The sequence below is a fragment of the Mirounga angustirostris genome, unplaced genomic scaffold, assembly GCF_029215605.1.
Source record: "Mirounga angustirostris isolate CCGP_5_RB_7025 unplaced genomic scaffold, mMirAng1.0.hap1 SCAF_1, whole genome shotgun sequence".
NCBI lineage: Eukaryota > Metazoa > Chordata > Mammalia > Carnivora > Phocidae > Mirounga > Mirounga angustirostris.
This window is the reverse complement of record NW_026991709.1, coordinates 63,487,312-63,736,937: the sequence shown is the minus strand read 5'-3', so window position 1 is coordinate 63,736,937 and position 249,626 is coordinate 63,487,312. Positions and strand designations below refer to the sequence as shown.

Below are 249,626 nucleotides of genomic sequence, written 5' to 3'. Positions count from 1 at the left end.
AGGGGAACCATTAAGAAATATATATATTTTAAAGATTTGTTTACTTATTTGAGAGAGAGACAGAGACAGAGAGAGCCGGGGGGAGGGGCAGAGGGAGAGAGAGTGTCAAGCAGACTCTGTGCTGAGTGTGGAGCCCCACCCAAGGCTCAATCTTGGGCAATCCTGAGGTCATGACCTGAGCTAAAACCAAGAGTCAGATGCTTGACCGACTGTGCCACCAGGCACCCCTATTAAAAAATATTAAAAGTAATTATTAGAGCAGTGACTCTATTCTGTGTGATACTGTAATTACAGATACATATCATATACATTTGCCAAAACCTATAGAATTCACAACACAGACAGAATCCTAACATAAACCATGGACTTCAGTTAATAATAATATATCAATATTGGCTTATCACTGTAAGAAATGTGCCACACCAATTCAAGGTGTCAATAACAGGGGAAACTAAGGGTAGAAAATGGGGAAAGGAGAAGGGAGTACATGAGAACTCACTGTACTTTCTGCTTAGTTCTTCTGTAAACCTAAAGACTACTCTAAAAATATAAAGCCTGTCAATTTTTTGAAATTACCCTAATGGGAAACCAACAAAAAAAATTCAGAGTGTATAACTTCTAAACTAATAGAAAAATGGAGTGATAAAAGGAGGCAAAAAGTAGAAAAAGAAACAGAACAGGTAGAAAAAATAGCATATAGTTGGACTTTAGATGTAAACCCAAATAATCTTTAATAACATCAAATATAAATGGGTTAAAATTAAAAACTTGTCAGATTTGAATAAGGATAAAAATTATATGCTATTTATAAGAAAGGCATCTAAAACTTAAAAGTAATAAGGATATTTTATCATTTAAACATTGACTACAATAAATCCGATGTAGCTATAACAATACTGAATAGAGTCGTTAGGATTCATGATATACCTCTAAATGATAAAAAAGTTCAACTCACCAGAAAAAGATAAGAATTCTAATTCATACGTGCCTAATAACATAATCTTAACTACATACACACAGCATAAATTAACAGAACTAAAGGAGACAGGCAAATTCACAATCATATTGGAAGACTTGAACAATATATTTTGCAAACTTGATCTAATGGATATATTTAGAACACTTGATCTAATGGATATATTGTAATAATTGCAGTTACACTTTTTCAACCCCAATTAGTTCATTCACAGTTAACCATATGTTGCATCATAAAGCAAGTCAACACATTTCAAATATTTGAAATCTTGTTTTATAAATAAAGTACAATTGACTTAAAAATCATTAACCAAAGGGCAATTATAAAATCCAGTATTTGGTAATTTATATAAATAATGTCCCTAAACCCCATGAGTTGTAAAAGAAACATAATGAAAATTAGAAACGATTTTGAACCACATAGTTAGACTTATGTGATAAAACCTTAAATGCATATGTTTTATACAAAAAAGTAAGAGCTGCTTCCTATATGCAAGAATAAGCACTTACAAAATGAAGCCTGCAAATAATACCTGTATACTATGAACAAAAATCATTTGATGTGATACACCACATTCGTAAAATGAAGAATAAAAATCACATGATTGTCTTAATAGATCCAAAAAAAATTGACAAAATTTAGCACCCTCTCATGATAAGATCTCTCAAAAAAGAAGGAAAAGAAGGAAGTTACCTCAACATACTAAAGGCCATCTATGAAAAGCCTACAGCTGTCATACGCAGTGGTGAAAACCTGAGAGCTCTTTCTCTAAGTTCAGGAACAAGACAAAAATACCCACTCTTGCCACTTGAACATAGTACTAGAAGTTCTAGCCAGAGCAATTAGGCAAGGAAAAGAGATAAAAGGCATCCAAACCAAAAAGGAAGATGTAAAATCATCTTTTCCACTTAAAATGGATTGCATCTCCTAGGTTTTTTTGTAAGTAGCATAATTTTAGATCATAGTATGCATATTGTGAGTAGTATGTTACATAGACTGAGTTCTGTCATATTCCTCCAGTGAATGTTGAAATAGAAAAAAAAATTCTAAAATTCTTATAGAACCACAAAAGACCTTGAATGGCCAAATTAAGCTGGAGAAAGAAGAACAAAGATGGAGGCATCACACTTCTTTATTCTAAAGTATATTACAAGGCTACAGTAATAAAAACAATATGGTACCAGTATAATGACAGATATACAGACCAATAGAACAGAATAGAGAGCCCAGAAATAAATCCATACATACACAGTCAACAGATCTTCAACAGGGTGCCAAAGATACACAGAGGGAAGGAAACTCTTTTCAACAAATGGTGCTGTTCACGCACAAAAGAATGAAATTGGACCCTTAATAAAAATAATCAAAATGGATTAAATACTTAAACATAAGGCCTGAAACGGTAGAATTCCTAGAAAATAATGTAGAGGGAAAGCTTCACGGCACTGTCTTGGCAATTATTTCACGGATATGACACCCAAAGCACATGCAACAAAAATAAATAAGTGGGACTACACCAAACTAAAAATCTTCCACATAGCAACAGAAACAATCAACAGAGTGAACAGGCCACCCACAGAATGGGAGAAAATATTTGCAGGCCATATATTTGATAAAGCGTTAATCTCCAAAATATATATTGTAATACCTACAACTCAATAGTAAAAAAACCTAATAATTTAAAAATAGGCTAGGGATTCAAATAGACATTTCTTCAAAGAAGACATACAAATAACTAACAGGTATATGAAAAAATGTTTAGTGTCACTAATCATGATGGAAATGCAATCAAAACCCACCACCAGACATTATCTCATACCAGTTGGGATAACTATTATAAAACAACAAAGACAATACATATAGGCGAGGATGTGGGGAAATTGGAACCTTTGCCCACTATTGGTGGGAATGCAAAAATAGTGTAGCCACTATGGAAAACAGTATGGAGAATCCTCAAAAAATTAAAAATAGAACTACATATGATCCAACAATTCCACTTCTGGGATTGCTGTATTTATCCAAAATAATTGAAATCAGGATCTTGAAGAGATATGTTCATTGCAGCACAATTCGGAGTAGCCAAGATGTGGAAACAATCTAAATGTCAGTCAACAGATAAATGGAAAAAGACAATGTGTTATACACACATAATAAAATACTATTCAGTCTCAAAAAAGAACAAAGGTCCGCAATATGTGACAATATGGATGAATGAGGACATTATGCTAAGTAAAATAGCCCAGTCACAGAAAGACAAATACTGCATCCCACTTACATGGGGTATCTAAAGTGCAAATTCACAGAATCAAAGAATGGAAGGATGGTTGCCAATGGTTAGGGAGAGGGGGAAATGGAGAGTTACTAATTAATGGGCAGAAAGTCTTAGGTAAGCAAGATGAATAAGCTCTAGAGATCTACTATATGACATTGTACCCATAGTCAATAATAATGTAAGATACACTTAATAATTTGTTAAGAGGGTAGATCTCATGTAAAATGTTCTTACCATAATAAAATTTTAAAAATAAATGGAAAAGACAATCAACAGAAGCCAACTCCAAGATGATCCAATGTTGAGATTATCAGATAAGCATTTTAAAGCAGTTATTGTACCTATGCTCAATGAAATAAAGGAAAATATACTGGAAATCAAAGAAAATATAAAATATCCCAGAAGATAAATAGAAATAAAGAAAAGGACCAAACAGAAATTTCAGAACTGAAAAAAAAAAAAAATCACTGGATGGGCTTAATAGAGAATATAGATGACAGAAGAAAGAGTCAGTGAGCTTGAAAATAGAGCCAAGGAGTTATTTGACCTGGAGAGCAAGAAAACTTGAAAGAAATGAAGAGAACTTTAGGGCATCTGTGGGATAATACCGAAAGGTCTAATATAAGGTTAATTAGAGTATCAAAAAGAAAAGAGGGAGAGAGAAAGAATGAGGCAGGAAAATATCTGAAGAAACTGGCAGACAACTTCCAAAATTTGGTGAAAGATAAAAATATGTAAGATTTAAGCAGCTCAGCTAACCCCCCAAATCATAAATTCCAATGAACATCATGGTAAAACCTCTGGAAACTAAAGAAAATGAGAAGATTATGAAGGCAGTCAGAGACAAATGGCCCAGTACGTACAGGGGAACAACAATTTGAGGGACTATGGATTTCTCATCCAAAACTATGAAGGCCAGGAACGAGTGAAACCACATTTTTAAGAGCTGGACAAGTCAATTCAGAATTCTCTAGCCAGCAAAAATGTTCTACAAGAAGGAATGTGTCAGAGATTTTCAGGTAAAAGAAAACCAAGAGTCTTCTTTGCCAGCAGTGTTGCAATACAAAAAATGCTGGAGAAAGTTTTTCAGGTGGAAAGGAAATAACTTCAGAGAGAAACATGAAAATTCACTAAGGAAGGAAGAACATTAGAAACAGAAACTATCTGGATAAATGTAAAAGACGACTTTTTTCTTGTAAGTTCCTTAAAATACATATGATTATTTAAAGCCAAAATTATTGTCTTGTGGGGGTTTTCACTTATGTAGAAAGTGATAGATACGACAAGTTTAACATAAAAGAACAGATGGGAGTAAAGGACCCTATATGATTATAGTTTCCTTTACATGTGCAGTGATACAAGTATTAATTTTATACTGTGGAAAGCTAGGAATATATATTGCAATCCCTAGAGCAATCACTAAAAAATAATAAGAGGTACAGCTAAAAGCCAATACACAAATTAAAGTAGAATACTGAAATTATTCAAATAATCCAACAGAAGGCGATAAAAGACGGACAGAAGAATGAAAGAGACAAAAAGAAAAATAATAAAATGAGAGCTCTAAATTCAACCATATTGATAATTAGGTTAAATGTTAATAGTCTAAACCAGGGGTTGGCAAACTTTTTCTGAAAAGAGCTGGATAGTACACATTGTAGGCCTTGCAGGACACAAATTATCTGTTGCTGTTGATGAGGCCTCTTCCCCCTTGCACTTATTTCTCTTCTCCTTCTTCCTTCTCCTCCTCCTCCATCCTCTTCAACCACTTTAAAAGGGTAAATTCTTTCTAACCTTGTGGGCCATTTAAAACCAGGTGGTCCATAGTTTGCCTACCCTGTCCTAAACGGTTCAGTTAAAAAGGAGAGATTATCAGAAAGGATAATAAAGACCCAACTATGTAGTACTTACAAGAGACACAATTTAAATATAAAGCATAGATAGGTTGAAAATAAATGGATGAAAAAAATATACCAAGTAAACTGTAAGATATGAAGCCTGGACTGGCTATATTAATATCAGAGGCAAAGAATATTACCAAGGAGAAAGATGGACATTTCATAATGATAAGAGTCAATTAATCAGAAAGACATAATAATCATAAATGTGCATGTACCTTGCTGTTTTCAGAAAACGTCCTGGTGTTAGTGTAGGGAATGAGAACCCAAGAGGAACTCGGCAGACCCTTGAGTTGAGAAGATGGAGGTGAGATCCTGGGGAAACCAAGGCAGTTATAGTTCACAGGGCAGAGTGCCAGAGATGAGAGAATGGCACAGAAAGCACTCTGGAAAGCTGCAGAAAGTCACCTTCAAATTGTCCTCTGCAAATCCATCAGTGCATGTGTGTGAGAAAACTAGCAGAAGCCATGGAAAATTGATCTATAGGAATAGTACCTATTACCACCAGTCAAACTGGAAAACCTCATGATTCATGGGGCATTGGGTAGAATACTCAATACTCAATTGCCTCAGTATATAGGAATAATTAGCCCTAGATTGAAAACTCTTCTGCTCCTCTAAAAAAAAATCTTAAAAGCAAAATCTCAAAAGACCAAGCTGTTTCCAAGTAAATTAGCTGGGCCCCAAAACAAAGTCTAAGAAGATTTACAAGAATACAAAAAAATCCAGTACCCACCAAGGCAAAATTCATAATATCTTACACCAATCAAAAATTGCCAGGCATATACATACAACTAATACAATGTTATGTGTCAATTATATCTCAATAAAAAAAATTACCAGACATATAAAGAAGCAGGGAAATTAAAACCATTACTATAACTGTATTCTCCATGAGCAAAAAGTAAAGTAGAGATATCTTCACTCTAGAAAAGACACACACTAAACTCCTAGGGATGAAACTACAGAATTATGATGTATGTAGTGAGAAACACACTGGCACTTTATTATTAATGGTACTTTAGACGCTGCAGAAGACAAGATTAGTAAACTTGAAGACATAGTGATAGAAGGTATCCCAAATGACACAGAGAGAGGAAAAAAATTTTAATAAAGAGAATCAAGTGAGCTGTGAGACAACTTCAAGGAGCCCATTATATGTGTAATTGAGTTCTTAGAGGAGGAGCCTGGGACAGAAGAATGTTTGAAGAAATAGTGGCTGATTCCTTTCCAAATATGATGAAAACCATGAGCCTACAGTTCCTAGAAGTTCAAAGTACCATGGCACAAGAAACGTGAAGAAAACTAGAACAATGCCACTTTAAGTGAGAGTATAAACTGATCAAGTACTTTGGAAAACTTTTGGGCAGCCATCTTTTAAAGCTGAACTTATGTCAATACCCTGTGACTTAGCAATTCCGTTTCTAGGTCTGAACCCAACAGAAATGCACATACACATGCACCAAGAGGTAAGTACACAAATGTTCACTGCAGCATTATTCAGAACAACCAAAAGTCTAACTCAGAATAGAGAATACAGAAATGAAAAGGAATGAATATGCACAAGATGAATGAATCTCATAAACATACTGTTGGTCAAGAGTAGTCAGCCCCCAAATAGTACATAATATTTGAGATTTCATTTATATGAAAATCTAAAAAAGCCAAACTAAACTAGAAGTCAGAATAGTGGTTATTTTGTGGAAGAGAAAGGGTAGTGATTGGAAATAGGCACCATGTGGGATTTGAGGAGCTGGTAGCATTCTGTCTCTTGACTTGGTGGGTGGTTTCATGGGTCTATTAAATTAGTGATAATTAGTCAAATTGTACAGTCTTGATCTGTATAATTTCCTGTATGTATGCTTGAAAAGTTTTAGAAATGAAAATAGACATATTTTACTACATCACCAGAATAAGGGAGAAAAATCATGCAATCATCTCAAAAGCTATAGAAAAATAGTTTGATAAAGTTAATGATTCATGATGAAGAACTCTCAGAAAACAGACTAGACAAGAACTTCCTTAATATGATTACTAGTATCTATAGAACAGCGCAAACATCATACGTAACGGTTAAATAGGGAAAACTTTTTTTTTTAAAGATCAAGAGCAAGCAAAGTGAACCACTGTAGCTACTTCTATTCAATACTAATTCGACTGGAGATCCCTAACCAGTGTACGGTATCAGTCAGTGTCCCAACAGAAAATAGACGGCACTTTCAAAGTAGAAGAATTCAAGGGAGGTTCATTCAGAAAGGGTTCATTTAAAAGAATTAGGCAGGGGCGCCTGGGTGGCTCAGTCGTTAAGCGTCTGCCTTAGGCTCAGGTCATGATCCCAGGGTCCTGGGATTGAGCCCCGCATTGGGCTCCCTGCTCAGCCAGGAGCCTGCTTCTCCCTCTCCCACTCCCCCTGCTTGTGTTCCCTCTCTCACGGTCTCTCTGTCAAATAAATAAAGAAAGAAAGAATCTTAAAAAAAAAAATAAAAGAATTAGGCATAAGGGAGTCACAGAAGATAACACAATAATCCAAAGCTAGTAAAAGGGAGCTAACCCCTTAACCTTGAAGGTCAAGAGGAGGGGACATTACTGGAATTCAGAAGTAAAGAATCATGTAAAAAGATGTCTTGAGAGGAGCAGGGACCTCCAGACAACTCAAGACAGATCATAAGGAAAAAGACCAGGGAAATAAACCTGATCTCACTCTCTTTCCTCCTAATCTTCCTCCAGGGTTTTCCATTGGCTTAACCCAACCAGAAGTCAGAAGGTAGGAGAGCCTGTTGATCTAGTCCATATGGATTAGCTACTTTGTAGGGTAGAAAAGAGCAAAAGGTGGATCTGAAGAGGCAAAGAGAAGATACATAATAAATGGAATAAGACAAGTGGAAAAAAAAGATAAGGATTAGAAAGATCAAATAAAACTGTCACTATTTGCAAATGATATGATTGTATATGTAGAAATACCCACAGTATCTACATATACATGTTTAGAATTAATGAGTTGAATTTAGTAAGGTTGCTAGATATAAGATCAACAAAAAACTTAGCTGTATTTCTATATGCCAGCAAATAGAAACCGAAATTTTTAAAAGTTTCTATTTACAAAAGCATCAAAATTATAAAATACCTATGAATAAATCTATCAAAAATATGTAAAATCTTCATGCAAATAATAACTGTACTGAGAGAAATTAAAGACCTAAATAAATGCAGAGGATAAAGGATTGGAAATACTCATTGTTTCAAGCCACCCTTCTTCCCAAATTGATCTACAGATTCAGTGCAATCCTAATAAAAATCCCACCAGGGTGTGCTTCTGATTGTGTGTGTATGTGACTTGACAAGTAACTCCAAATATTGATATGGGAATGCACAGGCCTAAGAATAAGCAAGATATTTTTAAAGAAAAGTAAGATGTGAGGACTTGCTCTGATTGATATTAAGACTTATTTTAAGGCCTACTAATTAAGACAGTCTTATATGGAGCAATGTACCATCAAAATCAAATAAAAAGCAGTATGGGAGATACGGTCTTTTTAATAAAAGGTGCTTGGTCAGTTGGATGTCTGATTAGGAAAAAAAAATGAAACTTGATCCCACCTCACACCCGTACACAAAATCAATTCCGAAGTGACTGGATATCAATGTGAAAGGCAAAATAAACTAAATTTAACTCCCCCCACCAAAAAAAAAAAAAAAAATCCACAAACTTCTATGAGATAATGTAAGGGGCTATGTCAGGAGTTTGAACTAAGGAGACTTCTAAAAGAGGACACCAGAAGTACTAATCATAAATTTAAAAGGTTGTTAAATGTGACTGTATCAAAATTAAGAATTTCTGTTCATCAAAAGATACCTTTAAGAGATAAAAAGGGAAGGCAGAGAGCAGGAGAAGAAACCTGCAAGAAACGCAACAAAGGGCTCATCACCTTCTAGAATACATACAAAATTGTGACAAATGAGTAAGAAAAAGACAAGCAATACAATAGAAAAAGAAGTACTTCCAAATGGCCAATAAACAAAAGGTATGCAGCTGCCTTAGTCATCAGGAAAAAGCAGATGGACGCTGCAGAGATTACTATTCACCCATCAATATGTGGCTAATGCTAAAAAGACATTAGCATTCAACAGTTTATAAGTGCTCGCTTCATGATAACCCACGGAGTTGGATGTGTTTTGTTTTGGGTGCGTGTACGTGTGCTGTATTTTACAATAAACAGAATTAAAAGCTGTTCTCTTTCTCCTATTCCATACCTGGCACAGCATAAAACTGAGGGGGTCCTCTGGTTTTTCATAGACTAAGTTTTCAGTGATCTGCTGAGAGAGAGCATGAGGCATCGCGTTATGGTTCTGAGCTAAAGTTATGTGGTCAGGTTCTAGCTAAAGCCATGTTTTGCACTAACCTAGCACCATAGTCTTTTAAAGAAATTTATGTATCTCTACAAAGTGACAAATTACTTTCTGACTACTGATAAAATTAGGCAAATTAAGGTAAAATTTAGAGGAATAAAAATTTAGTAATAAATAGCAATGGATATTTTTCTAGCTTCCAAGATCAAACAGGTAGTGAGAAAGTTTTGGACAAAGCTTTGTTTTGAGAATTGTGATTTTGCTAGACTGAGAAATTAATGAGTTAATCACTTTATCTTTATTCAAAAGAAAAGTCTTTTGAGTAAATTAAAAACATGATGTGTCTTTACATAGAAACTTCCTTGTGAGGCATTTGATTCTAAAAGGTGAAAAAGATGTTTCATGTTTATAATAATAAATGAGAAAGCATACACAAAACTTCAGAAATTCACTTCCATACTTTGTTGTTGTTTAATAACCCAAAACATTATAATAAAGTAAGCAGAATTCTCATTTGCAGGGAATAACAATGGGGCAAGTTTCAGGCGTAAAATATTTAATATCCGTTTAATGCACCCATGCCAATTACATATTTCATATATGTTTCTATTGAACACATATTTGATAACTAATTTTTCTTATAATAACGTTGTATTCTCAAGTATTGTTTTTCCTTGACAGATGAAGAAGATTATTTATAAAATGATTTGATTTCTACTTTCTTCAACAGCTTTCATCCTTCAGTTTAATAATTAGTAGTTCTCTGATTAAAGCCAGAAAACCCAGCCATTAGCACTCTCCCACAAAAGGACATTTTAAGAAAGAAAAGGCATAGAGCAGGGTTAATGGAGTAAAATCACTGTTTTATATGAAGAAACGGAGATTCACTGAAGTTAATTTTCTCCAAATCACAAAGATGAGAAGTGGCAAAGTTAGGTTGGAGCTTCAGGCTAACAGATTGCATAATTTGTGCTCTTGCCTCTATACCCTACTTCTTTAAACTTAAACTTTCCCAGTTTAAATGTTTTTTTTTTCCTCCCAGTTTGCATATTTTCATTTGAGGTGGGCCATTTTTATTTTACACCCTCCTAACTATAACATTACTACATGTACACATTATAATATACATACCTGTGCCTTGCTGGGTAATAATATTAACATAAAAATAACTATGTCAGGCAAACAAAAGCAAAAACAACCCACCAAATAACAAAACATGGTGTAAATGTGATAATCTCTTCTAATTCTCTATTGACCAAGGAAATGTCACACTTTTTAAAAAAAAATATTTTATTTATTTAATTGACAGAAAGATACAGCCAGAGAGGGAACACAAGCAGGGGGAGTGGGAGAGGGAGAAGCAGGTTTCCCGCCGAGCAGGGAGCCCCATGCGGGGCTCCATCCCAGGACCCTGGGATCATGACCTGAGCCGAAGACCCTCAACTGACTGAGCCCCCCAGGTGCCCCCATTCTTTGGTGTTTCTCATTTACTACTTTTGCTTAATACATCTCAGTGCACTTACCGACTTCTCAATGAGATTATATCCTTTTTATACAAAGGCCCATTCTTAAAAGCCAGGTCCAAGTTTGTTTTTTACATTGTAATCACTGTAAAACTCACTCTTAAAGAACAGGGTTGAGAGGTTTACCTGGAATATTTGCAGAATGTGGTGCTTCTCCATGTATCGTAGTGAAACTTGATAAGGATCTTCATATACAATGGGAGGGAACTGCCTCCTGTAAGTTTGATTGTATCCAAAAGATTTCCTTCCTTCTTGGTATTCTGGAATATCATCCTGAAATAGAAATACCCCCCCACCCCAGCAGAGAGTCTTTAATAAATTCAAAAGCTCCAGGAAGTTTTGTTGTTATTGTTGTTATTATCAGTGGAATCTAATGCTGATGGGACCTGAACACCAGGACTTGGAGAAAAGACACATTCTGATGACAAACCTGACTGATCCTCCTGGCAACATAGTGCGCCTCAAGTCCCGGGAGGCACCTTATGCATGTCCAATCTACTTCAAATACTTTTCCCTTCACAGGGATCTCCAACTGACTCCAAATGACTTTCCTCTGGAGGAATCCCAGAGAGGGGAAATGACTTAGTGTCCCAGAGTAAGCAGCAGAACTAGGACTTGAAACCCAGGTCTCCTGAATCCTGGCTCATTGATCTTTCCTGAATGGCCTTCCTATAGCCGAGAGGGCAACAAATCTAGTTCCCACCACCCTTCTCCTGCCTTTTCGGAATCTCCTGCGCTTCCTGAATAAATTGTAACAGGTAGGTTTATTCCTCATCTTTGATTCAACACGTGCCCTCTCCCTGCCCCCATACCGCCACAACAAACCCTTGGTTTGGCCTCCAATCCCCTAGGTGGTTGGTTATCAAATGCCCCTTTAACCTACAGGCTTGGTTTCTATGGCTTCAGTTTTTTCCCGACCGATGATATAGTCCAACTTGGATGAGATACAGGGGAATCTCTGGGAATAGACTTGGTCTTTTGCTTGCAAATTACTGTTGAATCTGGCACCAAATGAGTCAAACACTTGCACGTTGGTCGCACTTTCCGTGTCTGTTTCCCCTGAAACTGGGGAATTGTCCCCGTCGATTTCTCTGGTCTCAAATTCGCAGGGTTCTATTCTGGGCTCAGCCTCTCTGTACCCCTTAATGTCACCAAATTGGGCAAATATTCTGTCGTCGTACTGGCCAGGTGCTCCATAGTCAGCGAGGTGGTCTTTGTAGGAATTCTCTTCAGCCAATAAGTGATCCACCTGGTCACTGTAGTCAGCCTTGTCCACGGGAAGGTGATCAGCACTGCTGTCAGCTTGCTGCTCAGCTCCTTCAGCAGCTTCCTCATCCACTTTTTGCTGAGTCTTTAGAGATGTTATGGGGTCAACTTGGTGACCAGTCTTTTCAGAAGTTCTTCGTTCAACCAGGCCAGACAACCTGCTGTCAATCTGTTCAGAAGTTCTGCGGCCAATCTGTTCAGAGGCTCCTTGTTCGGATGAGACCGACAATCCACCGTCAATCTGTTCAGAAGTTCTTCTGTCCGACTGGCTAGACAATCTACGATTACTCTGCTCATAAGCTCTTGGCTCGGTCTGGTCGGACCTTCTGCGGTCAGTCTGCCCATAATCTCTTCCTTCAACCTGGCTGGACCGTCTGCGTTCAATCTGTTGAGAAGTTCTTTGTTCACGTGGAGGAAACATCTGGCTGTCAGTCTCTTCAGACTGTACATGGCTGGCTTGGCTAGATGTCCTGCTGTCTGTCTGTTCATACATTCTTTGGTCGTCCTGATCAGATGTACTACGCTGAGCAACATTAGCGTGGTCGGAGGCTCTGAGATCAGCCTGATCAGATGTTTGGCGCCCAGTGGGTTCAGATCCTTTGTGGTCAGTCTGTCCGGACATTCTTTGGGCAACCTGCTCAGCCGTTCTGGGATCAGTCTGGTCATCTACCTCTTCTTCATCCTGGTTCTGCCAGTTGCCTTCCTGGCCATCTGTGTGGTTGTCATCCGGGGACTTGGCTGTGCTTTCAGGTGCCAAGGATTCTGCGGGACCCTCTTGGGGAGGCTCTTGCATTTTCCGCCCTGGCGGGGCTAGGCTGCCGGACGCCGTGGGCGGGGCCGGCCTGGTCTCCTAGGTGACCTCCACAGGGCGCGCGACGTTGCCGCCCGCACGCTTTGTTCGGGCCTCAGTGCGCGGGCGCTTGGGGGTGCTCGGGCGCCGCCACCCCTGCCCGGGTCAGGGCTGCCTCGGGCCCGGGCGCCGCCAGGAGTGCCCAATCCGCTGACGCTCGGTGCGGACGCGAGCGCGGGGCGAGCGCCCTTCCCGTGAGAGGAGGTAATGCGCACACGCGGCGGTCACCACCGCCCAGCCACTAGGCTCCGGGCTCTGTGAGCCGGGGCCCCAGAGCTGTACCGCCGCCTTTTCGTGCGGAGGTTCACAGCGGGTGCGTGAACCGGGCTCGCTCGGGTACCGCAGGTCTCTAATCGCCACCGAAGTGTTAGCCGGGGAAGCCGCGGCCGACCACGGGAGGGCAGCACCCCCGCTCGGCGCTCACCGTTGCCATCCAATCAGATCCACGCTTCGTCCCGCCGACTCCTGTCTAACCGCAGTCGTGCCGGCAGTACGGTGTTAGTGCTGGGCACTGTGCTAGTGAATGTGCTAATAACTGCTCGTCTGCTTTAGACTCTAATCGGTATTGTAGCGATGTGGCCAAATCCTCTGTGTGTGTGTGTGTGCTTTTACTTTGCAAAACCCATTTGAAAAATCCTGCCTGTACAAACAGTGCCCGTGCTGTTTTTCAGTGGTACCAGGAAGAGTTTAATCCTCCTAACACTCATTTTAGCAAAATCAGATGGATCCTTCCTCACAATAGAGTGTAGAGCGGAGAGATTTGCTCTCTTCCCCACCCTCACCACCACGCACCCCTGGGCATTCACTGCTGCGGGATCATCCCCTTCTCTGTCTCCAGGGACAGGTGAGCAGCTGTTTTCCTCCCCTTTGGGAAGAGCTGTCTTGGCTGTGAAAGCCCCACGGTGTGTGTGTTTTTTGTTTTGTTTTGTTTATTATTATTATTATTATTTTTTCTGAATGAGACATACATGGAAGTCTAAAGGAAAGAGAGGAGATCCAGTGAGAATGTGTTCTAAAATCACCCCATTTGATGGGATTATAGCAGAAGGGAGGGTTAGGGTTAGGACCCAGGGTTCCAGAAAGAAAGGGAGTAAGAAAGGTGGGGGGAAGATAGGAGAAGGAATATTTAACAAGTGGGGAATTTGCACCTGATGGTGGTGTCCGCTGTGGTCTGGGTTTTGAGACGTGGCCCTCCCCTTTTGAAATAAACTTTAAGAATCCACTTCAGGCCAGCATGCCCCCTACTTTCAGGAGTAGGGCAGTATAGAGGTGATTGATGAGACATTTATTTGTCTGACTCTTCAAAGCCTAAAATCACTGAGGCAAGCCAACCATTGGTAGTATAATATCAGATATGCCTTTAATATGGGTTTAATTGCCCTCAATAATTAGAGATAACATTTAAAATCCAAATGCAGATAGTTGTGATCAAGATATGAGAGGGAGAGTGGATACCCTTGATGCCATACTTAGGCGCAAATAGGAGAATCTAGGTACACTGAAGCAAAATCATTTATGTAATAGTTCCCAGAACGTAGTAAGTGCTCAAGATGTGTTTGCTGAGTATAAATGTATGAAGGATCTGCCTTATTTATTTATTTAAAATGTGTGGAGCAAATAGACTTCGCATTTGTAGTAAAATAGGTGATAGGCTATGGTTTACAATTTCAAAGAGGCATTGGTTTTGTAGACTTGTTTTCCTATTTATAAATTAAACTTAATCACTGTAGAAAAGTAAAGAAAACAAACATAAAGAAAAAAAAATAAAATTCCCCAAACACCCAAAGGAGAACCTTTATTAACATTTTAATGTATATCCTTGTAGAATTTCCCCACTCACGTCTGTACGTCTAATAGCTATAGTTATGTGTATATTTTACAAAATAGAATCAAACTGTGCAATTGTTCTATAAACTGCATTTTCATTTAACACTGTGTTATAAATGTTCTTCCCTTGTCAATAAATGTAATCTAAATTAAAGAACACTGGCTTTTGGAGTCAGACCAGGTTTGTTCTAATTCTGTATCTGTCACTCACTAGATTGTTGAGCTTGGGCAAATCTCATTATTTCTCCGAACCTCAATTTTCTCATTTTCAGATGAAAATGGGAATAGCATAATAGCTCTCAGAGTTCTTGTGACAACCAAATGAGATAATATATGTAATTAGTTCATATGTGCTTCATAAAGAGTAGCTATTTTAAAATTTATATGTAATCTATTATATGAATTTATTTTGTTGCTTTTAACAGTGCTGCATTGACCATCATTGTACAGAAATTTTACAAGCTTGTCATGTTTTTTTCCCTTAAGATGAATTTTTAGTTGTGGAATTGCTTGGCTAAGGAAATGTGCTCATTCTGGTCTTCGGAAAGTACTATATTTTAAAATACCCTTCAGAGAAGTTGCCATTCTATGGCTCCACCAATAATATATGAGAGTGCTATTTCCCTATACCAACACCACTTCTGAATATATTTTTATTTTTGCCTGATAAGTGAAAGATAGTATCTTGTCTTAATTTGTATTCTTTTTATATGTTTAATGGCTATTTATTTTTGTTTTTGGTAAATGTCCTTGCTGTGCCCTTGTCTTTTCCTTATTGATTTTTGAGAGCTTCCTATATATTAAATTTTTTAATTCTTCCTATATAAAAATTGTAATTCTTTGTTATATAATTGCAAAAAAGTTTCCTAGCTTATTTGCCATGTAGAGGTTTTATTTGTTTTATTTTTATGAAGTTAAATTCATTTTTCTCTTTCTAGTTTTTATCTTTGGGTCATGTTTACAAAGACCTTCCCTATCTCTTAAGATTATGTAACTGTTCCCCATCTATATTTTCTTTTAGTACTTTTCAGTATGTGTGTATTTCCTTTTTTCTTACATAGAGTTAAGCGCTCAAAAAAGTGTGAAGCTTGATGAATTTTTAAGTATGTATCCATCCACACATATAGCACCCAGGTCAAGGATAGACTGTTTCCAGTACTCTAGCAGGTTTCCCCCATGTCCCCACCCAGTGAATACCCTTCTTAAAGTTAAGTACTGTTCTGATCTTTGCTTCCATAGCTTAGTTTTTCTGGCTTTTGAACATCAGACAGTATGACTCTTGTTCTGGCCTATGTCTGTGAGACTCAACTATATTCTTACGTGTAGTAGTAAATATTATTTATGATTGCTGAGCCAGTATTCCATTGTATGATTATACCACAAACTATTGATCAATTCTGATGTTGGTTGACATCGGATTGTTTACAGCTTGCAACTAGGAAGAACTTTTTTGTATGTGTCTTTGGTGGACATAAATGCTTATCTCTCTGTCATATACCAGAGTATAGGGTTCCTGGGTCATAGGATAGACTTATTCGGCCAGACAGTTTCCCAAAATGGTAGTACCAGTTTACACTCTCACTAGCAATGCATAAAGGAGTTCAAGTTACTTTGCATGTTTGCCTTTTTCCAGTTAGTTGGTTCTCATTGGAGTTTTCATTTGTATGTCCCTTATGACTAATGATGTTAAGGCCTTTTACAGATCTTTTTTTGGCCATTTGGATATCCTTTTTAAAGAAGTGCCTATTCATATCTTTTGCCCATTTTTATGTTGGATTGTTTGTCTTATTCATATTGATTTGTAGGACTTCTTTATGTAGCATGCTTGTATGTATGTGTTTGTAGGTATGTGTATATTTTTTAAACACTTAAAGCTTTAAGCTTTCTGGATTTTATTTTGGTAGATGGTTTGTGATAGAAATCTAACCTAATTGTATTTGTAAAAGGTTATCTAGATATTCCAGTGCCTTTTTTTTTTTAAATTATTTCTCTATTGATTTAAAATACTAGCTTTTCCATATAACACTCTCTAGTACATACTTGAGTCTATTTCTGGACATTTCACTCCTGTTTTATCAAGAAAAAAATGACTTGTTCTGGTGTTTCTCTAGACTGTTCTTATTGTTGTAGTATACATTACTGTACTATTCATTAATGTACTATACATTAATATCTCATACAGCAAATTCTCTTTCATTTGTTTTCTTTAAAAATAATTTGCGACTTCTTCATATATTTGTTCTTCCAAGTAACTTTGACATAATTTTGTTCAATCCCAACAATGACATCAACAAAAAATGTCAAAAACAGTTGTTGGAACTGTTTAAATTTAAATATTAATTTAAGGAAAAACTTCTAGGCAGAGGATGTGTGTGAGTCTGACTTGCTGATGTTGTTGCATTGATCTCTGTTATGGACTGAACTGTGTTTCTCCAAAACTCGTATGTTGAAGCCCTAACCCCTGCAAAGGCTTCTGGGGATAGGGCCTCTAAAGAGGTAATTAACCTTAAGCCTAGGGGTGGACATAGAGGTGGGGCCCTAATCTAATCTGACTGTTGACCTTACAAGAAGAGGAAAGGACAGAAGAGAGGTGCTCACACAGAGAAAAGGCCATGTGAGGACACAGGTAGAAGACAGCCATCTATAAGCCAGGGAGAAAGGCTTCAGGAGAAATTAAACTTGCTAACACTTTGATCTTGAACTTCTAGCCTGTGAGAAATGAATTTTTCTCACTGTGAGAACTGTGAGAAAATAAATTCTTTTTGTTCTAAATTATCCAGTCTGGGTATTTTCTTATGGAAGTCCTAGGAGACTAATACAGCTCCCATTAAGTTTTTAATTTTTTTTTTTTAACATTTGATGCTTAGTAGCTATTTTAACATTATTGGAGAAGAGAGAGGGATCCAATAATTGAATACATTTTAAATGAATATTGGGGTTTTTTTAGGTGAAATTCACATAGCATAAAATTAATCATTTCAAAGTATACAATTCAGTAGCATCTAGTACATTCACAATGTTGTGCAACTACTTCTGTCAAGATTCAAACATTTCACCACCCCCAAAGAAAACCTCATACCCATTAAGCAGTGGCTCCCCTTTATCCCCTCCCCACAGTCCCTTGAAACCACAAATCTGCTTTCTGTTTTATGGATTTGCCTCCTCCAGATATTTCAAATAAATGGAATCATACATTTATAGTATTTGGTGACTGGATTTTGAATTACTTAGCATATGTTTTTTGAGGTTCATCTATATTATAGCATGTTTTAATAACTCATTCCTTTTTGTGGTTGAATACTATTCCACTGTAACGTATATAACACATGTTCTTTATCCATTCTTCTATTGATAGACATTTGTGTTGTTTTCACCTTTTGGCTATTGTGGATAGTACACTATGAACATTAGTGTGCAGGTATGTGAGTACTCATTTTTAATTCTTTGGGGTATATACGTAGAAATGAATTGCTGAATCATGGCATTTCTGTGTTTAACTTTTAAGGAACTACTAGACTGTTTTCCCCAGTGGCTGCACCATTTTATATTACCATCAGTAATGTAATTCTCCATGTCTTTACCAATACTTGTTATTTTCCATATTTGGATTCTAGCTATCATACTAAATGTGAAGTGGTATCTTTTCATGGTTTTGATTCCTTAATGACTAAGGATGTTGAGCATTTTTTCTTTGCTGAAATGTCTATTCAAGTCCTTTGCCCATTTTTAAATTGAGTCATTTGTCTTTTGGAGATCGTCAGAGTTCTTTATATATTCTGGATGCCAAGCCATTATCAGATATATGATTTGTAAATATATTCTTCCATGCTATATTTACTTTGGTAGTGTCCTTTGAGGCACAAAGTTTTAAATTTTGATGAACTTCTGTTTATCTATTTTTTCGTTTGTTGTTTGTGCTTCTGGTGTCTCATTTAAGAAACCATTATCTAATCCAAGGTTGTGAAGATTTAAACCTTTGTTTCCTTCTGAGAGTTTTATAGCCTTAGCTTTTATATTTATGTGTTTGATATAATTCTTGTATGTAGTATGACGTAGGGGTCCAATTTCAATCTTTTGCATGTGGATATTCAGTTGTCTCCGCACTGAGTATTTTGTTGAAAATACTTTTATTTTTTTTCCTATCCAATTGGCTATTACATTAGTTTGCTACAGCCATGACAAAATACCACAGCTTGGGTGACTTAAAACAACAGAAGTTAATTTTCTTACAGTTCTAGAGGCTAGAAGTCTAAGATCAAGGTTTCATCAGGTTTGGGTTCTTTCTTTTCTGTCTTTCTTTTTTTGTGTGGGGTGGTGCTATTGTAAATGAAATTGTTTTCTTAATTTTGTTTTTTCAGCTGTTCATTGGTAGTATATAGAAACGCAGCTAATTTTTATGTGAGTTGATTTGTTCTTCAACTTTGCTAAACTTGCTTATTTCTAATAGCTTTTTTATTGGGTTTTAAGGGATTTTCTATATACAAGATCATGTTATTTGTGAAAAAGGATAGTTTATTTTTCTTTTCCAATTTGGATGCGTGTTATTTCTTTTTTTGCCTAATTACTCTTACTAGAATTTCCAGGACAATGGTGAATAGAAGTGATGAAAGTGGGCATTCTTGTCTTGTTTCTGATCATAAGGAGAAGGCTCTCACCACTGAATAAGATATGGATTTTTCATCAAAGCCCTTTATCAGATTGAGGAAGTGCCCTCTGTTCCTTGTTTCCTGAGTATATTTTTTAGTCAGGAAAGGGCACTGGAATTTTAAAATTCTCTTTGTATATCAGTTGAGATGATTATGTGTTTTTTTCTCCCTCATTCTGTTTTTTTGAATTATTTATTTATTTAATTTTTATTTAAATTCAATGAACATGTAATGTATTATTCGTTTCAGAGGTAGAGGTCAGTGATTCATCAGTCTTATATTATACCCAGTGCTCATTACATCATGTTCCCTCCTTAATCTCCCTCATTCTATTAATGTGATGTATTACATTGATTCATTTTTGTATGGTGAACCACCTTTACATTCCTGGAATAAATCCTACTTGGTCACAGAATGTGATGTTTTTAGAGTGGCTGTATAGAGGTCATGATCCAGTGACTATCCACTAAGACTCAAGTGTTCATTTCTTCTGCTTCTGGGAGTCTTAGCAACCAGCTGTTCTCAACTGAATTCTTGTCCAAGACTTTGTCTTAGCTGAAGAGATTCTACATACCTAAAGTCATGCCCCCTTCCTAGAGACAGCTCAATTCAATAATTGGTCATACAGAAGCATTAGGGTCTTCCCCCATGCCACAGTATAGAACATCTCTGAAGAACCATCCCAGCTCTAAAGTTAGCTATGAAATCAGCTAAGGTCTTTGTTGAGACTATGTCACTGTTCAGATTCTCCCTCTGCCCAGTTCTGCTTCTACACTTCATAACTGTTGATATTGAGCATGTCCAAATAAACTTTCTGCACATAAAAAAAAAAGAATGTGATGCTTTTAGTATGTTTCTGGATTCAATTAGCTAGTGTTTTGTTGATAATTTTTATATCTATATTCATAAGAGATATTAGTTTGTAGTTTTCTTGTTATTGTCTGGTTTTGGTGTCAGGGTAATGCTGGCTTATAGAATGAGCTAAAAAGTGTTGCCTCCTCTTCTATTTTTTGAAAGATTTTGAGAAGGCTTTCTGTTAATTTTTCTGTAAGTTGTTGGTAGAATTCATCATCATTATTTTTATGGAAGGATGAATCCCTGGAGCTAGCTACTCTGCCACTTTCACTGATATCACTCCCTACCCTTCCGCCTTAATTTTGAAAATGGCAACTTGTCTATTTACATCAGATGTCTAGCTTCTTTTGAAGAACTGGAAAATATGTCAATACTGAGCCCACAGTGCCACATATCAACAGTTGCCTGGTGAGTAGTAGTTGCCCAGTTCAGGCAGGACATACATTCTTCATTTTCCCTGCACTTTCCCTCCTGCTCCTTAATCATTTAAGTCACCTGATTGGTTCCTTCACCCATTTTAATTTTTAGTCTCTTTAGTATTACATAGTGACTGTGAGCCTAGGCCTTGAGCCAGATAGAACTGGATTTGAATGTTGTCCTCACCATTTAAAGGCTGTGTGTTCTTAGAAAGTGACCTGTCCTCTGTGATCTTTAATGTCTTCTTTTTTTTTTTTTAAAGATTTTATTTATATATGTGACAGACACAGCGAGAGAGGGAAAACAAACACGGGGAGTGGCAGAGGGAGAAGCAAGACTTCCCGCTGAGCAGGGAGCCCGATGCGGGGTTCGATCCCAGGACCCTGGGATCATGACCCGAGCCAAAGGCAGACACTCAACGACTGAGCCACCCAGGCGCCCCTAATGTCTTCATTTGTAAAATGAAGAGAAACATAATTACTCAACTGAGTTAATTCAGATAAGTAAATGATATAACATTTATGAAGAATTCAGCCCAGTGCCTAACATTCAGCAAGTAAATATAGTTATCATGAATTTTATTTTATTTTTTTAAAGATTTTATTTATTTGACAGAGAGATACATAGAAAGAGAGGGAACACAAACAGAGGGAGTGGGAGAGAGAGAAGCAGGCTTCCTGATGAGCAGGGAGCCCAATGTGGGGCTCGATCCCAGGACCCTGGGACCATGACCTGAGCCGAAGGCCAGACGCTTAATGACTGAGCCACCCAGACGCCCCAGTTGTCATGAGTTTTAATGTAAATTAATTAAAGTCATTTTTTATGTCCCTTGGTAATGTTTGGAATTTTTTTCTTATATGTTGAGTATATTTGTTTAAAAATGTTATTCTTATGTAATTTATGAATTTTATTGTTGTGAATTGGATATTTTTTCCTAGTATATTTTCTAAATAGATAATGCTAATATGTAGGAAAGATAATCATGTTTCTCTTTCCTCCTGCCATCTTTTTTATTTTCTTATTAGATTAAATAGATTTTCATAGTAGTTTCATTTTTCTTAATAGACATTGTAATGATAATTTTCCTCTATGTTTATAATATTTATTCTCTAATTCTTTTTTTTCCTAATATTGAATAAGACTGCCAAACAATGTTTAATAATTAGGATTATAGATTCATTTTATTCCTGAATATAATGGGAATGCCCCATTAAGTACAATGCTTAATTTTTGTTTCTGATATATGAATAAGAATATATCACAAAATAATTTCTATGATAAGGAAGTTTCTTTCTATTTCCACTTTACAAAAGATTTTAATTGGCTTTTGAATTTTATAAAATAATGTGTAGGATCTATTGAAATAATCATATGATTGTATCCATTAATTTATTCATGTTACATCCATAGATTTTTTTTTTTTAAAGATTTTATTTATTTATTTGACAGAGAGAGAGACAGCGAGAGTAGGAACACAAGCAGGGGGAGTGGGAGAGGGAGAAGCAGGCTTCCCGCTGAGCAGGGAGCCCGATGTGGGGCTCGATCCCAGGACCCTGGGATCATGACCTGAGCCGAAGGCAGACGCTTAACGACTGAGCCACCCAGGCGCCCAACATCCATAGATTTTTAAATGTTAAATCAGTAATCCATTCCTAGAATAGACCTTACTTGGTCATCCTGTATTTGTCTTTTAGTACAATTCTGGGATCAGTTATGCTAATATTTTATTTAGGATGTTTATATTTTAGTAACAAGTGAGATTGGTCTGTTGTTACCTTTTCTTGTTTTTTATTTATCAACTTTTGGTATCAGCACTATGTTAGCTTTATAAGATGATTTTAGAAACCTACTATCTTCTTCTTTGACCTGGGACAGTTTATATATGAACTATCTGTTCTTCCAAATTTGTTAAAACTCACCTATAAAATCACACAATCTGGTTTCTTGGGGTGTGGGGGTTATGGTTGTGTTGTGTTCAGATCTTTTATAGGTTTTCCAATTTATTCTATGGTTATTGGTCTACTTAAATTTTCTCCTACTTGAACAATTTTGGAAAATTCAACTTGACTTAGAAAAATGTTGCATTTCCTTTCAAATTTAAAATTTATTGAGCATAAATATTTTCTTAGAATATTATTTCAATCCCCACATATGTTTATGTTTCCTTTTAAATTTCCAATGTTAAGTCCTCATTCTTTCTTGATTAGATTCAGTTATACTTTCTTCCTAGTATGTTTCTTTTAATGTTTGTTAAACAGCCTTTTTAAAGAAACATCTCTTTTGTTTATCGGGTATATTGTGAGTTGTTTTTGGGTGTTGAGGATATAAAATACTAGACAGTGAGTTTATAGTTTCACGATCCTCTGACCTATTATATCTCTGTATGGACTACCAAGATCAATAAATTTGAAGTGTGTGTCCATGATGTACAAAGGGATTAGTGGGGACCCTCCTGCATCTTTTCTCATTTATATTCTGTAGCCTACTTATTTATTGCTTTGTGAGTAAACCAAAGTGAAAGCAACTTCGACCTGAGTTCAAGGTATCATTTTTGCCTATCCTTAAACCTAGTTAAGAATCTATGGTTTGGACTAGGGAAGATAATTTTTTCTTGTTTTTGCTTTGTTTTATTCCTTTTGGTTGGTGTCTGGGAATTTCTTGTTCTTTAAGCATGAGGCTAAGTGTTTTTAAAGATTTTTTTTTTAAGATTTATTTATTTATTTGAGAGAGAGAGAAAGTGCGGGGGAAAGGGCAGAGGCAGATAGAGCAAAATTTAGGCAGTCTCTGTGCTGAGTACGGAGCCTGACGTGGGGCTTGATCCCACGACCCTGAGATCATCACAACCTGAGCCAAAACCAGGAGTTGGACACTTAGCTGACCGGGACACCAAGGCACCCCAAGGCTAAGTGTTTTAAACATAATTAATTATGTATTTTTAAAAAATAGTTTTATTAACATGTATTTCACATACTATGAGATTAATTCAGTGCATATTAAGTGGTTTTTTTGTATATTCACAGTTTTGCAACCACACCACAATCTAATTTTGGAGTATTTTAACACTCTAAAAAGAAATCCTATACACATTAACAATCATTCCCCATTCCGCCCCACTTCAACCCCAAACCTGGTAATCACCATTCTATTTTTGGTATCTGTGGATTTGCTTATTTGGGACATTTCACAAAGATGGAATAAAAAAAATATAACCTATGTCTTTCACTTAATATAATGTTTGCAAAGTTTACCAACATTGTGGCATGTATCAGTATTTCATTTTCTTTTTAGTGTCAAATGATTTTTATTATTTGGATATACCACATGTTGTTTATCCATTCTTCAGTTGATGGGCATTCACATTGTTTCTACTTTTTGGCTATTATGAATAATGCAGCTATGAACATTCATGTACAGGTTTTTATGTGTACGTATATTTTAATTTCTATTTGCTATATACCTGGTGTGGAATTACTGGGTCATATGATAACTCTGTGTAATCTTTTGAGGACCACCAAAACTCTTTTCCAAAATTGCTGCACAATTTTACGTTCCCACCAGCAGTATATGAGTTTTCCAATTCCTCCACATCCTCATCAACACTTATTATTATGTATTTATTATTTCAGCCTTATTAGTGGGTATGAAGTGGTATATCTTTGTGGATTTCACTTTCATTGCCCTGATTGGCTACTGATGTTGAACAACTTTTTGTGTTTATTGGTCATTTGTGTATTTGCTTTGGAGAAATGTCTCTTCAGAGTCTTTGCCCATTTTAAACTGGGTTGCTTATCTATTACTGAGTTGTAAGAATTCTTTATATATTCTAGATATAAATTCCACATGGAATATATGATTTACAAATATATTCTCCCATGCTGTGTGTTGTCTTTTTACTTCCCTGATGGTATCCTTTGACATACAGAAGTATTAAATTTTAATGATCTTCCGTGGCCTGTGCTTTTGTTGTCTTGTTTAAAAAAACATTGTCTAATCCTAGATCTCAAAGATTTAGATCTATTGATGAAAACCAGTCAATGCCATCTTCTTAGTGAAGAGAGTCAATGTATCTGGTTTCTTAATCTGCAAAGAGCTGGGAATTTCTTGTTCTTTAAGCATGAGGCTAAGTGTTTTAACTCCTTACTGATTACGGCAGAGAAGCCATAATTTACTAAGAAAGATTGGTTGAGTGTGCTACTATTCTGATAACTTGTTGAAACTGATGCAGATGACTTACTACAAGGAGTAAAACAGGAGAGAAGCAAGGTCAGAGCTCCTGCATGGTGCTCCCATCCCATTAGGTGATCTCATGTAAATCTAAACTGGGTTAGCTTCAGATAAACCTTTTTTTTTTTTAATGTTTGTGTGTGACTAAGTAGTCTAATGAAATGGTTCCCACCCTAATATTTCGTACTCAAATCATGTATCCAAAGATGTCTTATTAAAAGCGATTATTTTTTAATTTTAAAATATGGGGTTTGTTTATTATCATGTTATCAAAACATAGAATCTTTTCTTCTTCTTTTCCTCCCCTCTCTCAGATAAGAAGAGGAGATGTCTCTGGTGGGACTTTTGCCCTGGTGGGACTACTTTTCTAATAGTGGTGAGTTACTTAATACTAAATTTTAAAACTATTCATAGTTATTATCTCTGATGACCTAGCTGAAAGAAGGGCTTTTTATGATACTGACCTCTTCTTATACTCTCCCATTTCTCGATCCTGGGAAAAAATATTTTTTAAATTTCAATAATATATATTTTTTGAGCACTTGCTATGTGTCAGGCAAGGGGGATACAAAAGGAAACAAGACAGATAGTTTTTAACCTGAAGAATCTCATATTCTAGAAAGGATTTCTGATAAGAAAAGAAGCAACTATAATACAATGTGTTAAGAGCCATGACAGGAGAAGTACAAATAGGTATTGGTGCATATAAGTGAGACACTTGAATCAAAGTTGAAGGGAGAGGAGCAGTGACATAGAAGTAGTGTAGTGTATAGTCAGTTTGCTATTGTAGGACCTTTGGAGTGCTAGAGTCTAGCTGCAGGTGCAACATCTACTAGTTCTGTCACCTTAGACAAATTTCTTCATCTTTAGTACTTTTAGTTTTCTCATATTTAAAATAGGGACAATAATAGTACTCATCTCATTGGTTTTCAATGAAAATAAATGAGTTAATATCGAGTGCTTAGCATAGTGCCATAGTACACAATAAAAAAGGTAACTCATTATTATGATTCTGAAAGAATTATTATTCTGAAGGGTTATTAAGAGTTAAGAAGTAGGGCGCCTGGGTGGCTCAGTCGTTGAGCATCTGCCTTTGGCTCAGGTGTTGGTCCCAGGGTCCTGGGATTGAGTCCCACATCGGGCTCCCTGCTCGGCAGGAAGCCTGCTTCTCGCTCTCCCACTCCCCCCTGCTTGTGTTCCTGCTCTCGCTATCTCTCTCTCTGTCAAACAAATAAATAAAATCTTTAAAAAAAAAAAAGAGTTAAGAAGTAAATGGTGTGGTCAATGTCAGGAAGATATTTCAGGCAGAGAGAAGAGCATGTTGCATGCCTGGAGGCAGAACAGATCATGGAGAGTTTGAATAACTAAATGAAATTTATTATGCTGTAATACTGAGTAGGAGGGAGCTGGAGAAAAATAAATGAGACAGGAGAGATAGACAGGGGCCAGATCAGAGAGATGTTTGGTCTTTATGCCAAGAGTATGCAGAGTTGAGAGGGGGGCCAAGATAGTGGAGTAAGAGGACCCTAAGCTCACCTCTTCCCACAGATGCAGCTAGATAATACTCACATTAGTGTAAATAACTAGATAATACTAAAATTAGTGTAATTAATGACCCAAAGACTGGCAGAACAAACTCCACAACTAAAGTAGAGAAGACACCACATAGAATAGGGTAGGAAGGGTGGAGAAGTGGCCATCTGCTGCAGGGAGGGAGCCCCGGGCCTAGGAAAAGGTGAGAAACACACATGGGATCCTGCACTGGGAATATGAATCCCCATAGCATTTGGCTTGGAAATTGGAGGGGCTGAATTTCATGACTTCTTACAACCAGTGGTACTTAAATCCTGGAATCTTAAAAATCAGTGGGCTCAGTTCTGGGAGAGCCCTGAGGGTGACAAGAAGTTGAGTCCTCAACCTTAAATAAACAGCACAACAAACAGCTCTTGGAGATATAGTGTAGAAGCAACAGCTTGAAAACACCTGGAGCACATGGGAGGCAGAGTTATTTACCTATCTCAGAGCATGTCCTGGAGGGAATTCTCCAGGAACAAGGGAACTGGCAAGTGCCATATGGGCACCAGTGGGGCACTGACATTCACTACCTAACTTGCTTATACCACCCCCCTCCCCTCAGATGCACCCCTTCTGGTCATGTTTGCCTCAGTCTGGGCACTGCAGGTCTCTTCCCCCAGAAGACCAGTGCAAACCTTGCCAACGCTGTATCTCCTGACACATGCATTTTATGTGGCCTTGGTCCCAGTGGTGGTGGTGGTGGCAGGTCTCATTTTGCAAGCATACCAGAGCTCACCTTGTTAAAACTGTATGTGCCACCCTGGCAAGGGACCAAACACTGTCCATAAGAGGCAAAGAGAACCTCTGCAAATGACTGGACTGAAGGAAAAAGTGGCCAAGAAACAACAGCTGGGCACACACCACACACATAGGAGACACCCCTGAAACATCAGGTTCTGGTGAACAGGGGACACTGCATTGCAGGGCATTACAGGACATCTTCTTCATAAGGCCTTTACTTTCAAGAGCAAGAGACAGAGCTGATACCCCTAAAACAGAGTAACAGACACAGAGAGTTAGACAAAATGAGGAGACAGAAATATGTCCCAAATGGAAGAAAGGACAAAACCACAGCAAGAGACCTAAGTGAAATGGTTGTAAGTAAGAAGTCTGATAGAGAATGTAAAGTAATGATCATAAAGATACTCACTGGATTTGAGAGAAAAATGGAGAACCTCAGTGAGACCCTTAACAAAGACATATAAAACATAAAAAAGAACCAATCAGAGATGAAGAACACAATAAATGAAATTTAAAATACACTAGATCCATAAATAGCAGGCTAGAGGAAGCTGAAGAATGACTTAGAAACTTGGAGGACAGAATAATGGAAATAATCAAGCTGAGCAGGTTAGAGAAAAAATTATGCAAAATGAGAATACAGTTAGGGAACTCAGTGACTCCATCAAACGTAATAGCATTTGCATTATAGGGATCCCAGGAGGAGAGAGAGGAAAGGTGGCAGAAAATTTATTTGAAGAAATAATAGTTGAAAACTTTTTAATCTGGGGAGGGAAACAGATATCCAAATATAAGAGGCCTCCAACAAAATCAAGCCAAAGAGGTCCATACCAAGACACATAGTAATTAAAATGGCAAAAAGTGGTGATAAAGAGAGAACTTTAAAAGGAGCAAGAGAAAAGAAGACAATTACATACAAGGGAAACCCCGTAAGGCTGTCAGCAGATTTCTTAGCAGAAATTTTACAAGTTAGAAGGGAGTGGAATGATATATTCAAAGTGCTGAAAGGAAAAGGTCTGCAGCCAAGAATACTCTATCCAGCAAGGCTATCATTCAGAATAAAAGGAGAGATCATTTCCTAGGCAAGCAAAAGCTAAAGGAGTTCATGACTACTAAACCAACCCTACAAGAAATGTTAAAGAGGACTCTTTGAGTGCAAAGGAAAGGCCTTAAATAAGAATAAGAAGTAGGATGCACAAAAGCAGTAAAAATAAGTGTATCTGTAAAAATCAAATGACTCACAAAATCAAAAGATGTAAAGTATGATACTGTATACCAAAAACATAAAGGGATGAAGAGTAAAGAACGTGCTCCAACTTAAGTGACCATCAAGTTAATATAGACTGCTATATGCAGAAGATGTCACATACAAACCTAATGGTAACCGCAAATCAAAAACCAGTAATAGATATGCAAAAAATAAAGAGAAAGGAATCCAAGTATATCACTAAAGAAAGCTAGCAAACCATGAGAGAAGAGAGCAAGAGAAGAAACAATCAAAGAAGAACTATTTGAGAGAGAGAGAGAATGGGGGGAGAGGCAGAGGGAAAGAATGTCAAGCAGACTCCCTGCTGAGCAGGGAGCCCAATGTGGGGCTCAATCTCATAATCCTTAGATCATGACCTGAGCCGAAACCAAGAGTAGGGCACTCAACTGACTGAGCCACCCAGGTGCCCTGCTTTTCTTTTTCAACATTACTTGGGCTATTCAGAGTCTTTTCTGGTTCCATACAAATTTTAGAATTGTTTGTTCTAGCTCTGTGAAAAATGTTGGTGTTATTTTGATAGGGATTTCATTGAATGTGTAGATTGCTTTGGGGAGTATAGGCATTTTAACAATATTTGCTCTTCCAATCCATGGGCATGGAATGTTTTTCCATTTCTTTGTGTCTTCAATTTCTTTCATAAGTGTTCTACAGTTTTCAGAGTACAGATCTTTTACCTGTTTGGTTTCATTTTTTTCCTGGGTATCTTACGGTTTTTGATGCCATTGTAAATGAGATTGATTCCTTGATTTCTCTTTCTGCTGCTTCATTATTGGTGTATAGAAATGCAACAGATTTCTGTATGTTGATTTTATATCCTGCGATTTTGCTGAATTCCTGTATTAGTTCTAGCAATTTTTTGGTGGAGTCTTTTGGGTTTTCTACATAGAGTATCATGTTATCTGTGAAGAGTGAAAGTTTGATTTCTTCCTTGCCAATTTGGATGCCTTTTATTTCTTTTTATTTGATTGCTGAGGCTAGGACTTCCAGTACTATGTTGAACAACAGTTTTACTAAACATTTAAAGAAAAGTTAATACTCATTCTTCTCAAACTTTTCCAAAAAATAGAAGAGGAAAGAAAACTTCTAAATTCATTCTATGAGGCCAGCATTACACTGATACCCAACCAGATAAAGATACCACAAAAAAAAAAAAAAAGAGAGAGAGAGAGAGAGAGAACCAATATCTCTGATGAACATGGATACAAAAAACCTCAACAAAATATTGGCAAACAGGGGTGCCTGGGTGGCTCAGTCAGGTAAGTGTCTGATTCTTGATTTTGGCTCAGGTCATGATCTCAGGGTTCTGAGGTTGAGGGCCACATCATGTTCCACGCTGGACGTGGAGCTTGCTTAAGATTCTCTCTCTCCCTCTCCCTCTGCCTCCACCCCCCTCCCTCTCTAAAATACATATGCACTGGCAAACAGAATCCAACAATACATTAAAAAAATCGTTCACCATGATCAAGTGGGATTTATTCCTGGGATCCAAGGGTAGTTCAGTATTCACAAATCAATCAACATGATACATCATGTTGATGTATATATAAGAGAAAGGATAGAAACCATATAGTCGTTTCGATAGATGCAGAAAAAGCATTTGACAACGTACAACATTCATTCATGATAAAAACCCTCAACAAAGTAGGCTTAGAGGGAACATACCTCAATATAATAAAGACCATATATGAAAAACCCACAGCTAACATCATACTCAATGGGTAAACACTGAGAGCTTCTCCTTTAAGGTCAGGAACAATATAAGGATGTCCACTACCACCACTTTTATCTAACATAGTACTGGAAGTCCCAGCTACAGTAGTCAGACAACAAAAAGAAATAATAGGCATCCAAATTGGCAAGGAAGAAGTCAAAACTCACTATTTGCAGATGACATGATACTATATACAGAAAACTCTAAAGACTCCACCAAATAACTACTAGATCTGATACATGAATTCAGTAAAGTCACAGGATACAAAATCAATGTACAGAAATCCATTGCATTTCTATACACTAATAATGAAGCAGAAGAAAGAGAAATTAAGAAAACAATCCCATTTACAATTGCACCAAAAATAAAATCCCTAGGAATATACTTAATGAAAGAGGTGAAAGACCTGTACTCTGAAAACTATAAAACATTGATGAAAGAAATTAAAGAAGACACAAAGAAATGGAAAGACATTCTATGCTCATGGATTGGAAGAACAAATATTGTTGAAATGTCTATACTACCCAAAATAACTTACATACTTAATGCCATCCTATCAAAATATGAAGAGCATTTTTCACAGAACTAGAATAAACAATCCCTGAATAGCAAAAGCAACCTTGAAAAAGAAAAGCAAAACTGGAGGTATTACAATTCCAGATTTCAAGTTATATTACAGAGCTATAGTAATCAAAACAGTATGGTACTGACACAAAAATAGACACATAGATCAATGGAACAGAATTGAAAGCCCAGAAATAAACCCACAATTATATGACCAATCTTTAATAAAGGAGGCAAGAATATGCAATGGGAAAAAGTCTTTTCAACAAATTGTGTTGGGAAAACTGGACAGCTACATGCAAAAGAATGAAACTAGACAACTTCCTTACACCAAACACAAAAATAAACTCAAAGTGGATTAAGGAAGTAAATGTGAGACATGAAACCATAAAAAGCCTAGAAGAGAAGACAGGCAGTAATTTCTCTGACATTGGCCATAGCAACATCTTTCTAGGTATGTTGCTGAGGCAAGGGAAACAAAAGCAAAAATAAACTACTAGGACTTCATCAAGATAAAAAGCTTCTGCACAACGGGGAACAACCAACAAAACTAAAAGACTAGCAATGGAATGGGAGAAGATAGTTGTAAACGACATATCCGATTAATGTATCCAAAATATATAAAGAATTTATACAACTCAACACCAAAAACCCCACAATTAATCCAATTTAAATTGGGCAGAAGACATGAATAGACATTTCTCCAAAGAAGACATATGGATGGCCAACAGATGCATGAGAAAATGCTCAACATCACTAATCATCAGGGACATGCAAATTAAGGCCACAATGAAATATCACCTCACACCTGTCAGAATGGCTAAAATGAACAACATTTTCCCCACTGGCAAGCATGTGGGGAAAAAGGAACCCTCATGTGCTGCTGGTGGGAATGCAAACTGGTGCAGCCACTGTGGAAAACAGTATGGAGATTTCTCAAAAAATTAAAAATAGAACTACCCTATGATCCAGGAATCACACTACTAGGTATTTACCCAAAGAATATGAAAACACTGATTTGAAAAGATCTGTGCACCCTTATGTTTATTGCAGCAATATTTACAACAGCTAAATTATGGAAGGAGCCCATGTCCATCGACAGATGAATGGATAAAGAAGATGTTGTATATACATACAATGGAATATTATTCAGCCATCAAAAAGAATGAAATCTTGCCATTTGTGGCAACATGGATGGATCTAGAGAGTATAATGCTAAGCAAAATAAGGCAGTCAGGGAAAGACAAATACCATATGATTTCACTCATATGTGGAATTTAAGAAACAAAGGGGAAAAAACAAAGGGGAAAAGAGAGACAAACCAAAAAACAAAGAGATAGTGGAGGGGAGGTGGAAGGGGCGAAATGTATGAAACAGGTGAAGGGGATTAAGAGTACATTCATCTTGATGAGCATGGAGTAATATATAGAACAGTTGAATCACTATATTGTACACCTGAAACTAATATAACACTGTAAGCTAACTACACTGAAATTTAAATGATAAAAGAGTATGCAGAGTCATGAAAGGGTTTCTTGCAAGGTACTGACATCATATTTGCATTTTAGATCATTTTTGTTGTAAAGAAAAATAGACTGACCAGAGGTGGGGAGACTAATAAAACGCTATTATAGAGACTGCATTTATAAAATGGCCAAGGAAAGATGGCATTACACTCTTCTCTCAAAAATCAATGCAAGATAAGAAGAGCAAGAAATAGAATTGCAAATTCAATCTTTGAAAAAAAAAATTAGGTGAGATCTATATCCCTGAACCACAATATATGAGAAAGGATTCCTGAGAGCAGTTATGGTTAAAAGGAGTATGAACAGATAGAGAAAGATATGGCTTGCATCTGTATATTTCAGCCAAAACTGGCAGGGAAAAGTTCTCCAGAGGAGATGCTATACTTTCGGGGGGGGGGCGGAAATCCCCAAACATTTCCTTATTTGGAAAAATGGGAGTGTGCCAGTGGGAGCATCCCTAGATGTAGTTCAGAAAAATGAGAAGCAAGCCAGTAAGAGTGAATGGAGAATCACACTGATAAGCCATATCTGGGTTTTCTATTTTATTTTATAAGTGAGATAGGGTGGAGGAGAGGGATTTTATTGGTAAGAGAGATTTTATTGGTAAGAGAGATACTGCATTTGGGGGCACCCTAGAGCTACTGATCTTTGTTGACTAAGAAGAACTAAAAGCAAAGAAAATTTACACACATAATCCTGTACTGTAAGGAACATCATTATGAACCAGGAAGAATTTCTGCTAATCTAGAACATGGTCTTGGCTCCTTTCTCTTATAAACCTCTTATCAATAGTGACCACAGGAAGAACTCAACACATTAAAATATGAGCAGTAATTAAAAAAGGAATCAGCATGGGATCTTATAAATATATCCCCCACCCTCCAAAAAAGGAAGATAGAAATAATAAACAGGCAAAATAAGTGGAGAAAGAAAACTCTCATTAGGAAAATGGTCATAATGGATCAGATATAAATTTTGACCAAGCATGTTGTCATGAATTAAAGGATAAAACAAAATAATAGCAAATTTCAATCTTGCATTCTCTCTATAAATTAAAACTCAAAACAGAGAGCTCCAAAGACTCAAGGAAGATATACTGAGACCACAGAAGGGATTGAGTAATGAACTCAGGGAAGACATAAAGTATTATAGAAATGAAAGTCTCATTGAAACTAGCCCAAAGGAGACTAGACATAACTGAAAACACTTTGGAGACAAGGAGGATAGGTAGAATTAAGAAAAGCAAGAAAAATGGAACAATCCATAAAAAAAGTAAAAGAATTGGGAACAGAAATAATTGATGTAGATCACTACATCAAAAACTAATGATGTATTGTATGGTGACTGACATAACATAATAACATTAAATTAAATATAAAAAATAATTGATAGGAAAGGTAAGGAAGATCCAACATACATCAGAGGGTACAGATTAAATGGAACAGATCAATTTTTAAATGTATAATTTAAGAATTTTTCCCTAGAAACAAAGCCTTGGATCTATTTATGGAAAAGGCATACTTCATCCCAGGAAAACATTTTTATTTCCATGTATGAAATCTGATCTTTTTGCCTCATTGCACAGGAGTATTAATCTTTAAGGACCATTTATATCTTTAAAAAGTATGATATCAGTGCTGACTGTTCTGTGTCAAGTTTTCCTGGGATGAAGTATGCCTCAGACTTCTGCACAGCAACAATCAATACTAGAGAACAGTGGAACGATGCCTAAAATTCCTCAAGAAAAGAAAATGTGGATTCAAGGAATATATTCACTGTGAAATCATCATTCTCGTTATAAAGACAACAGATATCATTGAACAAGAAAAACTCCAGAGAAGGTAATTTCCATGAATATCTATAGTATATGGATTTCTTCAAGATACTTTTTTTTTTTTTAAGATTTTATTTATTTATTTGAGAGAGAGAAAGGACATGAGCAAGGGAGAGGGGCAGCGGGAGGGGGGAAGCAGACTCAAGGGGGCTCCATCCCAGGACCCTGAGATCATAACCTGAGCTGAAGGCAGACGCTTAACCAACTGAGCCACCCAGTTGCCCCGGATATTTCATCAAGATTCTAACAGGAAAGCTTGAACAACTTGGATGAGTGGAGAAACTGACAGAAGGAGTGGAGTGGGGTGCCAGTATGATTAAATGTAGAATCAAAATGGAAATGAAAGTGGGGTTTATGGTTAGAATGGAATCTATTTTATAAACTTGGACAGGTGGAAATGATAGAATAAATAAAAGATGAGAAATGGAATGTACCATAAGCACCTTTTTTATTTGGAAGCCAGAAGTTACTTAAAGCTGATAAGTGAAGTAATAGAAGTATAAATATATTTAAAACTTTAAAGATAAATACTAAAAGAAATCTTATAATCCATGAAAATTAGGTGTTGGAGTGAGGAGAGAAGTGGAAGGGAAATAGAAATAAAGTAATGTAAACACTGAATCATTTAATCCATAGAAATAGAGGATTAAACATTATAAACTTATAGTAAGCCCACAGGTATAATTGCAACTGTGAGAAAGTGAGTGAAAATATATTCATTGCAACATTGTTTGTGTAAGCAAAAGGTTGGGAGTAACATATATATAGTATATCAATAATATATATTGGAATATATAACATATGGTATATCCATACATTGCAGCTGTTATAAAGAATGAGCTCTCTATATATTCATATGGGATCATCTCCCAAATGTATTATGTAGTGGCAAAACAAGGTACTGAATGAATAGAATGGGGAAGGAAAACCAATATATATGTGCTGCTTGTATATGTTTAAAATGTATCTTGGAGGACACACAAAACTTTGGTTAGCTTGGTTTCCTTTTGTTAAGGGAACTGTGTCACTGAGGGTCAAGGGTGAAAGGAAAATGTTTATAGTATACCTCATGGTAATTTTAAGATTTTGTATCATGTATTTTTTTGTACCACACATTTTGTACCATTACTTTTACAAAGTAACATTTTTTTTATTTTTTATTTTTTTTAATTTATTTTTTTTTAAAGATTTTATTTATTTATTTGACAGAGAGAGAGATAGCGAGAGCAGGAACACAAGCAGGGGGAGTGGGAGAGCGAGAAGCAGGCTTCCTGCTGAGCAGGGAGCCCGATGTGGGACTCGATCCCAGGACCCTGGATCATGACCTGAGCCGAAGGCAGACACTTAACGACTGAGCCACCCAGGCACCCAAGTAACATTTTTTTTTAAAAGAGGTTATTTAAGTTATTTGTGTAAGAGAGGATGGTGACCTGAGTTAGAGAAATGACGGTGGGGATGGAGAGAAGCAGATGGATTGGAAGTATTACCAGTTGGAATGATGGGTAGTGAGGAGAAGGAATCAAAGCTAACATGTAAGTTTCTTCTGGCTTGGGGCACTGGGTGGGTGGTTGTACCATTCCACCAGGTGGGACACTCAGGCTTCAGCCCTTCTCTTCCTCTGTAGAATTCTGTTATCTCATGCCTTTCCACCTTTCCATGACATGTTTTCACCTCTTTGTGGACAGTTTCCCTGTCTTTTATAAGCTCAGGATTATCTGGAATATCACATGCATACTAGACGTCAACTCAAATCATATTCTCGATTACCTAATTAAGGTAATTAGGACTAAAGAATCATAAAATTTAAATCTTAAAATGGACCTTAGAAATGCATCATGGGGGCACCTGGGTGGCTCAGTTGGTTAAGCGACTGCCTTTGGCTCAGGTCATGATCCTGGAGTCCCTGGATCGAGTCCCGCATCGGGCTCCCTGCTCGGCAGGGAGTCTGCTTCTCCCTCTGACCCTCCCCTCTCTCATTCTCTCTCTCTCAAATAAATAAATAAAATCTTAAAAAAAAAAAAAGAAATGCATCATGGTTTCATCATTTTATTTTACCAATGAAAACCCCAATGGCAAGAGGCATTACGTGATTTAGATTCTTGTTAAAAATTTAAATAAGTTGGATTATGAACTCACATATTTTTGATCTCCCTTTTCTTCCCTTATTTAAAGGATAATATAACACACCTAAGTGGTGGATACTAGAACACCGTTGTCTTTTAACCACATGTGGCAAGTAGAAAAGAATGAGAATGTCAAATTGTCTCCTCTGTGATCTCTGTTTCATTGGCTTCAACATCTCTTTAGCTGCCTAGACTCGAGGTAAAGATTTTTTTATCCTCTTTTATTTAATTATACTCTCCTATCCCATACCCTGCATCAATCCACTGTTGAATGACTTGTTTTTCTTCTGAAACACATTGGTGTTTTTCTTCTATTGCCGTTATTACAGCTGGCATTCAGATTCTCTTGCCTGGACCCTATAGCAGTGGCCTTCAAACTGATCTTGACTTTAGCATTTCTCTGTTTCTTTTTTTTTTTTTTTTAAAGATTTTATTTATTTATTTGAGACAGAGAGAATGAGAGACAGAGAGCATGAGAGGGAGGAGGGTCAGAGGGAGAAGCAGACTCCCTGCCGAGCAGGGAGCCCGACGCGGGACTCGATCCAGGGACTCCAGGATCATGACCTGAGCCGAAGGCAGTCGCTTAACCAACTGAGCCACCCAGGCGCCCTCTTTTTTTTTTTTAATTTTATTTTATTATGTTATGTTAGTCACCATACATTACATCATTAGTTTTTGATGTAGTGATCCATGATTCATTGTTTGTGCATAACACCCAGTGCTCCATGCAGTACGTGCCCTCCTTAATACCCATCACCAGGCTAACCCATCCCCCCACCCCCTCCCCTCTAGAACCCTCAGTTTGTTTCTCAGAGTCCATAGCATTTCTCTGTTTCAATTTATCTTCCAAATTACAGCCAATGTTACTTTGTACAAATGTGGATCTTACTGTGACCTCTCACAAAATTTTCAATAACTGTTCAAAGCAGGTAAATCGAAGTCCAGATTTCCTGGGTGGCATTCAAGGCCTCCATGATTTGTAACTAGCCTTTGTTTCTGATTTTATTTCTGAATATACTTGCCACTGTTGCCGTACCTGACTAGTCATCTTTCCCAAAATTCAATCTGTACTTTTTCACTCGGAAGTAACTTTTCCTTTGTTTATTTTTATTGAAGATTTATCCATCTTCAAGAGGCTGTTCATTTACCATCTGGCTTTCTAGAGCAAATCTTCCCTTTACCCCCATGTCTTTGAGTTTGGGCCATCAATAGAATAGTGTTCTGACAGTGGTTTGCTTTCTTTTTTAGTTAGTGGTGTTTGTGTCCATGTACTTTCTCTTTACATAGAGAGATTGTGTCTTTTTCATTTTGGTATATTCCACCAACTTTCTCTTTCCCAACTTTTGCACATTTTATAGGCTCAGAGATGATGCCCCAGGTGAATCAGAAATTTGTGCAGAACTTTAGTGGTCTGAAAGTGGCTTGAAAACAGGTTAGAAACCAGAGGGATTAACCACAAATATTTAAGTAATAGCACAACAGAAGTACCCTGGAGACTTGCTGTACTTCTAAACGGCATTCTCCACTTGTGACCTTTTCTTAGTTGCAATTTTCCCATGTCTATTTATTTTGCTATTTATTACAATTGGTGCAGATTTTTAAAAGTGAAACATTGTATTTGATATGACTGATTTCCCAAAGAGACTAGATGATGAATGCAAACAAATTTGTCACCTAGAATATTAATGCAAATTTTGGAACAGTTTTTGAAAATGTATAAAAGTATTTGAAAGAAATACATGAGTAGAAAAGTTATTTTTAAACAAGTCGCTTAGCTAAGGACCTTTATGTGCACCATATGATTTCTTCCACGAGAGGGCAGCAATGACTCAGGATTGCATTAGGCGATAGTAAAAATTTGGAATTATCCCTGGAATACAGTCTCCAATGCAAAATTGGACAAAATGCATTTGTCACTAGAAATTAAGCCCTAGTATTAGCCATTAGGTTTAACAAAGCAAATTGTTACGTAGCAGAACAATTCTCTTACCTTAGTTTTCAACTTTTCTCGTTTTATTTGTTCATGCAGCAAATGTGATTTAAGCTCTATTCTGTGCTAGGCCCTGTGCTTTTCCTGGGAATACAAATCTGAATAAGACATAGTCCTTGCTGCAGAGAACCCTATTTTATTTTAAAAATTTTTTGTGTATTCCTCTGCTAAATAAAATAGGGGATCCAGATATGTATAACACATAATAATAAATAGCATGCATCAAATGTATACAACGCACTAGGCACTGTTCTAAGTTGCTTTACTTCTTTCATCTCACTACTCAAAAAAACCTCTAAGAAGTAGGAACCAGTATTGTTGTTTTCTAGGTGGGAAATGGAGGCACAAGAGGTTAAGTATCTTGCCAAGCATCATACAACATTTAAGTGGTGGGGCCAGCATTTGAACTGAGGCAGTCTTAATACAGCACCTACACTCCATCACTATACTACTCCACTGTTTCCCATGTAAGCTCTGTTCTCAAAAAACAGTTACTTGTGGAGAAATGAGACATCCTGGGGAAATAAACAGCATCATGACTTAAGTGCTTCTTCTTGAGGTCTATGACAAAGTGTTAATAAAAGGATTCCTCTTTCTCAACTAGATTCTGACCACGTTAAGGAGTAAACAGAAGACATGGGAGATGGGGCCAAAATATCACCTTTATTACTGATAGAAGCCAAACGGGAACATTTGGTTTGAGATCTGTTAGCCAAATGGGCTTACTAATATTAAACCACAGAATTAGCAGGCTTCCCCACTCACCCCTCCCCACCCTGTGAAGGGAAGCCCAGGCTTAGGGTACACCTCACCCCCAACCCTCCACCCAGCACCTGCCCCCAGCAGGGACACAGTCCATAGAGGAGCAATGAAATGGTTGCTTCCTATAAGCACCTTGCCCCCAAAAGGAAGAAGGGAGGCTCTGAGCCAAACATGACCAGTTTATTCTTCCCAAATTCACCACTCAGATAAATCACCTTATGTCTTCTGAGCAGAGAGAAGCCAGTAATTACAACTAGTGAGTTCCTTCTGGGAAGGAAACATCAGAAGTAATGGAGATTCATACCTCCCTAGTATTTTCTAGCTCTTGCCAGCTATTTACTAGTTTTTTTTGTTTTTGTTTTTTTGTGGTTTTTTTTGGAGGTCATGGCTGTAGACAGAGTAATTATCCCTCAAATATGTCTGCATCCCAATCCCTGGAACCTGTGAATGTCAGGTTACATGTCAAAGGGGAATTAAGGTTGTAAATGGAATTAAGTTTGCAGGTGGAATTAAGTTTGCTAATCAGCTGGCTTTATTTATTTATTTATTTTAAAGATTTTATTTATTTGACAGAGAGACATAGCGAGAGAGGGAACAGAAGCAGAGGGACTGGTAGAAGGAGAAGCAGGCTTCCCACAGAGCAGGGAGCCGGATGCAGGGCTCGATCCCAGGACCCTGGGATCATGACCTGAGCCGAAGGTAGACGCTTAACGACTGAGCCACCCAGGCGCCCCATCTGCTGACTTTAAAATGGGAGATTGTCCTGAATTATCCAGTAGTGTTATGGATGGAATGCTTGTGTCCTTCCAAAATTCACATGTTGAAGCCTTAACCCCTAATGTGATGGTATTTGGGGGTGGAGCCTTTAGGAGGCAATTGGGTTTGGATAAGGCTGTGAGAGCAAGGCCCTAATGATGGGATTAGTGTCCTTATAACAAGAGGGAGAGAAGAAATTTCTCTCTCTCTTTCTCTCTGAGCACACATAGAGGGAAGGCTATGTGAGCACAAAGTGAGAAGACAGCCATCTGCAAGCCAGCAAGAGAGCTCTCAGGGGAACTCAACCATGCTGGCATACTGATCTTGGGCTTCCAGCCTCCAGAACTGTGAGAAAATAAATGTCTGTTGTTTAAGCCACCCAGCCTGTGGTGTCTTGTTATAGTAGCCCGCCCTGACTGAGACAAGTTAGGTACAATGTAATTACCCTTAAAAGTGGAGTAGGGATGTGAAAGAGTCCAGGAGATTGCAGCATGACAAAGACTTGGCTCAAAAAGTATGAGAACGCAGACCTTGTGACAAAATGCTTGTCTAACATATCTGATACTCCTGGTGTAGAAGGCCGTATGGTATGGATTAGGAGTAAGGCTCAGTGGATTAAAGAGAGGAACTCCACGGGGCACCTGGGTGGCTCAGTCGGTTAAGTGTCTGACTCTTGATTTCTGCCCAGGTCATGATCTCAGGGTTGTGAGATGGAGTCCTGTGTCAGGTGTCAGGCTCTGGGCTCAGCAGGGAGTCTGCTTAAGACTCTCTCCTTCTGCCCCTCCCCCCACTTGCATGCTCTCTCTCTCTCTCTCTCTCAAATAAATAAATAAATAAATAAATAAATAAAATCTTAAAAAAAAAAAAAAAGAGGAACTCCATGGCCATGCTCCCTGCTTAAGGCCCCATGAGATAAAATGGGGCTTTCAAGACAGAGAGAAAGTTACAATTTATATAATCCAATCAAGGTCTATGTTCCTCTCTCTGTTTCTTTTCCCTTTTGATATGCCTTGGCATTTAGTAACAGCATGAATGTCCAGTCTTTCCCAGCTGCTGGACATAAAGACACATTTGCACAGTATGCAGTAGATAGTTAAATGCAAAGTAGTGCAACTTTACAACCGGAGGCAAATATAATGATGGCATTAGTAATCTGCAGGAAGACCCAAAGGAACAGGAAGAATCTCATTCAGGGTCAGGGAGTATAGTCTAGTTGTTTTCTTCATTTAAAGAGTCTTTAGGATTTTTGGACTTGATTGTCATCAATAAAGATCGCATTTCCTTTTAAGAAGTTAAAGCCACATATATGTTCCATTTGAGTTACAACTATTTATCCTATATCCACATGTATGCACCAGAGCCTGGGCCATGAGAGTAGGCCAGTTAAGAAAGCCTTGAGAATAAGTGTGCCCACCAATATGTACTTTCCCACCAAGAAAAATACTTGAAAGAAAAGTCACTAACCATGGTAGGTTTTATTCAGTACACCCATTGTTTATTTGGTGAGTCCCTATTAAGTATAAACATGTGCTAGGTAGTTGTCAGAGATAAAAAAAATATATAAACCAAACTGCCCTGTCCTCAAGGAGCTCAAATATGCTTAAAAAGAAAGAAAGGTAGGGCGCCTGGGTGGCTCAGTCGTTAAGCGTCTGCCTTCGGCTCAGGTCATGATCTCAGGGTCCTGGGATTGAGCCCCGCATCGGGCTCCCTGCTCCGTGGGAAGTCTGCTTCTCCCTTTCCCCCCTGCTTGTGTTCCCTCTCTCGCTGTCTCTCTCTCTCTCTCTCTCAAATAAATAAATAAAATCTTAAAAAAAAAGAAAGAAATGTAAATGAATAGTTAAAACACAGTAGGATATAAATGAAAAATAAAGATGTTTAGAAGAGGCAATTTCCATGAGCTCTGAGCATCCTGCATGCTCCTGCTTGCTATGTCAAGAATAAAGGCCCAAGTTTTCTTTACTTGGTTGATTTCTCAGAGTTAGATTTGCAGCAAGCAACCCCAAGGATAAGGTAATGTTTTCTCCAAAGAATAGCTTACTGCTCGCTATAAAAGTGGTGAATCTCCAAGTTAAGTGTTTCTCTCCTGTAATGCAACCCACTGCGTATGTAGACAACTTCCTAGCCCCATCTGTGTCACCCCTGTGAGACTTGGAGGACCCAAAGAACTGGCACAGACAGGAAGTTTTGGCTACTACTTAGCTGTAAGTAAAAACGTCCTTTGTCTCTGATCCAGCAATCTCATGTCTTCTGCCAGCGTCCATGAAGTGTAGGAAGCTAACTTCTTAGCTTGTAAGTAGAGTAAAATCCCAGACCTTTCACAATTTCTGACTGTATTCTGCATTGGGGAATTAAACTGAGACTTGAGGAATGAACATGCATTTTCTAGGCTGACGAGAAGGTCACATACACCATGTCAGATAACACTGAGTCAGGCAAGTTTATCCTGTGAAGGTTTTAGCAATCTTGCTGATTCTGACCTTTATAGATCTACTCGGTTCATGGGTTTAATTCTTGGAAAAAGTGAGCATGTGCATCCTCTTTGCAGTAGATCTTTACTAGTTCATGGTTCTTAGTGTGAAGGAAAGGGTAGCAGCTAAAAGAAAGATTACTTATTCTCAGACCTGAGCATGAACCATGTAATGTGAAGTGTGTGTGCACATGTGTGAGAGAGAGAGATTGATTCAGCTTGTGTCATTTTTAAATAATAATTTTTTGGGGGGGTTTACTTTGATACTTTTCCTTAGCTCATTTTTATATGAAGTGTTGATTTCCTGAACTTTTAGTTAAGGTGGGTTCCAGAAAAGTTTTTTGTGTTTGCTTTTTTTTCTTTAGTTTCACAGATCTCCTTATTTTTATTTTTATTTTTATTTTTTTAAGATTTTATTTATTTATTTGAGAGAGAGAATGAGAGACAGAGAGCATGAGAGGGAAGCGGGTCAGAGGGAGAAGCAGACTCCCCGCTGAGCAGGGAGCCCGATGTGGGACTCGATCTCGGGACTCCAGGATCATGACCTGAGCCGAAGGCAGTCGCCTAACCAACTGAGCCACCCAGGCGCCCTGGATCTCCTTCTTTTTAAAAAATTTTAATCACATATCTTATTTAACCCAATATATCCAAAATATTTTAACTGTGGCATATAATCAATATTTAAAAATTAGCAATGAAATATTTTACTTTTTTTCATACTAAGTCTTTGAAGTCCAGTGTATATTTTATACTTACAGCATATCTCAATGCAGAAGCTAAACTTTTTTAGTTGGCTTTTTTTTAATTGAAGTATAGTTGATATACAATGTTGCATTAGTTTCAGGTGTACAACAGAGTGATTCCTAAGTCTATACATTGTACTATGTTCACCACAAGTGTAGCTACCGTCTGTCACATATAACACCAGTACAATACCAATGACTATATTCCCTATGCTGTACCTTTCATCCCCATGACTTATTCATTCCATAACTGGAAGCCTGTACCTCCCATTCCTTTTCACCCATTTGGCCCCTCCTCTTATTTCCCACCCTTCTGGCAACCATCAGTTTCTTCTCTGTATTTATGGGTCTGTTTCTGCTTTTTGTTTGTTTATTCATTTGTTTTGTTTTTTTAGATTCCAAATATAGGTGACATCATATGGTATTTGTCTTTCTCTGTCTGACTTATTTCAGTTTTTAGCCTAATACCCTCTAGGTCTAACCATGTTGTCACAAATGATAAGATCTCATCCATTTTTATGGCTGAGTAATACTCCACTGTATATATGTATATGTGTGTATATATATATGTATACACACACATATATATTCCATTCATAAACATCTTCTTTATCCATTCATCTATTGATAGACACTTGGGTTGCTTCCATATCTTGGCTGTTGTAAAAAATGCTGCAATAAACATAGGGGTGCGTATATCTTTTCAAATGGTGTTTTCATTTTCTTTGGGTAAATACTCAGTAGTGGAATTCCTGGATCATATTGTATTTCTATTTTTAATTTTTTGAGGAACTTCTATAGTGTTTTCCATAGTGGCTGCACCAATTTATATTCCCATCAACCGTGCACAAGGGCTTGCTTCTCTCCACATCCTTGCCAATGCTTGTTATTTCTTGTGTTTTTGACTCTAGCCATTCTGACAGATGTAAGGTGATATCTCATTTTGGGTTTGATGTGCATATCCCTGATGATGAGTGATGCTGAGCACCTTTTCATGTGTCTGTTGGCCATCTGCATGTCTTCTTTTGAAAAATGTCTATTTAGGTCCTCTGTCCATTTTTTAATTGGATTATTTGCTTTTTTGGTGTGAGTTGTATAAGTTCCTTATATGTTTTAGATATTAACTCCTTATCAAATATAGTATTTGCAGATATCTGCTCTCATTCAGTAGGTTGCCTTTTCTTTTTAAAAGAGAGAGAGAGAGTGTGTGTGTGTATGTGTGTATGTGTGTACATGGGCATGGGTGGATAGGGGAAGGGCAGAGGGAGAGGGAGAGAGAGAATCCCAGGCCTGATCCTGCAACCCTGAGATCACCACCTGAGCCAAAATCAAGGGTGGGCCATTTAACCAACTGAGCCACCCAGGCACCCCTTCCTTTTCATTTTGTTGATAGTTTTCTTCACTGTGCAAAACCTTTTTATTTTGGTATAGTTCCAATAGTTTATTTTTGCTTTTGATTTCCTTGCTTGAGGAGACATGTCTAGAAAAATGTTGGAATGGCTGATTTCAAAGACATACTGTCTATGTTTTCTTCTAGAAGTTTTGTGGTTTCATGTCTCACATTTATGTCCTTAATCCATTTTGAGTTTGTTTTTGTGTATGGTGTAAAAAAGTGGTCCAGTTTCATTATTTTGCATGTAGCTGTCCAGTTTTCCTCTTTATTGAAGAAACGACTTTTCCCCCATTTTATATTCTTGTCCCTTTGTTGTAGATTAACTGACCATATAAATGTTGGTTTATTTCTTGGCTCTCTATTCTGTTCCATTGATCTATGTGTATACTGCTCCTTATTTGATATGGTGTTAAAAATATGGTGGTTGCTTTCTGGAGCTTTCTGTCTTTGTTTACATATACTACTTGGTCTCAATATTCTTGTTCCCTTTTCCCTATTCTGCTCCACTTTGACTCCCAGAACTAAAAAAAAATTAGATATCAATTAAATATTATTTTAGAAAAAAAGTTTTTTTAAGATTTTATTTATTTATTTGACAGAGAGAGACATAGCGAGAGAGGGAACACAAGCAGGGGGAGTGGGAGAGACAGAAGCAGTCTTCCCACTGAGCTGGGACCCCGATGCAGGGCTCGATCCCAGGACCCTGGGATCATGATCCCAGCGGAAGGCAGGCACCCAATGACTGAGTCATCCAGGCACCACCCTTTTAAGGATTTTTTAACTGATTATGTTCCTCTTTGCATTGCCTGCCAGAAAGCTCAGAGCCATATTTATGGCTGACCCATAGTAAATTTGGAGGATATTATGGCATATATTATCTGCCTTAACCTCATACTTCATCTAACTTTTACTTTACCATTATTTCTTACTTATTAATTTTTATATATAACTTATAATATTGTTTATTTTTTTATAAGTAACAAAATTTAATTAAATTGAATAAACAAAATGACTAGCCCTTATAAATAATTACAAGTGGTAGGCATTTTCATAGTTCAATTCAGCTGCTCCAGCGTTGGTGCTAAATATGGGCAGACTGCACGAAGCAGGAAGTTGCTCTGAACTCTAGATGATGATCCCACAACCTATAATGTAGGAGGAAGCAAGAGGTCACGCTTTACAATTTCTTTCGTTGGATCCTCCCAGTCTTAATTTGGACCGTCACCTCAAACTTGAGGACTGTGACCTCAAACTCTCTCCTTTTTCTTCCCTATCTTCCATTTTCAGAGCTTGCCTCAGCAGCACAGACCAAGAGTGTTCTTATAAGGGGAGGCCTCTTTCCCTCAAACATCTTCTCTTGCTGCCTAAAATTCCACCAGACACAGATTTATTTGAACCACCAAGCAAATGCTTATGGAAGGCCTAAGAATTGGATATTTCTACTTCCCTCCACAAGTGGGTATGGATAAGCAACAGCATTAAAAAGCTGAAAGGGACTTTAGAGAGCCCAAAGAACCCTCACTTTGTAAAAGAGGACATTGAAACTCCCGGAGATTAAAGTGCTTTGCCCGAGGGCATACAGTGTATAAATGTTAAAAAACCAGGACCAGACAGGAACTCCTGACTTCCAACCCAGTGTACGATAGAAAATAGATTTTTAGAAGAACTGTATGGCATCGTACAGTTCTTTATATATATTTAGTGTATATTTATTTATATGCTCCGCCAAAGGAGTGTCCCTTTTGAGCTGGCACAGAACTACCCCCCCCCCCCCCCCCCCCCCGCTCTTCGGGATTCAGTGTTCCTCCAAGTATTATTGTCGTGATAATGAGAATAGAAGTTGAGTAGGGTACGAAGAGATAGTCTGGGAAAAAGAATACATGAAAACAAGTGGCAATAAAGAGGAGAGGGGCTGCGGTGGCTCAGTCGGTGAAGCGTCTGCCTTCAGCTCAGGTCGTGATCTCAGGGTCCTGGGATGGAGCCCCCTGTCAGGCTCCCTGCTCAGTGGGGACCCTGCTTCTCCCTCTCCCTGCCACTCTGTCTACTCGTGCTCTTTATCTCTCTCTCTCAAATAAATAAAATCTTTAAAAAAAATAAAGAGGAGAGGGGAGAGAAGCAAAGGAGAAGGTTATGAGGAGAAACAGAAGCAGATGGGAAAGATCGAGGCAAAAATAGAAGAGAAGGAGACAGAAAAGAGAATAGAAATGAGCAAAATATAAACAGCTGAGAAAAAGGGACTGAGGCTGAAAGGTGAGTGAGAAAGATACAGTAAAGAATAAGACATGAGGAGTGCTTGGGTGGCCCCGTCAGTTAAGCCTCCAACACTTGGTTTTGGCACAGGTCGTGATCTTAGGGTTGACAGATGGAGCCCTGAATCCGGCTCAGCACAGAGTCTGAGTGAGATTCTCTCCTCCTCTGCTGCCCCTCCCACTTGTGCGCTCTCTCTCTTAAATAAATAATTCTAAAAAAAATAAATAAATAAGACACGAAAGGGACGAGGAGCACCCCGTGGGCAGTCAGATGCACCATCAAATATTGTAAATAGCAGGTGAAACAACACATTAAGTGATTAACGTTAAAAAAAAATGAGTATTTATTTTACTTTTTAAGTTGTTGAGAGGCAACAATATATTGCCCTAAAATGAAAATTAAATGGAACATCTAAAAAGGCAAAACTAACAAATAAAACAGAAAACTTCCTGGGTAAAATTTTAGTAGGAGGGAATTCATTAATATATGAATAGATTTTTGGTCTGCAGGGAAGTAGTTAAACTGAAAAAAAAAACAACCTGTCACCCTAGGTATGGTGTATCTTCCTTTAAAGATGCAAATTAAGCATGGACTCTCAAATGTTACTTAGGATAGGAAAGTTACAATTAGCTGCTATAATAATATGCTCTTTGGTTCTTCTTTTGTTTCATGGTGGCTTTAATTAAAGGCCCAGTGATGTCAGAAAGTCACATTAATTATTCATCTGCAAACATTTACATAGACTTCCCTGTACCCCTTCAATAAATTATCAACTTCACATCTCCATAATTTAATCAAATGCCTAAAAATACACCATCTCCAGCTTCTGCCCCTCCTCTCTGGGCTTTGTCTCTTCCATGTTATTTGTTACTAGAGAAGACTTCACACTGTTATTAAGGAAGAAGAGAAGAAAAATCTGTCTGCTGTAACTGTGTAGATAGTGTTTCCTTTTTTCCACACTGTCATATTGATTGGTATAAAGCTGTGGTTTGCAAATGTCCATAATGTTTTGGAGCAAGATGAGAGGTACCATAGAATCGTGCTATTATTAAAAGCCAACATGATGTTAGGATAGATATATTAATAGAAGCATAATATTCAAGAATAAAGCAATTTCTCCCAAAATCCTCAGAGTGTGAAGAATCAAAGCTTCAACCACCAAGCATAGAAAAATCATAAAATGGGAAACTTCTAGGGGTTACAGCTGAAAGATAAGAATAAGCATAGTTAGAGAGCCAAATGTAAAATTAGAAGTGCAGTTTAAGAAAAGTTACTTAAGAAGGCAGAGGTGTAATTCGATACATAGTTACTTAGTAGGCTGCAGTTTGGCCTAACTCTTAAGGATACATTGGGAAACAATTAAATCCAAGGATTCAAAGGATGGTGAAGGGAAAAGCATGGATTTTGGAGTCAGCTGAAGCTTAGTTCAAATTTCAACTCTGCCATTTATCAGTGCTCTGATTTTTAGACCCTTTCTGAAGTTTCCAAAATCTTTTCAGATCTTGATAGGTAATGTCTTAGCCCACGGTCATTTGATTACCCAGAGTAGAAACCCATTCGAGCCAGATTAAGCATAGCAGATTTACTACAAGGAAACAAAGGAATCTCATGGAACACACACGCACTAACTATAGTCCAGCCTTACGGAAATTGAAAAGATTTTAGGCAGCTTTTCCTTTTCTCTGAGTGTTTTCCTAGAGTCTCTCATTTATGATTCCTGTGCAAGATTTGTATTTCCTGAAGAAATTAAAGAGGACCTAAATAAATAGATGGACATCCTATTTTTTGCAGATCAAAAAACTTAATATAGTTAAGATGGCAATACTCTCCAAATTGGTCTAGATTCAACACAGTCCCTATCATCATTCCAGCTGAGTGTGGAGGTTTTGTTTGTTTGTTTGTTTGTGTTTTTTGTTTTTTTGGGGTTTTTTTGCAGAAATTGACAAGCTGATCCTAAAATTCATATAGAAATCCCAGAGACACAGGATAGCTAAAGCAATCATGAAAAACAACGTTGGAAAGCTCATACTTCCTGATTTCAAAGTTTACTACAAAGCTACAGAAATCAAGACAGTGTGGTTCTGGCATGAGATCAGACCTATATATTCAATGGAATATAATTGTGAGTCCAGAAATAATCCATAAATCTATGGTCAACTTATCTTTAACAAGGATGCAAGAACATTCAATGTGAAAAAAAATAGTCTTTTCAACAATGGTGCTGGGACAACTGGATATCTGTGTGTAAAAGAATGAAGTTACAGCCTTACCTCAAACTACATACAAAAATTAACTCAAAATCGATGAAAGACATAAACAGAAAAACCAGAACTATAAAACTCTTAGAAAGAAAAATAGGTCTAGAACTTCATGGCTTTGAATTAGGGAATGATTTTGTAAATATGACACCAGAAGCACAGGCAAGAAAAGAAAAAGCAAATAAATTGGACTACATCAACACTAAAAATGTTTGAACATGGAAGGACACTATCAAAAGAGTGAAAAGACAACCCACAGAATGGGAGAAAGTATTTGCAAATAATTTATCTGATAAGGGTCTAATATCCAGAATATATAAAGGATTGCTATAACTCAAGACAGAAAGTCTAAAGAAGTCTCAAATAAAGAACAACCCAATTTAAAAATGGACCAAGGACTAGAATAGACATTTCTCCAAAGAGGATACACACATAGCTAATTACATGAAAAGATGCTCCATATTAATAAGAATCAGGGAAATGAAAGTTAAAACCACAGTGAAATACCACCTCATATATACTAGTATAGCTAGAATCAAAGAGAGGTAGTAAGCGTCGGTTAGTATGTGGAACAACTGAAACCTTCAGACACTGCTAGGGAGAGTGTAAAATGGTGCAGCCACTTTAGAAATAGTCTGGCAGTTCGTCTAAAGGTTCAATATAGAATTACTATGACCCAGCAATTCTACTACCAGCTATATGCAAAAAGAAATGAAAATATATGTTCACACAAACACTTATGTAGAATGTTCATAGCAGCATTATTCATAATAGCCCAAGGTGGAAACAAACCACATGTCCATCAACTGATGAATGGATAAACAAAATATGGTCCCTCCATATAATGGAATACTATCAGCCATAAAAAGAATAAAGTTCTGATACATATTACAACATGGACAAACCTTGAAAAAATTATACTAAGTGAAAGAAAAAAACAGTCACAAAAGATTGTATGATTCTATATATATGAAATGTCCAGAATAGGAAAATATATAGAGAGAGAAAGTAGATTAGTGGTTGCCTAGAGATGGGAAGGGGTTGGGGGCGGGAAATGGGAGTGACTGTTCATGAGTACGGGGTTTCTTTTGGAGGGATGAAAATATTTTAAAATTTATTGTGGTGGTGGTTGTACAACTCTATGACTTTTTAAAAACCATTGAATTGTACACTCTAAATGGGCAAATTGTATGACAGATGAATTATGTCTCAATAAGGCTGTTTTTTTAAAAAAAAGGTTCACATTTTCTGATTTGTGGTGACTCTGGCTTGCTTACTGGGGGAGGGGAGAGGGATTGGATGTAACCCCTAAGTCTCCAAACTGGGCCATAACTTTTCAAAAATGGGGTGTGAGAGGAACTGATGGTTATCTCTAATATAAAAATACTGTATATATACCTCAAAATTGGGAGGATTCAATGAGATAACATATAAAGCACCAAGGAAAGTATCTAACTAGGTTCCTCTTTACCATTTTGTTTTACCTTTTACTTCTTGTCAGATTGAAATGACCATTATTAGATATATCACCCTCTGCAATTCTTGGTGGCATAGTTGCCCAGAGGGGCCAGGGAAGTGGGGTACTTTTTATGGTCTGTTACTGAGGTCTTGGATCCATCCTGGTAAGCCTGTGTTCTGAGCTCTTAAAAATCCTCCAGAACCTTCCGGCTTGGCAAGGTATTAGGGTCATCCTTTCCCACATCTAATGCACCTGGAACAGTGTTCTCTCTCCAGAGGACTCTGAAAGGACATGGTGATGAATTCAAACCCCTGAGTGAATCTCAGTGGTTGTGAGCCCTGCAAGTGTCCCCCAAACCCTGGTGCAGCTGAGGCCTGTACTGTGGATTTTCCTGTGAACCAGAGCAAGTCTCTCCAACCCACCTCAGTTCAAATTCATACCAGAAGGTTTTCTTGGGGGACGCCAAGTTCCTCCCTAAAACAGGGGACTGTCTACAGCTGTCTTTACTCTTTGATGCAAGTAAGTTGAATCTATGGCAAGTGACGTTAGCCTATAGCAACTTGTTTATAAATTCTGTATTCTTAGTTTTGAATTTTTGATAGGGGTGAGCTATTCAGTTTATGTAGTTGAATTTGATACTCTGGATTTCTAATAGAACTTTTTGCTGTGTGAGTGTGATTTTTCAGATAAGGGTTGATCTGCAGCCTCAGTCTTAACAGATTTCTCAGACTGTTGTGTTGACTGTAAATATAAGTCAGTATTCATGTTTCCTTGTATATTTCCTTTGAGAGGGTAGCCATCAGGAGGTAGCAGCTCCCACATGGTCCTCAAAGACTTCTGAGTATAAAATAAGTCTTTCTCAGACGTGGATTGGCTCCCTTGGTGTTAGAGAACAGGACACATGGGCATCAACTGCTTGGACAGGGCCAGAAACAGAAGTATCTCTGAATCCTACGTAATTTCTCAGGATATACAAAGTTGCTTAGTAGCGTGCAGTAGAAAAATATAGGCAGTATTAGTGCTTCTGCGTCTGCTGTATACATGGTTTATTTCTGATAGGCTGCTTTCAGACTGGGTGTTATAAACATTTCAGGTTAAATTAGGCTGTATGGGAGAGTGGAAAGAGCATTGTATCAATTCAAGTCCTCACTATTTCTACAAGTGTGAACTGTGTCCCTTGTATGTGTCGCTTAACCTTTGTACAATGAATGTAATTCTTCTTACTAAGGTGTGGTGAGGAGCAGATTGTGTGTATGAAACCATATAGCACAGTGCCTGGCACAAAGAAGGAAGACTCTCGCTGAATGGTAATTTGAATCTAAATTCACCTGACTGGGGAACTGACTTCTTAAGGCCCAGCTCACATTGTTGCCTCCTCTCTGTAACTTTGCAGACTCTCTCCATGTTCTTGACAACGTAATTGTAATTTGTCCTTTGTGCTTCCTTGGTCTCTTAGGCCTCTGTGGTGACAATGTCCTCATGGTTTAAATGCATTACTAGAAGACTATGAGTACTGGCCATTTGCCTTGTGACTTAGGCCTAACCTCCTTCGTACAGTGCTATGATTTGCAGAGATCAGAAGTTGAACATAGTATTATTTTCTCTCATTTACTTCTCTTCTCAAACCATACCTAGCATCTCATCTCCTACTCCAAGAATTTGACCTTTTGACCTTGTCCTTTTTTTTTTCAGCTGAGAAAATCAACATCAGGTTCCTCCTCAATTTCCTCCTCTGACACCTGCAAATTATACCCTTCTTTCTTATGTTTCTTTTCTTTCTTTCTTTTTTTTTTTTTTAAAGATTTTATTTATTTATTTGAGAGAGAGAGAATAAGAGACAGATAGCAAGAGAGGGAAGAGGGTCAGAGGGAGAAGCAGACCCCCCGCTGAGCAGGGAGCCCGATGTGGGACTCGATCCCGGGACTCTAGGATCATGACCTGAGCCGAAGGCAGTCGCTTAACCAACTGAGCCACCCAGGCGCCCTCTTTCTTTCTTTCTTTTTTTTTTTTTTTTTTTTAAGATTTTACTTATTTATTCAAGAGAGAGAGCACGGGCAGAGGGAGAGGCAGAGAATTTCAAGCAGACCCCGATGCAGGGCTCAATTTCATGCCCGTGAGATCATGACCTGAGCTGAAACCAAGAGTCAGACACCCAACCCACTGAGCCACCCAGACTCCCCAGAAGAGCTTATTTTCTTTACTTTCTCATTTCCTATATACTCCTTAGCCCACTCCAATCTGACTTGTCTCTAATATTGGAATTTCTCAAGTAACTAGGATTCAATGGGATTTTTTTTCTCCTGATATTTCCTAACCCTTTTAAGTTATTTAATCTTTTGACAATTCACTCCTTCAGCTGTGGCTTCTGAGACATTTTTCTGTCCTGGTTTTCTTTCTGCTTATCTGATGATCTTTATATCATACCCGCCTTTAAAGGCTCTTCTTTCTCTCATCTGCTTATTCTTTCATTTATTGATAGATTTCAGTCTACACAGTTTTTTGAGTGCCTACTATGTGCTAGGCTCTGTCCTAGGTACTGGGATAAGTACAATGGAATATAACATTGATAAGGCCTTTGCCTTCCTGGAACTTAATTCTAATTGGGGAAATCTTTGGTAAACCAACAAATAAATAAACAGTTACAAATTATGATTAGTGCTGTAAAGAAATATGGAGTGAATGTTGGGGGACCCACTATAGATATAGTGAGTAGGGAAGGTCTCTTGAAGGAGAAACCAATAATAGTGTGAAGAGCAGAAGAATATTCTAGCAGAAGAAATGCATTTAAATGGCATATAGAGCCATAGGAATGGATGAAATCCACTTAAAGATGGAAAAGAGAATACTTAACATTTAAAGTTGAGCAAAAGAGGAGTCAGCAGAGGAAATAGAGATGACCAAGATGCTAGGAAACACGTGCAATGAGTGAGCTGGAAAGATGTGGTAGGCAGACTAATGGCCCCCAAAACATCTAAGTCCTGATCTTCAGAACCTGTGAATATGTTGGGTCACATGGCAAAAGGGAATTCAGGTTGCCCATGAAATTAAAGTTGCTAATCAGCTGACCTTAAAATCGGAAGATCATCCTGGATTATGTGGGTGGGCCCAGTTTACTCGCAAGAGTCCTTACAAAAGTGGAAGAGGGAAGCAGGAGAGGGATGACAACATGAGAAAGTCTCAACCCACTGTTGGAGATGGAGGATCTAGAGGGCCACAAAGCAAGGAGTGCAGACAGCCTCTAGAAGCTGGAAAAGCCCCCCTGCCTATGCCTGGATTCTAGACCCATTGTGGACTTCTGACCTCTAGAACTGTAGGGTCATAGATTTGTATTGGTTAAGCCACCAAAAGTGTGGTAATTTGGTGCAGCGTCAATAGAAAACTGGGCTGTGACCTCAGCCACAACAGGGTTGTGAGCCAAGCCCTCTCCTCAGCTTCTCATTCTCTATACTTGCTCTGGACGATCTTATTCTCACCGTGACTTCCATCCAAGCATATACTCCTGCCTCCCACTCTGTAGCTGTCACCTCTCTGAACTACAGATTTGTACACAAATCTTTATTTCACCTGGGTATCTCATAGGCACATTAAATAGGTAAAAAGGCAAATTTATTGATCTTTCCCCCAAATCTGAGTTTTTTCTATGCTGCTTATCCCTGTGATTGTTACCAACATTCACTCTGTTGCCAAGTAGATCCTCTATCACTTCTCACAATGAATCATTAATTTCTGTAGAGTCTCTCTGCTGACCCATCCCCGCCTCTCCTTTCTATTGTCACTGCCTTGGTTCAGACCTTGATCAAATCTAGCCTGAATTACTGTGGTACAGACCTGAAATTCCTGCCTTCCTGCCCAATTGCCAATCAATTTTCTATACTGTTGTTGGAGTATTCATTCAAAAACTAACCAAATGTGTTACTCCCTTGCTTAAATTCCTCTGGTAGCTTCTTGCGGTAGTTTTTGACATCTCAACTTGGCTAGGCTGAACAAAAGTCCCCGTAATTTCATTTCTAGTATGTACCTAGTTAGGATGTGAGAGTTGGAGGATGGTAGCAACATACACCTTTTCCAAGTTATTCAAGCAGACACTAATTTAGGTGCTGCAGAGAAAAGATTTGGCAGGTATGATTAAAGTCCTGTAATTAATTGACTTTAAATTAATCGGGGAGATTATGCTGGGTGGGTCTGACTTAATCATTGGAAGGCCTTTAAAAGAGGGTTGGGCCTTCTCTGAGATACCTAACTGTGAATGATGACCTTTACCTTGTGCTCATGGAGCTCCAGCATGCTCATGATCTCCCCTTCCAGTGTGTGGGCCCTGTGGACTTCAGAACTGCTGAGCCAGCCCCCCACTATGCGGCAGGCCAGTTCCATGTAATAAGTTCTTCCATGTCTATGTCTGTATCTGTATCTACATATAGACCTACATCTAGACCTAGATCTGTGTGTGTGTGTATGTGTTCCCTAATGGTTCTCCAGTTGAACGGTGACCAATATAGAAGTTAGTACCTGAAGCTGTGGTTCCAGAGGAACAGAATCTTTTTTTTTTTTTTTTAAGATTTATTTATTTATTTTAGAGAGAGAGAGCTGAGCAGAGGGAGGGGCAGAGGGAGAGACAGAATCTTAAGCAGGCTCCCAGCTGAGAGTGGAGTCCGACACGGGGCTCCATCTCAGGACCCTGAGATCATGACCTGAGCCCACATCAAGAGTAAGACGAACTGGCTCTATTTCCAGGGGCATGAAGTGGCAATAATGTTAAAATCATCATATTTAGATACCCGTAATCAACTACAGAGGGCAAGGCTCTGGGTCACCAAGGATTAGCAACCTCAGTACGTTTTAGTCAAAATAAGGAATTTAATGGGATTGTTTGGTTGTTTTGAACTGCACCAGAAGAAGTAGGGGGCGAAAATGATGAGCTCAGGGCTTCAAATTCCCAGTTCAAGTTACACATAATGACCTGAAAGCTTCTTTAAGTTTCTTGGAAGAAACCCTTGTTTACTTTAGCTGCAAGGCCAAGATTTCCTAAAACCAAACCCAGAGTTTCCTTTTGCAAGTGGCTAAATTATGACACAAATTGAATTTACAACCCTACAGTATCTATTTTGTTAAAAACAGACCTTTACTGGGATGGAAAGGGATCAAGAACCTATGGTAGATTCTAGTGAAGATGAGGAAACTTGGACCCCTAAATTTAAAAGGCTTTTTTTTTTTTTTTGCTAGTAGAAGCACCTTTACACTCCTGCCTGCGAAGGTTAGTGGTATATGTGAGATGGGGCTTGAGCCCAGTAAGTATGAAATAGACCGTGAAGGCACAAGCACATTGCAGGAAGAAGTGGTCCAAATGCCGATGATCTCTTCTGCTTTATTACCTTCTCTTTCCCAGCCTGTTCTTACAGCCTCATTAGGAGTTCTCTATGGCCAGTTGACTGAGCATGAAAAAACTCAACCTTGATTTTACAGATGTTTCTGTGTGATATTCAGGCACCAACCCAAAGTGGACAACTGCCATAGTATATATAGCCCCTCTCTGGGACATCCTGAAAGAAAGTGGTGAAGGGAAATCCTCCAAGTGAGTTAAACTCTGAGCAGTGCACCTGGTTGTTTATTTTGCTTGGAAGGAGATATGGCCAGGGGTGTGACTGCATACTGATTCATGGGCCATGGCCAATGGTTTGGCTGGATGGTCAGGGACTTAGGAGGAACGTGATTAGAAAAGTGGTAACCGGGAAGTTTGGGGAAGAGGGATGAGAATGGGAAAAAGTGTGAAGATGTTTGTGTCCCATGTGAATCCTCACCACAGGGTGATCTCGGCAGAAGAGGATTTTTTTTTTTAAAGATTTATTTATTTATTTGAGAGAGCAAGAATGAGAGAGAGTACATGAGAGGGGGGAGGGTCAGAGGGAGAAGCAGGCTCCTCGCTGAGCAGGGAGCCCGATGCGGGACTCGATCCCGGGACTCCAGGATCATGACCTGAGCCGAAGGCAGTTGCTTAACCAACTGAGCCACCCAGGCACCCACAGAAGAGGATTTTAATAATCAAGTGGATAGAATGACATGTTCTGTGGATACCAGTCAGCCTGTTTCCCCAGCCACTCCTGTCATTACCCAGTGGACTCGTGAACCAGTGGCCATGGTGAAAGGGCTGAGGTTATGCATGGGCTTGGCAAAAGGGAAGAGCACTCATCAAGGCCAGCCTAGCTATAGGCACTGCTCAGTGACCAAATTGCCAGAAGCAGAGACCAACATTGAGCCCCCGTTATGGCATCATTTCCTGGGGTGCTCAGTTGATTCCCTGTTGGCAGGTTGATTACATTGGACAGCTTTCATCATGGAAAATGCATCACTTTGTCCTTACTAAAATATAAACTTATTCTCAATATGGATTTTCCTTCTCTGTACACAAATGCTTCCACCAGAACTACCATACATAGATTTACAGAATGCCTTTTCCACTGTCCTAGTATTCCACATAGCATCACTTCCAACCAAGAAAGTAATTTCATAGCACAGGAAGTGCAGCAATGGACCCATGGCCATGGAATTCCCTGGTTTTTTCATGTTCTCCATCATTCCAAGAAGCAGGCTTAAAATAATAATTGAATGCCTCTCTGAATAACCAGCTATGATGCCAGGTGCATAGAAATACTTTGCAGAACTGAGACAGCATCCTCCAGGATGCAGTATGTATTCTAAATTGAGTGTATAATATTTGAGACTGTTCCTTCCATAGCCAGGATTCATGGATCCAAGAATCAAGATGTGATCATACCACTGCCTCCTCTCAGTATTTCCCCTAGTGACACACAAAAATTTTGCTTCTCGGCCCTGTATCTTTCGGTTCCACTGGCCTAGAAGCCTTCATTCCAAAGAGAGGAATCTTCCACCAAGGGCACACAATTGTTTCATTGACTTGAAGTTGACATGGCCACCTGTCAACTTTGGGCTCCTCCTGCCTCAGAATCAACAGACAAAGAAGGGGGTTACTGTACTGGCTGTGATGGCTTATGTGACCAATCTTACATGTTTTGAGATTTGGGGAGATTAAAGGAGGCATCAGATATAACATTCCTTAGAAATAGAACTCAGGGGGCACCTGGGTGGCTCAGTCGTTAAGCATCTGTCTTCAGCTCGGGTCATGATCCTAGGGTCCTGAGCCCCACATCGGGCTCCCTGCTTGGCGGGAAGCCTACTTCTCCCTCTCCCACTCCCCCTGCTTGTGTTCCTGCTCTCGCTATCTCTCTCTCTGTCAAATAAATAAATTAAAATCTTTAAAAAAATAAAAAAAAGAAGAAATAGAACTTAAATTTCTCAACTTCAACAGTAAATGAAATAAATCAGCATCACGACCTATACATTGATAGTTGTGTCAAATAATTGGGTTTAAATTCCAGGACATACAATATCCCACAGGCAAGATACACAGTGAATATACCGTACTTCCTCAGTCAAATGAATATCCTCACTTATGAGCCCTCATCCTGAGTCTCTTTTTCTTTTAACCATGGCAGGATCACCTTTTGTCAAAAGCAGTGATCACAGATAATGTGAAGATGGCAACTGCTGTGATACATGATGTATCACTATTTCCTTTAAGGACTTTTTTCCTTAGTGTAATTTTTTTTCCAAGATTTTATTTTTGAGCAATCTCTACACCCAGCGTGGGGCTTAAACTCACAACCCCGAGATCGAGATCACATGCTCCACTGATTGAGCCAGCCAGGCACCCCTCCTTAGTGTAAATATTTTCTGTCTGGAAAATATGTAACCCAGGCATCCAAGGCTTGACCCAACTGTGAGTATGACTGTGCCCATGGGACATTTATGCCCAGCCTGTTCCTTAGCTCTCCTTGTTCTTGTGGGACCTCATCTCCCTCTCAGAGATTTCCTCTAGCTGTTTCAAGCAGTTTCCACAATTCTGATGTTTCACATATGCTCATAAATAACTATGTCTGCGCTCTTCCTCTCTTGCATAACCCCGTGACTGCAAACCACCAGAGAGGAAATTTCCCCTGGCAAAGAGTTTTTGTTTGAGGATGCTTCTCTGCTGGGCACTGCTGCCCTCGACCTGCTCTATGCCAAGGCTGTGTTTCCTGGTGGGGTTGGAGGAAAGGGAGAGGAGTCTCTCTGATTCCATATGCATTTGGTCACCTAGACAGAAGGTGGCTCTGTTGTGTTCAGAGCCTCCTGCAGTCTTTCATAAATATACTTCCTTGGCCTTTTGCCCTACTACTGCTCTCAGAGGAGCTTGAACTCATCCATCAGTACAGCCACGTACTGATGAGAAATGAGAAATAAGAAATGAAAAAAAGGGCATAGCATTCCCATCACTGTCCCCAATTTCCTCTGGTCTTTATTCCACAGCTGCATTTCTACCTCTCTTTCTCCTCTCAGCAAAAATTAAAAAAGCAGGACCCCAAACCAAAAAGAAAAAAAGGCAGAAAATAGCCAACCCCTGTACCCCAAAAGGCACATATTCTCTAAAGATAGATACTTAGATGCTACTGATACTTCAGACAATCTGATTCTTAGCTGTCTAGGAAGGTACTGTGGGACAATTAAAAAAATTTTTTTAATTGTTAATTCATGTTAGAATCTGCATAAAATATCATCAGTCAGTTGTTATTTGGGTATGCTTGCTTTACCAGCTCATTACTTTATATTTTTTCCCTTAAGTATTCCAAATATATACTAGTTTTATATCTAGAACAATATTGCAACATATTGTTTCAGGCATGGATATAAATACAGTAATCCTACAGGCTGAATCCCAGGAAAAGAGGTAAACTCCTTCTATTAGAGATCAATTTATTTTTGCTTTCAATTTTCAAAAGAATAAGAAAAATACATTTGAAATTCATGCTTAGGGCCTAGGGTTAAAAGTTAGAGTCTCTGCCTTTTTTGGTCCAGAAGAACTGTGAGAGAGCATCAGCTCCAAAGTCAGAAACACCTGAATTCCAAATTCACTTACTTACATATTCTTGGTCATTATGCTTTATGGACTTCAGTTTACCCCTTTGAAAATTGAAGATACTTCCCAATATTCATGTCTGGGTTAAAGAAGATGATGCAAAGTGCCTCGTACCTAGAGGGTCGACGATTGTTACTTCCTCCTACACAGTGCCTATTCTTCCAGAGTTGTCTCGTACTTCAGTGAATCATTGCTGTATGGAATTTCAGAGCTGGGAAGAAATAGATCTCAATTTTCATTGCCATGACAACAGAATCAGAGCAGTGAAAAATTTCCTCCCCAAACAGGAGCAACTGCTAACAAAGTAGCACCTTTTTAATTGGTGGCAAATATGTGTGTGATTTCTTTCCTTCTCTTGCCCCCTTTGCTTCAACTAGTTTCCCTAATCCTATGTATTTACTCTGAACCAACCAAAAGGAAAAGTTAGTGATTTTCTACTTACCGTGAAAATATTATATCTAGTACTTTTATATCACCTGCCTTCTAACTGCTGCCTGCAGAATATCATGAAAAGTACCTGGGATTTTATTATAATCTAAAATTAGATCGTTTCATAATCAATGTCTGTATTTGTCAGATGTCTTTAAGCTATATTTTTATATTATTCATAAAATCTCAGAGTTACAATGGTCATTTAGACTTTCTTTCACCCTCTAAATAGAATCATATCCAAAAAGAATTTTTCTACTCTTTGTTTTGACATGCCTAAAGTTGACTCAGTTAATTTCCATGGTAATATATTTCACTCCTTCATAGTTTTTGTGGTGTTAATAACCAACCCAACCTACTAAGACTTAAGCCTCTTCTCTCTTTCACCAAAGATATAGAAAATAGCTAATCATTGTTATTAATATATTTTTATTTGCTCTAATTAAGAAAGATCCCAAGTTATGGTCTTTTCTTTATGATAGTTAACTTTTTGTCATGTGAAGTACAAAGCTATTTTATTATTTATTTATTTATTTATTTATTTATTTATTTATTTATTAAAGATTTATTTATTTTTAGAGAGAGAGAGAGCAAGCAGGGACAAAGGGCAGCAGGAGGAGAGAGAGTCTTAAGCAGGCTCCGAGCTCAGTGTGGAGTCCGATGCAGGGTGCAGAGCCCGGGACAGGGGGCTTGATCCCAGGACCCTAAGATCACCACCTGAGCTGAAACCAAAAGTCAGACACTTTAACCAACTGTGCCACCCAGGCGCTCTAGTACAAAGCTATTTTAAAACAACATTCCATTAAACATATTTTTATTATTTTTATTTTTTATTTATTTTTAGAGAGAAAGTGAGAGAGAGAGAGAGCATGAACTGGGGTGGAGGGACAGATGGAGAGAGAGAATCCTAAGCAGGCTCCATTCCCAGCACAGAGCTCGTGGCGGGGGGCTCGATCCCACAGCTCTGAGATCATGACCTGAGCCAAATCAAGAGTCGGTCGCTCAACCTACTGAGCTACCCAGGTGCCCCCAAACATATTTTTAAAAGTTTGTTTTGGAAGCCTGATTCCTTAAAAGCAGTTTGGTAGAGATCTGTAACAAAGGCCAGGCTTCAGAGATCAGTAAAGAAGTTATTGAATGAAAAATGTTTTTTATTGAGTTACAGTTGACATATACTATATTAGTTTCAGGTGTATAACATAGGGACTCAACATTTGTATACATTGCAAAATAATTAGGGCTAGTTATCATCTGTCACCATGTAACGGTAATACAATATTATTTACTATATTCTCCATGCTGTACATTATATTCCCATGACTTATTTATTTTATAACTGGACATTTGTATTTCTTGATCCCTTTCACCCATTTTGTCCCACCTTCCCTAAGTCCTCTGACTTTCTGGCAATCACTAGTCTAGTCTCTATATAAGAGTCTGGGTTTTTTTGTTTATTTGTTTTTGTTTTGCTTGTTTTGTTTTTTTATAAGTGAAATCATACAGTATTTGTCAATCTCTTACTTATTTCACTTAACATGATACCTTAAAGGCCCATCCATGTTGTTACAAATGGTAAGATTTCATTTTTTCTTATGGCTGGGTAGTATTCCATTATATAGGTAAAATATATATTTATATACAAAATAATATCTATAAATATATATTATATGTATATATAAAATAAATATATAGTGTATGTATATAAAATCATATATTATATTACACCCCCCCCCCACATCTTCTTTAGCCATTCATCCATTGATGAGCACATAGCTTGTTTCCATATCTTGGGTATTGTAAATAATGCTGCTATGAAAATATCTGTTCAGGTTAGTGTTTTTGTTTTCTTTGGGTAAATACCCAGTAGTGGAATTCCTGGATCATATGGTAATTCTATTTTTAATTTTTTGAGGAACCTCCATACTCTTTTCCATAGTGGCTATACCAGTTTATGTTCCCACCAACAGTACACAAAGGTTCACTTCTTTCCACATCTTTGCCAACACTTGTTATTTCTTGTCTTTTTGATAATAGCCACTTTGACAGTTATAAGATGATATTTCATTGTGTTTTTTTTTTTTAAAGATTTTATTTATTTATTTGACAGAGAGAGAGAGAGAGACAGCGAGAACAGGAATACAAGCAGGGGGAGTGGGAGAGGGAGAAGCAGGCTTCCCGCTGAGCAGGGAGCCCGATGTGGGACTCGATCCCAGGACCCTGGGATCATGACCTGAGCTGAAGGCAGACGCTTAACGACTGAGCCACCCAGGCGCCCTCATTGTGGTTTTGATTTGTTTTTCCCTGCTGATTAGTGATGTTGAGCATCATTTTATGTGATTGTTGGCCATCTGTATGTCTTCTTTGGAAAAATGTTTATTCAGATCTTCTGCCCATTTTTTAATTGGATTGTTTATTTGTTGTTAATGAGGTGTATGAGTTCTTTATATATTTTGGATATTAATGTCTTAACAGATATATGATTTTTAAATCTCTTCTCCCATTCAGTAGGTTGCCTTTTTGTTTTGTTGGTTTCCTTCACTGTGCAGAAGCTTTTTAGTTTGATATATTTCCATTTGCTTATTTTTACTTTTGTTCCCCTTGCCTTCGGAGTCAGATCCAAAGGAACATTGCTAAGACCAATGTCAAGGAGCTTACTGCTTGTTTTCCTCTAGGAGTTTTATAGTTTCAGGTCTTACATTCAAGGCTTTAATCCATTTTGAGTTAATTTTTTTTAAAGATTTTATTTATTTATTCATGAGAGACAGAGAGAGAGAGAGGCAGAGGGAGAAGCAGGCTCCCAAGGAGCAGGGAGCCCGATGCGGGACTCGATCCCAGGACCCTGGGACCATGACCTGAGCCGAAGGCAGACGCTTAACCATCTGAGCCACCCAGGCGCCCCATTTTGAGTTAATTTTTATATATGGTGGGAGATAGTGGTACAATTTCGTTCTTTTGCATGTAGCTGTCCAGTTTTCCCAGTACCATTTATCAAAGAGACTGTCCTTTCCCCATTGTACATTCTTGCTTCCTTTGTCAAAAATTAATTGACCACATACGGGTTTATTTCTGGGCTCTCTATTCTGTTCCATTTATCTATGTGTCTGTTTTTGTTCCAATACCATACTGTTTTGATTACTATAGCTTTGCAGTACATTTTGAAATTAAGAAGTGATACCTCTGGCTTTGGTCTTTCTCAAGATTGTTTTGGCTATTCAGGATCTTTTGTGGTTTCATATAAATTTTAGAATTATTTGTTCTAGTTCTGTGAAAAATGCCATTGGGATTTTGATGGGGATTTCATTGGATCTTTAGAATGATTTGGGTAATATGGACATTTAAAAAAAAAATTCTTCCAATCCATGAGCATGGAATAGCTTTCCATTTATTTATATTATCTTCAATTTCTTTCATCAATTTCTTATAGTTTCCAGAGAACAGGTCTTTCACCTCCCTGGTTAAATTTGTTTCTAGTATTTTATTCTTTTTGATATAATTGTGAATGAGATTGTTTTTTTCATTTGAAAATTAATTTGAAATTTTCTATTTGAGAAAAGAACTGAATGACAAAGAAACATGTCAGTAAAATTATTTCCGTCTCATTGATAAAGGATTACAGATCCTTTCTCATGTGCAATTATAGAGAGGAATTAGATAAGAAAGAATCTAAAAGTGCTAAGAATGGAACTGTAGTAGAGATTGCTAGCTGCTCACTTAATATCCATTCTCTCATTTTTCTTTAGTAAGGGAAGCCCAGTTTTCTTGGGGGTGATATTGTATTCAAGTTAACAAATATTATTTTTTTCTGCCTTCCTTATAAATAGAAGTGGGCAAGGGATACAGTTCAGTTCAATGATGTACAAATGAAAGTTTGAGGTTGGAAGTTTTGGCAATACTTCTTAAAAGTGAGTGATCCATGTTAGTATGCCTTTGTTGCTCTATGGACTTTTTCCTTTTTTTCCCAATGAAACATGAAATGCATAATGGATGTGGGTCTATTTATCTTGTAGAGGTAAGAGAAAGCCTAGGTACGTCACAGATACCTCAACTCAGACCTCAGTCTTGTAATAGTTTTCCTGATGAGGTCATTGTTGCTTTAGATTGGCTGCTTCTTAGAATTGCCAGAGGATACTTTTTAAAAATTAGGTGTTGGGACTTCTACTAATAGGTATGATGTAGCAGATAGTGGCAGGCCAGTGTTTCTGTTGCAAAAGCCATACAAATTAAAAATATATTTCTAAAAGTATCAGAGAGGGGTGCCTGGGTGGCTCAGTTGGTTGGGCGACTGCCTTCGGCTCAGGTCATGATCCCGGAGTCCCGGGATCGAGTCCCACATCGGGCTCCCTCCTCGGCAGGGAGTCTGCTTCGTCCTTTGACCCTATCCCCTCTCATGTACTCTCTCTCTCTCATTCTCTCTCTCTCTCAAATAAATAAATAAATCTAAAAAAAAAAGTATCAGAGAGCTGTAAAAGCAAGTTTATGATACTAAAATTCCAGAGAGGAAAGAACTGTTTTCAGGTAGGTGGATGAACAACAGCCACTTCTCTTCTAGGAGTCACCTGCCAGCTCTGGGCATGGGCTGCAGATCTATTGCAGCCTAGGTGGAAGACGCTGCTAATAAAAAGAGAAATGTATGAAGTTTTTAGTGGTCATGCAGGGCTGGAGTGAAAAAAGGGAACGTGAAGCACATTAAATGCTTGTCTGGTTTCCCTCACCGGACAGTCGCCAAATTTTGGTTCTGTACAGGTAGCTGAAGAGCTAAGCTGAGAGCTTCTCAAAGGCAGAGTGAAATCCCCTGCAGTCTCATGATACTTAGGAAACAAAGACCTGCCACGGGAGGGACATGCCTCAAATGCACAACTGGTCTCCCCTTCAAGACATTTGCTAGATTTTAAAATGTAGGGGCAGGAGACTGAAAAGCTGGGCTGAGAACTTTGGGAAAGGTAGAGCTGGATCATTCACAGTTTGTTAGAGCTGAAGAGGGAAACTCACCAGGTTCTCAACAAACAGTTCAGGAAAGCCTGAGGAAAAGAGGGGAAGCAGAGGTAGACCAGAGTTTTACTAAAACTGAAACTTAGTCCCAACCCAGTCAGTACTTCATTGGATTGAGGCAATCAGCCCCTCCTCCTATATGCTAGTAAAGGACAAGAAAAACCCTCTTTGGTGAAGGATAACACACAGAGTTTGGTATACCATAAAAAATTACTAGGCATACAATGAGGCAAGACAGATAAGGCCTATAATTAAGAGAAAAAGAAGACAATTGAGTAGGGCCACAGATAGTCTAGATAGTCAAGTTTGCAGACAAGGAATTTATAGTAACTATGATTAATATCTCTGAGAAAATAAAGGAAAACATGGCCAAAGAGATGAAATGATGGAAAATCTCACCAGAAATTTGTAATCTATAAAAAAGTGAATGGACATATACAACTAAAAAATACAATATCTGAAATTAAGAACTCAATAAATAGGTTTTATGAGATTGGACACAGCTGAACACAGAATTAATAAACTGGAAGACAATTAAAGAGAAAATATCCAAGAAAATATCCATAAAGAGACAAAAATGGAAAGAACAGAACAGTGTAACAAATGTGTGTTGTAATCCCACTCTCTGAGAAAAGAAAGTCTTGATTTGTAATAATATAACTTACTGTCATGGTATAAATACTGTCACTGTGGCTGATTTCAAGCAACCAATGATTTAATAGCCACGTCACAGATACCTGAATATTTAACAATTGACTTTGGCAAGCAGGTACAAGCTAGTTGTACTGCACTCTTCATGTGAGTCATACTCAGAATCTCTAAAATATGTTAGAAACCCAGAAAGAGAAAATAGAATGGGGTGGAAGCAACCTTTGAAGAGATTATAGCTGAGAATATCCAAAACTTTAAAAATAAATCAAGCCATGGATTAAAGAACTCAGCCCACTACAAGCATGATAAATACAAAGAATACTACACAAAGAATACTGCACCTTATTGTAATACTGTTGCAATTCAAGGTGTGATGGGCTGGGGGGTGATGCCCAAAGTGACATATCCATGTCATAATCCTTGAAACCTGTGAGTGTTATCTTGTTTGGAAAAAGGGTTTTCCCAGATGTAATTGAATTAGGATTTTGAAATAAGTATATCATCCTGGATTATTTAATCCTGGTGGATCCTAACTATTTTCCTATTATTTTTCCACTATTATAACAGAAAGGTAAATATAAATTTTCTGCATCAGTTATTAACAAGGTAATATTACTATGGGTTTTATAGAAATCACATATACACTGAGATTATTATGAATTTGGAGCCAATAAATTTGGATAAAAGGGATAGATTTTTGAAAAATAACAACCAACCAAAGCTGCCAGAGAATAAATAGTAAACTTGAACAGTATAATATTTATTAAAAAGATTGTCCATGAAGAAACAACTTTACATAATGAAAACCCAGGTTTGATGGACACACAAGTAAATTCTCACAAACATTTGTGGATGAAACAAAAAAAGTCTTTCACAAATTCTTTTTAAAAATAGAGACAGAAGAGGGACGCCTGGGTGGCTCAGTCAGTTAAGTATCTGCCTTCAGCTCAGGTCATAAGTCCCACAAAGGGGGGCTCCTTACTCAGTGGGGAGCCTGCTTCTCCCTCTGCCTGCCACTCCCCCTGCTTGAGCTCTCTCTTTCTCTCCAACAAATAAATAAAGAAAATCTTTAAAAAAAATAGAGGCAGAAGAATACCTTCTTACTTTATATATGGCCAGTATACCCTTGATTCTTAAACTTGACAAGGAAATTACAAGAAAAGAAAATTATTGGTTAATCTTTCTCATGAATGTAGACGAAAAATTCCTAATAAAGCACTTTAAAAAATCCAGTTGTATGTAAAAAGGGTAATACCACATGACCAGTGGGACACAATGGTAGCTTAGTATTCACAACTCAATTAAGGTAACTTATACATTATCAAGAAAAAAAAAAGAGGAAATGTCATGCTCATTGCAACAAATACAGAGAAAGCATTTCAGAAAATTTAAGAGACACTAATGATTTTTAAAAATCTTGGTAAACGTGGAATAAAATGGAATGTTCTCAATTTGATAAATATATTTGTTGAAAAACCTATAGGAGACATCATATTAAAAGATGAAATATTCACAAATCTTCCTCTGTTATTGGTTGTGAGATAAGGAGGTCTACTACCAACACTTCCATTCAACATTTTCTAGAGGTCTTAGGAAGTGCAATAAGATGAGAGAAAGAAATAAGGATTGAAAAGGAAGAAATAAGCTTATTATTTCAGGTGACATGATTGTGTATGTAGACCATTCAAAAGACTCTACAAACTATTAGAATCAATAAGTGATTTTTTTTAAAGATTTTATTTATTTGACAGAGAGACACAGCGAGAGAGGGAACACAAGCAGGGCGAGTGGGAGAGGGAGAAGCAGGCTCCCCGCGGAGCAGGAAGCTGGATGCAGGGCTCAATCCCAGGACTTTGGGATCATGACCTGAGCCGAAGGCAGACGCTTAACCGACTGAGCCAGCCACCCAGGCGCCCCTAGAGTCAATAAGTGAATTTAGTAAGATTGTTGGAAATAAGATGTACAAGAGTTACTTTTTTTCTATATACCAGGAAAAAACAAATAGAAAATGAAATTTGAAATATGATACCATTGACAATAGCATCAAAGGGTTAAAGTCAATTAAATTTAGGGATACATTTAACCAGGAATATAACTAAAAGTGGACAAGTAGCTACTAAATATGATTGTGAGAAATGAAAGAACCCTAACTGCCTTGCTTGATCTGGCATGTTCTTTGATTGGAAGAATTAATATTATAAAGATATTGTTTTTCCCAAATTAACTTGCAGTTTCAACCTAATCTCAATCAAAATCCCAGGAGATTTTATTGTGGAAATTTAGGTGCTGGTTCTAAAATTTACCTGGAAATGCAAAGAAGCAAGAATAGATAAGGCAGTCTTAGGAAAAACAAAACTGAAAAAAAAAAAAAAAGAAAAAAACTGGAGGATTTACACTACCAGATATCATGACTATTATATATCTACAGTAATTAAGGTAGTATAGTATTGGAGCTAGAATAGAGAAATTGTTCGATGAGAACAGAAGAATCGAACCCCACACATATTTAATCGTCTCATTTATGTAAAAAGCTATACTGTAGTTCAGTAAGGAAAGGCTAGCCTTTTCAATAAATGGTGCTGGGTTACCTGGCTATCTCTACCTCCCATTATGTACAAAAATCAAAGCCATATGGAATGCAGATAGAAATGTGAAAGGTAAAACAATAACGTTTTTAGAAGAAAATGTAGAACATCTTTCTGACCTTGTAGTCCTTTGTCAGTGGGCATTTCATTCCAATGTGAGGGCTCACCAGTGTTCTTGGCATCTCAGAGTGCCTCCCTTACCTCACTCAACCAAAAACACGATAATAACTCTAATCTGTCCTTTCTTCACCACCGTCACGGAGTATGTGCTGTTCTGTGTGACCATCTTCTGGCCTCTACCCATCAACACTTTTCCCCAGCCATCCCTCTCCCACCACTCATTTTCTAAATTGCAGTAGTACCTCCTTGAACTGTTGCACCTGTCAGGGAAAATGAGGGCACTTCAATTGGACTTCCTCACCTTCTCTCTCTTTCTCTTCCTTGGCTCTTCTTTGGAGAGCTTTCCTAGTCTTCTTGATAGGGTTGAAACCTCATTTATGTAAACCTGACCTGTCTTCAGGATGACTTAACAATAGAATCCTTTTGTTTGAATCCATCTGACTTGTCTCTTAATACTTAAAAAGGAGGTATTTGAATTAAAAACAAATAAAACTATAAACAGTAATGACGACAACAACAAAAGTAGGTAGAACTTGTCCCTCTCTTGAAGTCTGACAACTAGAAAGTGACCTTACCATGGACTCAAAGAAGTAGCCATCATTCTCAAAGCAAAAGAACGACACTTTCCCTCCCCAGGTGCCTATTCTGTCTTCTGCACAACAAAAGTCATGGCTTTACATAAAAGGGGGAAAGATTGAAGGAAAATATGATTTACAAAGGGAAGTTAAAAATGCATAATTTTAATTGTTTCAAAATATCTCAGTTACACATTCTGTTGCTTGAGTCAGAAATTACCTACTTCTCCATTGCTAGTAAAACTTCCGTCTTTTTAGAGGAAACATTTCTTCAGAGAATTCTTTCCAGATCTCATTAATTATGTTAAATTCTGTTACAGTCCTGCTTTAGCACCTAAACTCTCTCCTTCATACCACTGTCACATTTGTTTGTAGGATCATGTGATACATTTCTGCATTTTCCACTAAACTGGAGGTTTCATAAGAGCAAAGATCTTTTGATTTTTTTTAAAGATTTTATTTGTTTATTTGAGAGAGAGAGAATGAGAGAGAGCACATGAGAGGGGGGAGGGTCAGAGGGAGAAGCAGACTCCCTGCTGAGCAGAGAGCCCAATGCGGGACTCTATCCAGGGACTCCAGGATCATGACCTGAGCCGAAGGCAGTCGCTTAACCAACTGAGCCACCCAGGCGCCCAAAGATCTTTTGATTTTTGCTACCTAATGTATTACCAGAGTCTTGGACAGGGCCTGGGATATGTAAATACTGTAAAACCATATTATAATATGCCTCATAAATCATGAGAATTAACATATAATGGAATTTGCTATTAATTCCTGTCCTATGTTCAGCCCTTTTGCATATTGGAGGTATGGGGACAGGGTGGAGGTTAAAGTGCTCACTTTCTAAGGGAGGATGCAGTGGGGTCAGGTTAGAAGGTTAAATGGCAGGCAGTTATGTCTTAGGAAGCCTAGGGCATGTCCCTGTCTTTTATGGCCAAGTATTCTTACATCAAGGTAATGAAACAAAGGCCATCAGTAGCCAAGCTTTAGTTTGATGTGCCACCAGGTGGCGCGAAACCACAGCTAGGACAGAAATAGATCTGGATCCAGCAATAGGACCTCTGGAATTCCTGAACCGCTAGACAATTTATTAACCCGGTCATTTCATTAACCTCATAACAATGCAAACATGCATTTTATATTATCTAATTGCTTCATTTCCACTTAACACGTCACATGGGGGTTTCTCTGTACTTGTGTAATTGATGAAGGACTGCATGAAACCTATGTACATTCATTAAAGGTAGAAGGACGGGGTAGGGTTGGTTGTGAGGCAAAGGTATTTGTTAAAGCAATAATGCCTTAAAGTCTCTCCTTTCAAAGACCTCTTCAGAGGTCTTTTCAGTTTATTCTGTGGAGTTATCTTGATTCTGAGAATTAAATGAATACAAATATTTGCTTAATGGCTACAAAATAGAATGCAATGAAAAATCTTTGGTGGAATATTAAGTCCATGAAATGGATGTTTTATGCCCATGAGGGTGGACTTTCAAACATAAAACCAATAATAAAATCGGGGCGCCTGGGTGGCTCAGTCGGTTAAGCGTCTGCCTTCAGCTCAGGTCATGATTCCAGGGTCCTGGGATCGAGCCCCGCGTCAGGCTCCCTGCTCAGTGGAGAGTCTGCTTCTCCCTCTCCCTCTGCCTGCCTCTCTGCCTACTTGTGCTCTCTATCTCTGTCAAAAAAAAAAAAAAAATCTTTAAAAAAAAAAACAACAAAAAACCAATAATAAAATCAATAATTTATAAATAATAAAGTCAACAATCTACTAATAATGGTAATAACAACAGCAGCTAACATTACATGCTAGGTTGATTATCTGTCAGAGGTTGTAATGGGCATTTTCACATGTATTACCTTATTGGATTCTTTTTTTTTTTAAGATTTTATTTATTTATTTGACAGAGAGAGACACAGCGAGAGAGGGGAACACAAGCAGGGGGAGTGGGAGAGGGAGCAGCAGGTTTCCCGCTGAGCAGGGAGCCCAAGACGGGGCTCGATCCTAGGACCCTGGGATCATGACCTGAGCCGAAGGCAGATGCTTAACCGACTGAGCCACCCAGGCACCCCTACCTTATTGGATTCTTATAACAATCTGTGAGGTAAGAATTATATTCCTCTTTTTAAAGATTTTATTTATTTATTTATTTGAGAGACAGAGAGAGCACAGGTGTGTGCATGAGCGGGGGAGGGGCAGAGGGACAGGAAGAAGCAACCTCCTCACTGAGCAGGGAGCCCTAAGCAGGGTTTGGGCTCCACCAGGGGCTCAACCTCAGGACCCTGGGATCATGACTTGAGCTGAGGGCAGACGCTTAACTGACTGAGCCACCCAGGTGCCCCTATATTCCATTTTTATAAAGGTTAGAGTTAAGGCCTAGATTGGTTAAGTGACTTTCCAAAGGTTATTTAAAAATATATGTAGCAAAGCTGACATTGAGCAAACCTTTTATCATTTAGAATTTCAAATGCAAAAGCTGTGTTTTGTATTTGCCTTATTTGATTCTAGATTTCAAGAAAGGTACATTACAGAGACCTGCCAAAATCTCTAGGACAAGAAGAAGTGTACTCTTCCATAGTTTTGATATGTAATTTGGAAAGAGCTGGCTATTAAAAAAAACTATAATAGAATCTTAGTAAGAACCATATATACAGGCATATAAAATCTACCTAAGGGTAGGTCTCTTAGTCTAGGTTCCCCTGAAAGTTTATCCTGAGACAAAGGTTTATGTAGAGTTAGTTTAATTAGGAAGTAATTTCAGGGAGCAGGGTTAATTGGTGAAGGAATGAAAAAGGAGAGGGAGGAAAAGCCAGTCAAGGATGTATTCATTTTCTTTTGGTTGCTGTTGATCATGCCAGGGCCTTCTGAGGAGCTTGAGGGACTAAGAACTGCTCCCCTTGGAGAATGCAAGGCAGTAGTCTTATCCATTGGCTTCCATCCCACATGGGTCAAGAGTGGCTCCATAAGTGTTGACATCCCTGTGCTTCTAGGTTACACACATCAGTCCCACCAGATTCCAGCCTGTGTCCAGGCAGCAGTGTCCTGGGTAGGGAGAGCTACTTGGTGTAGGTCACAGGGGAGCAAGTTAGTGTCAGAGTCTATCTGTGAGAGGCTGATCTGAGCCTGAGGCAGAGGCTGGAATAAAAGGTGGGGCTGAGAAGATCTGAAATGCTGCACAAAGAAGGGTCTAGTACTCTTTTTTCAGGAATACATGGTATTAATGTGTGGATTTGGGTAATAATGATTAGATATATATGGATTTTCTAAAATGATACTAAAGCCGTGAACCAACTTATTGGAATTAAGTATATTTTGGACCATCTAATATTTTCTTCATTGTGTCACCATAGAAACACAGCATGGCTCACTGTTTTTAATTTGAGTTCCAATTTTTATGGGTTATTACTGATTTTATTATTAATAGCACATAAAATCCAGGTATTATTTAATCTTTCAAGTGCACTAACTATAAAAGTTAATATTAATTTTTAAGGGGTGGTGGTACCCACTGAATTGTGTATCTTTTAAGGAAGAGTGTCCATTAACAGAGTCAGAAGACAGGCTAAAATCTGAACAAACAATTCCTTAGTACTAAAAAGTAGCAGAAATAGTACCAGTTCCAAACTGCCAGTCAGGTTGCTCATTCAAATAGAGGTATTAGGGTATAGTGGAAAGAATACTGTCCTTACAGTCAGAAAGGTTGGGTTTTACCATTTGGGTTTTACTACTTAAGAACAGTATGTTTTTGACAAAGAAGTTTAAAGTTCCTCTAAATCTTGGTTTTATTCATCTGGAAAAATGAGGGGAAAACTACCTATCTCACAGGGTTGTTGACAGGATTTAAATGAGACTCTTTATGTTAAAGCAGGTAGCAAGGTGCCAGCACATAGCAAGTATGCATAAACACGGACTGAATTTAAATCTGAAACATGCCACACTGGCTCTGATCCACATGCTGATCAGATATGTTACTAGACTGGAGGCCATCTTTTTACAATTTCTGGTTCTTTTCATGGCTTGTTTCTTCATATTTTTGGACTACTAGCTGAGATGTTACCTCTTTAGAAAGATAATCTCTGTTGGCTCTGATCAATTAGGACGTCACCTTTTTTGAAGTAGAACTTCATGAATATCTTCAACCTCCTTCTAGAAAGGCAAGAACCTCAGAACACTTTAACTCTGAAGACAGTGTTCTTGGTGGCAAGCAACAGAAATTGATGGTGGTTAATTAAAGCGGGAAAGGCCCAGGATGTTGGGTAGCTTATAGAAAAGATGGGAAGTCTAAAGGGTTAGAAAACAAGCAGCAACCAAAGGAGGCTAGATCACCAGAATGACCTCATAGGAACAGTCCAGAGACAACCACTACTGACACCAGGTACTGGATACCACACCTAGCATCATAGCCACAACTGCATCTGTTCAGTGGACAGTAGAATTAATTCTTCTGTATCCCTTCCTTATTCTTATCCCTTTCTTATCCCTGAATTTTTGTGACACCTGCTCAAGATTTACAATCCAGAGATGAGCTTCTCTAATTGGCTAAACCTTGTGTTATGTGAGCACACTGTAGCTGCTAGGAGTTCAGGAAGCCTTTTTGGCTTCTGCCGTGGAAGGTAGACTTTGGTTCCCAGTGAGGATAAAACTGGGGAATTCTCAAACACTGAAAGATAGTCTTGATGCTTAGCATTAAAAAAATACTTAGCAATCCTCCCCAGAGTCTACTCCTTCAAATGCCCAACATCTACCAATACTTTTTCCCCTTATATTTATATTTTAAAAATACATAATGTGTATATTTCTCACAACTGTAAAATCACTCAGTTCTACCTTAGGAGACAATCCAAAGTCATTATTATTATTATTATTATTATTTAAAGATTTTATTTAATCTTTTATTTCGAGAGAGAGAGAACATGAATGGGGGGGAGGGGCGGAGGGAGAGGGAAAAGCAGACTCCCCACTGAGCAGGGAACCTGATGTGGGGCTCAATCCCAGGACCCCAGGATCATGACCTGACCTAAGGCAAATGCCCAACCGACTGAGTTACCCAGGTGCCTCCAAATTCTTATTATTATTTATGGTTCCCAGATTTAAGTCCAGTGGTGATATCCATTCTTCTTTTTAGGTTGTTCTTATGTCTTGAGATTCTTCAGTCTGTGGACTGACTATAAAATTACGTGCCACCATCACACCTTAAATAAAACAAGAAGAAAGAAACAGGAAGTTAGTTGAAAGTGTAAATATGTAAAGGACACAGCAAGGAAGGAGATAGAGATAGACGATACAGACATTATTTCTGAAACTAATTATTAGGCCATAGTTATGTCAACTCTGCATCTTTAAGAGGTAACATTCTTTTAGCACATTCTTAGAAAGTACTTGAGTTTCAGTCTAGGCCTTGAGTCCCAAATTTGGGATTTAAGTATCTTATATTCTTTCTTTAAGCAATGTAATACCCCTACAACTATTCGACTACTCCAAGCTTCTTCATACTGCTTTTACTGTTCTCTGAGAGTGGCATCCAGATTTCTCAAAGCTTTGCCTTCAGTGAGCACTTAATGAAATGATCATATAATTTTTTTCTTAATCTTTCAGTGTAGTGAATACATTAATTTTCACATGTTAAACCAATCTTACATCCCAAAATAAATCCAATTGGTGTGATGAATTAATTACCCTTTTTATATATCACTGAATTTGATTTGCTAATATTCATTTACATGATGTAAATCTCTACGTGATGAAAATTGACCTATCTTCCTTTCTCCCATTATCTTTGTCAGTATTTGGTAATCAATATAATGCTAGCACCACAAAATGAATTGAAGAGAATTTCCTTTTTTTCTATATTGTCAAGTAGTTTGCAAAAGATTGGAGTTTTTTGTTTCCTGAACTTTGGTGAAACTTCCTGATGAAATTGGATCTGTAGTTTTATTTGTAGGAAGATTTTAAACTATTGCTTTAATTCCCTTAATTATATGGGACTGTTCGTATTTTCTGTTTATTTTTGAGCAAGTATTGGCAAGTTATATTTCTTTAGGAATTTGTCCCTTTCTTCCAAGCTCTCAAATTGATCAGCATAAAATTGTTCATTATTCTCTTTATCTTTTTAATCTGTATAGCAACTGTAGTGATGTCTCCTTTTTAATTATGACATTCTTTGAGATCTCACTCTCTTTCCCTCTGTCTCTCATTTTAAATTTTAGATAAGATGGTCAGCAAAGTCCTCACTTTAGGTGACATGTGAGAATAGACCCACAGGAAGTGAAAGGAGAACTATGCAAAATCTAGGGAAAGAATAATTTTTTGGTTCCAAGGCAAACATGTTCCTGTTTGTTCAAGGAACATTGAGGAGGTCATTGTAGTGAGAGCTGAGTGAATGAGGGGAAAATAGAAGAAGCAATCAGACAGATAAAGAGGGACTAGATCAAGTTGGGCCTTGTGGTAAGCGGAGTAATGGCCCCCACCCCACAAAGATGCCCACTTCCTAATTCTTAGAACCTGAGAATATGTTCCCTTATTTGGCAAAAGGTTGCCCTTCAACTGACCTGGAGATGACAGGATTATCCTGGATTATCCAGGTGGGCCCACTGTAATCACAAGGATCCTTAAATGTGGAAGAAAAGGCAGGGGAGAGAGTCAGAGAAACAGCAATGTGAGAAGGATGTGGCCTGATGTTGGTGACTTTGAAGATGAAGGAAGGGGACCATAAGCCCAGGAAAGTAGGTGGACTCTAGAAGCTGGGGAGGATAAGGAAAAGGATTCTCCAGAAAGAAACATAGCCCTGCAGCCATCTTAATCTTAGCCCAGTGAGACCCATTTTGGACTTCTGACCTCAGAACTGTAAGATAATAAATTTGTGTTGTTTTATACCACTAGATATGCAGTGATTTGTTATAGCAGCAATAGAAATCTAACACAAGCTCTGTAGTTTATAGTAAAGATATCTACTTTCACTGTGAGTGAGACAGGAAGTCATCGGGCAGAAGAGTGATCTGATCTGATTCAATAGGATCATTCTGGATGCTGTGTTGCAAGTAGACTGTTGAAGAATTCCTTCCTCCTTGTAGCTTTTGGCTTGACTTTCCCCTATTTTATTGAGGTCTCAGCAATTCATTTAAGATTAAAAAAATATAGTTTCACATTTCTTTTGTAAGTCAAGGTCTCCATTCTGTTTTTCTGCCAGAAATAAAAGTTTGAACTGTACTTTAAACTTCCATGGAAAACTTCTATGGAAAACTTGGAACCAACTGAAATAAGTGATTCCAGTACCAAATATATAAAATCAAGTGAGAGGTTCAAAGAGATTAGTTTAGATTACTGGATACTGGTAAAGAGACTTTGAGGAACATTTAAAAATTATTTTCCTTGCATTATAAGAAAGAGAATACAAGAACTGAGGTGACATAAAATGCATTTTATGCTATTTCCCTATTCAAGTCCTAAAAATCATAGTTAATTACTGAATTAATTCAGTAGCATTTTGTCCCAATGGGCCCTGCTCAGAGAGTAACTATGCCTGAAAATAAATGTGTCCATAATAAAAGGATTTCAAGGAAAAGGGCCAACTTTTCCCCAAATGGATGAAGATGTGAAATTTTGCTCAAGCGGTATTCACAGTGGTGATAGGGATTAGGCTATGGTGATGGAGATGGAAATGCTGCTTACCTTTGTGTAAATCCTGTCTAGCACTGCTCTACCAGAGGAATGGGCAGAAACTGACAAAACAAACAGATATCAGAAAGACTACACTGTCAATATATCTAGGTTATAAACTAATCCAACATCGAGAAGGAGGTTTTAAAATATTAAATGGTTTCTTTATATCTTAACATAGAATTAACAGTTATTGGCTTGTTAATTATTCTAACAATTCCATTATTATCTTCTCTACTCCTTTATTGTTATTTATTTATTTATTTATTTGAGAGAGAGAGACCATGCACGAGTGGGGGTTGGTGGTGCTGAGGGAGAGTCTCAAGCACACTCCGAGCTGAACACAGAGCCCTAGGTGGGGCTTGATCTCAGGACCCTGAGTTCATGACCTGAGCTGAAATCAAGAGTCTGATGCTTAACCGGTGAGATGGAGCCATCCTGCCTCCCCTATTGTTATTTTAGAGCCTTAATTATCTCTTCACAATGGGGAAGGGGGAACAATTCCTTTCAAATTTTACTTCTATAAGGACCAAGCTCTACTCTAGGTTATATATGGTCCTAAGCAGCTTGGTTAAAATGAAGATGAAGGAAGGGGGCAGTTACAGAATGAGTTACTGACTCAAACAAGGATCAAAAAGTATTTTCTAATTTTAAAATTCTTATTCATATATGCTTATAAAATATTCCATAGACAAACATCCTCAAAAACTTAAATGCAATTAACTTTTAATTATATACATAAACGGAGAGGGATAGGTGCTATTAATAATTTAAAAGTAGCTAATTAAAAATAATTTATATTTGGCTTTGGAAAGCCTTATAATTCCCTCCGTTTTTCTTTCTTAATTGTTTTTCTCCTAAGCTAATATTAAAATTAATTTTCCATTCTTGAATGCAGAGTAACTGATTGTAGAGAGATGATCCAGCATTTCGATGGATGGAGAATAGAAGCTGGTCTAGGATTACATTTGGATTTGGATAATCCATATTTAGATATTTAGAAATTGACCATATTCTCATGTCATCAATGTTTTCAAGCCAAAATTATTATTATACTATATCAGAGTCTTTTACTCTAGGGTTCCTGGTCCCAGACATTCCCCTCTCCATTTCTTCCTTGGTCACATAGACCAAATATAGCTCCCTTAGAGGTGGGGGTGGCACCGAGATGGCCGAAATTTTATGGGCTACTTATGTGTGGGTAGGGTGGAAGTGGTAGGGGTGGAGTGGAGGGGGGAAAATACTGGGGCGGCAACAGCAGTGTTCCCCAGAGACAGCTTTAAGACACTATGGTTTATATAAATTTCTTCAGGTGTTGGTTTATAAAGAGATAAAAAGAAAAGATTTCATGGTGTGGTAGGAAACAACTATAGGATGAATGTCAGAAGGCCTTGGTTTCAGTTTTGCCTTGGTATTTACAACCCCTTGATCTCTTTGAGACTCAGTGTCTTAATATGTGAAGAGGGGGTAATAATACCTGCCTTACCTACCCCCTGGGATTGCTGTGAAGATCAGAAGAGATAATATATGTGAAAACATTTTGAAGTTTATAAAGTATTATACAAATGTAAGATGTTATCTGTTGCTTTAGAACTTAGAATACTTAAGAGATTTAAAGAAATCTACTGCGGTCATACAGCAGATTAAGATGAAAGTGTTGGTGGAACTCATCATTACTAATAACAAATTTACTCGAAATACATGCCCATGGTGTTATCTCTGTAAATTAAAAAGCACATTTTTTCCTCGTTTCTTGTGAGAGTGTCCTTTTGGAATGCTCTGTGAACGGCACTTAGAGTTTCCAGTACTCCCAATCTGCTTCCTGTGAGTCCACCATCTACCATCTGCCCCCGAGCTTCTGGGCAGCCAGATTCCTGCTTGAAATCAGATCATTCCCACTCTCCCTTCGGAAGCTACATTTCTTTTTCTGTGAAAAGGGCTACTCTTCTTAATAACTCAGCAGCTCCTGTTGGTAGAAGGTAGAAGTACACTATGGTGACACAGAGGCAGGAGAGGGAGCTCACTCTCTCTGATTCATGACCTTGAGTATATATCCCATGTACAACTGTAAGTTTTTTAAAGGGTGGGGGTCATATCTTATACTTAATGTTTAACCTTCAAGTTAACGGTGTCTTACATAAATACTTGAATAGATGTGCTAAGAAATATATCAGGCAACTTGCTTTATCAGGGCTTTTCATCCTAGATTATTAGATTATTTATTTAAAGAATGAATATTCTGTCTCAATATTTAAACCCGGGGTTATAGTGAAGACCTGTTCTGATTAGCACATGCCATTTGACAGCTTCCTTGCTTTTCTCTTTATATTACTCTTAAGCAGGTGCCTGGGTGGCTCAGTTGGTGAAGCGTCTGCCTTTGGCTCAGGTCATGATCCCAGGGTCCTGGGATTGAGCCCTGTATTGGGCTCCCTGTTCAGCAGGGGGTCTGCTTCTCCCTCTGCCCCTCTCCCTGCTTGTGATCTCTCTCTCTCAAATAAATAAATAAAACCTTTAAAAAACCTATTTTATATTACCCATGCCCTATTTGGGACTGGATTTGAATGTGGGAATATGTACAGGACAAAACAAGGAATTGAATTGGATGGAGAAAGAAAATCTAGTCCTTGTTGTGGAATTTAAAAGAATGAGAATGAGCCCAGTGATGAAATCACAGTTGAAATTTTAAATTTCTGTTATTAATGTCAAATAATCTATACTGTCATATTCTTTTTTTACCACTAGAGATCTGGTAAAGGATTCTAACAAATTAGAAGTAGTGGGCAAAGTTGAAGCATCTTCAATTCATAATCAAGCTATATCTTTTTAGGATATTGGTGTTAAAGGTGATTGGCATTTCTTAATATGTTCTCTCTCTCTTTTTTAAGATTTTATTTTATTTATTTGAGAGAGAGAGTGAGAGACAGAGCACAAGAGGGGGTAGGGTCAGAGGGAGAAGCAGACTCCCCGCTGAGTGGGGAGACCCATGCGGGACTCCATCCCCAGACTCTGGGATCATGACCTGAGCCGAAGGCAGTCGCTTAACCAACTGAGCCACCCAGGCACCCCCCCCTCTTTTTTTTTTTACTTAAAATTATAACATCACCAATTTCCAAAAAAAAAAAAAAGATGCATCCATAATTCCACCATCTTGATACTGTTGTTTTTACATTTATCTTCCAATCTTTGTCCAATGTATGGGTGTTTTACATATTTGCCTTTCTCCTGTGCATACTATTTTCATTCTGAATTGCCCTGGGAGTATTATATGTGCCTGATAGGGGCTCAAAATTTCCGGGGGCCCCCAAGAATCCTAATCTACGCTGCTGTAGAAATTGACCAGAATGGTTTGATACTCCTCCGGGGAAAGTATGTTCCCATTGGAGGCTGAAGCAAAAAGTGACTATGGGCTGTTAAGACACCAGAGATCCAATGGAAAAGGAATGAAGATTAGTTTTTATAAGAAGAGAAGAAGGCAGATATTTAAGTAAAATAATTTCAGATGCCAAGAAGGTCTCTCTTTCCACCTAACCAAAACGAACAGGAAACAAAAAATAAAAACCCAAAGTAACAATCACCATAATAAAATCACCCTCTCACTAGTTAACAACTAGTTGAAATTAGTTTAAGAAAGCCATAACAGGGCGCCTGGGTGGCTCAGATGGTTAAATGTCTGCCTTCGGCTCAGGTCATGATCCCAGGATCCGGCTCCCTGCTCAGCGGGGAGCCTGCTTCTCCCTCTGCCTCTCTCTCTCTGTCTCTTATGAATAAATAAATAAAATCTTAAAAAAAAAAAAAAGAAAGCCATAACGTTTAAAGTAGCTAATTTTAAATATTAGAAGTTGAGATAAGCTTTACTAAAAGGGCAAGAAAAGATGGTAGTGTCTTTGATAGAAACGGGGAATAAGGAGCATGGTACAGCCCTTATGCTCTTTTAAGGAAAATAAGGTAGTGGGTGGGTGTTGGGAGAAAAAAAAAAAGCTATGGAATAGAACAAACCTCATCAATTCTTAATTTTGCCAGAATCAGAATTTTGCCAGATTACAGAAGAGAGGAAATGCACAAATAGAAATAATCTGAAAACGGCAACAGAAAAGAATCTTGCTGGGCGAAGGTTGTGGAAAGTCCTTCCTAGAGGACTCTGGGGATCAAGACTGACACCCCTGTCTGCGGAGTGGTTCAGGGCAGGGGTAGGCCTTGACTGCAGGCCAGGAGGGCGTCCTCCGGAGGGTCCCCAGCGGCGCTCACCGCGGCGTGCGGGGCAGGGGGCGGCACCGCGCACAGGTGGCCGGGCAGCGCCAGCTGCGCGCCGCGCTCGCTCCGCGGGTGGGCCGCCAGGCGTCGCGCGGGAGCCGCGGTTGCCGGGGAGACCGAGGAGCAGGGCGAGTGGGCGGCGCGGAGCCGAGGGGAGCCGGGCTGCGGCCGGACTAGCTGGGCGAGAGTTGGGGGGAGTGGCTCCCCCGGCGGCGCGGCGGGCCGTCGGGTCCTGGGGCAGCGCGAGGTGGCCGCGGCGCTGCGGGACGAGGCCGGCGAGCCCGGGACGCGCCTGGTCGCAGCTCAGCGTCGGCGAAGCGGGGCGGCGCGGGAGCTCCACTTGCCTCCGCTGTGCGTCCCACGGTCCCGGCCCCTCCGGGCGGACCCGACTGCCCCAAGAGCGCCGAGAGCCCGGCCCGCGTCTCCGCCGTCGCGACGAGGAGCCGGGCGGGCGGCGGGCGCGCTCCCCGCGGCCCCGGGATGACTTCTCCGGGCTCTCCGTTGGCGCCTCTGCTGCTCCTCTCTCTGCACGGTGAGTAGCCCGAGCCCTCTGCTCCCGGTGGGGCCAGGCTGGACCGGCGGGCCCGGGGAGAGCTGTGTCGGGTCCTGCGAGCCCAACTTTGCCGCGGGCCATATCCGTCGCTGTGGGCCGGGACTCACGCACCCCCCCGCGCCCCCGTCCCGCCCCCCGCGCGGCTCAGGTGTCCCAGATCCGAGAGGTAACTGCACCCGCTGCTCGGCTTCCGCTGATCCCGGACCGGCTTCTGACCCCGCTGTGCTTTTTAAGTAACCGCTCCTTCACTTACTGGGTCCAGGGAGAAACAGTATTTAGAGTCAATTTCCGTTATCCGGTTGCTCCAGGAAAAATAGAGGTGCCTTTAAAATAATCGAGAAAACTTTAAATTGTAGCTTTACCATAACCTTTAACAAGCATAGGCAGGTTTGACTGAATATGTGATCTTTGCTTTAAAAATAACTATACAGTGTGCTACATTATGTTCGAAAACAATATATTTTTTGTACTCTAGCTTCTTCCCCAAAGCATTTAAATTGGCTTACAGAAATACGTAGAGTGTAACAATATTGGAACAAAAAGACTAAACGTGTGTTTAATTTTCTTAATGGTTAAAAAAAAAAACGATTTCATTTTCTACTATTTAATCTTTCTTACATTTTATTTTCTATGAATAGCCATCATATTTAACTCTGATTTTCATCTTATACAGTGCCTTTTTCTTTTGTGAGTGCACTGTCCTTGGAATCAAGTTTTCTGTCCCATTTAATTGATGAGATTTATTCTGAAAATTTTATTTAATGAGCAGGCTCAATGGTTTATGGAATATTATGGTTAACCTTGTTTATTTCTGGAGATATCAGTATGTTTCCCATAGTTTTGTGGCCTTATTTGAACTGATAATGTACCCATGGATCTTGAAGTAACTTCATTTTAGTCGACTTAAATTTTTCAAATTTATTTGGTAGGGGAGAAGGGAATACAAAATTTCATATACTTTTTCCATAAATGCCAGTGAAGGAAATAAATCAAAATTACAGGTAACTTTCTTGGAGTTCAGTAGGTATATTTTTGGTGATGATGTGTAGACAATAATTAAGTGACATGAGTATGTGCTTCCAAATTAATTTTGTCTGGTTACCCGTTTGAAGGGGCCGGCATTTTTCTCTGTCCTACTTCTTTCAAGTGTGAAATAATTAGACTAAATGAGCTTTTTTGTACAATTCCTTGGATATAACTGAAAAATGGTATATTACTATAAGAGCTGCTGAAATTTTGCTAAAAATAATCTGTTCTTAACCTTCATCTATTATAATAAATGCTGCTCTCTTTTTGTTAAATAGCATTTGTGTATAGTTTGTTTTTGAATTATTAGGCAGTACTTTTAAAGAGTTGATGTAATTTGCAGAAGGAGCCTTACAAGGTCACCTGATTTGTTTCCTTTCCTTCAGCAGAACTATTCCTCAGCTATCCTAGGATGTTTTTAAAGACTTCCAAGGACAATTCAGCCTTCATGATAATCTATTCTGTAGAAGTACTTTTCACTCTCAGAAATGAACAGTTATGTTCATGTGTTCAACAAATGTTTACTGAGCCTGCCACTCTGAATTTGGGTGTCTGGTAGGGAGGGATGGTGGGAGGACAAAGATGCACAAGAGATTGCAGCCCTTAAGGAGTCTGGGGTTTTAAAACAGGCTGTAAGCATGTAAAATGGTTAACGACACAAGGAATGTATGATGAGTACCATTTATTAATGGTGATATCAAGGAAGACTTGATAGAAAAGTTTACTTTTGATCTGGACTTTGAGTAGGAATTCAACTGGCTGACATGGGAGTGGTTGGGCCTTCTTTCCTAGTCAAAGGAACAGCCTGGGCAAAGCATAGGAAATGGAAAGTGCAGGGGCATATTCTTGAAAGGCCAAGTGTGTAGCTGCCAGAGCAGGAGATGTGTGCAAAGGAGAAAGGGCTAAAAAGTTAGTAAAAGAATAGTAGAGAGCCTTGAATGCTGAATTTGGGATTTATTCAGGAGGCCATGGGAAGGTCACTGTTATCAGTTTCTTCAAGATGGAGAGGGGGAGGAGGGTGAACAGCTATTGTGTGCCAACTTGTACCTAGCATAACAGTCTCCAGGAGAATACCATGTCCTGACTGCCATTAAGTTCTTCAAGTCAAAGGCAAAGTTGTTTTGAATGAATTAGGGCCCATCCCCAGGACTTTAGAATGCGGGGAAGGGGTGGAAACCTGAACGAAGTGGCTTCATTATGAAGGGGGAAAAGACACGGAATGCTAAGTAGATAACCAGTGTAGCATTGGCTACTATGAAGTCTTGAGGCACGAAAGGTAGAGAGTCTCTTACATTTTTGAAAGAAAATGGATATCAAGAGATTTCTGTTTTTATTTTTGTTTGCGTTTCTGTGGAGTAACTTCAAAGGGAATTTGAACTGAAAAGTTGACTTCTATATAGTCCTACCAATAGGTTAGATACATCTGAAGCATTTTTTGTGCTACTTGTGATTCATTGAAATAGCAGATAACTTTCCAGAATCTGGAAAAATCTGTAAAAAGAAAGAAAAGATCACATAAAAATGAAATGAAAATGAAAAGAATTACGAGCCTAAATGTTAGAACTGAAAAATTTCTTGTGAACTTTGATTTCTTAACTCTAACTTGAATTATGTAACTGCTTTGGCAGGATTCACTTTTTAGTAAAAAACCTGTAGTTTGACTGACCTACATGAAAGGTGACAGCCACTGGATGAAAACTTTAGAGAAATTAAGCATAATACACTGTATTTTCTTTTTTTTTTATTCTTATGTTAATCCCCATACATTACATCATTAGTTTTAGATGTAGTGTTCCATGATTCATTGTTTGTGCATAACACCCAGTGCTCCATGCAGAATGTGCCCTCCTCAATACCCACCACCAGGCTAACCCATCCTCCCACCCCCCTCCCCTCTAGAACCCTCAGTTTGTTTTTCAGAGTTCATCGTCTCTCATGGTTCGTCTACCCCTTCGATTTCCCCCGCTTCATTCTTCCCCTCCTGCTACCTTCTTCTTCTTCTTCTTTTTTTCTTAACATATATAGCATTATTTGTTTCAGAGGTACAGATCTGAGATTCAGCAGTCTTGCACAATTCACAGAGCTTACCAGAGCACATACCCTCCCCAGTGTCTATCACCCAGTTACCCCATCCCTCCCACCCCACCCCCCACTCCAGCAACCCTCAGTTTGTTTCCTGCGATTAAGAATACACTGTATTTTCAATGCGGACTATTGAGGAAGGAATTTAAACATTAAATCACCAAGTGCTTCTAAAATGTTATGCTTAGAACTGTTGTCAGACTCATGGTAATGATGCAATGGGTAAAGATTTTTCCCCCCAGTAACAGTATGTGGCACATTTTCAAATGTGTTTTCACACTTTGATAGTGGAAGCATTTATAATGAAAAGTCTCATTTGGATCTTCATACTTAAACCATGTGATTTAGTGCCAAACAAGGTGATCTGCTGGGACACAGGATTCTTTAGTTGCGCTGAGTTCTACAGAACAAGGGACTGGAGATACTAGCTGGTTTGGGGAAATCATGGCACTCCCACTGAAATTCTCATCTACATTAGTTCATTTAGAATAGGGATTCTGAATTTATGTTATCTACACTAGTGATATTTTAGGCAGTTGGAGGTAGGATTGCTGCATTTCTGGTAGTCCCCTCACTTCAAGTACCCCCCCCTCCTTTGTTTGATAAGGACTGTCTGGCACGCATGTATCTCACCCTTGCATTTTGAGAATGTCCCTTAGACCATCTGGAGGCTCTGATATCCTCCTTCAGTTATAATTGAGAGTAACGGGTTTCGGAGGGGTTGTCAGTTCTTGGGTGGTGGTCAAAACACCATCTGATTTGAGGTGAATTTGGTGTTAAAAGTGGAAAGTTAGTTACTTATTAGTTAAGCTGATTTACCTAAACTGTGGATTTTTTTTTTCTTTCTATTAAAGTTTGGGTAATTGATTCCCTCTGTACCAGGTTTCCTACCACCTGAGAAAGAATAGTTTACATTTTGAGGATTTAAAAAAAAAATGAAGTCAGCCAAAGAAATAAAATCTGTTTCCTAATTTCACAAATGATAGACTCAGCCATTGATCTGGTACCAGTTCATCTTCACCATCGTCAGATACCACAGAGGTGCTGTATGGTGGGACTCTGCCTCACATATGTATTATAGAAAGATCATATTTTAGCAAATATTATTACAATTTTTATGTTTTTAGAAAAGGATTAAAAAATACAAATTTACCAATGTGAGAAAAAGGTCTGCTCAATTAAAAAAAAAAATTCTTAGAGGAAGTCTACTTACTGGTTTCCCTTCATTTAGCATTTGATCTTGAGAGGTAACAAACTGATGGTATTAGATGCACACTTTTATCTTAGAAAAGAGTTGCCAGTAAAGAAGTTGAGACACCAGAAGCACTGAGTTCAGGAAATTCTTGTACTATGTAGAGTTCTTTGGAAGAATCTTCAGAGAATTGGGTTAAAATCAGAAGCTGTGAATGATAGTGGATTGGTTGGAAATTCAATGCTGTTTTTTCATCAAGTTTCACAACTGTGTAATAACACAGTGTGACATTGTAGATGTAACTCAAGTAGAATGGGGCCACTTCTAGGCCAGTTTTGAAAGACTAATTAATCTAATATTTTTAAAAATTGGAAAGAGGTTTAAATTTTTCTGAAGTTTGTTGAAGATCACACCAGTGGAAATTTTTAACAAATGTCCTAGTTTAGAGAGCCCCTTACCCACCTTTGTCTAAAGCCTCTCCCTGTTGACAGTAGTTGCTCATGTGAAAACGTCTTTCCTTTCGCTCCCATATTCTCACTAATGTTGATTCTTTCCTGCCCTCTTTCCTCCTCATCTTCTTCCCTTTTGGAGGATGTTACATTGTTCTATTAGCATCAGGTTCTTTTAAGGTAAATACATCTAGCCATTCATCGCTCGTTCCAATGACTTAGCCCTACCTATTTCGAGGATATATCAACCCTGGAGTCCAGCAGGCCAACCAGGAAGTCACTTTCGAAGCTGGGCATTGTTGAGGATATGTGAGCATGTGGATGTAACTCTATGCTGGTATTTTCCCCTCGTTCCATGAAGTTAGCTTTATGATATAATTCAGTGTGTGTGTATAATATGTATATGTATATATGTATATTTTCTCTAAAAGACAGTACCATACCTGGCACAGAGTAAGTGTTCAGTAGATACTTGAGAATGACTGAGTGGTTACTCATATAATCGGTAATCCTATGTGTCTGCAGTACCCGAAAAGAATCCCCTCCCCCTGCTTTAAGGAAAAAGAATTTTTGCTAAGGATTTTTTAGGGATTTAGTGTGACTGTGTCAGCTTCAGTTTATCTTTAAACCTTAGTGTATATTTTGTGGAACAGAGGTGATAGAAATTTATTTTCATAGACTTTTTAGATTCTATGACTTTGGAAATTAATTTAAAAATATAATACAGATCTTTTGACATTGATTTTTAGCTTATTTTTAATCACAAAACTTTGAAGTTGTCTGTGTTTGAAATATTTTTTCCTAAGGAATTTCTGAAGGTGTTGCTCCATGCAATAAAGAATGACCTTGGACCTTTGGGTGTTCATTTAGAGCCATCAAGTTTCCCATTTCCATGCCTGGTGTTCTTCGTCCTAAGGGCCTGTATGTCAAAACTAGTCTCCCAAGAACGGAGATAATTAAAATAACACCTGTGTAGTCTAAGCTCAGCCTCCCCACCCCCCCACCCTCTGACATTATATATACAAAGTACTGGAAATGCTTTTTTAGAAATAGGAGCATTAGCTAGATGAGCCCCAAGGGGAGGCATCATAGCCTGCTCCCAAGGGAGATTGCCGGTTGTGCTCCCCTCCCACGGCTTCCCCTTTTCCTGCAGGCTACCCATTTCCCCCCCGAGTTTCTTCCAGCTAGGATTCATTCCCTCTGGACAGTCCTCTCAGTCTGCAGTGATGTTTGTATCTCCTGAAATGTCAGAAGTCTTCTACTAATCATAGCTCCATCCTCCACCATGTACTCAAAGATGCCTTAAGTAACATCAGACATCTTTTATAATACTTCATCTTGGTTTCCTTGTACCAGGTCTGTCACTACCTGTTTCACAATTTCTGTCAGCTCCACAGGTCAGGATCATTTGCCAGAAGACAAAATACACGGCAAAAACTGAGGGTGAAGTGTAATAAACATCACTTGTTGCAGAACACATTGCAGTCAGGCTAGCATTTTAGGCTTTCATTGGTTAAGAAAGCTTGTAGTGCATATCACTTATGCATATTGTCTGTGTGTAAATGCAGATTGCCGTAGGGTTGCTGGGGCTGCGGGTGGTGGTGATCACCGGGTGGTCAATCCCAGGACCCTGGGATCATGACCTGAGCCCAAGGCAGACACTTAACGAGTGAGCCACCCAGGCGCCCCAAAGATCCTCAAACTTTTGGCCTTAGGATTATTGGGGCCTTAAAGATTATTGAGGACCATGAAGAGCTTTTGTTTATGTGGATTAAAAATTAAGAGTGTTTAGAAATAATTATTAATCAATTTAAAAACAACAATAAATCCATTGTATATTGACATAAGTAATATATTTTCATGACAAGGAAGAATTTTTGCCCAAACCAAAAAATATTAGCAAGAAGAGTGGCACTGTTCCAGTTTTGGAAATCTCTTTAATGTCTGACTCATTAGATGGCAGCAGGATTCCCCTATCTGCTTCTGCATTCAATTTATTATGATGTGTTGGTTTGGTTAAAATATATGAAGAATATCTGGCCTGACACAATATGTAGTTGGAGGAGGAAGGGGTATTTTGATAGCATTTTCAAATAATTTCAGATATTCTTTGATATTTACCAAAACTCAATAAATAGTAGTTTCTTAAAGATTGATTACCATGAAAAATTAGAAACCATATCAGTAAATATTTCTTGCTCTGTTATTTTAAAATTCATTGGTGTATCTTGCAATTTGAGTGGGTCTTTTATTCCTGCATGATTTTTTTGGTACACTGTGCATTGATAATTTGGAAAATATTGGTTCCTCGATACAGATTTACAAATGTTGGCATACATTAAATTGTAGAATATAAACAAATCACATTTGTTAATATCAGCATTGATCTTATCAAAGGAGCGTTTAAGTCTTGGAAAGCTGTTAAGCTACAATGGCAGATACAGATTTTGTAAAATTTCCCCAAATTTTATCATTGGAAACACATAGCTGTCATTTATTTCCCTTGAAGGGACAGGCTTATTTTGTTCACTTTTGAGAAAATGCCTGCCACATACCTAAGTCTGAATAATTGTGGTCTATGAGTTGTTCTTTCAAGTAAAAATGCTGATTCGCGGGAACAGCAGCTAGTTCATTCAGCTTTGTGCTCCAGGAGTCGCAGCAGCGCTCTTCGGGGACGGCCGTTTTGCCTCGGCCGGCGGCATGAGTGACCTATGGCTCATACTGCCCATTTTGCCACACGGGATATTATAAAAGGTCAAGAGTTAATAAAATTACTGTTAGTGCTTCGTCAAAGGCGTTCGTTAGTGAAACTGGATTTTTCCATTTTCACTGGGAGCCGGGGATGGCGAAGGCCGTGCCCGTGGGGGCGTTCAGCGCCAGGACCTCGACGGTGCCAAGGCGGGCCGCTTCCCCGCCGCTGTCTGCAGCGTCTGCGCGAAGGTCAGCGCAGCAAAAGGCACAGTGTACCGCTATTAAGAAAATGGCTTTGGGGCGCCTGGGTGGCTCAGTCGTTAAGCGTCTGCCTTCGGCTCAGGTCGTGATCCCGGGGTCCTGGGATCGAGCCCCGCATCGGGCTCCCTGCTCGGCGGGAAGCCTGCTCTCCCTCTCCCACTCCCCCTGCTTGTGTTCCCTCTCTCGCTGTGTCTCTCTCTCTCAAATAAAGAAATAAAATCTTTAAAAAAGAAAAAGAAAAAGAAAAAGAAAATGGCTTTTACCTCACCGATTTTCTGGACGGATCCCAAGACCCCTTTGGGTCCATGGACTGTACGAAAACCCTGGTGTTACTATAATGGGATGTTAGTTTCTTTCTTTCTTTTTTCTTGAGAATTGTTTTTGAGACCGATAGCCAATAATTATCGCATACTATGTAGGATGGTATTAAATGAAGTATGCATATATTATTTAAGCACAATAAACTCATTTAAAATTCTTTATTTTTGTCTTTTATATATGTTTTGAATTATAGGAGTCACATATCCTAGGCGTAAAAATTCAAACAATGCAGAAGTGTTCAAGAATTGACTCATACCCTACCTCCACCCACCAAATTCTCTGGTTTTTCTGTGCATTGTTCCAGGCCTTTTTCTAATGACAAACAAAGTCTGCATGTACATGTACTTTTTTTTCTTTAATGAGGCTCTTTATGGATCACATAGAGGACCATTTACATTTTTTGGAGCTTTTGTTTACCCTCTTTATCTAGAATCTGAGTTCAAAATTCAGTTGTTTGTTTGATTGCATTTAGTAGGAAAATAATCATAGCCACTAGGTAGAAAGTGTGTGTGTGTGTATTTTGTATGTGACTAACAACCACCATTTCACCAGATAATTTTTCATGAGTTACTCGTATTGTGTTTCAAGTCAATTTTATTGAAGTATAATTAACTATGGTAAGATGCTCCTATTTTCAGTGTAATATTACGTAGTTTTGATAAATTTATGCACCTGTGTAAGCAGAGTCAAATGTAGAAATTTCTGAAAAGTTCCCTCGTGTGCCTTTGCAGTTAATTCCTCCACTCTTGGGTCTAGTCAAATGTCAGTTTGTTTCCGTAAGTATACATTAATTTTGACTATTTTACCTAAATGAAATCATATTATTTGCGCTTAAAAAGTACAGACTTCAGGTTTTTTATTAAAAAGATCCATGTTCATTTTGAGTTAAACAATACAAAGCAGGAAAAAAGAATATTTCAACATATCATTCGAAACCACATCACCCAGATATGTCCATTTTAACATTTGATGATTATGATTTATTTCTTCATAAATGTAGATAATTCCTATCATTTAGAACTGTTTAGGTGCTTACTTTGTTCTCTGAATTAGTTCATGTTTTCACTCCCTATTTCTATCCACACCGAAGGAGAATTTGTATACGCATGTTATTGAGTCAAAATGTATTTCCTAGAATTTGTTAGAAATTACTCCATATCTTCTGGCATTGACTACTGTTGTGGTGAAGTCTGAGATCAGTCTAGATTTAATTTTTCTCTCTTGAGGGTGATTGATTTTTTGTACCTGGATGTCAGAAGTCTTCCTTTATCTTTATAGTTCAATAGGTTAGTTATAATTTATGGTGGTGTGCTTGTTTTTATCAGTTTTTTTTTCCTGTGAAATATTATATCTTTTCGATCGGCCTACTCACGTCTTCCTGCATTTCAGATCTGTTTTCCTTTCCTGTATTTCTGGATATTTCCATATCTTATATTTGGTATCTTATATTTGGTATATTATATTATCTTATATTTGGTATCTCTTATCTTATATTTGGTATCTCAGACACTATCTGTATATTATTTTTGTCTGTTCTACATAATTTTATTTTTAAAATTTTTAACTCAGCTTGTTTAAACTGAACCCAGTTCACTCATTTTCTCGTATTTTTTTTTAAAAAAACGTCGTATGTATCGTTCTATAACTTATTTGTAAAACATAATAATTTAACATGGGTATTTTTCCATCTGTTACATGGATCTACCTCGTTCTTTTTAATGATCATTTAGTATATCATAGCATGTATATGCCATAGTTTATTTAACTGTTTCTCCAGTGCTTGCTTCGGCAGCACATATATTTAACTATTTCTCCATTGTTGGACATTTATAATGTTTTGGATATTTTTTTTAAGTAGGCACCACGCCCAGTGTGGAGCCCAACTTGGGGCATGAACTCATGATCCTGAGATCAAGACCCGAGCTGAAATCAAGAGTTGGACACTTAGCTGCCCAAGTTACCCAGGCACCCCTATTTCTGATTTTTTGATATTAATGATGATGTAGTGAACATCTTTGTACATATAAATTTAATAAAATGATATATTTCTAAAGGTCTAGCATAAAGTCTGGCATTAAAAAGAAAATGCTTGGTTAGTGGCAGTTACTGTTACAAGGGTTGGTCAGCTCCAACTTGGGTCAGAAGGTAAGAGTTCTGTATAGGGAGTACCAGCGGGAAGTGTGGCCTGGGGTGCATCCTACAATTCTCCAGGCCTGCTTTCATTAAAAAAAATGAAGGAGTTGGATGAGGTAACCTCTTGTTCTTTTCCAGCTCTGTAATCTCATGATTCTTTGACTTGGCATCCAAGTATCAAGACTATTGGCAATAATATAAGTTGGAGAGAATATATGGCTGGTTTTAACATATTTACAAGACTTGCCCTATTTCAGGGCAAGTTACTTGACTTTTTCTCTCCTTTTCCCCATCAATATAATGAGACTTTCTTTAATTCTAGGAATTAAAACCATCCTTGTCTATTGTGGAAAGATTATAAAAAGTGGTTTCAAATATAAAGAATCTTATTTTTAAATTGATTGTTTTCATTATTTACATAATTACTCTCTTAAATTCTTTATATCATAGATCTTGTATGTGTCAGGAGAGGGTCAGTAGTGATAAGCAGACTATAAACATGACAGAAATCTTTTTGTCACAATCACTGTATTCTGGTCCTTTGTCTTGATTTCTATGACTTTTCTCTGCCTTTTTCTTTTCTTTTTTTTTTAAGATTTTATTTACTTATTTGACAGAGAGAGACACAGCGAGAGAGGGAACACAAAGCAAGGGGAGTGGGAGAGGGAGAAGCAGGCTTCCCGCCGAGCAGGGAGCCCAATGCGGGGCTCGATCCCAGGACCCTGGGATCATGACCTGAGCCGAAGGCAGACGCTTAACGACTGAGCCACCCAGGCGCCCCTCTGCCTTTTTCTCATAATGAGTTTTCTTTGTCTAAATTTTATCTGTATGAGGTTACATGACAAATACAGACATTTTCATAGTGCTGTTGTTGATTGAAAGTGGAAAGCTTATGAACTTTTTAAAAAGATTTTCTTTCTTTGTTTCTTTATTTATTTAATGTGCTCCAGCAGGGGGATGGGCAGAAGAAGAGGGAGAGAGAAGGGCTCTTGATCTCATGACCCTGAGATCATGACCTGAGTTGAAACCAAGAGTTGAAAGCTCAACTGACTGAGCCACCCAGGCACCCCAAGCCTGTGAACTTTTTAAAAACAAAAACCAGGGAGTTTTAGTCAGGGAGATAAGGGTACTTAAATGGAAAGCTTTGGGGGGTGTGGTTAGGGCATGCCTGGATTCTGACTCTAGGTTTTATGTCATTAATGGTGTTTCCCAGCTCTTTTCTTTGCATTTTCACGGAAGAGAATGTTTTTATACAAAGCTCGGTTGTCTCCAAAATGGGCAAGAGTTAGTCACATTGGCAGAATTTTCAAAATAATCCAGAGATTCATAAACTCACTGCCTACTATGTTATCTTGGTAAGTATAGTTTGTTTTCAGATCATTAAAATTTTCCAAAATAGTTATAGCAACTTAAACATGATTCGTTTTCATGAATATATTTTCTGAAATTGTGATTTTTAATGCTTCCTAATTTATGATTTCAGTGTCCTCAGAGCAAGGCATGTTTTAGTTGCCCTTTGATCAATCTGTATTTCTGGTTTCCATCTTAACATTTATACTTCTTTGGACAAATTAATTGCTCTCCACCCCACCCCTTCCTCCCTGGTTACTTCCAGTTCAAGGGGTTGAGTTTTCTTTCTCATTAATAAGAACGTGTAAGGTTGTGAGCCATGGAGACCTGGACCAGCACGGTCTCTTAGAGGCTTTAATTCCATAATGTCCTTGATCTGAGGAAGCCGCTCAGTAATCTCTTCACAATTTCTATGACCAAGCCATCTGCCTGCATTAAAATAAATCAAATCTGCTTACTCCTTCAATGTCTAACAAATATTCTGTAAACTGATGATGAAGACCATGAACACAAAAATAATTTGCAGTCTTGGGCACTTCCTCTGAATTCTTAGCTCAGATTCTCTTGACATAGTGGAAGTTGGCATGCCAGCTTTCTCTTTGACTTGAGTAAAGGGTAGTGGAAACTTTTTCCCTACTGAGCGTGGCAGGGGAAGTAATTCAGCTTTTCCATATCTAGCTTAACCTTCACAAAGCCTTTCCTTGCCCTTCTGCTTCATCTATAGCAGCTAATTAGGTAAACACACATATATTATCTAATTTTAATACGGCAGTTTTCACGGATGGTGGAGATATATACATATATTTAGATCTCAGGCAGACTGATTTTGTGTCTGGCACAAGCTTCCGCTCTCGGGCAGACTCTGGAGTCTGTGTGGACTGTGGTGGCATCATGCTGTACAAATGTGTGATCCTGTGGCCTGTTCCTATGCAAAAGAGTTCGTTTTTTCATATCTGAAAATGCCCGAATCTTGAGAATATTTCTTCTCAGTTTTCTTAACTTCACTCTCCTTTCTTCTTTTTTTTCTTTTTAAGATTTTATTTATTTATTTGACAGAGAGAGACACGGCAAGAGAGGGAACACAAGCAGGGGGAGCGGGAGAGGGAGAAGCAGCTTCCCGCGGAGCAGGGAGCTCAATGCGGGGCTCGATCCCAGGACCCTGGGATCATGACCTGAGCCAAAGGCAGACGCTTGACGACTGAGCCACACAGGTGCCCCCTTCACTCTCCTTTCTTTCCTCTCCACCCTCAGTATTTTTTATCCTTGTCATTTTAAGTTTACACTGTTCTAACAGTTTTCGGGCTGATGTTTCCTTTACCTCTCTTTGCTTTGATCCACCCTTTGCTTTCTGCAAGGTTGCTTTTCTGTCAAACACTGCTTTCATTATATTCCTCTCCTCCTCCAACAACCAAAACAACACAAACTCAGAACCCCTTAAAGGATAAATTCCGAAATTTTCCTAACATCATCCGTGCCCTCTGTGGCTTTCTGCTCTTCCCCACCCAGCATGTCTCCAGCGCCCTCTGCCACTCCTGTCCTTCTGCCTCTTCAGCTTTGTTGCTCATATTTCCCATCCTCTGCTGGTGGATCTGAAACACCTCACCTCCTTCTCTTGATGGCCAATCCCTGCCCTTCCAGGCCCAGCTCCTGCCCACTTCCTCTGAGATGGACTGCCTTACATTGTGGCCTCACCCCTGAGGAGGGGGTGATTTCTTCTCACTGTCTCCTAAAGCAGAACAGTCTGCGCCCCTCCTCTGGTCGCACCTCCAGACTGGCCTGCCTCATTCTCTTACGCTTTCTTGCAAGCTCCGAAGGACGAGCGCTTTGTGCCGTGCACATGGCACATGGTGCTTGCTTTGTCGAGGGAATGGATAAATGTGAAATCTCTGCTTTCAGCACCTTTTATCTTGTATTAGGTAATGGACATTCCAGTTCTCTCGTTTCACAGGCAAAGAATTGAAATTCCGTATGTGAAATTGAGATATGCCTGCAAATTTTAAAGTTTTCTGCTAGAGTATAGGCCTTTCTCATTTTCAAAGAACGAAAAAAAAAAGGTTCTTTTAGGTTGTGGAGTGAATTTGCATTTCAAGTGTGCTCCAGTTTTGAAAAGGTTAATAGTTTCTCACCCTTTTCCTTTACGTGAGCTAAGTTTACAGTAGCTTCCCACTATCTTGGAACATGCTCCTGCTGTCTTTGTCTAACTCATACTTTGTTCATCCCACTGAAGAGCGGGGACTTATATTCAGGCAGGTTTTTCTTTGATTATGATGTATTTCAGAGTTGCTGTATTTATTAGAAAGGGCAATAGTGACAGGGACTAAATTTTTTAAAAAGTGTAATATACACACAAAATAGTGTAAAAATCTTGAGAGTACTACTTAATGAATTATTGTGAGTGGACGCACTTGTGTAACCAAAGACAGCATTGCCCACACTCTGTAGACTTCCAGTGCCCCTCTCAATCACCCTAGCATCCCAGGCTCCCCAAAGGTAGCCGGTTTTTGACTTCTAACACTGGAAATTAGTTTGCTTGTTTTTAAAATTTATGTAAGTAGAGTCATCCATATTCATTATGCACTCTTTTGTTTCTGGCTCTTAAAATTCAACATTGTTTATGCAATTTGTGCATATTATATGTAGCCATGGTTTCTTCACCCTCATTGTGGTATAGACCTTCATTGTGTGAATATACCATGATATCAACCTCCCCATCCTACTGCTGATAGACATTTGGGTTTTCTTCAGTTTTGACCTATAATGAATAATGCCGCAGTGAACAGGCTTGGGCATGTGTTGTTTTGATGCAAATCATAGTGCATTTCTGTCAGATATATACCTGAGAAACAAATCGTGGGTACTCAGCTTTAGTAGGTAGTGCCATTTTTTCCAAAGTCGTGTTGATCTTTATGCCTGCTAGCAGCATGTGAAAGTTTTGTTTCCTCAACATCCTTGTGAACGCAAGCTATTGTATCTATTTAACTTGAGCCATTATGATGGATGAATAAGGGTATCTCATTGTGTGTGTGTGTGTTTGTAAGTGTGTTGCTCTTCCCTGATTACTAATGAGGTTGCTCACCATTTCCCCTTTCAGGCCATTTAGGTATCCTCTTAATGTAAATTGTCTGCTCAAGCCTTGCCGGTTTTTTTTCCGTAACAACTTTATTGAGATATTATTCACATGTTGTATAATTTACCCATTTAAAGTGTATAATTAAGTGGTTTTTGGTATATTACATTATTAATTTTACAATTCAGTGGTTTTGGTATAATGTGTCATTAATTTTTTTTAAAAGATTTTTATTTATTTATTGAGAGAGAGAGAGAATGATAGAGAGCATGAGAGGGTGGAGGGTCAGAGGGAGAAGCAGACTCCCTGCTGAGCAGGGAGCCCGTGCAGGACTCGATCCTGGGACTCCCAAGATCATGACCTGAGCCAAAGGCAGTTGCTTAACCAACTGAGCCACCCAGGCACCCTGTGTCATTAATTTTTAAGAATCATGGTAAAACATAGCATAAAATTAACTGTTTTAACCATTTTTAAGTGTACAGATCAGTGGCATGAAACATCACAATGTTGTGCAAATATCATCACTATTTCCACAACTTTTTCATCACTTCAAACAGAAACCCTATAAACACTAAGCAGTAACTCCCCGTTTTCCTCTTTCCCCAGCCGCTGGTAACATCTAGTATATTTATATTTCTATGGATTTTCCTATTCTAGGTACCTCACACAGGTGGAATCGTACAGTATTTGTCCTTTTGTGACTGGCTAATTTTACTTAGCATGTTTTCAAGGATCGTCCATGTGATAGCATGTATCAGAACTTCATAACTTCTTATGGCTGAACAATATTTCATTGTATTATATGTAGTACATTTTGTTTATCCATTTATCTGTTGCTGAACCTTTGGGTTTTTGCAAGTTTTTATTTTATTTTATTTTAAAAGATTTATTTATTTGAGAGAGTGTGAGAGAGGTGGGTGGAGAGGCAGAGGCAGAGAGAGAGAATCTCAGATTCCTTGCCCAGCTCAGAGCCCCACACAAGGCTTGATTCCAGAACCCTGAGATCAAGACCTGAGCTGAAATCAAGAGTCTGATGCTTAACTGACTGAGCCACTGAGGTGTCCCTGCCAGTTTTTAAAATTAGAGAATCTGTGGGGTGCCTGGGTGGCTCAGATGGTTAAGCGTCTGCCTTTGGCTCGGATCATGATCCCAGGGTCCTGGGATCGAGTCCCGCATCAGGCTCCCTGCTCAGCGGGGAGCCTGCTTCTCCCTCTGCCTCTGCCTCTCTCTCTCTCTGTCTCTGGCTCTCATGAATAAATAAATAAAAAAAATTTTAAAAAAAATTAAAGAATCTGTGTGTCTTTTTTTCTCCCTGATTTGTACGGGTTTTAAAATGTTTGTCAGAATACTGGCACTCTTGTTTATATGTGTTGCAAAAATCTTCTTTTACTTTGTGACTTGTCTTTTCACTCTCTTATTTTGGTGTCTTTTAAAGAACAGTTCTTGATTTTAATTAGTGCAGTGTTAACAGTTTTTCCTTTTTGACTAGCACTTTCTGTGTCTTGGCTAAGAATTTGTTGCCTGTTCCAATGTCATAAAGATATTCTCTGTTTTCTTCTAGAAGCTGTGCTATTTACCTTTTATATTTTGAGCTACAGTCCATCCAGAATTGATCTTTTGGGTGTGCGATGAGAGTTGGGAGCTAGGGGCTAAAACTTACTTTTAGTGGTGGTTTACCCATTTATGTTTATGTCCAGTCTTTTTGCTTACATAAGTTCTTTGATATGGTCATATATTTCATCTTATCTTAAGGGTCTAGTATAATACCTTGCACTTGGTAAGTGATCAATAACTGTTTACTAACAATGGTTGAGCCATAAACACTCATTTCCCAAAAGACACAAGGGACCCAACCAGAATGCTGTGAAATCTGACTTTATTTGTAAATAGTATTCATTTCCTCTTCACAGCATTATTTTCTTCTCTCCTTTTGTTTTATTTTGTTTTTGGTCTGTTATCTCCCTCTTCCACCCATGTTGCCTCTGCCCTATTTATCATCATCATTTCCTGCTTCATTAATACCATCTTCCTCATCTGGAGCTGAGGTTACATTCTGAATCTCATCATCTTCACTTTACCATTATATAGTAATTCCCTTTAAAAACAATAATTTTAGTGGTATAATAGCCTTTCCTATTGTTGGGTACCGTGCATCATAACAGCACCGCCTTGCATTTGTTTTCTTCAAGGAATTTGAACTTATGGTCCAAAATTGGTTTCCAGAGAAATTTTATGTAAAATTTAGTGTTGTATGCATTTGGTTTTTTTCTTTTTCCTGGGGGAGAAGATCTCAACTTCTTTAAAGTATATCCTTTCATTTTCCAATAAACTTTGAGAAACCCACTCTTTGTATACCACTGTACTAAGCATTGTGGGTTATGTGGAGTATTTAGTATGGTACCTGGTCTTGAGGAGCTTAGTACACGTGTAACTATGATTGTAAGTTGTAAGCACACTTATAATTTGTGAATCAGAAAAGGAGTAATTGTGGAACACTTGTCAGATCATGTGAGGAAAAGGAAGTTTAGCTATCTAGTAGTTAAAGTGTCAGGTGGAAGAAGATATAGCCAGATAGTTAATGGTCTTGTGCACTGCCTGTCTCATCTTTATCCCAGCCAATGAGGCAGATCATCTTTGTTTCTTCGGTATTAAGCAGTTTTTAAGGAAAAACAAAACAACAACAAAAAAATGAAGGGTCCGTTATGCTCCAGGAATCAGGTAGAAAGATGAAAAAGGGTTGGGTCTAGTCCTCAAGACTCCTGTCGTTAAGTCTAAAAGCCAAACATGACTCAGCTCATTATAATAGAATGTGTTTCATTAGTGATATGAGTGAAGTGTTGGCTCCTGTTTGATTCTCATTCTTGTTTTGGGCAATCCATGCCATTTCCCTGGGTGGTCTGGTTCTTGGGGTCTGCACTTCTGCTGCTGGCCACTCTGAACATGTGTTAGAGCGATGACCCAGAGGCAGTGGCAGAAGCAGGTGGAGTCTGAGGCAGTGCTCCTTGTTCCTTGGGGCCCAACATGAGGGGTGTAAGAGACTAGGGGTGTATGTGGACTCTGCTGAGGGGACCTAGAGCGGTCTGAGGTTGGAAGGAAGAAGTCTATGTGTTGTACACGAATTTCAAAATCAGAGTCAAATGGCCAGGACCATTGGGTAAAGATGGGAACTGGCACATCCTCGCCCCTGTTCCCCATTCAGTACCACTACAACTACCCCCACAGGACCAGTTGTAACTTACCACTCAGGGGGTACTCAGTCAGGATACTCTTTTTTTTTTTTTTTAAAGATTTTATTTATTTGACAGAGAGAGACACGGCGAGAGAGGGAACACAAGCAAGGGGAGTGTGAGAGGGAAGAGCCCCGAGGCGGGGCTCAATCCCAAGACCCTAGGACCATGACCTGAGCCGAAGGCGGACGCTTAATGCCTGAGCCACCTAGGCGCCCCTCAGTCAAGATACTCTTGAGCTGAATCCAGTAAAGACCCAGGCAACTTTGGGTAGATGTGAGGGCCGCCTCTCCTCTTCTCCGCCTTGGGATGGTTTGAGGATTCTCTCCTTCAGGCAGTCAGATACCATCTGGAAGAAAAGTAGGACATGGGGAAAGAAATCTAAAAGACTGAGAATTTATCTGAGCCATCTAAAGGAGACATCTATAAGATTACTTAAAAAGGCTGTTGAGATTATTCCATCAGTCCTAGATGACCAGATCGGACTGAATTTAGTTATGCCCTGACCCCTGCCACCCATCTAGTTTTGGGGTGGGTTGTTGAGGTAGGAAGTAGTAAGAAGAACATATCAGTTTGAAAGAAAATAGACTGTGCTTATGCATATGCTCATTTATCAATGAAGAAATGTAAATTTAGTTATTGCCGTCCTCTTGATGACGTTGGGTTTAGATGCAGAATCTAGGGGCCTCCTTTGGCCAGATGTGCCAATCTTGAGCTCTGTCCTAGTTTTCAACTTAAGCTGATGTACCAACATGGCAGCAAATGTGTAAGCAATTGCTAGAACCATACTACAGAGGTTTATTGAATCTCGATAAATGATCTTTTCTTTTAAGAAAAGCCTCTTTATTTGCTTGATAACTTGGAGTGCTTTTTTTAAATACTTGGATTTTGGCAGGCATTTCGATACTGGGGTGCCCACAGTGAACTGAATGTGGTTAAACAGCTTGGAACACTGGAGTTGAATAGCCTCTGGGCACATGTGCCAAAGGGTGGTAAGCCAAGTCATCCTGTCCCCAGGGCAGCTCTGAGGAGCCTCAGTCTTGCTGCTGCCACCACCTCTGGATTCCTCTGTAAGTCACATGCATTTCTTCTGACTTCAGAGTGTCATCAGTTTCCAGGCTGGCTGTCAAGTCTCCATGAAAATTGTAGAGCCATTATTGGGTACCCACTGCGTGCCATGCATTACCTGGGCATTTTGTGTATATTTATTCATCAATTCCAAGACCAGTCTGTGGGAAAGATGACTATGATCCCTATTTCCAAGTGAGGAAATTGTGCAGTTGTAGAGTATAATGAATTTCAGTACCTGGAGTTAAGTGCCTGGAAGATTAAGACAGTATGTAAGGTACCTAATACTGTGCCAGGCTCAGGCAGTTGGTAAGTGGATTCTGTTTTTTCTTTTAAGCTCTGTTTGACTTTGTGGTGGTTTTGTCTCCATTATAGGGCCTGACTGGAGAAGAACTTGGGGAACATTTATATGATCTGTGAGCAGGGCTTGTAGAGATCTTTGGAACCCTAAGCATGAAAAGATCATGGTGATCCCTCCTGTGAAACTCAGCATGGGACACTAAACTATAAAGAGTAAGCAAGTTCAGCACAGTTGTGTTCTTTCCTTCATGAGGACTACTTTCGTCTTTGTTCTGAAATATCAAGAATCAATCGGCCTTAAAAATGTTTCCCCCTTCTCTCTCTTCCTCCCACCACCCTGTTCCTGTCTTGCTGGTGCCTTAAGTAGTTGCCTCTTTTGGGTAATACAGCACTGGATGTAAGAGTTTAAAGTTTTATTTTTATTTATATCAAATAAGTAGGTACGATAGAAGATTTATAAATTGTCAAATTCAAATGGGAATGATTGAAAAATTATTATGTCAATAAGAAATCATGCTTGAAGTTCTGTTAGTGCTGGTGACAGGAAAGAAGTATAAATCTCTATCCCTGCCTTCACTGAGTTTACAGTTTTTGAGGAGGGAAGAGAAGCAGCATTTTTTGACTGTTTCCTACCTAAAATGCTTCCTAGGGGGGTACCTGGGTGGTGCAGTCAGTTAAGTGTCCAACTCCTGGTTTCGGCTCAGGTTGTGATCTCAGGGTCATGAGATCAAGCCCCATGTTGGGCTTCATGCTTAGCTTGGAGTCTACTTAAGATTCTCTCTCTGCCCCCCCACCCCTGTCTCTCTGAAATAAATAAATAAATCTTTAAAAATGAAATAAAATAAAATGTGTCCTAGGTACTAGTCCTTCAATATACATTATATGATTAATGTTCACCAAACTCTTGCATTGTTTCCATTTCATAAACAAGAAAACTGATGTTCAGAAAGGTTAAATAAAATAACAGCTCATGCCTTTTGGTTTCTCAAATCTACCTTCTTCCTGCTTCAGGAGAAAGGGAACAAGAAAATACTGTTGTTTCAACTTGATATCCCCCTTCCTCCTCTTTTTTTCTGGGCTGGGAAAATAATGCTTTTGCTTCTGGGTGCAGGCTGGATGTTACCTCCCACGTGGTCTCCCCCTGAGTTGGCTTCTTCCTCCCCACATCTCCATAGAACATTGTTCAGACTTTAGCCCATTCCTGTTTACTGTGACCTACACACTCACCTGTTTAATCCCCCTCTTCATTCCTTCTCCTTCACACTGCGCCTGGGACACAGCCAGTGCCCAACCCGTGTTTCATACATAGTCGGTAATGATTGTACAGTTTGGGCTACAAGGGCACCTGGAGTTCAGAGAGACTCTATGGAATATAAATCTCGGCATCTGGATAGGATTTGGACTGGCACAGCGGCGGCCTGGACTGGGGAGGGGGTGGGGAACCGCCGCAGAAGTGGCCACGTGGAAAGGAGCATTCCTAGCTCCTGTTGGGGGGTAATGTGAGTTAAATTTGGATGCCACGTTTATTATTTCAGCTCTTTGAAACTGCCCCTAATGATATCTCTTTTCTTTTGTTTCCTCAAAATTAATTATCTTTTTGTAGCTATGGTAACTCATTTGAAGCTCTATTATGCATGTGATCTGTACACATTGAACTATGTGCTTCAGCGTTCTAAACATTTTCCTGCATAGTCAATAATTCTATATTTGCAGTGTTCTCTTCCTTCTGCTGAAAATTGGCTTTTCCCTTTAGATTTCTGAAGATGATTTTAAAAAGGATTAGGAATGACAGCTTGACTAATAAATTACCATAAATGACCATCATCTTTGTTACTAACATACATGCCATTATTTGCTTGCACTGACGTATTTCTAGGCAGTTTTTACTTTGAGAAGCTTTGAACACGTGACCCATACCACCCTGGTTCCCCCAATTTCTCTGGCCTGAGGGCCCATACACCCTCACTCCTGAGAGTCCCCGCACCTCCGCCTCTCCTTGTGGGACTCCTGCAGCCCCTCGGGACACCCTTTGTGCCTCCCGCCTGGCTCTGGTCCAGGCACTTACACCCCTGTGTTTGTGCCTGCCCTTTTCCTGCTGCTGCCCAGCGGGCCGCGAACCTTCCCGGCCCAGCCTTTCTGCCTGGTCTCAGACCACAGTCTTTTACATCCTTCTCTCTCTCTCTCTCTCTCTCTCTCTCTCTCTCTCGGAGGAGCTCAGCACCTTCACCCCAGCTCACCTAGGTAGACTACATGGTCCCATGCTTTCTTCTCTTCTTTGGTCGGAGTGTTGTTGAACCTTTGACTCTTTTTCTTTGTCTGGAAAGAGAGGCCTGCACACCTCTCCGCGGAGTGGCTGGATCGGACGAAGAAGGGGCCCTGACGCCTGGGGTGTAGTAAAAGTCTGTCTCTTCCTTCCCTTCAGCCCTTGATATGGCCAGACTACCTTTAACAACATTTGCTGTTGTTATTCACGCAGCATTTCTCGAGGGCCTGCTTTGTGGTAGGTGCTGTTCTAGGTACTGGGCATACAGCGGAGGCAAGAACAGCCTAACAACATCAAAGGCGGTACAGGATGACCTGGCAAGTTTCTCTTTTCGGTCCCCACTTCTTCTTAAAATGTTTGTTCGCCTCTAAGATACTGGTAGGCTGAGAATAAAGTAACTGTCAGGGAGAAATTCTGTTAAGAACCTAAGTCTCCTGAAGTCATGCTAAACACGCTTTTTAAAGCTTTTACAGCCTTATGATTTTTGGTGTTTTGTCCAGGTATGCGACAGTTTGCTAACTGCAGTCACAGGGTCATGGTGGTTGCCACTGGTGCTGGGTCTCTGGCTCTGAAACGCTTGCACTTGGTTGGTTGTGTCGGGCCAGGTAGATCTTACATAAGAAATCGGAACCGACTCCCATGACCCGTAGGGTTTTTGGTTCCTGTCGATCCCCTATTGCTTATCCCATAGTACCTCACATGGTGCAGCTATTCAGGAAAGGTTTACGAATACAGGAAATGTTTATTTCTCTAGATGAGCTTCTACACTTCTCTTCTTGGGGCTTTATTAGCAGTTGCACTTAATGTTTATCACCAGTAATGAACATCCTAGATAATGTTTGCTTCTTTTTTTCTTTTAATGTACTTTGTACTTTAGAAATGTGGACTTGTTTGAATTGTGTTTATTTAAAAAATGCTTCTAAGTTGCTTTAGTATATACTAAATATTTATTTAGCTTCCAATATATATGGCTCATATACTTTAAAGGTAAATAAAAAGGCTTATAAATTAATGTTTATTGATTTGCTTCTGGATTTAATGTTGATAATTTCAAACCAGAAGGGGAAAGCTTCTTCTACTTAACAGAGGCTTCTCTTTGAAAATTCATGCAGTTGTTACAAAGTCCTAGAATTAGAGATCTGGAAAGCACCTTCAGTCTCCTGGCTTCTCTTCTTCACTTAACTCTCTCTTCCTTCCCCTCCTGCCTCTATTCTTTCAGGTTATATAATGAGAAGGCCAGAGAGGTAAAGTCATCTTTTCAAAACTACATAACTTTCAAGTGGCAAAGTTTGGACCAGGATCCAGGTTAAAGCTCTTTCTAATAACATAAGGGAAATAATCGAGTCAAGCAGTATTTCAGTTACTTTTTCTGGCTTGTACAAATGAAATTTAACCTTATGAGGATCAAACATGGTCTCTTCCTAGGGTCTTTCTGTCTCTGCCACCCTACCATCCCAACAAAATATTATACAAGGAAATGTGTACATACCATGAGTTTACACAGATGTGTATAAATAGTGGGTATGCTTGTGTAATTGTGGTAGGGTTAAACACAATGGGGGTGTTGTGTATACCAAAAAAAACAAAAAACAAAAAACACAAACCAACCCAACAACAACATATTGGATCCCCTGCCCTGAGCTACTTTTATGCTACTATAATGTCCTCAGATTCCAGACTGGTAAGATGAAACAGAAAAGAAAATACTCAAATTTCATTTCAGAATCTGCAGCAGCTGGAGTGAACGTCAAACAGATGGGCTTTTCCACCCTGATTATCCTAACTTCCTAAATTTAGAAATACATGCTTTAAAAAAATGTAAATTACCCGAGGGGGTGGTGTAGCACATGCCAGGCGGTGCTAACGAGTGCAAATAGATGTCATCTGCTGACTTAGATGAATCTCAGCTCCTGCTTCTGGGTCTCTGCTATTTCATTCCCTTTAGATTTGTTTTATGTCACTGCTTTTAAGCCTCTTTTCACATATGGATTAATATTATTTTAAAATATTGAGATTTATATAATATCTTAAACCAAAAGATTGTTTTATCTGTCTTATTACTCAAAATTCCTTCAAACAGGTGGAAAAAGATAAGAAAGAGATATTAGATGAGAAGTCCCTTGTATATTGCCTTTGTGACTAACTAGCTGTAGAAATTTGGGCAAGACACTTCCTCTACCATAAAGTGGGTGGACTAGACTCAATGGTCTCTAATGTACCTGTTAGTTATAAAGTTATTTGTTTCTATAACTTGTCTAGAATTTATTTTGTACTGTGTTGTGTCCCTAGAATCTAGCACAGTGCCTGGCACATAGTAGAGGTTTAGTAAACATTGACAGAAGAATCAGTACAGTCTTGTATTTTCAATTTACAAAATTCATTAGGCAAATTGTTTAAGAACTAAGTGCTTTATGGCTACCCTGCCCCTAGTAGGCTATACTATTTCTCTCTGGTATCTTATAGTTAAGTTGAAGAGATCAACAATGATCCAAGGACATAAAAAAGCAAAATCCAGATAAGTGAGGAGGTTTGTATATACATATCACCTCTCATTGGAATGTGAGTTGTATGGGGAATCACATTTTATATAAATGAATATGTTGGTAGAACAACCTTTATTCCAAAGTCACAGAAGGGAAAGCAGAAAATGATCTGTAAGTCCATGCCAAAGGAAGTAGAATGATCAACTTTGCAGAAGAAGCGAATCCAGAAGCGTCATCTTTGGGGATGAGTAGGAATTCAGGAAGCAAGGGGGTAATGTGGAAGGGAGACGGTTTGTGAGACCTAGGCTTTGTGGGCAAAAAGAGTAGACAAGCAGAGTTACAGAAACATAAAATAGTCTGGGAGCTACACATAGCTCTGCATGGCTAGAGCTTAGGGTTCAAGGGCAGAAGAGGCTAGAGATGGGGCCACAAGGATAGGTAAGCACCAGAGATCTGGACTTTATCTGGTGAGCAGTGGGAAGCCTTGTAAGGGTTTTACAGGGAAATAACTTGCTCACCTTGGCTCTTTTAAGTAATTTGACTTTAGTAGCAGGAGGAGGGTGGATAGGAAGTGGGCCAGGAGGGAAACAGGCAGATTACTTAAGAGGCTGTTGTGCTATTTCAAGGTCATGTGAAATTCTTCATAAATGTTGATAAATTAAGTTTAAGTCCAAGAAGAGAGACATATTCTCAATGGATCTTTTTTTTTTTTAAGATTTTATTTGAGAGAAAGAGTGAGCGAGCAAGAGAGAGAGAGCGAGCGAGCAAGCAGGGGGAGAGGGAGAAGCAGGCTCCCCGCTGAGCATGGAGCCCGGTGCGGGGCTCGATCCCAGGACCCCGGTATCATGACCTGAGCCGATGGCAGATGCTTAACTGACTGAGCCACCCAGGTGCCCCTCAATGGATCTTTTAAAAGCTTGGCATAATTGCTTTTGCAAAAACCTCTGCCCCAAATGGTAAAGACTTGTAAAGAGGGTATTTTCTTTTCAGAATGGGGCAAAGGTAAAAAGGAAAAAATATTAAATTTGTGGTTGATTCATTAATATATGGATAAATGTGAATTATTAAAAGGTGATTGTATTGAGATTAAAAATCTAGCCATTTGTGTCTGTTTGCTAGTTCTTGTATTGGTGACCACGCCAGACCTTAGAAATCTAGGTAATGTGGTAAAAGAAGAAATTTCAATTTCACTTAAATTGTACTCATCTGAGCTCAGACTAAATCAGGCCACCTTTTGGGGGAAGATATAAATTATGAATACATTGAATAAAGCATGTAAAATCATAGTGTAGCACTTATTTGGGAAATTCATAAAGGTTTGAGAAATGTTAGAATTAATAACTCTAGGAATGGCAGACCTTTGCAGTTCCCCTTTTCTTGAATTTTCCTCGAGAGACTAACTGCTGATAGTTTGCCAGTTTCTCCATATTTCTCAGAGGTCTCCAAGAATCTCTGACAATCTCTTGGCCTCAAGGCTCTTTGCAGAGATTGTAATTAAGTCGTGTCTTACACTTCCTGAATGGATCCTCTCCCACCCTCCTGGAGTTGGGGGCTGCACAACTGCCCCCTCTTGTCTCCTCCTCCCCTAGACTTTCTCCCCAGTAGAAGCACATTTCGCTAAGTTAGCCCTGCTTAAATATAGCTTCCCACTCACTTTCCTCCCCTCCCCCAACACCAGGCAAATTCAAAATTTTCAAAATTTTGTTTTTCAAAATTAATGTTTCATTTATTTAGGGTAGTTTTTGTATGGAAATAAAACATGATTTGTTTTTTTAGCTTGGTTGATGTAATAACAGCTTTCGCTGACACCATGATTTTGTGGAAGGTGGTAAGATGGTGGGGTCGCCTATGATGAATCCACTCATCAGACCACAGAAAAAAGTGCCCTCCAGTGGGCATTGGTAATTTTTTTAAAAAGCCACTTTGATAAGATGCAGTTTAAGTACAAAAATCTGCATCCACTTAAAGTGTATAGTTTGATGACAGTTGTGATATATCCATGAGTCCACCAGGTCAGTCAAGATGCAGAACATTGCCGCTGTTGCCTAAAGATTACCTGTCTCATCTTGCATCCTTCCCTCCCTCTGCCCCCAGGTGCAGGTAACCACTGATCTACTTGCTGCTACTGTGTGTTAGTTTAGCATTTTATAGAACTTTTGTAAATGGAATCCCACAATATGTTCTCTTTTGTGTCTGGTTTCTTTCACTCAGCATAATTGATTTTGAGATTCATCTGTGTTGCTGCATGTATCAGTAGTTTGTTGATTTTTATTGCTGAGTAGAACCCTATTGTATGGATGTGCTATAACTTGTTTCTCCCTTCTTCTATTAAGGAGAATATGAGTTATTTCCCAGTTTGGGGACTACTGTTGTATGAGTCTTTGTGTGAACACATTTGAATTTTTTTGGTGAATAATTATAAGTGGAATGGTTGGTGTTGAATTTTTTAAGAAATTGCCAAACTCTTTTCCAAAGTAGTTGTACCATCTTTTACTCCCATTATCAGTGTGTAAGAGTTTTAGGTGTTTCACATTATTACCAAGACTTGGTATGGTCAAGCTATTTAAATTTGAGTCATTCTAATGGGTGTGTAGTGATGTCTTGTGGTTTTATTTGTAATTCCTTGATGTCTAGTGATGGTGAGCATCTCTTTGTGTGCTTAGTGGTTATTCATGTAATTTAATGAAGGGTTTGCTCAAACTCTATTGCCCATTTACAAAAATGGGTTGTCATCTTATTGAGTTGTAAGACTTATTTTTATTTTCTGGATACCATTACATTATCAGGTATGTATTGGGAATATTTTCTGTCATTTTGTGGGTTGCCTTTTCAATTTATTAATGGTGTCTTTTGAAGAGCCGATGTTTTTATTTTTGAAAAGTCCACTGTAATTTTTTCTTTTATGCTTTGTGCTTTTTGTGTTCTAAGAAAAGCCTATCCAGAAGTTGCAGCGTTTTCTGTTTTCATTTAGAAGACTTATAGTTTTAGCTTTTACATTTAGGTCTGTGATCCATTCTGAATTATTTTTTTATATGTTGTGAGGTAAGAGTAGATGTTCATTTTTTCAAAATGCAAATATCCAGTTGTTTCAATACTTTTTATTTAAAAGATGTTCTTTTCCCCATTGAATTACCTCTTATCTTTATTTCTTCCCTTCTATTTAATTTGTCTTGATTTTTTTCTAGCTTCTTTCAGTAGAAACTTAAGTCACTGATTTTAGACTTTTTCCCCACAACATAAGCATGTACAGCTATACCTTTCCCTGTAAACACTGTTTCTCCTGCACCCTACATATTTTTATATGTTGTCTTTTTAATTTGAATTTAGTTCAAAGTGTTTTCTCATTTCCATTGTGATTTCTTCTTTGATCCAATAGGTTTCTTTCTTTTTTTTAATTAATTAATTTTTTTAACTTTATTTTATTGTTATGTTAGTCACCATATATTACACCATTAGTTTTTGATGTAGTGTTCCATGATTCATTGCTTGTGTATAACACCCAGTGCTCCATTCAGTATGTGCCCTCTTTAATACCCATCACCAGGCTAACTCATCCCTCCACGCCCCTCCCCCCCAGACCCTCAGTTTGTTTTTCAGAGTCCATCATCTCTCATGGTTCATCTCTACCTCCGATTTCCCCCCTTCATTTTTCCCTTCCTACGATCTTCTTTTATTTTTTTTTAACATATAATGTATTATTTGTTTCAAAGTACAGATCTGTGATTCATCAGTCTTACACAATTCACAGCGCTCACCAAAGCACATACCCTCCCCAATATCCATCACGCACCCACCCCATCCCTCCCACCCCCCTCCACTCCAGCAACCCTCAGTTTGTTTCCTGAGATTAAGAGTCTTTATGGTTTGTCTCCCTCTCTGGTTTCATCTTGTTTCATTTTTTCCTCCCTTCCACTATGGTCCTCTGTCTTGTTTCTCAAATTCCTCATATCAGTGAGATCATATGATACTTGTCTTTCTCTGATAGACTTATTTCGCTTACCATAATACCCTCTAGTTCCATCCACGTTGTTGCAAATGGCAAGATTTCATTTTTTGATGGCTGCATAATATTCCATTGTATATATATACTGCATCTTCTTTATCCGTTCATCTGTTGATGGACATCTAGGCTCTTTCCATAGTTTGGCTATTGTGGACATTGCTGCTATAAACATTGGGGTGCACGTACCCCTTCGGATCCCTACATTTGTATCTTTGGGGTAAATACCCTGTAGTGCAATTGCTGGGTTGTAGGGTAGCTCTATTTTCAACTTTTTGAGGAACCTCCATACTGTTTTCCAGAGTGGCTGCACCATCTTACATTCCCACCAACAGTGTAGGAGGGTTCCCCTTTCTCCGCATCCTCGCCAATATCTGTTGTTTCCTGACTTGTTAATTTTAGCCATTCTGACTGGTGTGAGGTGGTATCTCACTGAGGTGATCCAATAGGTTTCTTAAAAGTGTCTTATTTAATTTCCAGTCAGCTGGAAGTTTTCCTAGGTATATTTTTGTTATTGATTTCCAACTTAATTCATTTTTGATCAGAGAACATTGTTGTCATTCTTTGTAAATTGATTGGAACTCATTGACAAACACATGTTCTCTGGGTGAATGTACCATGTGCACTTAAAAATAATGTGTATTCTGCAGGTATTAGAGGTCAAGGTGGTTGATAGTGTTGTTCTGATCCTCTTTATTTCATTATTAATTTTTTGTCCAGTGTTTCTATTAGTTGCTCAGAGTAGGTGTTAAAATCTTGTATGATTGTGGAATTACGTGTTTCTCTTTGGTTCTATCAGTTTTTGGTTCACGCGCTTTGAAGGTCTGTGATTAGGCTCATACCCATTTATGACTATGATGACTTTCTGGTGAATTAACTTCCATCATTATGAATTGTCCCTCTTTATCTTTGGGTGTTGTACTCTTTAAGTCTGTTGATATGATATTAATATAACTCTTTCAGACTTATTATACTTACCATTTGTATGGGCTATCTTTTCCCATTCACTTTTTTTTCAATCTGTGTCTTTATATTTAACACACATAGGTAGCATATAGGTGGGTCTTGATTTTTAATATATTCTGTTAATTATCTATTGACTTGTAAGCTGTTCCTCTTTATATTATTACTATTTTTTGGTGATTGTTCTAGAGATTATAATATGCCTCCTTAATTTGTCCCATGGTATACTTTATATTTGACATTGTACCAATACAAACTGTACAAACATAGAAGTACATTTTATTATAACTTCCACTGTTCTTTATGTGATTATTGTCATATGTCTTACATCTGTATGTATTATAAACCCCAAAGGAAGTTTATGTTTTAAATGGTCATTTATTTTAAATTAAGAGAAAGAGGGCGCCTGGGTGGCTCAGTTGGTTAAGCAACTGCCTTCAGCTCAGGTCATGATCCTGGAGTCCCGGGATCAAGTCCCGCATCAGGCTCCCTGCTCGGCAGGGAGTCTGCTTCCCCCTCTGACCCTCCTTCCTCTCATGCTCTCTGTCTCTCATTCTCTCTGTCTCAAAAAAAAAAATAAATTAAGAGAAAGATATTTTATATTTGCTTAGATAATAACTATGTATGATGCTGTTCATTCATTCCTGAAGATTCATGTTTTCCTCTGGCATTATTACCCTTTAGCCTGAAGAACTTTCTTTAGCAGTTTTTATTGTTCAGGTCTACTCATGACAAATTTCCTTATATTTCTTTATCTGAAAATGTCTTTGTTTCTCTTTCATTCTACAAGGGTATTTTTGCTGAAAGTAGTATTTCTAGGCTGGCAGTTTTTTTCTTTTGTTACTTTAAAGATACTGTTCAACTGGCTTCTGTGGCTTTGGGTAAGGAGTCTGCAGTCATTGGAATCATTCCTCCTGGGTATGTAATGTTTATTTATTTTTTTTTCTGACTGCATTTACGATTTTCTCTAGGTTTAAAAAACATTTTGGCTGTGACATTTCCTAGGTGTAGTTTTCTTTGAAGTTATCCTGTTTGGGTTTCGTTGAGTTTCTTAAATCTGTAAATTTGTGTCATTCACCAGGTTTGGGGGGTTTGTGGTCATTTATCCTTAGTATTTTTCTTTACTCCATTTGTTTTATCTTTCCTTTTTTTGAAATACAACTACTGTATGCTAACACTTTGAAATTGGCACACATATCCCTTAGATTCTATTCATGTGTATTAAATCTATTTCTCTCTTCAGTTTGGATGATTTATATTACTCTAGTCTCAGCTTCATTGATTTTTTTTCTCTTCTTTTTCCCCCTTTTTCTGCTACCTAATGAATTTTTAAATTTCAGATTTTTTTCTAGTACTAATGTTTTTATTTTTTTCTATTTTATTATTATTATTTTTTTTAGAGAGGAAGGGGAAGGGTCAGAGGGAGAGGGAAAGAGAATCTCAGGCAGGCTCCACACCCAGCGTGGAGCCCATCTCTGGGCTGGATCTTACAACCCTCAGCTCATGACCTGAGCTGAAACCAAGAGTCGGACACTAACCGACTGAGGCACCCAGGTGCCCCTGGGTTGTTTTTTTTTTTTTTCCTATTTTTTTAAACTGAGATTTCCTATATTTTCATTCATTACAAGTATATGTTCTTTGTTGGGCATAGTTTCTATAGCTAGTTTAAAATCCTTGTGTGATAATTTCAGGAACTGCTTTATATTGAGGTTAACATCTGTTGATTGTCTTTTCGAACTTTGAGAATGGATCAAATTTTCTTAGCCTTTTTACGTGGATAAATTTTAGATTATATTTCTGGCGTTTGAATGTTATGTGTATAGACTCTGAAGTATGTAAGCAGGCGTCTGACTCAAGGAGCAAACTGTCCCACCTGTGGTGGTAGTGGCTTGGATCTTAGTTCTGGTGGTCTCGGGTCTGCCCTGCACATGTGTGGTTCAGGGGGCAGCCTGAGACTTGTGCAGGACTTATACAAAACTCTGGCTTCTCGGCTTCTCATTTTTGCAGGGATTCTCTGTCACTCCCTGGTAGCTTTTGTTGCTTTGGGCTCTGATTTCTTTTGCCAAAAAGATGTCAAATTTTTCTATTGGAGTTTTAGCTTCACATGCTGTGGCCACAGTGCATAGTGGCTCATATCACAGTTGAGGTTAATTTTGGTCTGCCGCACGAGTAGATGCTTTAAGTGTCTGCCAGAGGCTCGGGCAGAGTTTTTACACAGAATTTGATGTTCACCTCCTCTGTCTCTGTTCCTTCTAGGGTTTTCCCTCATTGTCTGGTGGCTCTGGTTTCCCTGAGGTACTTTCCCAGGTTCTTCTAGTCATGAAGAGTATTTTTTTTTTTTAAGATTTTATTTATTTATTTGACAGAGAGAGAGAGAGTGCAAGAGAACACAAGCAGGGGAAGCAGCAGAGGGGGAGGGAGAAGCAGGTTCCCTGCTGAGCAGGGAGCCTGATGTGGGGCTCAGTCCCAGGACCCTGAGATCATGACCTGAGCCGAAGGCAGATGCTTAACTGACTAAGCCACCCAGGTGCCCCAGTTTTTTGTTCTTTTGTTTGTTTTTTTTGTTTTGTTTTTAAGTAGGCTCCATGCCCACCACACGCCTAGCATGGAGCCTAATGCAGGGCTTGAACTCACGACCCTGATATCAAGCAAGACCTGAACTGAAGTCAAGAGTCGGATGCCTAACTGACTGAGCCACCCAGGTGCCCTGAGGATGGGTTTTTTAAAATAGGAGTTTAGCTGTTTAGCACCACCACCATGACTGTGGCTGTTCTCAGGGAAAAGCTGAGGACTTTCAACTCACCCCATGCTGGTCGCTTCTTCCAAGTTTAGACTTCCCTTCCAAACATGTTGGCTTTTGTTCACTTGCCAGAGCCCTCAGGTAGTTGTTTTTTATATGTTGTCCAGAGTTTTAGTTGTTATTTGTGGGAATTTTAATTCGTTAGAAGCTTATTCTTCCATACTAGACCTCGCAATGATTTTTATCCAAGTATCTTTATCTCAGTAGCCTCTAAGAAGGGAGGTTGGACTGATTGACTTCTTAGTTCACTTTTGATTAGTACAATTCCTTGAGTTTGAAATTATTTTGAAGGTAACCAGATGGGCTGTTTTTGGCTACTATGCTTGAGGATTGAATTAACAGAAGTGCGTTAAGGAGTTTGCTAACCTAGGAATGGCTCCCATCTTTCTTGCCTTCCCTGTTGTATTATCTTCTTTATTCCCTTTAAACAAGGTTGCTGGGGAATCCCAGTTGAATCTCCTTGACCTCATGCCAGAGGAAACCCTCCCAATTCTTGGGTATATTTCGTATACCATGCAGGCATGTCCCGTGGCTCTAAGTCTAGCTGGCTCTGAAATAGGAGTCTGAAGGAAAGGAGAACAAGTGGACGCCACACAGAGCCCTAGAGGGCAGCCTATAGGATGACTGTTCTCTTCATAGCCTCTTCTACTTGCCCTTCATCTCTCATCCCTCCGTCTTATCCTTCCCCTGGTTTGCCCATCACTCTTCTCTCTCCTCATTCTGCTGATTAATTTTATTAAAGTAATATTCAAAATCATGACAAAATAGTGTCTTCATGTTTCCCTACCAGTAACACATTATTTTAATTTTTAAATTGTTTAGTTTGAAATCTAGGTATTGTATATTTCTGGGTGGATGTCTCTTATAGTACCAGCCTTCCTCAGTTTTTGGGGTAACTGAAAATAGTGTGATAAGACAGTAAAAAAAAAAACAGTAGGAAAAAAAAAAGTCTATGAAGCCTCCCAGTTATTTGGAATGGAATACCTGGTGAGGCTAAGAGTATAAGCTAAATAATTTTTTTTTTATCTATTAATTCCCATTGGTTCTTTGTTTAAGGGCCTCGTTTATTATAATTTTTGGGGGTAGTTATATGGATGTTTCAGAGAGTATTATGGAAGAGGGTGTTGGTTGGGGAGAAACCTTGGGTAATAGAATTTCAAATATTTTACTCTAAGATTGTAAGTCGGCCTCTAGAATGTACAGTCTGGGAGACTGAACACAAGTAGATTACAAGTAGATTAAGGAATCTATACTCTTCATGCTCAGCTGGGCATGTTTATTTGTAAAAGAGGCTAAGCCCTAATTCAGTAAAACTTCAGACTTATTTAGGATGACTAAGAATGCACAAAAAGAGGTCTGCAGGGGGAAGAATGTGCACTATTAGCATTTGGGGCTGTCGACAGACCGCTTCTACCTTCTGGAAACTCGTTGCTTCTTATTTCCCTGTTTCTCTTTCTCCTTCTCTGACTGCTTGTTCAGTTTTGAAGCAGAGTCTTTCAGCAACCAGATTGAGATTGTGTACTGCAGGCAAGTTCATGGCAGAGGGAGGAGTAGAGAAAAGGAAGAGGAATTGGCTTTTTCCCCAAAAGATTCCGCAATGGAACTTTATTATTTGGTTTAGATGCTTAGAAATTCATGAAGTGCAAGGCCATATTCTAAAGCTAACTGCAATGGACTTTGGATTATCTGTTGCTGTATTTGTATTGACCTTCATTTCAGATTATAATTATGGTTCTTTCTTTTTCTTTTGTGGAGATACCTAAAATACTCTTGAGGAGGATCCATCTTGCTTTTTTTTTAGTTAGGGCTTTTTGTTTGTTTGTTTTTTACCAAAGAATGTGTATTCTTCTGGATGGAAGGTTGTCAGGGTGTCAGCCCAACTGATTCACTGTATAATGTTGGTCAAATTAATCTTTCATGATTCTCAGCTGCTTACTCATATAATAAGCTAAATGGAGTAGGTAAGCTTGAAGGTCCCTTTCATTTTTGATTCAGTGATTAGGAGGACATTGGGGAACTTTGATAAAGTTATTTTAGTAGAGAGTTTGAAACTGAAGTATACCTTTTCTGAGGGAAGGAGGAGGAGGTAATGGATGTGAATTATGTGTTTGGGCAGCTTGACTAGACAGTGGAGAGAAATAGGAAAATAGAGGATGGAGCAGGATCAAGAGAAATTTTTCACAATAGCACAAGGTCTTTGCTGTTTTGAAGGCACAAAGAAAGGGGCCAAAGAAAAGGGAGCAGTTGACATGTGATGTGGTAGGATGATGGCCCAAACAAGATCTTGCCGGAGGTTGAGAGATGCTCTAAGGCAGGACGGGAGTTACCCTGCCTCCTGCGGTGGGAAAGAAAGGTGAAAGGGTAGGCAAGAAGATGGACACTCTGGTGTGGCACAGTGTCCAGAATTCCTAACATTTCTTTCTTTCTTTCTTTTTAGGATTTATTTATTTATTTATTTTATTCTTATGTTAACCCCCATACATTACATCATTAGTTTTAGATGAAGTGTTCCATGATTCATTGTTTGTGCATAACACCCAGTGCTCCATGCATCTTGTGCCCTCCTCAGTACCCACCACCAGGCTTAAGATTTATTTATTTGACAGAGAGAGAGAGAGAGAGAGAGAGCACGTGCCTGTGTGTGAGCAGGTAGGGGGAGGGGCAGAGGGAGAGAGAGAATCCCAAGCAGACTCCCAGCTGAGCGCAGAGCCCGGCAAGGGGCTTGATCTCACAACCCTGAGATCATGACCTGAGCTGAAATCAAGAGTCGGAAGCTCAACTGACTGAGCCACCCAGGCGCCCCCCTTCCATTTCTTCTAGTAAAGGTGAAAAGTGAGGTGTTTGCCAAAAGTTAGGTTAGGATAGGAGAAGGAGCTCAAGAAAGGTGAACCTTTGGAAGCACTGTCAAAGTCAATTGGGTGTGAACTCAATGGGAGATGAATAACGAGAATACCCTTTTGAAGTCGGATGGTGAATAGAAAAGCCAACCTTCTTTGTTCATTTTGTTTTATATCTTTAGATTTATGATTTCTGTTCTCCAGCAACTCTGGGTGTCAGTTGGTCATCGGTGTACAGTAGACATTTTGCTTTGTTCTCACCTTTTTTTGAACTGAGACCCTATTTCTCAAGAACCTCCTTTTGAATTAAGTGTTAAAAAGCATTTTGTCATTTGGGGTCTGTAAAAGATAATGTGATTAAGACAAAATTGATCTTAAATGGATATTCTATTATTAAGTATTGTGTTATAAATTTTGTATTTAATGTATGATTTAGTGTAGCATTATAAATGAAAAGACATTTTGACTTTTCCATTTAATAAGTGATGTATAGTGTATGAGAAAAAATGAATATTTTCAAAAATTTTGTTCTCAGTCACTTGTTACAGGGATTTGTCAAGAAGCTCATATTTGTACTGCTTTTTCCTTGTAGCTCTGAGAAAATGAAGGAACCCATTGTTGCTGCTATTTCACCCATTTATGGGACATGGAAAGGGTTTGAGATGGAATTAACTCTAAGATTGCTGTGTTCCATGTGATTCAAGAGCACATGTACTGAGCAGTTTTAAGATTAGAGACATAATTGAGATTGTTCTTTTACAAAATGACTTTATGTGATTATATATAAACTAGTTACTGAGTACTACATTTTTGAAAGTATACATTTCTTTTAAAATATTCTTTTACATGGTTTACTTTTAAAAAATATTTATTTTAAACATTTCTTTCTTAGAATAGGTTATATATTCACATGGCTCAAATTTCAAAAAAAAAATTTAAAGAATACTTCTTGAAAAGTTTTTCTTGGCTCAATTCCTCCAATTTGTCTCCTCCACAGGTAACTAATGTTGTTAGTTTTTTTTTTTTTTAAAGTATCATTGAGTTATTTTAAGCATATAAAATCAAATACATTTATAACCCACCACCATTTTCCTACCCAAGCAGTAGCACATTATACTGTATGCTTTCTTATTCTTTTTTTTATGTCTGCGTAACATTTCATCATATTGATGTACCATAACTTGTCCCCCCACTGATGAATACTTAGGTGGTTTCCAATATTTTACTATTTTAAACAATGCTAAAATGAATAACTTTATACATATATTATTTTGCATGTATACCAAGGTTGCTTAATTTAGTTTAAATTAATCACATAAAATAAAGCCCCACTTGTCAAATTTTAAGATGACATGCTTTTTGTATCTAGATTAAAGTGCAGGTTGAAATTTAAGGTTGTGTCAAGGCATCAAAAAATAAATAATAACCTTAGTTTATCACTCAGTGGTTGAAAGTCTAATATTTTGTCCTATTTTTAAAAAAAATTTATTTTGGGGCTTTCTTTCAAAATACAAAAAATTTTCAAACTGCTATTCATAAGTACTTTTCTGGTAAATAACACATTATGGAGGCAATCTTATTCTCTGTAAATGAAAAGCCAGTATTGATATTTTATCTTCCATATTTCTGCTTTTTAGTTTCTATTGGATTTTAAAGTATTGGAGACTTTTTTGGTAAGATGTAAGAAACGTGATCAGATAATGCAATATACAACACTGGTAAAAATCATCGTGAGTTAAAGTTGTAGGATTTAATGTTTGTGTTCTTTATTCACTTATATTTCAATAATTCCTATATTTTCTGTTTTTAACCAATGGTCCTTTCAGATATAAAGTAAATGATATATGACTAAACATGAATGAGTTAAAAATCTTAGGACTATCAAATTCACCAGGCTGTTGACTGTGATCACCTGAATAAGACACCAACCAACTAGGTCCTAACCTGACCAGTCTTACATAACTAACTGTTGTACAAGCTCTCTGGATATGTAGACAGAAGTTCTCAATGTGTTTGTTTTAAAGGTTAAGACATTCGAATGATTATTTTACATATTGACTTAAAAAGTAACAGAGATAGATGCCATCACCATCTTACTGAACTTGAAGTGTTTGTATATAGTAGTTAAGAAATACTGATATTGGGGAAAGTTGAGGAGGAAAAAGGATATTGGAGGTTGTTATCACTGTCTCCCATATCTGCATTTGGAAAAGTAATTGTTACTTATTAGAAACTCTCTGGAAGCTCTTTGCATTTATTTCTCACGTATAGTACTTCATATTAAATACTTTACACAGTACCATGGGAAGCCCACAATAAATGATTATTTAATTCTTGTCTGAAAATCCTTACAGCACCCACATCCTAAGGTAGCTCTCTAGGGTCAGTAGGAGAGAGGAAGGAAGATAACCTCTGTGTCTGTTCCCTAAGCTATAAACGTAGTGGCATCCCCAGACAGAAACTGCCTGGTGTATTTGTCAGAATATATACTTCCGGGGACCACCCCAGATGTAGTGTCTGAGAGTTGGGAGCAATTTATGATGAACTAATAGAGAAGTCATTTGAAAATTGGTGAGGATATCAGGGAACAGAGGGGCAGAGGTATTGTGAAAATAGTTTGAAGGAAGGGGCCACATCATAGGGTTTGCCACCAAATTGCTCCTTGTAAAGATCCCACCACAAATCTAGTGCTAGATCCGTGGTTACTGTTGTCCTTGAAATGCTAACCTAGACCTGACCCAGAACGGCAGAATTTCAGATTAGAGAGACACTTTAATCTTTTCTAAGAAGCTGAGCCTGCTTCAAGCTTTATTAACTTAGTTCATGATTATCTAAAATAGTCTTAGTCCTGTTTACCATAGGTAATTCTGCTTATGTTAGTCTTGAAAGAGTGAAGCCAAATGTTATTTGGGATCCAGGCCCATATTGCCAGTTGCCAGCAGGGTAACTACTTGGATATTCCTTAGACAGCTCAAACCCAATAGGCCTGTACCCATGTCGGGGCAAGATGATGAGTATTATTCTTTTTTTTTTTTTTTAAGATTTTTATTTATTTATTTGACACAGAGAGACACAGTGAGAGAGGGAACAGAAGCAGGGGGAATGGGAGAGGGAGAAGCAGGCTTCCTGTGGAGCAGGGAGCCTGATGCAGGGCTTTATCCCAGGATCCTGGGATCATGACCTGAGCCGAAGGCAGACGCTTAATGACTGAGCCACACAGGCGCCCCAGATGATGAGTATTCTTTCAGTGTACGAGGCACTGAGTATCCCAAGGCATGTTCCCATCTTTAGACTCTAGTGCAGTTGGGACTTATCAAAGGGTTTGACACTTTAAAAAGATCCCTGTGTGTAGAATGAATTGGAGTGAGTCAAGGGCTTGTGGCAGGGAGACTGATGAAGAGGCTGTTGGGAAATCAGGTGCGATGTTGGTGGCGTGAGCTAGAGTAATGGCAGTGGTAATAGGAAGACGTGGTGGCTGGATGGAACACATTTTGGAATTAGAATCAGTGGCACTGGTGATGGACTGATTGTGGGGGCTGGAGGCAGCAGATGTCAAAGGTGAGTCCCAGGCTTCTGGCTCAAGCACCAGCATCAGCCTGGTCCCATATACTGAGATGATGGAAGTTGACACTGGGGGAACAGGTCTAGGGTGGAGGGATGAGAGTTCCATTTGGGGGATTATTAGGCGTGGAATATCTTTAGGAAAGTCAGGTATCCCTTGTATATTTCCTTTTGTCAGTGAAGTCATTTCTCTTCACCCTGACCATCACCTAACATTCTTGTCTCACTCTTTTTTGTTTTGTTTTGTTTTTCCAAATTTCTTCCAGTCCTGTAAGCTGCTTTGTTATTGTGTACACCTTTGCATTGCCATCAGAGTGGTTTGCTTTCCTTCCTCTGTCCCCTTTCCCACACCATTCTCTGCCTATTTACTCAAGCCTCCGAAGCCCTGCTCAGGTGTCATCATTCCTGCGAAAGCTTTGTGCGTCATTTCCAGATGAAATCACTCCCTTCTCTGCTCTATTTCTCTGCTCTGTGCTCATCCCCGTGATTTGCACACACAGCCCTAAACTCGAATCACGTGCATACATATTGGTCTTAGACTTGACAGGGTATGACTCCTTGGGTGCTAGGCCTACTCTTTTATCTTTGTATTCCTTTTTTAAAAAAATATTTATTTGAGAGAGAGTGAGAGAGTGAGCATGAGTGGGGGGGATGGACAGAGGGAGAGAGAGAGAGGCAGACTCCCCGCTGAGCAGGGAGCGCGACGCCACGGGGCTCGATCCCAGGACCCCAACCCCGAGATCATGACCTGAGTCAAAGACAGATGCCCAACTGACTGAGCCACCCAGGTGCCCCTTTTGTTTTTGTATTCTAAACATAATCCTCGGCCTATCGCTGTTCGTTGAAGTAAATGGAGCCAAAGTTGGCAGCAAGTGCTAAGAGGTTTTGGTAATTAATAGAAATTCGAAGTGTTTAAAATGCATATACTGGTGGGTATTGAGGAGGGCACATTCTGCATGGAGCACTGGGTATTATGCACAAACAATGAATCATGGAACACTTCATCTAAAACTAATGATGTAATGTATGGGGATTAACATAAGAATAAAAAAAAAAGAAAACTTAAAATGCATATACTGGGTTCTGTGGTGCCCCCAGAGCCAGTCCAATTCTAGATAGTGCTTAGGTTGTAAACACAGGTTGATGCGAGTATAATTATTCAGATATACTTTGCCCAATTTGATATCAGGTAGTTTGAAGGACAGCTTTTAGGAGTGCATAAAGGTTTGCAGTTTGGCACAGTTAAAAAATACCAGCTTTATTGAGATATAATTTATATACCATAAAATTCACCCATCTAAAGTGTGTAATTTGATGATTTTCAGGATACAGATTTGTGCATCCTTCACTATAATCTAACTTTAGAACATTTTCATCACTCTACAAAGAAAACTTGTATCCATTTGCAGTCACTCTCCACTCTCTCCCACCCCTTCATGGTGCTGGGCAATCTCTAGAGAGTTGCCTGTTCTGGACATCTCTTACCCATGGAATCATGTAACATGTGGTCTTTTGTGCATGGCTTCTTTCACCTAGCGCAATGTTTTTGAAGTTCATTGTTCATCGAAACATGAAGTTTCAGCATGTATCGGTACTTCATTCTTTTTTTATAATTGAATAATATTACATGCATGGATATACAGATTTCTATTTATCCGTTCATCAATTGATGGACATTTCCATGTTTTGGCTATCATGAATACTGCCATGAACATTTTTGTACAAGTTTCTGTGTGGACCTGTTTTCATTTTTCTTGGATATATACCTAAGAGTGGAATTGCTGGATCTTGTAGCCCTCTAACTGCCAAACTATTTTCCAAAGTGGTCATGCCATTTTACATTCTCTCCAGCAGAGAATGAGGGTTTCAGTTTCTCTACATTCTTACCAACACTTGCTGTTGTCTTTTTATTGTAGCCATTTTAGTGGGTTTGAAGTGATACCTCCTTGTGGATTTGCATTTTCCTAATAACTAATAATGCTAAACATCTTTTCATATGGTTATTGGCCATTTGTGTGTTTTCTTTGGAGAAATGTCTTATTCAAACCCTTTGCCCATTTTTAATTGGGTTGTGTTTTTATTATTAAATTTAAAGATCTGTGTCCTTCACAGACATATGATATACAGATATTTTCTCTCATTCTGTTGGTTGCCTTTTCACTTTCTTGATGGTATAGTTTGAAGCATAAAATTTTTAATTTTGACCAAGTTTAATTTATCAGTTTTTTTCTTTTGTTGTTTGTGCTTTTGCTATCATATTTAAGAAACCACTGATTAATGCTGGTGCAATTTTTTAAGCCTGTCTTTTTCCCTTGAATATTTTTCTTCAATCCCAAGGTGGCTGTGAAACCATCATAACTTATTTGGGAAACTTTGGACTCATTATACCCCCAGATCAGACTCACAGTGCCAGATCCATAGGTCAAATAGGCCAAAATTGCATGTGTGCTTGCAAACGGGGGCAAGGATGGTAACTATTTGCCCTGCCAGTCTTGGGAAGATATTTTCTGGAATCTGTTAATCTGGTGAGTAAAGGCTTTTCAAAGGTACAGACAGCCTTTGCACTTTTTTACTTAATGTTCACGGAACACCATTTAAATTAACTATGTCCTGGAATCTTAGACGAGGGTTTAAACTTGCCTGTAATAAGCAGTTTACAAAAGAGGAGTATTTGGGTGAAGCTTACCAGTGGGTTGATAATTGGGAGACCTTTAACATCCAGACTTAGGTTTGCTGTGTGCATTTTTCAAAATGCTAACTGTCATAATCTTTCTTATTTATTTCACATTTGGGAATATAAGTTGTTTGTGATTGTTTTTGGTACATTTCCCTGCTCTTCCTCTTAGTGTCAGTTTAAGGAATTGCTAATTGTCCATTCTTGCTGGAAAGTGCTGATTTCCATTTGAATATCACAGTCTTTCTGCTAAAACTTTCCTATGTTGATTTGAGCAAATACAAGAAGCCTTCTGTTTGTGGACTGAATGTTCAGCCTGCCGTGACGTAGTCACTATTCTCAATGAAGCTTATTCATCACTTTCCATGCTGGTGCATTGTACGGGGCTTGCCGAGGATCCAGGAGACTTTGAAAGGAGAGCTTCTCCTCTGCTTACCTCCATACACTGTTGGTATTAAGCGATTCTGTTCTCTGTCTTTTCCAGACCTTGTGGATAATTAGATCTTTTTGTTTTCTGTTGATTCCCAGTCGTGTCTTGCAGATGGGTAGGCACTGATTGAGAATTTGTTCATTTCTGATAACAAAATGGCAATTAATGCTCTTGGGAGATAGTTTTATGTTCTCTTGCATGTAGACATTTGTCTTATATCCAGTGTCATTTTACAAAGACATGGGCAACATTATGTTTTGTAAAAGAAAATGAAGTGGCAGTTGATGATCTTAGATTAAAAGCTTATTACTCGTTAGGTAAATTAAACTGTTTAATATTTAATCTTGTATACTTGTTGAATAATTAGATTAAATTCACAGGTTAATTGCTGAATTTCACTTGTACAGATACAGCTCTAAAGATGCACAGGGTGTTATTTGTCCCAGTTCATGACCAGAATGAAGTAGAAGTTGTTATAAAACTAAGTCCATTATATCCTTTGGGAAAATCATGTGCCCTGAAACACAGCAGGCACTTATTATGAGAGCTCAGACCACCATACATGGATACTGAGCTGTCCCATGGCCACAGTGAAAGATAAGTGGTATTCCCCATGTGTGTTGGCTGTGGCTCACAGGGATATATATATCCACAATAGAACAATATTTGATTTATTTCTGACTACATCTAACAACAGGCTTACTTTTTTCCCAAATATTCTGTGAAAAATGGTAGATGCTTGCCCTATGTTCTCCACCACTGTTGCTTTCTCTCAAGAGTCACTGAGTTTTAGGGACTCACTAAACTGTGAGAAGAAGCTATTCTAAGGAGAAACTTATCTCTAGATCTCTGTGGAGTTTACAATGGGTTTGGGAGGGCTACACCTTCCCTGAAGATTGGGAGCTCCAGAGGAGCTGGTTTGATTCAACAGTTTTCATCTGAGGGACAGATTTTCCCTAGGGTTATTTCAGAGCATAATTTCTTCTAGCCAAGAAACCCTCCTACCCTGCCCACACACGCATGCACTTACACCGCCTCCCCTTTAGAGATTCCCTGAACCCATAGAACTCTCTGGATTGAAAATGAGTCTTGGTTTGATACTTATTAGAGTAAGTACCTCAGGTCTGCTGTGGTCCAGAACTAACTAGGGGGTTTCAGGAGACCCTAGAGTTGCCCTGGGGCTAGTAGTGAAAGGATTATGCTTATTCCCCTTTTTATCTCTCATGGTGTTTAAAATACTGCTTTATACATAGAATGTGCAAAATAAATGTGTTGTCTGTAACTCTTTTCTTCTTCTTCTCTCTTTGTATGTATAGTGTGTGTGTGTGTGTGTGTGTGTGTGTGTACACATGTTATCAAGGCCCAGTATCATTCTAGAATTTCACATTTTGCCCCAGATACCTTCCCTGTCTCTCAGCAGCACACTCATCATACTTGTATTTACTGAACGTCAACATTTTCCTTCTAGAATTTACCATTTCATCCTCATCTTTCTCCTCTCAGTGACCTGCTCATCATCCTTGTGCTTTCTGATCTCCCCCTTGTATAATCAGACCATCTATGAATTAAGTGAACAACTGTCTAATTGCAGATTCTGATACATATTGGTAAGTAAGGAATATTATACATTCCTGCCTTTGAAACATTTCTCTAAGCCATTCTCTCTTGCCTGTTCCCCTTGACATAATGCAGGTTCTCTTCAATTCCCACTTAGATTATCCCAGTATGTTCATAACTGTTCTCTGCCCTTTCTTCTCTTCTCTCTTCCTTCAAATCTGAGGCCAGAATAACTTGAATTGAAAATATAAACACATCCTTCTCTGGATAATAACAATGTTCAGTGGTTCCCTCTTGTATTTTATGTAAAAAGCCCAAAGCCTAACCTGTAAAGTCATACAAGTCTCTTATAGTCTCTTTGTGGCTTAACTTCCTGCACTTTTACTGTTTATTACTATGCCTCAAACATGCCATCCACTTTTATGACCCCCAGGCTTTTGCAGATGCTCTTCCTTTGTCTGGGGTGCCTTTCACTTCTCACTATCTCTGGTTAACCCCCACTTATCCTTTGCAGTCTAAAGGTTATCTCCTCTCTGGAGCCGCTCTTAAATCTCTTAGGTTATTTCTCTTCATCTTGGTATAGTATGTAGTATTTGTATTACATCACTTTATTGCATTGCTTCTCAAACTATTTGTGGACTGATATTTTGTAAAAAAAAAAAAAAGTAATACAAATAAAGTAATAGAAAAATGAAATGTAAAAAAGACATACAAAACAGAAGCCTCATTTTTAGATTAATAGATTCAACAGACCTAAAATTACTGTTAAATTGCTATAAAATTTCTAAATGTTTACTTTCAATTTCTGAACTTGCTGTCTTCTTGTAGACCAACAACAAACAATTCATGGGTTGGCATTGGTCCATAGGCCACATTTTGAGTAGCATTGCTTTACAACATTTATCAAACAGGTTTACAGTTTTTGATGTATAGTATTTACTTTTCTCACTAGGCAGGGGCTAGGTCTTATTTATCTTAATTATCTTGTGTTTTCCTTTATGTGGCTTCTCATCCTTTGTCTTCTAACCCCCCTAAAACAGGTCTTAAAGTAGTGCATGACACAGAGTTAATTGGTAAATTTTGTTGAATGAATTAATTATAGCATTGATCTCCTTACCTTATAGTCACAACTGGTTTGCATTTCGCAACTTGGATAGAGCTTTATATTAGTTTATGTGGGTATTACTTTGAACTTCATGATGTCACGGAGAAGTTCCGCTGGGGAAGGGGCTTGCACACTCTGAAGTAGATGCAGTTGTGTTGTGATATGCTTAATTTCAGCAGTCTCTAGGAAATCTTGCATGCAAAACATCCCTACAGCTTTAGCACAAGTGATAAAATAGTTCTCTGCAGTAGGGGAGAGTAAACTAGTAACACCGCTGAAGCAACCTTTTAGCAAATAGCTGCTTTGAGGAGAATGTTTACTGCCAGTTACAAATGAAATGCTTTTAACTTTTCTGGTTTTACTGACAGAGCGCATGTCAGCCTTTCTGTCCTCCAGGTCTCCCCTCCTTGAGGAGATCCAGCCCTCATGTCCCTCCCTTCATTCTTATTCACAGTTCATTAGTCAAGTTGTCTTTAGAATTTGCTCTTTTGAAGTTGTATTCATCCAGTTTCAGAAGCCTGGAACCTGCCCCCCTCGCCACCCCCTCCCCACCTCCCCTCAGTTTTCTCCTGTGGTGGAAAGAATTGGAAACCTGAGTTCCAGCCCAGGCTTTGCTACTGAGCACATGACTCTAGACAAGTTACACTCCTTTTATAACTTGGGTCCTCCTTTGAAAATCCAGATTAGATTATTTCTAGGGTTTTTTTTTTTTTTTTTTTTAATTCTTTCCTTTGGTCCTTACGGGGGTCAATGCTTGTTGCTTGCTTTGCTTTTAGTCTTTTAGCTCTGACTGGTGACCTTCATATACTCTCTTATATATATAGTGCCTTCTTATATTGACATTCTCTTTGCTCCCTCCCTCCCCCCTCCCCCCAGGATACTGTAGCCTCCTCCAAGACCTCTTACTCATCTTTGTTTTAGCTGCTCTTGGCCCAGTGTCTCAATTCCTGCCCTATTAATGTTGGGTGACATGTTAAGCTGAACTCTGTCCTTTGTTTTTGCTTCAGAGCTTTGTTTAGCAATCTGCCTACCAGGTGAGAAACATTGCATTGGTTGCATATTTGATACCTAATTAATATATTACAGGACTGTTTGAAGTTGTTAAAGTCATAAAGCCATTAGAGTAATGGGGATCAGTCACATGCATGTGTGATACAGATGAGAGATGTGGTTATTCATTCATTGTTCTCCTCAGGAAGTTCTCATTGATTATTAGCTTGATGAAGGGTCTGACTTGATATTCCTGTGTCTGGGCCTTCTTGGCCTCTGGCAGTGGGGAGAAAGATGTGAATTCTCTGCCCACATTCCGTCTAGCCCAGCAGGGCAGCCTGCCAAGAGTCTCAAGTCACATGCCCAGTGAGTTGCTGTTACATTTTTTCTTGTCTTTTTCAAGGCTCTTGTTGTTGGGATCTCTGCCTGGTGTCCCTGGATTGTAGCTCTTTTATTTCTCCCAGTGGCGAGCTACAAACATTGTTTAGTAGCAGTTGCAATCTTTCCTGGGGCTGCATTACCTCTGCTGAGTAGGCCAAGCATATTTTATGACACCACGCTACCAGGCAGGTCTTGGCAGAAGTGGGGGCATTAGATTTGTTCTAGTCTTTGCTTGGAGCCAGAACTTACACGTTGAGCTCATACTCCTCAGTACCCACAGCCTGCCCCAGAACCCCAACCTAGGGTATGTATGGGTGGGTACAGTGTGAGAGGCATCTCCTCCTTACCCATTTGCTGAAGGAGGGAAATCCTCACCCTCTGGAATGTATATGAAATATGAAATAACCCTCACATTTAGCTTTTCTTGTTAGGCATCCCATTGTGCATTCTGCTGGTGGAGCTGAGCCTTGCGCCTCTGTTAGCAGCTTTCATGTACCAACGTGCAGGCATCATTAGGAAGGTTAGTACTTTTAGTTGTATTTGTAATGGTGGCAGTGGATGAAATCTGAGCCTCTGCACATTTTCCTAGTCCGTGTGTTTGTGAGGTTCACAAGAGTTAGAAGTTTAGTGGATGGATATCTAGTGGAACGAAACTAATTAATGCTTAAGTTTTTGAACCACTGACCTTAACGTTCCTTAACCTGGTGTTCTAAGTAGCAGCCATGGTCTTAGAATGACCCCATTACCCAGAATCACTTACTCTGCTGAGAAATGTGCAAAAAAAGAGAAAACTGTGAGACTGGAGGAGAACTTAGGAAATTTCCTCTTTTTTCACTTTTTGTATTTTTCTTTTCTTTCCATTGACTTCCTCTGTTCTCTCTCTTATGGGAGGAGCACTATTGAGTTGACATCAAACCTGTATTTCAGTATTGAACCCTCTATTTTTGAGCTGTGTCAACTTGGGAGACTTGATTACCCTCTCTTCTCTGTACAAACAGGATACTGCCTCTACTCAGCTTACATGGCAGTTCTAAACATTAAATATCATGTGAAAGTGTATGCCTGGCGTGGTGTACTGCTGACCTGGGGAGGACTTTAGTCAAGTCTCCTTTCCATTCCTGGTAAATTGAGCATACAAAATATTCCTTACTCTAAATCTCTCACTTGCACTATTGGAAACTGGGAGAAAATGTTACAAATAGCATCAAGTAGAAATTGAGTCACCTAATGAAAAAAAATTTAGTTCAGAGACCATTTCTTGTATATTTCTTCTCCACTGTGAATGGAGGTGAATACAACTTCCTTGAGCTACTGGTAGTCTAATGGGCAGCATAGGCACGCAGGCAGGCATTCCGGAGGGTGTGGTAGGTGCCGAGGAGGGACGGCCACTTTGCTGTGCACACACAGGGGGAGGAAGCAAGAGGAGGAGGAGGGTTGGGAGAGAGGGAGGGGAATGGATTTTTGAACTGTGGCTTCTTGAAGAGGGGAAGGACATTCCTGGCAGAGAGGACTGCGTGAAGAAAGGCAAAAACGTTGTCAAGTGGCACAGGGAGTGCAACTGGGTTTTCAGGTTTGCTTAGCTGTAGCAGTTTGCTGGTGGTGGAACGGGCAGCTCATGGGAGGACTTGGCGTCCTGCTGAGAGACTTGGTTTATCCCTTAGTGGAGAGTGAGGTCCATTCATCCCCAGGCTCTAATTTAGGGTGGAACATAAGCACATCTTCATTTTCGAAGTGTCTTCTGGTGGCAGTGCACAGAGTGTATCTGCGGGAGACAAGATGAGTCAGGGGCAGATGTGCTGAGAGGCTGGTGCAGGGGGTTCAGAGGACAGATGATGAAGGCCAGAACAGAAGGAGCAAAAGGCAGAAAGGATAAAGAGGAGGCCACCAACTGAGAGCAACTTAGGAGGTAAAATTCCTTTGTCCTATAGGATGACAAAAATGTCCTGGGTGATCCTCTAGGTTCTTGTCTTGGATGCACTGGAATGGAGAATAAAGGAAGAAGATCTAGTTTTGGGAAAAGATGATAAATCCAGTTTTGGACAAACTGAATTTGTTCTGCTTGAGGAATGTGACCAAGGGGAAGAAAATCAAGCAATTCAATATATGGGTCTAGGGTTTAAAGGAGGTCAGAGCCAGAAATGTAGGTTTTCACATTAATCTTAATTGATAATAGTAATGTAGGAAACAAAAAGTAAAATAGTCCTTTTGTCCTTGCATTGTGACAGAGGGACAGACATTTATAACACAAATGAAGCTGTCATTAAAAATGTCTGGTAGATCTCCCACCCGCCTTCGATTTCAATTCTCTCCTAAATAGAGATAGAATATTGTTATCTCCCTTTTCTCTCTAAATTCCCATAGTGCCTTTTCGTTTGAAATACTGCTTTGAAATTAAGTAAGATTGGACTTTGAAGGGTCTTACATTTTAATGTGATACTTTACATAACTTCAAGCTGCATTTAAATGCAGCTCAGCATATCTTCTGATGCCTCTGGGAGTGCTTCAAAGTAATTTATTATTATTATTAATATTATTGTTGTTGTTATTTTATCATTAGCTCTCAGACAAAAGTTTAGAGAAAATTATTAGAAAAATCTGGGTGTATTCCCTGGGCTATAAGAGGGATAAATGTAAATGTCTCAGCTGCAATGGCTTTTTGTCTTTTCACTTGCTGCTGTCTCTCTCCTGGAGGCTCTGCAGTTTTAGATCAGAATCAACGTGTTTCTGAGTGACAGTATTCAAGTAAAGTTCTTGAAGCTCAGGATTTTTTTAGATAATCTTCCACACCATCACCTTTCCCTGTTACCATTCCCTTATGTTTTCTCAGCAAGGAGGACAGACTTCATCTTATTTCAGAGGCTCTTAGGAACCACATTCTTGGGTAGTCTCATTCTGTTCCTTTGTGGTCTGTACATATTTTACTTAAATATTCTCATGTCAATATTGAGCTTTATGGTAATCTGTCCCTTCCTATCCTCTTCCATTTGGATATACATAAAAAATCAGTGATTCTTTTCTGGCTTCCTTGAAATTATAAGTTTGACTTTTTTTTTTCCACCCCTTCCTCCATCCTTCCCTCCTCCTATCCATTAAGGTAAAAAATATTCTAGGCCTAATCACTATGCCCCCCCAAAATATACCAGTAGATCCCTATATTGCTCTAGCCACATGACCAACCACCCTTTCCATAAATAATTTTTGTACTGGGAAGTTTACTGTCTTGCACTAAAGCTCATTTAATTATCAAAAGGCCTCCCTTATGTAACAGGGTGATATTGTGATACATTAACCAATGTGCTTTCTGTTCCTGGTATTTCCTGTTGCCCTCTGACAGTTATACTTTTTTCTGGTTATCAGGGAGAGGAAAGAGACACCTCAGCGGAATGCAGAGAAGAGGTGAGGGTCTAGTTTTTGAATTTCAGAAATTACAAAGTCTTGATGTGTCTATAAAACTAAGTTTGGAAAAGTTAAGAAAAAAGATTTTGTAGACTATTTGAGGAAGGAGAGTCAGATAGGGAGTTGAGGGAACGTAGGTGTTGGCATTGTGCTTGAAAGAACACTTTAAAAGGGTTTGAAGAGTTCTAGAGGTGAGTGGACTTCTCCCTGAGACATCAGTGCAGAAATGCAAGGATCAGGTTTCTGCCCTACTTTTAAATGGGGGGGGGGGTCACAAACGAAATGAAGTTTAGTCACAGAGAAAAAATAGAACAGAGTTAGGGGTGCCTAGGTGGCTCAGCTGGTTAAGTTTCCGATTCTTGGTTTCAGCTCAGGTCATGATCTCAGGGTCCTGAGATCGAACCTCACATCAGGCACTGCACTCAGCACAGAGTCTGCTTGTCCCTCTGCTCCTACCCCGCTCGTGTGTTCTTTCTCTGTCTCTAAAATAAATAAATAAAATATTTTAAAAAAAGAATGAAATTATATTCCTTGCCCATGTGATTTGTAGAATGAAGTCCTATTCACTGTCTCTGTATTGAATACAGTAGATTGCTTAGGTTTGGAAGCCAGCCTGATGTGGGTTTCAGTCCTGGCTCTGCCTAATATCCTAGCCAGGCTACTTCATCTCTCTGAGTCTGTGTCTCTCATTTGTATAACGGGGATTAATAACACCCACCTGTGGGAGTGCTTCAGTGCCTAGATGGAGATGTATGTAAGGGATCTATTCCAATGCCTGGCTTATCATAAGCACTCAAAAATACTCTCCTTCACTTTATTTTTTCTCTCAGTACTACCTTTTATTTGGTCTTCTCAAGACTTATAGGATATATCTAAATACTTCTTTCATGTGATAGCCCTATAGGTATTTGAAGATCAATATCCTTAACTGTGCCTAGCACTGTGTCTTGCGTATTTGAGAAGCAGTATCTCACAGAGTATTCTGGAGCATGTTGCTGAATCCCAGCTAGGTCACTTACTAGCTTGGGTAGGTTACTTAAGTTATTTGGACCTAGATTTCCTCATTTGGAAAATGGGATAGTCACAACTATCTTCATGGTGGTTGAAGATATTAAAGATGTTAGTATATGTAAAGACTTCCAGGTGCATGGTAGTTCATTAGGTGTGGAGTAAGCACCTCATTGGATGGAGACAGTGCCACTTGTTCACCTAGTACTGTTTTATTTTCCTCTTAGAGCCAGACCAAAGCTGCATTTTCCTGCATTCTTTGCAGTTAGGTTGGGGCCATGCATGTATTCTAACCAGTAGACTTCAGTGAGGGTGACAGGGTGTGGGTTGTGGAGACCCACATGTTGAGATAAGGGAATCACAAGGTGATATGGGACTGGGTCCCTGAGTCACCGTTCGGAAGAGAGCTTTGGGATCCATCGAGGATATTGTGTGAGCACAAAATAGACATTGTATAAAGCTGCTGAGGTTTCAGAGTTGATTTGCTATTGAGGCATAATCTAGTCTGTGTGGATTAGTACATTATGGCTATTATTATTATTGATTAGATGAACACCAAGTGGAAGACACTGTTGAGAGGTCAGTTTTAGTAGAGGCCTCTTTAATGAAGATATTAAGAAGGCGAGAAGAGGGGATTTTATTAAGGAAACAAACAAGGTTAGGATTAATTTTTCTTTTTGAAAGGGGGTTCATGTAAATTCATGTCTAGGTGATACAGTTCTTAACCCTTCTTTTTCTTGCCCCGTATCCTATACAAGAAATTTATTTGTTTTAAACCTTCTTTTATCTTGTTGAACTTCAAGCAGTTGTATATTCTGGAATGGTAATTAATAATTTTATTAGAGACTGAATTACATGGAGGCTGAGGATGAAACATGGGCCATCTGTAAACAGGGTGAAGCGATCCTTGAGGTGAAGCCTGAAGAGTGACAAAGTCTTGCCAGCCGTTGTTCTGGTAGTTTCTCTGCTTCCCGGGCATGCCACACAAAATGGTAAATGGATTTGGTTTTTGGAACAAGTTTTCAAGTATCTTTAAACACCTACCTCAAAAAAATAGTACTTCTCAAAATGTTTCCCGTATCATTTTCCCCTTTTCAGTTATTAATCCTTCTTGTAGTTCTCAGATTGTCATTATGAAGATGGGCAGAGTAATACTAGAATAAAATACAAGAAAAATAGTATTAAGTATAGTCAAGTATTAAGGTGACTGACTTGGAGGTCTAAGCAGAACAACTTCATTTATTAATGGAAATTGATATGTGGAAAAAATATTTGACCCATGGCATTACTGGATCAGTGGTCACATATTACATATGTTCACTTCATGTTACCCTGATGCCTGCTTTTGAGAAGATAACATGCAAACAAATGGTCCCTAAATTTTTTTTAACAACAACAAAAGAGGGCGCCTGGGTGGCTCAGTTGGTTAAGCGACTGCCTTTGGCTCAGGTCATGATCCCGGAGTCCCGGGATCGAGTCCCGCATTGGGCTCCCTGCTCGGCAGGGAGCCTGCTTCTCCCTCTGACCCTCCCCCCTCTCACGTGCTCTCTGTCTCTCTCATTCTCTCTGTCTCAAATAAATAAATAAAATCTTTAAAAAAAAAAACAACAACAACAAAAGATTGTACAGTGCTGCATTGGAGCAGCTGATAAAATTCAGTGACTGTTTTTTTTTCTACAGAGAATAGTATTTTCTGATCCTGACACTGGAGTGTTACATTATGGGGAGAAGAAAGCATAGAGCCTCCTACGGTTTGCGGTTTTTGTATGTCTTCTGGTCCACTGTGGAGTGCCATGGCAGCAGGAACATTCATAAGCACTGATAATCTGGACACAGCTGATCTTAGAACTGGAGTGAGAGGCTTACCACTTTGGGGGGAATGAGGGTGGCCTAGATCCAGTTTTTGGAATATCCTCTATCTTCAGGCGGACAAGAAAAGTTTGACTCTCTCTCTCGTTTCACTGGAGGCCGAACTGTCGTTCTTTGTTCTTGCTCGCAGTGTCTGCCGTGGCACGGGGCCTTTCTTGGAGTCCCCCGGCCATGGCAGCAGTGGTAGATGCTCCTCCCAGAGCCCTGACGTTCAGTGATGATGGTGGTTTCTGGGGTCATGACTCAGGGATTTCCTGTGTACAAGACCCTGATACGACCAATAATAGCATGAGGGGTTTGAAAGGATAGCCCCAAGGTTTGAGCCACTTATTACCATTAGCCAGAAGACAGAAGGTGGGAAAACAAACTTATTTTTAAGGATAAGACATTGACTTTTTGTCGTTAGGCCCAAATCAAAGACACTCCTGCCCCATCTCTATTTGATAGAATGCATCTTTGAGATTATGGAGCAGGTTTGTGGAAGTGTATGATTTATTATATAAACTCTGACAACTTTCTATGAGCACATCTTCTTTTGTTCAGCAGGGGTACAAATTTATCTCTGTTATATATAGTAATAGAAACCAACATGAAATGAACAAATTTTGTTTTTAAGGAAAGATACTAGTGGAGAAAATAGAAAAGTGGGATAACGTTTTTTAAAACATAGATTTGGCTTTATGAACAAAATAATTTTTTTTTAACGGCAAACTTCCTTCAATAAGAGGAGAGAGAGAGGAGCATTTCTTCTCTGTCACATTTAATCTGTAGCCATCTGCTGCTGTATCTCATTATGTTCTTCATGTAATTAGAGCAATTAGGATGAAGCTTGCACTATATATTGGTCTTGGAATGAGGGTTGAGCTATTTGCAGGCTTATTTTGAAAGACTGGAGATTAATGGCCTAATCTTTTAGGTAAACTGATGGAAACTGAAAAGGGTTTAACTAGTAAAAGAATAAGGGCAATTTTTTCTCTTATCTGTAATACTGCCTTATCACCGTGGTAACTAGGTATCTCGACAAATAAATTTTTAATAAGATTAACTCAAAAGATGATAGAAAAGAAAAACTATAGAAGAGACGAGATGGGCTGTGTGGTGTGGGGATCGTGGTGAAAAGCTCTGCGATTTTTGACAATGAGCTCAATGGAAGGACGGAGTGGAGAAAAGGAGCAAGGAGAATGAAGAGAGCATTAATCAGAGATGTGCAAAACTCTGTTAGGGAAATCCAGTCACATACGTATGGTTTGAACACTGCTGAAGGGCAAGGGGATTAGGTACCATAAGCACAATGTGCTAAACCATTGTGGGATCCTTTGGATAGGATGCCAGTGCCACTCCACACACCCACCTGGGATTAATGTGCATTCCGCATCCTGGAAGGGGCTTCTTGTAAGGGCTGACCATTCTTCCTTCCTGCTCTGTCTCCTTCTCTGCCTTCTTTGTCTTCATTACAATTGCCAATGCATTAGTAATAATTAGTAATACATTAATAATATTATTAACATATTGCCAGTAACTCAATTATTGCATTTTTCCCCCACTGATCTTTAAGTCATTATTTACTCCATTTCAACCTTCCTTTGGCCACCAAATACATTTTTATGAAGCATCACTTCATCTTTGTCTCTTTTTTACTCACGTGCTTTTAGTAAAGGCTCTGTATTGCCCGAAATGCCAGACTTCTTATCCTGCCATTCAGGGTCCCCCAAAGGGAACCTCACCGACATTATCACCCATAGCTCCTCTGCTTGCACCCTATTCCCGACTAGTCTAGTGTCTTCCCTGAATCAAAGCGTTTCATGTCCCTCTCTTCTGTTACTTCTCTGCATGTGCCATTGCTCTTGTCTGAAAACCCCCTTGTTTCTCTCAGTCCTAAATCCTTTAAGCTCTAACTCAGTCCCTCACTATCCTAATGATTTCCTACCGCTGTTGTCTCTTGCATTTGTATTTACTAGTCCTCACCGTGCTCAGAATGGTTGTTGGTAATGCAGTGGATGCAGAAAAGCTAGTGGTGATTGAACCATAGGTCTGGAGAAGTGGAAGAGATTTTAGAGATCAAGATGACCCATCTTGTTTTGAATTCCAAATAGTTATAGCACTGGGTCTTGGGGAACTCACATAGACAAGTCAGCTTAAAGAAATGAGTTGGGTCTTTATTTCACTTCTTTTTTTAATCTGCGTTCAGAGTCCTGGTATTACTGAATTCTACCCATGCTCGGGCAGTTGACAGAGAAAGCCGTTTTCTCCAGTTTTGAGGGGATTTATCCTGGATGCATTGAATGTGTTTAGCTTCTGGGTCTGTGCCCAGTGCTGTATGCATGGAACAGTTAATTCTAGGGGCTGTCCATGCTCTACTCTATTTAGACTTGGACTCATTTATGTGTGCCAGGCCACTGCTGAGCTTGGCACATGCTGGTGGCCAGGAGAGGCTGGCTTGCCTCTGCACATATGACGAGTGCAGCTCCCGTGGGGTGGGGCATATGCCTGGGTGAGAGATCCTGCATTAGAGAGCGGCAGAGGGAACAAAACACTGGGAATGAGGGACTGAGAGGGAGGGTAAGAGCAGAAAGAAAATGAGGTATTGACAATAGAGGGAATAGGTATGCATGTTCTTGATGGAAACGGCCAGTGAGAGTAGGGTTGTGGTGTCTTTCACAGTGTAATGCATCTTTACCTAGGTCCTAGCATCACCTGGAGGCTGCTGACTTCAATCTTTAATTAATTTATGGCATGACTTATGCCTTATCCCAACTCTGCTTGAAGAAGGTGTTCATTCTTTATTAAAGGTATCCATACTTTAGTTCTCCAGGGGCTACTGAACTCCTTAATTTGCTTTTAGTTTATGACAGTGAGACCCTGGTCTACATAACTGAAATTGTTCCATTTGTCCTTGAATTATAGCCCCCCCCCCAAGCATTCAGCTATAGCTTTTATAGATTCAATAATGGCATCTGCCCAGAATGAGTAGGATATAGCTCTCCAGCCCAACACCCATGCTTTATGTTTCAGGCACATGGATTCTGCTGCTCCAAAATGTCAGGTTTACGCGGTGGTCAGGATTTGCACAGACTATGTGATCTACCCATTCAACAACTATTTATTGAACAGTATCTGATCTAAAAAATGTGAAGTTTCTTGCCTTCATGGAGCCTCCCTTTTAGCAGGGACAGACAGACAGAAGACTTGAGCATCATAAATGCAAGGTGTAGTATGTTAGGAGGTGATAAGTACCCCGGGGAACAGAAAAACCTGAGAACAGTAAAGGAGTGACTTAAAATATGTGAATGGGACTGTAGTTTAATATTTTCCATTTGAATACATATAAGCCTCATATTTAAGCAAATATAATTTGAGGAGATTGTGCCTTTTCATGAGTTTTTTAGATTATAGGACCACGAGGAGTCAGGCATTCAGATTCTTGTTTCTAGATCTTAGAGGAATAATTGGCCATTTAGTCCTGGCCTTTGGGGGCTGAAGCCAAGGATAGGAATAAACTGAAAAATCTCCAGTCTAAACCAAAATTTAGTGAGAAGAAGCTCCAAAGGAGAGAAAACACTGAATTCCCTTTCTGTTTTCACGGACTTGGGATTTTTCTCCTTAAAGATAGAAATGCGTCTTGTTCTAGTATTTGTCTTCAGTGTACAACAATCATAATTTGAGTGTTAGGTGGTTTTGATGAAATATCTTATTGAACAGGTTTAAATGTTGTTCGGGGAACATGTTATTTTAAACATGCCATTCTTCACTTTTTACTTATACACTAAAATCTTCAGTTGCCAGGGACGGCTTAAAAAGGTGGTGAGTGGAGAAAGAGTAGGTTTCCTTCATCCGCTCACTATCCTTTCACATCTTTTCTTTCTTTTTTTTTTTTTAAGATTTTATTTATTTATTTGACAGAGCGAGAGAGCACAAGCAGGGAGAACAGTAGAGGGAGAGGGAGAAGCAGGCTCCCCGCCAAGCAGGGAGCCCGATGTGGGGCTCGATCCCAGGACCCTGAGATCATGACCCGAGCCGAAGGCAGACGCTTAACCATCTGAGCCACCCAGGCGCCCTTCACATCTTTTATTTCACTGTATTCTTCCAGTCACTTCTTTTTAGGATAATCAGTGTTATTGAAATGAGGAAATGCATCTCAGAATTACGATCAAACAACATGGCCCGACATAATTCTGGATTTTTGATGTTCTATTTTTCATGTGCACACATAAACCTAAAATGTTTTCCTTTGGGTATTTATTTCCCGTTACTGAATTTTCACTCCCTGAAGTTTGCAAATCTGACTGACGCCAACCTAATAATTTGTAACGCGAAGATCTCTGTCTGCCCTCTGCTCCTAACGACATAGCTTGCCCTAAGTGCCCATGGTATCCTTCAGTCTTTCCAGTGCTTTCTGCCCTTTAACATGGTGACTGACTCCTACTTACGTTCCTTGCGGTTATCATCTGGGCACAGAGTGAGTTTGTGAGGGGGCGGCAGGTGCATCTGTCGGTTCCAAGGCCCACTGGGCTCGCCTTGGGCTTTGGTCGGCTGTGTAAAGCTGGGCCCGGTGCTCGTTCTCGTCAGCATTATCGCTGCCCATTGTGCTCCGGCGGCCCGAGGGCTGCACCCACACCGCGGCATTATCCTCCGTCTGTAAGTAACCTATGTACCTGTTCTTACAAAAGAAGGGACCATTTAGTAGAGAAGTGTGAATGGAAGGCCGTATTTTAGTGTCTGAAAATTTTAAGTACTTTTTAAAAAAAGATCAGTTGTGCTTTCTCTTTCATAAACTGTTTGAAATCTGATAGTATTTGAAAACCATAGTAGTGAATGTGTTGCCGAGAAACATCTCAGTCCCTGCCATACCAGCTCCTAGAATGTCTTGGGTCCTTTTGGCTAGTATTTTGAATCATCACCTTGAACTAGAAAAACCTATGTGAGTATAATTCAAAACCAAATTTAGAACCTTTCCACTCTAAGCTGGCTTCTGTTTTGATAATGCCATTATTTTTCTAATTTCAAAGGCTGGAAATGCTGGATTGCTTTTATTTTATTTTTTGCTTTTTAAATTTAGTATCCTTTACTTCTGTCAAACATTCCTGACAGTTTATTCTTTCAGTATCTCCAAGCTTACCTATTTTATTCTCTATTCCCAAAGATCCCCTGGTTCAGGTCCTCTTTACCTCCTGCTTAGTTTGATGTGATAATGTGGGAGATATTAACCTCAATATCTCTTCCAGTTTCCTATTATACTCCCTTTGTCTAATTTAGCGGTATGAATTATTTTTTAAGGAAAAGACAAACACATTCTAATCCCATACCATGAAAGAGTCCACAAATTCTTGTGAATTTTAGAAGTCAAGTTCCAGGCAGAAAGGGAATTTGTCTGAAGGATTCCAGGTCATTTCTTCCCATCCTCAGAAGAGTCGGGCTTGGGATGGTGGCACATTAGAGAACAGGAGAGATGGCCATGGGGACTGTCTGCCTGATTGGACCTGAGACAGCTTTGCCGGTTTCTCTTGCAAGGATAACTTAGGGCAGCGAAGGAATGCCTGTGTGCTGGAAGGGCATGAATGTTGCCCAGAGAGAGCCGGACTTGCAAGAGGCTTGTGGAGGAAGAAGCGGATGAGGGAAGGACCTGGGGGGACCTGCTGGTGGAAGAGCTTCAGATGTTTACAGGGATAAACGACCTCCACCCCTCCTGTCCCCACACCCCCCAAATCTAGCATTTTGTAATCCTCTGGAATTTAGACATAACCCTTGAGAAGGAGGAAACCAGAAATTGGTTGAGATTACCTTGAATTGACTGTAATTTAGTTTTTACCATTAGGAGAATGGGAGCCTTAAAATGGAAATTAGGTGCAATTACACAGAACTAAACTACGATTTCTTCGACACCCAGGTTTGTGCTTTGCAGGGGTACCTCTTGCACTGGTTCCTTTCCAGGGCTGCCTCTCTAGTCTTGCTGCTTGGTAGAGGAATCTACCATGCAGTTTGTGGTACACGACCTGGGTATCCAGATTCTTTGTGTCAGGCTCTGCCACATTGTTTTGCATTGGTCTCCAACTGGAACCTCTCACTTAGGAAGGCCACTCTCCTCATCAGCCCATCAGCCTTGTGTCTGTCAGATGACTTCTCAACTTCCCACCCAACCGTTCTCTCTTTGCTTATATTTCTCCTCCTTACTTACATTCAGACGGGGACAGTCCCCCTTCTCTTTTTTTGCTGGTCTAAATCCTGCCCTTTTCCAAGGTTCAGCCCAGATTATGCTACCTTTTAAAAACCTTTATTTTCAGATTCATAATTGTGTTGATTTTTAAAAAAATTACAGTACCACTCAGCACTTAGTTATGTAGAGTTATTTGTTCCTTGATTTTTGTTCCACAGCCATTAGTTTTTGGGTTTTTTTTCATCCAACTAGATGATAAGCTTCTTAGGAATATGGGCCATGGCACCCATATTTTTCTTGCATTCTGTTGAAGGCCAGCACATGGTGGGCATAGGGTAGATAGTGAAAGATTATTCATTAATTAATAGGATAGAAACCATTGTTATTTACATAATGTAGGAGATGAATTTTATCTTTATATGTTTTATTCTTTATGTATTTCTCTCTCTCTTCCACTCTGGTAGTTAAAGAAACAAGCAGTGGGTGGATGTACTGTGCATGTCTCTGAAAAGTAAAACAAAGCTGATTTGCTCTATTTTTGGAAAGCTTGATGGTGCTCCTTTTCCAAGTGTCACTTAAAATGGGTAGCTAAATAAGTACTCTGAGTATTTCTAATGCAGTCGTGTACTTTGGTAAAAAGGCCTTTGGAATATAAGCCTCACAGGTTTAGTATCTTTAGTTAATTCTTGCTCCAAGTTATTGAAGGGATAAAGAAAGCTAATGATCTGTCTTGTTTAATTTTTTTAATTATGAAAAATTATCTGACATTAATTAGAGTCCTTTTTTGACACAACTTCAAAAAATAATTTTGCCACAGATTTTAGTTCTGTGTTTCACTTGTTTGCTTGAAAGAAACTCAGCTGTTTTCCTGCTCTGTTCTGTACTTTCTTTTTTATTTGATATTAGGAGCCTTTTCATAGAAGGTCCTCCTCTGTTAGGTTTTAGAGAGGCTGTATCTTCTTTTCCCATGTTATTTCCCTGGCTGTAATGATCCCCTGGAGGCCCAGGGCTGGCAGAAGACCTGGGGAAGGAAGGAGCTGAAACCTGAGAGGCTTCAGGCACCCAGGGATGCTATCTTGTTCCTCTGTCCTCCCCTCCCCCAACAATGCATCAGTTTTCTCCTGTCCCACTGCAGAACACAGAACCCATTCTGCAGAAGGAGGTCCTATGTCCCTCTTCGGGGATGACCTATAAAACATGTATCCTTTTTCATAGATAAAAATATATAGTGCATCTAATATTTTTATTAGATTTCATTTGATCTGAAATGATCCCTTACAAGTAATTTGAGCTTTGTAATACTCTGCTTATAAGGTAATCTTATCAGAGGTGCTTTTTTTTTTTTATTAAAAAACACACACACTTTCCTACTGGCAATGACCCTGATGATAGTCTGTCACAGTAAGGTTATTAGAGCGTGTGTCCTTATTGTGGGAATAATAAGAAAGAACAGGCATTAACTTTGGGGGGGGAATCTTTTCCTCATTCGGTGTGCTGCTTGCCAATGCATAATAAAAAATAAACAGAAAAGCTTCTACAAAGAAAAAGCAGTACAACTATATTTGCTCACTTGCTTGCTCATTCACTTATTTATTTCACGTGTTGCAGTAAGTGCTGATGAAAAGAAGCGTTTGGTGCTTGAGACAGAATGCCAGGGGCCTTTCTGAGAGGGGTCTTTAAGGCAGTGCTGTCTCTGTTGAGCCCTGGAAAGTAAGGGGGAATTAGAGAGTGAACGAGGTGAGGAGGTTGGATGCTGCTGGGTGCTTTGGAGGCCCTGAGGGCCAGACCCGTGGCACGGCGACTGATGAGAGTGGCAGGAGACAGAGGGAGCTGCCCCGAGAAAGGCTTATATTTAATTTTTAAAAAAATATTTAATTTATTTATTTGACAGAGAGAGACACAGCTAGAGAGGGAACACAAGCGGGGGGAGTGGGAGAGGAGAAGCGGGCTTCCCGCCAGGCAGGGAGCCCAATCCGGGGCTCGATCCCAGGACCCTGGGATCATGACCTGAGCCGAAGGCAGACGCCTAACCGACTGAGCCACCCAGGCACCCCATATTTAATTTTTAAAAGATGATTTTGGGGTTCATGTTTGATGAATAGCTGTGCCAAGTGAAACAGTTTCTTGTACACAATTTGCTAAAGCAGTAGATTCCTGTGCAGTTGTACCTAACTCCTCATAGAGAATGTGAAGCAAGACCACAGGAGAGCTGTAACACAGATCATACTATGATCAGTGGCTTTTAGAAACTTTTTCCTCTTTTACTGCCAAGTAATGAGTGGAATAGCTCGGCATTCACTTGACAAATTTCATACTTATATATAGTTGTCTTTTTGATTTGGCTTCCCATATGTTGAGTAACCTTTAGAACTCGTGTTATCTCCCTAAGAATATAATAGTATGTCTGAGTTAGAGCCCTCCTTCAGTCCTGAGTTAACTTCGGAGTATGTGTCTTTTTTTCTTCTTCGTTTTCCTTTCCCTTCCTCAGCTTCTCTGTGAGGTAGGATTACAGGGAGTGGTGGAAGCAGTTGTCTCTTCCACATGTGGTGCCCTCTTAGCACCTCCTATGCGGGCACAGCCCTGTGCACTCAAGGATGTCCTGGGAAGGCAAGTCAGACAAAGGGACAGGAATACTGAGCTGGCTTGGTTAAGCTGTGGCATGTTCGGTTTATGAAGGGACAAATTGGATAAAAAGGATAAGAAGTGGAATATTATTTTTCAGTTGACTGTCTTAAATTAAAATCTGGTCCTTATTCATGTAATCTGGCTGCTTTTGATTTGGGCAAATGTATAATCTTTGATGTACTGTCTTAATGCTGCCTTTGTACTGACCTGAGTCTGGAAATCCTTATATACATCATGGGAGATACATGATACAGAGGTGAAAGTTGCCTTTTTAATTCTGTTCCCTAGGAAGCACATTGCCAGATGCTTGATAAAGTAAGGGGAAGGAAGGTCAGATGTCTTTTGGTAGATTTACCCAGTCATTTCTGATTTTTAACTTTTTTTATATTTAATTTTTAAATTATAATTTAATTTATTAAATTAATAATATAATATATTTAATTAAAATATATTTTAACTTTATATTTAAAAATATAATTGTGTAGAATATAATTAAGATAAATAATAACTCAATCTAAAGGAGCTGGAGGGAAAGCAGTGTGGGGTCAGGGGCTTTTTAACACCTGTCTCTTCCACAAAGTAGCTTTGTGATTTTGGACTGAATGCTTAGCCTTTCTGAGCTGTTTCCTCACCTGTGCAATGGAGATGGCAATACCTGCTTCATTAAGGTCTTTTGTGAGCATTACAATACATGTGAAAGTGCCCAGCATAAGGGTGCGTGGTCCCTAAGCTTCAAATGAATTTAATTATTGTTCAGCACATAAGTGTGAAAGGTTAAATATGCTGGTGAGCTATCCCTGGCCCCTGCCTTTCAGCACTTTACAGTTCACTAGTTTTGAGACTGACCCTCTTAATAGTTGCTCCATTTGTTGTTGGAAAAATACCAGCAGTGCCATTTCTGCTCTATGCTTTGAATCAGTGGCCAGACCAGTGGTCATTCTTAGGGTCCTGCATCAGACGGTGGACCACGTGACAAGAAGCTCACTGTATTGCCACCCTGCTGGACCACATGTGATCAGGGAGTGCGAGAATCGTCCTGCTTTGACTGCTACCCAGGCTGGTGATGTGGGGGTGAGTCCACCAGAATCAGGGAGGGTGGAAGAGAGCCTGCACGACCACATAGCAGTCACTCAGCATATGGACATTTTTTGGTGAAGACCGTGATGAGCTGTGAACATGGGAGTTGGCGAGGTAAAATATACCAAGAGGGGAGGCTTCTGATACTGCTTTTGTATTACTCATGATGCATTTTGTATAAAAAAGGAGATAGTGTTTTTGTGTGCTGAAATGGGTTCAGGTTATATTTATATCATACTCGTTTCTTTGATTGACTACTACTGCAGTTCTGTCCATAAAATTCTTCTTACTTTTCTATTTTATTCTCCTTTCTGTGACCATTTTCTTCCCCTTAATCTTCCGGTCTGGTCTTTTCTGAATACTGCAAACTTTTCCACACCCAGAACTCGTCCCCTCAGCTGCTGGGCATAAAGTGAGTTGGCCTTTCCTCATCTTTCTTCCATCTCTCTAAGATGACGCTTCTGTTGCTATGCAGTAAACATGTTCCTGGGTGCTTCCTTAATTCTAAACAATATCTACACTTTTTTTTTTTTCAGGAATTTTAGTGGGTATAGGGAAGTATAAAGAAGAAAATAAAAACTATCCACAATGCTTTAGCATCTAGAGGTCCCATCTGTTAAAGTTTTGGCATATCCTTTCTGTCTCTTAAAAAATTATTTAGCAAACATTGGGATTTTCAGTGTAACTCACATAGACTTGCTACATTTAGAAGGTAACACTGACATATTTATGAATGATCCCCAATAATTTGGGACTGTTTTTCCTTAAGAATTACCATCACTTCTGTAGGAAAGTGGATTTGATTGTTTGTTTATTTATTTATTATTTTTTAAGATTTTAAAAATTTAGAGAGAGGGAGAGAGATAAAGAAAAAAAATTCATGCATGGGGGGAGGGGCAGAGGGAGAGCATCTTCAGGCAGACTCCCTGAGTGCAGAGCTCAACTTGTGGTTGATCTCATGACCCATGAGATCATAACCTGAGCTGAAACCAAGAATCCAACACTTAACCGACTGAGCCACCCATGCGCCCATTTTTTTTTTTTTTGTAAAGCTCATATTGTGTAAGATTACTATGAACATTAACCTTGACTCATATTTGAGCCAAAAAAGAGTTGAAGTAGAAATCAGAAGTGATAAGGGCTCTTTTATTTAGTAATTTATGATACATATTAGATGTTCAACAAATAGTTCATTTTCTTTCTCTTTTCTCTTATGTTTCCTTCTTTTTATTTTCTTGTACTCCTTTTCAGCTTATGAATTTAGCTAAGGAATGGAGCCCCGGTAGATCTCTGGGGCGCTGTGTCTCCTTAGAAGATGTACTGAGACATCTAAGTTGGAGGCTCCTGGCCTAGAGATATCTACATTCTTGAAAATTATATACCAAAATGTATTTATATATGGGCCCTTCTGGGAAGAGAATTGGTCCATGAGTTTCATCAGATTTTCTTTCTTTTTTAAAGATTTTATTTATTTATTTGAGAGAGAATGAGAGACAGAGAGCATGAGAGGGAGGAGGGTCAGAGGGAGAAGCAGACTCCCTGCCGAGCAGGGAGCCCGATGAGGGACTCGATTCAGGGACTCCAGGATCATGACCTGAGCCGAAGGCAGTCGCTTAACCAACTGAGCCACCCAGGCGCCCGAGTTTCATCAGATTTTCAAATGATTCTGTTGCCAGAAAAAAGATTCAAGATTTGAATCTAAGATCTGTTGTGGCTTAGTCTTTAAACTATCGTCAACTCTGGACAAGGCGCATAACCTCTCTGGAAAGAAGAGGGGTTACTTGGGCACAGTGTACATGGGAATTGTAAAAAAAGAAGTAAGTTTATGACAAATTGAGGTTATTGGCCAGAAAAATGTCAAGGGAGGTTTACTACCCATCTGAACCATATAAACTATTGTTACTGTATTCTGCGGCTAGCTGTAAGCTGTGGGATTTGGGTAACAAATAGATACAGACTAAATAGTGTGATAGAGTTGGGTAGACCGTAAGGAAACATTCTTTATGAAGAATTTCAAACACAAGAATGAGTTTGTGTAATCTCTTCTATAAGCCCTCATAAAGTGGATTAAATTTTTATTTGTGTGAGATGGTTTAAAAGTGATCTTGTTTGCAGTTAAAATAGGTTGGATTACCTATGAAAGAGCCCGTAGGCTCAGAAGCTAAAAAAAAAACAAAACAAAAAACCCTAATAGCTAGTAAAAAGCATAAAATGTCTTTCCCGCTTTGCATTTGCACCTCCTCCCCTTGCCCTGCTTTTCTTCCTGCAAGTAATTTGTGTATTTGCTGTAATGTGTCTATGTACCTTAAGCTAGTGTTTTCAAAGCTTCTTTCCAGCCTGTGACATACTGGTGGGACACCTTCTACCCTGACCCCCTTCCTTTCCTCCTTAGTTCTGTCCATTCTTCAGCCTTCTGACTTGCACTCATTCTCCGTGTGTGTGTTAACTGTTTATGGAATGCTGTGGTTAATACACAATCATAGAACACATCTAAATTTTTAACTTCTCTTCACGTTCTTGCTGTTTTACTTAAAAATCCTCAGAGCAAACATGCTAACCCAGAATGCAATGATACCCCAGGACCATCTTTTCCAAGGTAATCAAATGTTTAGAATGCTACAGATGACTCAAGAGGAAGTAACTGGAAGAACTCAAGTGAAATGAGCAGATCCTTTAGACTCTGTGTGGGGGCTGGGGAGGTGTTGGAGTGATTTTAGAAAACAGTATATGGAAGGCTGAACTACATGGCTTCTCAAGCATCTTTCTGGCTCCAATATTCTGAGACCTAAAAAGTGCTGCCCTAGTCAGAGAGCACTGAAAACAAAAGGTTTCTGTGCATAACGGCGCTCAGCATGCTCCTGACCCGGGAAGCTTGGCAGAAGGCCCATCATAAGACTGTCATCAGTCAATTCAAGTCAATATCAATTAGGGAATATTAATTAAAATTGTAGCCTCCCTAAGGGAAAAAACATTGATTCCCTGCCTCTCTTTATGATAAAAATGTTGACTCTTTATTTCTATATGTAGATGAACAGAAATACAGCGTCCCCCCTGCCCCAACCAAATGAAAGATGGTAACACGGAATATCTTTCGAAGGTATCTAATAATAGTAATGTAAAGCTTTTAGGTTTCATGACCATTTTAGCACCTCAGTGCCACCAAACAGAACTTTTTCTTTTTCGTTCTCATTTTACATAGTTTCCCTGCCCCCAATCCCCATCTCTAGGGGTGTCCTAGCTACGTACAGACATAGTCCTTCTACACGGCCAGAGCACTTCCTCCATGGAGTGATCATTGTCAGAATGATGGGACCACATAATCACAATGGATTCGTGTAAATGAAAAGCAAAAATATTATTTCTGCCCTGAGTACAGTTCTGGTTTTTGTATGTTTATCAAGTAATGTCTGACTTCTGGGTGGATTTTAACAGTCCTTGCTTTAGCATCCTGTTTTCAGAGAGAGAGAAACTATTGAACTACAGAATGGCAGAGGTAGACTGAGCCATGAAGAGCATATAGACCAGGGGTCCTCAAATTTAAGCATGCATAAGGATTATCTGGAGAGCTCATTAAAGACATGTCTTGTTTTTGCTTCCTGAGATTCTGATTTGAATGTCTGAAATAGGGTCGTTGAATCAGGAATTTTAAACAAGTGCCTCAAATAATCCTGATGTGTGTGGTTCAGGGACCTCCTTATATAGGTCCCCGAAGCCCTGGGAGTCCCACTCTGGCTCACCTAAGTTTGGGAATGTGGCGTCGTAATTATGCAGATTTAAGTTTCAGCAAAGTGGCCAGATCTACTACCCTTTGGGAACTGCTTTTATAAAGACCACTGAACACCTCCTGGTTGCCAAATGCAGGGTGGTTGCCATTCGGGTTTCATAATAAATTGACTTAAACTTACAAATTGACTTTACAGTTTTTTCTGCCTGTGCTTACTTACTCTTCTCTTGGTACTTGTCATCCTGCTGCACTAATTCATTCTTGCTCTCTTTCCCCAGTGCCCTTTCCTCTGCCTACCCCTAAATGTGGCTGTACTATGAAGTTCTGGCTTTTAATTTTTGTGTTTTACTTGATGAATCTTCTGTTCAGTTTCATGATTTCACTGGCCCACTGTTTGTGACTTCTAGAGCTTGCCTTTTTCCTATATTTCTGGCTATCTACTGGGCATTTTTATCTGCTTGTCCCTCAGCACCTTCAAACTCAGTGTCTAAAATTGAGCCCAAATCATTTTTTCCCCAGACACTTCCTCCACCCGTATTTCCTATTTTATTTTATTTTTCTAAAAAATTTTATTTATTTGAGATAGAGAGCGCGCGAACAAGCACATGAGTAGGGGGAGGGGCAGAGTTGAAATGATTCAGATATCTTTCTTCTTTTACAACCACTATGCTCATCCTGTTTATGGGGGATCTACTCTTCAAACAGGACTGTGTGGTTGGAGACAGAACACCGGAAGCGAGCCCCAGTCCTTTCAAACAAACACAAGTTAGAGGCCAGGCCCTAGATTCCATAAATGTAAATCTCTTGTAATTCATAATTTCTGTGAAATAGCTTCCAGGTAGAATACCATGCTTATTAGAGGTTAAGAAATAAAAAATGTGCTAACTCCAAGTTTACGTGTGTATTACTAAAACTTAATAGTCACTGTTGCACTTGTTTAGAATTTAGACCAACACAGTTTTTTCAGAGAATAATTTATCAGTGACATTGGTTAGAATTGCTGGTTCATGGAGACAAGAAGAAGCCAACTGGATTTTAGTCAGCTTTATTCTTATTTTTAAGTTGATGGTGGAAACAGCACACCCCGTGTTGTCAGATTTGCCCCTATGTCCTTACTACACCACTGGGTCGTGCCATTCACACATTTACCTCAAGCTGGAAGCCTTAGAATCATTTTTAGAATTCCTTTTCTTTTATGTTTTTGGAGTTTATTTTGTTATTTTTTTTTTTTTTCTGTCTTCTTCATGATGTGGTTAATTCATTATTTTGGAGACTTCTCCTTTTTGCTTAAGGGAACATTTTTGGCAAATCTGCCTTTACCACTTTAAATATATAGCTTTTTTTTTTTTGAGATATCATTTATATATAGTAAACTTGACTCTTTTTTTAGTGGACAGTACAGTGAGTTTTGAGGATTGAAAATGGTGTGGGAGTGTGAAAAAGCCTGTGGCCCTACAGAAGCTCAGTATTGGAGCCCAGAGGTCTGTGCATGCAGGGCTTCATGGCCGGAGCCAGCCCTCTGGGACCACAGAGGGGTGCCAGCAAGCAGTCCCTACGAAGCCTAGGACCAGCCACAGCTCAGCAGGAATCAATCCAAGGAAGAGAGCCGCATTGTAGCCGACAAGAGCAGTGATGTCCAGGGGACATTGTCTGGGTCAGAAGGATCTCGTGAGCCCCATCATGTCTTGTTTCCCTTACTCTTCCTGGATGAGGTTGGGAACGGGGTGGCAGAGAGCTCCCAGAGACTTGTCCTAAAGACACTCAGTCTTCCAGGGGGGACCATGTCATAAACCAGCAATTGTGACAGGTCAGATTTTCAATAGGTAAATGTTTAAGCTGAAGCTTTGTTTAAACTAGAAGAGATTGAAATATTGCTGATGGGGCTCCTGAGGGTGATTAAATCAGCTATAGAAATGAAAGAGGCTGCGTTTTCTTTGCCCAACTGAATGTTTCAAAAATAAATTTGTATTATTTACCACAGAAAATAACCCCTGCCAAAAATAGATTTGTAACGTCACCCTGTGACAATAGGGGTAATATGATAAATGCACGGGAAAAAGATCAGAAATAATGTACACCAACAGTCTTCATCTCCAAGTGGTGACTTTACACGTGATTTTTATTTTCTTTTTCTATTTTTATGTTTTTTTCCCCCTAAATTGCCTGAAATAAATTATATGCTTTATAGCTAGGAGAAACAAATGCTATTAAAAATAGAAATTAATCAACCAGAAAAAACTAATAATTTATTAGATGTATAAATATTATGACAAAGCCTTATGATACACATTTTACATGTAAATATTTCATACAATACATTTTTGGAATTTTATATTTTGCTTTTTATCACCTAATATTCTAACAGGATCATTTCCCCTTTCCCCTAAATGTGTTTATTTTTATTTTTATTTTTTTAAAGATTTTATTTATTTATTTGAGAGAGAGAGCACGAGCAGGGGAAGGAGCAGAGGGAGAAACAGACTCCCCACTTAGTGTGGAGCCAGATGTGGGGCTGGATCCCAGGACCCTGAGATCAAGACCTGAGCTGAAATCAAGAGTTGGACGCTTAACCAAGGAGCCACCCAGGCGCCCCCAAATGTGTTTTTAATTTAAAAAAATAGCTGTAAATAGTTTTTTGATGAATAATTTCTCTGTTACTGAATATCTGGGTTATTTTAAAAAATCACCATTTTAAGTAATCCTATAATATATATAATTCTTTGTAAATATTTGCATCTTTTTTCAAAAACATAAATTTATTTTGTTACTTATTATTCTAATTCCTGTTAACAGTTTAAAAGTCTTACTATGAAAAATTGGGTTTTATGTGTGTGTGTGCTTTTTAAAAATATTTATTTATTTTATTTAAATTCAATTAGTCAACATACAGTACATCATTAGTTTCAGATGTAGTGTTCAATAATTTATCAGTTGCATGTTCAGAATGATTTGATAGTTATCTAGCTAAATTCAAGGGACCAGATGAAATGAGGTCCCCTACTCTTCCACCATCTTGCCTCCCTCTGATCAGAAAGCATCTTTCAACTAAATTCTTCTTTGATGAAGATAGAAGCATTTTCAAATGTCACCAGGGAGATGACAGTGCATATTAGACCCTTGCAGGTACCTTGCTTGAATCTACAGTGATGCCCAGAACAAAGGTCAGGTGCTGTGAATTCTGCCAACTGTGCCAAGTAATGGTGACCATGAAGAAGAGGCTTTGATTGTCCCGGTGGAACCATTTGGTGCCCAGCCGCAGAACAGGTGCAGGAAGGCACGTGGTCGGGGAAGAGGCAGAAAGAAAACACAAGAAGGACTCTGCAGGCTGTCTCAGTGCGGTTGGGGTCCTCACGCTCCCCCAGTGCCAGGGCACCCTCGCGGCTCAGCCCTCCCAGTGCGCCGGGAATACCTGTCCTGCACGTTCTCTTCATGGCCCATGGAACGCTCTGGTCTGGTGGGCAACAAGATTTTATTTATTTTAGAGAGAGAGCGTGCACATGAACAGGGAAGGAGCAAAGGGGGAGGGAGAGTGAAAAGGAGAAGAATCTCAAGCAGACTGCCCACTGAGCATGGAGCCTTACCTGGGGCTCCGTCTCACGACCCTGAGATCATGACCTGAGCTGAAACCAAGAGTCTGACACATAACTGACTGAGCCACCCAGGTGCCCTTTTTGTGTGTTTTCAAAACAGGTTTGAAAAATGAAACTTTTTTTCCTTTTAAAACACCTTTTTTGGATATCAAGTTAATGGCTATAAACATCCATAACCAAACTATTTTAAGTTGAAGACAAATAGCATGAGATAATTGTAAAGTAATATTTTCTTAAATTCCCCCAGTGACTTTTCCATTTACTGTAGCTAGTAAGATCATAGACACATTTACTTTAATGACATTAGTGATAAGTGTATTTAACAGTTTACAACAACCCAAGACTTCCTTCATTTTTTTTCAAGTAAGAAACTAGAAAGGTTTTATTTTTTCTTTTAGTTCAAATGTAACATGCACCCAAGATTTCCTTTAGACAAAAAAGATTTTCTTCCATTATTATAACTTTAACAAAAATGGTTTTTAAAATTCACTCACTAAATGCAAACCATGATTGTTTTAGTTGATAGTACATGTTTAAATCAGTCTGAATCCTGATGTCATAATTAAGTGAGAATTTGGCCGTACCTGAAGATTACTGTATTCCTGGTTACAGTGCCATATTCCGTAACTTAAAATTCTGATAACACCCACCTTGAAGAGCCAGAGGAGGAATCCAGCTATGAATCTCATGAGTATCACAAACATCCAACTAAAGAGCGTGGTGATAGGCCAATGAGAATCCAATACCAAGTTGTTGCTTCGTCTTCAAATATTTTCATTCCAATTGCCCTTGCATCCAGGATTTTATCAATACAATTTGTAGCTTCTGTGAGTTCTACAGCATTTCTTGTCCTTCCACTCCCATCTTCAAATGTTGTCTTATTTCCTACTGTCACAGTGCCATTTTTAGTAGAGAATTCAGGGAGACATCTCTGAAGAAATGATTTGCTTGGAAAAATTGCTGTTGGACAATCATCATTCAGTAAAACTTGTGTGAGAGTCTTTGCAGGCTTAACAAAAGTAGACTTGCAGGGCGCCTGGGTGGCTCAGTTGGTTGGGCGACTGCCTTCGGCTCGGGTCATGATCCTGGAGTCCCGGGATCGAGTCCTGCATCGGGCTCCCTGCTCAGCAGGGAGTCTACTTCTCCCTCTGACCCTCCTCCCTCTCATGCTCTCTGTCTCTCATTCTCTCTCTCTCTCTAATAAATAAAATAAAATCTTTAAAAAAAAAAAAAGTAGACTTGCAGAACTGGCTGTGGTATATCCAGTAGTTTTTTATTGTTCTTATGTAGATTGTGTTTCTTTGTATGTTAAAATTTTTTCTGGGCACTTGGAGACACAGATCTGTGTGGTAGGGCACTTTAGTTTTACCACCACAGAGGCACTGGTACAGCTGAGTAAGTTAAAGTAAAACAAAATGGCCTTGTTCTCATTGGGTGAGAACTTGTGGCCGTAAAAGTGGTCCTTGCTGTCTGTAGGATAGGCCACTCTCCTGGGGTCACCATGTACCCAGGCAACAAGTCCTAAAAGACTGTAGCCAGTAATGAACAGTATGAAGATTATGCGGCACAGAACATCTGTACAACTCCTTTTGACAACAGGCCCCTTGAAATTCAGATTTAATGTCTTTGGATCACCATAGGTCTCATCCTCTAAGTGTCTGGTGGTTCTCTGTCACTCATTAAGAGGCTCTTCTCTTCAGAAAAAGGCCTGAATCGCTGCAAAGTTGAGTTTCTTAGAAAGGAGTTTCTGAGTTTAGAGGAAGGTCCTGTCTTCCACATTTTATAGGTAAGAAAATGCGGTTTGTGGAGGTTCAGTAACTTGTACACAGCTTCCAGGACTTGCATGCAGCTCTTCTAACTCAGTAGCAGGCCCTTCCCATGATACTAGCCTGAGTTTGAATCCTGATGTAGCTGGCGCACAGGGCTGCTAGAGCACCTGGCTCTGGGGGTCCCACACAGACCAGGTTCGGCCACTCACCGTGGGCAAAATCTGAAGGCAGAGAAACAAGTGGTGGTGAAGCAAGAAAGGAATTTATTTCAGTGAGGCCAACACCAGGGAGACAGCAGACTAGCATCTCAAAGACTGTCTCCTGTAAACCTTTGCTTCCTTGTTTCCTGGGGATAGATAGATTCCTTGAAATGGTATGACAGGCCAGATAATAGGAACATTTTAAAAGAAGTATTAGCTATCAGACAGTTTTAATTTCAGTGATTCTTTGGGAGCCTTGACAAAGGACTGGGCTACGTTACCTGGATATCACCTTTTCATTCCACACGTTTGTTATTAATAACAACAGCAACAATTAAAACACACACACACACACACACATACAGAGCTGTTTTATCTCCCTATCAAGGCTTTCTCGACCTTACTCTTCTAAAAATTTAGGACACCTATTGTCTGATTGTTCTCTTTGAAGAGACAACTTTCACTATTCATAGGATTTGCGTTCCTGTGAATTGAACAAGGAAAACCATCTAGGAATGGCTGTGCTAGTAAATTATTATTTTTAAGATTTTATTTATTTATTTGACTGAGAGAGCACAAGTAGGCAGAGAAGCAGGCAGAGGGAGAGGGAGAAGCAGACTTCCCGCTGACCAGGGAGCCCAGCGTAGGACTCGATCCCAGGACTCAGGGATCATGACCTGAGCCGAAGGCAGCCACTTAACCAGGTGAGCCACCCAGGCGCCCTCCCTTACTTTTTTTAAAGAAAGGTTTTGTTTATTTATTTGAGAGAGAGAGAGAGAGCACAAGCTGCGGGGCAGAGGGGCAGGCAGAGGGAGAAGCAGACTCCCTGCTGATCAAGGAGCCTGAGCGGGGGCTCCATCCCAGGACTCAGGGATCATGACCTGAGCCGAAGGCAGCCGCTTAACCGGCTGAGCTACCCAGGCGCCCCTGAGCTAGTAACTTCTTTATAGGGTCATGTTATCCCGGAGTGTTACTACTTACCTATTGTTCCATCAGGAGTAATTCTTGACATGTTTCTCAGAGGAATTCATCACTCTTTCCTCTGTCTGGAGTATGATCCTACGTCCTTGCTGTTTGATTGTTCTCCTTCCTATCCAGGTCTCACTCAGGACTCAGACTAGCCACAGTCTTTCCCTTTTGAGTTAAGCCATGTCAGCTTCACCCTTTTCTCACATCCATTAGCATATGTAATCTAAATCAGGGATCTTTTTTAGTGGCTTAGGTCTTCTCTAAGCTGAGACCTGTGGCCTGCAGTTCATGGTAGAGAACATCAAAAGTGGATCCCTGTTTAGAGAATAATCTATACATGTTGGAGGGCTGGGAGTCTATTTGTACTTCATGCTTGATCCAGACAGCACCTCCAGAGTGCATTCTTTAACATCCAGTGAAATCTGGTGTGTTCAACTTTATTTATTGGTAAAACAATTTGTCTCCCCCACACATACTTCGCAGGTGTCTCTGTAGTCCATAGCATCCAGCAGAAGTAAAATTTCTGGGAGCCAAGAGGGCATTAGTTCTTGGAATGTATGAAATGGGATGATGACTTCTGTTAATGCAGTCTCATTTGCTGTTTTTGTGTTCCTCACAACACTTAACTCAATGCTAAGGACAAAATTTGCCCTTAATAAAATATCTCTTCTCTGTTCATCTACATTTCTATTTTATTTTATTATAATAATAATGCCTTTCATGATAATTATGTGTTGAAGAACATCTATTATAAAATATACTTATTAATCCTTCAGGCCACTGGCTGAACTTGTCATTATCTCAGCTTTTTACTCCCTGCAATTAAATCTAGTGTCTTCATTTTTAAATTCATTCCAGTGGCAGAAGCAGTCAAACTACCAAATGTTTATAATTCTTTATGTTACTTTAGTGAATTTGCATGTATCCCTTTGTAATGGTTTTCTTTATCTTGCTGCTTATAACTTCATCCTTGTTTTTTCCCAATGACTAAGGAAAGCTGGAGACAAATGAAATGCATGACTAGAAGATTCCTGGCCACAGTCCTCATATAAGTCATCTCTGAGTACATCGTGATAAAGTAAGAAAAGGGAGAGCTGAAACTACCAAATTTAGTCACAAAACAGGCCGACATTCCGCCTTGAGTCTCCCTCTAAAGCATGAATGGTGGCCACAGTGATGGTAATTTTGACGGTTTCTGGATTCTGGTTCCCTGCCACATTTGTCAGCTTTGATTTATTTCTCTCTCTCCTTTATAAAGGAACAATAGTGGCATTCATTATTGGTAAAGGTTAACTGTGAACTTTAACCCTTCCTTGAGCACGACTTGAAGTTTTTTAAAGGTCTCCTGTGAAATATTATAGAGAACGTTGCGGCAGTGTCTGTGATTCCAAGAGATACAAGAAACAAGGTGATTTGAAGAATAAGCAGTGTTAAGTTTAGGGTTTCCTTTTTCTTCTGAATTTCTCCTTTTGGATTTCAGCACCGCTGAATTTGGAGGAGGGGTGTGCAGCTTGTTAATGTCTTCCTAGTCAAAGTGAAAATATGTAACAGGCTCAGTAGCTCAGAGAGAGTAGGAAAGATAAGAAAATTCAGAGGTTTATGTCCTTTATTGGAGACGAATAAAGGAATGCTGGTTCCTTGACCGCTGCTCACAACGGTAAAAAAACCAGCAGTCTCTTTATTTTAGCCTGTAACCTTTGCTAGTAGCTGGCCGGTGTTTCGAAGTGGAAGTTCATTTCACCCCTTAAAACAAGCGCGAAGTGGAGATTAGTAATTACTTTGAAGAACTTATGTTTGAAATATGTTGCTAGTGAGGTTGGTGATGATTGGAAGAAAAAAAAGCTAGCCTGCACGCAGTGGAGAGCCTGGTGATGAAGCGCAGGCAGGGACTCTGGAACCAGACTTTTTGTATTCAAAATTTGGCTCCAGCATTTATTAGCAGTAAGTTGGTAAATTACTTCATCCCCCTGTGTCTCACTTTTCTTAGTTGTAAGTTAGAGAAAATAGTATGTAATCATAGAACTTATATAAAGATCATAAAGACTGAGCTAATACATGTGAAGAATTTTGAACAAGAAATGTTAGATATAGGGGCCCCTGGGTGGCTCAGCTGGTTAAGCGACTGCCTTCGGCTCAGGTCATGATCCTGGAGTCCCGGGATCAAGTCCTGCATCAAGCTCCCTGCTCAGCGGGGAGTCAGCTTCTCCCTCTGACCCTCCCCCTTCTCATGTGCTCTCTCTCTCTCATTCTCTCTCTCAAATAAATAAAATCTTTAAAAAAAATGTTAGATATAATGGTCAACTGGTGAGTACCTGTCTAAAAGTATTTAATTTACATTAAAAGTAAAAATGCTGTGATCACCAAACCAAACTCATTTGTCAGCCAAGTTTGGTCCATGTATTACCAGTCTGCAGTCCCTGGTGTGAGGAATCCATGCATGGTAAGTAGTTCAGCTCTATTAAAAGACTTAAGAATCTAAAACTGTGCTATCCAGTACGTTGGCCATTAGCCTTATGTGGATATTTAAATTTAAATGAATTAAGATTAAGATTCTGTTCCTTGGTTACACAAACTACAGTTCAGGTGCTTAATAGGCACATGTGGCTGGTGGCTACCGTATCAGATAGTGCAAATATGGAACATTTCCATCATTACAGAAAGCTTCATCAGACAGAGCTGATCTAATGGTTTATACAAATATTCACTCATTGCTATCTACCAACTTATACATACCTTAGTGTGGGATTGGGCGGAGCTGTTTACCTGCTTGACCTACAGCTGTTAATCTACTCTCTAGCAGCAACTTAAGCATTTGTTTTTTAAGTATTTTTTAAAAAGCTCTTTGGTGACTCCAGGCTTCTGGTACTGGGTGAATCTCCAGTTTGAGGAGAAAATTCCATAGGGAATAATAAGGATGGGTTTTTTGCCACCCCTAAACTTTTTTTTTTTTAAAGATTTTATTTATTTATTTGAGAGAGAGAGAATGAGAGACAGAGAGCATGAGAGGGAGGAGGGTCAGAGGGAGAAGCAGACCCCCTGCCGAGCAGGGAGCCCGATGCGGGACTCTATCCAGGGACTCCGGGATCATGACCTGAGCTGAAGGCAGTCGCTTAACCAACTGAGCCACCCAGGCTCCCACCACCCCTAAACTTTAAGGAATATATTAGTGCCTTTCTAGGGATGATGGAGAAAATTGGAGTGTATATGTGTTTGCATGTGTGTATTTTTCACCACTAAAAGAAGTACATCAATGTGAAACTTGAACCTTTATATATTCTTTACTAAGTATATAAAATATATATTGCCTTGGAAATTTTTTAACTGTGTCATAATAATGCTGTATCTCATGGTGGCAGTCAGTATCTGCTATTGCTAGAATAATGCTTTATCATATATAATGGGGAAATAGCACACTTTTGATCTTAGAATGGTGACTTGAAGAATTTTCACTGTTAAAACTTAACTGGAGGAAGTTTGAAATGATGGTGGGGTGATAGAACAGATCAAATCTCTTAGAACGGTTTACGTTAGTGGATGGCATTGTATCTCTTTTGCCGTTCATGCTAAAGCCCATGTGTTTCAACATAAACAGAGAAAGCATAGAGCACAGTGGGAGCATGTGTATGTGCTATGATTTCTTTAGGAAGAGTTGGTGACATCAGATATTATATATGTCATGGGGAATTACCTATTTTCTCTGAACAAATCTGTATTTCCATTCCTGACTCAATAAATATAGGGCTAATTCTTTATATTTTCCCTCTTTCCTAAGCTTTTATGTTGGTAACTGTCTCCTCACCCCCTAACCTAATGTAATTTATTCCAAGCCTTGAGTTTGAGGACTACAGTCAACTTTTAGTGGTAAATTAATTTCAGATTAATTGGCGAAATAAAAAAATGAATGTATTCCTTTCCCCAGAGATGAAGTACACAAAGGCGTGTCACTTGAGATGTGAACAGTTTTCTATACATGTGTTATGCTTCAAAAATTTTATATTAAAATATGAATTTATAGCTAATCTTATTTCTAAGGGTTGGATGTATTTACTTTTGGCACATAGTTTTCTTTGCTAACCCATCAATTTAAAGAAGATGTATTGTTCTTTAGTTTTGTCTCTGATTATAGCAGTAACAACTGTTATAAATTTTATTTGCTTTATTATGTAATATTCTCATATAAGCAGTTAGAGCTATAAATTTCCCTTTAAGTACTAGTTTAGCTGCCTCCCAAATATTTCAAGATTATAGAGAAAAACACCCATGGTACTTTGTGGCAAAGCCAAGGGGTTAATTCAGAGCTGACCCAATTAAGCCATCATTGCCATGGGGGAGGCCCCTAACCCTAATGATACTTATTTGAGGCCCCCTGGAGGAAGAAATTTATAAATATGAGCAGGATAGAGAGGATCTCACTGAAGTATTTGTAGTAACCTCCAAAAAACTCCCAACAGACAAACAAATACTTGGATATATGGAGAGGTAACAAAGTACCGAATCAGAGGTCTACAATTTGACTCAATTGGAAAGTCAGAGTGTCCTAGAAGAATTTATGTAACAAAAAGATAAGAAGGCACTGATTGACTTTTGCACTTCTACATGAGTTCTGATTTTAACATCTGCTGAACTACATCACCGTGGTCTTAGTTAATGCTGGGGCTCAGATTACAGTTATACCTGAGAATCCCAATAAATTTAAACAAGGTAATCCTATACACGGGGGTCCTATTACATTTTAATAAGTTACCCCACACTCAACAGGGAAATTACCAAATATAAAACAGAGAACAAATAGGAATGCCTTATTTTAACCCCATTTAAACTATTATATGCTAAATTTCCTATGTTCATACCATTTATTGCCCCCAAATATCCCACAGTCAGCATGGGTGTTCTGACCCAGTGGGTAATAAATTAACTTAAACTACATCTTTGGCACTCACAATAGGCTTGGAAAAATAGGACTCCCTTGCCCTCCTCCCTACTCCATGACTCAAATAGTTAATACTGCCCAATGTAAATTGAAATAAAGCCTTCAAGAATTAAAACCCATATATAAGACCTTTATAGAGAAGGGGTAATTATTTCTACTCTTTCTGCATTTAACAGCACAATTTGACCTGTTCTTAAACTTGGAAAGAGAGAGTAGTGCCAAGGAGGGGATTACCATAACTTTCATGCAATAATCTTACCCATTAAGGCCCCTTCCCAATATTATTGAAATTACTGACATCATCTAATCAGCAACTGGTAATACTTTACAGTTAGAGATTTCACTAGTATGTTCTGTGAGCCTATTTCAACAGCCTTTCAGCAGCAGTTTGCCTGCATCTTTGAAGGGACACAATAACCCTCTACCCAGCTATCCATGGGGTACCTCAATAGCCCCATTATTGCATCCAGTCTTTCTAGGAAAGATCTTTAATCACATCCAGCTTCTCCAGAAGCACAAGAGTGACATCACACTGGTGACACTCTTCTCCAGGGAGATTCCCGTAAGAGACTCATTCAGGACATACTAATAATATTCACAAAGGACACGAGCCATTGCCCCACACATAGAGCAGGGCCTTGCTACCTTGGTTAAATTACTGAAAATTGTTTGGCAATCTGGGGGCCACTCTATCCCTAGGAATGTCAAGAAACAGCTGTGAAGACCCTTTTAGCAAATGTTAAAATGGGCTCAGTGTCTTTCAGGTCTTATTGGCTTTGAGAGGTAGCATATTTTACATTAATGAATTTTACTTACTCCAGTTTATGCTACAACTTGCAAACCAGCCTCTCTTGAATGGGACTCTATACAACAAAGGCTCTAACATCTGTCCACACTGCAATACAGTAGTCCTTCCACTGGTGTCCCTCTTCTTACTCTAAGACTCTTTTTTTACTACAGAGGCTTAGCCACTTCCTCTCATGTCTCCTGCCATCTCTGGATCACCCATAATGACCACAATTTGTCTGTAGACTTTTGATGTAATCATCTGCCTTCCTGGGCACCACCCTATTTGCCATTAGATACTGAGCTCTCCTGGAAGTAGAGACTCTCATGGACCTGAGGCCGTGATCCTCTACAGTATCTCAGCCTGGAGTGTCTCTCTTCAACACCCCAAAAACTCTTCTCTCCTGAGCTGAATAGAATCGTGCCCTTTGTATGTGCAACCAAGTCTTCTGCCAAAGAGTTAAGAGACCTCCTAACCTCTTTGGTTAGGTTTATTCCTAGGTATCTTAGAGTTTTTGGTGCAGTTTTAAGAGGGATTGATTCCTTGATTTTTCATTCTGCTGCTTTATTATTAGTGTATGGAAATGCAGCAGATTTCTTTTTTTTTGAAGATTGTATTTTTAAAATTAATCTCTACACCCAAGGTGGGGCTCAAACTCACAACCCTGGGGTCAAGAGTCCAGTTTCATTCTTCTGCATGTGGCTGTCCAATTTTCCCAACACCATTTGTTGAAGAGACTGTCTTTTTTCCATTGGACATTCTTTCCTGCTTTGTTGAAGATTAATTGACCATAGGGTTGAGAGTCCGTTTCTGGGCTCTCTTTTCTGTTCCATTGATCTTTGTGTCTGTTTTTGTGCCAGTACCATACTGTCTTGATGATGACAGCTTGGTAATAGAGCTTGAAGTCCAGAATTGTGATGCTGCCAGCTTTGCTTTTCTTTTTCAACATTCCTCTGGCTGTTCGGGGTCTTTTCTGGTTCCATACAAATTTTAGAATTATTTTTTCCATTCTTTGAAAAAAGTTGATGGTATTTTGATAGGGATTGCATTAAATGTGTAGATTGCTCTAGGTAGCATAGACATTTTCACAATATTCTTCCAATCCACGAGCATGGAACGTTTTTCCATTTCTTTGTGTCCTCCTCAATTTCTTTCATGAGTATTCTATAGTTTTCGAGTACAGATTCTTTGCCTCTTTGGTTAGATTTACTCCTAGGTATCTTATGGTTTTGGGTGCAATTGTAAATGGGATTGACTCCTTAATTTCTCTTTCTTCTGTGTTGTTGTTGCTGTATAGAAATGTAACTGATTTCTGTGCATTGATTTTATATGCTGCCACTTTACTGAACTGTTCAAAATCGTTGGGATGCAGCAAAGGCAGTCTTAAGAGGAAAGTATATAGCAATACAAGCCTTTCTCAAGAAACCAGAAAGGTCTCAAATACACAACCTAACTCTACACTTAAAGGAGCTGGAGAAAGAACAGCAAATAAAGCCTAAACCCAGCAGGAGAAGAGAAATAATAAAGATCAGAGCAGAAATCAATGAAATAGAAACCAAAAGAACAGTAGAACAGATCAACGAAACTAGGAGCTGGCTCTTTGAAAGAATTCACAAGATTGATAAACCCCTGGCCAGACTTATCAAAAAGAAAAGAGAAAGGACCCAAATAAATAAAATCATGAGTGAAAGAGGAGAGATCATAACCAACACCAAAGAAATACAAACACTTTTAAGAACATATTATGAGCAACTATATGCCAGTAAATTAGACAATCTGGAAGAAATGGCTGCATTCCTAGAGAAGCATAAACTACCAAAACTGAACCAGGAAGAAATAGAAAACCTGAACAGACCCATAACCAGTAAGGAGATTGAAGCAGTAATCAAAAATCTCCCAACAAACAAGAGCCCAGGGCCAGATGGCTTCCCAGGGGAATTCTACCAAACATTTCAAGAAGAATTAATACCTATTCTTCTAAAACTGTTCCAAAAAATAGAAATGGAAGGAAAACTTGCTAACTCATTTTATGAGGCCAGCATTACCTTGATCCCCAAACCAGATAAAGACCCCATCGAAAAGGGGAATTACAGACCAATATCCCTGATGAACATGGATGCAAAAATTCTCACCAAAATACTAGCCAATAGGACCCAACAGTACATTGAAAGGATTATTCACCATGACCAAGTGGGCTTTAATCCTGGGCTGCAAGTTTGGTTCAACATCCACAAATCAATCAGTGTGATACAATACATCAATAAAAGAAAGAACAAGAACCATGTGATCCTCTCAACAGATGCAGAAAAAGCATTTGACAAAATATAGCATCCTTTCTCAATTAAAACTCTTCATAGTGTAGGGATAGAGGGTACAAACCTCAATATCATAGAAGCCATCTATGAAAAACCTACAGTGAATATCATTCTTAATGGGGAAAAACTAAGACCTTTCCCCCTAAGGTCAGGAACAAGGCAGGGATGTCCACTATCACCACTGCTATTCAACATAGTACTAGAAGTCCTAGCCTCAGCAATCAGACAACAAAAAGAAATCAAAGGCATCCAAATCGGCAAAGAAGAAGTGAAACTCTCACTTTTTGCAGATGATATGATACTTTATGTGGAAAACCCAAAAGACTCCACCCCAAATCTGCTAGAACTCACAGAGGAATTCAGTAAAGTGGCAGGATTTACTTCTAATTCTTAAACAGCTTGTAAATTACTTGTAGGTTTTCTGCAGAACTTATGCTTCATGTTACCAGCTTCGGTTGTATATGCTGTGGTACGTGATTTGGATATTTTATGCTTTACACATTTTTATCTAATTTAAATCACAATATTTCACTAACTTAAAAAATATATTTGTGTTTTTTTATACAGTGGATCAAATTATCACAAATAGGATATCCTGGCAATAATTGTTGCCAAATATCTTTTTTTTTTTTAAAGATTTTATTTATTTATTTGAGAGAGAGAATGAGAGACAGAGAACACGAGAGGGAAGAGGGTCAGACGGAGAAGCAGAACCCCTGCTGAGCAGGGAGCCCGATGCGGGACTCGATCCTGGGACTCCAGGATCATGCCCTGAGCTGAAGGCAGTCGCTTAACCAACCGAGCCACCCAGGTGCCCTGTTGCCAAATATCTTTTAAGTATTTTCCCTATGACAGAGTAAGTTTTGTTTTTTTTTTACATTTTTATTGTTATGTTAATCACCATACGTTACATCATTAGTTTTTGATGTAGTGTTCCATGATTCATTGTTTGTGCATAACACCCAGTGCTCCATGCAGAATGTGCCCTCTTTAATACCCATCATCAGGCTAACCCATTGTCTCACCCCACTCCCCTCTAGAACCCTCAGTTTGTTTTTCAGAGTCCATCGTCTCTCATGGTTCGTCTCCCCCTCCGATTTCCCCCCTTCGTTCTTCCCCTCCTACTATCTTCTTCTTCTTCTTCTTTTTCTTATATTGCATTATTTGTTTCAGAGGTACAGATCTGTGATTCAACAGTCTTGCATAATTCACAGTGCTCATCATAGCACATACCCTCCCCAATGTCTATCACCCAGCCACCCCATCCCTCCCACCCCACCCCCCAATCCAGAAACCGTCAGTTTGTTTCCTGAGATTAAGAATTCCTCATATCAGTGAGGTCATATGATACATGTCCTTCTCTGACTGACTTATTTTGCTCAGCATAACACCCTCCAGTTCCATCCACGTCGTTGCAAATGGCAAGATCTCATTCCTTTTTATGGCTGCATAATATTCCATTGTATATATATACCACATCTTCTTTATCCATTCATCTGCCGATGGACATCTTGGCTCTTTCCACAGTTTGGCTATTGTGGACATTGCTGCTATAAACATCGGGGTGCACGTACCCCTTCGGATCCCTACATTTGTATCTTTGGGGTAAATATCCAGTAGTGCAATTGATGGATAGTATGGTAGCTCTATTTTCAACTTTTTGAGGAACCTCCATACTGTTTTCCAGAGTGGGTGCACCAGCTTGCATTCCCACCAACAGTGTAGGAGGGTTCCCCTTTCTCTGCATCCCTGCCAACATCTGTCGTTTCCTGACTTGTTAATTTTAGCCATTCTGACTGGTGTGAGGTGGTATCTCCAGGAGGTTTTGATTTGGATTTCCCTGATGCCGAGCGATGTTGAGCACTTTTTCATGTGTCTGTGGCCCATTTGGATGTCTTCTTTGGAAAAATGTCTGTTCATGTCTTCTGCCCATTTCTTGATTGGATTCTTTGTTCTTTGGGTGTTGAGTTTGATAAGTTCTTTATAGATTTTGGATACTAGACCTTTATGTGATACATCATTTGCAAATATCTTCTCCCATTCTGTTGGTTGTCTTTTGGTTTTGTTGACTGTTTCTTTTGCTGTGCAGAAGCTTTTTATCTTGATGAAGTCCCAATAGTTCATTTTTGCCCTTGCTTCCCTTGCCTTTCGTGATGTTTCTAGGAAGAAGTTGCTTCGGCTGAGGTCAAAGAGGTTGCTGCCTGTGTTCTCCTTTAGGATTTTGATGGACTCCTGTCTCACATTTAGGTCTTTCAACCATTTGGAGTCTACTTTTGTGTGTGGTGTAAGGAAATGGTCCAGTTTCATTCTTCTGCATGTGGCTGTCCAATTTTCCCAACACCATTTGTTGAAGAGGCTGTCTTTTTCCATTGGACATTCTTTCCTGCTTTGTCAAAGATTAGTTGACCATAGAGTTGAAGGTCCATTTCTGGGCTCTCTATTCTGTTCCATTGATCTGTGTGTCTGTTTTTATGCCAGTACCATACTGTCTTGGTGATGACAAATTGGTAATAGAGCTGGAAGTCCAGAATTGTGATGCTGCCAGCTTTGCTTTTCTTTTTCAACATTCCTCTGGCTATTCGGGGTCTTTTCTGGTTCCATAAAATTTTAGGATTATTTGTTCCATTTCTTTGAAAAAAGTGGATGGTATTTTGATGGGGATTGCATTGAATGTGTAGATTGCTCTAGGTAGCATTGATATCTTCACAATATTTGTTCTTCCAATCCATGAGCGTGGAACATTTTTCCATTTCTTTGTGTCTTCCTCAATTTCTTTCATGAGTATTTTATAGTTTTCTGAGTACAGATCCTTTGCCTCTTTGGTTAGATTTATTCCTAGGTATCTTATGGTTTTGGGTGCAATTGTAAATGGGATCGACTCCTTAATTTCTCTTTCTTCTGTCTTGTTGGTGTATAGGAATGCCACTGATTTCTGTGCATTGATTTTATATCCTGCCACTTTACTGAATTCCTGTATGAGTTCTAGCAGTTTTGGGGTAGAGTCTTTTGGGTTTTCCACCTAAAGTATCATACCATCTGCAAAGAGTGAGAGTTTGACTTCTTCTTTGCCGATTTGGATGCCTTTGATTTCTTTTTGTTGTCTGGTTGCTGTGGCTAGGACTTCTAATACTATGTTGAATAGCAGTGATGATAGTGGACATCCCTGCCGCATTCCTGACCTTAGGGGGAAAGCTCTTAGTTTTTCCCCATTGAGAATGATATTCGCTGTAGGTTTTTCATAGATGGCTTTTATGATATTGAGGTATGTACCCTCGATCCCTATACTCTGAAGAGTTTTGATCAAGAAAGGATGCTGTACTTTGTCAAATGCTTTTTCTGCATCTATTGAGAGGATCATATGATTCTTGTTTTTTCTTTTATTAATGTATTGTATCACGTTGATTGATTTGCGGATGGTGAACCAACCTTGCAGCCCAGGGGAAAATCCCACCTGGTCTTGGTGAATAATCCTTTCAATGTACTGTTGGATCCTATTGGCTAGTATTTTGGTGAGAATTTTTGTATCCATGTTCATCAAGGATATTGGTCTGTAATTCAACTTTTTGATGGGGTCTTTGTCTGGTTTGGGGATCAAGATAATGGTGGCCTCATAAAACGAGTTTGGAAGTTTTCCTTCCATTTCTATTTTTTGGAACAGTTTTAGAAGAATAGGTATTAATTCTTCTTGAAATGTTTGGTAGAATTCCCCTGGGAAGCCATCTGGCCCTGGGCTTTTGTCTGTTGGTAGATTTTTTATTACTGCTTCAATTTCCTTACTGGTTATGGGCCTGTTCAGGTTTTCTATTTCTTCCTGGTTCAGTTTTGGTAGTTGATACATCTCTAGGAATGCATCCATTTCTTCCAGATTATCTAATTTGTTGGCATATAGTTGCTCATAATATGTTCTTATAATTGTTTGTATTTCTTTGGTGTTGGTTGTGATCGCTCCTTTTTCATTCATGATTTTGTTGATTTGGGTCATTTTTCTTTTTGAAAGTCTGGCCAGGGGTTTATCAATCTTGTGAATTCTTTCAAAGAACCAGCTCCTAGTTTCGTTGATCTGTTCTACTGTTCTTTTGGTTTCTATTTCATTGATTTCTGCTCTGATCTTTATTATTTCTCATCTCCTGCTGGGTTTAGGCTTTATTTACTGTTCTTTCTCCAGCTCCTTTAGGTGTAGGGTTAGGTTGTGTACTTGAGACCTTTCTTGTTTCTTGAGAAAGGCTTGTATTGCTATATACTTTCCTCTTAGGACTGCCTTTGCTGCATCCCAAAGATTTTGAACAGTTGTGTTTTCATTTTCATTGGTTTCCATGAATTTTTTTAATTCCTCTTTAATTTCCTGGTTGACCCATTCGTTCTTTAGTAGGATGCTCCTTAGCCTCCATGTATTTGAGTTCTTTCCGACTTTCCTCTTGTGATTGAGTTCTAGTTTCAAAGCATTGTGGTCTGAAAATAGGCAGGGAATGATCCCAATCTTTTGGTACTGGTTGAGACCTGATTTGTGACCTAGGATGTGATCTATTCTGGAGACTGTTCCATGGGCACTAGAGAAGAATGTGTATTCCGTTGCTTTGGGATGGAATGTTCTGAAAATGTCTGTGAAGTCCATTTGGTCCAGTGTGTCATTTAAAGTCTTTATTTCCTTGTTGATCTTTTGCTTAGATGATCTGTCCATTTCAGTGAGGGGGGTGTTAAAGTCCCCCACCATTATTGTACTGTTGTCAGTGTGTTTCTTTGTTTTTGTTACTAATTGGCTTATATAATTGGCTGCTCCCATGTTAGGGCTATAGATATTTACAATTGTTAGATCTTCTTGTTGGGTAGACCCTTTAAGTAGGATATAGTGTCCTTCCTCATCTCTTATTACAGTCTTTGGTTTAAAATCTAATTTGTCTGATATAAGGATTGCCACCCCAGCTTTCTTTTGGTGTCCATTACCATGGTAAATGGTTTTCCACCCCCTCACTTTCAATCTGGGGGTGTCTTTGGGTCTAAAATGAGTCTCTTGCAGACAGCATATTGATGGGTCTTGTTTTTTAATCCAATCTGATAGCCTGTGTCTTTTGATTGGGGCATTTCGCCCATTTACATTCAGGGTAACTATTGAAAGAGAGGAATTTAATGCCATTGTATTGCCTGTAAAGTGACTGTTACTGTATATTGTCTGTGTTCCTTTCTGGTCTATGTTGCTTTTAGGCTCTCTCTTTGCTTAAAGGACCCCTTTCAATATTTCTTGTAGGACTGGTTTCATGTTTGCAAATTCCTTTAGTTTTTGTTTGTCCTGGAAGCTTTTTATCTCTCCTTCTATTTTCAATGACAGCCTAGCTGGATATAGTATTCTTGGCTGCATATTTTTCTCATTTAGTGCTCTGAATATATCCTGCCAGTCCTTTCTGGCCTGCCAGGTCTCTGTGGATAGGTCTGTTGCCAATCTAATGTTTCTACCATTGTAGGTTACAGATCTCTTCTCCCGAGCTGCTTTCAGGATTTTCTCTTTGTCTCTGAGACTGGTAAGTTTTACTATTAGATGTCGGGGTGTTGACCTATTTTTATTGATTTTGAGAGGGGTTCTCTGTGCCTCCTGGATTTTGATGCCTGTTTCCTTCCCCAAATTAGGGAAGTTCTTTGCTATAATTTGCTCCAATATACCTTCTACCCCTCTCTCTCTTTCTTCTTCTGGGATCCCAATTATTCTAATGTTGTTTCGTCTTATGGTATCGCTTATCTCTCGAATTCTGCCCTCGTGATCCAGTATTTGTTTATCTCTCTTTTTCTCAGCTTCTTTATTTTCCATCATTTGGTCTTCTATATCACTGATTCTCTCTTCTGCCTCATTTATCCTAGCAGTTAGTGCCCCCATTTTTGATTGCACCTCATTAATAGCCTTTTTGATTTCGACTTGGGTAGATTTTGGTTCTTTTATTTCTCCAGAAAGGGTTTCTCTAATAACTTCCATGCTTTTTTCAAGCCCAGCTAGTATCTTTAAAATCATGATTCTGAACTCTAGATCTGACATCATACTAATGTCCGTATTGAGTAGGTCCCTGGCAGTCGGTACTACCTCTTGTTCTTTTTGTTGAGGTGATTTTTTCCATCTTGTCATTTTGTCCAGAGGAGAATAGATGAATGAGAGAACAAAATGCTAACAGGGTAACAACGTCCCCAGAAAATATACTCTAAACAAATCAGAAAAGATCTGAAGCTGGGGGAAAAGAAAGGGAAAGAAAGAAAGAAGAAAAAGAAAAAGATAAAAACAAACAAAAACAGAACAAAACAAAAAAAACAGAATATGATCAAATATGATCAGGCTGGTGCTTAGATCAGTGCCACACACTAGATTTTGGGAGTATTTTGGTCTGTTAGAAGTGCCTCCCAAAATTTTAAAGAAAGAAAAACTATATTATATATGTACAAAAATAAGGGTGATATGATGAAGGGATGAAATATGACTGTGAAGATGAAAATTATAAAAAAAATTATAAAAGGAATTGATAAGAAGTTGTTTGAAAAAAGAAAGAAGAGGATTTAAAAAAAAAAGGGAGTGAATATGATCAGGCAGGAGAGTAGAACAAAGCCATACACTAGAGATTTAGGGTATATTTCGATCTTTTAGAAGAAACTATATCTCAAAATTTTAAAGAGAGAACAACATATATGTATATATATGCCAAAAATAAGGGTAACTACTATGAAGGGATAGAATATGACTCTAAAATTGAAAAATAAAAATGTTTTTTAAAAAAGGGATTGATAAGATATTGGTTGAAAAAGCGAAAAAGAAAAATTAAAAAAAAAAAGACAATTAAAAAAATACAATTAACTTTGAAAGACTAAAGAATCATGGTAAAAAAGCCATGGATTCTATGTGCATTATTCCCCTAGCGCTGGAGTTCTGCCGTTCTCATTGATCAGTAAACTTGGTCTTGGCTGGCTGTTCTCACTGATCTTCTGGGGGAGGGGCCCGTTGCCATGGTTCTGAAATGTCCTTGCAGGAGGCGGAATTACCCCGCCCTTGCTGGGTCCGGGCTTGGGTTTGCTCTTGGGAGCTTTTGTTCCCTGCAAGCTTTCGGTACAGCTTTGGAGGATGAGAGTGAAAACAGCGTCCTCCCAATCTCCACCCGGGAGGAGCTGAGAACTTGGGGCCCTGCTCCTCTGTGCACCCCCAGAGAAAAGCAGTCAATCACTCCCGTCTCTCCGGTCTCTGGCCGCACTCCATGCTCACCAGCCTGTGACCCAACGTTTCTATCTCTGGCACCAGACCCCGTGTGGAGTCCAAACCCAGCAGATCCCTGTGGTGCACTCCCACGCCGCTCCTCCTGGGGGAGGAAGGGGAGTCTCCCCAGATCTGCCGCTTGTTGGGTCCCTGCTGGAGGAGCAGTGGCCCGACTGTGCCGCAGATCATGGTTTATGGAACCCCGAGCTGAGAGCCCACGCCTCGGCTCCGTCTCTGCAGTCAGCTTCCCTGCTCAGATACCTGGGAGCTCTACCGCACACAGGCACTCCTGGTCTTTCTGTGACCCCGAGGCTCCTGAGACCACACTGTCCCACGAGGGTTCCACCCCCCTCTTAGCCACTGGAGCGATGTCCCTCAGCACAGCCGACTTCTAAAAGTTCCTGATTTTGTGCTCTGTGGCTCTATCACTTGCCAGAAGCGGCCGACGGAGGCCCCCTCCCCCGCCGTCTATCCTCCCGAATATTGCCTCGGATTCACTTCTCCCCACGTCCTACCTTCCAGAAAGTGGTCGCTTTTCTGTTCAGAGAGTTGTTGCTATTCTTTTCTTCGATCTCCTGTTGAGTTTGTAGGTGTTCAGAATGGCTTGATCCCTATCCAGCTGAATTCCTGAGATCAGACGAAATCCAGGTCTCCTACTCCTCCGCCATCTTGCTCCACCCCCGACAGAGTAAGTTTTTAAAGCTCTTGAATTTAGTTGGAGCTAATGCAGAAACATTAGCACCAATATTTAATTTTCTAATTTAGAGAATATTTATTGAATTTTCATTTGGATTGTGATGTAAAGTATTAGAAGGTAGGGAAACATAAAACATAGATAATTGAAATTACTTAAATCACCAGTTGCAATTTCACTTCTATAATTTCAACCTCTTTTCATCTAAAAAATTTAAAATAACTAAGTTTTCTAGAAATTATTAGGATGAATTGATTTCACAGTTATTTTCTTTTTCTCCATCCTCCACCAATTGTTAAGTGTTTAAATGAGTAGTAGAATGAGTAACAGTGGAAAAGATAAGCAGAGATTTTAGGCTTCCTGTTCATGAGTACTTGAGATTTATTCCTGGGTACTTAGGTTTCTTCCTTTGTACAACAGATCTGATAACAGTGAAAATAACACTCATTTGGGAATTCAGGACTGACAGTGGTGGTTTCAGACCAATGACTTCCCTGTTGTGGGGGAAACTTTTTTAATTTATGAAGTAAAGGGATTGGAGTAGATGATATTTAAGGTCACTTTGTACTCTTTCAACATTCTGAAAAGCTCCAAATAACATAAACCCAAACATTAAAATGATATCTCGGGGTGCCTGGGTGGCTCAACTGATTGAGCCTCTGACTCTTGATTGTGGCTCAGGTTGTGATCTCAGGGTCTTGAGATTGAGCCCTGCCTCAGGCTCTGTGCTCAGCCTGGAGCCTGCTTAAGATTCTCTCTCCCCCCTCTCTCTGCCCGCCCCCTCCCCCTGCTCTCTCTCATGCTCTCTCTTTCTCAAAAAATAAAATAAATTAAAAAATAAAATGATCTCTCATATCTAGGATTTACCTTAAACCTTTATTTTTATAGGAAAATGAAAGAATCCTTAAGCTCTGTTAAGTACTGTTTTCTTTGTGTGTGTGTGTGTGTGGATGGGTGATTAGTTTTATAAGTTTTTCTTCAAAACCTTCACCTCTTTATGGTTATGGGACTATAACCTATTTATTCACCCGGCTATTATGGGAATCTTCAGAGTAGCACATAAAACCATTCAAAATAAATACTTTTAAAGAGATGTTTAATGAAAGCACAATAAGAGAGCAATAGTGGTAAAAGCCATCTGTTCACTGACTTGATTTCTGAACACAGTTTAGGTAACTGATACACTTAGGGATAGAAGACTCACTGTAGGTAGAAATACTGATTGCAGGGTACCCTAAGCCAAATACAACTTGGAAATTAAAGCTAGTAAATAAGGTAAGATTGAATCAATCCTTATAATTTAAATGCTTTTTTTTTTCTTAAAGCTTTAGTTTATAAAATAGAGAAACTTGTTGTAGACCACTATTTTATTTGAAAGCTAACTCACTAAATGTACCACCTGACTACTGGTTTGGATAGAAGGTATCACTTTAGTTTTTGTCAAAACTCATAGATATTTACTGAATGGGGCGTGTGTGTACTCACTTATTTTCAGAACATAACTCCCATCTCAGTTACAGAGCCAGCAGAGATACAGTTTTCTCATTGTACTTGCCATTAGATATTGGTATGTGAGCATCTGGAGAAGGCTATTCCTGCAAACTCCTCATCAAAAATAGGAAATTATTATTTTAAATAGAACAACTAGTGAATTTTAAATTGAGCTGCTTATCTGATTTAATCTCATCTTCAGTCATTTCTGTGTGTTTTACGTGCATATACACATACCTTGAGATGTAGTGTTAGAATGGTCATAAATCCCATAGGAGATTCCTCATAACTGAGGAGTGTATTATTCCATTTGTGGGTAGTTTAAACCTTTGTCTTCAATATCATCTTCCTCTTTATTGATCACTTCTCTAGAAGATGAGGTGGTGGTGCTCACTGGAATCTGGCTTCAAGGGAGAAGGGGAGGTGAGGGAAGCAGATTGTTACTTTGAGGATATTTTTATTAGGAAACTGGAACAAAGAGAACAGACTTGTGATCTCTCACTTCTTCTTCTTTTTGGGGAAAAAAATGAAAACATGAAAAAAATATTCGACCCTTTGAAAATTGTGGATAATGTGGTTATCTTACTGTTCTCATCGTCCTCAGCTCAATGGCTATTTTCTTCATAAAACTTTATTAATGCTGTTCTCTTGTTGATGTCCAGTGTGGACAGCTGATTTTGTCTCCAGTTTCTCAGACTGTACGTGTGTGTGTGTGTGTGTGTTGGATGCATCTGAAGTTGGTAGTTTATTCGTTGGAAGCCATTTCACACTTAGTAATCTGTCTTCATCTGGCTGAGTCTGAAAACTACAGACAACTTTGAAGAGCCATGGAATTGTCTGAAGAGACTGAATCGGAATAGAGATTCTCTCTCTAGTTCACAGGGTGCTGGGAGAGTGGCCTTCCTGGGAGCAGGACATAAGATGGTGTGCACTGTACGGAGAAGAGTAGTCAGAGGCTAGGGCTGCTGAGACGAGAAAAGGAGAGAACTTTAAAAATCATTTGGAAGGAACATATTGATATTGTGTAAGTTGTTATACAATATAACAGTGCTTTACACTTTTCAAAGCTCTTTAACTCAGAAGTTGCTGGAAACACATATTTTATTGTATACAGCTTTTGTTTTCCTTGTGGCTGGAGTGGAGCTGGTCAAGTTTCATTCTGGAACCATCAGTCACACTCTTGCAATAAGCTGCTAAATTTTTGCACAAAAGTGGCAGCTGTGTGGAAAGTTCTGTCTGTCCTTCCTGGTGTCTCCAGTTCACCATCATTTTTCTCTTGTACCAAAGAAAACATCCCTCTACCAGTCTGTCTGGGCTTCTTCCGAACATCAGTTTCATCAGAATTCAACTGAAATACTCTGAACCTGAGACAGCTCTGGAAAGACTAGCAGGCAGATTGGGAGGAGACAGACCCTCTTCCCTTCAGATGACAGAGTCCTAGGGCTCCAGGGGAGAGTTGCCTTCTCCGTTCACCCACTGAGCCCTGTGGCTCAGTTACAGACCACTAGCTAGCCTGGACTCCATATTGGTTTTCCTGAGACCTGAGGAAGACTCATCCATCTGTTGACAGGTCAGGGGTTCCAGAAGTAGCCAAATGTGTTAGAGAAATGCCTCTCAAATTAAAACCAAACCTCACAATCCTGAGATTAAAACCTACCTCATCCTGAGAGAAGAGAAGTAGAAGTGGGTATCCTCTGCATAATATTTATCACCATTGTGTTTAATCGATTAACAGCTCTATTTCCACTAGATTGTTGGTTCCATGAGGGTAGAAAATGTGTCACTTATGTTTGCCACTCTTACCAGTGCCTGGCGTTTGTTTAGCTGCCTGGATTAATGAGTGTAAAATTCAGTAGGCCTGGGCACACGTGAGCCTGTGGACCGAGGCAGAGCATAGAGTGAGAGTCTCAGTGCTTCCCAGCCCCCGCCCCCGCCCCCAGCCATTGCCTCCTCCTTCTGTCCTCCCGCCCATCCTCCCCTGCCCACCACACACACACCAGTGCTCTGGCCTCACTTCCTTTCCCATTCCTGAAAAGAAGTATATTCTTTTTCATTAAGTTATTAACAATATACCTGTCATCAAAATATTTTTTTCCCCATTTCTCTTCCACTTAAACTGTTGTACCCATATTCCTTATTGCCTGTTCTTTCCCTGTATTTTAATAAAGGGAGCTATAAAAATGTATCTTCCTGTGACTTCAAATTACTAGATGTAAATTTACAAACTCAGCCCATAACAACACTTCACCATTTAGTGAGAGAACTGAGGCCACCATAATATGTAATAAATAATTCAGCAGTGAATGTCACAAAGTCCCCCACTGGGGAGGCCTTCTGGCTTCTAGTGAGGGCTTCTGACAGGTGTCTAATACCTTCTGAGGTGGTGTCTAGGTACCCTAGAGGTTAGGAATGGAAACAATGAGATCTGTAATAGTTTCTCTCTCGCAAGAGCAAGTCTTGATGGGGAACACTCATTTATCTAATGTTGTCATTGCCATCTGCACCCTTAAGGGGTGCTTTTCCTTTCTGTAAAGTGGTGCTGTGGGGTGCTGTGCTTTCCTCATGAAAGCATGCTCCCTCATACCTGCCTGGTTGCAGAACCTCTTCATGTGGAAATGTATGTTTTATGCATATTTGTTGATCCTGTAGTTAGACATCAAAGTTAAGCCAAAACGGGAACAGTGACCAAAAACTAGGGTAAGTAGTATCTGAAAAGAGACTGTAGTCCTTTCTTGCTGCTTTTACCTGGTAGAACAGTCCTTGTGGGTGGAATGGCCCCTTCTAGTTTTTCTAGTTTTAAACTTCTCACCAGAAGTATAACATACAATGGGTACAAGGTTGTAATCTTGTAACATTACTGTTGTCATTCTTCTGGACCAAACACTGGGAAATCTGTTAGGCTTCAAAAGGTACATTAAATCTATTGTAAAGTGCTATAATTGTTAACAAATGTTAAGTGTTATAGAAAAATAAGTATACTATGTTTTTTAGTGGGTTAGTCTTCCACAGCAATAAAAGATTTCAGAGAAATATGTGATTTTTTAAAAAAAATTACTGAATTCAGCAGTTTTGCAGGATTTATATATAAGTGAGTATAACATGTATATTTTTTATCTTCCCTTCTGTTTCTTGCCACTGCAATTCCATGGTTGCTATGGAGAAGGTTATGGTAAGGAAAAGCATCAGAAGGTTAAAAGTTCTTCCTACATCTGGGACGGAAGTAACAGTTCCCGCCTCCCCGCCCCGCAACAGCATCTCTTTACGCCCTACCCCCTCATGTGACAGTCTCCATACTGCACTGCCATGCTGAAGGGAGGGCGGCTTGATGCGCTATTTAAAACATTATACAGAGGAGCTGATTCTCCTCTTTTTCACTTTTCAGCTTTATCACTTTATCATTTTAGTATGGGCACAGACTGGAAGGAAAGAATAGACGTACTCAGGTGATCATCAACTCAGAACACTTACAGTTCGTGGGGGTGGGTTTTTCCCTTCTGTTTCGTTTGTGCGTTTAAAATTTGTATTCTTTATATGCTCATAGGAGGGAGGAAAAGCTTAGAGAAAGGACCTGATGTAGTACAGTTGGGATTTGGTTAATCTGCTTAGAAATAACATTAATCGGTGGATCCAATGCTGTCAACAATACAAGGCCTTCTATCCCCATTGTGGTCCCCATTCTTTTCTTGCTTATTCTTCCTGTACTATCTTTTGTTTCATTTAGATTTATCTTTTTATTTCCTACCAGTTACTTGTTTTCTAATGTTTCTTTTATATTTTTCCTTCACATTTCATTCTTGAATTTCACTTTTGCTTTGTCATAGGAAAGTGTTCAGTCTTTTGGCTTTTTCCATGGTGGGGGCGTGGAGGATATAGATATGTACTCACCCACATACCAAAAGAAGTTTTCTCTTAACTTAAACATATGCTGAAGCATAACTCCATAGAGCTCTCAATAACTAAAAAAATCATCTGTAGGTACACATCAAAATAAGTGTATAGCCATAATTTTCTTGAGAAGTTTCCTGCCACTGGGACAATTATAGGAATGTAGGTGAATACATACCAACTGCTTTCTTTCTTCTCTTCTCTGTTTCTTACTTATTTATTACTGTTTTGGGCTATTTTCCTAAATCAGATTTAATTACTCTTCTTTAAAAACTCCCTTTTTGCCAGGCATTGAATGTATACTTCTTCAAAGTGATCTGGGAAGGTAGATGTTTTTATTATTTCTATAAAAATGGAAAAATACAAAGGATCCAAGAGTTTAAGTAGTGTGCCCAAGGTTACACAACTAGTAAGTAGTGGCCTCTGGATTCTAAGTCCTGAGCCCTTTCCATTCTAATTAGGAGGCTGTATGCGGTAGATGTTAGGAAGGCCCTGGGTCAGACTGGACATTGGTTTGAATCTCAGTTATGTAGGAACATTTTTCTTAACACCTCTGGGCCTTGGTGTCCTCACATATACAATATGATTAATAACCATATCACCTTCCAGTAATGTTTGTTACTAAGCTAAAAGAAAGTGCTTAGAAGTGTATTTGGCACATAAATTTTTGATGAATATTATCAAATATGTATTAGACATTTACTGTATTATGGTCATTGTGTGCTGGGACCTGGGCATACTTAGAATCTGGTGAGAAAGACCTATGCCAAGAGGATATAAAGTCTTAATTACCGTTTAAAGGAAGTATACGTACTGTGGGGGCATTTAAAGGAGAAATGTAACCTGTTTTGGATCAGGGACATTTTGAAATCTGAAGGATAGGTAGAAATTAGAAGGGTGTATGTGTGTAACAGGGAGAGAAGTTCAAGCTGGAGAAATGACTATCAATCCAGGAAAGTCCAGTCTACTCTCGGACCTGAGAAAGGTCCCCTGTGGGAGGAAGTACTGTAAGACTGACTAGAGAGACAGGCAGAGGCCCCATTAAGCAGAGCCTGGAAGGTCATGGAAAGTACTCCAGTGCATTGGGTCAGTGTATAATTATGAGGCCCTGTTATCTCTCTGCATTCTCAGGTTAGTAAGAACTTCTAATGGATAGCTAACAAACTCCCTATTTCCACATTTTTAAAAATTGAAGTGTAATTGACATAACATTATATTAGTTTCAGGTGTACAGTGTCATGGTTGGATATTTGTATATTGCAAAATGATCACCACAGTGAGTCCAGTTAGTATCTCTCACCACATAAAGTTGTGATTTTTTTTTCTAGTGATGAGAACTTTCAAAGTTCACTCTCATAGTTTCAAATATGCAGTACAACTATAGTCACCATGCTGTATATTACATCCTCATGACATTCATTTTATAACTGGAAATTTGTACATTTTGTCCCCCTTTCATCCATTTTGCCCATCTACTCCATTCTTGCCCCCACCACCTCAGGTAACCACCAGTCTGTTCTCTATATCCATGAGCTCAGTTTTTTGTTTGTTTGTTTGTTTTTAGATTCCATATATAAATGAGATCATATGGTATTTATCTTTTTCTCTCTGACTTATTTAACTTAGCATGATGCTCTCAGGGTCCATGTATGTTGTCCAGATGGCAAGATTTCATTCTTTCTGGTTCTCTTTCTCTATTTACTTATCTATTTACTTACCTTGGAGAGAGAGAGAGAGCACAAGTTGGGGGGAGGCACAGAGGGAGAGGGAAAGAATCCCAAGCAGACTCCGTGCTCAGCACAGAGCCTGACGTGGGGCTCGATCTCACAACCCCAAGATCATGACCTGAGCCGAAACCAAGAGTTGGATGCTCAATTGACAACCACCCAGGCACCCCAAGATATCATTCTTTTTTATGGCCAAATAATACTCCATTGTGTGTGCGTATTCGCATGCATGTGCGTGCACACACACACACACAAACATACCCCTTTTTAGTTATCCATTCATCCTTTGATGGACATTTGTTTCCATATGTTGCTCTTACAAGTAATACTACTATGAACATGGGAGTGCATGTATCTTTTCAAATTAGTGTTTTCATTTTTTTTTCATAAACACACAGAAGTGAAATTGCTGGGTCATTTCTAATTTTTTGAGGAACCCCCATACTATTTTCCACAGTGCCTGCACCAATTTACATTCCCACCAGCAGTGCACAAGTGTTTCCTTCCCCCCCCGCCCCCAACCCCCAACTTGGCCAACACTTCTTATTTGTCTTTGTGATTGTAGCCATTCTAACAGATGTGAGATGATATCTCCTTGTGGTTTTGATTTGCATTTCCCAGTATCAGTGATGTTGAGCATCTTTTCATGTACCCGTTGGTCTTCTGTATGCCTTCTTTGGAAAAATGTCTATTCAGATCCTCTGCCCATTTTTTAAAAAAATTTTATTCGAGGTGCCTGGGTGGCTCAGTCTGTTAAGCATCTGCCTTCAGCTCAGGTCATGATCCTAGGGTCATTTTGATCAGGCTCCCTGCTCCGTGGGAAGCCTGTTTCTCCGTCTCCCACTCTCCCTGCTTGTGTTCCCCTCTTGCTGTGTCTCTCTCTGTCAAATAAATAAAATCTTAAAAAAATTTTTAAAAAAATTTATTCATTTATTTTAGAGGGAGGGAGGGGCAGAGAGAGAAAGAACACAGGTCAGGGGAAGGGGCAGAGGGAGAGGGAAAGAGAGTCTTGAGCAGACTTTGTGCTGAGTGTGGAGCCCGATTTGGGGCTCCATCCTACAACCCTGAGACCATGACCTGAGCTGAAACCAGGAGTCAGATGCTTAACTGACTGCACGACCCTGGTGCCCCTGCACATTTTATTTATTTATTTATTTATTTATTTATTTATTTATTTATTTATTTATTTATTTATTTATTTATGATTTTATTTATTTATTTGAGAGAGAGAGAATGAGAGAGCACATGAGAGGGGTTAGGGTCAGAGGGAGAAGCAGACTCACAGCTGAGCAGGCAGCCTGATGTGGGGCTCGATCCTGGGACTCCAGGATCATGACCTGAGCCAAAGGCAGTCGCTTAACCAACTGAGCCACCCAGGCGCCCCCACCTGCCCATTTTTAAATTGGATTGTTTGTGTTTTTGCTATTGAGTGGTATGAGTTCATTATGTATTTTGGATGTTAGCCCCTTATCAGATACATGATTTACAAATATTTTCTCCCATTCAGGAGGTTGTTTATTTTCATTTTGTTTTTCCTATTTCCATATTTCACATTTTTTATTTTTCATGTCTGAAGAATGTATACACTGGAGAATGCTTTAAACTAGTTAAAAGTTAAACTAGTAATGACAAATTCACAAGATCAAGAAAATTTTAAAAAATAGTGTTTAGTTTTGGAAGGAGGCAGTGTTATTGGTGAATGAGAATAAAATATTTCAGTAGAGCCATTTTTTAAAAAAGAATTTAATTGGTTTCAGAATATAACATCCTTCCTGATGGTTTCAGATGGCTTTATTTATTCATAAATAACTCTACTTGTTGATTTAGCCTCTTTTATCACGTGAATGCTTCATTAAACAACTGGCGCTTGCTCATTATAGCCTAGTGGAGCTGTGTTCAACCAGGTGGTGAAGTTGAGAGTATATGGTTGTATTTAACAGTAGAGGCCATTTATTTGGCCTTTCACCATCTGAAAGCTCTAGTTAGCATTTCCCAGTATAAATCTTCAGTTTGCTAACCAGACTGATACTGGCCTTCAGCTGTAGTGTCATGATGTCAGAAAGGCCTACCAAAATATAAAGTACTCTGTAATTTCTTTAGAAAACCAAACAAAACTGAAGCCAGGGAAGAAAGGTACATTCTTCCTACCCTAGTCATTGTCCTGGTTAAAAACCTAGATATTCAGAAGTTCTTCAGAAAACTAAACAACAAAGAATTTTGATTTTTCCCCCCCCTGAAAATGGCTAGTCACTGGCAAGTTGAGATTTGGCCAGAGGGTTACCCCTGTAATAAATGGCAATCCTGAAACACTGAAAACATAGCCCACGGAATGTCAGTTTTCTCTCCCCATGCCCTGCCCTGTCTCTGGACAGGGATTTCTGAAATTTGAAAGTGCAGAGATTTTTTTTTAAAGTCCTTCATATAATCCTTAGGGCATTAGACTTATTTTAAAATTATGCTTATCATTCCTAGGACCCACAGAGGTTTATGAGGTTTGTCCATTCATCTACTTTCTTCAGGTCCAGTTGAATACAAATCTGAAGCTCTTCTTACCATTGTGGCAGGAAATTTACTATCAGTTGTTACTGGGACCCCCCCCCCCCACACACAGAGCAAGGTCTCCTAAAGACCCAAAACACGGGGGACCCCTCTGGTCTTCCATGCAGTAGTTACTACATTCCTCTCATTTGAACCACCAGGGTCCTTTGAAGTCTTGCCCTGCAGCCTCTGTGCTCACAGAGCAGAAGGAGCCTCGGAAGGATGGGGCCTGATGTCCAGAGCAGCCATCCTCTTTGAAGCACTGCTCTTTCCCTTGGTCCTCTTCTCCAGGACCTTGGCCAGCTTCCATGCCCTTCCCAGGAGCCCTCTCTCTCCTCTCGCAAGTGTGGAGGGGGGCCCTCCCAGCTCCTCTCCCCCAGCATAGTTTCCTCGCCAAGTGCAGGCTTTCACTAGAGACAGGAAGCCTGTTGTCTTCAGTAGTTTCAGCTTTCCACCTTGCAGAAGTCTGTGAGGGCAGGAACGAGAGCGGGTTTGACCAAGATAGGCTCAGAAGGAGAAGGGGAAAAGAGTGAAAGAAACAGCCTTTAATGTTTTCACTTACTGTTTGTCCTGTTACTGTCCGGCTATCCTATTTTGAATAGTATTTCTATGTTTGGAGAAATTCTTATGTCATGTGTCCACTTCCCACTGTTAGAAGTGTGAACTCAAATTTCCAGCCTCTTTTGTAGCTTAGACTTTGGCTCTCTAGTCAGATGCACAGAGGTGAGACCATGATTTGGAAGAGGACAGTGTGAGAAATGGGCTCTGGACTGAGCCTCACGGATAGCTGCAGAAGGGTATGGCTTTGGAGGGTGATGGTGTTGCAGGGCTGAGTGCCAGATAGAGAGCTGACCTCATTAGTCACTGCAGTAGGGTCCTCGCACTTAGGGTTTGGTGACAGGGACAGCTGCAGCAGTTTTCTCATCAAGCCCATTCTACAGCATAGTTTTGGATATTTTCGTGGAAGTTTATCCTTGAGCTTGTTTCCTTAGCCATTTCAATGATGCTGAGAGCTTCCCAACATCCTTTTTTTTAATTAAAGAAAAGATCAGATTGAGGTACAATTTATATACAATATCTGCCCCCTTTTAGATGTACAGTTTGTTGAGTTTTGACCAATGTTTACAGTCTTCTAATCACCACCACAGTTGTGATGTAGAAGATTTCTGTCACCCCCAAAGACTCCACTCATGCTGCACGCGGTCCTTCTCCCTGCCTGCCCCCCTCTCTGCCTCCGCTTTCCTCCCGCCAACCACGGATGGGTTTGCTGCTGCAGTTTTATCTTTTCTGTAATATAGAATTTTTAAAAAACGGATACCTATCGTCTGTAGTCTTTTGTTTCTGGGTTCTTTCACTTAGCATACTGCCTTTGATATTTATCTGTGTCGCATTTGTCAGTAGTTTGTCCCTTTTTGTTGATGAGTAATTTCCTACAGTTGTTTTATTCATCTGTAAGTTGATGGACATTTGGATTTCCAGTTTTTTGGCTAGTGTGAATAAAGATGCTATGAAAATTTGCATATAGGTGTTTTTGTGGTTTTACATCTCTTGATGAATACCTGGGATTGCAATTGTTGGTTAGTATGGTTAAGTGTTTACTTAACCTAGAAACTGTGAAAATATCCCCAAAGATCTGCATCACTTCGCAGTCCCTCTAGAAAGCTGTAGAAGTTTGAGTTACTCTGCATTCTTGTCCACACTTGGTATTGTCAGTCAGTTTAATTTAACTCATTGAGGTGATATCTCAATGTGGTTTTAATTTCTCTGTTGACTAATGAAGTTGCACATCTTTTCATGTTCTTATTACTCATTTGTATGTTTTCTGTGCTGCCTTTAAAAAATTGGTTTCTTGGGGTGCCTAGGTAGCTCATTCGGTTAAGCATCCCACTCTTGATTCCGGCTCAGGTCATGATCTCAGGTTCATGAGATCGAAACCCATGTCAGGCTCTGTGCTGGGTGTGGAGGCTGCTTGGGGTTCTCTCTCTCCCTCTCCCCACCCCTCACCATTCACAAGCATGCTCCCCTTCTTTCTCTCCCTCTCTCTCTCTCCCCCTCTCAAAAAAAAAATTAGGTTCTTATTGAATTGTAGGAGCTGTTTCTGTATTATAAATACAAGTCCTTGATGTGTGTGTTTGTGTTTTTAAAGTTTATTTATTTATTTGAGAGAGAGTGCACACAGAGGGAGAGGGAGCAGCAGACTCCCCACTGAGCAGGGAGCCTGATGCTGGGCTCCATCTCAGGACCCCGAGATCATGACCTGAGCCAAAGGCAGACGCTTAACTGACTGAGCCACCCAGGTGCCCCCCTGATGTGTTTTGAAATTAATTTCTACCAAAATATGGCTGGTATTTTTATTTTTTTAATAGTATCTTTTGAAAACAAGAAATTATTAATTTTGAATGTCTAATTTATTATTTTTAAAAATAACTGATGCATTTTGTATCCTAAGAAGTATTTTCCTAATTCAGAGTCATAGGGACTTTCTCCTGTGTTTCCTTCTAGAAATTTTATAGTTTTTACTCTTATACTTAACTGTTTGATCCATTTCAGGTTAACTTTTATATAAAGGTATAAGGTAAAGGTAAATTAATATTTTTGTATTTGTAGGTCCAACATTCTATCTCTGTGTTTTGAAAACAGTATCCTTTCCCACTGAACATCTGTGACATCTTTGTTGGAAATAAATTGGCCATATACGTGTAGATCTATTTCTGGACTCTCTAAGTTTGTTCTGTGCCAATATCACACTATCTTGGCTACCTTGCATTATAGTACATTTTAAAATTGGATATGACAAGTCCTCAAACTTTTTTTCCTTTTCATAGTTTTGCTATTTTTAAAAAAGATTTATTTATTTATTGTAGAGAATGAGTGTGGGGTGGGGGCAGAGGGAGAGAATCCTCAAACCTACTCCCCACTGAAGTGTGGGACTCCATCTCATGACCCTGAGATCATGACCTGAGCTAAAATCAAGAGTCAGATGCTTAACCAACTGAGCCACCCAGGTGCCCTTCAAAATTTTGCTGTTTTAACCTTTGCTTTTACACATATATTTTATAAGCATTTTGACTATCTCTACAAAACAGTTCACTGGAATTTTGATTAGAATTGTACTAAATCAGTAGATGACTTTGGGAGACTTGATATCTAACAGTATTTAAGTCTTTTGATTAATGGCTGTGTTTTATCTCTTCATTTATTTAGGTCCTTTAATTTCTCTCAGAAAAGTTTTGTAATTTTCATTATATAGATCTTACAGATATTTCATTAAAGTTATCCTTAAATGTTTTGTCTTTTGATGCTATTATAAGTGGTATTATTTAAAATTTTTAATTTTCAAAATTTCTTTGCTATTGTGTAAAAACATTTTTGTATATTTTTTTGTATATTGACCTTGACTTCTGCAACCTTGCTATTAATTAGAATTTGTTGCTTTCTTGTAGGGTTGTGTTATCTGCAGATAAATACAATTTTACTTTTTTTAATTTCCAATTTATATGCCTTTTCCCCCTTATTCTTGCCTTAGCTGCAATGGCCAAGAATAGACCTGGTGAGAGCAGGCATTCTTACCTTGTTTCTGATCGTAAGAAGAAAGCAACTTTAGCCATTTAGTAAAAGTGTCTTTTTATCATTAATATGATATTAGCTGTTTTTTTGTTTTGTTTTGTGGATGTTTGTTACCAGTTTGTGGAAGTTCCTTCTCTTGTTTGAAGAGAGTTTTTAAAATGAATATTTTATAATGAATACTCATTTTTTAAAAAAACATTTTATTTATTTGAGAGAGAGAGAGAAAGAGAATGTGTGTGCATGGGTGGGGGGAGCAGAGGGAGAGGGAGAAGTAGACTCCCCACTGAGCAGGGAGCTCCGTGTGGGGCAGGATCCCAGGACCCTGGGATCATGACCTAAACCAAAGGCAGATGCTTAACTGACTGAGCCACCCAGGTGCCCCTAGATACTGATTTTTGTCAATTTTTCTGTGCCTATTGAAAAAAATTATATATATAGTTTTCTTTTTTAGTATGTTGATACGTAAGTTATATTGATTTCAAATATTGAGTGAGCCTTGCATTCCTGGGATAAACATTACTTTTGTCATGATTAATTCTTTTTTTTTTTTAAAGATTTTATTTATTTATTTGAGAGAGAGAGTGAGAGAGAGAGAGAGAGCACAAGAGGGGGGAGCGGGAGAGGGAGAAGCAGATTCCCTGCTGAGCAGGTAGTCCGATGCGGGACTCGATCCTGGGACTCCAGGATCATGACCTGAGCCGAAGGCAGTCGCTTAACCAACTGAGCCACCCAGGCGCCCTGTCATGATTAGTTCTTTCTGTATATTGCTGGATTCAATTTGCTAATATTTTAAGGACTTTTATGTCTATGTTTAGAGGGGATGTTAGTCTGTAATTTTCTTTGCATGTATTGTCTTTGTTGGATTTTGGTATTGGGGTAATGTTAGCTAGCCTCATAAATTGAGGGTTTTTTTATCTGGAAGAATTTATATATAGAATTGGCATTATTTTTTCATTAAATGTTTGGCAGAGTTCACTGATGAAGCTATTTGGGCCTGGTGTTATCTTGGTGGGGGGGATTTTGAACTACAAATGAAATTAATTTTCTTTAATGGTCCAAGGGCTCTTCAGGCCATCTATATCTGTTAGAGTGAGCTTTGGCATTTTGTGCCTTTCAGGGTATTTGCTCATTTCATCTGTGTTACCAAATATGTTAGCATAAAGTTATTTATAATATCCCTTCATTATTCTTTCACTGTCTTTAGTATCTGTAGTTATGTCCCTTCTTTAATATTTGTATCTTCTCTTTTTCATTCTTGAGCAGTTTGGTTAGAGATTTATCAATTTTATTGACCTTCTAAGAGAAGCAGCTTTTGATTTCATTGATTTACTCTATTATTTTCACTGAATTCTATTCTTAATACTTTTTCTTCTTGTGATTTGCTTTTGATTTAATTTGTTCTACTTTCTTTTTTAAAAAGATTTTATTTGTCAGAGAGAGCACACGCGTGAGCATGAGCGGGGGGGGGAGGGGCAGAGGGAGAAGCAGACTCCCCACTGAGCAAGGAGCCTGATGAAGACTTGATCCCAGAAATCTGGGATCATGACCTGATCCAAAGGCAGATGCTTAACCAACTGAACCACCCAGGCATCCCTTGTTCTACTTTCGTAAGGTGTATGTTTGGATTGTTGATTATAAGTCTTCTTTTTATATGAGCATTTAGATGCTACTATTTTTTCTCTAAGTAGTGCTTGTTTCTCATAAATTTTGATATGTTGCATGTTCATTTTCATGTAATTCAAAATATTTTCTGATTTTCCTTGTAATTTCACCTTTGAAGTGAGGTATTTAGAAGTGGATTTTCATGAATATTTGGTGATTTTCTAGGTTTGTTTCTATCATTGAATTTCTAATTTAATTCACATTCTTTGTATGATTTTAATTCTTTTAAATTCATTAAAGTTTATTTTGTAACTCAGAATATGGTCTATCTTGGTGAATGTTGTATGCTAGAAAATAATGTGCATTCCATGAGGTTGAGTAGAGTGTCCTAAAAATCTCAGTTATGTTAAATTATTTATTGGTAGTGTTTAGGTCTTCTGTATTTTACTGATTTTTTTTACTGACTTTTATCTATTCTGTGAATTTGTTCTATGTCATTGTTAATGACAGAAGAGTGTTCCAATCTCCAACTATGATTGGTATTTTTCTAGCTTGGTGCTGTCATAATATCATGTCCCATCATAACATTGCAAAACCTGGTTCTGCTTTTGTGTCTTGCTTCTTTAAACACTTAATTATAATCACATTACTCACTTAGTTTTACAAAAGGGTTTGCAAACACAGATGCCCACAGGAGTCAGGCAGGTATCCTAACTAAGTAAAGTGGGCCATATTGTAGAGTAATAGGGGTTTGGGGATTGTGGGGATTCTGGCAATGTGGAGGAGAGCTCATGCTTTGTCTAACCGGGGCAGCACTAATTATCATGTGAAATGCAGGCCCTTACTAACGTTTACAGTTTTTCAAGGTAAGTGGTAATCTATTAGAGTTTTGTGTTATTTAATTGTAAGTAATTCAAAGTATTGAAAAACTTTGAGTCATATAATATTGGCCAAACAAAATGTGTATGTAAATGATCTGTCGCCTTGCCAGGCTGTGGTCACCCCTGTAAGAGAATTCTTAAATACCTATTCCCTAAGCCATATATGAAATCAGGAGAGGTCAGTAATAATGGGAGACTTGCTGTAGAGGATTCTGATCAAGTTCACCTCAAGTGTTAGGAGCTCTTGTTGAGTATATCACTCACATAATAGATATGGCATGGCATGAAGGGGCCAAGTAGGCAGATGTATATACTTTTTGATTATTTGCAAAGTGACAAAGGGGAGTGATAATGTAGACCATGAGCATTGGTTCAGTACAGGGCTTTGGGCTCCCTCTGTCTCATCTCGGGGTCTGCTCTGAGGAAATAATTTCAATACCTAGGTCTCCTGGCATGCTGTTTGCCCTTGGTATGGTCCCTAAGGAATGTTTGTGGTTGAAAAGGAGAAGTTAATGAGAAGGCACTGTAATAATACCTGAAGGGGAGCCATAAAACCATGAAAATACAAGACTGCAATGCCATGAGTCATAGACTATGTAGGAGTATTCCCTGCTTTAACCAGAAGATAAGGATATATAATTTTTACAGTAGCTTTCCTTTGTATACCAACAATAAAGTATATCATTTGATACGGCATCAAATGAAGTAGAGATTTGGCAGTGATCCTACAAATTGATTAATGTAGATGACCAGTGTATAATAAAGCCATCTACATTGATCAAATTAACCAGATAGTTACTCTTCATTTAGTTTAGTACTGTGTTGATGGCCAAAATATAATTTAATGTCAACTAACACAAACATTATTTTTTAGTTCAGATGGCAGTTTTAAAAAATCATATAATAACAATTATAATAGTAGATTATTTCATCTAATTAGCATTTGCTTACAGTATGAAGGGAAAGTGATTTGTTTTAAAAATCACTGCAATATTAAAGATCTGTGCTATTCCATAGTTTCCTTTAGAAAACGAGGAGTGTAGAATTTTTATTTTTTGAAATTTATTTTAGTCTCCTGGAACTACAGAACTGAATTTGCATGGGTTAAATGAATTTTATATTACATTTTTTTTATATGTAAGAAACAGCACTTACGAAATCACAGGGGAATCATATAAGCCAATTAGCATTTTGTGACTGCTGATATTAATATTTTGGGTGACAGGGCAACATAGTCCTCCCAAAATACCATCACATCCTTTTGATCCTTTGCTGACTGTATTCTCAAAGGGAAGTAGCCTGGCAGTTGGGCTGATCCTGAAACATGAGTACATGCTCCATAGACATCAGTATTTTGAAATCACAGTTGGATTGCTTGTGCCAGTCCTCCTCCTGAACTTCAGGTGTTCTGGCTCTGATGGATTTGCTAGGGATGTTTCATGTTCCCTGAGTCTGCAGGTCACTGTAAAATGTCCTTTGTTCTCTTGGCTATAGTGTAGTGTGGATGATCCCTCTTAGGATTTTTGAGGATTCTGTGCTGCCAGTTTCTTTTCCTCTAATGGGTAATTCTTGGTCTGAGAAAAGTGTGAATTTCTTTTGGCTTTAAATCTTGGGAAACAGGGGCCTAAAGAAAGAGTATAGACAACTGTTATTTATGATTTCGGCTCCTCAGAGGAAACAGGGCCATGTGCTTTATGTCTTTCTTATTTAATTGCTTAGCGTCATTCAGAATTCATGAGTTGACTTAATTTTTCTTGGGTGAGAGTACTAAGAAAAGATGTAAGCCTGAAAAATGTTGCCAAACGAGCTCTTAAATTACGCATTTCTCATGTAAATATTGCAAATTGTAAGGTATTTTAAATGAATTTTTAATCTAATATTTAGCATTAAAGTTTAAATTCCTGCCTAGAATTTCAAACATGGAAATATATATACTCTAAAAGGAAATGGGGTTTTTAGTTGTTTCTTTAATAAGATAGAAAAAATTGATCATTTAAAATGTGAAAAATACCCATTTCTCTCCTTCTTACTCTTTCTAAGAAATTTTCAATTGTACTCAGTTTAGTCAGTATGTTAAATAGGAATTCTGAGACACAATCCCAAAGCAGCTTTGTCTTCCAGATTTCTTTAAATTTATTCAAGATCCAGTTCTCCTTTTCCTACGTGAAAACTTAAGCAGGTTACACAACTTTTCTGTTCACTCTGAGTTTAGAAATAAAGCAAAACCAGAAAAATCTCAATTAATAGACGGAAATATATGTGTAGTTTCCAGAATGCCAGTGATCCACCCTCTAGGAATTCAGAGGTCTACCCGCAGCTTCCTTCTAGTGAGGTCTCATCAGCCAGCCCTCATAGGACAGAATCAAAGGTGGCCCTGCACCAGCTCTTCTTGTTTTCACATCTGATCCATTGGGAACTCTCAGATGTTCTTGGCCCTGACATATTCCAGGAATATAGGCCTTGTTGTTGGGTGGGAAAGAGCTGGGACTTGTAGCTCACCAAGCTCTAACAAGGAAGCCTCCTCAAAGTCTCTCTGCAGATGTTCACTCCTGACCTCTTTATTCACGGTGTAGTTCTGAAAGTTAGATAGCCGGTTTTCAACCCTTTTCTTTACATGAGTCCTTTAGGCTAGTGTATTGTACAACTTGCTTTGGTATCTGATATCCTAATAGATGATGATGTAGGGTCTTGGATGACCTTCTTTTAAAATTCTGTTCCATAGAGAATTCTGGTAGCTAAAGAACGTAACAGCCTTTTTATGTTAGATGTTTCTATCTAAAAGAGACTGAGAGTAGAAGAGATGTATTTATAAGTAAATTGAGCTTCTATTGCTCAGTATCAGTTTTATTGGTAAGGAAGTAACCCTTCACTCTAATCGTAATAGAAGTGATAACATTGTCATTTATTTTCTGAGATATGATCTGTGGAAGAGTTTGACATAGTACAATACATACTGTATTGGAAGTCAGAAGACACAGGTTCTAACCTGAAGACCTTTGGCAAGACTAGACAGATACTGTATGTAGTCTTTTATGTGGAAACTGAAGGAATTGAATTCGATCAATTCAGTAAGATGTATTTATTGCGTTCTTTATTAAGTTCTTAAAATAATGGAGTTCTCGGAGGAAGCAAGATGGTAGAGGGAGGAGTAGGAGACCCTGTTTCAACTGGTCCCCTGAATTTAGCTGGATATCTATCAAATCATTTTGAACTCAACCCACGACATCAGCCTGAGATGTAAGAATATATATTTGGATCTCTACAAGCAAAAAAGCGACTGCTTTTTGCAAGGTAAGATGTGCGGAGTCATGAATCTGTGGGGAGATACTGGAAGATAAACAGAAGGGGGAGGGAGCCTCCATAAGCTGGCTCCTGGAAAGTGATATAACACCAGAGCGCGAAATTGGAACTCTTAGAAATCTGCTCTAGTGAGAGACAGCGCTCTCTGAAAGGGGCTCTGGAAATGAAAAGGCAGAATTCTAGGTAGGGTATTGTGGACTTGGGATATGAGAAACCACAGAGCAAAAAGGGGTTCCTGAACTGGTAGAGTGCTTGAGTTGTGGAGCCAGGAAGCAGGTTATGGTCAGTGAGCCCAGGAAGGGACTCTGAGCTCCAATAACCATAAACGCAATTGCCCTTCTCTTGAGCAGCCTGAAAAAATCTGGAACTTGTGCCTGTGACCGGGAAAACCTCGCCAGAGCTTCTGGTAGCGGCCAGAATGGACTTTAGAGCAGCACCCAGGCATGATCCAGGAGCTTCGGGGATGCGCGTAAGCCGGCGGCTGCTTGCGGTTTTAGAATCTCTAAGGGTGGTGGCACTCCGGGACCCCTGGGATGATCTCTGAGAGAGCTGCTGTGGGCACGCACTGTGGGAGACTGCGGTTTTCGGCGGTGCATACAGAAGTGGAGACTGTTTGTCCTGGAGGGTTTATTGAAGAGGCCAGACTGCGAATTTTCTGCTCTGGGCCAGAGGTTTGGCTGCAGCCATTTTTGGTCTGATCCTCTGAAGAGGCGTGGAAAGCCCCCAGGGAACAAAAGCCACATAGAGGACCCGTTTCCACAGAGCCCATCCCCCTGCCGGGGGGCGGGGCAGCTCCGCACCGGCAGGGTTACCTGAGAAACGGCACGGCAGGCCCCTCCCCCAGAAGACAGGCTGGAAGAATGGGTGGACGACAATCCTATGGATCCCATAAGCCTGTAAAATCCCAATGCCAGGGGAAAATTGTATATTGAGCTCCAGGTGTGGCCTCACGACTTGTTTATTTTTCCCAGATAAAAATTCTCCTTTTTTTCTTTTTCTTATACTTTTTCTGTTTTTTTTTTTCCTTTTTACCTTCTCATTTCAACTAGATGTTTATTATATCAACTTATATCTCATAGTCGCTTTTTAACTTTTATTTTTTTCACACATATATTTTTTATAGATATAGGCTTTATTTTAGTCCTTTTTTCACTCTATTCAATTTTACCTTTATATAAATACATGTTTTACTTTCCTTGTAATTTTGGGATGTAGTGTCTTCTAACACACAGACCAAAATACACCCAGGAACAACTGAAACACCCTGCTTTGTCCACATTGAGAGAGATTACAGCACCCTTGTCCCTCCCCCACCTTAAAAAAATTTTTTTTTAATTTTTAAATTTTATTCTTGTGTTTCATTTTGGCTTTGTTTGGTGGTGGTGGCTTCTGACCACTCCAGATTTTGCTAGGGTGCATCTTGCTTGGGTGTTGGTTGATATTTTGGACTCTGCTCATTCACTCAACCATCCCTTGACAGAATGACTAGGAGGAGGAACTCTCAACAAAGAAAAGAAACAGAGAAAATGTCCTCTGCCACAGAACTGGACATATGGACATGAGAAGATGGCAGAGATAGAATTCAGGATAGCAATCATAAAGCTAGGCTTGAAAAAAAGCATTTAGTGACAATATAGCATCTCTAAGAGCAGAAATGAGATCTAATCAAGCCACACTAAAAAATGCTATGAATGAGATGCAGTCTAAACTGAATGTGTGACCACCAAACCAGCCCTGCAAGAAATATTAAGGGGGATTTAGTAAGTGAAGAGAGGCCCCAAAAATCACATAGACCAGAAAGAAACAGAAAATCTATAGAAACAGGGGCTTTACAGGCAATACAGTGCTACTAAATTCATATCTTTCAGTAGTTACCCTGAATGTAAATGGGCTGAATGCTCCCATGAAAGGACACAGGGTTTCAGATTGGATAAAAAAGCAGGACCCTCCATATGCTGTCTAGAAGATTAATTTTGAACCTAAAGACACCTCCAGATTGAAAATGAGGGGATGGAGAACCATTTACCATGCTAATGGACCTCAAAAGAAAGCTGGGGTAGCAATCCTCATGTCAGACAAATTAGATTTTAAACCAAAGACTGTAGTAAGAGATGTAGAGGGACACTATATCATACTTAAAGGGTCTGTCTAACAAGAAGATCTAACAATTGTAAATATCTATGCCCCCAACATGGGAGCAGCCAATTATATAAACCAATTAATAACAAAAATAAAGAAATATATCAATAATAATACATTAATAGTAGGAGACCTCAACACTCCACTCACAGCAATGAACAGATCATCTAAGGAGAAGATCAACGAAGAAACAAGAGCTCTGAAGCACACATTGGACCAGATGGAATTCGTAGATATATACAGAACATTCCACCCTAAACAAAAAAATACTCATTCTTCTTGAGTACACATGGACCGTTCTCTAGAATAGACCACATACTGGGTCACAAATCAGGTCTCAACTGATACCAAAAGATTGAGATTATTCCCTGCATATTTTCAGAACACAATGCTTTGAAACTGGAACTCAACCACAAGAAGAAATTTGGAAGGAACTCAAACACTTGGAAGTTAAAGAGCATCCTGCTAAGGAGTGATTGGGTCAATGAGGAAATTAAAGAAGAACTTAAACAATTCATTGAAACTAATGAGAATGAAAATACATTGGTCCAAAACCTAAGGGATACTGCAAAGGCGGTCCTAAGAGGGAAAAACAGTCATTCAAGCCTTTCTCAAAAACTTAGAAAAATCACAAATGTACAAGCTAACCTTACACCTAAAGGCCCTGGAGAAAGAACAGCAAATAAAGCCTAACCCAAGTAGGAGAAGAGAAATAATAAAGTTTAGAGCAGAAATCAATGAAATAAAAACCAGAAAAACAGAACAGATCAACGAAACTAGAAGCTGGTTCTTTGAAAGAATTAAGATCAATAAACCTCTCGCCAGACTTATCCAAAAGAAAAGGGAAAGGACCCAAATCAATAAAATCATAAATGAAAGGGGAGAGCTTACGACTAACACCAAGGAAATAGAAACAATTATTAAAAATTATTACTAGCAACTGTATGCCAACACATTAAGCAACTTGGAAGAAATGGACACATTCTTGGCAACTTGTAAACTACCAAGACTGAAATAGGAAGAAATAGACAACCTGAACAGACCAATAACCAGTAAGGAAATTGAAGCAGTAATCAAAAACCTCCCAAAAAACAAGAGTCCAGGGCCAGATGGCTTTCCAGGGGAATTCTATCAAACATTTAAAGAAGAAATAATACCTATTCTACTGAAGCTGTTTCAAAAAATAGAAATGGAAGGAAAACTTCCAAACTCGTTCTGTGAGACTAGCATTACCTTGATGCCAAAACCAGACAAAGACCCCATCAAAAAGGAGAATTACAGACCAATATCCCTGATGAACATGGATGCCAAAATACTCAACAAGATCTTAGCCAATAGGATCCAACAGTACATTAAAAGGATTATTCACCATAACCAGGTGGGATTTATTCCTGGGATGCAAGGGTGGTTCAATATTCGGAAATCAATCAACGTGATAGAGCACATTAATAAAAGAAAAGACAAGAACCATATGATCCTCTTAATTGATGCAGAAAAAGCATTTGACAAAATACAGCATCCTTTCCTGATTAAAATTCTTCAAAGTATAGGGATAGAGGGAACATACCTCAATATCATAAAAGCCATCTGTGAAAAACCTACAGCAAATATCATTCTCAATGGGGAAAAACTGAGAGCTTTTCCCTTAAGGTCAGGAACACGTCAGGGATGCCCACTCTCACCATTATTGTTCAACATAGTACTAGAAGTCCTAGCCTCAGCAATCATACTATAAAAAGAAATAAAAGCCATTCAGATTGGCAAAGAAGAAGTCAAACTCTCTCTCTTCACAGATGACATGATACTTTATGTGGAAAAACCAAAAGACTCTGCCCCCAAATTACTAGAACTCATACAGCAATTCAGCAATGTGGCAGGACACAAAATCAATGCACAGAAATCAGTTGCATTTCTATACATTAAAAATGTAACTGAAGAAATAGAAATTAAGGAATCAAGTCCATTTACAATAGTACCAAAAACCATAAGATACCTTGGAATAAACCTAACTAAAGAGGTAAAGGATCTATACTCTAGAAACTACAGAACACTTGTGAAAAAAATTGAGGAAGACACAAAAAGATGGAAAAACATTCCATGCTCATGGATTGGAAGAATAAACATTGTGAAAATGTCTATGCTGCACAGAGCAATCTACACTCTCAGTGAAATTCTTATCAAAATACCATCGACATTTTTCACAGAGCTGGAACAAACAATCCTAAAATTTGTATGGAACCAGAAAAGAACCTGAATCACCAGGGGAATGTTGAAAAAGAAAACCAAAGCTGGGGGCATCACAATGCCTGACTTCAAGCTAGATTACAAAGCTGTGATCATCAAAACAGCATGGTATTGGCACAAAAACAGACACATAGATCAATGGAACAGAGTAGAGACTCCAGAAATGGACCCTCAACTGTATGGTCAACTGATTTTTGACAAAGCAGGAAAGAATATCCAATGGAAAAAAGACCGTCTCCTCAATAAAAGAGAAGGGAAAATTGGACAGCCACATGCAGAAGAATGAAACTGGACTATTCTCTTACACTATACACAAAGATAAACTCAAAATGTGTAAAAGACCTCAATGTGAAGCAGGAATCCATCAAAAGCCTAGAGGAGATCATAGGCAGTAACCTCTTTGACCTCAGCCACAGCAAATTCTTTCAAGACACGTCTCTAAAGGCAAGGTTAACAATAGCAAAAATGAACTTTTGGGAATTTGTCAAGATAAAAAGCTTTTGTACAGCAAAGGAAACAGTCAACAAAACAAAGAGGCAACCCACAGAATGGGAGAAGATATTTGCAAATGACATTACAGATAAAGGGCTGGTATTCAAGATCTATAAAGGACTTATCACACTCAACACCCAAAAAACAAATAATCCAGTCAAGAAATGGGCAGAAGACATGAACAGACATTTCTCCAAAGAAGACATACAAATGGCCAACAGACACATGAAAAAATGTTCAACATCACTAGCCATCAGGGAAATACAAATCAAAACCACAATGAGTTAGCACCTTACACCAGTTAGAATGACAAAAATTAACCAGGCAGGAAACAACAAATGTTGGTGAGGATGTGGAGAAAGGGGAACCCTCTTACACTGTTGGTGGGAATGTAAGCTGGTACAGCTACTCTGGAAAACAGTATGGAGGTTCCTCAAGATGTTAAAAATAGAGCTACCCTACAACCCAGCAATTGCACTACTAGGTATTTACCCCAAAGATACAGATGTAATGAAAAGAAGGGGCACATGCACCCCAATGTTCATAGCAGCAATGTCCACAACAGCCAAACTGTGGAAGGAGCCGAGAAGTCCTTCAACAGATGAATGGATAAAGATATGGTTCATATATACAATGGAATATTACCCAGCCATCAGAAAGGATGAATACCATTTGCATGGACATAGATGGAACTAGAGGGGATTATTGTAAGTGAAATAAGTCAAGCAGAGAAAGACAATTATCATCTGCTTTCACTCATATGTGGGACATAAGGAATAGTATGGAGGACAACAGGGAAGGTAGGGAAAACTGAATGGGAAGAAATCAGAGAGGGAGACAAACCATGAGAGACTCTGGATTCCAGGAAACAAACTGAGAGTTACAGAAGGGTGGGGTGGGGGGATGGAGTAACCGGGTGATATAGGTACTAAGGAGGGCACATGTGGTGATGAGCACTGGGTGTTACATGCAACTAATGATTCATTGAACACTACATCTGAAACTAATGATGTTCTGTATGTTGGCTAACAACATAATTATAAAAAAAAAATAAAGGGGTTCTCAATGTATTTACAGTATACTGGTGAAGATATGTTAAATAATGAAATGAAATGAAGATGAAAACTAAGGAAAGTGTGATTATAAGTTTGGATAGTGCTCAGATGGAAGGAACATTGCCTTATGAGACCCTGACCTAGGCTGAGGGGTCAGGAAAGGCTCTTTTGTGAAAAGTAACACTTGAGCTGTTTGGAAGGATGAGTAGGAGGTTACTAAGGAAAGGAATTGGGGTGTGGATGAAATGAGTGTGTGCACGTATGTGCGTACTCATATGTGTATAAAGAGTGCTGACTGTGGGGCTAGGTGTATGGGCAGCATTGCATGTAGCGTGTGCTGGTAGCAGTACTTGCAGTGCTGGTTGTCATCAGCTGTTGGCATCTGATACTGCCCTTGTCATATCCTCTTGCTGATGTGATGGAACAGTTAGCCCTACGGTACAGATGAAGCCCCTGCATCAGAGATGAAGGGATGTACTTGGGGCCGCACAGCTAAGCCGATGAAAGTGCCAGATTTCAAACTAGATCTCTCCCCCTCGTCTCGAATATTTCTTCTATAGCCAACTCAGTACTTGAGATTTCAGAGTTCATCTTCTGTGAAACGTGAAGGAGATGAAGTCAAACTTTGATAGCTTCTTCCACCCCAGGGCCTGCTCTCCGCTGCCAGACCATCTCCCTCTCCCTCAGCTCCCACCTGGCCTAGGAGTTTACTCTTCCTTTACTTATTCCTGTTGCATTTTGGTAGTTTTCCCATCAACATCTTTCTTTTTTGTTCTCAGTTTACATTGGCCATTTTTTTTTTTTTAAGTTTGTATGAAAGGTTGCGTGAGTTCAGCTTGAAATAAGTGAATTGGGGGTGGAGGGCACACAGTATCCTCCCTGGTTTAAAGGGAACATATTCCCTTCACTTCTTGGAGATTATTTGGAGAAGGTTGCCAGTTTGGCTTCTACACTTATTCTTAAAACCATTTCCAGTGGCATTTGTTATAATCATTGTAACAGACTCACTCCCCTAACCCTCTTCTACCCTTTAAGATCGCTTATTCCCGGGTTCATTGCCTGTTCCATGATAAACCTCCCCTGTCTGCCTCTTAATACTTGAGGTTCTTTCAGTTTTCCTTTTTGAAACTTAGAGACTTTCCCTAATATTATTTTCCCTAGAGACTTTTCCTGATGTTATCAACTGCTTTGTATCCTATCACAGATGGCATATTTTATGAAACATTTTATCCTGAGAAATCACCAGACTATATGTGAAGAACATGAGGTTCTATAGAAGGAAGGTGTTATGTAGATTTATTTCTTTAAACTAATTGTAATCATATTGGTATGCTATTGTGTTACTTTTTTTGGAGAATTAAGATAATATCACTTCAAAGTAAAACAGTTTGAGATACCGCCATGGGCATAATGTATTTTTCATGATTAGAATAGCTTCTCTGTTGGATCTCCCTGGCCTATTTTAATCTCCTGTTAGTCCCATACTGTTCTGTAGTCCCAGGGGGACAGGCATTCTTTTTAGAAGAGATAACAGTTGATTTTCACTTCCCGGGATTTGGCTCTGGCAGATAACTATTTTCTTTTTTGAATTTTAACAGTGTTATTGAGGTATAATTTACATTCCACAAAATTCACACATTTAAAATTCAGTTATTTTTTGGAAATTTATAGAGTTGTACAACCATCTAACAATCCAGTTTTGGAAGTTTTCCATTATCCTAGAAAGTTCCATGGAACGTATTTGCAACAATCCCTCGTCCCTCCTCTCCAGCCCCATGCAACCACTGATTTGCTTCTTGTCTTTTTAGATGTGCCTTTTCTGGGCATTTCATGTAAATAGAATCATACAGTATATAGTCTTTCGTGCCTGGCTTCTTACATTTAGCAAAATGGTTTTGAGAAGCTCACCCATGTTGTATCAGTAGCTTGTGGTTTTTTATTTCTGAGTGATGTTTCACTGTATGGGTATACCACATTTTGTTTTTGTCCACTAACCAGTTGATGGATATTTGTATTATTTCTGTGTGGGGGTGTGATATCAGTAATGCTACCATGAACATTCGTGGTCTTTGTGTGATGTATATTTTCACTGTACTTGGGTAGATTCCTAGGGGTGAAATTGCTGGGTTGTTATGTTACATTCTCACCAGTGATGAATGAGGATTCTAGTTTCTCTACATCCTTATAAAAACTTGGTTTTGTCTTGATGACAGCCATTCCAGTGCCGTGTAATGGTATCTTATTGTGGTTTTAATACGCAGTTTCCTAATGAGTAATAATGTTAAGCATCTTTCCATGTGCTTATTACTTTTTCAAAATGTTTATTCCAGTATTTTACCCATTTTGATGTTGGGTTGTCTTTTCATTATTGAGTTGTAATAGTTCTCTATATATTCTATATTTGAGTCCTTTATCAGATGTGTGAATTACAGATACTTTTTCCCAGCCTGTACCTTGGCTTTTTATTTTCTTAATTAAATCTTTTGAAGCACAGAAGTTTTTAAAATTGTAATGAAATCCAACTTTTTATTTGTTTTCTTTTTATGCTTTATGGTCCTGGTGACTTATCTGAGACTTCTTTGACTAAACCAGAGTCACGAAGATTTTCTCCTCTGTTTATTTCTAGAAGTTTTATAGCTTTAGCTCTTATGTTGAGGTCTGTGATGTATTTTTAGTTGATTTTTGTGTATGCTTGAGGTAAGGGTCTGAGTTATTTTGTTGCATATTAGTATTGAATTGTTCCAACACCATTTATTGAAAAGACTATTTTCCCCCATTTAATTGTCTTGTACCTTTGTCGAAAAGCATTTTACTAAAAATATAAGGCTTTGTTTCAGAATTCTTAATCCTGTGCCATTTATCTGGTGGTCTATCTTTATGCTAGTTCCACACTGTCTTGACTATAGCTCTGTAGCAAGTTTTGAAATCAGATAGTGTGAATTCTCCGAATTTGTTCTTATTTTTGAATATTATTTTGGCTATTCTAGTTCTTTGCCTTTTCATGTGTTTTAGAATTAGTAAATAGCTACAAAAAGACTGCTGGGATTTTGATTGGGATTGCTCTGACTTTATAGATCTTTTTTTTTTTAAGATTTTATTTATTTATTTGACAGAGAGAGAGAGACAGTGAGAGAGGGAACACAAGCAGGGGGAGTGGGAGAGGGAGAAGCAGGCTTCCCGCGGAGCTGGGAGCCCGATGCGGGGCTCAATCCCAGGACCCTGGGACCATGACCTGAGCCGAAGGCAGACGCTTAACAACTGAGCCACCCAGGTGCCCCTATAGATCATTTTAGAGAGAATGGAATTTACCAATCCATGAACACTGCAAATCTGTCCATTTTTGGTCTTATTTGGTGCCTTTCATTAGCATTTTATAATTTTTAGTATATAGATCTTACACATATTTTGTTAGATTTATATGTAAACATTTAATTTTAAGTGTGCTATTGTAATGATGCTCTTAAAAAAATCAATTTCTCATCCCTCCTCACCATTGCAATTTTGCTCAAACCCTATCAGTCATCTTCTCCCATGTTGTATTTGAATCTGGCCAAATACCAGCTACTTCCTTTCTTACAAAATAAAGTAAGTAGTTGCTAAAATTTTTCATTTGTGGTTTCTAAGAGATAAAGGGATGAACAATTTTTATTATTTTGAGTCAGTGATTGGTCAATAGTTGTTCAGTAAGACTGTCATGTTAGTCTGCTTACATTCCTAATAATGTAACACACAAACCTTTTCTCAAGAGGTTTGGTCTGTTGGGAAAGGGTGAGCCCATAACCTTTCTTCTCTCCTCTGCAGGTGTCGCAGCTTCCCTGGAAGTCTCCGAGAGCCCTGGGAGTATCCAGGTGGCCCGGGGCCAGACGGCAGTCCTGCCCTGTACCTTCACTACCAGCGCTGCCCTCATTAACCTCAATGTCATTTGGATGGTCATTCCTCTCTCCAATGCTAACCAGCCGGAGCAGGTACTTCTGTTTCTTTCCATGCTACCTCTCAAACATTAATCTTTTCAGAAGAGGTGGGTAGAAAACCATCCTGAGTACTTATTTGATTCTAGAATAAGGTAGCACTTTCAGTGAGCCTGCGCTGTTTTAAATCTTACTCCTGTGTTATTAGTCAACTATCAGAAGAGATTATCCTCTTTTTAAGAGACTTTTTTTTTTTTTAACAGACGTCAAGGGACTCCTTCTGAGAATTTTATGTAGGAACCTGGAATTTTATCAAAAGGCATTGCTGATAGGAAATACCAAGACAGAAAAAGCAAAGTACACTTTGACAGGAAGGGACTAACACTGACACAGGTGGATGAGGGTGTGTTTTAGAGACAGTGATAATGTTAAGGAAGTAAAATTAGATAGTAATACTTGATTTATTTGGCTAATTTCACAAGTGTTTTAAAATAAACACAGCCAGGCATACTAGCCAGCCTCAAAGAGTCTCAGATAAATTAGGGTACATGAAAACAGAAGCTACTACCCAATTACGGGTAAAAGACCCATAATTTGTATTAACCATTGCAGAAAATGATGCTCAGAAAATTAATGAATAGTAATCATGATTATACCTTTATTCCCAAAGATAATTTATTACTGTTATGAAGCTTTACTGCTTCTGTAAGCTTATTACTGCCTAAAAAATCTGATAAGCTAAATTTTCTGATATGAATTCAAATATGTATATTTAATAGGAGCTTTTTTTGTTTCTTCAAACCATGGAATTTATTATAATTAGACTGAGCCTTTGAGATCATTTTATTCAACCTTATCATTTCAGGAGGCAAGGAAAGACTTGACTGTAGTTACTCAAACATTTACAGATAGAGCTGAAATAGAACCAAGTTTTCATTCTCAGCCCACAAGGCTTTTTGTAACACCATCCTGAGTCCTGTCTCATGAATAGTTAACTTTGATAATAGAAATTGACGAAAGAAGAGTCATAGACCTACAACTCTTCTTCCCTTTTATGACATTCATTTATATTCAGGCTATGACTATGATCTATCATTTTGTCACCCTAGTAAGCATGAGAATGGCAGTGCTGATTTTCTAAACTTTGTATTTTGGAATTATTTGAATAAAAATATTTACGGGCTGAGAGTAAGATTGCATTCAAGACATTATCTATATTGTGATGACTGAGACAAGGGAACAGTGTTATTCCAACTTGGGATATGAGAATTTAAAATCCCAGAATATACCTATGCACGGTGCTATAGTAAAAAGCGGGTGACAGCTATAAGATGAGAAATACAATATTCCAATGTTTGGTGCAGTCTACTATCTACCAGTTAGTTATTGTTATGTGCTATGTGTCTAGAAGGGGGTGTAGTGGCTTATTTATTTATTTGCTTTCTTTTTCAGGTCATTCTGTATCAGGGTGGACAGATGTTTGATGGTGCCCCCCGGTTCCATGGTAGGGTAGGATTTACAGGCACCATGCCAGCCACCAATGTCTCTATCTTCATTAATAACACTCAACTATCAGATACAGGCACCTACCAGTGTTTGGTCAATAACCTTCCAGACAGAGGGGGCAGAAACATTGGGGTCACTGGTCTCACAGTTTTAGGTGAGTGACAGGATGTTCCAGGCATCTTGGCTTTGTTTATGATACGACTTTTCTCTTGAGCATATTTATTTCTGCCCATCCTTCTACACACTTGCTCTGATCATGTCCTTTTCTGGTCTCCTCTCCTGTCTGCCCTGTTTGGACTCTGCTTCTCTCTGCTTTTTACACATAATCTTCACATCCGTTTCTCCACTTCTGGTGACTCTCTAAAGCTTCCTAAATGATTTGTTCTGAAAGTGGAGAAAGGGTGTAAAATACTATCACAAGTGGCCTCTCGCTTTTCTCCAGCGTTTATGGGATAGGACTTACCGTTGAGAGCAAGTTAAATCAAGAATCATTTATTCCGAGTATGAAGTAGAAGTTTCAGCACATGTGAGAAGAAAATGATTATTTCATGTCTACGTAACACTGAGTAGGCTCCCCACAGTTCTCGGCTTACACCTAATGTCCTGGTATAATTTCAGTAAGACCTCCTTTTACTCTGAAAAGTCTAAGAATGATAAGTTATTTGATCAATTTGGTCTTAGTACTGAGACCATACAGATTTAGGGTCTTTTTCAAGGTGGCATAGACAATGAACAATAAAGCTAAGATTAAAATGTAGATCTCTTGTCTCTACCAGGTACTTCTCCCATTATACGGTATAGTTAGACTATCTCATACTAAATTAAGTCCATTGCCTCCTAAATGCATACTTGTGGTAGAGAAGGCTGATGCTGTTGATTGTCCTCCAACCTATTCATGTCTCAGAATCTACTCCCTTATTCCTTGGCAAATTTTGCCCTTCCGTTTCCCTCCCATTGGTGAGTTACTTGAGAATATCAGTACTGGGGCTTTTTGCCATTTTCCCTTTTTGGGTGACAATATGCTATAGCCTTGGTGCCTTGTTTTCCTAGTCTTCAAACAAAATAAGAAAACTAAGGACCAGGTTGGGGATTTCTATCCTAGAAATACTGTAATATGGTTAAAATCGTAGAATTTTTAATTATATTATTTTTATGTCATGTATGTTACATTATATTTTATATATTGTATATTTATATTATATAGAATGTTTAATTACACAGAGATTTTTATTAAATATGGAGATTTAAAAATACTTGGGTCCTGAATACAGAGTACTGATGGAATTTCAATGTTTTTCTGACGTTTATACCTCTAAGTTAGGTACTATCTTCCCACAGTACCTAAGTTTATTTTTTCAATTTTTAAAGGAAGAAAAAAAGTGCCTTAATTTATCTAGTTATTACTACCTTCAAAGAATTATTTTGGGTTTCCTTGACAGCATCATGGTGGCAATGATGAAAGCAGTAATTGAGGAGATTGGTTTACCCCATCAGAGCAATTATGATTCTCTGAGATTTTTTACTTTTCCTACCTTACACCCTTTCATCGTTCTCTCTGCCCCCACCCGCTTTCTTTCCTGGTTCCTCTGTCTACTGCACTTACCTGTTATGCATTCATACATTCATTTTTGAAAGGTTGAACACATTTGTTGAAAAGTCATTAGCAAGTACATCATCACTTGGATTTAAACTTTACTTTTTATGTACCCCAGGATGAGACTCCAAGCTGTGGGCTTAGTTTATATTTTTATTTGCTTACATTCTTACTGCAGAGCACCACCTTCTTCCTTTACTGCCCTTTTTGGGTAATTTTTTATTTCGTGTCCTTTGTGTCCTTATCTGCCTTAACATGTCCACTGAGTTACAACCAAGCAGTAGACATACATGAACCTCACTCTAACTTCCCCCACTACAAAGCAGAATAGTATAAATTAGGCCTATCTGTTTTTTGTTTGTAAAGTAACAAAGAACCTTGTTCAGAGAGTAGCTGCCCGGGTCAGTGGTTGCTCTTCCTTGAAATATCTTTTCTAAAAGTGGCTTCTTTCAGGAATTAAAAATATTTTTTTAATTGTGGTAAAATACACACAACATGAAACTTGCCATCTTGGCCAGTTTTTAAGCGTACAGTTCTGTGGTGTTAGGTGCATTCACATTGCTGTGCAGCCATTCTCCAGCACTCTTTTCATCTTGCGAAACTAAAACTTTGTGCTCATTAAACAATGTTTCCTTCTCCTACCAGCCGTGGGTAACCACTTTTTTATTTTCTGTTTCTGTGGATTTGACTACTCTAGGTGCCTCACAGAAGTAGAATAATTCTTTTTTTTACGACCGCCTTATTTCACTTAGCATAATATTCTCAAGGTTCATCCACGCTGTAGTATGTGTCAGAATCCCCTTCCTCTTCAAGGCTGAATAATATTTCATAGTATGTATGTACCACATTTTGTTTATCTGTTCGTCCATCCATGGACACTTGGACTGTTTCCATCCTTTGGCCTCTGTGAATCATGCAGCTGCATAGATGTGTGTGCTCACTAATGTCTCTGAAGGCCATCTGTGGGCATAAAGACCTTAAACATTCTTCTTTAGAGGAAGGAGAGTGAAACCAAGACCATAAGATTCCTTGAAAATAGAATGAAAGGGTGTAGCCCCTTTTACATGTTTGCCCCCTGCGAGCTGAAGTTGGGGGTCCTGCACCTGTGCCCAAGCCCGGTGAATAGTACCTGACAAGCCACGGGCTTCCCTCATGAGGTAGTCTTCTGGTATGTGTCCTACAAACATTGTTCTCTGAGGTTCCAGCGCCCTGAATGTTGATGTTCTCTCCGTCATCAGTCGGCTTATAGTAAATGCATCTTTATTCCTTACTCTTCCTATTATAGTTCCCCCTTCTGCCCCACACTGCCAAATCCAAGGATCCCAGGATATCGGCAGCGATGTCATCCTGCTCTGCAGCTCAGAGGAAGGCATCCCTCGGCCAACTTACCTTTGGGAGAAGTTAGACAATACCCTCAAACTACCTCCAACAGCCACTCAGGGTACGTATGGTGTTGCTTTACCCATTTGATCAGTTACCATGCCAAATTAAAATTCTAAGACTCATGAAGTAATTAAGTTTAATCGATTTTGAAAATAACACACGGTATTTGTAACTGCTGAAAAAGCTAGCTAAATCATTTTGCGTTTTCAACTTTAAAGAGAATAAAACATTTTCTCTCTCATGTGCTGCCTTTATGTATCTCATCCAGTGGTAACTATGTATGGAAATTCCATTCTGTTACATAATGCGAAGATTTAAAATAGCTAAATGGTACCTTCTTTGTATTGTTAACTGTAAGATAATCCTTGAAGTTTATAACTGAGGAGCCACTTTCTTCTTGAGGCACATTTGCCTCTTTTAGTATGAGAAACATCAGCATGATCACGGGGGGCCAGTCATCCTGTTTTCAGCCTCAGGTCTAGTTAGAGGAAGAAGATGGGAAAGAGAACAGGAAAAGACCTCAGATCATGGGAGAACCAGGAGTTGATCACACCAAACAGGTAAAGGAGGAGGAGACATGAGTGTCATCGATGATTTTCTACATGTAAATCCAGTGATTTAAATTGGTTAATAAAGGAAATACTCTAGAAAATTTGAGGAAAACTGATAAGATAGAATGAGGGAAAGTCATAGAATTATATGTAAAACCTTCTATCCCAAGAAAATAAAATTTAGTGGCCTTGAGTGTTGCATCATCACGTGATACAGGTTATGTTTCTGGTAGCATTCTCAGGGCAGGTGTATAAATCTTAAGTTAAAGAGTCGGCAGTTAACGAAGGGGGGTCCCAAACAACCTGAATTATGGCTGATAAGCTTGAATCGTATTGATGGTCGACGGCTGTCATCGAAACGCAAAGTCCTAACTTGTGTGGTAAAGGTAGCATGTGAAAGAACCAGGGCCACCAGTCCTGTAAGAGCCTGTAAATTTTCTGTAAGAATCCCAACAGAAATATTAATGGACCTTTCCATCATTTTTTAATTTACTCAGCCCAAAATTAATTATTTAAAAAAACTTCTCGGTGACAGGGGCATAATAACTTTTGGCTTACTCTGGTAATGATGACTGCAATACCGTTGTTCCCCATGGATTGCTAAATTGCTAAATGTTTCAGCCACACTGTGGGGTAAATAGCTTTTTTTGTGAACTAACTTGTCAATCTCACTATTTACATGTAAGTGGCATGTTTAATCTAGCTCTTGTGTTAAAATCCTGAAAACCATATTTAAATTCCAGATTTTTCCAGTATGTATTTCAGTGACAGTTTACCTCTCTGGGCCTGTGTAGCCTTTTTTTAAAATAAGGGGATTAAATAATCATTTACAAGGTTCTTTGTATCAGCACTAAGATTCTATGATTCATATTAAAAACATTTCTGTGAAATATTGGGCTGAGTTTGGAATTACAAATGAATGCTAAGAGTGGTTGTTTGTATGTAAGTTGAGAAATACACTGTAGAAAGAGCCTATCACATCTCTTTGTCAGTATCAGTCAAGTTTTTTGGTATCTTCTTTGCAACTTAAATATTTTTTAGTACTTTAGGTAGGAAAGTGAACTTGAATGCTAAAGAAGAAAATGTTTGGCTTTTGTAATTCAAACTCTGGATTAGTTATCAGAATTACTTTGAATAACTTCCTTTATCATAATAATGCACATTAAGTGAATCAGATTTTTTATTTAAATTTACCTCTTGGTACTGATATTAATAAAGAGATCTCAAAATAGTATATAATACCAAAATAACGGATTTTAAAAACACTTTACTAATATGGTTGCAGGTGTTTAATATAAACTCAAGATGTATTCTCTGAGAAAAGAATATTTGACATCAGGGAAGGGCACTCTAGAAGTCAAATTAGTGACAGGGGCATAATATTTGGGGATTAGAATTGTCCTTATGTGTAGGGGCTAGCTTGAAGGAGCTCCTTCTGGCCAAATCTGGGACAATTTGAAAATTAAAATAAATATATAATCTATTGAATAAAATGAAAATCCCCGAATCCTTGCTGATATGCATAAATAAATGGGAGAGAAGAAAATGTGTTTTCTTAGAGTTAGAATGACAACTGATGTTTGTAGAAGGAACAGTGGAGATTGAAAATCACCATTGGTGTCAAAATAGTGGGCAAAAGTTTGATGAGGAACTAGATATTTACATAGTTCCAAAGTGTGCCCCTACATATTCCTTATTAATTATAAGATACCTTTATAATGGAGAGACCTGGTTGATACCACTTTAACCGAGTGATCAAAGTGAACATTACCAATACTGTTAGAAACTGATATCCCGTGCCTACTAATATATGTGTGCCTTGAGAAGGACACAGCATCATTTCTGTGGTATTCTGTGTCACAAACACCTAATCTGAATCCAGTCATGAGGAAGCATCAAACGGCGCTGAAGACAAAACTGTTCCAGATTGAAAGAGACTAAGGAGTTAAGAAAATACAGTGCAGAATCCTGGATGAGAATCTGGCCGGGGGAAGAAAGAGCCATAAAGGACGTTACTGGTACAGCTGATGGAATCTGAGTGTACACTGTAGATGGGATAATACTACCGTATCGATGTTAAATTTCTTCACTTTGGAACTTGTACTGCGATTATGTAAGGAATGTCTTTGTTCTTAGGAAATATGAAGTGCTGTTTGGGCCGTGCTTCTGAGGTCTGCACAACTGGCCCAGGTTTCACTGAGTGTCTGGGCCTGTGTCTCAGTTCACCAACACCTGCCTCAGTGGCTCGCAACCGGGGCAATTGTATTTGGCAGTATATGGAGACATTTTTGGTTACCACAACTGATACAAGGGGGTGCTACCAGCAGCTAGTGGGTAGGGGCTAGGGATGCCACCACAATAAAGAATTATCTGGCCCATGGGGCACCTGGGTGGCTCAGTCAGTTGAGCATCTAGCTCTTGATTTCAGTTCAGATCACGACCTCACGGGTTGTGAGATTGAGCCCTATTTCTGGCTCCATGCTCAGCGCAGTCTGCTTTCCCTCTCCCTCTGCTCTACCCTCCCCCCCAACTCGTTCTCTTTCCTCAAATAAATAAAATCTGAGAAAAAAAAAAAAGAATTATCTGGCCCAAAATGCCAATGAGTGAATGACATTAATATATTTTCTTTTTTTTTTTTTAAAGATTTTATTTATTTGACAGAGAGAGACACAGCAAGAGAGGGAACACAAGCAGGGGGAGTGGGAAAGGGAGAAGCAGGCTTCCCGCCCAGCAGGGAGCCCGATGCGGGGCTCGATCCCAGGACCCTGGGATCATGACCTGAGCCGAAGGCAGACGCTTAATGACTGAGCCACCCAGGCTCCCCAAGCAGTGATATTTTGAAAGGAATCTTTTTTTTTCTGAGCAGTAGGTCTCAACAGTGGGCTTAAAATACTCAGTAAACCATGTTGTAAACAGATGTGCTATCATCTAGGCTTTGTTGTTCCCTTTATAGAGCACAGGCAGAGTAGATTTAGGATAATTCCTAAGGGCGCTAGGATTTTCAGAATGTGAATGAGCATTGGTTTCAACTTCAAGTCACCAGCTGCATTAGCCCCTAATCAAAGAGTCAGCTTGTCCTTTGAAGCTTTGAAGCCAGGCATTGACTTCTATTTATGAAAGTCCTAACTGGCATCTTCTTCCAGTAGAAGACTGTTTTGACTACATTGAAAATCTGTTGTTTAGTGTGGCCACCGTCATGAATTATCTGAGCTAGATCTTCTGGAATACTTGCTGCAGCTTCTCCATCAGCACCTGCTGCTTCCCTTTACACTTTCATGTTACAGAGACAGCTTCTTTCCTTAAACCTCGTGAACCCACCTCTGCTAACTTCCGACTTTTCTTCTGCAACTTCCTCACCTCTCTCAGCCTTCCTAGAATTGAAGAGAGTTAGAGCCCTGCTCTGGATTAGGCTTTGGCTTAAGGGAATGTTATTGCTGGTTTGATCTTCTATCCAGACCACTAAAACTTTCTCAGTATCAGCAGTAAAGCTGTTTTGCTTTCTTGTCACTCATTTGTTCACTGGAGTAGCACTTATAATTTCCCCCAAGAGTTTTCCCTTTGTATTTACAAACAGCTTGGCTGACTGTTTGGTGCAAGAGGCCTAACTTTTGACCTGTCTCGGCTTTCAACATGCCGTTTTCACTAAGCTTAATCATTTCTAGCTTTTGATTTAAAGTAGAGATGTGTGGCTCTTCCTTTCACTTGAACACTTAGAAGCCATAGTAGGGTTATTAATTAGCCTGTCTCAGGGAAGAAGGAGACCTGGGGTGAGGGAGAGAGATGGGAGAATGGCCAGTCACTGGAGCAGTCAACACACACAAAACCTTTGTCCATTAAGTTTACTGTCTTATATGGGTGCATTTCATGGCACCCCCAAACAATTACAAGAGTAACATCAAAGGTCACCATAACCAATATAATAATAATGAAAAGGTTTGAAATATTGTGAGAATTACCACAGGGTGACACAGAGACACAAAGTGAGCGGATGCTCTTGGAGAATGGTACCAATACACTTGTTCAACCCAAGGTTGCCACAGTCCATCAATTTGTAAAAAATTCAGTTATCTGTGAAGTACAATAAAACAAGGTATGGCTGTGTATATAATGAGAAACTTGTTAATTGTATTATTCAGATATTCTTTATCTTCACCAACATTTTATCTGTTTTAGTTATTATTTTATGAGAGAGATGTGTTTAAAAGTCACACAGTAGGATTGTGGATTTGTCACTTTGTCCTTGCAGTTATTGCCAATTTTTTTTTTACGTACCCTCAGTATTTGTCATTATCTGCTTACAGAGTGTTGTATCGCCCTGATTTTCTATGCTTAATATGCATTTTTGCCTTATTTTAATTGTTATTAAAATTCCTACAGTAGGTTTCTTTGGTTAATCTTTGCTGGTATGTTTCTATTTTATGGTTCATTTACTTTCAGGTTTCCATGTTTTAAGTTTTAGGTGTATTGCTTGTAAGCAGCATGTGTTTGGATTTAATTTGGTTTTCAATCTACAATCTGAGAGCCTCGTTCTTTAATTGATTGGATCCATTTATGTGAATTGTGATAATGGATATAGTTTGATTAATTTCTAATATTTTATGTTTTTTATCTACCAAGCTTTTTCTTTTGCCCTTTCTCCATACTGTCTACTGATTATTTCAGTGTTTTTTTTTTTTTTTTTAATCATGCCTTTTTCCTTCATTGTTCCTAAGGAATCATCCGTTGTCCTCATCCTTTCATACTTTAATACAGTGAAGAGAGGTGATTAACTCTCCTGCTTGCTGCTTGCTTGAGAACTCTGAAGAACTTAGTGTGGAGAACTTAGATGGAGCAGGAGAGTGTCTCAGACATTACTGTAGTCCAACACTGTCAGGTTACCAAGTTTGTCCAGGGTCTACATAGAAAGCACTCCCATTCTTTTGCCACATTTGAAGCCTCAGGAATCTTGATTCTCCTTGAATTGCCACTGCTGATTCCCTTCCCAGTGAGTGTTTCCATAATTCTTTCATGGGGAGTAAAATAGTTCTCACGCACTTCAGCTGCTGAATAAATAGGTACTTATTTCCTCCTTATCAAGATGTTATTCTGACTGAAGGCAAACTTTTCCTCTGTTTTTGCCCTCTGACATAAAGAAGCAGGCCCCGTGCAATGTTCAGTCCTCCCTCTTTAAAAATTAAATGCCAGTAATTGTCACAGCTATATTGGTTTGTTTATACAGTTGTCCATTCTTTGAGTGTATGTGTGCCTGGGTATGCATATGTACACACAGACACAACCCTTATTCTGTGTAACTACTTAAGGGTAGGGTGTTTGGGAAAGTAGAGAAATAGAAACATAAAGTCATATCTTTATTCTAGAGTTCACGGTTTAATGGGGGAGACAGAGATAGACAGATAATTTTAGTACTATTGAATATCAGATGCTATAAAAGTGTTTACTGTTAACTTTTTTCTCCCCCGAAGAGTCTAGGAAGAACTTTATAGGGAAAGAGTTTCCTGAACAGAAATGCATCTTAAAGGATGAGTAGAAGTTTTACCAGGTAAAAGGGGATATTATTAGTAGAGGGAGTCATGCATACAAAATCTTACAAATGTAAAAGTTTGATGCTTTTAAGTGAGAAAAATATATGAAGCTGACATAAAGATTCACGAGGGTTTGGTGAGGGAGGAGGTTGGAGAGTTCAGATCCAGATTGTGAAAGGCATTGTAAAGCATTCAGGGGGGTTGGACGTTGTCTTTCAGACTGTGGGTGTTCCCAGGCATTTATAAAGCAAGAAAAGATATCCAGATCTGCATTTTAGAAACAGCTGCTGCAGTCAGGGTGTGAGATTGATAGCCTGGTCATAGATGTGAGACTTTGATAATAGCTCCTTCATGAAAGGAAGAGGACTGGAACTAAGGCCCTTGTGATGGGGATGGAGAAGGGACGGGGAGATGTGGGGGGTAGGATTCAGGAGAGACTGAAGACAAAAAATCAACAAGACATGGGACTCGGAGAAGAGTCGGAGTTAACTCAGATTTCTGTCTTAGGCCCATTGAATGAATAACAACTGTATTAACTCAGAGAAGGAATACTTAGAGATTTGCTTAAGGAAGGTAGTGAGTGAGTTAGTGGTCCTCTGGGGGCCAAGATAATGATAAAAGGTAACATTTCTTGAGCACTAAGTACTATTCTTTGAGAATTAAAGCTTAACAGTCAACATAGAGATATATTGATTCAAAAGAATCCGCTGATGTCAAACTAAAAGCAAGAACACTCAGAGTCAACATTTCTGGGAACCTGGACAGAAGTGAGTAGGAGAGAAGCAGTCACGATCTGATCTAATCGGTCTTGCTTGTAGCTGTTGCCATGTTGTAAGTGTGTAGTTGTGCCCCAGTCTGTTGCTAATGGTGAGTCAGTCTTGCAAGTAAATACTAATAAGTTTATATACATAGTATATTTTATACACATGCCATGTGAGTGGTATTTGGGAAATAACAAGTTTTAAAAGCAAAAGAAGTCCTTAGCTTGGTAATTTTGATGTGTGATTCTATGTAATGTTAATACTGGGGGTTCCAAATATTATATTACTCACATATTGCCCAGTAATGTTCATCATTGTTTTCCAGTGTTTGAATATTTGCTGTGGACTTTAGTTCTTTGTAAATACTTCAATAGCAGAAATGCAAAGAGAAGAAGTTGGGAATGTTGGTTTGGAAATACACTGACATGAAATCAGAAATGAATTTAAAATCTGAATTGGCAATAGTGGTATCTGTTTCAATGGCGAAGCGAAAGCAGAGCAAACAGACAAAATATTTTCATCATTAAATAAAAAAGAAGAGCTAATAGGAAGCAGCATGTATCCTCATGTGTGCCTCAAAGATACTTTGGATAGTCTCTTAATGGGGACAGATTCTTTCCCTGTCCTTTCTTCATCTACATCTTAATTCAACAAATATCAACACAAAAATGAAATAAAATTTTCTATGTCTGGAATATTTGGCATGAAAAAAGATCAAGATTATTGGATAGTACACTTAATGCTACATAGTGTTTTAAAATTTTCTTTTAGAATGACAGTTTAAATATTAAGTATTTGTGATATCTTTGAAATTTTAAATAGACTTTAATTTGGCATTTATTTTGTGATATTGTTCCCTTTTTTACTATTTTTAAATTATTAAATGTATCAGGTTGAGATCATTTTTACATAGTATTGAAGTATATACTTTTGTACTAATAATTGGTTCAAATAACAATAAATCATGTATTCATTATTATTTTTTTCTTACAGGATATTTCTGGAACTTTTTTTTTTTTAAGATTTTATTTATTTTTTGACAGAGAGACAGCATAGAAGGAACACAAGCAGGGGGAGTGGGAGAGGAAGCAGCAGGCTCCCTTGCTGAGCAGGGAGTCGGATGCGGGGCTCGATCCCTGGACCCTGGGACCATGACCTGAGCCGAAGGCAGACGCTTAACCAACTGAGCCACCCAGGCATCCCACTTCTGGAACTTTTATATAAGAAATGATTGACTGTTTATTATTATGGCCACTCATTACTCCAAAGTACATAAGTCATATAAAAGTATAGAATAATTCATGATTTAGGAATTCCTGTCTCTCAACCTCAGATCCTGAGTATTAATATCTGTTGGGGATTTGGAGACATCCAACATTTTCCCAATTTCTTGACTGATTTTCCATATGATTCAGAAATATATGTAAGTTTCCCAAGTGTCGCCGGCATTCCCATACCGAAGCTTTATCAGGCACCATACTCTGCCTGTTGTGCGTATTACCTCATTTCCCCCTCACAGTGACCCACAATATGGAGGCTAGGTCGGTAGCTCTGCGTCACACGTGAGGAAACCAACTGGTAGGTGGTAGGGCGGATCCCAGCCCAGGCTGTTTGAGCCTAGAACACATGCTCTCCGTCAGCGCACCATCCCCGAGGCAGTCAGAAATATGGTTCTGGCCTAAGGAAAAAGAATGGACGTGGAAATGGACACTTATATTTATTCCACTGTAATTCTGAAGGGCATCCTAGGCCAACTGCATAGTTCTTGTGAACTGACCGTGGGCTGTGATGTCATGTGTGCTTTCCAAACTGTGGTTCCACAGTTTCTATCCTTAAAAGAAAGAAGATTGTAAGAACATTTGTTTTCTAACTTCAGTTCAACAAATTACTTCTGCACCAGAGCAGACGCAGTGAAGTGACAGATTGAGTTGAAGAATTAGTCCTTTTCACTTGAGGAAGAGCCCTGTGCTTGTGGCTGGAAGCAGCCTGGTGCTCGCTCAGGAGGGGCTCCTGTCCGCTCTGCCTTGACTACACAAACAGCCCTGTCCTGCTTCTGGCTGATCCTCTCTTATCAATGTGCCTCCTTCCCTGGTTACATTCTGAGTTAGCTCTAGCATGCTATGTCAGCCTCAGTTAGGAAGAATTTGTTCCATCAATCTGCATGTGCTGTGTTGATAGAGATAAAAGGAAGAACAGTGACTTCACCTTTGAAAAATAACCCTTTAAAAGCAAGAATCTTTAAAGTTTACCTCTTTCTACATGTCAGAATGCTGCTTTGTTCAGCTGTTAAAAGTTTCCCGAATTATCTCTGTGAAAAGGTCAACAACATTACTGGTTTGGTGTGAGCTGATCAAATTCCTAGAATTTCAGGGCTTAGGAAAACAGCACCACAGTGTTTGGAATTGTAGAGCTAGTTGCCCAGAGATTATGGTTTTCTTGCCTGGTTACATCTGGTAATGTATTGAAGATGGAGTTGGGCAGACGGCTTAGTTTAACACTCGCTGCAGTGTAACACTGCATGGTTAGGAAACATCCTGCCGATGCACCCTGTGGAATACTGTGGTTTAAAACGCCTTACTAGAAAACCAAGTGTATGTATGGGGCCTATAAGCTTTGGACACGGAGAGACCTGATTTTATAGATTTCTGTACTGTGTAATCTTGAACAAATTGTGTGGCTTCTCTGAGCTTTTTCATCTTTGAAAAGTAGGGAATATAAAACAGGATTTTTTTTTTTAACTTTTTATTTGAATTCCAGTATAGTTAACATACAGTGTTATATTAGTTTCAGGTGTACAATATAGTGATTCAACAATTCCATTCATCACCTAGGGCTCATCAGGTTAAGTATGCTCTTTAATCCCCTTCACCTATTTCACCCATCCCCCACCCACTTCCCCTCTGGTAACCCTCAGTTTGCTCTCTATATAAAACCTAGGATTTTGACAAGTAGATAATACAGATGTAAAACTCTTACTACAGTACATATGATACACAGTAGACCCTAAAGAGAAGGTAACTCCTGTATTGAGCACCTTCCTGTGTGCCACGTATCTTCTAAGGATGATGATGCAGTGATGAACAATACAAACCCAGCCCTCCCCCCCTTTTTTTAGAGAAAGAGCAGGGGAGAGGCAGAGGGAGAGAGAGAATCTCAAGCAGACTCCCCACTGAGCACAGAGCCCGATGAGGGGCTCAATCCCACCACCCTGAGATCACGACCTGAGCCGAAATCAAGTGTCGAAGGCTCTTGTCTTTAATGAGACAAGTAGGCAAGAAATGACACCAAATGGGGTTAAGTGCCAGCACTAGAGAACACATGGTGCTGAAGGGGGCATTTGATGAAGGCCTGGGAAAGCAAGTCAAAAACACAGGAGGAGAAAACAATTTCCTCCCAGACTGGCCCAACTATTGAGTGAATTCACTGAAAGGCTCTCACACATTGGTAGCCCTCAGAGTTGTTTGTTAAGGAAAAGGAAATAATACACAAGTGCAAAGTAACCACCAAATATATTGACTTGGTGTGTCCAGTACAATTCAAATATCCAAATTCTTCGAGCGTCATGTTCTGAATAAATAAGATACCCATCTAATGTGGATTTGACCCTTTAAATGTTCCCATTAGGGGCACCTGGGTGGCTCAGTTGGTTAAGCCTCTGCCTTCAGCTCAGGTCGTGATCCCGGGGTCCTGGGATTGAGTCCCAAGTCGGGCTCCCTGCTCCGTGGGAAGCCTGCTTCTCCCTCTGCCTCTCTCTCTCTGTCTCTCATGAATAAATAAATAAAATCTTTAAAAAGAGGGGCGCCTGGGTGGCTCAGTCGTTAAGCGTCTGCCTTTGGCTCAGGTCATGATCCAGGGTGCTGGGATAGAGTTCTGCATCGGGCTTCCTGCTCGGCGGGGAGCCTGCTTCTCCCTCTCCTACTACTGCTCCCCCTGCTTGTGCTCTCTCACTTTCTCTGTCAAATAAATAAAATATTAAAAAAATAAATAAAAAGAAAAAAATGTTCCTATTAAGAACCAGAAACAAAAGCAAGAAAACGATGTTCTTGGCTTGTTTATTTAAGTTAATTCCAGAAAGGTGCTCAATACATAATTATTTCTTAAATGACTTAACCAATAAATGCCTTCAGTGCTGTGGTTAGGTCTGCTTTTGCTGACCCATCTTCTCTGCTTCAGCCTTTGCTCTAGATAGAAATGAAGATTGCCAGCAGAAACAAGATAATGTTAGTTTCATGTAAAAATAGCCCTGGGTAGGGGGAGCTCCAGGTGTTGCCCTAGGAGCACATGGACATGGTGCCAGAAACGTGCCATCAGGACGCTTTCCACTTCTAAATTTGCAGCTATTTTGAGTGGTTGAGATGACTGGATGTGTTATGTTCTGCCTGAGGGAGGCAGGGAAGCCTAGAGCTTAGATGTAAGACAGCCCACTGTCTAATTCCCATTTTGTGTGACTAGCTGTGTAACCTTATCAGTCTCCTTACCTGTTCAGTGGGATGAGTAATAATACCTCATAGTGTCGTTGTAAAGATTAAGATAATACTATAAAAGCTTAACCAATGCTTGGCACATAGTAATAGCAACTATTAATCTTAGTTTTTTATTATTACTATAATTTGCATTTTATTTACAAGAAATAAATAATCTATGCTAATGTTGATGAATTAATAAAGTATGAACTACTGAAACATTTCTGAGTAATATCAATGTGGTGGTCTTGAAAATGCACTGCTCATCCCCTCCTGTGGGGAACACAGTTGACAGCCCCAACTGCTTCCTCCAGAATCTACCACTGCTTTGCACCCAGACCAGGTTTCACCAGGGCTGCTCCCAACCAGTGACTGGGCACAGTGAGCCTGTGAATGCAGTCCTATTCCTGCAAGGTGTGGGACTCCTCTAACAGGTGATTTTAGCGCAGGGCCTCCCCCGCAGCCTGATGGAGACTTCCCTAACATGATGCTGCAATCTGAGATGCTCCCTGTCTGGCCCTCCTTCCTTGCATCTCCCCTTCACAGGGTCCAGACCTGCATTGCAGTCAGAGGCTCTCCCACCCTCCCCAGCTTCCTCTCCCATTTCCTGAACTAGAATTTCTTCCACCAAACCTTTGGCTTATCTTGGTGTCTGCTTCATGGAAGATCTGGGCTTATAGTTAAAATCGTTGTTGGAAGTAACAATCGACACCCTTGAGCACAGAGTGGATGTTTTCTCCATCAAGTATAAAGTGAACATGACTGTAATGAGTTTAGCTTCATCTTTAGGTTGTTGCATTTTCTTGGAATTGAAATTTGGTGTTACTGATCGTAGATTCTCTAGGACAGGCCTTAGCCACTGTTACCTCAGGAAGGGCTACCCACAATTAGGACCTCAGACTAATCGTCAGATTAAGTTGTAAGATTGCACTTACTTAGGAAAGTCCTCCATGTCTTCGGGTCTTTCATGCGATGTGATTTTAGTCTTTTCATAAACCAAGAGAATCTCTTCGGCAAAGGCTATGGATGACTCTTCAGTGTTTATCTTTGTAGTTTCCTGCTGATTTCTTTGGTTTTCCAAATTTTTTCCCCCTACCTGCTCACTTGATTATGATTTTTGTGACAGACCAGGTCCAGGGGACAGTCACCATCCGGAACATCAGTGCTCTGTCTTCAGGCCTGTACCAATGCGTGGCTTCGAATGCCATCGGAACCAGCACCTGTCTGTTGGACCTCCAGGTTATTTCACGTAAGTATATAAAATTCTGGAACACTAAGATCTTTGTTAAACCAGGGAATGAAGAGTTTCTCTTAATTGTTTTTAGGTTGTTTGAAGATAAAATAGAAATTCTCTTGGTTTTATTAATTATTGAAATGTTCTATAAATGTATTAGTATACTTTTCAGCCTCAGCAATATGACATCTTTATGGCAGAATGTCTTTCTCCTCAGGGTCGTTAGAATCAAGTCAGCTGCTTGTCTTCAAGTGATTGCATAGTACTATTGACATTATAAAAACTTGTAATGATCTCATGGCCGCGGCAAGACCTTCTTTTATTTTCTCCTTATCCCTTTAGAGCTGCTTAATTGTTAGGTGGCTGGGTCATAAGTAAGCAGTGCAGAAATTTTCTCTTTATTTGAGAATTCTGGGTTATTTGGATTCCACTTAAAAAAGTAGTGACCTGGGTGGGCTGAGGTGAGCATTATCCCACTGATTGCCAGGGTTCCTCTGGGCAGATCAGACAGGTGAGCATCTCTGGCCTGTTCTGCTCTAAGTGTGGCTCTACTGAGTGGTGAGTCCTACACTGTTCGCTCATTCAGCAAGTGTCTGTGAGCCTACTGTGTGTTAGTCCCAGCCACCGAGGATGCGGACACTTAACCCGGGTTTACTTTTATAAGGACGCAACACTTTAGGCAATTCGTGCATTTTAAGACGATTCAGTGGTAAACTTACATTATTTATGAAGTTGCGTGAGTGTATGCTGCTATTTCTCTTTCTCTCGCTCTCTCTCTTTTTTGTTCTTTAAATCTACCTTAAATATATTTTGCAGCCCAGCCCAGGAGCATTGGACTAATAGCTGGAGCCATTGGCACTGGTGCAGTTATTATCATTTTTTGCATTGCACTAATTTTAGGGGCATTCTTTTACTGGAGAAGCAAACATAAAGAGGAAGAAGAAGAAGAAATTCCTAATGAAATAAGGTGTGTGTGTCAGACGATTTGTCCTACATGGCCAGTGTCTGTATTTCTATTAATTTTGGCAGCTAAGGTTTCTTTGCTAATCCAATGGCTGTGATGGCCAAGATAGTTCAAGTGGCCACGTCATATTTTCTCGTATATTATATCGCTTTTCCTCATGATACTGCTCAGCTTTATTTACTGGATCATGAAAGGGGAAGAGGGTCCAATATGTGCCCAACTAGGAGGACACATGTGAAGAATTCCTTCACCTCCCATAGTTCCAAGATGGGTGGGGTTAAGGTGGCTGCCACGGAAGAGAAGTTAGTTTAGGAAATGTGTTTGACATTGGCATTTGTAACAGAAGCTAGAAGGAACACCCCAAGAGCATTCCCGTACCTGTGTGCACAGCTCGGCCAAAGCAGTATGGCTTGCTGTGAGAGACAGTTCAGTCCGAACATCTTCAGAAAACAATGTGAGAATCATCTTTAAAGAAAGTGACTCTTGGCATATTGTGGGGGTAGGGGAGTTCAAGCTCTGTCTCACATGGCACCACATCATATCCTTGTCGAAAACGCTTTAATGACTCCAGTCTACTTAGCATGATCCACACAGCCCTTCAGGATCTGACCTTCCCCTGCTTCCCTGCTCCTCTCTCACTGCTTCCATGGTCACTGGTGTTCCAGTCTGTTCAGTAGCTGCTCATGCCTCAGGGTCTTTGCTCAAGCCTCCACCCTCTTTCAGCACCAAACATCCACCTCTTTGCTAAATTACTTGATCTGATTCAAGACCTTCTCACAGAAGTTGACTCTCGTCCCTGTCCAACCTTTCAGACTTGGAGATGTTCTTGCTTTGATTGGCACTCATGTTTGGCCATAGGCTTCTGGGGTATAGGAGCTGTGTCTTTTTTTTTTTTTTTTTTTTTTTACATGAAACACCTAGTAGAATGCCTGGTACTCAATAAATGTTGAATGAATTAGTTAACATCTTAAGTTAAATTAGTGACTTATCGTAGCCTCTTGTAATTCTTTACACAACAAGCTTAGTGTCTTTCTTCAAGGTCTGTTTTCCTATTTAGAGCAAAAAAAAATATATATATATATGGATAGATAGATACCCATACATATATACATACACACACATATATATTCACACACATTTTTTTTCCAGTTATATTGGAAAGTATAGTCTGAGAGATTTGACATTACTTTTTCTACCCTTGGCTATTGAGAAGCGGAGGGAACGTTTTTCTTGAGCATTGTCTCAAAGGGAATGAGTGTCAGAGCCGAGGCCACCAGGGCTGATGTATTTGCTTTCATGATAGTCTGGTCTGTCCTGAGGGTTTGTATCTCACAGACATACTGGCCTTAGCAGAAGACGAAAGAGTCCTGGGCAGGAGGGTAGGGTGACATTCAAGTAAATTCTGATGACAACTTTATTTTTATTCCTTTTCAGAGAGGATGATCTTCCACCTAAATGTTCTTCTTCTGCCAAAGCATTTCACACCGAGATATCCTCTTCAGAGAACAACACATTGACCTCTTCCAATACCTACAACAGTCGATACTGGAGCAACAATCCAAAAGTTCCCAGGAACACGGAGTCCTTCAACCACTTCAGTGACTTGCGCCAGTCTTTCTCTGTCCACTCAGGCAATGCCAACATCCCATCCATCTATGCTAATGGGACCCACGTGGTCCCAGCTCCGCATAAGACTCTAGTAGTGACAGCCAACAGAGGGTCATCCCCGCAGGTGGTGTCCAGGAGCAATGGCTCAGTCAGCAGGAAGCCTCGGCCTCAGCACACACACTCGTACACTGTCAGCCAAGCAACACTCGAGCGAATTGGTGCTGTCCCTGTCATGGTACCAGCCCAGAGTCGGGCTGGGTCCCTGGTATAGTACCTGGGCGGATAGAGTATTCAGAACAGGGTCAGTGGAGTGCCCCATGCCGGGGGGGGGGGGGGGGGGGGGGGGCGGGAGGGGTTGGTGAGCAAGTGCTGGGAAAGAAACACTTTCCTTATAAGGGTACTAGTAAAAAGCACAAAGGAAAAGGCAATGCTGTTACCTGGCCAGTGAAATTTGTGACATGAACTGGAATTCTTCATCTTGAAGACTCGTTTCCCCACCACAGATGTCCCAGCATTCTGTTCAAAAAACTGGATCTCAAAGATGTGCCAAGCCAAGAAAAAAGATATAAGAGCAGAGTAGCACTTAAAACCCAAACTACAGTCCAGATGGGCTTATTCTTTAATTCATGCCTAACTTAATAATTTTTCGAGAGACTAAAGTGCCAGGTGAAGTTTAAATAATGAAATTATTTAAAAATATAGTTGTCTTTATAAAAAATAATGAGCAACCCTGGGATCATCACGGTTCCCTCTTTTATCTAGAGGGCTTAATGGCATGAATGGTTCATATTGGTCCCAACAGGGCTGGCTCTTGTATCCTAGAATCAAAACTTTTTTACACAAACAAAATTCAGTAAGAAATGGAGGAAAACAAAAGAAACTTCTCTGAGAAGCCCCTTCCTATTTATTTATTTATGTCTTCCTAAACCATGAATTTCATATTTGGAATATTGCTATATTGACAGATTCTTGCCTGTCTGCGTTTTTCTAGGGTCTGTTCTGGGTCCATGACAATTACTGTTCATTATTTCCTGGAAAAATATTTTTTAAAAGAAAACTATTGTTTTTTTTTAAAAAAAAAATACATGAGAGGCATAGGGCTAGGAAAGAAAAGACTATTATTAACAGCACGTTCAGTGATTGTGTTTGTGGGGCCCTGCGGGAGGCCCATCGCGCGAGAGAAGGAGCTGGGTTGAATGGGCCACGTAGGACCAGGAAGGCAGGTGTGAGGGACTGGAGCCTTCCTGGCAGCCTCGGAGCAGGGCTGGCCGGGGCTCCCTGGCTATCACACTAGGTTACCCTTAATGAAGGCAGCACCTGATGCCTTTTGTCCTGAGGGAGATAACTTTCTTCTTGTTTGACAAGTGGAGGTTAGTAGGTTGTTACAGGGAGGGCAGGAGTGGTTCTGTTGTTGTTTCCAAAATAATTCTTTTTGCAAAAGAGATAAGATTAAGACAAAAGGGATGCCTTCAGGTATGCTCCTGGGAGGGTCTGCCCTATGTTTGTCACAGCTCAGGGTTGCAGTTCTGCCCAGATGCATTTTACACCACTGTAAAGAGACTCCTTCTGTGATTAATTACCTGGCTTGGCTGGCCTTGGAGTTTAGCAGATAATTTACAAACTCCCCACTCGTGTCTTGTGCTGTGTGGATCTGGGCATACTTGTATTGGGGACTGTCTCGCCTTAATCACACTTTAAGCAGCACAGAAATGATTTCGTCCCAGAACCGTTCTCTGAATTACTTACAAGGCCGACCTCGTGGTTCGATAAGAGCATCATTTCTTTCCCGGGGTGTCTCTCACTCCCTCTTCACACCATGCCTTCTGCCCTCTTTTCTTGCAAAAATAGTCGTCACAGGGAGCGGCTTCCTGATTCTCAGACCCGTTTTAATAAATGGAAACCAGCAGCTGCTGTGTGCGCTGTTTTCCGGGAAGGCTAAGCTCAGAACCTAACCATTGCAGCCATTTCGATATTGATGAGATGCTGAATTTACGTTAGCGTTACTTATTTTTTCCATGTGATGGTTCTTGACTTTGTAAAAATTTAAATAAATGAATGTCTATACTTTTTATAAAGAAGAGTGAAAATACCATGACAGAAAAGATACTATCAGATGTTGTTTAGAAAGCATTTATCTTGCACTTCTTTATTCTTTCTAATTATCTAAAATTCAATAAAAGTTTATTCATATAAAAACACGTTGTCATTAATTATCATATATTAATGGATTTATGAGTTTATATTTTATGTTCTTTTTAATGTTACAAGAATTTTCCATTCTGTTAAAAAGTATACATAATAATTTTAATGAGCAAATAGTACTCTAGAAATTACTTTACCTTACTCTTCTTGTTAGAAATTTGGGTCCAGTTCTCATGTGTATGACTGAGATGTAATGACCTTTTCATACATGAGCGATTTTCCTCTTTCCTAGTCTGAAGTTCATGAGACCAGGTCCATGACTGCTTTTTTTCACTCTGAATCCCTCACCTAGCACAGTGCCTACTATAGGTATTGAGTAGGTGAATGACTGATGATTTCTAAACTGAAGTTGCCAAGTTCCAGTGCAGAAAGTTATGATCATGATTGCAGCTCTCTTCCTTTAACTTTTTTTTTTTTTTAGAAAGAGCGCACGTGAGTGGGGAGGGGCAGAGGAAGAGGGAGAGAGAGAATCCTGACCCAGGGCTCAGTCCCACAACCCTGAGATCATGACCTGAGCTGAAATCAAGAGTCAGATGCTTAACTGACTGAACCACCCAGGCGCCCTTGTTTTAACTTTTTATTTTGAGATCATTTATATATTTACATCCTATTTTAAGAAATAATAGATACTCCCATATACTCTTCATCTAATTTTTCCATATGGAAATTTTTCCAAACATCTTGCATAAGTGTTACACAGTATCACAAATTGACACGGATACAGTCCATCAACCTTACTCATATTTCAACAGTTGTACATGCACTCATGTATGTGCTGTGCATATATTTAGTTACATGCAATTTGATCACATGTGTAGACTGATGTGACTACCACTATTTCCCACTTCCCCAAGTCCCTAATCTTTAATTTGTTATCCATCTCTATAATTTTGTCCAAGAATGGTATTTAAATGGAGTTAGATAGTATGTAACATTTGAGGATTGGCTTTTTATTGCTCAGAATATCTTTTTTGAGATCCATCCAAGTTGTCGCATGTATCAATAGTTCATTCCTTTTTATTGCTGAGTAGTCGTCCATGGTGCAGATATACCAGTTTGTCTAAGCATTTACCTATTGAAGGCTATGAAAGGTATTTGAGTTGTTTCCATTTTTGGCTATTATAAATAAAAAAGCTTTTTTTGCAGGCTTTTATGTGAACGTTACGTTTTTATTTCTCTGAGATAATGCCTGAGAGTTCATTTGCTCCATCACCATTTGTTGAAAAGGCTATCCTTCCAGTGAATTGTTTTTGCATCTTTGAAAAAATCATTTAGGCGTATTTGTGTGGGTCTCTTTCTGAGTTCCTTAGCTGTTCCACTGATCTTGGTATCGTTCTTCCACCAATACTTCATTTATGGGTGTTGGATTTTGTCAAATGTTTTTCTGCATCAATTGGTACAGTCATACTTTTTGTTTGTTTTGGTTTTTTTTGCTTTAGTCTGTTGATAATGTTGGGTTACACTGACTGATTTTCAAATGCTGAGGCAGTCTTGCATACCTGGAATAAATTGGATTTGGTCATGGTGTATAATTTTTTTAAATGCTGCCGGATTTGATTTGCTAATGTTTTGTTGAGGATTTTTGTGTATAACGGCCTAGGATTCTCTAGTAAAATCATCTGTGGCTAGAGATTTCTTTTTCAGCTTTTAAATTACCGATTCAATTTCTTTAATGGTTATAGGATTATTCAGGTTTTCTATTTCATCTTGATTGAGTTTTAATAGTTTCTGGGTTTGGGGAATCGATCCATCTGTTCTGGCTTGTTAGTATTTTTGGACACAAAGTTGTTTGTATTTTTCCCTTATTATCTTTCTAGTGGAAGCTGGATCTACACTGATATCTCTGTTTCATTCTTGGTGTTGATGATCTGTGTCTTATATTTATCTATCTCGCCTGAACTTTGTCAGTTTTATTGATTTTTTAAAAAAGAAACAGCTATTTGTTTTTCTTGTTTGTTTTTTATTTTTTCCATTTTTCTGTTTTCAGTTTTATTAATTTCATACCTTCAGCTTGCTACGGGTTTATTTTTCTCTCATTTTCTAGTTTTTTGAAGTGGGAGCAATGATTTCAAACTGTTGCTCTTTTTTAATGTAAGGATTTAGGACTGTAACTTCTCCCTCAGGGCCTCTATAGCTGCATCCACATATTTTGACCTATTGCATTTTCATTTTCATTGAATTCTATGTGTTTTTATATTTCCTGTGAGAATTCCTCTATACCCATGGATTATTCAGAAATGTGTTAATTTCTAAGTCATTGGAACTCTTCTGGGTCATTTTTCTGTTAATGTTTTTAGGTTGAAGTTAGAAAAAAATATGTATTATTGAAGTTAGAAAAAATCTGTATTATTTTAATTCTTTTATATTTGTTGAAGTTTGTTTTATGACCTATGACAGTCTCTGTTGGTATATGTTCCATGGGCTCTTAAAAAACAATGTTTATTCTGCTGTTGTTGGGTAGAATGTTCTGTATACAATTAGATGGTGTGTTGGATGATTGTGTTGGTCAGTTGGATGATTGTGTTGGTCAGTTTTGTGTGTGTGTGTGTGTTGGTCAGTTTTATATCCTTACTGATTTTCTATCTAGCAATCAGTTTCTGAAACTAAAGTGTTGAAATCCCCAAGTATAACTATAGATTTGTTGATTTCTTCTTTCAGCTTATCAATTTTTGCTTTATGTATTTTGAGCCTCTCTTTTTGGTGCAAATATATTTAGAATCATCATGCTTTCCTGGTGGATTGATCCTTTTATCATTATGTAATGTCCCTCTTTGTCTCTAGGAATTTTCTTTTCTCTGAAGTCTACTTTATCTGATATTAAATTACCACCCTGCATTTCTAAGTTACTCTTTGCATGGGATATCTTTTTCCATTCTTTACAACAATGTCATCATATTTGAAGTGAGTTTCTTGTCGATGGCTTATTGTTGGATCATATTTTTGTATCCACTCTGCAAACATCTGTCTTTTAATTGGCATATTTAGACCATTTACATTTAAGGCAATTATTATATGTTTAGGGCTAAAATCTATTTTATTTTTTGTTTTCTGTTTTTCCCCCTTTTTAAATGATCTGTTTCTCTTACCTTCTTGTGGGTTACTTGAATAATTTTTAGGGTTCCTTCTTGATTTATTTATAGTGTTTGTGAGTATATCACTTTGTATAGTTTTTTTTTAGTGTTTATCCTAAGTATTACAATAAACATACAGAACATATCACAATCTACTTGTATTAACATTTTACCACTTTAAGTGAAGGGTGAAAACTTACTTCCATATATATCCCTTTTCTTTTACCACTTTTAAATATCTTTTTCTTGATCACAATATGGTGTATAATTTTTTTCAATCATCAAAAAGGATTTATAAAGCTTATGATAAGGAGTTCATTATATGCACCCATATTTCTATTTCTTTGTTTTTTCTTCAATTCTGATGGTGCAGGATTCCTTCTTTGTTTTTTTTTGTTTTTTTTTTTTTTCTGTTTGAAGAACTCCCTTTAGCCAATTTATAAGGGTAGGTCTGCTAGGAGCGAAGTCTGTTAGTTTTCTTTTGTCTGAGAATGTCTTTATTTCCCCTTCATTCCTCACTGGATGTAGTATTCATGGTTGACAGTTCTTTTCTTTTAGCACTTGAAAAATTTGGGAAGTGTTCCACCATTACTTCTTAAAACACTCTTTCAGCTCCCCTCTCCTCATATCTTTCTGGGACTCTGATGATGGATCTTTTGTTATTGTCCTACAGGTTCCAGAGGCTCTCTTCATTTCTTCAGTCTATTTTCTCTGTGTTGTTCAGGGTAAATCCAATTGATCTGTCCTCAAGTTTACTGATTTCTGTCCTCTGTTGTTTCCACTCTGCTTAGTGAGATCAGCAAGATTTTTATTGCAGTTACTGTATTTTTTAGTTTGGCAACTTATATTTGATTCTTCTTAAAACAAAATTTAATCATTAATTACAATTTCACATTAAATTGTATTAAAATACAATTTATATACCATAAAATTCACTCATATGAAGTGTATAATTCAGTAGTTTTCAGTATGTTTATAGAGTTGCACAAACATCACTATAATCTAATTTTAGAACATTTTCATCAGCCTCAAAGAAACCTGTCCCCACTAACAGTCATTCCTTATTCTATACCACCTTCAACTCCAGGCAACCACTAATCTACTTTTTGTCTATAGATTTGTTCACTCTGGACATTTCATGTAAATGGCTTCCTACAATATGGGTGTGTGTGTGTGTGTTTGGCGACTGTCTTATTTTGCATAGCACAATGTTTTCTTAGATTCATCCATGTTGTAGCTGTGCTATTGCTTTATTCCTGTTTCTTCGCTGAGATTTTCTAGTTTTTCAGTTTCAAGAGAATTCATTATTGCTTATTGAAGCGTTTTTATTATTGATTATTTAATCTTGTGAGATAATTTCAACATCCAATTCATTTTAATGCTGATATCTTTTGATGGTCTTTTCTCATTTATGTGATTTTCCTGGTTCTTGGGATGATGAGTGATTTTTAAATTTTTTCCTAGACATTTTGGAATTCTATTATGACACTCTGGAACCTCTTTTTATTTTTTGATTTATTTATTTTTAAAGTTTTTATTTCTTTATTTGACAGAGAGAGACACAGAGAGAGCAGGAACACAAGCAGGGGCAGAGGGAGAGGGAGAAGCAGGCTTCCCACTGAGCAGGGCCTGACATGGGCTCGATCCCAGGACCCCAGGATCATGACCTGAGCCGAAGGCAGAGGCTTAATGACTGAGCCACCCAGGCGCCCCTGGAACCTCTTTTTAATATTCATTTATCTTAGCAGGTATTCCCCTTGTTGAGGTGTAGCACACGAGCCAGATATGTATATATGTTTGCTTTTCTGGTGGACACCACCGATAGCATCTCAGCAAAAGTGAAGTGTTTACACTGTCTCTTTGCAGATGGATGGGGTAGAAGGATAGCTCCCCCTTGGCTCTGCTTACACCTTCCTGGTAAAAGTTGGGCACCAATCTGTACCATGTTCTTTCCCTCAAGTAGAAGGTATAAACCCAGCTCTTGGCTGGGCCTTGCTGTAAAAGGGAAGGGAAGGGAAGAAGAAGAAGGGTGCTGACTCACACCACTTGCTACAGGATGGGAGTAGAAACTCACCTCTGTGCTGCCCAGCTTACCTCCCCACTGGGCTTGCTGAGACCAGGGGAAGGGGGAAATGGAGTGTCAGCTATCCTGCCTCGCACCACTTCTTCCCACCTTGTTGATACTGGCTTGAGTGCAGGCTTAGCTCCCTGCCACTGGGGGAATACCAAGGTCTCTTAGAAATCCATCTTCTTTCCACTATTCACAGTGCTCCTACGCTTGTTGTGTTATGTCCAGGTTTAAAAAAAATAATTGTAAGAGGGAAGACTATCTTATAATGGGGATTATAATGGGGCCACCCCATCTTGGTTGGAACTAGAAATCCTGGAACATTATTTTAAGAAATAATCAGTTGTATCTTACATCTTACAGTACTCTACTATTCTGAGGATTCTCTCTCTCTTTTTTTCTATACCTTCCACCTATCTCTACCCAAATCTTTCTGTACCACAAGTCTAATCCAAATACTCTGTCCTAAATCCTCTTTTTCCATCTAGTGAGAAGTGGCTGCAACTTCCCACAAGTGATAGCATTTACTATATGTAAGGGAATTGTCACAGTTTGTATTACATTCCTGTATTTGTGTACCCGATTGATCTCCCCCACTGGATCGAGTTATTCCGCAATCATTTTTTATCCCGTACTATGTGCTAAACATTGTTCTAGGTTTGGAGATAAAAACAGAAGAAAGCCACAACAGCTATTCTCAAGGAGCTAATACGACAGGAGTACAGACTTGTAAACCAATTACTGCAATTAATATCATAAGTATACAAGTGGATGTTTGTACAAGTTTAGGTGGGACAATGTCTTCTATACCTTAGTTGTGGTCACAACACAGCACATTGCTTCACGCAGAGCAAGTGCTTGAAGGATGTGCTAAATTGATGAAACTGAAAATGGACAATTGGTCTCAATCTCAGGTATTAAAAGTAGCAGTCAGATAGCAGAAAATTCCCAAAGCAATGATGCATCAGAGTTACTCACCCAACGGGCAAATGATTGTACCAATTCCTTGGGATGGGTTCTCTGGAAAAGGTAGAGATAGTGTAACAAATGCAGGGATTTGGAAGAATCCCATGGTAAGTAGCTATGAAGTGTTTTATATAAAAATAGTAATTGCTGTTGTTTTGTGCTTACTACATGGCAGGCACTTTAAACAATGCACTTAGCATTCATTCATTTTACCTTATCACAATCTTGTGTGGAAGATATTACTCATATTTTACAAGTGTAGAAACTGAGGCTAAGAGTAGTTAAGCAATTGGCCAAACTAGTATGTATCAGCCAATTGCTTTTCTCAGTAGGTACTCCTGTCTGAATATCTGAATGTCTGAATCAGAGATCTGGGGTCTTGGTTGTTTTGCTTTCTAACAACCCTCTGGACAAGTCATCTAGCTTGTTTACAGAAAAATGCTGAGAAGATAAATGCAATCTAGAGAAAAGGTGACTTGTAAATTCTGTGTATATGTAGTTATTTATAGCTTCTCCTCACAGGTCCCTTGTGAATAAGGTATTATTTCCCTATTTTAGGTAAAGACAGGGCACAAAATTCTGACTGAATCATAAGACATTAACGTTAGGGACAAAATTATTGGACAAAGCAATACATGTAAGTAATGCAAGCTGTGTATTTAACACTGTGCACTCAGATGATAGCTGATTAATTTTGGCAGGTTGGATAACTACATTAGATAATTTAGCCTAAAATATTTTACTCTGAAGCCACATTTCTGTACCATCCATCAGTTGCTCCCTTCCCCCCAAGTTCATCAGATTTACACCAGTTTTGCATGTGGGGCTTGGACTAAATTATACGACCATGTATATATATGTATATGGATGAGCAGCAATTGTCCATTATATTGGACAAGTCACAAAATTCTCAAAGGCTCAAATGCATCTACAAAATGGAGATAATGGTAGCTATCTTTGAGGACTAAATGAACTGAGGTGCATAGAGTGAGTAACACAGTGTCTGGCCATAGTAAGCACTCAATATTAGCCATTATTAGTAGTTCAGAAACTTAAATTTTTAGTTAACTAAGTCACTTATACCTACTCAGTATTCCAATCCTTCTTGCCAGAGGTACTATTTGAGTGCTGCTCATATCAAATAGCACACTGAGACCCTTTTTGTTTAAGAGAAAGAAAAATACCTTTATAATAATTATAATAATTGTCTGTCTGCCCAAATAGTCCCTTGTTTCCTCTTTCCCACACTTACTCCAAAATAGCATATCTATGTTCTGATTACCATCAATTTAAGTCACTTGAGGAAAATTAAAACATTTACAGAGTACCCACTGTGTGTCAGCATGCCAATCCCTTTGTGTGTATCCCATCAATCCTCACAACACACTTCTAAGTTGGTATTATGCTGATTTTATAGATGAGGAAACTAAGGCTTACATAGGTTCAGTGATCAGCTCAAGGTCCAAGCTGGTAAGTTACAGAGCCGAGAGTATGGCCATAGACTGCTCCTCCATTAAGATGGCTAATAAATATTAAAAGTCTTGGCACTGCCTCCAGTTTGGTATGGCATAGACAGGATTATTAATTCCTTCCAGTCATTCTTTGTCCAAGTTTTTTTTTTTTTTTAATTGATTGGAGAAAATTTCTGTCTCTGACCTTCTAGACAATCAGGATAACTTTCTCCACACAGTCAAGGCGTTTAAGTCTTCCTTTTTTTTTTTTTTTTAAATTTTATTATGTTATGTTAGTCACCATATAATACATCATTGGATTTTGATGTGGTGATCCACGATCCACTGTTTTCGTATAACACCCAGTGCTCCATGCAGTACGTGCCCTCCTTAATACCCATCACAGGGCTAACCCATCCCCCCACCCCCCTCCCCTCTAAAACCCTGTTTGTTTCTCAGAGTCCATAGTCTCTCATGGTTCATCTCTCCCTCCAATTTCCCCTCCCCATTTTTCCCTTCCTTCTCCTAATGTCCTCCATGCTATTCCTTATGTTCTACAAATAAGTGAAACCATAGGATAATTGACTTTCTCTGCTTGACTTATTTCACTTAGCATAATCTCCTCCAGTCCCATCCATGTTGATGTAAAAGTTGGGTATTCGTCCTTTCTGATGGCTGAGTAATATTCCATTGTATATATGGACCACATCTTCTTTATCCATTCATCTGTTGAAGGGCATCTCGGCTCTTTCCACAGTTTGGCTATTGCAGACATTGCTGCTATGAACATTGGGGTGCATATGGCCCTTCTTTTCACTACATCTGTGTCTTTGGGATAAATACCCAGTAAGTCTTCCTTTTTAATCCCTACATGTTAGGGAGTCCTACAGCCTTTTGATTTTTTCTCCTCGGTTTCCTAGGGCCTTAGCAGTTTGCATAAAGTACAGTTCCCTCCCCACCTTTAGCTGGAGGCCATCAGAGAGGAGAGTGAAGTGGAGGAACTTTTCTGAGGCAAGAAGCTCTGAGAGGGATGAGAAGTCCCTGAGGGCATGCAGTGACGGGCAGGATATGCTGCGTCACCCTGGACCCTGGGTGCTGGTCCAGCCCCATCACTCCCTGATGACTTTAGGCAACTCGTTTGGCCTCTCTCAGCCTCATTTTCTTCCCCTTTAAATGAAGATCATAATTCCTACATCATAGCTCTGAGGATTCAGTGAGTGAATATGTGCAAAATGGCATAGTTCTGGATAAATTGTAGCTGCTGTTGTTTGACTTTATAAGCCTCTTATTTAAATTTTATAAAGAGAGACTACAGATAATGGAGAGACTACAGAAGGTCTGAGTCTCCTATACAACCAGCTCATCATCCTCCCTCTTCTTCACTTCCCTTTCCCTAATCATCAAGAAGTGTGTTCACACCTCCAACGTCACAGAGTCACTCCTCTATGATGAGGTGAGAATAAGCTGTGATTTTCTGAGCCGCAGTCCTTACAGTGACATGCGCAGAGTTGAGCAGGTACTCAAATGACCACCAAGAGTTGCCAGGAGGCCTCCGGGCCCAGGACGGCCAGGTCTCTTGAACATTCAAGAGAAGCCAGAAATGCTGATTTGTGTATCTCCTGCATTGCGGATGTTGGCAATGAATTTTTTTTTTAAAACTTGAACCCTGTTCGAGTTAACTGTGCATGTCTGTGGGCCTTAGGTGGCCTGTGGTCTGGTACCTACGGTCTCTGTTCTAGGAGAGACCGATTTCTAGCAGCTCCATGAGTTGATCAGCCTGGGGGCTGTCCTCTGCTGAACAGCATCGGGTGTCCAGAAACGACATACCAGCCACTCTTCTGTGCACTTTAACTCCATTCATTCATTTTAATCCTCACAGCAACTCAGTGAGGCAGGTGCTATTACTATCCTATTTTACGGAGGAGGAAATGAGGCACAAGCAATGAAGTAGCCCAAGGTTACGAAGCAGCAGAGCTGGGACGAGGGTTCAAAATGTAGGCCACCTGGCTCTTCATTGACACACAGTGTTTTCTGATATTTGCGCTTCCACAAGAAGAAGAGAAGGTGCATTACTGATCATTTGTTAAATGAAGAGGAAGATTTGGCAGATTTAGATTAGTCTACCCCTCTCCCCATTTCTCAGAACAATCTGGGCTTAACATTTGGAAAGGAGGGGAGGAGGCTGGTCGGGCATGTGACTTCTTCGGCTAGCTTTTTCTGGAGCAAATGGAGCTGAAAGCCCCCACTGTGTAAACTCCCAGCCTATCCCTGCCCCTGGGCAAGAAGTCCTGAGCAAGTCTTGAGCCTACATTAACTCCAGAAGCCTATAGAGGGAAACTCTGCATTAACAATGCATTGATTTGTGACTGCACTTTTATAAAAAGAACAGCTTTAATAGAGGCTTCTGCAGCCTTTTTTTTTTTTTTAACTGTAGTGTTTTTGGTTACCTGCGAAGCACTGAAGACGAATTAACCTGTAGATGGGTACAAGGGATCATCAGATGTGTTGCTGCTAGCACTTTTTTTTTTTTTCATTGAGTATGAGGGTGAAAAGAATGTTATTTTTTGGGGAGGATTATCAGGAAAGAGAATTTCTTCTCAGTTGTTGAAACACAGCCGAAAGGGGGAAAATCTTTCACCTTGTTCTGACTTTAATTATTCCATATGATGAAAAAATTTCCCCTGCCTTGTCTAAAAAAGAAAGTGAAAACTTGTCATTTTAGTCTTGCACTAGAAAGCATAAATATGTTTAACAGAGGAAAACAGAGCTGGGTAGAAATTTTTGGTCAGACAGGGAGAGGGCTCAGGTCTTAGTCACTCCCATCCGGGAAAAGGAAATGATTTATCCAGAGCCCACCGTGTGCCAGACACAGTCCATACATTATCTTATTTATTCTCACTTCAAATTCATGAGGTAAGTATTATTTTCCCTGATGTGTTGGAAAAGAGCAGTCATTCTTAATTTCTGTCCACCTCCATGTCCCCCTTCTCCGCCCCCAGACGCTAGCGGCGGCTTCTGCTGTGTAGGGGTGGCAAGCTACTGGAAAGTGGGCAAGGAGGAGGAAGGGAAGGTGGAGGGTTTTCCCTGTAATTCTGTTGGCACAGCAAATGTTTTTATTTTACCTGTTTATTGACGAGGGCTGCGGGAGATCATGGGAGAGCTAACCCTCCCAGCACCCCAACCAGCCACACTACCTCCACATGACTACGAGCTGGAGCCCTGACATTTCACTACCCTTTCCCTTCTCCTTCTCAACCACTCTTCCTTCACCCTGTGTTTCCTCCCCTTATTCACTTGGACTATCATGATGGTCTCTTCAGCTGAGTTCCCTGCCTTTGATCTGTCCACTTCCAGTCCAGTCTCCACACTGTTGCTGATGGGAAACCTGATATTACACTTGTGTTTATTGCATGCCTTAAATAGCCCCTCATTGCCTACAGAAAGAGGGGGAGTACAAATTCAGAAATGGTAGATCTCTTTAAGGGCCAAGCAATCAGTATTACTGGGGGTGAGCTGGGCATCTGTAGTTTTTATAGCTGCACGGGCGATGGTAATGTGCATTCTTAACAATCAGTGGCCCAGAGCATCCAGGCTCCTCAGCTCTGCACACCAGGCCCTCCGTGATCCTGCTGTGCTCAGCGCTCCAGACTTAGTTCCCACCCTATCTCTACCTGGCCTCCTGCTCCAGTCATACTAATATGCCTGACCCTCCCCCCCCATTCACTCTGAAGTTTCACCCTTCCCTGTCCCTGTACCCCACTGCTCCATCCTTCTATGGAGCATTCCCTGGAATGCTCTTCTTTTCCTCCTTGACTTCTTGGGGTGAACTCCTCTTAAATCTCAGATCAGGAGTCACCTCCCAGGAGAAATGAGGACACTCTCTTTTGGGCCCCCACTGTACATCTGATGTTCATTTGCAACATCAGTGCATTCATTTGTTTAAATATCTGCCTTCCCATGATAGAGTTGAAGCACTTTGTATTTTGAGTACCGAGTACATAATGATTATGGCCAATAAGTGTTTATTGAGTGAAATGAATATACTTTATAGGTAACCCAAAGTTACACAGGACTCCAGGACTGTCTAAATTCCATGCTCTTCTCTTTTGCCCTCTGTAAGAAACTATGACATAGAAATATTAGGCAGGGGCGCCTGGGTGGCTCAGTCGTTAAGCGTCTGCCTTTGGCTCAGGTCATGATCCCAGGGTCCTGGGATCGAGCCCCGCATCGGGCTCCCTGCTCAGCGGGAAGCCTGCTTCTCCCTCTCCCACTCCCCCTGCTTGTGTTCCTTCTCTCACTGTGTCTCTCTCTATCAAATAAGTAAAATCTTTAAAAAAAAAAAAAAAGAAATATTAGGCAAATTATAAACACACTGAAGTACCCAATCTCTTCACTATGGCCCCAGAGAACCATCTGATTGCATACATACTTAAAAAATCTAAAAATCAGGCTCTTTAGAGAATTGGTATCCTGCTTTTATCACTTAATGTTGTCTTAATATATTCTTACTAGGTGTTATTTTAAGAAATATTTATGTAGCTACATAATATTCTATTACACGATTACCATATTTTTAATCTCGTGTTTTTCAAACTAGCTCATCACCTATTAATATGTAGGTTTAGCAAGTTGCAATCAACACTTTATAATGGATGCACTGTATGTAGTAAGAATATAGTAAGAATATTGTCTCATGAAATTTTTGTTTCACACTGTATATGTATATGTACATGCAAATGTATGGTTGGTGTGTGAATATATATACAATAGTCAAAAACTCCCATTTTAAGCATTCTCCAACAGCGGACATTTAGGTTACTTACATTTTTTACTATTATAAATAATACTGTAGTGGATTTCTCCATGGATAATTTCCTGAGTTTGTTTCCCTAGAAAAGATAGACCTGGCAAATAACTGGGTCAAAGAATATGAATCTTTAGCCTCTTGATATCTTTTGCCAAGTTATTATCTAGAAAGATTATAGCAAGCTACACCAGCAGCAACATATGGTATTCTCAGGTGATGTTTTAGAATGAGGCCCTGAGTAATGAACATTCCCAGCTATTCAATGAGGGAGGAAGGCACATTCCTGGTAGAGAAAACAGAATAATCAAAGGAATTGGAGATAGTAGGAAGGGAAAAATGAAGGGGGGGAAATAGGAGGGGGAGGAGAACCATGAGAGACGATGGACTCTGAGAAACAAACTGAGGGTTCTAGAGGGGAGGGGGGTGGGGGGATGGGTTAGCCTGGTGATGGGTATTAAAGAGGGCACATACTGCATGGAGCACTGGGTGTTATACGCAAACAATAAATCATGGAACACCACATCAAAAACTAATGATGTAATGTATGGTGACTAACATAACATAATAAAATAAAAAAAATAGTAATATGCAAAGAAAAAAGGAATTGGGCTGGGGATGCTGGAAAGCAGGTAGTGTTAGCTACATAGCATGGGTGGTTATTGAAAAAGAGCAAGAATTTAGTCAAATAGCTTGGGGCTAAAGTTCAAGGGTTTTACATGCCTTGCTATGTTTTTGGTCCTTATTCTTTGGGAACTGGAGTACCATGACGTTTGAAAGCAGAAAGTGAAGGGATGAGATGAGACCTATATTCAGAAAGAAGCATACTTTTTTTTTTTAAACCACACTATATCCTTCTCAAAAACTCAGGAAGCCATTTGTGATGGATAAAACTTATAAATCAATACCATCTCTGGGTGGGATCTTTGATCTGGGATACATGATTCTGATTTGGAGAAGGATCATGAACAACTTTATATTTGAGTATGGCATTTATGAGCGCTGGGGACATAACTAGGGCTCAGAGAAAAGGCAGGATTGCCTACTGCTATAAGTCTCAGTTTCTTGTTCGGTAGTTTATCAAATAGACTAAGACATAAAATGGAAGACATTTACCTCCATACACTAAGTGACTGAGGCAAACCTTAAAAAGCTGGATAATGTAACGGTGTAGTGTACACATTTTCACTTGTGTTCCTTCTCCCTTTGCTTTTGCAAGATTTCATTATCATTTTTTTCCAACAAATATTAGGCATTTACTATATGCCAGGGATTCTTCTAGGTGTTCTTGATGCTGCAGTAAATAAAATGAAGTTACTCCCTGAAAGAAATTTACATTCTAGAAATTGTAGCAGAAATAAGTATTAAGAAAGCCATCCCAACAGTACAAATCATAGATATGTGTGGCCCTCCCAACTGACCAGAAAGTTCTATCCTTTATCATTTTAGATTCTAGATAAACTGGAGGTTATGGTTTTATGGCTACTGATATCACTGAAGCTGATTATCCTCTTTCATTCAAAATCTACCTAGGATAATCAAACTCAACACCCAAAGAACAAATAATCCAATCAAGAAATGGGCAGAAGACATGAACAGACATTTTTCCAAAGAAGACATCCAAATGGCCAACAGGCATATGAAAAAGTGCTCAGCATCACTCGGCATCAGGGAAATTCAAATCAAAATCTCAGTGAGATACCACCTCACACCAGTCAGAATGGCTAAAATTAACAAGTCAGGAAACGGCAGATGTTGGCGAGGATGCAGAGAAAGGGGAACCCTCCTACACTGTTGGTGGGAATGCAAGCTGGTGCAGCCACTCTGGAAAACAGTATGGAGGGTCCTCAAAAAGTCGAAAATAGAGCTACTGTACGACCCAGCAATTGCACTACTGGGTATTTACCCCAAAGATACAAATGTAGGGATCCGAAGGGGTATGTGCACCCCAATGTTTATAGCAGCAATGTTCACAATAGCCAAACTATGGAAAGAGCCTAGATGTCCATCAACAGATGAATGGGTAAAGAAGATGTGGTATATATATACAATGGAATATTATGCAGCCATCAAAAAACCCGAAATCTTGCATTTGCAACAATGTGGATGGAACTAGAGGGTATTCTGCTAAGCGAAATAAGTCAATCAGAGAAAGACAAGTATCATATGAACTCACTGATATGAGGAATTCTTAATCTCAGGAAACAAACTGAGGGTTGCTGGAGTAGTGGGGGGTGGGAGGGAAGGGGTGGCTGGGGGATGGACATTGGGGAGGGTAGGTGTTATGGTGAGTGCTGTGAATTGTGTAAGACTGTTGAATCACAGATCTGCACCTCTGAAGCAAATAATATATTATATGTAAAAAAAAAAAAAGAAGATAGTAGGAAGGGAAAAATGAAGGGGGGAAAATCAGAGGGGGAGAAGAACCATGAGAGACTGTGGACTCTGAGAAACAAACTGAGGGTTCTAGAGGGGAGGGGGGTAGGGGGATGGGTTAGCCTGGTGATGGGCATTAAGGAGGGCACATACTGCATGGAGCACTGGGTGTTATATGCAAACAATGAATCATGGAACAATACATCAAAAACTAATGATGTGATGTATGGTGATTAACATAACATAATAAAATAAAATAAAAAAACCTACTGAGATAAGAATATAAAAAAATCTACCTAGGATAGAACATGCATAAGTTATATGTACATGTAAGACTCTGGTTCCTCTTCAACAGTAGTAGCATAGTGTGTTCTGGACTTGGATTCAGGAGACACAGTACTCGGCTGACCAGCTGTGGAACCTTGACCAATTGACTTAGACTCTTCAGCCTAGTTCCACTTTTCTAAAATGAGTACAATAATCTCTGCCCTACTCCATATACAAGATGGTTATACATTTCAATGAGATTACAGATGTGAAAAATATTTTGAAAAGTACAAGGGTTAAAAATAATATAATGTTTTTATTATCTCCCATGTTATTATAAGGGCCTAAAAGGGCTTGTTCAGACCTAAGGACAGCTAAGTTCATCATGACTGTTGATTGTGCAAAAGCAAAAAGGAGGCAGGGAGAGGATGGTGTGCTCTTAGGGATAGCATTGCAGAGAGGATCCCAACTGTGAGTGATAATCGTAAGGACTTGGATATATGAAAACATAACAGAACAAGAACTGGTTTTGAAAAATTGACTTCAAATTCTGCCACTCCCCAGCATTTAGCACATAGCTGTTGTTCTATAGGCACTTCTGATTGATAGTGAAGTGGAGCAGGGTGGGGAGAAATCCTCTGCTAAAAAGTTGTTATATGCCATGTAACATGAGATGGTGCAGTGGTTTTTCTTTTTTTCCTCTTTGTTTTGTATTGTTTTCTCCAGGTGAAAATGTAGGTAGTGTCTTGCATTACGTGATGTGCATTACACCGTTTGTCCTTGATGCTCTCAGATTATCAAGAATTGATTGCTCAGTAGCTCTAGGGTGACGCCTGCTGCAAATTGTAGGAAGTGCATCTCTTAAAAATTCAACATTTGGGTTTCCTCGGGCGTAGAAGGCGTGACGGGCTAGGAAGGACACGATCCCGCAGACCTCCCATGAAAACCAGATTCACTGTGGCACGGAATACCACATTCTTGTTTAACTGATGTCCACGTGGAAATTGCAAGCGAGTTAATAAATATGATTGAGCACCCCCACTGTGCGCTGTGCTGCCACCGTGTGGCGTGACAGGCAACGGGGCGTAGTGGGGGGCCCTAGACTTGCAATCAGGCGACCACAGTTGGTTGAGTTGTGCCCTGCAACCTATCCGCTCTGTAACCTTTCCGTGGGTCATAAAACGTCCTCGCCGAGCAAGTGGTTGTTACGTGGGTTAAACAACAGGTGGCAACGCTTGCAAACTCTAAGAGGTCAGGCTAAACCATTCTCAGGGACCTTACACTCGCCGAGCGTAATACACGCAAGACCTGATAATGACACAAGACCCAGGCACCATATTGGCAGCAGTAAGAACAATCCTAGCGAACGCTTCGTGCTTTCACACGTTGACGCTTCAGCTAAAGCGGGAGGGTATCCCCGGGACCCCTCCTGGCGCGGTCCGGGCTGCGGTCGGCCACAGGGCAGACTCCCGCGAGCGCTGTAGGAGCACGTGACCCAGCGGCTGGTGGGTGGGGGCCGTGAGCCCTGCGCCCGGCGTGGGGCGCCGCGTGCTGTCGTCGCTCTTCTCCTTTGGCGTCGTCGGCGTGGAGCAGCGCCTGGGCCTGGGGCTCCTCCCGCTCCCGCCAGATCTCCAAGTTCCTGTAAGGCACCCGTGCAGCTCCGAGGAGGGCACCCCTTTATCGGGTCACCAGCAGTGAGTGAGTTAAATGCGCGCGCGAGAGTCGTGGGTTCCAGTCTCCCTTGCTTTCCTCTGCTTCGGCGCGGAGTTTCTTCCCCACCTGCCGGCTCTCCCGACCTAGCATTTCAGGCCACCAGCAGATGCAGAGACCGTATCTTCAGCAGTAGTCTTCTTATCAGCAACCCTTTGGGGCTCCAGATTAGAGAACGTTGTCCGATCCTTCAGTTTTCCCCATGCTCACCTTTACTTACCCATTTTCCCCCACAGTCGTGTAGGGTCTAATCCCCATAGTAAAACCCTTTTTCCAGGTCAGTCGGAGTGGTGGTTCTTCCCCGATGCAACCCTCCATCATACGCTCTTAAGACTCTTCTAGGCACTTCTTGTGTATTTACATATCTAATTTGTAGCACAAGCCTGGTGAATAGGTCCTATTCTTTCTGCATTTTGAAGATGAGGAAATTGAGGCATAGAAAGGTTAACTAACTTGCTCAGCATCACAGAGCCACTAAGGCTCAGAGCTGGGATTTGAATCTATTATTCTCCATATCGCACAGCCTCTCCTGATGATTCTCTTAATTGCTGCTGTTGTTGGAGTTCAGTGGTCAGGAGAGAGCCATGAGGACTGAAGTTGCCTCTCAAGGGCAGCGAGACTTGCATGAAAAAGCTGAGCCTGAGAATACTGGTCCCAAGTATCAGAACAAAAAATGTAAGCTCCAGACTCGGGTACCACTCGGCAAGAAAGAAAGGACAGGCAAGCAGTTAAAATTAAATCCAAGGTCCAAGGGCTGAATGGAAGCACAAGGTAGGTTCTCAGAGGAATCCCATACAGGTTAGTATGGGAGGGATCCAGACACAGGCATGGAGAAGCTGGTTAAAGAAACTGCAGATCAGGAGTGGGAATTGAGTGGGAATTTAGCTCCCTGACACAATGATTATGGCATGAGCAGATGAAGAGGAATGGGTAGTCAAATCAGCTTTTAATATCCACCTTCCTAATTCCCCTTGCCTTGCCACTGAGTGCAGGGTCTGGGGCAGTTTAAACCTACAAGTGGATATACATGTTAAATGCATCTATGTGATTTGTGTCACATCCCTTCATTTGGGGACCTATCTTCCTTGATTCTTTGTGGTTCACCCGGCACTCATCAGCCCCCTCATTGTATCCCCAAGTCCAGAACGGAGCATGTCACCAGGCTTGGGCAATCAGAGCTTTGTTTGCTAGAACTGTTGAGGACAGTGTAAGTTGGAGTTGACTCCATTCCCCTGGCCTCAGTGATTGGTTCATGGATGAATAGATGTTATCAGCAGGATTGATCAAAGCTATCAGAATATCTTTTTCTCTGTGACTTTGACCTATAAGTACAATATAAATTGAACTGACTTGTGGGCCATCTTGCCCAGCCAAATGAAGGTATCTCTCTTTTTAGAGAGGATGAGCTCAATATGCAAAGAGAAGCAAAACTGAGAGAGAGGCAAACCACACTATTTGAATTCCTGGATACAGTCAAACAGGAAGGTCTAGCTCTAGCCTTGTGCTGTTGTGCTGTCTAATATAGCCACCCCCTAGCTCGGGTGGCTCTTGTGCAGTCGAAATATGGCTAGTCCAAATTAAAATGTCCTGGAAATGTAAAATACACACTACAGTTTGAAGATTTTATGTGTGTAAAAAAAAAAAAAAAGAAAAATGACTCATTGATAGTTTTAACATTCTGATTACATGTTGAAAATAGAATAATTTTGGATATGTTGAATTAATAAAATATATCATTAAAATTAATTCCACCAGGATCTTTTAACTTTTTAAATGTTTCTACTAATAATTTTTAAATCTATATGTCTCATGTTATATTTCTGTTGGTTGGCACTTCTCTAGACCCTTCAGGTACAGTCTCCAGTAACTTCCCTTTTTAAATGAGTCTAATTTGAATTGAGTTTTTGTCACTTGCAAATGAGAGGACAGGCACATATTAGATCCCAGTTCAGGGGTTGGGAAGACACAGAAGCACCAAACAGAGTGGTACATAAGTCATCAGGATGAAGACCACAAGACATTAAGCTCTCCATGTATGTGGCTTCTGTGACCTCCCAAATCCCATCTTTTTCCTCATTTCCTTTCTGAGCAGTGGGTGCAAATTTACAAGTGTCAGCTAAGTATTTCTTTCTGGCCATTCCCCATCACAAAGTCGACATGTTTGTAACGAAATTGCTGGGTCCTTCTGGTAGCCATATCAATGATTTAAAGTCATCCTTAATCTCACCACCCTCCCCTACCTCTTGATTTTCAACAGAACAGAAGGGCTGGGATGAATTTTTATGGTCCTCTGTTGCATGTAAACTCATTTCATAGATAGGAAAACTGATTAGTCAGGAAACCCGTTGAGTCTTTCTTCATGCTCTTGGCCCATCATGGCTCTTCCCAGATGACACTGCACTCTGGCCCTACCTTTCTCCAGGAGAAAGTCACTGGCCACCTCCTCTGACCTCTGGTATTGTAATTGCTTGCGTTAAATGATCTGCTTGATTGACTGACATTTTGTGGTACCAACAAATGTTGGTTAGTGCACCCAATAAAAAAGAATAGTCAAGAATTAGAGAAGTTATACTGATTTTGTTTCATTTGCTTATTTGTTTTCATTCAAGAAAAGGCATATGGCATTTGACTCATTTACTTAAACTAATACTAGAGAGCACATCTTATTCACGAAGTTAAAAATAATTAAAAAGTGTATTTCAATATTAAAGGTGCAGGAAAGGGAAGGAGCAGAAAAGGGAATGATTAGGAATAAGAGACAATGACAGACCTCAAGAATGAGATAAGGAGAGAATAATAAAAGGATATTTTAAAAATAAAAAGACAAGGAAAGATAGAGTGAGAAACACAGAGAGACATAGGGAAAGAGAACTTTAAATGAGAAAAGTAATCACTATGGAATGAGAGTTCTGCAGAGCCTAATGCTGTCTTCCCAAGAAGGATTCCTAGAAGGTCAAGTCGAGGATGGGGACCCTTTGGGGTAGTGACTACATGGATCTTCTGAGGAGAATAGGGAAGAGGCATGAGGGAACTCTGGACAAGGTTAGGTGGGCAGGGTGATGTGGATGGTTTCAGGCATTCCATAATGCCTCAGACTTAGACTTAAGTAGGGCACTTCTAACTTCCTGTGGAAGGGGGTATGACAAACTGAGGACAGAGAGCCACAAACATAACAGTGTGTTAGAAGCAAGTGACAAGGCAAGTCTATCTTGTTTGGGACTATGTTAATCAGCATGAGCTACTGTATCAAAATACCACAGACTGGGTGTCTGAAACAACAGAAATTTATTTTCTCACAGTTTTGGAGACCAGAAGTCCAAGATCAAAGTGCCAGCATGGTTGGTTTCTGCCAAGACATGGCTGCCTTCTCACTGTCCTCACATGGCGGAGGGAGAGAGTGTTCTGATGTCACTTCCTCCTCTTATAGGGACACCAGTCTTAACAGATTAAGATCCCACTCTTATGACCTCATTTAACTGAAATTAGCTCCCAGAAGCCCTGTTTCAGATACAGTCACATTGGGGGTTAGGACTTCAGCATATAGATTTTGGAGGGACACAGTTCAGTCCATAACAAGGACCAAGTTGGAATGCTCGACATTCATGGTGAGAAAACTCTCTCCCACCTAAGCAGTGTGGTGAAAGGGGAGTGAGGCACCAGGGGATGGAGGGTATTGGCAGTGTGACCGTGGAGGGTGGGGAGAGATGGCCAGGGGGACAAGGCCTGCCTGCATCCGTGCTGAGCGGTTCCTCTTGTCATCTGCCATCTGCCATGTAACAGAGGTAGGAAGAAAAGAACTCCAGCTGTGAGGGGATCAGAGATGAAGTTAGCTCTGTGACCATAAAGGTGAACTGATCGTGACCCACTCAAGAACTCTGTCAGGAAAAGAGAGGAGCTCTGGCAGAACCGGGTTCTAGTGTTTTCACTGGCAGGCGCTTTGCTTCATTTTTTAAATTGCCCACACCTTTCTCAGGCTTGTGACACCTAGGTGACATAAAGATCATGGTGCTGAGGGAGACAGCAGGTGATGTGGACTGGTGGACTTGGGAGGATTGATTGAGGGGCGTGGGAGAGAGAGCGAAAATTCCACACACAGGTGAGCTCCGGATACACTAATAAACCCATGGGTACTTTCTGTAGTGGAAAACCTTTATTATCTGGCCTTCTGGTTTATTACTGTTAAAGACCTTAATGCTCGGTGGTGTGTTCCCAGTCACGTGTGTGGAGGGAAATGTGACTCTTGGTTCCTGCCCCTGAGATGGACAGCTTTGAACCAAGGGCTGGGATCTGGTTTGGGGACCAGCGGTTCCTTTGCATTTGCTCCCCATCCTGGTGGAGCGGGCAGAAAGCCAGCTGGAGTCCTTCTCCCGCTGTGTCCTCATACGCAGATGCACTTCGAGGAGTGTCCTTCCAAGTGCACCCAGCAGCGAGCTTCTCCTTAAGCCAGGGAGGAATGTAACAGAACAGAATCATAATCAGCGTGTTTACACAACAGTTAGGGTTATTAGAGGAGAAGCAGGAGGTCACTAGGAGCTCCTATGCAGGAGAGCTGGGCCTTTTTACAGTCAGTAAAGGAGAAACAACAAAGGGGCTGAGGACTGATGAAGATCAAATTACCTTGAAGGTCTTGCTTAAGCCATTTAGAAAGCCGGGCACACCTGGGCCAATTTCACAGCGCTCAGTATCTCCAGACCATCCACTGCCTGTCGTGGGCATACATAGCCCCTTTATCGGAGGCAAGGATAGGCAAAGAGGCCGCGGGAAATCCTTGACGCGGGGATAGCACATCCACGGGCACAGCCCCCATGCTGTGCCTGGCACAGTAACTCCTAGTATCCCTCAGGTGCAGACCCAGGAGCTAGAATGCAAGCAGAGCGTGTTTAGCGACCAAAGTAGAACATCTCTCTGTGGGGGCTTTGTGTGCAGGAGACTGAAAGCCAGCCGGCAGAAGAGACCAGAGTTTAGAGATTTGTGGGAGAAACAGTGGAGGAAATCGTTGGTGTCTGGGGTGGGGGGAGGGGGGTGTATGTGTGTTGGAGGAGCTGTCTAGCCTGAGTGGGGGGTGTGACATGGAGAAAATAAATAAGGCCTTTCTGCCTCAATCAGTGAGCTCAGAAAGAAAGCTGCAGCTCCCCTGTCCTGGGTCACCTGGTTCTCCTATTCCCCAAATCCCATGTTTATATTGTTCTTGTTGGGATAGAGTTGGAAGCCCAATACTTCAGACTGAAGGGTGATTGCAAGGTTTATTTTAATTAATTACAGCTGTCGGTGAGGTAGCTGTCCCCGGGTTCAGAGATCCACGGTTGAAATTACCCAGGATTACACTCTACATGCCACAACATGTTAGCTGGGTGGGAGCCAGTGTTGGGTTTCTGAACTGTGGCCGGTGCTTCTGAAGACACGTGGCTTTCTGCGACGCTGCAGGGACGCTGCAGGCCGGGTGGCTCTGCTTTTAGCTCATGACCACAGCGACCTCAGAGATCCAACCGGCCTTTTGTTGCTTTGGTATCATGGAAGCAGTGTGTTCGATACCTGTTCACAAAACGAAACTGTTCCAGAATTTTGCAAAGTTCAAATCCTTTTTTACTTAAAGGCAGGGGTTGGCACACTTTTTCTGTAAAGGACCAGATAGTAAATATTTTAGGCTTTGTTGGCCAATTTTTATTGCAACCACTCAACTCTGCCATTGTAGCATAAAAGCAGCCACAAACAATATGTAAATGAGTGAGCATGGCTATATGCTAATAAAACTCTATTACAAGAACGGGGCTGGCTGTGGGCTGGATTTGGCCCACAGACCATAGTTTGCTGCCCCCTGATATAAAATACCTTTTACAGGGGGCGCCTGGGTGGCTCAGTCGGTTAAGTGTCTGCTTTCAGCTCAGGTCATGATCCCAGGGTCCTGGGATGGAGCCCCGCACCGGGCTCCCTGCTCAGCGGAGAGCCTGCTTCTCCCTCTCCCTCTGTCTGCAGCTCTGCCTACCTGTGCTCTCTCGTTCTCTCTCTCTCTGTCAAATAAATAAATAACCAACACACTTAAAAAAATAGATTTTACAGTCTTCTCCCATCTGAAACTCTTGCCACCACTGGAACAGTCTATATTCCATAGTTATTAAGAGTGATGGGAGGGGCTTAAAAATTCAAGGTGTTTGTTTTGGTGCCTTTCATTGGGATCTTGGCCCTTGATGAGATATGTATCCCTGATCAGTCAGCATTTGAAAACCCTTTTGGGGCATGTGTTTCTGAATAGAGTTCTTTAAAAAAAAAAAAAATTTTTTTTTTTTTGAGTATAGTTGACACACAATGTTACATTAGCTTCTGGTGTACAACATAGTGATTCGACTTCTCTGTATGTTATGCTGTCTGTCACCATGCAATGCTATTAAAGTATCACCGGCTATATTCCCTATCTCATACCTTTCATCCCTGTGACTTATTCAGTCCGTAACTGGAAGCCTATATCTTTCACTCCCCTTCATCCATTTTGCTCATTCCCCCATCCCCTACCCCTTTGTCAATGATCAGTTCTCTGTATCTATGGGTCTGATTCTACTTTTTGTTTGATTGTTCATGAACAGAGTTCTGAGTGTCCTCTCCACTGTCCTGTATCAGTAGACAAGTCAAATACCAAGGTTGTGTCACCACCACGTAGCAAATACGGAGATGATGGAACAATCCAACTCCAACAGTACCCTCATTATAAAAGGAGTCTGTAAAATGTTTCCAGATAGAAACAGAGTTCAGGATATCACTAACTAAAGTTAAAGGTAGGTTAGATAAATGCAAATGTAATTTTACTAGAGGTTGTCATTTTGACTACCTGCTAGCTAAGATGAAGAAAAATGTTTTCCTATAGCCTCACCAAAGGGTACATGGTTAGACTCATGGGTTTTGCTGGCAAATAAGTGAGAAATAGTATATCAATGTTGTTTTAATTTGTGTTTCTCCTATGAGGAGTGAGATAAGCATCTTTTCATATGATTATGAAACGTTTCCTTATCTGTGAATTTAATGATTGGTGGTGGTTTTTATTTATTTATTTTATTTTTTATTTTTTTTAAATTTTTTTTTTAAAGATTTTATTTATTTATTTATTTGAGACAGAGAGAATGAGAGAGAGCACATGAGAAGGGGGAGGGTCAGAGGGAGAAGCAGGCTCCCTGCCGAGCAGGGAGCCCGATGCGGGACTCGATCCAGGGACTCCAGGATCATGACCTGAGCCGAAGGCAGTCGCTTAACCAACTGAGCCACCCAGGCGCCCCATGGTTTTTATTTTTTGGGGTTATTGATCTTCTGTGCTAGTTTTTTCTTTTTTTAAAGAGCCCTTATATACTTATGGAGACTAGACTTTTTTTGATATAAGTTGCATTTTCCCAAGCGTGTTCATTTGTATTTTAGTTTTTCTTATTTTTTAAATGTAAAAGTTTTTTTTTCTTTTTTCTTAATATTCTATGTAGTCAAATAGAGCAGTCTTATCTTTCTTACTTCTGAAACTTAAGTCATGTAGGAAGATTTTCCCTTTTTCTAAGTTAAAAAGAGTATGCCTACTTTTCTTATATGATTTCATTTTTTATGTTTAAATCTCTAATCAATTTGGAAATTATCTTGGTGGGTAGTGTGAGAAGGGTTCAATTTCGTTTTATTTTCCAAAATACAATCTAGTTATCTTAGCGTTATTTATTAAAAAGTCATTTTTTTTCTATGATTTGAGAAACCATTTTTTCATATATCAAATGATCATATACATGGGTGTATTTCTTGACTTTCTATTCTATTTATTCATGTGTTGATATTATACTGTTTTACTTTTAAAGGATTATAAAATGCCTTAATATAGGGTAGCCTCTCCCCCTTTGCTCTTCTTTTATAAGAGTTTTTTTGGTGTTTTTTTCTTGTTTCTTCTTCAAATTGACTTTATAATTAAGATGTCTGCCTCTAGAAAATGGTTCTATTGACATTTTTATTAGGGTTACAATAAGTTTACGAATCAACTCAGAATTAAGATTTTTATGATACTGTGTCTTCTTATTTAAGTATGTGCTGTATCTTTCCTTTTGTTCATATGTACTTTAGTGTCTTTCATGAATGTTTATAATTTTGATCATTTCCCTTCAGCTCAAAGAACTTTCTTAACAAATGTTTGTTGGGCAGGTCCGTTGGTGATGAGCTATTTTAGTTGTTGTTTATCTGAAAATGTCTTTATTTTATCTTAGTGTATGAAGAATACACTATGTATAGAATTCTAGATTGACAATGTTTATTTTTACATTCAGCATTTTAAATATGTCATTTCATTAGCCTCTGGCTTGCATTGTTTCAAAGGAGAAGTCAGCGAAATTCTTAGCATTTTGGGGTCTTTTTTATGGCTGCATTTCTTTTCATCTTCTTTGATTTTTAGAAATTTGAATATGATGAGCTTATGTGTTGTTTTCTTTGGTTTATTTTGATTATGGTGTGTTGAACTTCTCCAATCTGTGGGTTGATGTTTTTCATTAACTTTGGAAAGTTTTCAGCCATTATTTCTTCAGATATTTTTTGTTTGTTTTTACCGCAACCTGTTTCTCCTCTACCCACTAGAAATCCAGTCACATTTTTATTAGACTGTTTGCTATTACCATATAGTCACTGAGATTCTATTCATTTTCTAGCCCTCCCAACAACACTCTCTGTTCTTCAGTTTGGACAGTATTCATTGTCCTGTCTTCATATTCACTGACTTTTTTCTTCATCATCCAGTCTGCTGTTATGTTCATCTAGAGCATTTTTCATTTTAGTTCAGTTATCAGTTTTAAGTTTCGTAATTTCTATTTGGTTCTTTTATATAGGGTCCACTTACTTCATCCATTATATTTATTTTCTTAAATCCTTAAACATATTTTTACTAGCTATTTAAGGTAGTTGTTTGTTAATTGCAACATCTCTGTCATCTCTGGATCTGTTACTTTTGACTTTTTTTTTTGGATTATGGATCACATTTTCTTACTTGTATCTGATAATTTTTGATAGTGTATAAGACATTGAAAATGCTGCATTAAAAACAAAACAAAACAAACAGACAAAAAAACACCTGGCTTTTGTTGTCTTTTTCTTAAGGGTGTTGGGTTTTGTTCTGTCAGGCAATTAATTTAATGGAGGATCAGTTTGATGGTTTTAAGGCATATTTTTAAACTGTGTTAGGATAGATCTATAGTAGTCTTTACTATATAGCTAGTAATAAGGCAACTCATTTTTGGATTTTCTGAGGTCTCAGTTGAATTCTTGAGGTGTGCAGTGAGGTTTCTTCACATTGCCTGGTTGGAACACTCATGTATCTGTGTGCACTTATGACCTCTGCAATTTCCACTCAATGCGTAGGTCTTTTTTTTTAAGATTTATTTATTTGAGAGAGTGCACATGCGTGTGCGCATGCGTGTGCACACGCGGAGGGAGGGGCAGAGGGAGAGGGAGAAAGAGAATCTCAAGCAGACTCTCTCCTGAGCATGGAGCCCAGTGCAGGGCTTGATCTCACAACCCTGAGATCATGACCTGAGCCAAAACCAAGAGTCAATCCCTCAACCAACTGAGCCACCCATGCTCCCCTCAATGCACAGATCTTAACACCAGTAGTGGTTATCTGTTATTCCTCATCTCATTCTGTGCATGTGCAACAGAATCTTTGTTGAAAATGTTAAGATCCCTTTGCAGATTTCTTGCTCTACCTCTGTGTGAAGCTCCTCCTTCTTACTACGAGGCTTCACAAATCCATCCCCTTTGAGGCCCTGTCCAATCTCTGTCTCTGTAGGTAATAAACCCATTATGCTCTGCATGAACTTATCTCCCTGAATTATGGCCCAGAAATTGCTTTCATATAGAAAGCCAGGGAGATCATAGGGTTTATCTCATTACTTCCCTTCTTTTATATACTGCTTATTGTCCAACATCTGAAAACATTTGCTTCATAGATTTGTCCAATTTTACCATTGATTACTGTGAGGATATTAGTTTGGTATGAATTACTGTCATGGTCAGAAGCAAAAGTATATTTGCATGTTTTGTTTTGTATTTCTTGTCCTTGTTACTTGGCATGATGTTCAGGAGGAAATTTTGCAGGTTAAATAAACAACAAACCTATCCTGCTTCCATTATCTTGTAGGATTCTGAAATCTTCATCCATAGAGTTGATTATAAATATGCCCTTATCTCTATGGCAATTCTCTAAATCATTTTAACTACCACATTTTGCCTTTTGAGTTTTGGCAGCTTGTCACTCTGTTGACCCTCAACTCTTGGGGGACTCTGTCCTGGCCTGAGCTCCCTTTGTATATTTAGGTCCTAACCTTAAAGCTCATGCCACAGCAGTGCCCTTGCCTAGTCCTTGTGTTTGGGTATACGGTCAGCTGAGGCAGGATTCAGTCCTTCACAGAATAGGATGAGAGAAATAAGCAGCCCCAGTCTCTAGAGTCACTGTAGAGTACAAAGACTCTCCAGTTCATGTGGGCATGGCCTGAGACTTCAAGCCAGCAGCCCCTGGAGTTGTTGCTCCTGACAGCACACAGTTTGCTGCAAACCTCACAGGGATTAATAGTGACTTTGCCTCTAAAGCTTATACCCTTTGTGGCTATGAGGCTGTCACTTCCCTGGAATTATAGATTCATACAGTGCAGCTGCTTAATTCCCATAGAGAACCAACATGGTTTCTCACTGTCATGCTGAGATGCTCTTCCCAAAGGTTTTTTAGAAAGACAGGATCCCCATTCCCAGCCTTTCCTTCTCCTCTACCAGGCAATATGGTGAAAAAATACAACTATTCTAGCAAAGGTGGGGAGGGATGCTAACTCCTTTTATTGCTTTATTCTGAGCTGAAACTGTGGGCTAATACGACACCCAATCACAATTTTATTTTGTCTTCTTTGACTTACAAAAGGTTTAGCTCTTTCCATTTTATTTATAGAAATCGACATATCAAAGGGGAGAATAAAGGAGATTTTTATATAATATGGCTCTTCGTAAGAATCTGCAGACGTACGTGCTTTCCTCCCTCACTGTAGATATATAGTCTCTGGGAAGGGCACATAGAGACCCGGCCACACCTTTTTAACAAATAGTGATTATGGTCTATTAGTTCTGTTTAGTCCTGTGAGTGGAAAATCCTTCTGTGGTGGTGTCAGAAAATCTAAACCCCTCTTAAGATATTTTCTGGAGATGTCCAGTACCTCATTTAACATAAATGTGTTGTGACTTGATTCAGAGCTTTTTTACAAAAAATTCTTAGGAAATTTGCTTCATTGACTATGGATGTTGCTGTCTTTATTTCTTCTCTTTCAGCATTCTAGGAATTAAGGAGATTTCTTGTCAAAGAATGAGTTAATCAGAAATTTAATTTGGAAACAACACACAATAAATATTAATTTCACATAGAAGCTAAAATATCTTATGTTGCCAGCTGTGATGTTCTGTACCTCATCTTTGTGGGTGAAATCTTGGGGCGTATTTCCTGGGCCTCATTGAGGGGCATCATCCAAGTGCTTGTGGAACCCACTCTTTCCCCCAACTCTACTGCCAAAAGCACATCTTTAGTTGTTGTTTGGACGCCTGGGTAGCACTGAAACCTACTGCATATGTCGCATGGCCTTCTGTAAGGGACTTAAAAGAAAGGAACTGCAGTTCCTTTTCTTTGTGTGACACTGTCTTTGATTCTTCTTGTCTTCCTGGGGCTATTTTCCTCCACTCTCCTACTACAGTGTTTCCTTTACTGGCTGGCGTGCTCCTGCTGGGTTTTAGATGAGAGGCTTTTCCCAGTCAATTATTCAGCCTCGGCCCCTCTCTATGGTGCACTCTTACAGTGCAGCCACATTGCATTATTAAACATTTTCATGATAAACAGTTCAGGGTAGCATTCAAAATTAAAAACATTCATCCTGAGGCAAATAGGAACTCTAGTTTATTGGAGTGTGCTTTAACAATCATCTGATATTTTTCAGAAGTAGGCTATCTAAATTACAATCTGAGTCACTGGGTGGTAGATATCTTTTCAGGGTCCCAAGACCTAGTGACCCTCTCTGAATTTGCCCTTGGTTCTCAGCAATACGGTTTTCTCTGGAGCTGTGAACTTTTCTCACAAGAGCTGATTTTCTATTAGAAAGTTTCTGCCAACTTCTCTTTCTTACCACACCTCTGAGAAAGAGGAGCCAACTTTCTTCCTCTATCATCCATTATTAGTTCTAGGTGAACTACATTGTACTATTGTATTAATTAAGGTATGCAGTTTGAATAATGCATCAAGCTCAACATCATGTTAATGAACAGACCTTTAAAATTCTCACCGTTTCTGGAAGAATTTTCTTTATTAACCCTTGAAACGCTCTCTAGGGTAATCTCAAATTCTTTCGTGTGTGTTTTTTAAGTAAGCAACACTGCATTTAAAGAATGGCTCAAATCTACCTTCAGAGAGGTAGGACTGCAAAAATGGTGGCTGCACTGCTTCCTGTATCCTCCTGGACTTCAGCTCCTATCTCAGTACCTCAGTTTCTGAGGTGCAGAATGAAGATTTATCATGGCATCTGGCATTTAAGGTAATTGTAAAAATACAATGAATTAACAACTATAAAGCACTTGGAATAGTGGTTGAAACATCATTCAGTAAATGTTTTAATGATTTTATTTATTTGTTTTAGAGAGAGAGAGAGCAGGGGGAGGGGCAGAGGGAGAGAGAGAATCACAAGCTGACATGTCGCTGAGCAGGGAGCCTGACAGAGGGCTCGATCTCATGACCCTGCGATCATGACCTGAGCTGAAATCAAGAGTTAGTCACTCAACTGACTGAGCCACCCAGGTGTCCCTACTATTACTATCATTTGAAAAGACTTATTATAAATTACCTATTTTAAAATGTGTATCAAATCAGCATTATATTAAACACTATTCTGTCTCTCCAGTGCCTCAATACCACATTTGGATTTGTGGTTTAGGTCTTTCCAGGCAGAACCTGAATGAACTCAGGGCTGCAACTGGGCTTTACCACCTTTCAGAGGACCGTTGAGATATTGCATTCCTGCCCTGACTTGTTGAGTTTCACCTATTCTTTCAGTGGTCTCTGCTACCAGCTGAAATAGCCTCTAATTTTACCTTTGCTCCTCCTTCTCTTGTTCTCTCCCTGGCCACTGGTGAGTATTTACACAGGCTGAGATCAGAGAATGCTGTAGACCAGGAACCCCTGTTGGTATTTACAGCTGAATCCGTCTCCTCAGCGTCTTCCCTGTAGCTGGGTCAAGAATGCTCCCGGCCTCTTTTCTGTTACATCCTATTTTAAGTAATGATCCATTCAGATGGGATCCTACTCTCACTATTAAAAAGTTGCCTCTTCTCAAGGCCAAAAATCTCAAGTTTCAGGAGGAAACGTAGGAAGATCAATGGTGAAGACGATGTATGTTGTTAGGGGTATTTACCATTTACCAGGCTGAATGTATGTGTTCCTCCAAAATCCATGTGTTG

General features: G+C 39.3%; 2 protein-coding genes across 4 annotated transcripts; one reads left to right on the top strand and one right to left on the bottom strand.

The window, feature by feature from the left end:
• Nucleotides 1–9,839: 9,839 nt before the first annotated feature.
• On the bottom strand, nt 9,840–13,175 carry TEX55 (testis expressed 55). The gene is made up of 3 exons (XM_064589556.1): nt 11,900–13,175; nt 11,143–11,289; nt 9,840–9,872 (listed from the first exon to the last, which is right to left on the bottom strand). The coding sequence occupies exons 1-3, from the start codon at nt 13,073–13,075 to the stop codon at nt 9,840–9,842; spliced, it is 1,356 nt and encodes a 451-aa protein (XP_064445626.1). The 5' UTR covers nt 13,076–13,175.
• A 19-nt stretch (nt 13,176–13,194) lies between these two features.
• IGSF11 (immunoglobulin superfamily member 11) lies at nt 13,195–219,437 on the top strand. 3 transcript variants are annotated; one of them, XM_064593545.1, is made up of 8 exons: nt 13,195–13,336; nt 25,416–25,477; nt 197,549–197,712; nt 199,108–199,315; nt 202,041–202,196; nt 214,562–214,684; nt 215,486–215,636; nt 217,068–219,437. In XM_064593545.1, the coding sequence occupies exons 2-8, from the start codon at nt 25,429–25,431 to the stop codon at nt 217,510–217,512; spliced, it is 1,296 nt and encodes a 431-aa protein (XP_064449615.1). In that variant the 5' UTR covers nt 13,195–13,336; nt 25,416–25,428; the 3' UTR covers nt 217,513–219,437. The 3 variants fall into 3 exon arrangements, with proteins under 3 accessions (XP_064449615.1, XP_064449622.1, XP_064449607.1); XM_064593552.1 differs by lacking the exons at nt 13,195–13,336; nt 25,416–25,477 and adding an exon at nt 80,995–81,274 and having other exon boundaries at nt 215,570–215,636; XM_064593537.1 differs by lacking the exons at nt 13,195–13,336; nt 25,416–25,477 and adding an exon at nt 80,995–81,274.
• Nucleotides 219,438–249,626: the final 30,189 nt, after the last annotated feature.

What these genes read in the sequence shown, in the direction of transcription:
- TEX55 (XM_064589556.1), bottom strand. Translation starts at nt 13,075, where the DNA reads ATGCAAGAGCCTCCCCAAGAGGGTCCCGCAGAATCCTTGGCACCTGAA. An exon ending in AAGCCATAGAAACCAAGCCT is followed by an intron (nt 11,290 to 11,899) that starts GTAGGTTAAAGG and finishes TTTCTATTTCAG; the next exon opens with GATGATATTCCAGAATACCA. An exon ending in ACATTCTGCAAATATTCCAG is followed by an intron (nt 9,873 to 11,142) that starts GTAAACCTCTCA and finishes TTCACCTTTTAG; the next exon opens with AATCAAATGCCTCACAAGGA.
- IGSF11 (XM_064593537.1), top strand. Translation starts at nt 81,223, where the DNA reads ATGACTTCTCCGGGCTCTCCGTTGGCGCCTCTGCTGCTCCTCTCTCTG. An exon ending in GCTGCTCCTCTCTCTGCACG is followed by an intron (nt 81,275 to 197,548) that starts GTGAGTAGCCCG and finishes TCTCCTCTGCAG; the next exon opens with GTGTCGCAGCTTCCCTGGAA. An exon ending in CACTGGTCTCACAGTTTTAG is followed by an intron (nt 199,316 to 202,040) that starts GTGAGTGACAGG and finishes TTCCTATTATAG; the next exon opens with TTCCCCCTTCTGCCCCACAC.